At 44.9% G+C, this 288,358-nt stretch overlaps 5 protein-coding genes and 1 long non-coding RNA gene across 8 annotated transcripts in view; 2 read left to right on the top strand and 4 right to left on the bottom strand.

Moving 5' to 3' along the window:
- Positions 1-4,571, bottom strand: part of LOC102568386 (high-affinity choline transporter 1) — a 9,457-nt gene extending 4,886 nt beyond the window's left edge. Inside the window, exons 1-2 of the mRNA XM_006266115.3 lie at positions 4,409-4,571; positions 208-425 (exon numbers count right to left, since the gene is read on the bottom strand). Of these exons, the coding sequence (XP_006266177.2) occupies positions 208-425; positions 4,409-4,571 (381 nt within the window). The remainder of the gene's footprint in view (positions 1-207; positions 426-4,408) is intronic.
- A 26,476-nt stretch (positions 4,572-31,047) lies between these two features.
- LOC102568158 (transmembrane 4 L6 family member 1) lies at positions 31,048-68,982 on the bottom strand. Of its 2 annotated transcripts, none has more exons than XM_019483623.2 (6): positions 68,911-68,982; positions 54,044-54,226; positions 43,587-43,649; positions 38,290-38,435; positions 33,404-33,590; positions 31,048-32,727 (listed from the first exon to the last, which is right to left on the bottom strand). In XM_019483623.2, exons 2-6 carry the CDS (start codon positions 54,212-54,214, stop codon positions 32,707-32,709), a joined length of 588 nt encoding a protein of 195 aa, XP_019339168.1. In that variant the 5' UTR covers positions 54,215-54,226; positions 68,911-68,982; the 3' UTR covers positions 31,048-32,706. The 2 variants fall into 2 exon arrangements, with proteins under 2 accessions (XP_019339168.1, XP_019339167.1); XM_019483622.2 differs by lacking the exon at positions 68,911-68,982 and adding an exon at positions 62,616-62,799.
- A 24,989-nt stretch (positions 68,983-93,971) lies between these two features.
- On the top strand, positions 93,972-155,669 carry HEPHL1 (hephaestin like 1). 2 transcript variants are annotated; one of them, XM_006266113.4, is made up of 20 exons: positions 93,972-94,215; positions 110,284-110,528; positions 112,227-112,439; positions 113,635-113,814; positions 116,662-116,916; positions 118,270-118,438; positions 120,703-120,842; positions 120,979-121,110; positions 122,466-122,677; positions 123,425-123,575; positions 125,626-125,838; positions 128,857-129,070; positions 138,308-138,447; positions 139,762-139,902; positions 144,346-144,452; positions 147,318-147,540; positions 149,174-149,313; positions 149,861-150,020; positions 152,749-152,826; positions 152,915-155,669. In XM_006266113.4, exons 1-20 carry the CDS (start codon positions 94,046-94,048, stop codon positions 153,115-153,117), a joined length of 3,486 nt encoding a protein of 1,161 aa, XP_006266175.3. In that variant the 5' UTR covers positions 93,972-94,045; the 3' UTR covers positions 153,118-155,669. The 2 variants fall into 2 exon arrangements, with proteins under 2 accessions (XP_006266175.3, XP_019339177.2); XM_019483632.2 differs by lacking the exon at positions 116,662-116,916.
- Positions 155,670-161,784: 6,115 nt separating this feature from the next.
- On the bottom strand, positions 161,785-164,500 carry LOC102569318 (A-kinase anchor protein 4-like). Its single transcript, XM_059726799.1, has one exon. The coding sequence runs from the start codon at positions 164,380-164,382 to the stop codon at positions 162,004-162,006; it is 2,379 nt and encodes a 792-aa protein (XP_059582782.1). The 5' UTR covers positions 164,383-164,500; the 3' UTR covers positions 161,785-162,003.
- A 10,737-nt stretch (positions 164,501-175,237) lies between these two features.
- On the top strand, positions 175,238-221,547 carry PANX1 (pannexin 1). Its single transcript, XM_006266112.4, has 5 exons — positions 175,238-175,467; positions 197,602-197,732; positions 214,322-214,545; positions 215,184-215,851; positions 217,542-221,547. The coding sequence occupies exons 1-5, from the start codon at positions 175,287-175,289 to the stop codon at positions 217,610-217,612; spliced, it is 1,275 nt and encodes a 424-aa protein (XP_006266174.2). The 5' UTR covers positions 175,238-175,286; the 3' UTR covers positions 217,613-221,547.
- An 8,825-nt stretch (positions 221,548-230,372) lies between these two features.
- On the bottom strand, positions 230,373-241,166 carry LOC109282270 (uncharacterized). Its single transcript, XR_002089209.1, has 4 exons — positions 241,078-241,166; positions 236,407-236,527; positions 235,665-235,828; positions 230,373-231,371 (listed from the first exon to the last, which is right to left on the bottom strand). It is a non-coding gene; the product is annotated as an uncharacterized LOC109282270 (long non-coding RNA).
- Positions 241,167-288,358: the final 47,192 nt, after the last annotated feature.

Raw genomic sequence — 288,358 nt, 5'->3', positions numbered from 1 at the left:
CTTTCATGGGTGCCATGGAATGCCATATAATTTAGCACTATTTGGCATGGAAACAAGATTCACAAGATAAACCCAGAGATTTCAAATTGATTTTAACACTGTGGATTTCTTTCTAAGCTGTTGTGGTCTTTCTGAGTTCTTTCCAATGAAAAAATTATTCTTGACTTAGAAAATCTATAATTCAAGTACTACTAATTCAAGTACTACCTTTTTCCTAAGAATTTTTCTGTAGATGTTGTGAGCAAATAAAGAGCCAACAGACAGAAGGGCTGAATCTGCAGAAGACATGACAGCAGCAGCAATAGCTCCCAAGCCACCGATGGAAATGTATGATGGACAGAGATAGTGCAGAACAAATGGCAGTATCATGGCTGATTCTCCTCTCTCTAATGGGCTTGGAAGACCGTAGCTTGTCTGATTCCAGTCTTTAAAACAGAACAGAGAAATGTCATGTTAAATATTTAATTCTTTTTTTTCTTCAAACTGTATGTTTAACAAGCAGCCATCCTATCTTTGCATTGCTAAGGATGGGAACCTTCTGTTCTGGCACAAAGGGTGCAGACACATAAAAATTTAACCTTTTCAAGAATGTCACTGATTGGGAAATGGTCACAGTTGTTCCATGTCAGAGGTGTCTGTACATAAACTGCTAAATGTTCTAAATATTGTATTTTCTTGCATGCAAAATACCCCGGAATATAATATACACCTTGTTTTTGAATGGATGAATGAAGTGAAAAAAAGATTTCTCCAGAGAACTTAATTTTCAGCTGACTCATCCTCCCTTCCTTGCTTAACTACAACTGAACCCCTAGCTGTTGCTGAAAACTGGTCTATACAATTTATTCTAAAAAGAGCTAGAATCTGAGCTAAAGAGGCTGTGAAATAGGAGAAGAGCAACCAGGGGCAGATAGCAAACAGCAAAATTGCCCTGAAAAGGTTAGCTTGCATAGTGGAACATATAGACCATTGAAGGGGGAGATGGTTGTTAACACCTGTAGAGTGAAGAACACCAGTCATTATGTCAATTGACTCCCTCAGCTGCCTGAGAGGAAGTTTTCCTATTCCAGGCAGAAAATCAGCTTCCCCCTCCCCACCCCTTTAAAGCATGTACCCCAATTTTGCAGGGGAAAGTGTGCATTGGAAGTGAGAAAATATGACAGAACTGCCAAATATGATGGAACCTTTTAGGCTCTGCAGTGCTATCAAACAACCACCAGGAGATGGCAGTGAGTAGCCAGCCCAATGGCAATTTTCTGCTTTACCTTCTCACTGCTATTGAGTTCAATAAAGACCGTTCCAGCACTTCACTAAAATCTCTGTGGTGATACCCTGACTGGGGTACCTAAGTGCCATAGCGGGGTACCTGGAGTCCTGCTTCTGGGTTCCCAGGGAGCTGGGCATTTAGGGGTGGTTACAGTATTTGCATCTTTTAAAGAGCACTTTCTCCCAAATCACTCATTTAGGGTATGGTACATGCCAGGCTGATTGGGGAGTGGAGGCATAGTGAGATGGGTAATGAGGGACACTTCCTCAACCCTTTCTTCTGTTTTTTCCAGGATGTTGGGTATTGGAGGGTGGGAAGGTGCTGCCCAAGGTCTCTGAATCTTGCTGTGGCTTTAAAAGGACTTTCCCTACAAAGCCACTCAGTTACTTTCATAGCCTTCACTTAACCCTGGTCTGTAGTGTCCCAGGCTGATTTGCTGCTCAGGTGGGTTGTGGGGTATTGATGCAGTTATGCAGAGATGTGTGTGGGGCAGGGCAGGCGGCTGTGTGGACTGGGTGTGGAGGGTAAGCAACAATTAACAATGAATAGGCTAGTTCACTTTGACCAGGCATGGAATTGCCATCCATTCTGTAGTATTAATTGAAGTGGCTCAAGCTTTATCACTTGGTGGGTACTATCCGTTAAAGATGCATCTAGTTACCTGCCCACCCAACCACAAACCATACACCTCCACCAAGAACCCAGAAGCAGGGGTCTAGGCAGTGCACCCCCACTCCCAACCTTGAAATGGCCATCCTCCCATGTCCACCCCTCTCCCAAAACCAGCCTAGATGCTGCAAATCTGGGATCCATTGCCAACAAATGAAAGGCTTTTGAGGAAAGTGCTCTTTTAAAGCCGCGGTGTGAGAGAGATGGCATGTAGTCCCCCCTTTGCTTCTATAGCCCCCAGAAGCAATGGTTCAAGCAGCTACCCCTCCACCTGACCACTCTTTCCCTCCTCTCCAAATCAGCCTGGGATGCCATGGATTTCTGTCAAGTACAAACAGTAAAGGTTTAGGTAGTCGAGCTCTGGCTCTGTACCAGAGCAGCCAGTTGTTGTGCAGGCATTGGGGTGGGGGTGAGGAGTGGTGCAGCGTGCCTGGAGGACTGACCAGACACTAGACACAGAAACTTGGAGTCCTCACAGAACACTGAGCCAGTTCATCAGGACCAGTTCAAATACTACCTGATTATCTAAGTATCCCTTTGAAATGTTCCCGGAGGTTTAAAGTGTTCTAAACTGGCTTGTACTTCTGGATGATTGATGTTTAAATCTCATTTTTAAATAGTGTAAATATGTGTTTGCACCCTTAAATTAGATTGTGTCACTTCAAATAATTATAAACCCTGAAGCAGGAGCACTGGAAAACCTTGCAAGTTTAAATAGAAAACCCTCATATATTGTTTGCAAAATCCTATTATTGGTTAACAGTCCGGGAAACAGTTGACTGCTGTGTGAACTGGCCTTAAAATGAGCTAGGGATTGTTAGTCTGCAACATGATGAGGGAAGTCTTAGAAATTTAATCAGTAATCTTTGCAAGGGGAGGGAATTATTCTTCCCTATTACATAAGTGAATACTCAAGTGCATTCTGACTTCTGGGTAAGGTTGACCATTGTAATATAATAAAAGCCTTAGCACTTTGTCTATCTGTCCGTAATGCTCCAGGCCAACTCCGCATGCACCAAAACATGGGAGGGTATGTAGTGCATGACTGCAGGGTGCTGCGTGGGGAGTGGGTGTGTGCCCTGCGGCCACGTACCATAGCCAGCGGGCGCTGCTTGCACCCCCCTGCCCTCTCCCCTTGGGGCTGCCTGGAGCTGTGTATCCATCCCCAGCACCACACCCCTTCTGTGGCCCGCAGCCAGCAAGTGGTCCACACCCTGGGGAGGGGTGGGGGCGGTGTGGCGTATGGCCGCAGGGTGCTGCGCAGGGAGCAGGTGAGGGGGCACCCCATCCCACGTGCTACAGGCAGCAGGTACTGCCTGCGCCTCACATGCCCCTTCCCTGTGCAGCACCCTGCGGCCGTGCGAGCTGCCATCCCACCCTGTGTACCCCACCACCCACAGCCAGTGGGTGCTCCTGGGGTGAGGGGTGGGGCATGTTGCGCGACTGCAGGGTACTTTAAGGACAGGGGGGAGCGAGCAGCGCTGGCCAAATGCAACACATGACAATGGGGTGGGGGTGCATCCCCCGTGCATGCTCCCTGTGTATCACCCTGCAGCCATGCACCATGCCCCTCCCCGCATGGAGACCACTTGCTGGCTGCAGGGGGCAGGGTGTGCAGGAGGGGTGGGGCACGCAGGGCGGGTGGCTGGGTGGGTGTGGGGGGGGTGTGCGTGGAGGGTGGCTGTGTGGGTGGGTGTGGCTGTGTGTGTGGCTGGGTGCATGTGTGGCATGTGGTGGGTGGGTCTGTGGCATATGTCTGAGGTGTGTGTGGCGGGGGGGGAGGTGAATGGGGCTGGACACAGAGAAGGGTGGGAGGCGGTTGCATGCTGCCAGATGCAGAATAACAGCATTGTGGGGCTGTGGGTGGTGGCTCTCTGTCCCTGCCACCCCCTGTCATTCTTGATGGGCACTTTGCTAGTATCTTTTATAAAGATATCTAGTTCCATACATCAAGGGATGATGCACTTACTACATCCTTTGGTAAACTGTTCACTAATAATTCTTCACTCTTAAGAATCTGCATCTTACTTATATTTTGAATTTCCAACAACACCTAGTATACTTTTTCCAAGTAGTTACCTATGGGTTTTGATCGAGTCACCTCTTAACTGTCTCAGTTTCAAGTAAAATTAGTTCCTTGCCCATCACAGATCCCAAGCTTAACTCTTTTCCCAGCTGCGCCTGCGGGAGTCAGTAATGGACTCTGTCCCCAGAGATGTCTGGACCTGACCTGATGGGAGAAGAAATCTTTTCCCTGATGCCACTTTTTGACAGCAGGAACTAGTCTGATTTAAAAAAACAAAACAACTGCTGAACTCTCAGCAATTGGTATCCCCAAAAACTACACATTGCCCAGCACTTCAGAAATAGGGCTGCTTATTAAGATACCTAAATTGGACTGCATTCAGTATGCATTTTAATACCCCTGAACAAAAATATGTAGTTTCCTCAAAGACACCTGCTTATTTTTACCTGTTGATGCTGCTACTGCCCCTATGAGCACGGAGGGGATGGCCATTAAAAGGCATCCCAGCCCAGAGAGATAGGAAATGAAACTTGCTTGTCTTGGTGAGGCGGCTGAGAGAATTCGCTGGAAATAAGTTTGAAATGGGATACTTCCAAGAACCTGAAACATGAAAACGTTAATGCAGTCTTCCTAGCCTGACAACACCAACATTATTGTTATGGTTGTCATTATTGACATGGATGCTAGTTTTCCCTTTCATAAAGCTAATCTGAAACTTCCTATTATAAAAATCATGATTTCATTTACATATAACTTTGTATGTCATTTTGCCAAATTGTACTCATTAAGGCTGAAATTTCCCTTGTTCAATATTTGCCTTTTTAATTCAACCAGAATCACCAGCTGCCATATAGCACTTGTATTGTATGGGACTATCCAGCAGCACAGTAAATTAATCTACTGCACCTTAATTGCCATGCATATGTAGACGGTGATGCTTTACCATGCAGCAAATTAGTCTGCTACGCAGTAAAGTGTCTCATGTAGACACGTCCTGGGCGTCGGAGGGGGAGGATGTTGGCAATGGCAGTCAGAGGAGATGGAATGGTCTGGCCAAAGAGACAAGGATCAGAAACTAAGTGAGGGAACAGTGGGATTGGGAGTGTGTGAGGGAAATGGGGCTTGGGATTATTTGGCTGGAGGGTCAATACCAAGACTGATGAGAAGATGGAAGGGAAGGAGAGAAACTTGAGAACTGGAGAGGGACTAGGAACAATATAGGGGCTGAGGGGACAGCTCTGACACAGGTTTAGTGTATGAAGGGAAGTGTGCGGGACTGGCTAGGCCAGTGGCTCTCAGCCCCTTTTAGACCCAAGGCACCCCTCAGTAAATTCAAGCTACCCCTCAATAGTCTCAAGGTACCCCTCAAAAAATGCCAGCTCTTAGGTTTCACTCATTTTTTACTACAGAAAAATAATAGAGGAATTCTTCTGTTGCAAATAACTCATAAAGGCCACAACAGGGTAGAATGATTTTAACTCTATGAATTCCTATTTCAAATCTTTGGGTTTATCTTGTGAATCATGTCTGCATGCCTAACATGGTGTGGCACTCTGTGGCACGTTTAAAAAGATCTCATGGCACCTTGAGAATCACTGACCTAGGCAAAGAAACTAGGGCAAGAAGCTGGGCAGGGTGACAGATTAGATGAGGATCTTAAACCGGAAGATGAAGATTGGGAGTAAGTGGGAGAAACGATTAGATGGAGAGCCAGGAGTGGGAGCTGGGACTGGCTGTGCAAGGAGTCTGGGGTCAAGGAGATGGAATACAAAGAATGAGCAAATACCCTAGGAGAGAGTGTGAAGGGAAAGAGAGCCTGGGAGTAATAGGGTAAGACTGGGACTTGGGCAGTGAACTTGAAGTAAGAAGACCTGAAACTGGGTGAGTGGGAAGAGTTAGGCTATGATGAGAAGCCTAGCACTGGCTATGGGAGGAGTCTGGAGCTGGGCCAAGGAGTAGAAGAGTGCAAAAGAGACAAGACTGGGACTGGTGGAGAGAATGGAGCAGAAGGAGTCAAGTTTGGGGAGAATGGGTGAGAGACCGTGTTTGCTTGAGCACACTCCCCTGCAGAGCTTTGCGTGGAACCCAGGATTCCCCTATCTTGTCAATCTCCTGTTATCAGCATACATCCATGAAATACTGGCGAAGCAGATATTCTCCTCCTTCTACTGCTGTTCTACAAAGATGGCAGTCTGCTAATGCTATGAGTTACTTTGAGAGATCGAGGCAGACAAGGTTCTTTGGGTAAACGTGATATCTTTTAGTAGACCAACTAAATAGTTGGAAAAATTGTTTTTTGCAAGCTTTCAGGCACAAGCACCCTTCTTCAGGCAAAGGGAGATTCTGCAGTTGTTGACTTGTCTGTCTATGTCCTTAGACCAACACCGCTACAATCAGCACCTCTGAGAGATCAAGTCGTACAGGATTGTGCCCGACCTGGGGATGATGCATGCAGGTGGCGTTATGGGGACATACGATGGAATTTCTGAGGGTTTTTTAAGCTCTCTAAAAATAAAAGGAATTACACACAACTAGGTTAAAAGAAGGTTGCATTGTTGAGCACTCAAAAGTTAGGAAATTTCTCATTCAGTGCCCAGAATTGAGCGGTGGTCTCCCCATTCCTGCTGATGAGCTGCTTTTCTTTACATGGCTGAAATGAAGGAGAGAACTGAGCATCCTGAATGACTCTACTTTTTCTGGCCCTGTTCAGAGTATCAGAGCCAACCCTGGTGTGGAGAAAATGTCTGGCTTCCTCTCCCATCTGCCTGATAATCAAAATGTATCCATCAGTTTATCAAAATCCTTCTGTGCTGTAAACAACAGGAACCTCTTGTTCTTAGGACTGGGTTTGGAGTAAGCAACTGTACCATTCACCCAGCTCACCCAGCCCCCCAAGGAACATTTCTTACCAGATATAAGAAGTCATCCAGCCACCTTCCAAGATACTCTTTCTCTATTTTTCCTATCCAAGGGGCTTGGTAGAAGTAATGAGTAGCAGTATAAGAAATGCTTTCTGTTGCAGAATGTATCAGGGCAAATGGGATGCAGATCCACTGGAATTAAAATGGAAACAATGAATCCACGCCCTCTCACTCCTCTATCAAACTCACACTCTGCACCCTTGCCTGCAAAATTCTCCAGAGTCTGCATTCTTAATTTCCTCCTTTTCACCTACTTATGCCACCTAAACCAACCCAGGCCTCCTGTCTGGACATCCATATGCTTGTGTTTTCTTCTCCTGATTTGGTCTTCATTTCATACCACCTTTTATTCCTGTAGACCACTTCCTTTTCCTTTTGTTTTCAAACAGTTCTATCAACCTCATTCAAATTCCTTTTTTCATACATGTTCTTCCCACAAAATCTTTCAGTGCTGGTCCAGTATAATTCATTATGCTTCTCATCTGTCATGTATGTGATGTGTACATTAGTCTACAGCAGTAGTTTCATGGTTTCAGTTGGTAGTGTTGGAAGGGACCTAAGCAGATCATCAAGTCCGACCCCCTGCCATGGGCAGGAAAGGATGCTGTGGTCAAACGCCCAACTAGGTGGCTGTCTAGCCTCCTTTTGAAGACCCCCAGGGTAGGAGCCAGCACCACTTCCCTTGGAAGTTAGTTCCAGATCCTAGCCGCCCTGACAGTAAAGTAATGCCTCCTGATATGTAGCCTGAATCTACTCTCAATCAATTTATGGCCGTTATTCCTTGTTACTCCCGGTACTGCTTGGGGGAACAGGGACTCTCCCATTGCCTGCTGGTCCCCCTTGGCCAGTTTGTAGATGACTACCAGATCCCCTCTCAGCTTTCTCTTGTGGAGGCTGAACAGGTTCAGGTCTCATAGCCTGTGCTTGTAGTGCCTGCCTTGCTGCCTCCTGATCATGCAGGTGGCCCTCCTCTGGACCCTCTTAATGCTGTCCACATCCCTCCTGAAGTGCGGTGCCTAGAACTGGATGCAGTACTCCAACTGTGGCCTGAACAGTGTCGCATAGAGGGGTAGGATCACCTCCTTGGACCTGCTCGTAATGCATCTGTGGATGCACAACAAGGTACGGTTGGCCTTCCTGACCGCGTCCCCACACTGTCGGCCCATGTTCATTTTGGAATCGATAATGACTCCAAGATCCTTTTCTGCCTTGGCACTGACAGGAAGGGAGTTCCCCAGCCAGTAGGTATGCTGCTGGTTCTTCCTCCCCAGGTGCAGCACCTTGCACTTGTCAGTATCGAAACTCATCCTGTTCTCATCTGCCCACCCCTGTAACCTGTCCAGATCTAGTGGCAACCTGTCCCTCTCTTCTAGCATGTCCACTTCTCCCCACATCTTACTGTCATCCACGAATCTGAACAAGGTGCTTTTCACCCCCTCGTCCTAGTCACTGATAAAGACATTGAACAGTGCGGGCTCGAAGACCAAGCCCTGGGGGACCGCACTGCCCACATCCCTCCAGGTCGAAAACAACCCATCCACCACCAGTCTCCTGGGTGTGGCCCTCCAGCCAATTAGTGACCCATCTGACTGTGTAGACATCGACACCACAATCTCCTAATTTTTTAATGAGAATGGGGTGAGAGACGGTGTCAAAGGCCTTCCTAAAGTCCAGAAAGACTACGTCTACCGCAACACCTGCATCCAAGGATTTTGTGACCTGGTCATAGAAGGCCACCAGGTTGGTCTGACAGGACCTGCCTCTAATGAATCCATTTTCAAGTAGTGCCCAACCTTTTAAGCCCATGGGCTGGATGAGTACTGCAGGGTAGGTCCATGGGCCAGATCTGATCTGTGGCCCAACTGAGCACATGGGGCTGGGGCCTGATCCAGCATGTAGGGCCAGTGTCCTGTCCAATATGCAGGGCCAGCCCAGCTGGGGCCTGATCCAGTGCGTGCAGCCAAACTAGGATGTAACCCCAGCCCTGCATACCAGATCAGGCTTCAGCCCCAACCCCAATCCCACATGCCAAATTAGGCCCCATGGCAGATTGCACTCATGACCCTGACTCCACACACGGGGATATGTAGTCTGGCCTGCAGGGCTTGGCACTTTGGTAGCAAGGGAGTGGTGACAGTATTAATTGCCACTGCTTCCTACACCACCAAATTTCCAGACCCATGGAGAATAGATTTATGGATGACATTTCTCCACAGGATGGATCTGGCCCTCAGGCTAGAGGTTAAGTACCACTGACCTACAGCAAAAAATGCTATACATTTTAAAATAATTATTCAATTTTTCAAATGGGGAGTAGAAATGGCCCACCAAAAATAGTCACCAGGAAGAAAGTGTTTCCCCTATTTTACAGGGTGCATCTACATGAGATGTTTACTGCACAGTAGACTAATTAGCTGTGCAGTAAAAGTCTCGGCATCTACATGTGCACCTGTATTAGGCTGGAGTAAACTTATTTACTCTGTACCAGGCTAGTAATTGTATTTAAAAAACTTGTATAGTCCTTGTACTTAAAATAAAACTTTGCAGCAGCACATGTATAGATGCTGACACAGTTGGTTGGGGCATGAGGGTGTTTCAGAGTGGGGGCTACCTCCTGGCTAGCCCTGTCTTGAAGCACCCTTGTGCCCCAGCCAGCCCCTCCACAGCACGCTGGGCCAGGAGGAGCAGCCCTGGACTGGCCGGCTGATCCCTGGTGCTCTCTGCTAGCCTGGTCCAACCCAGATCATTGGGGATTCCCCGCCCAGCCAGTGGTTTGCTACTAGCTGCCCCACTGGTGGATTGGGGCAGGGGGCTGTAACCTGCCCCACCCCTTCAGCTCTTTCCAAGCCCCATGCCTCAATTGCCCGATGGGAGTGAGGAGCTGGGACCTGCCTCTGACCACAATAGTTCCCAGTCCCCACTCCACAATTGCGGGGTCAGGGCTGGAGAGTTTGTTCCCCACTCAGCTCCGTGATTGTGGAGCTGGGTAGGTGGGGAACAAGCTCTCCAGTTCCCACAAATAGGGAGGTCCCAGTGCCATCTCCACCTTCATGGGGCCGATTTTCCCAGCACCAGCCTTGTGACCCCACAGCCCGCCCTAGGAGATGAGGATCTCCCAATCCCTACTCCCCAATCACAGTCTCAGAGCATGGGGGCCTAGAGATCCCTACTGCCAGGGCAGGTGAACATAGCCCCCACTCAGGCTCTGGTGGTCGAGCCTGTACCCGCAGCAGGCAACTCCCAGGGGAAGGAGCAATCTTCTGCTCCCTGGTGGCCAGTTGACTGGGAGAAGATTTGCTCCTGGTTGGGTGTCTACATGAGCACTACTGCACAGTTAATTGCAAGGAAATTCACTGCTTGCATTTGCAGGCAGAAAATTTACTCACAGTTAGTGAGGTTTACTGCGCAGAAAGCATATGAACTTGTAGACACACATGCTTACTGCTCAGTAAGCTACGCTGTTTTGCAGTAAAGTGTCTTGTGTAGATGCACCCTGTATAAGCAACAGATGAACAACTAAACTGGGGTCTGGGGCCAATATCCCTAGAGTTACTGTGGACTGACTGGTGAAAATATGAGCAGAATTTTGTCCCTCATACATAGTTGCATATCATAAGAAGACTGATAAGAGAAGTATGCAGGACTTACCAAGCTGAGCATAAGAAAAAGCAGCTGTACCACATCTGTGTATGCAACTGAGTATAGGCCTCCCAGTAAAGTATAGAGTATAACAGCAGATGCTGAAATAATGATAGACAGATAGCTTCTGATGCCCAGAATGACTTGCATTGTTGCTCCTTTAGACAAAGATAGTTTTGAATTACTATAATAGACCAATATCACATAGAGCAAAAAAAGCAGTTAAATGATACAAGTATTACACTAGTTTAGTAGTTAGCATACAGAGCTAGAAGCCAAAAATTACTGAGATCTATTTTTTGGTCTGCCATTAACTTAACATGACCTTGTCCAAGTCACTTTACTTTTTATATTTTACTTTACCTATCTGCAATATGTACATAATACTAAATTGTAAGTAAAGCATAACTATAAAAGTATGCATTTATTCCTATAGGGGTTCATTAGTTTCTATCAATTTTGTTTAAAATCTTCAGGAGATGGGAAAAGGAAATAAACACCATATTTTCCCAAATGAAGGATAAACAAACAACCTGCAAAAGTAGTATGAAGTGCAACTCTCTGTACTTAATTCAAAGGATATTTTCCATGCCTATCTCCTGCTCCCTATTTGTCTGTTGCTTACTAGTTTTGTAATTAAACACAACAGCAGAGCAAATATATTTACCTAAGGAAGCAAGAATAGCTGCAAACCAGAATATATCTGCTATCAATGATGGAATAAAGAGAAGGCTTCCAATCATGTTCCCATATGTTTCTTGGAGAGGGTCCATCATTGTCACATAATTTCTGGATCTCATTGGCTTTACAAAGAAGAGACCACCTATTGAAAAAGACAATATTGTCATTGTATGTTGTGTGTATCATCTCCTGAGGTAAAGGATCAGTGCAACCCTCTTGTCTAAATGGCATCTGGATTAAGGCCAAACCCTAGTCAGCATTTGCTAGTCACACCATATCATTCTGCTAAAGTTTTCTCATTACAGTGTCAGCCAGGCTGTCATCTCTATAATATATGAAACAGCGTTTCTTACCCAGTTGTTAAAATGTAATCTATAACCAGCATTTTCAGGTGAATTAAACCACCCTCTTAAGGGTCTTTCATTATCTTAAAAAATATGCTTTGATCATAATAAGGCAATACGTTTATCTTTCATTTTGTAAATGCTGAATACCATACAGCCTACCAAGGTAAATACCATACTACTTTCAGGTATGTGTATAAAGCCTACAACTCCATTTTCTCTAACCAGGATTATCATTTTCTTTTTGACATCCACCCTTCATAATGTGAGGTAAGTCCTAAATTCCTTTCTCACCTGAGCAAGCCTGGCTCACACAGGGAGCTCCATTACAATGGTGAATGCATCTAGTGCCTAATCCTGAAGCCAACAGAATGGCCTGTCTGAGAATGACTGCTAAAAGCTACAGGATTGGTCCCACAGTGATTGGGGCATCGCGTATGAAAAGGATTACTCACATGAAGAAGGGTTGCAATCTCACAGATTTTCCGGCCTGATTCATACTGGAGTCAGGGGGAACCTACCCACTGATGTCAGTGGATCATGCTCTTCATGCTCTTCACCAGATATTTCCTAGTGCGCGCCCCGTTCTTTTTTGTCTCAGTCCCTATTTTCCCTATTGCATCCTCCTGGAAAATTGGCCCACAGAAGGTACTGGTCCCCTACTTATTACTTTAGTTTTATATTAGTTTGGCATTATAATAGCGGTTGTGACAGATTGGTAATAACAATGTCGAGAGAAGGGTACAATTTGATGCCAGCCAGGTACACCCTAACCCTGCTTATTATAATGCCAGACATCTCCCTGAAAAGGCTAACACAAAAGTCATCAAAAGTGCTTGTCAGAGTTTGCTAAGGAGTGGACAAGCTCAGTAAAATTGGTTTTCCTAGAATGCCTCCAAACTGGGGGAGGCCAAGATGTTTAAATGTGTGACAGCAGCTCTGAAGCTGGTCAGTGAGTCAAAGCCAGAGTATGCACAGAAGTGACTCTGCATGTGTGTCAACAACAAGGGAATGTTAGAAAGTCTCATCACTGGTTTCAGGGTCTAGAGCAGTGGGGTTGCAGAGTCTTGCATCCCAAGGACTCTGGCCAGATTGAAGGCCTGAACCTCAGTACGTTCTTTTGAGACATCTTATATAACTTTTCAACTTTTCTTTTGTCTCCATCACCAGTGCCCCCTCTCCCAGTCTTTTTCCTTTGTATTTAAATTCCTTTTTATTTAAAATCCTTTTTCCAAGTCCATGCAGAGCATCCGCTGAAGTACACAATCACTTACAAAGAATCATACTTCTATGAACCAGTTAGTATCTCAGGTGCTGCTCTGCCCTGCCTTCTGCTATAGAGTCTGCGTTAGCCCAGCCCTGAACCCAGCATGCGCTGACAGATGTTCATGAAGGTGCTCTGCTTTGGAGCACCTTCATCTGAACCCTCATGTAATCATAAGAATAATATTCCCATAGACCATCATGTGAAAGGTACAGATTGTTCTACACAGGCAGTTCTCTGACTGTTCTGGCACGTACAGTCCATGGAGAATCATGTAACAGCCCTTAATCTTTGACAGTTACCTGGGGTTCATTAAACGACTTTAGATTAGCAGCACCGGATTTTTAAACAATGGGTTTCTGAAATACTTTTTACCGATAACAAGGGACAAAGCAAATCCTACAGGTGCCTGGACCCACAATAGTCCTCTTGTGGGTAGATAGACAATTTCAGCTGTACCATTGATATACGCTCCACCAACCCAGGTGGCTGCAAGAAAAGAATTAGAGGAGAAAGTTAGAAAAGAGAGCTATGCCACATATTTCCTACTAGCCACCCTAAAACATGCTAGAAACCCCGGGCTGTATTGAGAACATTTTATTCACACACAAATATTTTTTCACAGTCGCATTTACTTCCACAATACTACTCCTGGAGTAAGATATGCTATCTAGTGTGAGTAAGGGCATTGGAATCTGGCAATTGTACTCCATAGTGGATAGCTAGGTTTGCATTAAAGAAACATTAATGTTTACATTTTTAGAGAGAATTTGTATACCTTTCTTTTTATTGCTTCTTGACACAGGTGAGAGCATGCAGTAAAAGGATTACATTTATTCTACTTGAATAACTTATACAATAGAATACTTATGTATCAATTCCCTTTACAGTAATAATTATAATTAAGAAAGGAAACCCCACAAACAGCAGAGACAAACACTGCCTTCCAACACATGAATCTTCAGCCCTGCTGTATTATTAAGGCAACCAAATACACTTCCTGGGCATGTCACATGGGGCAGCATTCTCCAAAGGACAAGAAAGAAGGACAAGTCTCTAATAATGAGAAAGTACAGAAGACATCCATGAGGAAATGCTCTTTTTCTTGCACCTATTCATGCTAAGTTTTAATACTCTTACTCAGGCTGAATACCACCTCATAGATAATGAGACAGCTCCAGGAGTATGGAACTGCTTACAAACTGGGTAGGAGAATTTAGTTCTAAATTAAGACCACATACTAGCTTAACGCAAAGTGCTGTACAACTTTGGGAGTCCCTTTATTTTCCAGTGGACTATGGAAGGTGTTAAACTGCATAGAATCTCGAGGGTTGGGTATTTAACCAATCACATAAAGCTTGGTCAATTGACTGGTCAAATATAGGTAAAAATTTGCCAATAGGTCCAAATCATACACAGAAAAAGCACAAGTTTTCCCTTAAAATGCATTAAAAATTAAAAATCATATTTCTATCAAGAAAACTACAGAAATGTAGTTTTTTTGTAAAGTTGCTATAAGCATTGACTAGTCAAAAAACATGCAGACAATTGACTGGTCAATTGACAATATTTGACCAGTCAATTGACTGGCTTGCCAACCCTAGTCTGAATTACTACACATGTAAATGCTGATTAATAAAACTTTAACTCTTTATCTTAGTTAAAATTAGTCCTTGGATTAGAAAGCAAACAACAGTGTGAGCGTTTTTTAAATGGGGGGAAAAAACTAAAATAATTTATTTTAAGAACACTTACCAGTTGCAGTGAACAATCCAACCAAAAAATTAATGTTCCTGTCTCCTACTATGGCCATTTCACTTGTGCTCCTATTTTTCTTATCTCTTTTGCTTCTCAAAGAAGCCCAGATTCCAGTGGCTAAAGTTATGGCATAAAACACACTCAAACCTACCAACCCAGGTACATTCAGACCCATTTTTTTGCAAAGTAATTCAGATCACATAGATTAATATGGATTTATGATTAGATGTTCGATCTTCAGTCTTTCGTCTTCTGTCTATTGAGATGTAATTCCAAATGCTGGAAGCCACATCATTCAATCCTTGCTCACAGTGGTAGAGATCACTGGAAGTGAAGGTCTTTGCCGTGACTTGCCTGTGTCCCCGTATTTATCCGAGAAGTAGAACCTTGATGCCAAACAAAAGATTTCTTCTTGAATAGTTTGTCAGGCTCTATTCTTAGCTGGAGGTTGCAAGTCTAGACCTCTAAACTGCTTCTTTTAACTGCACTGTTTTGTGAAAGGATTAATGGCCACAACTCCTAAGATGACCTTCAGTTCAACAATAAACCTAAGGATCTAATATACACCAATAGTGACTGTGGAGTGTCAAGAAGAGGAAGAGCTAGGAAGCACATAGTGTTTTTCTTTTTAATATAACACTTTGTAAACAGACGGTCGGTGGCCCCCACCATGCACTGTGTTCTGAAAACATTCTGCAAGCCGACTGTGGAAGGTCTGATAGTCCCGATAGCAGACTAAAGGATAGTTCAAGGCCCTTTGTGCTGCTGTGTTTGTAGCTCAGCAATGAGAGTCCGACAGCAACCCATTTTGTTTGACTAAGAGACCAGTCCAGAGTGCAGTTGCACATTTGAGAGACTCTTAACTACAGTTTTGACAGAGTAGATAGATTTGATAGAAGTCTTACTACAAGTGCAGGCATATTATTTTCACTGTGTTCTCCTCATCCACCAAACTGGTTACTCTGTCAAAGAAGAATATCAAGTTATTTTGGCATGAACTTTTCATAACAAATTATGTTAGCTGCTAGTGCCTTCTTCAGATGTTTACAAACTGGCTGTTTTATCATTTGTGCTGGTTACCTCTCAGGTATCGAATATAGTCTGGTTGAAGATTCCCTGGGTCCCCTTTTTCTCTTATTTGAAGATGGACACTGTTAGCCCTTCTCCAGTCCTGTGGGACCTCCCCTTCCATCCATGTCCTGGCACATATTATGGCCAATGGCTCTGTGATTTTTCAGCTAATTCCTTCAGCACCATAAGAAGAATTTTGCCAGACACTTCTGATTTTGAAATAATTCAAATTATTGAATTTGGATCTGGGCAGCTGCCTGCTGGATGACAGGAGGCTGCTGTTGCTGACTGGGGCCAGAGGCAGCACCAGTCTTCCCGGCACTGGGTGCGGGTAGCGCCCAGTGCTGGTCCCAGCTAGTAGCAGCAACCACCTGTCATCCGGCAGGCAGATCGGGGGCCCACACTCCCTGAAGGAGCCCGGCACAGCCCCCACAGCCCTCCTGAGGGTGCAGGCAGGCCATTGATCTGCCTGCCGGAAGACAGGAGGCTGCTGCTGCCGGCTGGGACCAGCGCCGGCTGCAGGCTGCACCCAGCACCAGGAAGATTGGTGCTGCTGCTGGCCCCAGCCAGAGGCAGCAGCCTCCTGTCATATGGCACGCAGATCAACAGCCTGCCTTCACCCTCAGGAGGGCTGTGGGGGCTGTGCCAGGCTCCTCCTGGGGGTGAGGCCCCTGATCTGCCTGCTGGATGACAGGAGGCTGGTTCTGCTGCCGGGGGCCAGCAGCAGCACTAATCTTCCTGGCACTGGATGCGGGCTGTGCCCAGTGCCGGTTCCAGGTGGCAGCAGCAGCCTCCTGTCATCTGCCAGGCAGATCAGGGGCCTGCTCCCCTGGGAGGAGTCCGGCACAGCCCTGCAGCCCTCCCAGGGGTGTGGATGAGCCCCCGATCTGCCTGCTGGATGACAGGAGGCTGCTGCTGCCAGCTGGGACTGGCACTGGGCGCAGCCTGTGCTGAGCGCCAGAAAGATTAGTACTGCTGCTGGCTCCAGCCAACAGCAACAGTATGCTGTCATCCGGTACACAGATCCAGGGGCCCGCACCCCTGGGAGGGCTGGGGGCTGTGCCAGACTCCACTCCTGGGGCACGGCCTTCAGATCTGTGTTGGATGACAGGAGGCTGCTGCTGCCAGCTGGGACTGGCGCTGAAGCCAAGGAAGCCCAGCTTTGAAACTTTTGAAGCATTCTGAGTGCCCTTGTTTCATTTTGAAGTTGTTTTGAAAGCTTTTGTTTCGTTTTGCTTTTGCTATTTCAAGCCCAAAACACATCAAAACAGCTTCGAAATGAAACACCTGGTGAAATTTTGCACAGCGTAGTCTTAACCTTTGTCCAGAATCTTTGATTTGAGGCCCAAATACAATGTTCTCTAGGCATTTTTTCCCTTTTTTGTTTAATTTATTTAATAGGAAAGTCCTCTGCAGAAAGATAAAACCTCTTCTATCCTTCAGAACAGACTAAACAGTGCAGAGTGTATTATCAGTTACTTCTCTTCAAGTGAGTCATTAATTTCTCCAATTTAGAAAAGAAAACATTTAGTTTTTGTTCCCAAAAGAGCTTTCTTCTCTCCTTTGATATGTTTTTAGAATGACATAAAGTTCCATATCTTATTAGTTTTGATTGGTCATGACATATGCTTTACTAAAGTAGAAATGTATTCTTATTGTAATGATAGTTCTGACTCCTGAGGAGGCAAAATCTGTCTCTCATTATCTGGTTTTAGAGGGGCCCTTCTCTGTCAAAATCTATTAAAACCACATATGGCTAATAAAAAGCTGTCAATGTCTTAAACAGTAAAACAATGTAAGCATAGCCTCTCTAGCTGTATTAGCCAGCATAGGGAAATCATTCATTGTATTTCAAAGCATACCCTGATACTTTATTTTCATTTAGGATCTCAAGGCACTTTACAGATACCGGTGAATAAAGTCCCATGTAAAGAAGGGAAGCAAATTAATTCCCAATTTTTCAAGCATGTAGAAATGAATTAATTTATTTAAGGTTATAACTGAAATCCATGGCAAAGCAGGTAACTTCTCCCTCGCAGTAGCAATACAGTATTACACAGCTCAATACATTATAGGCACATCTCACCCTATGGTGACATTGTTATTGTCCTGTGCTTTAATACTTCCTTTTGGAAGTACTAAAGCATGGTGCAGTAACCACCTGTACTGCGCCATGCTCGCAGTGCATGGTTAGTTTTAGCCGCTACTTTGCCATAGCAGTGCACTAAAATGAGGTAGCACACTGCTATGGCAAAGTAACAGCCAGTCACTTGTAAACTCACGTGATTGCTACAACACTGAAGTGTGTTGTATAGCAATGTACCGCATCACTATGGTGATGTAGGGGGACACGTAGATGTGTCCTATGGGGAGTTTGTCTTTTTTTTAAACAACTAGTTTTGGCTACTCTTGAAAGTAGGATTTTTGAGTACCTGAACTATTGATCTGTTACAATATGGAACATCCTATAAGAACATAAATAGTATTACAAATAGTAAAAGTTAAAGAAGTGCAAAACTCTTACTCCTCCTACATAATAGAATAAAATGCGTGTCTACATGTGTTGCTATGGCAACATTGTTACTGCACCTTTTGGAAGTACTAAATCATGGCACAGTAACAGCCTATACTGCGCTGTACGTGCAGCGCATGGTTATTTTTAGCAGCTACTTTGCTACAGTGGCACGCTATACCAAGGGAGCACATCGCTACAGCAAAGTAGCTGTTAGTCACATGTAGACATCCATGGACACTACGTTGCCACTGCCATAACGCATTGCTATGGTAGTGTAGCATCACGTGTAGAAGTGCCCACAGTCGATCATATTCATAGAATTATAGAAAGTTAGGGTTGGAAGGGACCTCAAGTGGTCATCTAGTCCAACTCAAAGCAGACAGTACCCAACTAGATCAACTAGATCATCCCAGCCAAAGCTTTGTCTATCTGGGTTTTGAAAACCTCCAAGGCTGGAGCTTCCACCACCTCTCTGGGTAACCTGTTTCAGTGTTGTACTACCCTCCTAGTGAGAAAATGCTTCTTAATATCTAATCTAAAATTCCCTTGCTGCAACCTGAGACCGTTGTCCTTGTTCTGTCATCTGCCACCACTGAGACCAGTCTAGCTCCATCCTCTTTTGAACCACCCTTCAGGTAGTTGAAGGCTGCATTAAATACCCCTTAGGCTTCTCTTCTCTAGACTAAATAAGCCCAGTTCCCTCAGCCTCTGCTCAGAAGTCATGACCCCCAGCTCCCTCACCATTTTTGTTGCCCTCCACTGGACTCTCTCCAATATGTTCATGTCCTTTCTATAGTGGGGCCCCCAAAACTGAAAGCAGTACTCCAAATGTGGCCTCACCAGTGCTGAATAGAGGGGAAGAATCACTTCCCTGGACCTACTGGCAACACACCTACCAGTGTAGCCTAGTACACTGTTAGTCTTCTCGGTAACAAGGGCACACTGCTGGCTCATATTCAGCTTATTGTTCACTGTAACCCCCAGGTCCTTTTCTGTAGAGCTGCTGCCCAGCCAGTCAGCCACCAGCCTGTACTGGTGCGTGGGATCATTCTGTCCTAAGTGCAGGACTTTGCACTTGTCCTTGTTGAACTTCATGAGATTCCTTTTGGCCCAATCCTTCAATTTGTCTAGGTCACTCTGAATCCTAACCCTACCCTCCAGCATATCTACTACTCCCCCCAGCTTGGTGTCATTTGCAAACTTGCTAAAGGTGCAGTCTATGCCATCTTCCAGGTCATTGGTGAAGACATTGAACAAAACTGGCCCCAGGACTGACCCCTGAGGCACTCCACTTGATACCAGCTGCCAACTAGACATTGAGCCATTGATTACTACTCTCTGAGCCCACTGCTCCAGCCAGTTTTCTACCCACGTTACAGTCCATTCATCCATCCCGTACTTCCTTAGCTTGCCTGAGAAAATGTTGTGGGAGACCATATCAAAAGCCTTGCTAAAGTCAAGGTACACCACATGCACTGGTCTCCCTGCGTCCACAGAGCCAGTCACCTCATCATAGAAGGCAATCAGGTTGTTCAGGCATGTCTTGCTCTTGGTGAATCCATGGTGACTGTTCCTAATCACCCTTTTCTCCTCCAAGTGGTTGGAAATGGATTCCTTGAGGATCTGCTCCATAATTTTTCCAGGGAATGAGGTGAGGCTGACTGGTCTGTAGTTCCCTGGATCCTCCTTTCTTCCTTTCTTTAATATGGGCACTATATTTGCTCTTTTCCAATCATCTGGGACCTCTCCTGATTGCCTTGAGTTTTCAAAGATGATGGCCAGTGGCTCTGCAATCACAACAGCCAACTCCCTCAGCACCCTCTGGTGCATCCCATCCACCCCCATGGACTTATATATGTCCAGCTTTTCTAAATAGTCCCTAACCTGTTCTTTTGACACTTTTGGCTCCTTGTCTCCCCCACAAACTGTGCTGCCCAGTGAAGTAGTCTGGGAGGTGACCTTGCCTGTGAAGACTAAGAAGAAATAGGCATTGAGCAATTCAGCCTTTTCTGCATCCCCTTCACCAGCTTGGCTTCCCCATTCAGTAAGAGACCCACACTTTTCCTGCTCCTCCTCTTGCTACCAACATACTTGTAAAAACCTTGCTTGTTACCCTTTACATCCCTTGCTAGCTACAACTCCAATTGCACTTTGTCCATCCTGACTTCATCCCTGTATGCCTGAGCAATGCTCTTATATTCTTCCCTAGTTATTTGTCCAACTTTCCACTTCTTATAAGCTTCCTTTTTGTGATTTAGTTTACTAAACAGTTCCCTGCTAAGTCAAGCTTGTCTTCTGCCATACTTGCTAGTCTTCCTGCGCATAGGGATGGTTTGTTCCTGCACAATTAGTAAGGCTTTTTTAAAGTACAGCCACCTCTGCTGGACTCCTCTCCCCCTCAGACTGGCTTCCCCAGGGATCCTTCCCATGAGTTCCCTGAGTGAGTTAAAATCTGCTTTTCTGAAGTCCAGGGTCCTTACTCTGCTGCTCTCCATTCTTCCTTTCCTCAGGATCCTGAGCTTAGTCATCTCATGGTGACTGCCAGTGAAGATGCATAGATGGTACACAGGGGTGCATGTGCACCCCCCGACTGGTCACATTCACCGCTTAGGTCAGGGGTGTCCAACCTTTTTGAATGTGGGGCTGGATCATGAACTTTTTATCACCCAGTGGGCTGGCGAGCCATATTCAAAGACCTCGCAGGAAGCGGTATCACATCACACCCCCCCCCCAACAAAAATACAGTGTTTACTTTCATTTCCTGTTGCAGTACCTCAGGTCTCAGAAAGTGGCTTGGTGGGGCACATGGCAGTCTGTGGGCCGTATGTTGGACATCGCCTGCCTTAGGTGATGGGTGGGGGGGCAGGCAGGAGTGGCAGTGCCCCCCCCCCTCCAAGCACCGGCCAATCGCAGCAGCCACTTCCAGAAACAGTTGCAGCCACTCCAAGGAGCAGTTGCAGTGATCGGCCACAGTGAACGTGGGATCGACTGTGTGGGGAACTCCCCCCGGGCAGTGACAAGTTTTGCTCAGTTGGCATGATCAGCTGTGGGGGGATTTTCCCCTCCCCCCCCAGTTGGTGGGACTCGTCACAAGGGGGGCACATGCCCCCCCTGACTAAGGCAGCTCCAGTTGTCCATGGTAACTGCTGCCCAAGTTACCATCCCCTACCAATTCTTCCCTGTTTGTGAGCAGCAGGTCAAGAAGAGCCTGGCCCCTAGTAGGCCTCTCCACCAGTTTGTACCCATCTATGACAGTGCTCCAGTCATGCAAGTCCCTCCTGATGTTGGTCTGTGGAAGGTGGAGCAGGACCAAGGCACCGGGAAGAAGGAGGGGGAGGTTGGAGGACCTCTGTGGGAGGAAGTATCACTATGGGAACCAGAAACAGCAAGGTACAGTCGGTCAGGAAACTTCAGTCAGAAATAGGTGGGGAGGGAGAAGGGAAGAGCCAGCGGAATTAGTCCTATCAGAGGATTGAACTGGGTTTTTTTCAGCTTGGAGAGACTGTGTTTGGTTTCCTTTTTTTTGCCCCTTCCTGTCTTTTCTTTTCCCTCTTAGCTTTTTTTAATCTTTTATTACTCGCAACTGTGGACATATTTGTATGTGTATGTGTGTTGTGTTGGGACTTGTCGGTCCATCCCAAGTTGGGACCAATTATAGTTTCATAGTTTCATTGTACGTAGGGTCAGAAGGGACCTTGACAGATCATCAAGTCCGACCCCCTGCAATGGCAGGAAAGAGTACTGGGGTCAAACGACCCCAGCAAGGTGTTCATCCAGCCTCCTCTGAAAGACCCCCAGGGTAGGAGCCAGCACCACTTTGCTTGGAAGTTGATTCCAGATCCTAGCCACCCTGACAGTGAAGTAGCGCCTCCTGATGTCTAGTCTGAATCTACCCTCTGCCAGCTTGTGGCTATTATTTCTAGTCACTCCTGGTAGTGCTTGGGGGAACAGGGACTCCCCCAATGGCTGCTGGTCCCCTCTGACTAGTTTATAAACAGCCACTAGATCCCCTCTCAGCCTTTTCTTGTGGAGGTTGAACAGGTTCAGGTCCTGTAGCCTCTCCTCATAGGGCCTGCCCTGCTGCCCCCTGATCATGTGAGTGGCCCTCCTCTGGACCCTCTTGATGCTGTCCACATCACTCCTAAAGTGCGGCGTCCAGAACTGGACACAGTACTCCAACTGCAGCCTGACCAGTGTCGCATAGAGGGGGAGGATCACCTCCTTGGACCTGCTTGAGATGCATCTGTGGATGCATGACAAGGTATGGTTGGCCTTCCTGACTGCGTCCCCACACTGCCAGCCCATGTTCATTTTGGCATCAATAATGACACCAAGATCCTTTTCTGCCTCTGCACTGACGAGAAGGGAGTTCCCCAGCCTGTAGGTATGCTGCTGGTTCTTCCTCCCCAGGTGCAGCACCTTGCCCTTGTCCATGTTGAAACCCATCCTGTTCTCATCCGCCCACCCCTGTAACCTGTCCAGATCTGATTGCAGCCTATTCCTCCCTTCTAGCGTGCCCACTTCCCCCCACAACTTAGTGTCATCTGTGAATTTGAACAGGGTGCTTTTTACCCCCTTGTCCAAGTTGCTGATGAAGATGTTGAACAGCGCGGGTCCGAGGACCGAGCCCTGCGGAACCCCACTGCCCACATCCCTCCAAGTTGAATAAGACCCGTCCACCACCACTCTCCGGGTGCAGCCCTCCAGCCAGTTAGTGACCCAATTGATTGTGTAGGTGTCAACACCACAATCCCCTAGTTTTTTAATGAGAATGAGGTGAGAGACAGTGTCGAAGGCCTTCCTAAAGTCCAGAAAGACTACGTTCACTGCTACCCCCGGGTCCAAGGATTTTGTGACTTGGTCCTAGAAGGCCACCAAGTTGGTCTGACAGGACCTGCCTCTAATGAACCCGTGTTGGTTGCCCCTAAGCAAAACCTCCCCTGCTGGCCCCTCGTGGACATGCACCAGGATAATTCTCTCAAAAAGCTTGCCCAGGATCGAGGTAAGACTAACTGGCCTATAGTTTCCTGGGTCCTCCTTCCTCCCGTTTTTGAAAATGGGGACCACATTGGCCCTTTTCCAGTCCTCTGGCACCACACCAGAGCACCATGAGTGCTCATAAAGCTGTGCCAGGGGTCCCACAATGACCTCTGCTAATTCCCTCAGCACTCTGGGGTGGAGAGCATCAGGACCAGATGATTTAAATACGTCCAGTCCCTCCAGAAGTTCCCTGACTAGATCCTCACTGACCCTAGGCCTGGGTGCACCTCCCCTGGGGCCTATGGGAGTCCAGGGGGGGGGACTGATCTGATCCCTGCTTAGGAAAATGGAGGCAAATAAATTGTTAAATAGGTTAGCTTTGTCATCTGGTGCAACGCCCAGATTTCCTAGCATGTCTTGCAGCTGCCCCATGTTACCCGGTACCTTCCTTTTACCTCCTATGTATTTAAAAAAGGACTTCTTGTTGTCCTTGATCTGGGTTGCTAGTCCCAGCTCCATCTCTGCCTTGGCCTTCCTGACCGCCCCTCTACAGCCCCGAGCAACCGAGGTACAGTCCTCCCTGGTAGTGGCCCCTCCCTTCCATTGGGTGTATGCCTCCTTTTTAGCTAGGAGATGTTCCTGTATGCTTTTGGGGAGCCAAGGTGGCTTTTGTACCCTCTTGCCCGCTTTGATCCGTGTTGGGATTACCTCCCTTTGGGCTTGGAGGATTGTCTCCTTAAGAAATGACCACTCTTATTGGACATCTGACTCCTCTCTCCTCCGGGACCTCCGTGCCTCCCCGACTATTCTTACCTCATTCAAATCCACCCTCCTGAAGTCCAGTGCTGCTGCCTTGCTGCAGGCCTTTGCCACCCTGTGCTGGATGGTGAATTCCAGCAGGCGATGATTGCTGTCACCCAGGTGGTTGAGCACCCACAGACCCCTCACCAGGTTGTCGCCTGTGGCCAGGACCAGGTCCAACAAGGCGTCTCCCGGGGTGGGGCTGTGCACCTCCTGGGATAGATGGAGGTCCTGTATCTTGGCTAGGAACCTATGTGAGCGGTCAGACCTGGCTGACTGCTCTTCCCAGCAGATGTCTGGAAAGTTCAGGTCACCCATGATGACCACGTCCTTTGACCCATGAGCTGACTTAAGAATTCCTGGTCTAGCTCTTCCCCTTGGTTTGGTGGTCTGTAGTAGACCCCCACCACTAAGTCCCTTTCCTCTTGACTTCCTTGTATTCTAACCCAGAGCACTTCAGTGTGCCCTTCCTCTGACCTTGTGCTACTTGCTGAGGATGTGTATTCCTCCTTGACGTAGAGCGCCATACCCTGACCTTTGCTCCCTGTCCTATCCCTCCTGTACAGCCTATAGCCCTTGATATTCACCGCCCAGTTGTGTGTTGGGTCCCACCATGTTTCTGTGAGCCCCACTATGTCTGGGTTGGTGTCAGCTAGCAGGAGGGTAAATTCCTCCTGCTTGTTCCCCATACTACCAGCATTTGTGTAGAGGCATTTGAGGTCTCCTGAAGATGTGTGCACTGGCCCCCTAATCTTAGTACTGCCCGGACCCCTGTTGCTTACCTGGGTATTTGTTCTGCTCGTCGTTGGTCTAAACTGGGCTGTTCTTGTGGGTGATGCTTGGTTTAGTGGTTCAAGGCTTCCTCCACCCTTGTCTCCCCCTTCCCCTGATGAGCCTAGTTTAAAGCCCTCCGAAGGAGACCCGCCAACCTAGAAGAGAACACACGCTTACTTTGTTTGTGTTGGAGTTGACAACAAAGATGTGGTCAGGTTGGAGTGCAGGGGAGGAAGAGCCCCATAAATCTATCCTACCTGGTGGTCCAAGGTGGTTCTCCCTTTGGAAACCACCTCCCAAAATTAATAATCAGAAACATAAAAGGCGTGGCAGATGAGAATGCAACACCGGGCGGATCTGAAGGATGTAATTGTCCTACCTCCTTAGCTCACTGACATACAGGGACAGAAGTCAACCCACTAAAGACCAAAACCTTATAGCACCTATCATCAACAATGGGGTTCCTGGGAAGGTTGGTAGGATGGGTAAGCTTTTGTACAGAAGAGCACAGAGTCAAGTGTTGAAGGGGAATTTGAGTTGGGTATTTCCAGTACAAACAGGGGTGTGACAAGGGTGTCCCTTATATCCCAGGATTTTTGTACATGCTATGGAACCACTAGTGCAGAGGATAAGGGGGTGTTGAGACAATTAGTGGAATTAAAGTGCCAGGCATAGGGGGGAGGGGAAGTGAAATATACACTATATATGGATGATATTAACGTGATGATGAGGGACGTGATGTCATTAGAACAGGTTTTGAAACTCATGGAAAATTACAGGGAAGCTTTGGGGGCTAAAGTAAATAAGGCTAATTGTGCGGTGATGAGGGTAGCGAATTGGAGGGGGCTTGGGGAATTATGGGGTGAGAGTAGTAAGGAATAATATGAAAAACTTAGGGATAGTATTTGATGTGGAAGGGAAGCGCACAAAAGCATGGGAGGAGGTTGGGGCATGGGTGAGACAGATTTTGGGTTTATGGGGCATGAGGGACTTGTCATTCTTGGGGAAGGTTAAATTGGTGAGGCAGAGTAGGTGATGTTGCCAATTTTGTTGTTCTTGAGAGTAGTGTATCCACCATTGTGGACACAAAGTAGGAAGATCCAGAGGCAGATCTGTACCTTCCTTTGGGGTAGTAAAACAGTGTGTTGCAAGGAAAGAGTTATGTAAGGAACGAGAGTGTAGGCAGGGGATGGGAATTACCAGACATAGAGATTTTTATTCATGCACAATACGTGAGGATGGTTATGAGGAAGGTGGCAGAGGTAGTAGGGAAAGTGGGGAATTTTTGTAGGTTTTGGGTGAGAAAGTGATTGCAGAGGTTGGGGTTTTGTGGGAGGGGGTGAAAAAGACTGGCCGTGGAAGTTGTCACTGCAGTATGGGAGGGCAGAAAACTTTATTAAAACACAAGGTTTGGAGGGGTTGGGGTTTCAGGGCTTGAAGGAACATGGGAGGATTTTGAAGGAGATGAAAGGGAAGGATAAGGTGACAGAGGTGGGAGAGTTGATGGAGCAGCAGGCAAGAAAGGTGCGGGGTGGGGCAACTGGTAGGGGGTTGAAAGGGGAGCACATGGACTTAATGTGGATGATTGTGAGGAGGGTTTTGGCAGTATGGGGGATTCAACATAGATGGGGATTGGGGAGAATGGCAAAATGCCCATGGGAGAAGTTGGGGGGAAGAATTGGTAGTGCATGTTTTTTGGGAGCATTTCTTTGCAAGGGAGGTGTGGAGGAGGCTCCAGAAATTCTTACATGTTACAGATTTGTGTCAGCAGATAACATTTGAGGCTGTGATGTCTGGACTACTTAAGGAAGGGCCAGAAGAGGGGAAGGTGTGGGTGTGGGTGGTTTATGTAAAGGTGTCACTTTGGGAAGTGCAAAACTTGTTAGTATTGAAAGGAATGAACCATGCACTGAAAGAATGCTTACAACTCGCATTGTTCAAGCTCAGATATTATATGAGATGGGATGGGGAGGAGCAAGGAGGGAGTAAGATGGAAGAGGCTTGCAGGAAAGCTGAATGGAGATATCTATTTAACTAAGGAGAGAATTGAGATGGTGGTTAAAGCGAAGCCTTCGGAGAGGTAAAGGGGATGGGGTTTGAGGTGGTATGATGGTGCCATGAGAGGTGGTGAGTGGGGTTTGTGAGAGTCAATATGTTGTGCTATAATGGATGTAATATGGAGTTATTTCATTAGATGGTTTTGCTTTTAATGTTTGCTTTTGATATGAGGGGGGGAAAGTGAGACTTTGGAGTATTTGTACATAGGATGCCTACCAATGGATGTGGGAGTATCTGAAGCCCTAAGCTGAAGATTTTGGAGCAGAGTATATTGTCCAGTGATAGTGCTGCATTGAATTTTGCTCAGTTGATAGGATTTGGAACTGTTTCGGCTTAGTCTGGAGCAAGAAATGTTGTGTTGTGTCATATCGTGTCGACTTCACAGTTGGGTTCTATCACTAAGCACATGCTTTGGGCAGCAGTTAAATAATAGACAATATATTTAGTGAAATTTCCTTGTGTGCAATTATAAGATGATGGGAAGAATCCTCTGCCTTGCAAATATGTTCTTTAGGCTGGCTATTACCAACTTCCTAGTAGTACTGGACAAAGTGTATACTTCTGGAAATGGTGATTAATAGTGTAACTATTAAATAAGTCTTTGATTTCCACATAATTAGAGCAATGCCAACCTTTCTATATGCCCTGATTGAATCAGAAGAAGTTGTAGTGGCTCGGCCTGCTGATGTGGCTGAAACTTTAAACAGGTGTAACATTTTTCTACTATGTTAGTAATGTCATTATTGATCCTGAGCCAGTAGATCACTTTGCATGTTCACTTTATACATTTCTGTATTCCTATATAACCCGCATGTATCTTCTACAGAAATTTTGTAGGCTCCTTAGTATCATCAACTTACTGCCTTTAAAAACTGTTCCTTTTATCAAAAAAAGTTCTTGTCTGAAATTCCAGTAATATGTTACATCTGTGTTGCAGTCACTTTTGTCCTCTGGCCAAGCATTAACAGTCATTTCTTTCAAGAGTCCCAAGGAATTGTTCTCTGTTTCTATTTCCTGAAGTTTCCTAGCTGCTATAGGGAGTGAGCTGACAATTAAGTATACATAAGTTTGCACTTCTGTCTCAAAGGACTTTTCAGGTTTTACACTTATAGCTCTATGAGCCCATCTGCAGTAAATATAAATTTTACTAGTATACAGGTAAAGGCAACAATATTCCTACTCATGTTTGTATGTACCCAAAGAAGAGCAGAACATGAATTGTGTAGCCATCTTGATTTCTGGCAGACCTGTATCTTGGACCTGAATTACATATGTAGCAGATGGACTACAAAGCTCTTAATAGTAGCTCATTTTAGGAGCTAATGGAATATAAAGCTATAAAAGTTATGGCAGTCAAAACCTGGACAGTACGATCCCAGAACAGCACCAGTCTTGTTCTTACACAAAATCACACTAAGGTGGCTTGATGACTTGTTCAGAAGGCAGCACACCAGCTATAGACATTAGGGCTGTGCGAAATGGCAGCACTCCATTTTGACCACTGTTTTGACAGAACAGTGTTTCGTTTTGAATTTTGTTTCAATTCGAAACAGCTGTTCCATTCTGTTCCGTCAAAACAGGGTCGAAACAGCGAAACTGTTCTGACATTTTGCCCATAGGATATAATGGGGAAGGACAATACTGCCTATAACTTTGTCATTTCTGGCTTGATTTGGATGAACAATGCAGGATTGGTAGCCCCTGCTAAGGGCATCAAGTCTGCCAAGTTTCAAGGGGATAGGTGCAGGGGATTCAGGAAAATTGCACCCCAAAATCTTGCAAGCAAAACTCATGCCAAGTGTATGTGTTAAGCGACAGTGGGGTCAAAACTGCAGGCATGCTAGAACCTGTTAAGGCCACAAAGCCTGCTAAGTTTCAAGGCGATAAGTGCAGGGGTTTGGGGGAAATTGGAACCCAAATTGTGTATCAAGCTGGTCCCTGAGTGAATTATGATTGATTACACAACAAACTAGCTAGCGAGGATAAAGAGTTAGTGAGCAAGGTTAACACCTACAAAACCGCAGACTAAGGAGAGGAAAGAATCAACACAGAGCCAGGAACTGCTTCTGCCCCAAGACAGAGACAGTCAGTTGCACAAACACCCATGTCATTAATTTTACCTGTCAGTAGCTAGGGGTGCAGGGCCCCAGAACCCCCCTACACCTATCTCCTTAACAGCTGGCAGGCTTTGTGGCCACAGCAGGGCCTAGCAGCCAGGCCTGCAGCAGTTTCCCCCCCTGCCCCATGCCCCAAGACAGACACAGTTGCACAAGCACCCATGTCACAAGTTTTGCCTGTCAGCAGCTAGAGGTGCAGGGTCCCAGAACCCAGAAACCTCTGCAAGTATCTTCTTGACAAAAATATATATGTTTTCTCATCAAAACTTGTTTCTGTGAAAAAAGCAGATTATGTGACACTGAAATATTATAGGCTGCACAGGCTGCCTTCTGAGTTTTACTGAATTGTTTGTGTTGAGAAAGACGGTCAAAAAAGTAATTTTTTTTCACAAAAATGTTTTCACTAAAATTTAAGCAAAGGCTCAGTATCTTGATTCAAAATTGAATTTCTTTTGCTTAAAAATTTCCTTCTATATTATTAGAAAAATATTCAAAAGCCTTTTGACAAACCCAAAATGTAACACTTCATTTTAGGGCAAACAAAATGTTTTGTTTTGTTTTTGCCAACTAGCCAAAAGCATTAGCTATTTGTGTAATTGTACTTAACCTTTGAAAAGACCCCTCCCTGCACTGTAATGTGCAGACTTGCTCAAATGAAAGTGTTATTTTGGTCTATGCAAAGATGTGTCCTTAGAGATACAAGAACCCTGCTTTATTAGATATTCCCTTAGTTCCCTTTCCAGACAAATTGGAATCAAACAGACACTTTTAGAATAATAATATTTAATATTTACATACATTTGTAAAGCAACTGATTGCACAATGAATACAACAGATTGTAATGTAAGTGAGCAATATTGTAACTTGTAACAAAGATTGTAGAAGTGCATTTTCTTACCCTTACTGAAAAGCAGACATGTCAGCCTGTCAGCGCAGGCACAAGCAGGGCTGGCTGTGCCATAAAGCCAGTAGTCAAGGCAGCCAAACCATCAATTACTGCTTGGGTTAAATATTTAGGGTTTCTATACAGTAGCAGAACCTTTGGACATGTCTGGCTTATGCGCTTTTTGTTTCTGAAAACATACTGTAATGTCATATATCTCTTTAGCTGTCTAACTGGGCACGTCTACATGCTTATGAATGTGTCATAATTACAGCACATTAAGTTTAGTACCTGTAATAACAGGTACTAATTTAATGAGCCATAATCGGCACTATTGCGCATTAGCGCAGACAAACACTTTTTAGGTGACATTAATGAGCCTTAGACTAAATCTAGTGAGCATTAGCACTGTTTTTGCCAGTTGTGCTAATGCACAGTAGAATAAGTCTTCTGCACATTAGCCCACTGATCCTTACCTGTTTACACACTCACACCACACTAGTTCTTATTTGGCTAAATAGAGGCCTGCAGGTTTGCCACTTAAGCACCTGAGTTTCATTTCCACTAGTAACCAAAGTGTGTATCTCAATATTCATCTGAAAATAAAAACCTGAAAAGGTGTTGTTCATTATGTTCTTTTCCTTTTTAAAAAGTTTCAATTGTTTAAACAGGGAATAAAAGTGATTTAATGTGATTTTAGTGACTAGTCATGAATTACAAGTTATGAATAATATTTTGTGAATAACTGATAAACTGCAATATGTCTGTCTAGATTCATTGACAAGTACTTATAAATAATGAAGAGAGCCATAGAAATCATGATCAGCTCAGGAACAATTTGCAAACAGAGAAGAAAAGGAAATCTTTATAGTGAGAACTGCAGAAAATTTGAGGTCATATTGTTTATTTTCAGAAAAATGAAGTTTTACCTTGTCAGTTCACAAATTCATGTCATACTCAGCTACGTTCAACCATAAGGAAATAAAACTGAAATAGTCAAAGCAGTTTATTCAACTTTTTGAAACCACTTTTTGCCTTGAAACTTACTTAAATTCATTTTTTTTAAATGGACTAGAAAATCCCAGGAGCAAAATGAAATACTGTATTTACTGGAATATAGGAAAATGCTGAATAAAGATGACCCCCATGTAGACGTTGACCGGCTGGCTGGGGCACAAGGGTGCTTCAGTGCTGGGGCTACCTATATTAGAATCTAATCTTGGAAAGTTGTAACTAATTTGGAAACTTTCTACATATAGAAGCTTATTATTTTTCAAATTAGTTATAACTTTCCAAGATTAGATTCTAATATAGATAGTCCCAGCACTGAAGCACCCTTGTGCCCCAGCCAGCTGGTCAGCAGCTACATGTGCGCTGCTGTGCATGAAAGGACTCCGGACTAAAGTACTACTTGTAAATACCCTGCTGCAGAGTTTATTAGTTTTCTGTGCCCTAACAGGGCCATATGTGTAGACTCTGACGTGTTAATTAGGCAACTGCGCAGTAAACATCTCATGTTGATGTGCCCAGCGTGACCTTACAGGGGGTGCATCTACACAAGATGTTTACTGTGGAGTAGATTAGGTTTGCAGTAAATGTCTTGTGTCTATGCATGCAGGGCTATTAGGCTGGAGTAAACTAATAAACTCCACAGCAGATTTTTATACTCTGCAGCAGTGCACATGTAGATGCTGGAGGGACTAACTACGGCACAAGGTTTCAGTGTAAGGGCTGCCTGCCACCTAGCCCCACACTAGAGTACACTCCTGCCCCAGCCAGCCCCTCCGCAGCACATTGAACCAGGTTGGAGCAGCCCTGGGCTGGCAGGTGACCCCCGTGGTCCCGTAACAGCTGGGGCTGCTCCAACGCAGCTCAATGTACTACAGTCTTGGGTGCACATTCAAACAGTGCACCCAGGAGCAATAAATTCTGGGACAATAAGTGCCAGAGTTTATTGCTCTGCCCTAATTGCCCAGGTAGATGCACACAGGATAGGGTAATTGCTGGTTTCCTAGGGAGGGTGGAGTATATATATAGCACCAGTTGGAAGGCTGGTATGGGATAGCCAGAAGATTGGTGTTAATGACAGTAGTAGGATCTTGGATAGTTGAGAAAGAGTAGTAGTAATGTGAGGTAACGGAGGAAGTGAAACTAGAAGGTGGAACAAGTGGAAGGCAGAGCAGCAGGGTAGTGGCAGAGAAGAGTAGAATCAGCAGGCCCTGGACAAGGAACAGAGGAGTCAGCAGAAAAGCAGCCAGACAGTGCAGAGGATAGAAGATAAGAGCATGCCCAGTAGTAAAGGTAAGATGAGTGAGAACTAGGGCAGGAAGAAAAGAAATAAATGGTAAAGTTGGTCCAAGCAGGTTCCACGTAGACAAGTGCTGTGGCACTTGGTGACACTGCTACTTCAGCTGCTGACTGTGAGGTACCGCTGAAGTGGAACATAAGAAACAAAGGCCTAATTTCTCAGGTACCCTAAAGCCCTGCAGTCAAAAACGGTTTGTCTTTTAGTATGTACTCCAGGCCCTCCTGAAAAGACATTATATCATATTGCTGGTACCAAAAACTGAGGATGAGCATTCAGAGAAGACAACAGATAATTTGTAATCTCAAAGATCTAGAAAATCCAGCCCCTCCCATCCTGATCTCTTTATACAAAGTGCTTGCGTTTCTGAAACTCCTGACGGTTCTGGGTCCCTCCCCCCATATACAGTATGACACACTGTCCTGATTTTACATGAATCCCTGCAGATCAAACAGCAAAATTCAATATCTTCCTTGTTTCGGGGGTTTTGTTTGTGAAGGGTGCTTGTGCCCAAAAGCTTGTAAAGAACAATTTTTGCAACTATTTCTGTTGGTTTAATAAAAGATATCACATTTACCCAAATAACTTTCCCTGCAGATCAGGTGCTTGTCACTGGCATTCTTTGCGGGTCTTTCACATTCCAGCAATATCTATCTGAAAGGGAATAGATTAAAGATTGTAAAATTAATTAAGTTCCAGAGGGATATCTGGCTCATTGCAGAAATTTTAATATAGTAAACATCAAAAACCACAACAAAACAAACAGTAACAAATAAACACCAACCTCTGTTGGGAGGGAAATCAAAATAGAGAGTGACTTTTTTGATACAAGGGCAGAATTGAAAACCGAGAAGAGATTTTATGTCCATCCACAAGTAATATGGTCCCGAGGGCCAGGCCTTCAGAGAGGGACTTTAATGCCTACATTTTCAAAAAATGACTGGTGGTAATGGATGGCTCAGCCATTTGCTGCCTAGCTTAAGACACCTTAAAAGGGCTCAGAGAGTAGAGAGGACTTGTTTTTTTCTGAGAATCAGGTCTCTTTTGCTCTTTCAAATTCGGCCACTGAAAACCAAAGCTCCCCAAATCACTCATCCCTTAAACATTTAATCCTAAATAAGTATGCCACCAGACTACTTATCTTCTTTCCATAGGAGAATTCATACTTTTTTTTTTTAAATGAGAATTATTTTTATTACTTTGGATTGTCCATTTGCTTCAAATTGCATCTTATTTTTTTACATTTTCGGTACAGTACAGATTGTCAGAACCTTTTAATGGGGCTCTCTCAAAAGAGCTTTTTGAATAGGAGCTTATATCAAATACCAACCTTTCTTCTCTTCATGCATGTGCCACAAATGAACCCAATAAATCCATTGATGACTTGAATAAGACAAAGGACAGCTTCAACTGTACCGATCCCCAGCAGAAGAGAAAATAAGACAATATTCCAAATGACAATGTTTTCAGGTTTTTTGCAAATGCTCCATGTTGTCTGATTAAACAAATAGTTGTATCTGCAAGTAGAAAACATAGTTGAAATCTTATTACAAAGTGTGATATAAAAACATCACTTCTTAGGGCCCCTTTCATTGAAGGGTAACCTACTGTGGGTAAGCTTTCATTTGTCGTAGGGTAAAAGCATGTACGCAGGCAGCTAGCTCAGCACTGTTGATGTCCTGCAAATCCTTGTCCTCTTTTACCTTTGTATCACTTATTTGGGTGCCTACAATCATAGACTGTTAGGCTGGACTTAATTTCCTCCAAATTTATGTCTTATGAAGTTGTTAACAAAAGTGTAAAGTGAGTATGAGACTCATCCATAATGACATGGTGGGTGCATCTACGCATGCCATTAGCACGGGGCAATAAACTCCAGTGCATATTGTCCTGGAGTTTATTGCTCCTGGAGTCTGAATGTGTGCCTGGGACAGCAGCACATTGAGCTGGGTTGGAACAGCCCTAGCTGGCAGAGGGTCCCAGGGCTCAGCCTGCCAGCCTGGGGTTGTTCCCCGGTGACTCAGTGTGCTGCAGAGGGGCTGGCTGGGGCACGAGGGTGCTCCAGTGCAGGGCTAGCCAGAAGGTAGCCCCCTCAGTGAAGCAGCCTCGTGCCCCAGTCAGCCCAGTCAGCATCTACAGCATCACAGTGTCTTTCTGTGGAGTGAAAAAACTCTGCAATAGGATAGTACTTGTATTTATAAGTACTAACCTACTGCAGAGTTAGTTTGCTCTGTCCTAATAGCATTGCACGTGTAGACGCTGACATGTTTACTGGGCACATCTACCCATTAATTCATTAATGTGCCAGAATTATAGCATATTTAGTACCTGTAATAACATGGACTAACTTAATACTCCATAATTGGTGGTACTGTGAATTACCACAGATGACCGGTTTTTAAGTAACGTTTAATGCCCACTGGACTAATCTACTGCACATTAGCGCATTAGCACTTTTTTGTGTCACATGTCATGCCATGTGATGTTACTGTGCAGTAATAATGAGCTGCTGTGCAGTCTTGTGTAGACAAGGCCAGTGTGGGTTTTGTGTCATGACCAGGGATCCTGGTTTTTTCTGATTAAAAAAATCCCCAATTTTTGTATTAAAAAAGTAACCCAAAATCTATATTTTTCCATGAGCAAAATGTAACACCACTAATATACAGATATATCTATATATATATAGTGATGTTTCATTTTAATTATGGGAAAATTTTGAATTGCTTTTTTAAGTAAAAAAACTTGGGATTATTTTGTTATCAGAGAAAACCAGGATCCCTGGTCATGACAGAGGAACATGAGGATGCTTCGCTGCAAGCGAAGTGACATGCACAAGGAGTACCCAGATAAGTGACAGGGGCCAGGGCAGGCTTAGGAACAAAGGTGTGGCATGTGCACCTATAGGAGGCCTCAAATGCTGCTACACAAATGCTTGAGGCATGGGGAATAAGCAGGAGGAACTCGCCCTCCTGCTAGCTAGCAAAAACCCAGACCTAGTGGGACTCACAGAAACCTGGTGGGATTCTACCCATGACTGGGCAGTGGACATCGAGGGCTACAGGTTGTACAGGTGGGACAGAGCAGGGAAAAAAGGGCGGGGTGTAGCACTCTTCGTCAAAGAGCAATATATATCCTCAATGATCAGGATGGATTCAGAAGAGGGGCTAACTGAGGCACTCTGGGTTAGAATGCAAGGGGGTCCTGGGGAAAGGGACTTGATAGTGGACGTCTACTACAGCCTGCCTCACCAGGGGGATGAGCTGGACCTGGAATTCTCAGGTCAGCTCATGGAGGCTGTAAAGGCAAGGGATGTGGTTGTCATGGGTGACCTAAACTATGCAGACATTTGCTGGGAGGAGCAGTCAGCCAGGTCTGACTGCTCACATAGGTTCCTAGCCAGGATACAGGACCTCCACCTAATCCAGGAGGTGCATAGTTCCACCAGGGGAAATTTCTTGCTGGACTTGGTCCTTGCCACAGGCGATGAACTGGTGAGGGGTCTGTGGGTACTCGACCACCTGGGCAACAGTGATCATTGCCTGCTGGAATTTACTATCCAGCACAGGGTGATGAAAGCAAGCAGTAAGGGAAAAGTCCTTGACTTCAGGAGGGCCGACTTCAATGAGCTAAGAGGATTAGTAGGATAAGCATTGGGGTTCCAGAGCTTCAATGAGATGGGAGTCCAAGACGAATGGTTGTTCCTCAAGGAGACAATCCTCCAAGCTCAAAGTGAGTCAGTCCCAATGAGCACCAAGCAGGGCAGGAGTGCTAAAAAGTCCCCATAACTTGGCAAAAGCATCCAGAAATGCCTGAGGGCAAAAAAGAAGGCGTACAAACAGTGGAAGCAAGGGGACATCACCAAGGAGGATTACACCTCCGTTGTGCATGACTGCAGGGAGGCTGTTAGGAAGGCCAAGGCAGAGCTAGGACTAGTGACCAGAATTAGGGATAACAAAAAGTCCTTTTTCAAATACATAGGGAGTAAGAAGGCAACAGGGAACATGGGGCCCCTACAGAACAGGCTTGGCAATCTGGTGATTGCAACTAATGAAAAAGCTGACCTCTTTAATGAATTCTTTGCCTCCATATTCCTGAACAGGGATTAGGACATTACCCCCACTAGGATTAGAAGGCGGATCCAGGGGAGGCACCGCCACGCATAGGGTCAGGGATGACTTAGTTAGCGAATTGTTGAAGGGGCAGGACATATTTAAATCAGTAGGTCCAGATGCTTTTCATGCAAGGGTACTGAGGGATTTCGTGGGGGTCATAGTGGGGCCCCTGGCACGGCTTTATGAGTGCTTGTGGGGCTCTGGCCAGGTACCAGAAGATTGGAAAAGGGCCAATGTGGTCCCCATTTACAAGAAGGGGAGAAAGGAGGACCCAGGTAACTATAAGTTAGTTAGGCTTACCTCAGTCCTTGGGAAGACCTTTGAGAAAATTATCAAAGAGCACATCTGCAAGGGCACAGCAGGGGAGGTAATGTTCAGGGGCAACCAACACGGGTTCACTGAGGGCAGATCCTGCCTGACTAACCTGGTTTCCTTTTATGATCAGGACACAAAGTCCCTGGATGAGGGCGTGGAGGTGGATGTTGTCTCCCTGGACTTTAAGAAGGCCTTTGACACTGTTTTCCACCATATTCTTTAAAAAAAAACTAGTTGACTGTGGCATTGATGCCTACACAGTCAGATGGGTGGCAAATTGGCTAGATGTTTGCACCGAGAGAGTGGTGGTGGATGGGTCATTTTCGACCTGGAGGGATGTGGGCAGTGGAGTCCCCCAGGGCTCTGTCCTGGGGCCTGTACTGTTCAACATCTTTATTAGCAATCTGGATGTTGGGGTGGAAAGCACGCTGTCCAAATTCACTGACTATGCCAAGATGTGGGGTGAGGTGGGCATGCTGGAGGGGAGGGACAGAATTCAGCTAGATCTAAACAGGTTACAGAGGTGAGCGGATGAGAATAGATTGGAATTCAATGCAGACAAGTGCAAGGTGCTGCATCTAGGGAGAAGGAACCAGCAACACACCTATAGACTGGGGAACACCCTTATTGTCAACACAGTGGCAGAAAGGGATCTTGGAGTCATTGTTGACTCCAGGATGAACATGAGCCACCAATGCGAGGAAGCAGTCAGTAAGGCTAACCACACCTTGTCATGCATCTACAGATGCATCACAAGCAGGCCCAGGGAGGTGATCCTTCCCCTCTATGTGGCATTGGTCATGCCACAGTTGGAGTGTTGCATCTGGTTCTGGGTGCTACACTTCAGGAGGGATGTGGACAACATGGAGACAGTCCAGAGGAGGGCCACTTGGATGGTCAAGGGGCAGTGGGTCAGGCCCTATGAAGAGAGGCTGAAGGGCCTGAATCTATTCAGCCTCCAGAAGAGAAGGCTGAGAGGGGATCTGGTGGCCATTTACAAACTCATCAGGGGGGATCAATGAGAATTGGGCAAGGCTCTGTTTCCCCTGGCACCACCCGGGGTTACTAGGAATAATGGCCACAAATTGTTAGAGAGAAGGTTCAGGCTAGACATCAGGAGACATTACTTTACGGTTAGGGCTGCTAGGCTCTGGAATAGACTCCCAAGGGAGGTGGTGCTCTCTCCTACCTTGGGGGTCTTCAAGAGGAGGCTTGACAGATATTTGGCTGGGGAGTTATGACCCCCACTTGTTCCTGCCCAGGGCAGGGGGTCAGACCTGATGATCTGTTTAGGTCCCTTCCCACCCTAAGCACTATGAAACTATGATAGTTTTAATGGTGAATAGAAATGTTCACAAAACTTCATAGATTTCTCCACCATCTCTAGTTCTGTTGCCATATGCCACCTAGTTCTTCACAATTCTTCAGTTCACTGACATTTTGCCAGCTGTTGTCAGTGTTGACTAGGTAAAAGTCCCAGGAGGAGACTTTTGCTTTGGTTTTTTGGAGACCTCTCTATAGTCCTTTTGACTGTCATCATACACTCATCACACATAGTTGCTCAGTAGTTCAACAGAACTCATTAGCGTAACCCATCAATTCTAAAGCAAGACATTTCCTAGAAGACAAGCCTTGGAGCAAGTAGGCAGTGGCCATGGGCTGCTAATTTAAGCATATGGTCTCAAACTTAGAGCAGAACATCCACCCACTTTGTAAAAATCTACATTTTCCTTAAGGAAGAGGCAGAATTTACCTTCCAAGTTGGAAAGGCCCCTTAAATCATACTCACTTGAGTGTGTTGTTCCTGAAAGGGTAAATATATTCTCCATCACCAGTGTCACAGAGAGGCCCATCAATCAATCCCATGGAGGAGATAGTCACACAGTAGGCCCCTCCAGCAACACCCAATACAGCCAGAAACACAGAGAGCAGCATCTGAAAGGAAGATGACCTTCAGCTTCCTATGTGTGGATAAACAGGGTGTTTTGGACACCCTAAAGTATGAATAGATTGGTCATGAAGGGTTGAATGCACCTGATCTTATCTGATCTTGGAGCTAGGTAGTGTTCTGCCTGGCTAATACCTAAGATTCCATGTTGGTATCTGTTGTTATAAACCAAGGAGGCCTAGCTGAACACTCAGTGGGCATGTCTACACATGCATTTTAATGTGCAGTAGCCTATTTAACTGTGCATTAAATCATCATGTAAAAAACCACGTGGTTATGCTAACGCAAGATAAAATAAGCTACTGTGCATTAAGCATCACTTTAAAACAGTGTGCACTCTTTACTGTACATTAAGGCAGCCTACTGCACATTTATTTAGTACCTCACATTGGTGGTACTAAATTTAATGCACATTAGGAAAAACACCTTAATGCACATGTAAACATGCCCAATACAGGCTAAACTATAGGAACCAAATGAGTCACAACACTTTGACTGCAGTTTTGCTGATGGGAAGGACTGTAAGGAAAGAAAGACTGGGTGTATCTATGCATCCATTAGTGTGCCGTTATTACTGCACATTAAGTTTAGTACCTGTAATAAGGTACTAACTCAATGGGCATATCTACATGTTCATTAATGTGCCATGATTATGGTGCATTAAGTTTAGTACCTGTAATTACATGTATTAACTTAATGTACCATAATCAGCACTTCTGTGCATTAGCACAGATGAACATTTTTTGTGTGATGTTATTGTGCATTAGGCTAAATCTACTGTGCATAAGCACAAGCTTTGCCCACCGTGCTAATGAAAAGTAGAATTAGTCTACTGCACTTGAAGCATCTTGTGTAAACATGCCCAATGTGCAGTAACCAGCATTACTGTGCAGCAGCGCCAACACATGGTTTTTTTGTAATGCTAATGTGCAGTAGACTAATTCTACTGCGCATTAGCGCATTAACATGGCTTTTGCCATGATGCACTAATGTACAATAGAATTAGTCTACTGCCCATTTAGCATCTCATGTAGACATGCCCACTGTAAATAGTAAAGGAATGTCTTTACATCTTTAATCCTATGAGCGGTAATTAGCTAGGAGAGATATTGGGTCTGAATCACTTCTGTGGGAATATGAAGCTTTTGAAACTTTCTAAAGCTGGTGAAACTACCCCGTAGAGCCGTGAGGGGGCTGATCCTTGTTGCTGGCAGCAGGTGTATGTGTGCCTCTGGGTGGACAGTAGGGGAGGAGCTGGGGTTGCACTGCCCTGGGCCCTTCCCTGTCCTGCACCCCAAGGGGTGTGTGCAGTTGCCACCATCATGGAGCCATTGCCAGGGATCTGGAGCCTGGTGCAGCTGTTTGCAGCCTGCCCATTGCCTGCTGCAGCTGCCCAGAGCCTGGGCTGGCTGTGACATGCTGAGCAAAATGGCTTCATATGCCATGCTCTGGCACACATCCTGCAGATTGCCAACCCCTGATCCAAGTGTCCTGGCATCATACACGAATTACTATAGCTATGTTTAATTTCAACATCAGCATTTTCTTATTTCTATGTGCTCATGGAGAGCAGAGTTTGACAATAAGGAAAAGAGATAGGGGCCCCAAAGAAAAAAACTGCAGGGGGTGGGGAGCAGTGTGTAAGGCAGTTATCTGTCCCCATGGATTTATTTTCCCTGCTGTAGCTGTGGAAGGGGGACAAATTCAAGGCAAACCTCCAATAATTAGATTCTATATCTGAAAAATTATAACAAATTTATAAATTTTCCATATATAGAAGCTATTTAATAGGCAGGGCAATACAGTGTAATTTAGGGCTTTTCTCACTTATATCTTTGTGGTGAGCATGTTTCTGGAGGTTAACACCAACTGCTGAAAGACATCAAAGCTCTCCTTGGCAATTAGTTTCCAAAATCTTCATACCCTCTTCCATAATGAAAGATTGAGGAGAAACTTAATGAAGTTAAAAGCAAGAATTTTAAATGAAGTAAAGAAATAATTAGTTGATGCAACATATAATTAGGCTGTGGAAATCACTGCAAATTGAAAAGAGGAACATAAATAAAAACATGAGACATACATATGCATATCTTACATCATTATCATTTGCTATTTGTTATTGCAGGAGCACTCAGTGCCCCAGCAAGGATCAAGGCTCATTGGACGTGTCTACACGTGTATTTATGTGCGCCTAAATTTGTGTGTGCAACTACACATGGATGCACTAATGTACATTAAGGCACGTTAAATTTAGATGTGAATAGCTAAGTCATATTACCACATGTGCAGATGCGCTAATACATATTAATGCAATGTCTGTCCATTGACGCACATCGCATTAATGCGCATAAGCACATTTACACATTCGCTAATGTGACTTAGCTATTCGCACATAAATTTGATACCTGCTTTATGCAGGTATCAAATTTAGGCTCAAATAGCCTAAAATTGACATTTTTAAGGTGCATTAAGAGCATGCATGTGTAGACTTGTGCCCTTAATGCTCCTTAAATTGGGCTAATGTGCATTCAATGCACATGTGTAGACATGCCCGTTGAGTAGGCACTGTACAAGCACATCCTTAACCTGAAGGGCTTTGGTGTGTCTATATAATGTGATTTTTAAACTAGTCATCTTTAACCCTATCAATTGATTAGACTTTTAGTCTTTTTTTTTCCATTTGTGAATCGTTTGGGAACTTTTTGTCAAAGAGCCTAGCAACCTTTGCGTCTTCCTTGACACCATCCCACTCTGAATAGGAGGACTTCCCTGTAAAAATGATCTGCTTTCATATCTCATGTGTTCTGATGTCTATAAATCACTCCACTGTGCCTAAGCAGTTGGGGCTTACATGCCTCACTGCTTGCTGGTGATTCTCTCAGTCAGCCTAATCCTTTTAGATGTATCCAGTCTTTACTTAAAGACAATTGCCCACCTTCCTGCATCAGCTGTTCCAAAGGTTACTCCCTCTCAATGTAAATGTGGCTTTATTCCTAACTTGAACTTGCATGGCTGCAGCTTCTAGCCACTGGATTTCCCTACATCTCTCTCTGTAAAGAGCTGCCTTCTACCAGACTTTTCTTTCACATACAAGTATTCATATTCTGCTCACTAGCTGTTGTTGTAGTTATCTGTTTCTGTTGTCTTTTACACTTTATGTGCATTGACAGCATTCAGCAGAATAGAGGTCTGAACTTGAACTGAGGTGTTTGACACTACTGCAATACAGTAAAGATTAAGTGTACATCCATCATCTGTCAGAGTAGCAGGATAGTGAAGACAGGACCCTTGGGAGCCAAACCCAGACCCAGGGCTGGTTTGGATGCAGAGGTAGGGCAGCACATGTTAGGGCAGTGTGCAGTCAAGCATGCCAGCCAGATGCATACTATTGAAGAGGATCAAGGAAGTCAGGAGTGGGAGCAGGGTTTGAATTACGGGGGAGCTTGCGGGGGCTGAGCCCCCCCATAAGAGATAAGAGCCCCCCTGTAAGATTTGAATCATAAGCTGGGGGGTCTCTGATTTTATTAGGGCATTGTGATGGACAGCCCAATTTTTTTTGCACACCCAGATGGCATGTCTACAGAGGAAGTAAGGAACTGGGAGGAAGTCTGAGAGTCTGTCTGGTGGTGATGGACTGCAAAACCATCCAACAACTGCTCATACTGTAGCGGTAGCTGTGAAGTCCAGAGTGTTGTAAAATCACCATCACTGCAGCCTATTGGATACAGCACTGCCCTGGGCCTCAGGAGATTCAGGTTCTGTTCTGCTCTCCTGACTGTGAGCAAGCCCCCTCATCTCTCTGTGTCCTGGTTTCATGTACAAAATGTTCAGTCATTGAGGTAGTGCTACCTGGGAACTGGGTATTATCCTTAACTAGTTAATTATAGTGAAGCGCTTGGTATAGGTAAGAGGGTATTATGATTAATATTAAACATTAACTGGAACATAAAGATGGAACATTATAGCACAGTATCACTAATTAGAGGCTTCTGCTGCCAAGGAGCTGGCATGGAAAAACATTTCTATGTCAATATATCCTTGCTAATGACAACTGCTGTGGATCAGAAACAATGAACTCTGAGCAGGGCATGGAAATTAATTGGGATACAATATGTTTGCTGGGTAACCTTTTTAATCAACAGGGACAGATTCTCTGTAGCCAGGGTGCGGGTGGGACAGAGCACAAAGGAGTCTTTCCCCATCTTGTGTGTATAATTCTCTAGGGAGTGTGTGATACAGGTCCCCCTCTGTCTCTGATGTAGCCCCCGACAGAGGGGCTACATCAGTGGTGGCCAGACTTTTTCAGCTGGTATGCTACAAGTTAAGCCCCACTGCCACCCCTACCCAGAGTGCTGCTCTGATCTCCACCCCACCCAGAATTGGTGCCTTCTCAGAATTTGCACCACCAGAGTAAAGGCTTTGGTTCCTAAAGGCTTTGGTTCCTTTCTTCCCATATAGAGCTGCTGTGGTTGCTGAGCCAGGGGTGGGTTGACCTGGTTCTTGGCAGTGACATCTGATCTCCTCTCTGCAGTGACATCCTGTCCCCCAATCTGTCTCTCAATCAGCCCTCGCCCCCCACCAACCCTGCCCTGCTCCACATAGCAGGACGCTTGAGCCCCTTTGCCTTCTTTCTTGTGCCTAGGGCTCCTGTGCCACACATAACAGCTGCCCATGCCACTTATGGCATATACCATTGGTTGGCCACCCCTGGTCTATGGCCTTTGTCTTTAGGTTTTGTTTTTTAGCTCAAGCTGGAGAAGCAGGGGCTTCCATCTCTAGGGATAGGAACCTGGTTCAATCTCTGCTGTGTTGGCAAAGATGGCAGCTGTCATATCTGCCGTTTTAAAGTCAGAGATTATTCTAATCCCTTCATTTGAGAGACAGCAAAGATTTACTAAAGCAAAGTAAAATGCCTTCATTTAACTTTAGGTAGGTGCTATGTATCTATCATGTATCTACATACTTGCTTGCTAAATGATACTTGTAAACTCAGTCCAGTGATGCTTCATGTCAACCCTATTTCTGCATTTCAGTGCTTGTGTGCATTGTTGTATCTTTCCATTTGTTCAGTCCCCATGGAAAAGCCAGTTTTCAATTATCATTTTTACTGTCTTTTCAATACAAAAATTGCTGCTTACCCCACATCTGTTAGCACAACATCCTCCAGCTGCCCCCAGCATCATGAACGCGGGCAAAATAACCTGCAAGAAAAGCACATATTGAATTACTGTGTGAGATTTCCTTGCACTTCTCAGTGGTTTGAAGATTAGGTGGAGTGAGGTCCAAAGGTTGATGCTGCTTTAATTTAAACCTTCTTCTCACTCTTCACTGTGGGTGTATCTACATGTGTGCTTTACTGCTGAGTTTAATAACTAGCTCCACAGTAAAGTGTCACCATCTGCACGGGCACCCTTATTAGGGTGCAGTAAATTAATTAACTCTACTGTAGGATAGTACTATCCAGGACAAATACTACCCTATGTAGGAGTTATTTAGTGTGCCAAAATGCACGTGTAAATGGTGACTGTGGCTGGCTGGGGCATGAGGGTACTATAGTGCAGGGACCGGCTGATGGCTAACTCCACACTGTAGCACCCTCATGCCTCACGCTGCCCCTCTGCATCACATTGAGCCAGGGCGGAGCAGCCCCAGGCTGGCAGGCAGACCCCCTGGGCTGCCTGTCAGCTGGGGCTACTTCACCCTGGGTCAACATGATGCAGTCCCAGGCACATGTGTAAACGCTGTACCCAGGAGCAATAAACTCCACCACAAACTGCCCCAGAGTTTATTGCTACATGTTAACTGCACATGTAGATGCACTCAGCAGGCACGTCTACACAAGGCAATGCGCAGAAGACTAATTCTACTGTGCATTAGTGCAATAGACAAAGCCCTTACTAATCCACTAATGTGGAGTAGATTTAGTCTAATGTGCAGTAGCATCACAAAAACCCCTTCATCTGCACTAATGCACAGTAGTGCCAATTATGGCACATTAAGTTGGTACCTATGTTAACTTACTAAACTTAATGTGCAGTAATTACAGCACATTAATGAACATGTAGACATGCTCAATGTGAATTACACTGACTTTCACACACTGGAACACTAACTTAAGGTAGGTCTGAACAATTTCTGCTGGAGCTGGTTGGGAAATTTCTGACAATTCTTTTTAGTGGAAAATATTGATTGAGTTAATAGGCAGACAAGGTTATTTAGGTAAATCTAATATCTTTTATTTGACCAACTAAAATAGTTGGAAAAATTCTTCTTTGCAAGCTTTTGGGTACAAATACCCTTTGTCAGTCTATGGTTCCCCTGCGTGAGCCTTCCTGCTAGCACTTTCACCTGGACAGCAAGTTTACCAGGCCTCCCACCATGTAGCCCTACCCCAGATACCCCAGCCACTACAGCAGCAGCAGCTGGGCAGAAGCCAGGAGGACTTCATGTTAACCCCTAATGGGTTGGATGTGGCCTATGGGTCACCAGGTGGATAGCCTCGGTATAAGTTTTTGTCCTTTGACAATATCTTACCCATGTTTGAATTTATTGCTCCAGAGTTTATTGCTCCCGGGCACCATGTGTTCACGTGCATCCAGGATTGCAGCATATTGAGCTGGGTCAGAACAGGCCTGGCTGGCAGGGGACCCCGGGGGCCAGCCTTCCAGCCAGGGCTCCTCCCCCTGGCTCAGTGTGCTGCAGAGGGGCTGCTTGGGCATAAAGGTGCTTCAGTGTGGGGCTAGCTGGCAGGCAGCCCCTACACCGAAGCACCATCATGCCCCAGCCAGCTGGGGCAGTGTCTACCCATATGCTGCTGGGGAGTAAAAAACTCAGCAACAGGATAGTGCTTGTGGGTGAATCCAGATGAACGCAGTCATGTGGCATGTGATGCCGCCAACACATTTGCAGCATCACATACCGCACAGTCTGGTGTCCTCCGCACTGCCAGGGCACACTGCCCAAGTGTGTGCTGCTCTGGTTTTTTTTCTGCAGGGATTTTTTATCTCTGGATATTCAGGGGTCAAAAAAAAATGTGGAAAAAACCTGCAAAGCAGTGCATGCTCAGGCATCATGCACTGCTGAAAAGTGGAGCCAGGCTGCCCAGAGCTATGCTGTGGCTGCCAGCCAGGCTTTGCTCGGCAGTATTGCCATGGCTGCAGCCCCAGGAGACCCTAGAATCCCAGGTAAGGCTGCTGGGACCAGCACAGTGCTGGCCCCAGCCTCCCCTACTGTCCCCAGGGTAACTTGCCACATGTCAAAGATGGACGTTCCCCAGGGACAAGTAGCTGTGGCACAAGGTGCAGTACTGCTACTCGTCACTGGAGAACCAAACGTCCACGCATACCTGGATGCACCCTGTGTTTACAAGGACTATCCTGCTGAAAAGTAAATTAGTTTACTCCAAATTAATAAGGATGCACATGTAGACATGCAATGTTTATTGTGAAGCTAAGTAGTCCACTGAATAGTAAATTTCTCATGTAGATGCGCCCAGAGTCTCCAAAGGCAGCACAGGCTGGTGCTTGTAGTTTGGGGTGTAAAGAACATGAAAGAGCTTCTGGGTGTGAATCTAACAGCCAGAATGAAGACTCCACCATGTGCTCAGAACAACCGTCTGCTGTTGTTTGTGTAGGTCTTCCACAGAGCAACATGGGAGAGAGAAACATTTAAAAATATATATAAAGTTGGTGTTGTAAAATTGGGAAAGGGATGAAAGGAGGACTCAGGGTCAGGTGTAGTACATGAAAAGACTGCTAACTTTTTTTTTTAAAAAACAACATGAAAGATGGACAGTTTTAATTGTCAGTTGGTGCATCTACACAAGACACTTACTGTGGAGTTGACTAATTAGCTCTACAGCAAGTGTCTGAGTGTCTACATGTATGCCCCTACAAGGGCACACAAAACTAATAAATTCTGGGGCAGGCTAGTAATTGTAAATACAAGTACTACGCTGCTGTGGAGTTTTTTTTCCTGAGCACAGCACATGTGTAGATGCTGACCGACTGGCAGAGCACAAGGGTGCTTCAGTGCAGGGGCTGCCTGCTGGCTAGCCCAATGCACAACACCTTCATACCCCAGCCAGCCCCTCCACAGCACACTGAGCTAGGGAAAGCAGCCTTAGGCTGACAAGGTAAGCGTGCATCCCAAAGGTAAGCGTGTGTCCCAAAGGTAAGCGTGTGTTTTCTTCTAGGTTGGCAGATCTCCTCCGGCAGGCTTTAAACTAGGCTCGTCGGGGGGAGGGGAAGATGAAGGCGGGGAAAGCTGTGGACCACCAAACCATGTGGCACCCACAAGGACAGCCCAGCCTGAAGAAGGAGAACATTGGGAACCTGAAAGCCATGGGGAGGCCAGCACTACGGCACAGGTAAGAAACAAGAAGGTAAGAAACAATGGGCCCCTTGGGACTCGGAGCGGGGGGGCAGCAAAGGCACCAGTCACAGGGCTCAAGTGCCTACATACTAATGCTAGGAGCATGGGAAACAAGCAGGATGAACTAGCGCTCCTGCTTGCACTAAACACCTACAACTTAGTAGGGCTAACGGAAACCTGGTGGGATTCATCCCATGACTGGCTGGTACATATTGAGGGCTATAGATTGTACAGAAAGGACAGGGTGGTAAAGAAAGGGGGAGGGGTTGCACTCTATGTCAAAGAGCAATATACGTCAACCCTCATCAAGACAGAATCCAAGGATGAGGAAGTAGAAGGATTGTGGGTTAGGCTACATGGGGGGCAAGGAGAAAGGGATTTGGTGGTAGGGGTCTGCTACAGACCCCCACATCAAGGGGAAGAAAGAGATTCGGTGCTCCTGAGGCAAATCTCGGAGACCATAAAAGCTAAAGAGGCGGTAGTCATGGGGGACCTAAACTACCCGGACATCTGCTGGGAGTCACAGATAGCAAAGTCCCACTGCTCACGCAGGTTTCTAACCTGTGTACAGGACCTCCACCTGACACAGGAGGTACACGGTCCCACTAGGGGGAATGCCATACTGGATCTGGTATTGGCAACGGGAGATGACATGGTAGGGGACCTCCAGATCGGTAGCCATCTGGGGGACAGTGATCACCTAATAACAGAATTCACCATAAGACGTCGAGTGGGTAAGGTAACTGTCATAACCCAAAGGTCTGATTTTTTTTGTGTGTGCTTTGGCACTCGAATTATCCCCGTGGGTTTACCACTTCATTGCAGGGAGGAGTTCTGCTGCGCAGAGAACCCGCATGCAAAGGAGTGTTCCCGCCACTTTGCAGCAATCTTTGCAGGGTGCATTTCCCTTTGCAACACAGAAATGCACGGTGCAAAGATTTCCCGCTCGTCGTATGCAAATTCGTGCCCCGCAATTGGCTAGTGCTAAATTATTCACACGTTGTGGCTAGCGATTGGCCTGCTAGCCGTATAAGAGGCTTGAGCAGTTTCCGCCCAAGCCGAAGAGGACTCCGCATCCATCTCGTGGGGACTCTGGGTGTGCGCAGCAGGGTAATAGAAACCCTGTGTGTCGCTCAGAGGAGTTTGGCGACCTGATCCACCGCCCACCTCTTCCCGTCTTCGAACGGAGCCTACTATAAGACATAACGACGAGTTTTATGCGCGCTTGTCCTGGACATCCGGAGTTTGTCTGCGTGGAGCCTAGCAAGCTCCACGTGATTGTTCGTGTTCTGTCTGCGTGGAGCCTTGCAACCTCCATGTGTGTTCGTGTTTTCTGTTGTAACCGTAACTCAAGCAAGTTTTCAGCCTACACCACGACCATCTTGGTGTAAGTAAAATAATCTTAAAATCAACCGTTATGTGTCTGTGCCTAATTCTAGCTCGGTGCCCGCCCTCTCCAACCCGGCCTGCCCGGATTGCTGGCCACAGCCCGCGTGCAGAGCGACAAAAGCGACCCAGGGTCAGACCCGGCGCGCACAGTAACTAGTAGGGTGAAAGTGCTAGACTTTAGGAAAGCTGATTTCAATGAACTCAGATGATTAGTCAAGGACGCACTGCAGAGTAGGAGATTTGAAGTGATGGGAGCCCAAGAAGGGTGGCTGTGCCTTAAGGAAACGATCCTTTGGGCACAAAGCAAGACGATCCCCGAGCGAGGCAAAAGAGGGAAAGGGGCCAGGAGGCTTCCCTGGCTGACCAGAGAAATCCAGAGCAGCCTAAGGGACAAAAGGGGAGCACATAAAAAGTGGAAACAGGGAGAGATCACCAAAGATGAATATACCTCCTCTGCTCGTGCTTGTAGGGAGGCAGTTAGACGGGCCAAAGCTACCATGGAGCTGAGGATGGCAACCCAAGTAAAAGACAATAAGAAATTGTTTTTTAGATATATAGGGAGTAAAAGGAAGGCCCAGGGAGGAATAGGACCCCTGCTAAATGGGCAGAAACAATTGGTGATGGACAGGGGGGACAAGGCTGAACTCCTCAATGAGTTCTTTGCCTCAGTGTTCCTAAGCGAGGGGCACAACAAGTCTCTCACTGGGGTTGTAGAGAGGCAGCAGCAAGGCGCCAGACTGCCATGCGTAGACCCTGAGATGGTGCAGAGTCACTTGGAAGAACTGGATGCCTTTAAGTCGGCAGGCCCGGATGAGCTCCATCCGAGGGTGCTGAAGGCACTGGCCGACATCATTGCAGAGCCACTGGCGGGAATATTCGAACGCTCGTGGCGCATGGGCCAAGTCCCGGAGGACTGGAAAAGGGCCAACGTGGTCCCCATTTTCAAAAAGGGGAGGAAGGAGGACCCGGGCAACTATAGGCCCTTCAGTCTCACCTCCATCCTTGGCAAAGTCTTTGAAAAAATTATCAAGGCTCACATTTGTGAGAGCCCGGCAGGACAAATTATGCTGAGGGGAAATCAGCACGGGTTCGTGGCAGGCAGATCGTGCCTGACCAATCTACTTTCTTTTTATGACCAGGTTACGAAACGCCTGGACACAGGAGGAGGGGTGGATGTCGTATACTTAGACTTCAGGAAGGCCTTCGATACGGTATCCCACCCCATACTGGTGAACAAGTTAAGAGGCTGTGACTTGGATGACTACACAGTCCGGTGGGTGGCGAATTGGCTAGAGGGTCGCACCCAGAGAGTCGTGGTGGATGGGTTGGTATTGACCTGGAAGGGTGTGGGCAGTGGGGTCCCGCAGGGCTCGGTCCTTGGACCGATACTCTTTAATGTCTTCATCAGTGACTTGGACGAGGGAGTGAAATGTACTCTGTCCAAGTCTGCAGATGGCACAAAGCTATGGGGAGATGTGGACACGCCGGAGGGCAGGGAACAGCTGCAGGCAGATCTGGATAGGTTGGACAAGTGGGCAGAAAACAACAGGATGCAGTTCAACAAGGAGAAATGCAAAGTGCTGCACCTAGGGAGGAAGAATGTCCAGCACATCTACAGCCTAGGGAATGACCTGCTGGGTAGCACGGAAGTGGAAAGGGATCTTGGAGTCCTAGTGGACTCCAAGATGAACATGAGTCGGCAGTGTGACGAAGCCATCAAAAAAGGCAATGGCACTTTATCGTGCATCAGCAGATGCATGACGAATAGGTCCAAGGAGGCGATACTTCCCCTCTATCGGGCGCTGGTCAGACCGCAGTTGGAGTACTGCGTGCAATTCTGGGCGCCGCAATTCAAGAGGGATGCGGATAACCTGGAGAGGGTCCAGAGAAGGGCCACTCGTATGGTTAAGGGCCTGCAGACCAAGCCCTACGAGGAGAGACTAGAGAAACTGGACCTCTTCAGCCTCCGCAAGAGAAGGTTGAGAGGCGACCTTGTGGCTGCCTATAAGTTCATCACAGGGGCACAGAAGGGAATTGGTGAGTATTTATTCACCAAGGCGCCCCCGGGGGTTACAAGAAATAATGGCCACAAGCTAGCAGAGAGCAGATTCAGATTGGACATTAGGAAGAACTTCTTCACAGTTCGAGTGGCCAAGGTCTGGAACGGGCTCCCAAGGGAGGTGGTGCTCTCCCCTACCCTGGGGGTCTTCAAGAGGAGGTTAGATGAGCATCTAGCTGGAGTCATCTAGACCCAGCACTCTTTCCTGCTTATGCAGGGGGTCGGACTCGATGATCTATTGAGGTCCCTTCCGACCCTAACATCTATGAATCTATGAATCTATGAATAAGCTGACCCCCAGGACTCCCTGCCAGCTGGGGCTGCTCTGACCCAGCTCAATGTGTTGCAGTCTGGGTGCACATTCAGACTGGCAGCAATAAGCTCCAGGGCTTATTGCTGCACATTAATAGGCAAGTGTAGATATACCCAGTTTAAAATGTAATTGCCTAATAAGTGAGCCTCCACAGAGAATTTATGTGAACGGAGTATAACTAACTATTGGAATTTGACTAGGACATTGATCTACCATGTGCACTGGACTAGGACATTGACCTCTAGTGCAGTGAGTTCAGTGCTGTCCTCTAGAACCACGCTCAGCCTGTCACAGATACTGACCGAGAAGTCACTGTCACCTGGTGAGTCAACTGCTCTACTTCCTGCTACACCCTGCCTTTTCCTTGCAGATCTGCCCAAGCTGTGAGCAGGTTATTTTGTCTATGCTTGGTTTGAGCTGTTTTGCTTGGTTCAATGTGCATGACTTAGTTTGTCACCAGTCTCTCTCTCCAGTGACCGATTTCAGTACTCTGCCTTTTGAGGTCAAAGGAAAATTTGCCAGGAGGCTGGTGCCAGTGAAATTAAGTCTGTGGGTTTGATGTTGCTCAGACAGTCGTTTCACAGTGGTGCCATTCTGCATTCAGATTGACTCACAGTCTGCAGAACTGAGCACTATTGACAAACTGAGTCATTCTTTCTTTTTTCAATTTCCTTATTTTGCAAGTTCAGAAATTTGGGATTTTTAAACAAAACAGAGTTCTGATTCTTGTGCAATTTAAAAAATGGGAGTGGAAGAGGAGAACATGTTTGGAATTAGTCAAATCTGGGCACTTAATGGGAAGAATGCTCTTATGATTCAGCCATTGGTCTCAAAGACAGGCACCCCAAGCACCCCTGTTCCCTGTTTGAAACACCATCCTGTGTGAATTTGAGTAAGTTGCTTAATATGTTTCTACTTCAGATTCTCATCAGGAAAATGGGTACAATAACATTTTTCCTCTTACTCTTTGTCAGGTTCCATCTGTCACATTCTGTTATGAAAAAACACATCCATGTAACATCGTTGTTTTACAAATCAGTAACTTCCTAGTGATGTCACCTCTCTTTCCAGGCTCAGTGCATATTCTTCCTCCACTCACATTTTTAACGTGCTCCACCCTGGCCACAAGGCAGACTTATGTAGAACCCATAAAATAAGTAATTTTCTGAATAAGACTGATGCAGAGATGCCATGCTGAGCATCAGTCCTTCTTTCATTAGCAGCCAGTGCCTCCTGGGCTTTGAGCAGTATGACTTTTCCACCAGGGTCTGTTGTACAATTGTCAGCTTCCTTTACCTCCCATCTGCATACAGTCAAACTCAGCATGAATAAAAGGTACATTAACAGTATATGAAGTAGGAGGTACATCAAAAGAGGGCAAATTATTCATAGTGAACTAGATGAATTTAGCATATTTTCTTTTCTGAAAATATGTGTGTAAGAAGATGCTCAGCCTGCAGCTTAGCCTGAGACCCACCTGCAGGTAAACAACAGTTAAGAGCTTGCCTGGCTGGAAAGCTAGCTGCAACTGAAAAGTGGATTATAGTGGAGGCATAATGGCCACAAATTGTTAGAGAGAAGGTTCAGGCTGGACATCAGGAGACATTACTTTCCGGTTAGGGCTGCCAGGCTCTGGAATGGGCTCCCAAGTGAGGAGGTGCTCTCCCCTACCTTAGGGGTCTTCAAGAGGAGGCTTGGCAAATATTTGGCTAGGGTGATATGACCCCAGCACCCATTCTTGCCCGGGGCAGGGGGTTGGACCTGATGATCTGTTTAGGTCCCTTCTGACCCTAAGCACTATGATGCTATGATACTATGAGCCCTAAAAGCTCCAGGGGCAGAAGGCAAAGGGGAGAGATGGGAGGTTGTGGTGTTGTGGGGAGCAGTACAGTGCCTAAGCTGTTCTCTCAGGGTCTAAGAAAGGCTATAGGTTTTGGTCTATCTGTTTGTTATACATTTTTTGTTGTTGTCTGTTTTGTTTCTGTGGGAACAAGTTTGCCCCATGAAAAATAAACAGGCTATAAATCCTGAACACAGAGCTGACTGGCCTTGAAAAGGAAGCTAGGTAAGTAACCCATTTACACCAGGCATGTCTGCGTGTATATTTACGTGTGCCTAAACTTAATGCGCCTTTGCTTAAGGCACTTTAGGCACATGTCTACACGTGGATGTACTAATGCACATTAAGGTGCATTAAATGTAGGTGCAAATAGCTAAGTCACATTAGTGCACATGCAGATGTGCTACTGCACATTAACATGGTGTCTCTCCATTGATGCACACTGTGCTAATGCACATTAGCATGTGTATGCGTTTGCTAATGTTATTTAGCTATTCATGCATAAATTTGATACTTCTCTCTGAGCAGTATCAAATTTAGGGTTGAAGGGCTCCTATATATATGCGTGGAGCCTGTTCCAACGTACTGGAAATCCAGTGCATCGGAACAGACTCAATCAAGTGTGTTGGAGCACAGAAATTGGTGGGCTCTGGCAGCCTTCTGTGTCACGTGTTTCAGGATCCCTGAGAGCCCCCGCACTGAAAAAATGGTGGTGGGGCACTTTGAAATAAAACACTTTCAAAGAGCCTTAGTTCAAAGTGCCCCACCACTATATTTTCAGCACGGGGATACATGTAACACACAGGTGCTTTTAAATTAGCACAACTTGAAAATTAAAGCTCCTGGTGCCGCGTCTCTGAGTACATGTAAAAATGTCTGAATAGCCTAAAATCACCATTTTAAAGCAAATTAAGGGCATGCATGTGTAGACGCATGCCCTTAATGCACCTTAAATTGGGCTAATGCCTAACAAAAGAAATAGTCATTATCCCGATGTTCAGGCAGATAAACCTGGTCACACAGACATTCCTAAAACAGTGGACACAAAAAAGAGGGGGCGATATGAATATGGCTGAACTTAGCAACTACTTGGAATTTAGCAGTGACTGAGTGGTTCTGCTCTAGATGATGTTTGTTTTTGCTGTTTATTATTATCATTGTCATGATATGTACAAACAAGTTCCAGTTTTTCCCTTAATAAGCCTCATAAAACATCTGAAACTAAAACCAACAAAAGGAGTAATAAAGTAATCAATTGAAATGAAAAGTTACACAGTCACCATTGCTGAATTTAGACATCAAGCTACAGTATGACCAGCAAAGAATGTTTCTGTTACTATTCTTTATGAATGAGGAAAAGCCTGATACTTTTGTTTGTCATAGGAAACTTTGAAGTTCATGGTATGCCAAGATTTTCATCATGAAATTATACTTCTTATTCAAGTACTTGCTTTTTAATCTTCCTGGTATATCACTTCTAAGTTTCATACCCTCTTCTCCAGATAAATTAGCTTAAGCACAAATATAAAAGACAGCCCTATTGATCTTTGTTAAACTGATAGAGGCTTTCATAAGCCTCAAAACTGGAATGCTTAAAACAATAACAAAATTTATCTCTTACCAAGATCCCAGCTCCAAGAATGCCATGGAAAAACCAGACCAAATCGGTTATCTCGTTACTCTCTAGAACTTGTCCATTGGGGAAGTATAGGAGAAGGTTGGAGATGATAGCACAGATAGCCAGGGGGAACAGCATGACCCCAATGCACTTTGAACACTTTCCAGTGCACATGGTAGATCAATACTAAGGAAAGAAATGAGAAAAGAAAGCCTGGGTTACTTTGTGCTTTAAAAACATGGAGGAGTAGGACTTCATGTGAGTGAGAAATTTTTATAAAATATATGAAAATGGTGCTGAAGCAAGAGAGTTTTTTTCCAAGAAAGGTGTTACCAAATAGAGCTATTGAACCCCCTGACCCCAATTCTGTATTCAAAACTGGGCCAGGTCAATAGTAAACAGATCTTGGTCCTGTGTGAAATGGCTATGTCCTATGTGCAAGTAACTGGTAATTCATTCGTGATCCTAGCAAATAACTGTATGTCTTTGAAAACACTAGCCTGATTGTCATTAACTGGCAACCTTCCTGGTAGTCTCAGCAGTGAGATCCAGAACAGAATAAGCAGGAAGACTGAAGAATTCTCTTACAATTTGAGTTACATCTTCACCAGGAGATACAATAAAAGCAAGGTTTGGTTAAAGCTTGCGTTGTTGCTGCCTGTGCTGGGCTAGTTTAGTTTGTAGGAAAGAGGACTTCAGTTAGCAAGGCTATGGAAACTGACACTTATATGAGCACTTAGTTCACTTAAAGGGGAAAAATGGAGTTCTGTGATTATACCAGTAGTTGCTTGAGACATACATTAAATGCTTGTTCTGCTCGGGGAGAAGTTGCAGAAATGTGTTTGTAATGTGCAAAACAGTGCTCCTGTATTTTCTGGCTCTTGGGTTTTTTTGTTAATATATCCCAGGGGTGGGCAAAATATGGCCTGCGGGCTGCAGGTCTTTGTCTGGCCCACGGTGGGTCCCTTGGTCCCCTGGCTTAGGCATAGTTCAGCCCTGGCATGTCCTGCCACCCACTAGGCACACAGTGGAGCTGGGGTAGCTCAGCACCTGGACTGCTTTTTCTAGGCAGCCCAGGTGGCAGGCAGCTCTTTTTGGCTGCCACTGCCACTGCCATTGGCCCCACAGTACTGGCAGGCACCCGTGCTGTACAGCTCTGATCCTGTGCACCCTACACCTGCTCCAGGCTTGCCTGCTCTCAACAGTGGCGGCACTGGACAAAATCTGTTGCTCAATGCAAAAGGAAAGCAGCCCCTCCCCCTCCCACTGCCAGCAGTCCCCTGCTGCAGCCATCTGGAGCCTGTGCTGGGCTGCCCCACATCTACACTGCATCACTGCCACCTCCAGGCTGCCCCATGTGCAGCATGGGTCCCCGCTAGTATCGCAGGGCTGGGGCTGGTGGCAGCAGAAGGAGCCATTGCCTGGGCTGACTAGAAAGGCAGTCCAGCTGCAGAGCCACTCCAGCCCCGCTACGTGTCCAGGAGGCAGCAGGACGCACCTGGGTGGGTGATGTGGAGCAGGCACTGGGCAGGCTGGGTCAGGGCTGTGCCAGGTTCTGGCTGGTCCACTCCGCAGGGGTGAGTTCAGAGTGGGTGCAGGGCATGCTGGGACTGTGCACTGCTGGTGGTGGTGGGGAGGCACTGCAGGGCATGCAGGATTTGGGCTGTTGTGAGGCAGGAGCAGGTCCTGACCGGCTCAGGCACATGCAGGGGAGTCCCATGCACCACCCCCCATACCCACAAACCCTGCAACAACACTCTCCCCAACACACAATCACACACCCCACAAACACTGCACCCACACATACCTTTCCTACCCACACTGACCCCCTCACACACACCCCCAAACACTTCTGGGGGGACCCCTACTCATTGCTATGTGCACACCCCTGACTACATATATACCCACACCCCCCATGCACACCCTACACCCATTCCTAGCCACCCTCCCCTTCCACATACCCTAAAAACCCCATACCCACACACACGCACACATCCCCACAAACACTTTCCCCACAAACCCCCATACCTACCCACTCACATCCACACATACCCCCACATCCTCTCTCGTACCTACACATACACAGCCCCCCACAAACCCCACACTCTCCCCTCCATATCCCACCACCCGCCCACACTCCCCTACAATATACAAGAGTAAGACTTCATTTTGAGGTATTATGCAATCGCCTCTATATACACCACACAAACATACACAAATCAGGACAAAAATATTTTTTTTTAAGTAAAATTAAAATATGTTATTTTCATTGTTTACTTTTTAGTATACAATTTGGGTTTTTTTCTGATTCCAAGATGGCAAACCTCCTTCCCAGAAGGAGTACTTCTGGGGGTAAGGGGAGATACTTCTGGTGGCAAAGGTCAGGGATTAGGGGGTGGGTCTTCCAGTCCCAATATGGTGACCAGGGGGCATGGCACCTGTCCAAAAGTGGAGCTACCCTTGCAGCCCTCAACAGCGCACCAAAACTCATTAAGCAGCCCTCCAGCTGAAATAATTTCCTGCCCCAAAATATCCCCTTCTGTACTGAAAAATAACTTCTGAATCTTGTACTTCCTGGTGGAAGCTAAAGCATATGGTCTCCCTCAGTGCCAACAGAAAAACTTTTCCGTGTTGCTAATTGTGACAGCGGCACGCTGCCATCATGAGTGCAAGGAGGGGCGAGGAAAGGCTGCGGGGCAGACAAAACCCTGGAACAGAACCCCGGAGTGGGTAATTTACCTCCGGGAGACCCGGCGGTGCCGGAGATGAGACCGCGGCAGCAGCTGCAGCCGTGCGAACCGGCATTACACTGGCTATTTAAGCAGCTGTTCCCAGTAAGGGAGACAGCTGAGCCAATTGCGGTGGCCGATATGGCCGCTGCAGGAAAGTTTAAAACCCCCCAACAGCACCCGCAGGGAGGGGGAGCCAGAGAGAGGGAGAGAGAGCAGGCAGCACGTCTGGCGTGCTGAGGCTCCTACTGGGGAAAGGCACCAGCTAGGCTGTGCTGTACCACCACAAGAGGCAGGAGAAGCCTCTAAACCACTAGCAGAGGAAAGCAAGGTGAAACTTCCTGCCTTGCAACAAGGAGCGAGCAGGGAGAGGCCAGTACTCCCCTTGAGAGGAGGGAGGCAAGGGGAACGACTAGGTACCCTCCATTTGCCAGCATTGCCCCTAGAAGAAATAGAGTCGGAGACAGGGGCAGAATCCCCTGGAATCCACTGGAGAAGGGAAGGCAGCTCTGGGAGCCTCCCTACCCAAGGGGAATATTATTTCTAGAGAAGTTAAGAGTGAAGGACGCAAAGAGATAGCAGAAGAGCCAGAGAGACAAGAGGATGGGCTGGCCGAGTTGTACAGTGAGTCCGAGTCCCTGGTGAAACTGACAGTGGGCAAACCCGCAGAGGACCGAAGGTCACCATCCCATCAGCACATGATTGGTTGGCAAGTGGACGGGGTGTAGGGGTGGCAGAGCCCTGCAGAACACCGTAAGCAACAGTTGTGAGTACACCCGTGTCAGGGAACCCCTCTGATAAGAACTCCACTGGAACCCTCTCACAATAATATACCAGCAAAGTCGTGGCAGACGGGATGAGGGGTGGGTGGCCTAACCGATAGGTGGCGCTCGCCATAAGACCTCCGACATCACACTAATCATGGAAGACTCCCCTTGATGACTTTGTCTAAACTGGGTGTTAATTCTGGTACTGGCAAGCAAAGCCTGCTTACTGATGCAGCTGCAGTGGTCCAAACTGTACGTAGAGAAAAAGAAACCTCAGCTTGCACTAGTGCCTCTTATTGTTGCTTGAATCCAGGACCTGCTTCATCACACAAATCTCACCTTTCTTTGTCAACACTGGAGGGTTGCATCAAGCTGTGTACAGACATCTGAGGAGATTAGATTGTGTTAAAAATAGCCACCTGACCTAAGGTAAGTCGCGATGGAGGAAGGGGGTTATTAGATCAGGTCAGCCATTTTTAAAGACCAATCTAAGCGTCCTGAACTTCTGTAGAGCTCACACACAGATCCACCTAACTAATGTAAGGTCCACACCTGGGTGAACAAAATTTGATCAGATGGCCATTTAAAAAATTCGATCTAACCTCCCTGAATATCTGTATGCAGCCCCAGTGTGATTGCGTTGGCAGATGGTTACTGATTTGCTTGAACTGAGTAGAGTTTCTGAGGAAGACAAGGTCTAAGAATGAGAGGAAGGGCATAGTTTAAGTTGTTGAGATGAGCCTAATTTCGGTTGATGTAGGATGAGCAACCTGTGAGGCACGGAGGATGGGGAAATGACCAATATACATGGCTTGTATGATATATATGCAAAAACTTATACATAATTAGGGACCTACTCAATTCACAATTTTACAGAAATCATGAAATTGAGTGATGTGTGCAAAATCCAGGGTGGGGTGGGAGGGACCAACTCCCCAGTGGGAGACAGCAGTCCTCACAGCTGCTGTGGCCTAGTTACACAGGCTGCCAGGGAGAGAGGGGGGCTGGCAACATGAAGGGGATCAGGCAAGATGGCTGCTACCACTGCCCCTCACTACTGATTTGCTGAAAAGGCTGGCTGACAACACCGCCCCTCTCCACCAGTCAGCAGCAAGGGGTGGGGCCACATGTTGGACAGCGCTCAGCCAATCAGTGACGAGGGGCAAGACTGACAAGCAGCTTTCTCCACCAATTAGCAACAGGGGGGCAGGGCCACCAGGGCCCCTCGGCCAATTGGAGGCATGGGGAGGGTACAAAAATGCCAGCCAGCCCTGCAATCTGCCCACAAAATCAGCCTCCTGCCTCCTGGACTTGGGTAGGTCTCTATACATAATGTATGCAAATGTAACCCTACCTATGGTCTACATGGAAGGCAAGGTAGACTTACATCTTGCAGACTAACCAAGATACAATGTGTGTGGGTGTGAGGGTGTGCTACACCACAAGCTTTTTATGAGATGAAGCTCACTTTTTCAGATGTTGTGACAGGAGATGCAGAAAGCAAAGCACAGGGAGGAGAGAGCAGATAGAATATCCTGTTTGATTACAGTTATGTCTGTAACTGTATATTCTTTATCTGCATGCCTTCATTAATATGCAGGTTTGAGGGGCAACTCATGGTTTTTACTGATTGTGGTCTTGGCTAATACAGTTTGAGGTTAAAGTGGTCAGTTATAAAGGGCAACTGGACAGATTTTGTGTTCATCTGCTCTCCCTCATAAATTGTGAAGTTTGTAGGCATGTGAGTATGGCCCTGAGAAAATTTTGGATTTCCTATTGAAAATTCTTGGCATGTGCAAGGGTAAGGTATCATTTTTCACAGAATAGGCACAGAACTACCATTGATCTTGGCAAATGGGTCCTGGTAGGTCCATGAATATACTTTAACTGTGCATGTGTGGCAGGCAGGCACACAGCCATAGGTGGCAGAAGCCCGGGACTAATGGGGCCTAGCCCCCTTAAGCATGGGGCAGCACAGAGGGCTGCAGGACAGTCTGGAGGTAGGCTCTGGGCAGCTGCAGCAGGTGGGGAGGGTTGCACACAGACAGGCACAGAGCCTGCATGCAGCCAAGATTGCAGCCAGACAGCTGGCTACCACAGCAGGTAAGTTGTGGAAGAGGGGGGGGGGCAGATTGAGGCCCCCACAGGGAGGGAGGAAGTGGGGCAGGGGAGGGGCTGGGGTGAGTGAGACCTTGGGGAAGGTCATGGGATGCTCAGAGCCTGGGCAGCCCGTCCAGGAGCCGGCCCCGGGGACCAGCGGCGTCAGGCATGTGGCATCACATCATTCCTGAAGCAGTGGCAATGGGATGCAGAACTCAGCGTGCAGTGGCAGCCCACCTCCTCCCCAGACACAAATCCGGTGGGCATGTGCCCCCTGTGCCTCTCCCAAGGTGTGCGCAGCAGTGGGAGTCCTCTCTCTGTGCCCTTCTTACTGCCATCCAGTGCCTGGCAGAAGGGTTACACACATTTTTGTAATGCTAATTTTTTAAAATTATTATTTCCCAACTGATCCTCAGCTGTGTATTTGAAATACCCTTCAACTTAGCCCATGTGCACTGGCTGACTTCTCCTAGGTACAGTCACAGAGGTGGTTCATGAGAAGGCATAAGAAGGAAGTAGCTAAATAGCTTTAGAGATGAGTTAAAGGAAGGCATCACATGCATAAGAGGCAGTCTAGAAAAAGACATGAAGATATCTAAGCAAGGCTAAAAACCCCTAAACAAAGCTCAGTGCATGGTTGTGACCAAAAAATGCCAATTAAAATGTTGAGTATAATTAAGAAGGACATCTAAATAATAATGTATTCTGATTTATTTTCATTTTATATCCCACTCTATCCAGAAAGGCTCAAAGTAGCTTACAATACATGACAACAACAACAGTAAGTTTCCCAAACAGCTCTTCTCCTCCACAGTTGTGCTACTGTATAAATCCATGGTGCACCCATGTCTTGCATGCTGCATGCAGTCCTACTCTCCACATCTAAAAAAGGATATAATAGAATTGGGAACAGTGCAGAGGGAGGCAACCAAGATGATCAGAGGTATGGAGCAGTTGCCATACAAGAGACTGAAAGGGCTAGGACTCTTCCTTTTGTAAAGGAGAAGGCTGAGCTGGGTGTGATAGAGATCTATAAAGTCATGACGGGTATGGACAAAGTGAATAGGGAACTATTATTCACCATGTCCCAAAAAACAAGAACTAGGGGGCATCCTGAAACTAGTAGGAGACATGTTTAAAACAAACAAGATGTGGAGGTTTTTTGTTTGTTTTGACTTGGTTGTTCTACCTGGGGCCTAATTGTGGAGCTTGTTGCTACACAAAGTTGTAAAGGCAAATAGAATAGCCATGTTCAAAAAGGGTTTAAACAAATCCATGCAGGACAGCACCATTGGGAACTGTTAAACAGACCAGTGTGAGCCATGTATCCTCTCACAGCCCTAAACAAAGGCACCTGGTGCTTGGAAATGTATGCCATGGGAGATAGTGAGGATGCCAAGAGCCACTGGATTGCCAAAAGGCAGTAGAGACTGCTGAAGTCTTTTTCTGAATCTGAATTTCTACAAAGAGTAATTAGCATTGTTCTGTGCTGCTACAAAGTTTTAATAACAATACTTATTATAAACCACATTTTCTGAATATTTTTAAGCATAAGGGAAAGTAATTAAGCTTTAAGAGCAAGTTAGCTCTTAGCTGCTTTAGAACAGCTGTTTAACCAAAGTACTACCTGTCTCACTCTCATTACAAACTGTTTATATAATGCTCAAAAAATTGGGCAGGACATTTTGCAGATATTTAAAAAGCCCCAGATTGAAGGGAATAATTTTTTTTAAGTTGACAGAAAATGTGTGTGGAGGGGACAGAATGGATGTAGCACTAGATATTTTCCAGTCTCGCTTATTTCCTTTTCAATTTTGTGCATTTAATTTAATGTTTTAACATTTTCTCACCTGCCCTTGCATTGTATTTTAACCCATGCCCTTCCTGGGTCTGCTAACCCTTGCCTATTTTCTATACTGTTTTCTTTATTCAATCAGAAGCAAACAAGGAAACATAATCTACCCCCTTGTTTTAAGTCAGATCAGACAGATTCTAAAAACCTTGTGCAGCATTCATGTGTATAATCCTCCACATGGTGCGTTTACATGAGATACTTTGCTGCGCATTAGACTAATATGCAGTAAAGCATTGCTGTCTACACATGTGCAGCAATTACTGGGAAGAAGATTAGTCTAATGTGCCATTTTTCTAATACCAGTAGATACAGGCACTACAAATTGGTGCATTAAACTAATGTGCTAAAGCACACATGTAGACACTGACTGGGAGCAAATTGCTCCCAGTCAGCCTAGGCAGCAGGGGCCACAGGGGTGGAGAGAGCTATCCCAGGTCAGTGGAACACTGCCTCCCAGCCATGTGGAGGTCGGACCACATCTCAGTTTCCATGTGGCTGGGAGCCCTACAAAGATCAGGACCAGCACCTGATCCCTCTGCCAGAGCAGGGCAGGCACCTGGCGAGCCTGGAACTCCCCCTGGCTGCTGCAGGGGCACATAGAGCAGGGCAGGAACAGTCGTGGACTACTCCTGTTAAGAGCAAATTTGTTCCCAATGGGCACAAGTTCAGATGTGTGCTGGGTCAGAGTTTAATGCACCTGAATTTTCTATGCAAAATATTCATGCACATTAATTGCATTTGTAGACTTACCCACAACTCCTCAGCTGGTGTAAAGCAACATAATTCCATTGACCTTGAGCTACAGTGATTTCAACTTGGTCCACTACCACTGACATTACCAAAGAAATCTACCTAAACATCGACAAGCAAATTTAGTGAGCGCTTCTCCCATGAAAGTCAATGCAGCTTGCACCTACTTAAATCACAGCTGATTCTGACCAAGATACAAAAATTAGCGATGACATACCAAACACAAACATTTTTGCTAATCCTACAAGAGTCAAACCCATTCCTAACAACTTTGGGCAAGCTGCTGCAGTAGCTTTTTGGTTCTTAACTAGGACTCTCAATATGTTTCATCCTGTAAAGTTGAGGGAAGTAAGAAAATATCTTGATGTACTTACCTTGATGTACAGGAATAAAATGGTTACTGATGCTTCACGTCTTCACATCAAAGTTAATTTTTAACTGGCTTCAAGTTTTTATCTTTCTTTTACCCAGTATCCGTCTGAGAGGCACAGATATGTTCTCAAGCAATGGATTCCATTAAACAAAGAGCAGCTTCTCTTCAAAGAATGAGGAAATACCCCAAACTCTGCCTGGTTAGTCAATGTAAAGATTATATCACCCTGCAACATTGATTTTTTTTAAGGCACTGTTTCATTGGTCAATGCCCCCCAAGGTCACATTGATTTGCAGTAGGCTGGCACAGTTTTTTCCTGCCACAACCTTTTAAGTTGTGTGCGGTGTCACAAAATAGGGAAGTCAAGACAGAAGTTTACTGCACAAAATTAAGCTGTAAGTATTGGAGCCAAAGGGCTAGACTATAAATACAGTCTGATGGTATAATGCGAAGGGACACTGGGAATAAGGCCCCAGCCTTTTTCCACAATATACACTGGTTTCACAGGCAGCTATTAGTCTGAGTGTTTGAGCTCAAGCCTGTTGGACCCTAATGATGGTGCAAGAAATGGCAGCATTTTCCATAGTCATTAGGCAGGGAGGCACAAGAAGTCTACTCTTCCTTCTTCCATTACTTCCGCATAGTCCCTTAGCTGTGTAGAGACTAGAAGACATTCTCCCACTGCTAGGTGCTCAAGAGCACCACTGGCTCCCAACTTGCCCCCTGCATGGTGCAGCAGTGTCCCGGCACGCTTCAAACTGGTCAATGGCCAGCCAAGAGGGGAGGGAAAGATGAGGAAGAGATGAGACTCTAAATGTATGTGGATAGAAGGCAGTGTGCCAGGGGATGGAGTTGGGAAGGTGAAGCACTAGGACAGGGAACAACATAGGGGTTTGTAGAGAAGGGATTTAGGTGACAGCAGGCAGGCTTGAGAGACAGTGATTGGGGTGTACTGCTGAGGCTGAGTGGTGTACTTGTGTGGGTATGGCTACATTTCGTAGAATCATAGAAAACAAGGGTTGGAAGGGACCTCAGGAGGGCATCTAATCCGACCCCCTGCTCAAAGCAGGACCATCCCCAAGTAGATCATCCCAGCAAAGGTATTGTCTAGCTGGGTCTTAAAAACTTGCAAGGATGGAGATTACACAGTCTTTCTGGGTAATCTGTTCCAGTGCTTTACTACCCTCTTCATGAGAGATTTTTTCCTAATATCTAACCTACATTTCTCTTTCTTCAATTTGAGAATATTGACCTTTGTTCTGACCTTTGTTCTGTCATCTGCCACAACTGAACAATCTAGCTCCATCCTCTTTGGAACCACCATTCAGATAGTTGAAGGCTGCTATTAAATCCCCCCTCAATTTTATCTTCTCCAGACTAAATAAGTTCAGTTCCCTCAGCCTCTCTTCAGAAGTCATGGGCCCCAACCTCCTAACCATTTTCACTGCCCTGTGCTGGACTCTCTACAAATTATCTACATTCTTTCTGTAGTGGGCGGCCCAAAACTGGACATAGTACTCCAGATGTGGCCTCACCAATGCCAAACAGAGGAGAAGAATCACTTAATCTGCTGGCAGCACCCTTACTAACAGCTCAGCATGCCATTAGTCTTCTTTGCAACAAGGGCACACTCTTGGCTCATACCCACCTTATTGTCTACTGTAACCCCCAGGTCCTTTTCTGCAGAGGTGCTGCTTAGCCAGTTGGTCCCCAGCCTGTACGAGTGCATGGGATTGTTCCATCCTAAGTGCAGGACTTTACACTTGTCATTATTGAATCTCATGAGCTTTTTTAGGTTCAATCCTCCAATTTGTCTAGGTCTCTCTGAATCTTAGCCCTATGCTCCAGCATATTTACTACACCCCTGAGGTTGGTGTCATCTGCAGACTTGTTGAGGGTGAACTCCATTCCATCTTCCAGGTCGTTGATAAAGATCTTGAACAAAACTGGCCCCAAGACCAACCCCTGGGACACTACACTTGATACTGGCTGCCAACTAGACATTGAGCCATTGCTTTATTACCCTCTGAGCCCAATGATCCAGTCAGTTTTCTATCTACCTTACAGTCCATTCATCTAACCTGTACTTCCTTAGCTTGTTTGCACAAATGTTGTGGGAGACCGTATCAAAAGCCTTGATGAAGTTAGGGTATATCATGTCTGTCCCGGGAGAGAACGGGGGGAAGGACCCCAAATAAGAAAAGAAAGTTATGGGGGACAGAACGGACAGAAGGGAGAGGAAACAAATATAAAAGTTAAAACAAGAAAAAACTACTCACTCACAGCAGGAGCCGCGGCGCAGCGGGAACAGGGAGAGAATCCTGCGCGGCTCATTAGCCGCGTCTTTATTCAGCTGAGACCAGCCAATGACATCACCAGCAATCACTGTCTGGCAAGAATAAAAATGGCCAACAGCGGATGAAGAGAGAGAGGGAGAACAGACCCGAAGAGTGCGGGGCCACAAGACCCACTTCGGGAATCTCTCAAGGAGGAAGGAGCACGGGACGAGGAGCCAGAGGAGGCTCCTGACGCTGGCCGTGACAACAGGGGCAGGGAACGGATCCTTAGTGCTGGAGACGACCCAGAAGCAGCCCCTGCAATTTGCGAAGGCAGCAGCAACAGGGGAAGCAGAGAAGGGCACGCGAAGACCCACACCATAACAGGTGGGAGTATTGGGAGCAGTTGGAAAGAGAAGGAATTCTCCCCACCAGGAGAGCCCCAGCAGGAGCAGCAGGAAGGGCTACAGAGAAGCAGGGCACTTACCCTGAACACAGAAAGTAGTCAGCCACACACTGAGGAACTACAAGGCACCCGTGTTGGGATGCCCTGGAAGGGAAAGAAGTGGGGCAGCACCAGGCTCATGGAGGAAGTGGAAAAGGAGGAAAGGATGACCCGAGCAGGAGGCCAAGGGTACACGGCCCCGAACAGGGGTCATCCTGTAGCTAGACCGTAGGGAAGTAGCCACCTGGTACCTTGATGTAAGGGACCAGGGAAAGGAGTTACTAAGAGTCCTAGCGATGCAGTAAATGTGTTGTCTTGTGCTTTTCTTTTACGTTTTTCTTTTGTTTCCCCATGTGAAGGGGTTGAGAGATAGGAGAGGCTTATATAAATAGAATAATTGGTGCAAAGCCCAAAGGGCTTCATATAGGATTCAGGCCTTAGGGTGGGAGTCCACTCTAGGTGAGTACAGGCTCCACGATTGGGACCTCTGAACGTATACAACCCGTGATGGAGTAAGTGAATCGGCCTCAGGAGCTGATACCCAGGATGGGAAGGAACTTGAAAGGCTCCACAGCTATGTGTGAAGGGGTACGTGGCCCAGAAGACTGAGCGATCCATCGAGGTGGCGTAAGGTTGGGGTGTAGGGGTGGCAGAGCCCCACAGGTGACCATCGGGCAGACCGTGTGCTGCAGAAGGTCCCCGGGTAGTCAACCCTCCACTGGGAAACATTCAAAGTCATGGCAGGTGAGATAGGGGAAGACTACTCACAGAGGGAACATCTACTCGGCAGTTCACGGGAATCTGCAAGGCATACGCCACCCATTGCTCAGACCAAGGCTGCACGTGACCGGGTGTTTGAGACCTGGCAGTCACAATGTCTACTGCTCTTCCCGCATCCACAGAGCCAGTCATCTCATCATGAAGGCAATCGGGTTGGTCAGGCCTGACTTGCCCTTGGTGAATCTATGCTGATGGTACCTAAACACCTTCTCTTCCAAGTGCTTAGAAATAGATTCCTTGAGGACCTGGCCCGTGATTTTTCCAGGGACTGCGGTGAGGCTGACTGGTCTGTAGTTCCCTGGTTCCTCCTCCTTCCCTTTCTTGAAGATGGGCACTAGATTTTCCCTTTTCCAATCATCCAGGACCTCTCTTGATTGCCATAAGTTTTTTCAAAGATACGGCCAGCAGCTCTCAATTGTATCAGCCAGCTCTGTCTCAGAGACTGGGACTGTGGTGCAAACTCTGGCTGTCAATGAGGGGGCACATGATGCTCATGCTTCTGTACACTGCACTGGTCTTCACCCTCTTGCTCGGTCACCCCCCCCCCCCCCCCCCCAAAAGCAAATTATCCACAGAATCCAGAGGTCCATACACATCTTCTTCTGGGGCTCCAAATGAGAGAAAGTGATGAGAAAAACCTTGTACAAGACAGAATGGACAGGGAGAGCCAATGAATACCAGATGTCCTGCTATTCCTCTGGGCCAAACACAAGCCAGATCTGCAAGCTGGCAACCAGGACAGGGTCTAAAACAGCCTGCTTCATGAAGTATTTTGCAAGTCACATGCTACAAGTCTGGGGAGTGCACATACTGCCATGCATGAGTCTAGCAGCTTGGGAACTGTTGTGATTCTGCAGAACCCTGGAGCAATTCTGTAGCAAGTACAAACTACAGGGGAAAGGCCCAATGACCCCATCAGGTCCAGTGGGGCTGGACCCAATGATCTTGCGAGGTCCCTTCCAGCCCTAATGTCTATGAAATCTATGAAATAGTGAACCACTGCAAGATACAGGAGGTGGTGAGGAAGATAGACATTGTGTCACCCGTGAACTTACTCCCTGCTGACAGCTGCCAGGCCGTGTGGGGGAGGATCTTCCACAAGGATCTGGAGAAGAAGAATCTGTCCATGTCTGAGTAGCATTCTTTTGCCTCCCACCTGTAAAGGGAGTTCAGGAGTAGCAACCAACACTGCAGGGCTGGCTGCATCCCTGCTGCCAGCCTCCCCTCCCCACACCAGGGGGTGGAGACCACACCATAGGCACAGCCAGAGACTTTTCTTTAAGTCCCCAAATCACATAAGAATTGCCTCCCCTCCCGTGCTCTCAGCACCCTCTTGTTTCCCTTTATATGCCCAGCAGCATCTCTCCTTCACTCCCTCTGCTGCGCACCACTGCTGCTGTCCCCACTGTCCCTGGCTGGCCTGGGGGCAGGGGAAGCTCCAGAGCTGCTCTTGTCCCATTGCAGCTGGACTGTGTGGGGAGCCAGGCTCAACCAGAGCAGCAGCAGTGGAGGCAGCAGGTATGTTCCCCCTCTCCGACCTTGCTCCCAGGCTGGTAGAGAACACCTGGGGAGACCAGGTGGGGAGGAACCTGAACACTACTACCAGCCCTGTTATGGCCACTGTAGAATCTGCCGCCGCCAACCCTGGCTCATGGACAGACTCAGCAATGGGAAAGAAGAATGGGACTGGAAGGGGTGAAAAGGTACAACTGGGAATAGAGAGGAAGAGTTTATACTTGAACTGTAAACCTCTGAAGACAGGGCTCATCTTTTTGTTCTAATTTTGCCCACCACCTAGCACAGTGGGTATCTGGGCCATGACTAGGGCTCATAGACATTATGGGAAAATATAATTATTATATTATGATTATTTTTATATTAGTAGTAGTAGTTTAGCTTAATGCATCAAGTTATCAGTGTCCTTGTTCAGATTTATTCATTTCTTATAGTATAAGAAGTTCAGTAATCTTTGCTGAGAAATCAATTAAGAAGGCTAGTTGGGGTTTGAGGATTAGTGAAGTGAGAATTAATGAGATTTTATTGTCATGCAACATAAGGGAGAGATGGAGAGTATAGTTTTCAGTTCTAAAATGAATCGTTCTCTAAAATGATTTGGTCTAAAATGCAGAAGTGTGAGGCAAAAGAATGCTACTGAGACATGGACAGGTTCTTCCACTTACCTTTTTTCTACAGCCAGTTTCATACATGGGACAATAGGATGCCCTGCAATAGAACTGAGCCCAGCTCCTGCAGTTGAAAGTACTAACCTTTATTTTTTAAATATAACTATTAATATAGTCACAATCAAGTACACATTATAAATAAATAGCAATTTTAATAATGAATAAAGTAGTTCTAACAATTTAATAGTAATGAGTGTACTCACTAGAAACACAGTAGAAGAAAGTTATAATAAAAACACCAAGAGTGATTGTGAGCCCTGAAATAGTCTCAAACATTAGTTTTCAGTGACTTTAGGATTCAGTCGTCATCATCAAAATCTAAATGTTTTTATGATTCTTCATTTACACATTTTTATCTGTATCATCACTATATTTTTTCACCGCCAAAAGAAATACAGCATCTGTGACATTGATAAGGTTTCTTAAAAACAAATGAAAGACCCAGTTTGAAGACAGAACCCCTTTGTGCAGGCTTTATTGCAGTAGTTCTTCCATCCCTGCCCTCCTTGCTCAAAGGGAAAAGGTGCTAAAAACAAGGGGTTGAGATTCTCATACATACAGTTCACAGCAGCTGTAAGATCTGCGTCTGAAAAGTAAATTACAACAACTTACCTGACTGCAGGTCAAAAATAATGGAGTGGAGGAGAGTACAGAGCACAGACAGGAGAGTGGTGGCTAATGCTTCAGATCTTTTAATGGAAAGTTTACCTAAACTTGTTGTCTGATGATGATGATTCCCTTCAGACTTCCTGGAGGGATGGCTTTGCCCTAAATAAATGAAAATTTATCCTAAAGTATTTAGAAAGACCTTGAACTTTCTTTGAAATGGCTAGTAACCAAGCTGAGGGGGTATGTGTCTGTCACCGTGTGTTATTGATTGAAAGCATTCTGTGTTCCACTGATCAATACCTCCTGGTTATATTAATTCTACATCATTGCTATCTTTCCTTTTTATTAACCATAAACTCTATTAATTTTCCAGTTATGCTGAAGGGCACACATTATCAGAAAAGGTAAATTTATTCATTTTCTCTCTCTCTCTTTCTTACCATATTAAAATGTGTAGTCCATATCAAGAATCAAAACCATATCAGTCGTAGCATAATTTTGTATTATACAGTGTCTGATTTAAAAATCTAAATAATTATGCTACTATTCTGTTAGGGCATATTTTAGTGTCCATTTATGCTATTAATAGCTGAGTATCATTATTAATGTAGAAATGGTTTGCTAACTAGTATGTTCTAGTATGTAAAAGATCAAATTCTGCTATTACTTGTATTGATATAAAACCATAGTGACTCCACCGGAATATAAAACATTATTCCAAATTGCCCTAAGTATAACTGACAAGGGAATTTATCTCATTGTTGGTACTAACACACATTTTATTTTTCAGTTCTTTTTATTATGATTCTATATTCAGACTTTTCTTCAAGTGGGGGAAATAAGGGGTTATTTTCCTGAAAAAAAAATCTGTCATTCCTTTTTTCAAAATATTAAATGTGACAAATATGAAATAATAAAACATATATTGATGCATGTTATGCAGAGTATACATCTTGCATCTCTGGGGAACTGGTATTTCTCATAATTTTATAGCTCTACAGACAGTCCTTGACTTACAATGGTTCGAATTACGACAAACTGCACTTACGATGTTTGTAAATTGACATCTGGGTTTTGAAGTTCTGACATGGGTTTCAACTTTATGACACTGGATGCTGGACATAGGTTTGTCAGTGCAAGGGGAGGGGGAAGGAAAGGTCCGTGGGGGTGCAAATCAGGGCCCCAGCGGGAGCTGGGGACTAGGGCTGGAACAGGGGGTGAAGCAAACACTGCCCAGCTGGGGCTGTTTCAGGCTCTGGGAGCAGGAGCTATGGGTGGCGGGAGAAGCCGCAGCTGGTCCAGCTTCTCTCCTGGCTGCCCCCACCGGGGCAAAGCAGGCAGTGCCAGGGCTGTGCTGGACAACCGCGGGAGAAGCCGCAGATCAAGCCGCAGCTCGTCCAGCTGGTCCCCCGGCTGGTCCCACTGGGGTGAGGCAGGTAGTGCCAGGGCTGAGCCAGGTGGCTGCAGGAGAAGCCACGGCCTGTCCAGTGGCTCCTGCTGCTTGTCCAGGAGGGCATGGAGCGGGGTGAGGGAGGGACATGTGACCCCAGATCTGGTCTGGTTGGGGTGGGGTGGGCTACGCTCAGGGCAGATCTGGGGGCACATGCCCCCGCCCCCTATGCCCTTCCAGACACGTGGCCAGAGCAGCAGTATGTCGCTTGTCTGGGAGCCATTTGCTAAGCTGCTCCTCTGGTGCTCACTCATCACTACCACTACAGCACTATGATACTGTACCTGTACTGAATAAAGAATAAGTCCCAGTACTGTACAGTACAGTACTTTCAACAAGTTCACTGCACTGCCCATGAGCTGTTCGGACTTCCAAACTTTTTCCAAACTGCCCATAATAATGGCAGAAAAGCATAAATCTGGTGGAAGTGATGTTTCTTCTTCTAAGAAACATAGAGCAATTACTATGGAAACAAAAATGGAAATAATTAAGAGGTCTGAAAAAGGTGAGACCTCAACTGAAATGGGTAGAGCTTTGGATATCCCGCAAACGACTGTTGTGACCATCCTGAAAGACGAGGCAAGAATTCAGGAGCACGTTAAGGACTCGGCTCCTATGCACTCAACTGTGATAACTAAGCAGTATGTTGGACTTATTGTTCAGGATGAGAAACTGTTAATCATTTGGCTGGAGGATCAAAATAAATGCCGTGCTCCTGTGAGTTTAGGCATCATTCAGGAAAAGGCCAGGAGTCTTTATGATGATCTGAAGAAACAACAAGGGGAGAGTTCTAGTGCTGAGCCTTTTACTGCAAGTAGGGGGTGGTTTATGCTTTTTAAAGCCAGGGCCAATTTTCATAACATCAAGGTCTCAGGTCAAGCTCCCAGTGCTGATGAAGAGGCAGCTTGTGCTTTTCCTCAGACATTGGCTGAAATCATTGAAGAGAGTGGCTATTGTGCTCAGCAAGTTTTTAATGTTGACAAAACTGGACTTTTGGAAAAAAATGCCATCGAGAACCTACATTGCCAAAGAGGAGAAATCCATGCCAGGGTACAAAGCTGCTAAATATAGGCTCACTCTTTTGCTTGGTGCCAATGCTGGAGGTGACTTTAAATTTAAACCTTTACTTGTGTACCATTCAGAAAACCCCACAGCTTTCAAGGGACATCCCAAGGCATTTCTCCAAGTGATATGGAAATCCAATCCTAAGGCATGAGTCAATAAGAACATTTTTGATGATTGGTTTAATCATCATTCTGTGCCAAGTGTCAGGGATTATTGCAGCTAAAACAATCTTGCATTTAAACCGTTGTTAATTCTCAACAATGCTCCTGGTCATCCAGCCATCCTTGATGACATGCATACTGACATCAAAGTGGTGTTTCTCTCCCCCAGCACCACCTCATTGTTGCAACCTATGGATCAGGGGGTAATTGCATTCTTCAAGGCCTACTATCTTAGGTGCACATTTGCCAAGGCCATCAGGGCAATTGAGAAGGAAGGTGGACCAACTCTGAAGGAATTCTGGAAGGGCTTCAACATTTACCATGCAGTTAAGAACATTGGTGAGGCATTCAAACTGGCTGAAGGGTCGTACTCAGAGGGTAGTGGTGGACGGGTCTTTTTTGATACCTGGAGGGAAGTGGGCGGTGGAGTCCCCCAGGGCTCGGTCCTTGGGCCCGCACTGTTCAATTTCTTTATTAGTGACTTGGATGATGGGGTAAAAAGAAGCCTGTTTAAATTTGCTGATGATACCAAGATTTGGGGTGAGCTGGGCATGCTAGTAGGGAAGGACAGATTACAGTAGGACCTGGACAGGTTACAGGGGTGGGCTAATGAAAATAGGATGGGTTTCAATACTGACAAGTGCAGGGTGCTGCACTTGGGCAGTAGGAACCAGCAGCACACCTGTAAGCTGGGAAACTCCCTTCTCAAGAGCACGGTGGCAGAAAGAGATCTTGGAGTCATTACTGACTCCAAGATGAAAATGGGCTGACAATGCGAGGCCACGTCCAGTAGGGCTAACCGTACCTTGTTGTGCATCCGCAGATGCATCTCAAGCAGGGCCAAGGAAGTGATCCTCCCCCTCTATGTGACACTGGTCAGGCCGCAGCTAGAGTACTGTGTTCAGTTCTGGGTGCCGCACTTCAGGAGGGATGTGGACAGCGTTGAGAGGATCCAGAGGAGGGCCACCCGCGTGATCCAGGGACAGCAGGGCAGACCCTACGAAGAGAGTCTACGGGACCTGAACCTGTTCAGCCTTCACAAGAAAAGGCTGAGGGGGGACCTGGTGGCCGTATATAAAATCACCAGGGGGAACCACCAGGGTTTCAGAGAGACCCTATTCCCCCTAGTGCCCTCCGGGGTAACAAGGAACAACGGCCACAAATTGTTAGAGAGTAGGTTTAGACTAAACATCCGAAGGCATTACTTCACAGTCAGGGCGGCTAGGATCTGGAACCAACTTCCAAGAGAAGTGGTGCTGGCTTCTACCCTGGGGGTCTTTAAGAGGAGGCTTGATGTGTACCTGGCTGAGGTCATGTGAGCCCGGTTTTCTCTCCTGCCCAGGGCAGGGGATCGGACTTGATGATCTACAAGGTCCCTTCCGACCCTACTTCTATGAATCTATGAATCTATGAAGTCAAACAATCAAATTTGAATGATGTTTGGAGAAAATCGTGTCCTAAGTTTGTGTCTGACTTCCAAGGTTTTACAGACACTTTTGAAGAGGACCAAAAATGTTGTTGAAATGGGCAAAGAACTCAACTTAGACATTGCACCAGAAGATGTTGATGAGTCGCTGGCATCCCATTCTGAATAATTAACCAATGAGGACCTCATTAAATTGGAACAGCAAAAAGTGGCAGAGGAAGAAGATGCACCCACTGTTGAAGAGACTCCTCAAAGTCTTGACAACAAAAGTGTTGGCTGAGGCGTTTTAACATTTGGAAGCTGCCATGTCCCTGTTTGAGGAAAATGGCCTTGACATTGAACACAGCGCATCAGTGAATAAAGGCATATCCAGCATGTACAGCTGCTACAGAGAAATTTACATGCAAAAGAAGAGAAGATCGGTCTAAACTTCCTTGTGCGCTTTCTTTAAGAAAGCAGGGAAGACTCCAGGAAAACCTGCAGCCAAGACTCCTGAGAAGACTCCAGCCAAGATACCTTCAAAATGTCAAACCAAGAACCCGTCAAAAAGTCCAGCAAAGTCACCTCAAAGAAGTCCTTCCAAATAAATATGATTGCTATTTACAATATAAATTCATAAATAAATACATACAGACAAGTAATATAGCTACATTTATTTATTTTATATAACTGATTGAGTACTATACAAAATTCCGGGTTATTTTGGGTGAAAATAGGGTATCAGGCCTTGGTTCAGGAACAAATCCCCCATTTATAATATTGTTTCCTATGGGAAAATTAGTTCTGAGTGATAACATTTTGACTTAAAATGCGGTTTTCAGGAACCAATTGTGTCGTAAGTCTGAGGACTGCCTGTATAAGGAAATACTTGTGAACTCTTCACCAAAAGGATGTCATCTTCTGTTTAGAAAGTGTGTAGCACGTTGTGAGTGCTACCAGAAACAGCAATAATGTATGTAATAAAACAACACAGTCACCAAACTACTTTATTTAAATTGAATTTGAACATGAATCATGGGTGACTGGTGCCACCTTAGTCAGGGGGGGCACGTGACCCCCCCCCCAGCAACCAGTTAGTGATTGGAGGCCAGTCTCACCAACCTGGGGGGGGGGGGCAGTCCCCTGTGGCCAATCATGCTGACTGGAAAGTGGCTGCGGCGCTTCATCCGGCATTCCCACTCCCTGATGGGCACTCACGGGGTGGGGGCGCGGCACTGGTGCTCCTGCCTGCCCCCCTGCCCATCACCTAAATGGTGAGCAGGATGGTCAGGGGGTGCACCAAGGTATTCTAATAGATGGAATTAAATTTATTTCAGACCTGGGCTTAAACACACTCCACCCTCTTTACAAGCTGTTACAATCTCTTGTGAATAATTATCTTGGCATCAGCTAATACAGTATTAGTAAACTTAAATGGAGAATCACCTTGGGATTTTTTCATTCTACTGTTTTTTAACTCTCCTGTTTTCATACTGTGCCTTCATATACCTTTCCTTTTCTTAGATCCATTCTCTCCTTCATTGAGACAACACTCTAGAAATGTGGTGAAAAGTGGCTAGTTAATTCTATCTTAACAACATTGTTTTCATTAAAAATACTGCTACAAATAGGAGACAGACCTTGGGAAGTGAGACGCATATTATCTGTTGACAGTATGTTGGCTACTGTGCAATCTCAATGAAACCTTGAGTTGTTTGCACAGTTGGTGGTTATTTGTAAAAGCTAGTGTCAGTGATGATGATTAAGACAGGGGGAAGGAGGAAGGAGGTTGAAATCAACAGCATAACTAAGGTGGGGTGACCAAGGCAGAAGCCCTGGTGCCCAACTGGAGTGGGGGAAGGGTGGGATGGGCAAAAACACCAGCCACTGCAACTCCTGGCTGGCTGTGCTGCCACTGTCTGCAGCTATTGCTATCCCACACAATGCTGCTGCTCACAGTGCAGAGCTGCCCAGATATGCCTCTGACTGAATTTATCTTTTATTAGACCAACAAGATTTTTGCAAAAAAAATCTTTAATTGCAAGCTTTTGGGCACAAACACCCTTAATCAGGTATTGGAGAAAGGATTGTAAACATTCTCCTGGGTAGAAATGCAAGTTCATATTTCATAGGATTTCAGAGGAGTCAATAGATGGAAAATTCCTTTGGGCAGTCATTTCATAGCTGGTATGGAGCCTCTCACCTCCTGTGAGGATCGGTGATAATGCAAATTACCTTGAAACAAAGGCAGGAGCAGGGTCTCAGGTTTCAGGTGCCCACTGTTGCTTCCCGCGTGGGAAAATATGAAGATTTAAATTTTATAAATTGGCTAAAATTCGATATCTTTTATGTGTCAGGTATCCAGGTTGTAGCCATATTGGTCTAGAGGAAAAGGCAATCAGGACTCATAGTAGTGATCCTGATTGCCTTTTCCTCTAAACCAATATGGCTACAACCTGGATATCTGACTGAAAGAATACCTTGTGAGACTCACAACCAAGTATTTATCGACAGAGTTATTAGGTACATTTTTTCCACTGGCTTTATCTCAAAACTGGGTTTACCAGAGGTAGAAACAAAAGCTCAGAGGTAAGTAAGGAACATGGGGACCTGGATAAAAAGTTAGTAAGTGGATACAGTAGCAGATGTCTTAGCAATGTTCTCAGGAAGAAGACAAGACAACCAGTTGGACACCTGGGGTGGTTATATACTAATACAAGAAGCCCAGGGAACAAACTGGAAGAAATGGAGGTCTGCTTACAAACACACAATTATGATGTAATTGGGATTACAGAAACAAGGTGGGATAGTTCACATGACCGGGGTGTGGTCATGGATGGGTGTAACCTGTTGAGGAAGGGTAAGCATGGGAAAAATAGGTGATTATATATGTGGCCCTGTGGGGAGGGGTTATAGCCCTGCGGGGGTAAGTGGGGGAGCTGTGGCCCTGCAGGGGGAGGGCTGGGACCATAAACTGAATATGAGCCAACAGTGTTGTAAATAAAGGCAAACAGTAACCTGGGTTTTATTAATAGAAATGTCACTTGCAAATCAAGGGCAGTGAATCTTCCACTCTATTCAGCACTAGGGAGGCCTCACCTGGAGTACTGTGTCCAGTTTTGGGCCTCACACTTCAACAGGAGTATGGACAGATTGAAAGAAGTCCAGAGAAGAGCAGCAAACATGATTTGGGGCCTGAGAACCAAGACCTGTGAAGAAAGGCTGGAAGAGCTAGGGTTATTTAGTCTGGAGAAGAGACAACTGGCATGGGTAAGGGTGCATTGATAACAGTCTTAAAATATCTGATGGGCAATTATGGAGAGAATGGAGACATGTTTTTCTCAGAGGCCTCAAGGTGAAACAGAGGACATTTAGGCTGCAGATTAGGAGGAACTTTTTGACTATGCAGGTGGTAAAGCATTGGAACAGGCTACCTAGAGAAGCTGTGGTATCTCAATCCTTGGTAATTTTCAAGAGTAGATTGGACATACACTTGGCTGGGATGGTTTAGTCAGGGACTATGCTTCTTTGAGTAGGAGGCTGGACTAGGGGACATCATGAGCTCTCTTTTCCTAATATTCATTTAAGTACTCAGACATTTTTGAACACAGACAACATTGCGCAAGCTTCATAATCTCTCAGAGGTTGCAATGCTGGGTGACCTTTGTTCTGTACCAATGTTTTTTGTAATGCAAGATTATTTAGTGTTCGGCTTGTACTCTTAAGGTCAATATTAGAGCTATGCAAAGATTTTAGCCTTTGGTTTGCAGGATTCATGCTATATTTTTTATAGTTTTGCTTTTTTCTTATAGTTTCATAGGTTTTTTCCACCTGAGTTTCACTTAAACTTTGGGATTCATTTGAGCACAAATGAACTGAAGATGTAAAAGTAAAATGCAGAGGAAACTAGCCAGTTTTTCCTAGTTTCAGGAAAAACTATGGTTCAGTGGTCAGAGTACTCCCCTAGTCTCTGGGAAACCCAAGTTCAAGTCTTTGCTGAACCTGGGTCCTCACGTTCTTGGTGCATATCAGGTCTATTTGTAATATTGGGGAGTGGCATTGTAGAGCATTGAACTGAGGTCTCCCATGTGCTAGCCCTCTGGACCATAAGGGTCAATCTCTCTGTTTGTAGTCAATGAGTATTTACTTATTGAAAATAGAAGAGTTCCAGAAGGAGACTCTGAAATAGTCACCCAGACCAACTGGTCAGGGTACTTATTTGGACCTGTGGGAGAAACAGGTTCAAATCCCTGTTCTGAATCACACAAAACAGGGGGTTGAACATGCACTGAAAACAAGAGGACCAATAGCCTAGTAGTTATACAGCTGATATCCAGCTTTTTGGATTCCTTGGAGGGGTCTCATTTGCAATTCTTCCATTTCTGGTTACTCATGGCAGGGGAGAGGGGGGAAACCTTCAAGAAGTCTTTTTTATCCTAGCGTAAAACCGGATATTTCTGAAAGTTTGGGAAGTTTCACATTGTAGGAAAATTATTCCACTCCCCCCCAAACTCTATTCACTATGTTATCTTGGACAAAGCACTCTGGAAATTTGACCCTACATTTTAGGTGCTTCCTATGAGAATAGGGCTATAAGAGACCTCTTGCACTAAAACCAGTCCACTGCCACCATAGGCACCCATGTCCTATACATCCTTTTGAAGACTGATTGAGCTCTATCTTAAAAGTAGTTAGAAGAAGTGGGGGCAAAAAAAACCCCAACCTGTTGAAAAGCTGCTTCAAGATTTGGAAGCCCAGATGTAGACACTTATGGTTGCTGTCTAAAATGGGGCACATGAAAGAAACCCTAATTAGAGGCTATTTCTGAAAATTTTATAGCTTAATGTTTGGCTTAGTTTACCAGGTGTCAAATGGGGATAATAACACAGTACTTGCCTACCTCACCAGGGTGTTATGAGTTTAATTAATGTTTGCAAAGCACTTGCAGTCGTTAGATAATAGGTGCATCCAAGTTTATATACTTTATAAAATGACATTGCTTTTAAAATTGCATTACAAATCATGAGCATCACTACTGTTCTGGAGTTTATTAGGCACTTTTTATGAGATCATAATTTTAGATACAGGCTAAGTTCTCAAAAATGGCTACTGAGGTTTTTTTGCTTGTTTGTTTTGTTGATTTGCTTGGGGTTTTTTGGAGAAGCATCTCCTGTTTGACTCATGACAATTAAGTTGCCCATATCAGTAGTCCCTTCAGCCTGAAAATGGAGGCCATTGTCAGTCAGATGTCCAGAAGGAAGGACACAAAACTGACAGCTAAACCTAGAGCCCCTGAGTTAGAGATAGCCAGGCCCTCAGCTGATAGTAGTCACCTAGATTGGTGCTGATGGAGCCATGCTAAATCACCCTAGCTGAGCCAAGGTAAGCTAAACTGTTCTCAAGTTATCCTAGCTAACACTTGAATTGACCAGAGTGGTTATTATATAGATAGTTAAAGTCTGGAAAACTCTCGGTTTCAGCCTACACCCCTGACAGCCTGGGCAACTTGATTTAAAAATACCACCACCTTCCTGTGAAGAGTCCTTGTGTGTGGACAGGGTTCAAACTAAGAACAGATTATTTATAACTTCGGTTAACTCTATGGTGAAGACAAGTCCCAAAAGACAGGAAGTCAGATGAAAGGTTGTTAGAATGGAGAGAGGGTCATAAATGAAGTAGGTAAAAGATGCATAAAACAACTAAAGGCCTTGTCTTTCAAAAACTTTGCCCGTTGTCCACAGAGCCTGGTGCTAGTCCTCTTCACAGGGTGAATTTCATCCTAAGTGACCTGATGGCAGCAATAAAAACACCCTCCATCTATAGCCATTAGAGGGAGCTTGTAGCACACATAAGGACTGTAATATATTACTTTATAGGAGAGGGTGTACGTGCGGGATAGTTCATCTTTTCAAGCCTAGCTTTCTTGGTGTTGTATTTATGCAGAAAGCTTGAGGGAAAGAGAGATTTCATGTGGACAGACAAAAATACTGATGGCTTCTCCTTTAAGAAGATGGCAATTTTGTAAAAATTATGCTTCAGATCTAAAAGACTGTAACTTATTATACACCCAGCACCCATAGCATTATATATCTTTTTTTTTTTTAAGAGGTACTTTTTAAGGTGTATACACAACTGGGTTCAAGTAATAATCTGTGAGAATTTTTTTTCCCCAGTAAATAACATATTCACTGAAAAATGCAGGTTCAGTTGTTCCAAAGCTATTTGCAAATTTGGATTGAATTCTATGAATAATTACATACGGAGAAATAATTGGGATTCACAAAACTGTGAGAGAAGGAGCTCCCTCTTTATCCAGAAATATCAGCTTTCATCTGGGATTTGTGAGGCCAAGGTTCAATTACCCCTTGCGTCCAAGAGGATTTGGATCCATAGCTCCTGCTTCACAGAAAAGGATTCTAAACACCTTCTTGTCCAGAATTAGGGCTGGATGGAAGAGAGGAGGGGCACACTCTCATCGTTTCCTGTGGGTGGTTTCCCACCCGCAGGAATTAAGCGGACATTGGTGTCAGGACTAGAGCTGAGGTGTCTCAGCTGCTGTGTGAGTGGCTCAACCACAAAGCTTGTGCTCGTTCTCTTACTCTTGCTCATATATAGTCACTCAGGGCACCTATACATGAGCAACAAGGAGAGTTCACGGTGCACAGATCTCATAGCAAGCCCTGAAAAGAAATGATGCAGAGAGTAAGAGTTGAGTGATAATAATTGCACAAGTGGGAAATCCTTTGATAGATACCTGTATAAAAGCAGGGGAGCTGCATAGTGCTTAAGGACTCAGCATCAAGTGACAGCACATGGTGATTTGGAAAAGTGCAGGGAACTCAGATCTAAGTGAAATTCAACAGGAATTGGTTTGTTCCTTTGTGGAGAGAGAGTACATACACTTCAGCCTTGATTCTCTGCCTTTTTCTTTTTAATACTAAGTTTGGGGGTCTCTAATCCAACTGGCTAAGGGGACTCCTTTTTCAAAAAGCAAGTTTCTCTCTGAGTGGTGAGACTGGTTTTCATTTCAGTGCTCTTTAGATAAATGAAGGACTTCACCAATGCTGACAATAATCCACAGGTGGCATAAATTAGGCAGGTGTGTCAAAAAATTAGCCCTCTCCTTCCCCCAGCTGCCACTCGAGTCCCCTTCTCCTGTATTTGCTACTCTACTTTTTGCTCCCTGTCCTCTCTGCCACTGCTCCCTGCTCCTTCCCTGATCTTATATGTGCTACACAGATGCTGCCTGTGCCACTTGTACCACCCATGTCACAGGTTGACCACCCCTGGTATAAATCATGCTTTTTCCATATGGTAAGACATCAACCCTTGCAAATCCTATGAGATATTCTCCATTAACCTCTTCAGTAAATCCATCAACCTAATATATTGAAGGAGTTGCACCAGTTGCAGCTTGCCTCGGGGACCAGTGTTCTGAATTCCTGTTATTCAGTTGTCTACTTCAATCATTTGCAGCTGGTTCTTCAGAGGCTGAATTTCTTGCCATAACTCTCACTTGCCCAGAAAGAAGATGGTGCAATGTAATGATCTGTGGCCCAGTGGGTCTCATTCACACTGGAGTACAAAAGTCAATTCTATTAAAGTCAAAAGAACTACACCTAGTTACACCTATAATGAATTTGGTCTGGTGTCATTGTTGGCTACAAATGTCCAACTCGGGATCCTTAAAATTCTAGTTTATTAGGCGGATTGAAACACTGTAATCATAAACCTTGGGGCTGGTCCCCCCACACTCACACACATGCACACACACACACACACACAGTAGCAGGCTACAGTCAGGTATACCTATCCTACAAGCGCTGGAGTCTGTCGTTGAGGCTTCTTTCAGCGTGGTGTTATCTTCCAGAAGGGGGTCGCCGGCTGGTCCTTCTGGCTGGACAGAAGGGGGTCGCCGGCTGGTCCTTCTGGCTGGACAGGTCTGGTCGAGTTGGAGATCAAGAGGGCGCCACTGAGGGTCACTTTTCACTGCCTTTTATCAGTCCCTGGCAGACTTTGGTGACTCCCCAGTTTTCTGGTTTGCCCAATCCAGGGGTCATTGACCCTCTTGGGACTTCCCCCCCCCTTGGTGGCTACTGGATGGCAGCCCCAGGGGTCGTCCACATGAACGTGCAGGTTTGGGAGTCCATTGATGAATTTAGAATAGGGCTCTGGGAGCGGTTGATCTGGAGATACTCAGCCCAAAAGTTGGTCTCTGGTGCTGATTAAGTCAGGCCAGGGCTTCTAGCCCTTGATCAGTGACATTTAGAGATTTCCCGGTTGTTACATTGTCTTCTATTGAGTTCAGCTTCCAGGTGATAATTGCTGCCTGCTTCCATGTTACACATTCAATCACTGATTCACTCACTCTTTCACAGGCCAGCCTGATACAAGGAAGGGCAGTTTGATTCCTGCCCTTGATAACAATGTTACAATGTATAACTTACTAAAACACATTTAGTTTAAAGTTGAAAGGTGAGGAGTATAAAATATAAGCTACAAATGCCATGGCACACAAATAGATAAAAATACCAAACTACAAGGGGAGATACAAAATGCACACATACAAATTTTAAAACACAATTCCTTATCTTAAATTGAAAGAGAGAGGAAGGAAGAAAAGGTAGAAAAAGAGAAACATATCCAAGGAGGGGAGAGCAAATGCAGGCAAGAGGAGAAGGAGGCTTTCTGCTACATCATTGAAGCTGTTGAAAAACTACAATATATGCTGCGTAGGTAAATATAATTTTAGAAGCCTCTCTTTCAGGTGGCCTTTTCCTCCAGTAAGGTTGAATACAGACATCTGGGGAGGTTAGCGGGAGGTTAGATCACATTCAAAATGGGCACCCAATCTAACTTAGTTTGCCCCAAGTACAGAACTTACAGTAGTTAGTGGATTTAAATGAAAACTGTACAGAAGATCAGGATAGTTAGATTGGTCTAAAAATGGCTGACCCCATCTAAGTTAACCTTACTTCTGAAATACACCTAGATGGGGTTGGCCATTTTTAGACTGATAGAACTGTCTTGAACTTCTGTACAGTTCCAAGTGCAACCTCAGGGCTGGGAAAGTCCAGCCGCTGGCCCTGGCCCCAGCCCCAGCCCTGGGGCTGTGCTTTCCCTACCCCCTCCCTAGCACTGGGCTATTTTTAGTCTCCCTGGCTCCAGAGGGACAATGCCTCACCCCTGCAGACCAACTGCACCCCATCCCAAGCCCACCAAACCCCCCATCCCACAAGCCACTTCCAGTGTCAGTTTTACCAGTGTTTGCCAGTGCCAGGAGTTGAGCAAGTAAGTCAAGGTGGTGCGCGGCGGGGGGGGAAGTCTGGTGGGATGAGGGCATTGTTCATCTGGGGGGTGGGGCAGAGGGTTGAGGAAGCTAAAAATAGTCCCTGGTCTTAGGAGGTGATGTGAAGAGTCCCACAGACCCTGTGAGCCGCCTGATCCCTCCCAGATCCCAGCAACCCCCCTGTGGACCCCACCTGCCCCTCTGAGCCCTCCTGTAGACCCTGCCTGGTCCCCCTGCAGATTCTGCTTCCCCCTCTTCCGATTCCTCCCCCCACAGACATTACCTGCCCCCACGCAAGCCACCTCCTGCTAGCCCCTGCATCCTGACTTACCTTGGATCAGGTGGCCTTTTTCATCTTGACATAACCTCCCTGAATGTCTGTATGCACCCCAGGAGAAACGTGCATTCTTTATCCATATATGGATATACTAGGTCTTCCTGCACCACTCCTCGGTTTTTTTGTTTTTTGGTTTGTTTGGGTTTTTTGGATAATCCCAAATACTAACAAACTAAACCATTGAGATGTGCAATTGCTAAGTCCTTCACTGCCAGTATCATCAGGAAGACTTGTATGTGGATCTCAGTGTGTCTTGGCAGGTAGATCCAATCAACTATGCTGAAGGAGAAAATGACATCTGCTGTCTTCAGCCTACAGTGACTATGACATGCTGTTTGAGTAGAAACCCATGTGGAAGCTTCTCCCATGTCTAATAGAATTCTATATCTGATATTCCCTTTTAAGAAGATGGTAGCAAAATTCAGGTACAACAGATATAAGAGACCCTGCTCATTAGAACATGCTCTCATTAAGAACACATATGTGAAGACAGTTCCACCTTCAAATGGCTCCCAGTCTAGGCAAGTGAGTGCTGTTCAGAGTCTTTGAGGACAATTTTGTGCTAGAAGTATTGAATTCAATGCAGGAGATCTGGACTATTTTTTACTGTATGACCCCTGGGTAAGCTACTTTACCTCCTAGGCCTCAGTTTCCTCATTTGTACAATTGGGACAGTAACACTTCCCAACCTCACAGTAGTAATATAAAGATGAACTCTAAGATTTCTGAGGAGCTGCCATAATCAACACAACAGAAAAAACAACAAAAATGAACAGACTTTAAGTTCTCTTTACTGATGTACCTTTTAACCCTGTAGAAGGAGTTACAGCAAGTGAAGAGCTTCACTTAATTAGGATAGGTATTCCCTGGTTTGGTTCCAATTTTTACTAGGTTTTTGAGGCTGAAGGCACTTTGCTTCTAAGCCATTTAATGCAGTTCCTGTTTTGAATGTACAGTTCCTTCTGATAAGCGATTACCCAACTTATTTCTCCTTACTGGAAACTAGTGCTAGCCTCAAGTTCCTCTTGTTCTTTCTCCTGTAATCAGTTACTCTCAAAACAGTGATCTAAATTAGGGATGTGAACAGTTAAACTTTAAACACTTAACTGTTCACATATTGATACCTGGCAATACCTTATCAGTTATTAGGCCTGTGTGAGTAGGCAGCTATTTGATCTGGCTTTGGATCCAGCCACTTCGGATGCCAGGGATCCAATCCAGAGCTCCGGACCAGGTTTCCGCTTTGATCCGGCTGAAGAAGCTCTGAAGCTGCCATGGAGATCCGGCCATAGCATATAATGGGGAATCAATGAAATATCTGTAACTTTGTTGTTTTTTGTCTGATTTGGATGAATTTTGCAGAGATGGTAGCCTTTGCTGAGAGCATGAAGCCTGCCAAGATTCAAGAGGATCAGTGCAGGGGTTTGGGGGAAACTGCACCCCAAATTCTTGAAAGCAAAACTCATGTCACATCTATGTGTTACAACGCAGGGGGTAAAAACTGCAGGGGTGGTAGTCCCTGGAGAGGCCATAAAGCCTGCCAAGTTTCAAGGTAATAGGTGCAGGGGTTTGGGGGGAACTGCACCACAAGCTTCTGACAGGCAAAACTTGTGACATAGGTGACACTGTGTGTTAAGGCGCAGCAGGATGAAAGCTGCAGAGATGCTAGCCCCTGCTGTGGCCACGAAGCCGGCCAGCTGTCAAGGAGATAGGTAAAGAGGGGTTCTGGGGCCCTGCACCTCTAGTTGCTGGCAAGCAAAACTCATGACATGGGTGCTTGTGGGACTGACTGTCTGTTTTGGGGCAGTTGATTGTCTGTATTGATTTTTCTTCTCCTTCCTGTGTGGTTTTGTAGGTGTTAATTGTTGATAATTAACTGGTTACATTAGCTAGCAACTGTGTATTGAGCTGGTCCCTGAGTGAATCATGATTGATTGGTAACTGGTAACAGTAGTTTAGCAGCCAGGCCTGCAGTAGTTCCCCCCAAAGACAGAGATAGTCAGTTGCACAAGCACTCATGTCACGAGTTTTGCCTGTCAGCAGCTAGAGGTGCAGGGCCCCAGAACCCAGAAGCCCTGCACCTATCTCCTTGACAGCTGGCAGGTTTCATGGCCACAGCAGGGGCTACCATCCCTGCAGCTTTCACCCTGCTGTGCCTTAACACACACAATGTCACCCACGTCACGAGTTTTGCTTGTCTGCAGCTTGAGGTGCAATTCCCCCCAAGCCCCTGTACCTATCACCTTGAGACTTGGCAGGCTTTGGGGCTTCTCCAGGGGCTATTACCCCTGCAGTTCTCCCCCCTGTGTTGTAATAAATAGACATGACATGAGTTTTGCTTTCAAGAATTTGGGGTGCAGTTTCTCCTGAACCCCTGCACTGATCTTCTTGCAGCTTGGCAGGCTTCATGCTCTCAGCAGAGGCTACCATCCCTGCAAATTTCATCCAAATCAGACAAAAAGTAACAAAGTTATAGATATTTCATTGATTCCCTATTATACCCTATGGCCAGAACTCCGAAGCGGCTCCGAAGCCTTTCTGAAGTGCTTCAGATGCTCCAAACTGCTTCAGAAAGCCTAACAAAGCCAGCGCTTCATCCGGACATGCTGCTTCAGATGCCGAAGCATCCGAAGCTTCTCTGGATCCAAAGCACAGTCCGAAGCCTCACGTACCTCTATCAGTTATCGTTTAAGCATGGAGTAGGGAGCAGTCTGGCAAGGACGTGGGGAAAGGGAAGCAGCATAGTGCCCCTGAAGGTGGCAGGGTACATGGGAGGGAGGGAGGAACAAGGAAGAGGGAAAGGGGATTAATACTTAGCATGGCGGGGAAGCAGCAGGGGAGCCATGAGGGGCCCGATCCTTCTTATGGCAGTGCTCAAGAAGCCCCTGCCCCTTCCTTGCTGTCCTCACCCACTGCCAGCAAGAAGCCAGGCTGGGGTCCTGCAGACCCTGATGCAGCCACTTGCAGCCTCCCGGCTGCCTGCTTTATCTGACCCAGGCTCTAGGCAGGCCCCTGCCACCAGCTATGGACCCCAGGCTGCTCCTGGCAGGGGGGCTGCCAGCAGCTGCACTAGGGTCTGTGGACCCCCAGCCCAGCTCATTGCCAACAGCGGTGCACACACACCTTGGGGCAGATGATGGGGAAGGGGCCGGTGCTGCTCTGCCACAAGAAGCATCAGGCCCCTCACGGCTCCTCCACCATCCTCCAAGAGGCACGTGTGCACCCACTGCCAGCAATGAGCCAGGCCAGGGCTCTGCGGACCCCGGTGCAGCTACTTGCAGCCCTGGCCTCCCAGCCTGCTGCTTGCTAGGAGGCAAGGGGCTTTCCCAACTTGCTCCTGTTGCCTATGCACAACTACCTAGGACCTGGGGCCGGCTGCAGGAAGTAGTAGCAAGCCTTACCACATCCCCATAAAGCCCTATAAAACCACAAGCAGCAGCAGCAGGCGATTAGCTTTTCCAGCCCGCTGCTGCCACCTGGAGAATTAGTGAGTACAGGCAGGGGCTGGTCCCTGGTAAATGCATGTTATCAATTAACCTTTTAACTGATAACATTAGGGGAGTTTAAATAGGTACTTAATTAATTATTTACATCCCTAATCTAAATACAGTCCTGGCCTAAGGCTACAATATCATGTGCTAGAATAAAGGTGACTGTTTGGACTGGTTCAAATAAGAGGAGCCTTTTTTTGCTGTCTTCAATGTTTCAGTCTTTAATATAGGGCTAATCTGCACCTTGAAACTGTGTTGAAAGAACTAATTCAGAATAAATTTGTCCACACAGGGGTTTTCTGCCAAAAGCTCTATTCCCACACACTTCTCCCTGGACAATTAGTTTTTTAAATATCTAGGCCCTTATTTTCAAATACAAAATGAGCCAAGTTTCTAGGGGTGCTCTGTGCAGCAGCAAGGGTTCTGGGTAGGAAATCAAAGCAGTTTGGTTCTGTTCTCTACTCTGCAACTGATTGACCTGGCATGTCAGGTCATCTCTATATGACTCAGTGTCCCCACCTGCTTTTGTCAAGTGCTCTGAAATAGGAGAACAGTTAAGCATTATTATTCCTGGGGTTATATGTTCCACGCTCTTTGAGACTTTCTTTACACTGATTCCTTGGAGTTAGTAATATTTCATAGTGCAAGTTTTGGCTTGGTGTCAAATAGCTATATACCGCAAGAAAGCCTTTTCCTGGAGAATTTTGCTCCAGGATTCAAGGTAGAAGTGGTACAATTTTTATAAGAAAGACTGCTTGTTGTGAAAATTTCCAGCCAAAATGGGTAAACTCAAAGTTGGGGAAATTCAAACAAGGTTTATGTGAGTATTCAAACCTACAAAGTGAATCTGGCCTTTGAACATTGTGAGATTTGCCCACAGCTCTGAGTACCTGTCTTCAAACAAGGTTAAGAAATTGAGTGAAACATTTAATTTAACAGATTGTCACTGTAGTTAGTGTACGTGGGTGGAAGGGAGGGAGAGCGGAGGGTCATACAGTTAAAATGCTGTAATGAAATTTAGAAGGTAGTGTTCAATTTCTGACTGTGTGATAGCTTTCTGTGTAACCAAGCCATTTAATCTCTTCCTGCCTCAGTTCCTCACCTGTAAATGTTGGGATCTCAAACTTCCTGTCTTCCTCTCTTTGATTGTTGAACCTCTTAGCACAGACACTGCTCCTTTCCACTTAATAACCACGCCAACTTCCACGGGCATCTTAAGTTTACACTGGGTATGTCCACATGTGAAATTACGGCTCCTGAATAAACTGTGGAGCCTATTGCTCCAGAGTTAATTGCTCCCTGGCACACCATTTGAACATGCATTTGGGAGCAATTAACTCTGGAGCAATAAGCTCCACAATTTATTCATGTGCAGCTCATGGAGCCCAGGTAGAGCAGTCCCAGCTGGCAGAGGACCCTGAGGCTCAGCTGCCAGCCTTGGGCTTCCCCCACCACTCCCCCACCCCCAGAGTGCTGCAGAGGGGCTGGCTGGGGCACACAGGAGCTTCAGTGTGGAGCTAGCAGGCAGGCAGCCCCCACACTGAAGCACCCTTGTGCCCCAGCCAGCCAGGCAGCATCTACGCATGCACTGCTGCAGGGTTTTTTTTACTCCACATCAGGATAGTACTTGTATTTACAAATACTATCCTGCTGTGAAGTAAATTTAGTTTACTCCAGGCTAATAGGGGTGCACTTGTAGATGCAGAGAAATTTACTGCACAGCTAATTAGTCAGCTACCCAGTACATAGCTCATGTAGATGCATGCACCCATTATCATATAAAATAAGAACAGAGGTGTAGTGATTACCAGATTTAATCAACATAGGCAGACAGTGAACTTTATTTGTGGAGTAGTAGGCAATCTCTGCAGACCTTTTGTCTGACTCTGGCTAATTTACTTAACCACAATTCCCAATTTCTGTAGTCTAATTAAGGGAGTGTTTCTACAATCTCTATCACTAAGAGGCATGAATGGGCAGTGCTCAGCTGCATTTGTGTTACAGATACATCTTCTTTCTTTCAATATGAACTGTGCTAACTGGGTGCATCAGAAGCAGGAGAGGAAAAAAGACTAAATAATTTTAATATTTCTTATTCTTTTAAAACAAAACACCTAATGTTTTTTAGATGAAATCCTGAGTGGAAAAACAAGTGGTCAAATCTGGAGGTTACATAGTGGGTTAGCTTAAGCAATTTACTGGAACAGGTTTGTTTTTTCTGTGAGAATACAAAATCTGGACTTTTCCAGGAAATAGCTGTGACTAAAGAAAAGTGGTTCCTGTCATTAGGTAGTCATACCAGAGGTCTGGAAATTCCTTTTAGGGCTTGTTTCACAACAGGTATTTGGTGTTTATCATATGTAACTTTAGAAGTTTTGTGTTTTTTTTTTTTGTTATACAACTTGAAAATAAATATGCAAACCTCCACAAAATTTGGATTTGAAAGAGACGGGATAATTTCACTCAGCTGCCAGTGTTCATTCTGTTTGTTGAAAGGTTTAGGCACATCTGTCCAGTTTAATTCAACTGCCATAGTGCCTGGGGGAAGTTCACAAGAATTTCCCAGATGGAAAGGCAAAACATCTTTTCATCTTTTTCTGCATCACCCTGCACTCCTTAAAGGACTGTTAGGTGTTTAGCTGTCTGACTAAAAGGCTGGTCAAACATTTCAACAAACTGCTTAGTGAATCTGTGGCATCTTCATTCCTGGATATTTTTAAAAGCAGGTTGGACAGATGCTTGCCTGGGACAGTTTAGCCAGGGATGACCCTGCCTTGAGTAGCTATCTGGACTAGATGGTCCCTTCTAGCCCTACTTTGCAATGATTTTATGATCCTGTATGCCACATTTATTGTGTGGATGCAAGGGATTGTATAGGCTACTGGGACTAGTAAATGCTGTGACCAAGCAAAGGCATTTACTAGACTTAAGACAGAGAGGTAGTTAGCTGTGTTAGATGCTACCTGATGAAATAGGCTGCTCTATATGAAAGCTCATGCTTCTCTAAACCAGCTGGGCTCTAAGATGACACCGCGCCCTACCTTCTGCCTGTGCTTAAGGTATTTATTGCAGGCATAAGATGCTAATCACACCTGCACATTATTGATTTTATCCAAATAATATTACGGTAAGGAGCAAATAAATTTAATATTCAGATTTTATATTGCTAATCTAGCAAGAAAATAACAAAGGGCTAGTGCTACTCCATGGAACTTAGGGTCCAAAATAAATTCACTGTTGTCTTCTATGATTCTATGTATCTCTAGGTATAAACCTTAATAAAAATGTAAATTTAAAAGGTATAATGTCTTGGGATGGTGAAAAAGAAAGGGAATAGCAAAGCTTGTCAGGGTGAGTTTCAACCTGTGCAGAGGCCAGCACATGTCCTAGGAGCTGCTTTAGGCCCACTTAAGGTGTATGATGATGCTTTCATTGAAACTCATTTGGGTCACAGGCTGCACAGAGGCTTCATATTACCAGTAATGTAAGCAGGGCACAAGCCCTAGACACTGACTAAAAGGGCCGCCAGGACAAAGGCAGCAGGGTTGATGCTTCAGCTGTGGGAGTGGGAGTAGGAGTCCTCTTGTCAGCTTCAGACGTGCCTCTCCCTCCCCTTTGCTGCTGCAGTGGGGCAATGTTGATGTGGCTAGCAGCCAGAGGGTTAATGCCACCAGGTGCAGAGACCCTCTCACATTTCTGCAGTTACCATTTTGCCACCAGCTTCAGTATTTTGCATCACTGCTCAGCAGAGGCCTGGCAGGATGCCTGAGTGTCCTGGGTGGCAGCAGCACACAGGGCAGTATCATTGTCTGTACTGTTAACAGCAAGGCAATGGCCAGCCTGGCAGTGCAGTTGCTTCTATTTTTGCACCTCCTTCTGAGTCAGTACCCAGGGCTGATGCCACAGTCACCCTCCCTTTGTTATGCTTCTGCTGCTTGGGACAGGAATGGGCAGTGCTGGCTCCAATAGGAGGATATGAGAGGATTCGTCTACCCAGCAGTTTCTGTGTTAAGCCTGTAGCTGCTGGGCAAGCCAATGCCTCCCCCTGTAGCACTGTCTATTCCACTCTGGCCCAGGTTCTAAACATGACCAGATAACCTCTGCATATTATTCTTGGAAATTACTCTGAGTTCATTTATTTCATAGAATCATAGAGAAATAGGGCTAGGACAGACCTCAGGAGTCCAGTTCCACAGCTCAAGGCAGGAAAAGCCCTGTCTTACCTGTGTTTGTCTTACCTGCAAATAAGAACTTCCAGTGGCAGCCTCCCTAGGTGAGCTTCCAATGCTCAGTCACTCTCCCAGTTAAATTCTTCCTAATTGTTAACATAAATCTTCCTTGGTGCAATTTAAAGCACCAAGCTTTAAATCTTTTTTGGTGCAATTTAGAGCATAAAGCTCCCCTGGTGCAAACCTCTCCTGTCCTCTACAGCCCTGAGAAGAGTCTATCACCATTCTATCTCCCACCATCATTGTCAACTGTTAAAAAAAACAACAACCTTTATTATTTTATGAAAAGAAACATTATAAACATTCGTTACAGCCAAACTCAAAAGTAACTGCAGCTGAAGCATATAGTACAGCTTACCTCCACAGAATGCCTTGTCTAAAGGCAATTCTTGTGAATAAGGCTTTGCTGGAGAATTCACTAGCCTGTCTGGTCAGCTTGCTCTAAACTTTAGGCAGCAGTTCCCAATCTGTGGTACGTGTACCACCAGTGGTATGCAGACAATCTATCATTGGTATGCATTAACAGATTTATTATAATTACTTTATATGACCAAAAATTGCTGGTGGTACTTAAGGTTAAACTGCAAAATTTGCTGGTGGTACTTAAGGTTGTATCATTTTAAATGGGTGGTGCACAATCTGTCAGAGATTGGGAACCGCTGCTTTAGAGAAAGCTTTAGAGCAAGCTCTAAACTTCTGCTTTAGAGTTAGAGATCAGCAGCCTTTTGCATGAACAAGTAAAAGCTTGCAACACAGCTGTAGCTGCAGCTGGAAGTCTCTGCCTCTGCTTCCCGAGGCAACCAGCTGTAGCACTCACCCTAGCTGTATCCTGACCCCACTGCTGCAAAGGAAGAGCAGATGTAGAGGAGCAACAGGCTGTACGGAGGTGGGGAGGGGGTGGCTGGAGGGGGTGGCTGGCACAGTACAGCTCTGCAGCACGCATACTCCATACCTGGTCAGTCTTTCATGGGCTGGATTGGACCGCTTCTTGGGCTGGATCCAGCTCACAGGCCATGGGTTACCCCTCTCCACTCAAAGGAATTTGAACCCAAAATAACAAATACCAGTAACTTTAGCTTAACTTTCTGACAGCTTTCCCATCTCCACTTCTCCCATTTTTGTTTCTTTCTGGGTGTGTCTACATGTTGCTGTGCTTTAGTACTTCCTTTTGGTTAGTTAGGTCATGTCAATGGACACTCTAGAGCAGCAGAGTTAGGTACTAGACTTAGGTACTAGTACCTAACTAGTACTTCCTTTTGGAAGTACTAAAGCACAGCACAGTAACTGCCTGTACTGCACCGTGTGTGTGGCGATTGGTTAGATTTCATCACTACATCACCGTAGCAGCATGCTAAAATGGGGGAGCGTGCCACTACGGCAATGTAGCTGCCAATCATGTGTAGACTTACATGGCCGCTATGTCAGCGTAGTGCACTGTATGGCAATATAATGTGTTGCTACAGTGATGTAGGGTAGCCCCCAGCAAGTAATTTTTAGTCATGTTTAGGGGGTTATTTGAAGAGCAAAATACTAGCATCAGCATTTTAGAAGGTATCTGGCCGTATCTACAGAAGTAGAATATAGTTAGATGCTTGGAGGCCAGATGGAAAGTGGTTGCAGAGGAAGAGATAAGTACTGAGCAAGAATTCAAGGGCAGCAGAGGGGCTTTGAGTGCTCCTTATCACTCAGATTCAAGCCATATGTTTGCACTGCCATTATATTAATAGCTACTCCTCACTTCTATTATTTATTGGTAAATTGATAGAGATAATGAAACTTACTTTAAGGCAGTGTTTCCCAACCTTTTCCAGCCCAAGGCACACTTACATAAATTTTTTTCTGCAGCACACCTGTTAAGGCATTCCCCATCCTCATACCAACTGTATCTCGTGGTAGCTCATTGCTGTGGCACAATTCCACGGCACACGTGTGAATTTCTGATGGCACGCTTTTGTGCCGCGGTACAGTGGTTGGGAAAGACTGTTTTAAGGGACAGTCCTGTTCATGGGTAAACCTCCAATCATATTATAAGGATTGAACCAAGACTGGTTGAGAGTAGAAAAAGAAGTGTGAATGGTCTGATCTTGAACATCTGAGAGGAATCATACACGCATCCCAGAAACCAGATATCTAAAAATAACTCCTGGCAAGGCAATGTAACAAGCAGAGATAGCCCTCCCAATTGCTTTGGCCCAGACCAGGGCATAAATAGGAACTGACTCTAGAGCAGTGGTTCCCAACCTTTTTTTTCCGTGACCCATTGCTGGGAGCAGATGGCAGCGGTGGTGGCGGTCTGGGGAGCTCCCAGCACACGGCATGGCTTGTCTTTTGTGTGCAGGACCACTGGCATTGCCCCCTCATTGGGATTGCGACCCCGAGTTGGGAACCGCTGCTCTAGAGTGTCCGTTGTCACGACCTAACTAATCACAGTTACCAAAGGAAGCGCTTCCCTTCTTTCCCCCTCCATCCATAGTTCTAGCTTTCACTCTCCTGTCACTTAGATAGATGTAGCTTTAACCTCTGATCTAAAGTCCTGGAGACCTGGCTATTTCAAAGAGGAATATTTAAGGCAGAAACTCACAAACCAACCCAGTAAGGCATTCTGCACTGTTTCCTGGCTCAGCTGAGACCAGCTCTGTTCAAGGTTTCCTTGGTGAACTGAACTAAAGTTTTCTTGCTTTCATAATTGTTGGTGATTCAGAGGACAGCCATTGGAGTTGGAAAAGGCCTTGTCAGTCATCCAGTCTATCCTTCTGCCACAGATTGAGGTCAGACAGAGAGCAGCGTTTAGAAAAAGTGCCTGAGTGGTGCCGGAGCACGTCTCCAATGAAAATCAATGGGATAGGAGCTTCTGAGTTACTTACTATCAGGTCTCCTCAAGGGACATAGGTAGCTAAAGATGCAGATAAGCACTTTATGGGATTTTCATAAGTGCCCTAGCACCCAAACCCCATGGATTTGACCAGGGGTTAGACAGCCAGGTGCTTTAGAATATCCCACTAGATACCTGTCTGCACCTTGGATACTTGTGAAAATCTTGTGTTATTCTTATGTCCAGTAGGAGGGTGCTGGGAGTGGGAGGATGAGTAGGAGACTGTTTTTGGGGGGGAGCAGTGTTCAATTTCTGACCCTCTCCTAGACTTGCTCCTGGGCTTTTTGCACCCTATCACTTAGAAGTAAAATAAAATCGCAAAACAACCTCTCTCTCTGCCTCTATTTTCTAGGTGTCAAAGTTGAAAACTTTGCAGAGGCCTGATTCCTTTTTTTTTTTTAAGTCTTCTACAAAACAGCTCATGGCTTACATCTCCAGAAATATTAAAAGGAGTATGTGTGTCTGTGGTTGTGAGAGGGATGGCAAAAGGATCAACATCCAACCATGCCTTAATGTTACAAGCTCCCAGTGCTGGAAAAGGAGGGACAAACAAGCATCCACACTTCTAAAAACACTGCCTCCTGGACTTGAAAGGCAAATACAAACAAGCCAGTTACACATTCATTGAAAGACTGGCAAAAGTCCTGTCACCATGGCAACCCCCCCATCAGCCTGCTCTGCATGTCCAGGCTTTCTACCTATCCCAGCTCCAAACTGCTGAATAGGAGGAGCTTTGCTTTGTCCCTTTCTTATTTAGAAGTTGCTGAGAGCAGGAGGGAGGGAAGCGCGAGCTGTCTGGTGCATGCTGGCTGCTGCCTGAGTTGCAATTAGAACTACAAATGTTTCCTTTGAAGCTTAGCGGCTGCATTTTTGCTCTTAAATTCCCTCTGCTGTTTGTGTTAGTAGAAGCAACTACCAGAACCTATTACATTGGGATTGTGGAGGAGAACTGGGACTATGCACCGACTGGGAAAAATTTGATTACAGGACAAATCCTCACAGAAGATGAGTAAGTCGCTCATATTTCTGGTAAATCAGATCTGTATTATAGTCTCAAATGACAAATCACTAGTTTAGCATCACTGCTTTAAATGTCTTAAGTTTGTATCTTTAGTGGACTTGGGCTTTTTTCAGCATTGGCTGATGTTTTTGCAATAAGCACATGAGTCCTGATCCAACCTCCATTCAAGACAATAGACAGCAGTCCCTCGTGGACTTGCGTGAGAGTTGGATTGAATCATTATTATTTTCAGTTTTCAAAATTAACTTTTTTCTGTTATTGATTGGTGGGGGAAAGGTGGGGAGAAGCTACCATCTGGGAGGGTGAAAAGTCAGGATTTTATCATTCTCAAAAAGTAAATAAAAGTGTATTTTATTTTATTTTTATTTTATTGTAGCTTTAAAAACTGCCAGTGTTTACTTCACAGGGGCCTGGGTATTTCTGTATTTGCCCAAGGCAAAATCATAATTCTGCTACCTTTGATCAGAGGTAAAAACAATGAAAAAGCAAAGAGCTTGAGTATATCTGTGTCACAAGTGAGACAGAGATGGGAAAGGAGGACTTATCAGGATTCAGGTATATATGATATCCAAAAGTGGGATAAGCAGTAAGTAGATGGTATAATATACATTAACCCTAGTTTAGGAAGCTATGGAAGTAGGTGCTCAAATCTAACATGTGAGTTAGTTCCCTTGAAATTCATGGGATTACTTGGATTTAAATTTAGTCACATGCTAAAGTACCTTGTTGAATCTCACCTCAACCTCCTGATGAAGAGGTAAGATTGAATCTCCCTTTATTATGCTCCAGGTAGGAAGTCTTAAAGAACAGGCTTTGCTGTAGAGTAGTACTGTGGTTTGGCATAGCTGCTCTGCTACTGAACAGAGGGAGTTTATGATCCATGGAGAACATTTCTGAGATTCTGCTTTTTGTTTTTTGTTTTTTAATATCCTGGAGAAAATTAAGGACCCTTCCTCTGGTCTTTCTCTCTCTAGAGAACAGGTTAGGATAATATACAAGGATTGGGATAGAGCTGGAAGTCACTGGAATTCTGCCCGGGTGGGGAAGTCCATGTTAGAAGAGGCATGTCATAGTCATAGAAAATAGAGATGGAAAGGGCCTGTATGTCTATCCAGGCATTCCCAGGCCAAGGCAGGATTTTTCCATCCCTTCTGTGTGTTGTGTTTCAAAAGAATGTGCCAATGTACAAAATTTTAAAACAATTTTTAAAAACATAAGAAAATGTACAATTCATTACTACAAAAGTACCAAAAATGCCGTATTCATAACTGTAGAAATGTGCTTCACACTTTTGCTTTAGAATGGATGTGGTGGTTATGGAACAAAATTGAAGAAATGGACTGGCTTGTTAGAAGAGAAATGACTGATAATTAAGTCTGTGCAAAGCTCTGGGAAAAAAGGTGCAAATTCATTTACATTCCTTGGAGTCTTTCAGTTTTGCAAAACTGAAAGATTATTATTTAATGAAATAATAATTTGGTTGGAAACCCATAAACTTCATGTGTTTCAGATTTTTTTTAAAATCACTCAGAAGTGGGGCTTATTATTACTCAGAAATTATTGCTACTTTGCTTGACCATAAAATGACTCTGATTACAAGACAACCCCCCAAAAATTAGATTCTATACACTGAAAATTATACATTTGTTCTAATTTTTCCAGATATAGAAGGTAATAATTGGAGGTTTGTCTTGAATTAGCCCCTCCCCCTTCTGCTGTATCAGGGAAAATAAATTTGTGGGATCAGGTAGCCCCCTTGCACTCTGCCCTCACCCAACTTCTCCCTCAAGCATCTTCCCTCCCATCCTTACTGTCAGACCCTGCTCTCTTTGAGCACACAGACGTAAATTTGAAAACACTGACCTATAATTAAACATAGGTGTGGCAACATAGTACCGCACACCCATGTGCCTATGCATCCATCATAGAATCATAGAAAATTAGGGGATAGAAGGGGTCATTTAGTCCAACCCCCTGCTCAAAGTAGGACCACCCCTAACTAGATCATCCAAGCCAAGGCTTTGTCTTACTTGGTCTTAAAAACCTCCAAGGATGAAGATTCCACCACCTTTCCGGGTAACTGGTTCCAGTATTTTTTCTATTCTCCCAGTGAGAGAGCTTCTCCTAATTATCTACCCTAACCCTTGCTTGCTTCAGTTTGAGAACATTGCTCCTTGTGTTGTCATCTACCACCACCAAGAACAGTCTAGCTCCATCCTCTTTGGAACCACCCTTCAGGGAGTTGAAGGTGTTATTAAATCCCCTCTCAGTCTTCTCTTCTCTAGACTAAATAAGCCCAGTTCTCTCAGCCTCTCCTCAAAGGAGAAGGCAGTATTCTAAAGGATAGCGAACATGGAGTCATTATGGGCAGGTCATGCCAGACCAACCTCATTTCCTTCTATGATCAGGTTACTCGCCACCTGGATGGAGGAAATGAGGTTGATGTTATATACCTGCACTTCAAAAGGCCTTTGACCTGGTCTCCCACAAACTCCTCATGAAATATTAGGAAAATGCCGCCTCGAATACTTTACAGTCCATTGGCTAGGTAACTGGCTCCATGGTAGGACCCAGAGAGTATTGATTGATGGTCATCATGGTAGAGGGTGACCAGTGGCGTCCTTCAGGGTTCAGTACTTGGATCAGTGCTTTTCAACATGTTCATCAACTCTTTGAATTTGGGCAATGTTCGCTGATGACACCAAACTATGGGGGAGCGTGGTCATGCTTAAAGACAGGCTGGCAATACAGGCTGACCTGGACAGGCTTGTGAGGTGGGTGGACCTCAATCAGATGTTATTCAATACGGATAAATGTAAAGTGCTCCATCTGGGGAGAAATAATCCACAACACACTTACAGGCTCAGCAGTGCTACGCTTGCTAGCACCACATCTGAATGAGGCTTGGTGATAGACAACAAAATGAACAGGAGCCACCAATGCAATGCCATAGCTGGCAAAGCTAATCAAACACTGGCGTGCATCCACCGAGGCATCTTGAGGAAGACTAAAGATGTCATCCTCCCTCTCTACTCAGCTTTGGTGAGACCGCAGCTGGAGTACTGCATTCAGTTATGGGCGCTGCACTTCAGGAAGGATGTGGAGAAGCCCAAGAGAGTCCAAAGGAGGGCCACGGGCATGATTACAGGCCTAGAGACAAGGTCATACGAGGAGAGGCGGAAAGACTTGGGACTGTTCAGTCTGGAGAAGAAAAGACTCAGAGGGGACTTGGTGGCAGCCTATAAGTATATCAAGGGTGGGCTGAGCATCTGTTCACCAAGGCCCCCTGGGTGGGGGACAAGAAATAATGGGCACAAGCTGATTGAGGATCACTTCAGGCTAGACATAAAGAAAAACTGTACAAGTCAAGTGCCAAGGGTTTGGAACAGGCTCCCACCAGAGGTGGTACAGTCACCCACCCTTGCAATCTTCAGAATGTCTTGATGCCCATCTTGCTGGGGTCATCTGATCCCAGCAGTCTTTCCTGACCAAGTGCCAGGGGGCTGGACCCGATGATCTGCAAAGGTCCCTTCTAGCCTCTAACAACTATGAAGCTGTGGAACTATAAGTCATGTTCCCTAGCCCCCTAACCATTTATGTTCCTCTCCAATTTGTCCACATTCTTTCTGTAGAGGGGGCCCAAAACTGAACGCAATACTCCAGATGTGGCCTCTCCAGTGCTGGATAGAGGGGAATAATCACATCCCTCGATCTGCTGGCAACACACCTACCAATACAGCCCAATATGTTGTTAGCTTTCTTGGCAACAGGGCCACACTGTTGGCTTATATTCAGCTTATTGTCCACTATAACCATCAGGTCCTTTTCTGCAGAGTTGCTGCCTAGCTAGTCAGCCCCTAGCCGGTACTGGTGAATGGGATTGTTCTATCCTAAGTGCAGGCCTTTCCACTTGTCCTTCTTGAACCTCATGAGATTTTTTTTTTTTTTTGGTCCAATCTTCCAATTTCTTGAGGTCAGTCTGAATCCTAGCCCTACCCTCCAGCATTACGGTTATGAAACCTGTCACCACTAGGAGTACGTATAGTCTCTTCCACATCTCTCTGGCATATGAGCAGTCCCAGAAGAGGCAGTTGATTTTTTTTATGCCTCCCACTAGCAGGCTTGCCTGGGGAAGTTGGATGGGCCTCTCTGCCTTGCACTGTTTTTCTGTGTCTGCACAAAGAGTGCCCAATGGGCTACCTGCCAGTTCAAGTCTCTGTGCTCCTTCTGTAGGTCCTTGTGGAAGATTCATTCTCACACAGCTTGACAGCTGTCACCAGTTAGTAGTTCCACAGGCAATATGATGTCTCATGCCCTTAACACTTCTTGCATCTTGCGGTGGGTCACCAGCATCACTGGGGCCTCATCATGCAGTTTGTGTTTGTCCCCGAAGTGTTTCAGGACCTCATAAAACCACGGGGATTCCATGGTCCATGGGCTCACGTTGGTCATCGTGTACACCCGCCACTGTCACAGTAGTTGTCCTGCAAAATACTTTACAAAGCAAGGTGTTTTGGATTCTGTCCCTGTTGCTAGTGGCTCCTGTACTTGGCCCAGAGGAACAGCAGGACATCTGGCATTCCTCTGCCTCCAAACCATTTTGCTTTGTACAGTGTGTTTCTCACCACTTTCTCCCATCTGGAGTTCCAGAAGAAGATATGCGTGGCTCTTTGGATCTTGTAGATGACTTGCTCTATTGGGGCAAAGACTAGGGCAATCTAAAATGCAATTTTAGTAGTATTTTTGCAGTCTTTTGTCCTTTGTGTTCCCACATACTAAGCAGTTTATTTACTTTCAAGTCTACACTATTTCATCAGCAGAGGTAAGGAAACTTTTGTATTAAGAATTTCAAGCCCTTTCTTTGTTAATTGTGATAAGCTAATTTTTACAGGATGTTAATTCTTAAGGGTTTGTTTACATAGGGGAATTACTTCAGACTAAAATAAGGCAATGAATTTAAAGAATAGGTATTCATTATTATCTCTTGTTTAATTAGATCACTTATTCTAGTATAAGAGACCCTCGTTCATAATTATCTTAACGTAGTCCCATGTTGGATTGAACTGATTTGGGATAAGGCTGTTTTATTTGGAATAAGAACATTCACAGACGCAGTTAGTCAGGAATATCTGATTGGCAGTAGTTAGTCAAAAATAGCTATTCATGAATAACTCTTTGTGTATACAAGCCTTAATTTTTAGTAATTATTTCAAATAAATCAATTGTTAAAACAGTTAGCAATGCTGGATAATCTGGTTCCACAAAACCTTTGGATTAATGGGATTCCAGATGGGAATGAACTGTATGCTTTGGGTGGGCTGTGCTCTACAATTTGCTTAGCTTAGAATTTGCCTCTCAGATTTCTGCAGATCTTCAAACTTTAATCAATCCTCAAAGCATTCCTATGATTCCAGTTTCATTGTAGGGAAAACCAAGACAAAGAGGTTGCAAATGAAACTGGCTCTAAGAGTACTGATACATATAAATTAGGGATGGGTTCCTTTGAAGAATGCTATCCCTCAGGAACTATCTGATTTCTTATCCAATACAGCCCTGAAAAATGTAGAATCACTGATCCTTGGTCACTTTTGAGTAAATAAATCAGAGTTGTTGGCTGTATTATTACAGGCATATTCTAAAAAATTACCTTATTTGAATAGTAAGTTTTAATGGGAGGTTTTCTGGTTTTGTGGATTTACTGAGATTTGATTTGATATTCTCTTCCCTGAAGTGTAATATTTGGAAGTAACATTGTAGTTTTGGAGGAAAGATGGTCTTGTGGTTATGACAAGGACTCAAGAAATCTGGGTTCAATTCCTGGCTATGTCATTGATGGCCAAGGTGAATTTGCTTGGAAAATTCTTGAAAGTATTTCTGTTTGTGTTACTGCACTGTCTAGGATTCTCTGTCATGGCTAGGGTTGCCAACTCTATTTGAATCTATTTTGGAAGGTTTCATCACATGACATAATGACATTAATGACTGATCTACTGTACTGAGTAGACTTTACATCAGGAAGGCAAATGCACATTATTACTACATTTTAAAAACCCACTGGACTACTGTATAAATTGGATTCAACATTTAATATTTATTTTAATGAATGCCCTATCATTTATCTACCAGGTGATTCTCATCAGTCTCCTGAAGATTTATATATAATTCCTGGAGATAATAGGGCAATTCTGGAGGACTGGCAACCCTAGTCATGGCCCAGGACCCTGCGTTCCATAATATCTCTGCCTCAGTCTTCCGTGTGCTTTCTCCCATCCTTTGTCTCACTTATCTCTTTGGACTGAAACTTGTGAAGGCAGGAGCTCTTTCTGACTATACATTGGTGCAGTGCCTAGCTTTATAGGAACCTAATTTTGTTTGGAGCCTCTAGATATTATACAAATATTAACTATTCAGGGTATTTTAAGTGAGACCCATATTTCACAAGTTACACTTAATATGAACAACATGCCTATGGATGAACACAAATGCATTGAATTTTGAAATCTATAGTAGGCCAATACATGTGTGTGGGTGGAAGAGGGTACAGAGTCCTTTCCCATGTACTACTTCTGATAATAGAGCTGCCACATTTAGACTGCAGAGGATTGGGGTACGCAGGGGAGAAGGTACCCTGAGCCCTTCCAGAAGGGTTAGATGCCCCAAGAGGAGAGGTGTATTATTTGAGTGGAGCATGAATGGCATCCAGATATTTGCAGTAAGGGGAGCTCAAGACAGTGAGCATCAGTGCCATTGTAGACAACAAGGCTTTGCCAGATGAAAATACCTCCAGACACTGGCGCTTGAAGGCTGCTCCTTCTCTACCTACCCCAATCTGCCTCAGCCTCAGGTTAAGGTTGAGTTGTTTATGAAGAGTCCTAGTTCCTTCTAGTGAATTCTGCATTAGTTTTGGTTCAAACATTTTAAATGTCTTTAACTTTAAGTCAGCCTTGAAGGCTAAGTACAGACAGTCAAAAAGCCTAAGGCTGAATCAGTTCAATCTAGGCAGCTTCCTATAAGCCTCATAGGTTGAACTGATAGCAAACTGAACTGACATTCAGTTTTCAATTGGGAAAGGCAGGGGGAGGTCTGCAGTGACTCAGACCAGTAGGCAGAGGGCATTAGAGCACATCTCCCAGCCTGCTGGCCATTGCCCCAGCCAAGTGTCCCCGAACCCCTGCTGTCCCCCCACAGGGGGTTAAGAAGCCCCCTCTCCAGGTGCTGGCCCACCTTGGGGGAGCCTCCCCCTCAGGATGTTTCCCCCAGCCTGGGTTCCCCAGCCCAGGCAGCCTTGGGGAGCCAAGGGGAATTTCCCCCCTCTACCTTCCCAGTTGCTGATTGCGTCAGCAGCTGCCACAAGAGGGAGGGAGAAGCAGTCCTCCAGGCCAGGTGCCTGCCCATGCAGTAGCATGGGGACACTGAGGAGCCCCTGTCTTGTGGGGGATTCCCCCCACCCCAGTCCAGGGTCCCCCAGCCTGAGGGAGCTAAAAGGAATCCTTCCTTCCCCAACCCCAACCCCTTGCCTTAGCTGCTGCAAGTCTCCGGGATAGCTCTGGGAACGGAGGGAAATTCCTCTGCTCCCCTGCATTAGTTTTGCCTCAGACTCAAAGCAGCCAAGGCAAAACTGGCTGTGAAGGAACAGGAGAATTTCCCTCCGCTCCTGACATTGCCTGAGACTCATAGGGGCTGAGGCAACCCCTGTCCCTGTGGGCTGACAGACACAGGCAAGAAGCAGGCTAAGGAGCAGAGAGGCAAGCCAGTCCCCCTTCCACTGGAGCAGGTAGCATAGCCCAGGGCTGCAAAGCATCCTGGGATATTGGAGGACTGTGATTTAACTTGAACCAGGAAGGGATCTGAGACAGAAGTTCCATAAACCGGTTTGACATAAATCAGTTTGACACGTCTCACAGGTTAAAACATCAACTGCGTTCTGGGCTATTGTCTACATTAGTGTTTCTTCTGTTGTTTCCTCCAGTCACAGGAAGACTGGGACATTTTAAGGAGAAGCAACCAGTTGTAGGCACAGCCAGAGAGACAAACATACATACTAAGGGAAAAATTTGCAACATGTTTATTTTAAAAGAAAAATGACATTTAACTTGTGGGGTCCCAGCAGAGTGGTAATCATTTAAATTTGACATTTGCCTGTAGTAGTTACTCAGTGAAATAAAGATGCTGCATTATTGGCTTTGCAGAGTAATCCAAACATAGTAAAAACTGGTCACTGTTAGCAAGTATTGACTTTTCAGTGGAGATTACTATAATTTAAAGTAGCTATATAAACTCAAAGAGTCATTCAGATTATAACTGAGAAGAATCTGATTTCAGATTTTGAGAAGATGTTGTATTTGTACCAGCTGGTGCCATTTTTTGCTTCAAGGTTTCTATGGGCGCATCTATACAAGATGCTAGAAGCACATTAGCACGGCAGAAAAAAACATGCTAATTCACTAATGTGCGGTAGAATTAGTCTACTGCGCTTTAGCATCATAAAAAAGCATGTGCTGGCACTACTGCGCAGTAGCACCAATTTCAGCACGTTAACTTAGTGCCTGTTATTACAGGTAATAAACTTAATGTACCATAATTATGGCACATTAATGAACATGTAGATGTGCCTACAATATCTTTGTTCTAGGGGATGTTTTGCACCCTACAGCATAATAGCTAAGATGAATACCATTACCAAAAATGCTTTGCCATGATAAAAATTGAGACAAAAAAAAAAGGAAACAAAATAAGGTTCATTTCTATTACATCAATGTTACCAGATTTGCCCATCACTTTGGGGTGTGCTCATTTATTAGGGATATGTTTCTAGGGTCTTTGTAATTCTATCAATGCACTGCTTGTATTACTTGTGTTTCTGTACGGAGCTGTATCTCTCCATTCTGCAAGTCCTCACCCCCAATATGCCAGGAATCAGTTCATTAAGGTGACAATAAAATGCAGTCAGACACAAGCACACAGGTGAACAGAATACCTCTGAATCTGGCTGGGTGTCCAGCTGACACCCTCATGGGCCAGCATTCAGTTCATTAGGGCACGTCTGAGTGAAACTGGATCAATCGGCCTATACAAACTGATTCCCTTATGTGTCTCAAACTCAGCACGTCCCAATCTTTTCCCCTAACTGTTCTAGTAGTGGTAGCCTTTTGATGAGCGGACCCCACAGCATTTCTGGGCTTCACAGGGATCTTTGGCTTAGGTAAAAGAAGCGTTGCTGCAGAGCAAGTGGGGAAGGAGAAGTAGAGAAGGAAAAATAGACTCGATTACCACCAGTTTGACTATAAAAATTATTTATTGCTAAATATACAAAATTTATAATGGTAAACAAACAAAACAATTAAAATATTACCCTGGTTTAATTGAGTATTTGTGGAAGCCTAGCTGAAGCTTAACTAATACAATTTAGGTTCAGAAAGCTATGCCTAGAGAGAAAAAGAAAAAGAGAGAGAGAGAGAAAGAGGGAGAAAGACAAAGAGAGTGAGAGCAAGATCTGGGATCTCACCATTCCAAGGCACTCGGGTGATTTGTTGACAAGAAAAATTTCTAACATGATTGTGGAAGGGAGACGATCTGTTTCTCTCAGCTTCTCGGGACCAACAGCGGATGGTGTCAGAGAGATTTCTCTCTCGAAGAACACTGTTTGCTGCTTTACAGCTTTCTTATACCCTTAGTCTAGCCTCTTCAAAGCATTCTTTCCATTGTGTAAATCAAGAGGGTCCCAAGCCATAATTGACAGGGAAAATCCTGTTATATAAACAGTTTAAATTTAAACAAATTACCTTTTTCAGTGACAAGGGGTTATCTGGTTTGGAACATCTTAAGAAACTGATTAACAACCAGGAAAAACATCAAGTTTTAAGGAGTAACCAGACACGTAGGAGCCAGCTTGAAATTATTATGAATATAGAAGATATACTGGAAGGGATACCATATTGTTTCTTCTCAGATGGCCTATCTATGCTTGCACTGTAAAGTCAGCATCCATGTTTTGTATTTTACCTGTTGTAAATAATCCTCAGCTTAGCATGACTTTCAGGTTTTACTGTAGTCTTTTAATAGACTTAAAGGGATTAATTACTTGGAGTGTTCATAAACTTTGTGGGGAGGGCTTCCACCATCATCCCGGGAAAAGTATGACAGCATTTGTGGTCAGGTCTCCAACAGGCTGGATGCTGTGATGAATCGTTAACCATTTTTCAAATGTTGCCCATACCTCCTCTTACTCGGTCTCTTGCCTCAGCATTCCCTAACCTGGCAACCGAGATTTAGTCACTCAAGTTTAAATAGGCCTCCCATACTGGGACTGGGGAATGTACAGCCCAAGATGCCTATTAAACTTTTCTTCTGCTTAGTTCTGGGTAGGTGGGGGGGGAGGGCGGGGGATAGAAAAAGTCCTTTGTAAGCTGGGTGCCAGGGCTCCCTCAGGAACACAGAGCTGACAGGTAACAATCAATGGGAATTTGGGCATATACACAGAAGATTTTTTGCCATGTAAAATACTGTTTAATGCACGTATGTGATGATGTAGTTGTTTCCCATTGTGCTAACCAATGATTCCTGTATGGCAGTTGTGAAATCTTTCAAATCTTAAATCCAGAATTGTGGCTCTTGAGATCAAAGATGACATTTCTTGACAGAATAATTTCCCTAAATAATGGGGGGGAAGTAGGTGGAGAACTTGCACCTAACTCATGTACATTCACTATAAAACCAGATGAACAGTGTGTCTAGCCTTGATAAAATGGAATATGTGTTACACTATTGTTTAATATTTTCCTTTTTGGAATGAGCATACTGGTTTTTACAGAGAGTTGGGAAAATTAAATTTATAATAACCTTAAAGGATTATGATTCATTTCCTTTTGACAGCTGCTTTGAAGTTGCATCTAGATGCATGAGTGACATTTCTGGGCTGGAAATGGTGTACTAGGAAAATTAAATCAGACTTGGGGATGATCTAAAGATTTGCATGGAGTCCACACTGCCAGAGTCTGAATGAGGCCTTTTTGATTGGATTCAGTAAATTACTTAAGCCTATACTTGTCTATATACATGCCAGTGGTCCAGTTTAAGTCAAAGGATGCAGCAGACAAGTAGAAAACAAATGGAATAAAGCACTGTAAAAGTACTCTGTGGAAAAGCAAAGATAAAATTACACTATGTAAGTTAAAATCAATAGCATAACTTGGGGTGGGTGAGTGGGGCACTAGCTCCAGGCACCCAGTTAGAGGAGATGATGGACTAGTGGCTCCCTGGGGAGCCCATGGACTGCAGCATCACCAGCCCTTGGCTGTTGCTATAGTAGCAGTTCCTAGGGGCAGGGACTCTGCACTGCTACTATATTATCATCAATAGTGACAACCTGGTTGAGTAAACTGCTCTGTGCCAACAGCACATGTTTGAATCTGAGGCACTGGGGCAGGTAGGACTGACCCCTCCTTACCCATTCCTTGCTCTCCAGTACTCAGCACCTCCCACCAGGTTTTTGCCTGGGGCTACACCCCACTTCCCTGTAAAAGGTTTTGCCCAGGGGAAAAATGGTGTAGGGGGTGCCTTTTTGCTTCCATACTTGGTTTACTGTTTCCTCAATGCATTCAGGCAGTTGCCTTGTACTCCACCACCCAGTGACAAGCCACTAGAATAGCATCTGTTGTAATCCGCTACCCTGGAAATAACTGTACGTCTGTCCACTCTGGACCTTTTTGTAATGTACATTTGTTTTGTACAATGTAAAACCAACTAGAAAAGGATGTAAAAGGCACTTAAAAGGATTCTACAAGTATGTTGGAAATAAGAGGAAAACCAAGGAAAGAGTGAGTCCCTTACTAAATATAGAAAGCAACCTAGTTACAAACAATGCAGAGAAAGCTGTAGTATTGAATGTCTTTTTTACTTCAGTATTCATGAACAAAGTCAGCTACCCGGTGATGAGCACACCTGACACCAAAGATAGGGAAGAAGACAGCCTACAGTAGTGGAAGAACAAGTTAGGGATTTCCATAAAAAATGCACATATGTGAAGCTAGATGTTTTTGAGTTAGCAGGGCCAGAAGAGATATGTCCTAGGGTACTGAAAAAATTGGCTGAGGTAATTTCAGAGCCATTGACTATACTCTTCAAGAACTCATTGAGGTCAGGTGAGATCCCAGATGAATGGAAATGGGCAAATATTGGAAAAGGGCCCATCTATATGAAAGGGCAGAAGGCGGATCCAGGTAATTATAGATCAGGGGTTTAGCTTCAGGGGTTTGTCCTGCATCCAATATTGTTCAACATCTTCACCAATGATTTGGACAATGGGATTGAGTGCATGATTAGCAAAACGGCAAATGGCACGAAGTGGGGTGGAGTTGCAGGCACTCTGAAAGCTAGGGATAGGATCCAGAATGACCTAGATAAGCTAGAGAAATGGTCCAAAATCAATCAGATGAAATACAACAGAAACAAGTTCCAAGTCCTGCACCTAGGATGGAATAATTGTCTGTATAAATGCTGGTTGTGGAATGGTTGGCTAGGCTGCTGTGCAGTAGAGAAGGACCGGGGGTTACAGTGAGTAGACCTTATGCTGAATATGAACCAACAGTACGCTCTTGTTGCAAAAAAATAAAAATTAAAAACCAGCAACATACCGAGTTGTATCATCAGGAATGTCTCACAAATGAAGGGAAGTTATTTTTGTGCTCTATGTCAGCACTGGTCTCACCTGCAGTACTGTGTCCTGTTTTGGGTCCCACAATTCAAGAAAAATGTGGGCAGATTGGAAAGAGTCTAATGGAGAGTGACAAGACTGATTTGAGGCTTGGGAAACATGACTTACGAGTCTGAAATACCTAGGACTGTTTAGTCTGAAAAAGAGAAAAGTGAGGGTGTATTTAATAACAATCTTCAGGTACCTGAAGGTTGATTATAAAATATGATGGTACACTTTTCTCTGTTGCTTTAGGGGACAGGACTAGGAGCAATGGCTTCAAGCTTCAGCAGAGGAAATTTAGGTTGGAGATTAGGAGGAACTTTCTAACTATGAGAGTGGTTATGCGCTGGAACAGACTACTTGGGGAGGTGGTGTGATCTCCATCCCTGGGAATTTTCAAGAGCAGGTTAGACAGATAGTTATTGGGGATGGTTTCAGCAGGGATAATGCCTTGAGCAGGGGGCCGGACTGGATGACCTTACGAGGGCTCTTCCAGCCCTACTTTCCTATGATCCTAATGTAAACTGAACAAAATCAATGTAAGCTAACAAGCACAGATATGTTGCTTGTCCAGACCAAAAAGGACTGCTTAAAATATTTAGCTTGCAGGCAAAACAGGAGTGGCTAGCAGGGGGATTTCTGAAGCACAAGGGAGCTTTTACTGTATCTCTTTCATAACTGATAAGGAATAATCAAAGATGGAGAGCTTTTGTGACTGGCAAAGGAAGTGCCATGTTCTGTTCCCTTTTGAAGACAGAAACTTCCTGTGGATGATGTGAATATTGATGGCTGTACTGGAGGAAATGTTCAAGGTGTAGAAAGCAAGGTGTTTCAGTGATGTCATTTATTGGACCAACTATGCAGTTGGGAAAATTGTTAGATAAGCTTTTGGGCACCAAGTGCTCTTTTCGGGTCTGAAAGAAGAGCCCAAACACTTGTCTAATATTTCTGGTTCTTAAAAAGATATCACAAAACTCATTGCTTCTTGCATATTTCCTGGACCATCGTGGCTACAACAACACTCCAACCATAATAAGTTCTGGGTACACAGCTAATAAACTTGCATAGCAGAAGAGTCTAGGGCAACCAGATTTGGGCAGCATTACAACATATCTGTTCAAATTGGTATCAAGGGAACAGGAGAGAACATAAAGCATGACAAGGATTGTCTTTTTGTGATCAAGTAAGAAAAGCAAGAGTGAATCCAGAGGGAGTGCAGTGGCACAGCTGCCCCCCCCCCCCCTTTTCAGATTGGACCACATTGTGGGAGCCTCCAGGGATATTTTTTTTTTTAAGTCCCCACAGCCAGTGAGAATCCCCCCCATCTTCCCCTCCATGCTCAGAGGAATAATGTCCCATCCCCTCTATTTCCCTCTTACCACCTTCTGCTGCTGTTGCTTTCCCTGCTATCTAGGATGCAGAAGCTTCAGAGCTGCTTGTGCTCACTCTGGCTGGGCTGCGCGGGGGCTGGGCTGGGCTGGGCTCATCTGGGACAGTGACAGCAACAGTGGCAGCAGCAGCAATGAGGCTGAGGGTTTCCCCCTGGCCACTCCTGCTGGGATGGGGGGAGACACCAAGCAGGATAAGGGAATCCACCACCCCCTCCATTGCTTCTGCCACTGTCCTATAATGCTCCCAGCTGAGCCCAGTCCCCGTGCACCCAGTTGGAGTGGGTAGAAGCAGCTTTGAAGCTTCCCCTGAGCCCAGGACAGGGAGGAATATAGCAGCAAAAGGCTGGGTGAGGGAGTGGGGACGGGCTGGGGAAGGGACATGACTGGCTGGAGGGAATAGGGGGTGGAATTCTTTCCTGCTTTCTGGACTTTTAAAAGTTCCCCTGCACCAATGGGTGGAGGAGAGAGGCTGGGAGTGACGGCTGCAGCCCTCCCTGCAGCCCAGGTTGCTGCTCCCACACCCTCCTTTGCCAAATCCTGTATCCATCCCTGAAGAAAAGAGAAGTAGGAGGTATTAAATATAACCAGAAGCAGTCTGTGCTGGGCAGTCTGTGCTTACCTAGAGAAATAGGACCAAGAGGAACTGAATACTTGTAAAGAGAGAGGTATCTACTTCCGTTTAGGTACTAGATACAATAGCTGCAGATAGCATGTTGGCGCATTCAAATGGAGGGAAGGAGCAGGGATCTCCCTGAGCAGCTACATGAGGACAGATTCTCAGTTCAACCACTGGTGATTGGCAGGCACACCTGAAAAAAAGCCATAGACCATCTAAAGAAGGTGGCCAGTTGTTCCTTGGAATTTGATGTTAAGCCTAGTTATTCATTATTTTTAACAGTTCAATATCTATATCACTGATCTGGGAGAAAATATGATCAAAATCATTGCTGGTAAAATTTGTAGATGACACAAGAATTTGTGGAGTGGTAAACACTGATTTTGCTTGCTTGGTAGAGTTGGCTTATTTGGGACACTTGTGAACAAAGAATGTACATCCCATTAGTATGCTGAGGAACTACATTCTGGAAAGCAGTTGCCCTAAAAATGAGTGAGAGTCAATTGAACGTTGGCTTCTACTGTGATGTTGTAGCCGAGAGGCAGACATTATTTTTGGATGTATAAACTAGGGAGCATCAGTAAGGGAACGGCAGTATCCCTACATCTGGCATTAGTAAGACTATTATTGGGATACTGTACATACTTCAAAAAGGTTTTTGAAATATCGAAGTGGTTCAGAAAATAACTTTAGGTAAGATTTGAGGTCAGTGTAATAGTCTGTCTTATAGACTAAGGAAACTCAATATATTTAGTTTATCCCCTTCTGGCCTTAAAGTCCATGGAATTTTTTAAAGCTGGGGCCAGAATTAATTCCTGAGTTAAAGAACTTGAGAATTAATTCCTGTACTTTGCTCTCCTTTTTCTGGGTCTACAGGGCACTTGGGGATTTCCCTCCAGGTACTCTTTCCCTTCTGTTCTTTCTACAAGAGGAAGAATAGAGTGGAACTGAAACTGTAAAGAAAACACTGAAGAAAGACTTCTGTCTACAGGGCCTCTATGCCTTGAAGTTAGGCAATGTAGCTGCCCTAGAAATAGGCCAGAACACCACTCTTAGGAACCATGTCTTCGGTGTGCTTATTGCTGCATGCTCAGGGTGGCTGAGAGCCAGCTGCATTGCTTCATTTCCAGCATTCTGCATACCCAGAACAGGAAGGAGTGGGCAGGACATGGTCCACGACAGTCCATACCAGGGTAGGATCTAGGATCTCTTCAACCTTTAGTCGGATCAGGGTGCTAGATGGCTTGTCCCATTGAAGTAAATAGCTTTACTTGCATAAATTGTAAGCACCAACTTTTGTTTAGTTCATTCCAAAGCATTTCTGTCTTTTAACTCTTTTGCCCTCCATGCTGTAGACAAGCAAGTTTCTACGTGAAAAGAGGAGCCATCAGGATAGGCAGTATTTACAAAAAGGCTATCTACAGGCAGTTCACAGATGGTACTTACACACGGGAGATCCCCAAAGCTTCCTGGCTGGGGTTCCTTGGCCCAGTCTTGAAGGCTGAAGAAGAGGATATCTTTATTGTCCATTTAAAGAACTTTGGTTCACGTCCATATTCCATGCATCCACATGGTGTCTTCTATGACAAAGAGTCTGAAGGTAAGAAACAGTTATAGCCATATTTTTCTCTTTCATAATGCTCTTTTCCTCTTCCCAACCCTTTGTTTGGTTTAGTGACTACAGTAGGGAAAGGCCTTGGCCAAGGGTCATGGAAGTCAGTGGGGCAATGTTTACTGACCTCAAAGAATTTTAGGTCAGCCCCTAGTAAAATTATCAGTAGCAACTGAGGACTATTTATTATGTTGTTCACTTTTCATGGAAATACAGCTTTGTCCTTCCTTTCATTTCTAGTTTTCTTCTTCAGTCAAAAATTTGAGAAGGGCAAAATTCACCTCTAGCATATGTGGGAAGTCACCATTCCAGCAGGCTGCTTTCTGTACGAGCAAAATTTCTAAGAGTAAATGATTATGCTTGCATCGCTCTTTATTAGGCTTTTCCAGAGGTGACTTAATGTTGTGCCATGGAAGCACGCAGCCACATTCATCCAACCCTAATATCTAAGAAAAAATTAACATGCACCGTGTGCATTTCTTCCTGTAGTCATCAATGTTTTCAATGATTTTTAAGACTCTCTGGGAAAATTACAGCAGTTAAGGCCCATCTTGGACTGTGCTAGGAAGCACTGCCTTGAAGACATGCCTACCTTCTTTCTGTGTACACGAAGTGCTGAACAACTGTAATGTAGCTTTGGTAAGTGCTGGGCATGCCCAGTGCTGCTCTACTAAGCATGTTCAAGACTGAGAGCTTTACATGCTCGAAAACTAACCATGTGACTTTTTCTCAGCACTTGGCCCATGCCATGTAGGTGATACATGTTTACTTGGCTGTGTCCCTTAGCACCACATTGGTGGACATGTTCCTATTAAGTATTCTGACTTCCTGTACAGCACACCCAGAAATTTAAACTTGTAGTTGCATTGCTGTGTCTCCCTTAAAAGAAGCACTATTTGCTTTCTCTGGGCCCTAGTAGTCAACCCAGCACCTTTTATTTTATATTTCATATATTTTTGCTTTCATTAGTGTGTGGGAATTCAGGGCTGCCTGTGCTAGTCTTGTTATTCAGTGGAAGATTGGGGGTTTCATCCCAAGATTTTAGTCATTTAATTTAACTGCTTAAAGGAGTGTGTATTCTGAGCCAGACTTTTAGCTGTGCATATCTCCATTGATTTCAGGGTAGAGTTATGACAGTGAAGGGAAGGAAGACAGTTGAAGAGGTGGGACCCTGAAACAGATTGATAGTTGAAATTTTTTAACCTTTTTCATAAACTCCAGTAGAGATGTGCTTTTTCCAACCTCCAGCTTTGGAATTGTTGGAATAATAAACTCAGTTCTGCAGCTTTGGCAAATGTCCCTGTTCTCCATAGCAAATTAAACTAAGCCATTTCAGGGAACTCATGCACATTTTTCTAATGGCTGCGGGCACAGCTACTAGCATGTATGAAAGCAGGGAGCGTTCCTCTGCTTTGTCAGTTTTTTGTATTTTTCTTTTATCCCCTAATCTTTTACTCTCATCTGTAGAGGAAACCTCTCAAAATTAGACTGGGTAATTACAACAGCATTACTAGCCCGTGGATGCAGCATCTTTTCAGAACTGTTTGTGGTAGCCGACATTTGTCTTTGTGTGTAACACTTGTAGGTTATTTTTCAGAAGCATAATAAACAGAAAGAATGATGAATGCATGTAGGAAAAGCAGATTGTCCAGGAGCTAAAAATTGCCTTTTCCTTTTCCCTGTTAGGAGCTCTCTACCCAGATGGAACAGGTGGCAAAAGCAAAGAGGATGATTTCGTCATGCCTGGTAGAAATTACACATATACGTGGCGAGTGAAGAACAATTATGCCCCCACCTCAGCAGACCCAACATGCTTGACATGGATTTATCATTCTCACATTGATACACCTAGAGATATCAGCACTGGTTTAATTGGGCCACTGCTGATTTGTAAAAAAGGTACTGAGTTAAAAACACTGATAACACCCATCTACTGGAGTTAACTTTTCAGGAGTTATTTGTGTTTGCAGATGTAAATGCTATGATTCAGTTTGTGTCATTCCTTAGCAAGTGAAAGTACACAGCAGGGACACCCCAGGGTCGTTCCACGATGAGGACTGGGGCTCAGAGACAATCCCTTCTACTCTGAAGGAAAGTAATTTGCAGTTGGTCTGTACTTCAGCTAGACACTTGTCTCAGGCAGTGCAGAGGCTGTTGGATGATAAGTGGGCCTGACATGAAAAAAGAACAAAAAATAGTAATAAAAATGCTGCCCCATCCATGGAGTTCTGTCAAGTCTATACATGGACCTGGATCATGGTGGCTCTGTGGAGAAACAACATGTGATCGTGTCATGGAAGACCGTCGGACATTGGGGCAGAGATTAAAGTTGGTCAGGGAAATTTAACATTGGCTTTCACATTCTTGGGTGCTTTACTTTGAAACCTTAATGTTCTTCTCATGCAGGTTTAAATGGAATATGTATTTATACCGGAAAGGTAGTCAGATCTTCAGCATGTGGGAAGGTGTTGTGCATCTGGGGTAATGATAGGGCCCATGTATTTTGCATTCCAGCTTCAGGCAAGTCTGTATTTTCTGAGAGAGAGGGGGTCTTCACCATGGGAAAAATCTAATCTGGCTTCACATCTAAGCTTGCATTGTTGGAATACTTTAGACTTATTCTACAAAGGAGATTTTTGGGATCTTCCAGTCCTCTTACATATATGAAGCTGAATTAACATCCCTAAATGTAATTCAAATACTTGGATTACATTAGGTTTCTAAATGTTATGTAGCCTAGCAATGTATTTCATAAATGCATTCTAACTCACTGGAAGAGGGTACACTTTTCAATGTAGTTACCTGAAGGGATGCTGGTTTTCTCTGCTAAAAAAATCCCCACCTTTCAGGTTTAAAAAAGTAACCCAAAATCTACATTTTTCCATGATTAAAATGAAACCACTAATATGCAGATATATATATTAGTGGTGATATATATGTCAGTGGTGTTTCATTTTAATCACGGAAAAATGTGGATTTTGGGTTACTTTTTTAAAACCGAAAATTGGGGATTTTTTGAAATCAGAGAAAACCAGAATCCCTGGTTATCTGTGATTTTACTTTTTTAGCCCTTTCCTCTTTGTTTGTTGTTTAGGAACATTAGATGACTCCACAATGCAAAGGACTGATGCTTCTAAAACCTTTGCCTTGATGTTTAGCGCTGTAGATGAAAATCTCAGCTGGTATCTTGATGAGAATATAAACACATTCTGCTTGGAGCCAACCATGGTTGATAAAGAGGATGAAGGATTCATACACAGCAACAAAATGCATGGTGAGGAGCCGCTGCTTAATGAACCCTGTTATGCAATACCATATTTACTTGAATATAAAAGGATTTTTTTCCCCCTCATTCAGGACGAGGGGGAAACCTCTCGTCTTAGAACCGAGTACAGGCCAGGAAAGCAGCTGCTGCGGCTCACGTGGCCAGTAAGGGGTGTGGGGACGAGTGTGGGGAAGGGGCTTGTGGTGCGGGAGGAACATGGGGAAAGGGCTGCGGGGGGATTACAGGGGAAATGATGCTCAGAGCAAGAGGGGCACACGGAAAAGGACACATGGAGTACAAGAAAATGGTGCAAGAGAAGAGACGCATGGAGTGAGAGGAGTGCACCTTTTCCCCCATGCTGTCCCCGCCACTGCATGCTCCCTCCCTGTGGCCCTTTCCTGTGTTCCTCTTGTACCACCTGTCCCTTTCCCTGCCCTGCCCCTGCACTATGTGCACCTTCCCCATGCTCCCCCTGTGCAGGGAAAGGGTGTGGGGTGGGGGGACACAGAGAAAGGGCATGCAGTGCAGAAGGGAGTATGCAGTGCAGAAGGGGAGCGTGGGGATGGGGATCCTCAGAGCAGGGCAAACATGGGGAAGGGACGTGCAATGCAGTGGGGAGCTCAGGGGAAAGGGCATGAAATACATGGGAAAGTGTGGGGGAAGGGGTGGGGGGGGCAAAGGCAAAAGGACACATGGAATGAGGGAAGTGCAGAGAAGGGGCATGGGGAAAGGGACACGTAGGGCAGAGGGGAAGTGGAGCACAGAGTAAGAGGAGCTCAGGGAAGTCCGTGAAAGGTGCAAGAGGAGCACAGGAAAAGAGGCACACAGCAGGAGAAAGGGCAAGAAGAGAGGACGGGGAGCTGTTGCAGCTCCAGCTCTGACACCAGCTGGGGCAGAGGCTGAAGCTGGAGCTGCCACTACTGCCTGGCCCAGTTGGGTGCTCCATCCCTCAGAGCTGCAAAGGTAAGGAAGAGAGAGGCAAATGGTGGGAGAGAGAAGGCACTTAGGGGGATGGGCAGTACAGGGAGGGGTAAGTGAAAAATGGGGGGACAAGGCGTGTGAGGCAGGCTTCCTGCCCCCTCCAGTTTTTTGCTTTCCCTTCTACTACCACAGGGAAAGCACTGATGGGCGGGATCAATTTAAGAGGACCCTCCAATAACTAGATTGTATGCATGCTAAATTAAAATAAATTTATAATTTTACATGCATACAATCTAGTAATTGGGGGGGTCCTCTTAAATTCAGGGTCATCTTAAATGTGAGTACATACGGTAGTAAGTCAGCTGCTTTCATTTTAGTAGACCAGTTTTCCTATTATATCTGATAGCCTCTTCTTTCTTTATGACTTAGCGAGCAATGACAGCAAGAGTACTAATCCATTGACTTTATGGAGAGCCTCCCACCAAATTTAAAAATGGCATGATGGGGAGGGAACAGGATTTGGAGGAAGGAGGTCTGGCTTCCAGGCCTCGTGCTGCCATTGGCCTTGTGTTTAATTTAGGGCAGGTTATGTAATCCATTTTGCCTTAGTTTCCTCATCCTAAGAGGGGTGGTGAAAGTGACCCTTTGGAAAGCACTTCAAGAGGCACAACTGAAAACACTTTAAGAAATAGCAAGTATCTGCAGCTCTCAAATGGCTTTGGACCAGCTGTAGTAACCTGGCATGCTGTCAGTGGAGCTAGAGCAGTTTGCACTGGTTTAAGTTAGAGCCGGATTTGCCAAGGTATGTAGACTCCTAACTCCCATTGATTTCAACTGGAATTAGGGGTCTAAATACTTTGAAAAATGTGGGCCTTGGTTTCATAGCTCCCTGCAATGTGATTAAGTGGTATTAGTGCCCTTCTGCAGTTGGGGAAGCTGAAGCAGAGAGAGATTAACATAATAATTTTCAAATCTGGATATGTAAAATCAGGCACCTAAATCCAGATTAAAACTTCTACATAAGAGGCCTGAGTTTCAGAAGTGCTGAGTGGCCACAGATCCCATTCATTTCAAAACCAGGCTATTTGTTTTTCTGGCCTACATTTAGATGTCAATAAAACCTTGACTTTGCCAAGATTACTCAAGAAGTCTGTCGCAAAGCTAAACGTAGCATTCAGGACACTTGCTTTCCAGACCTGTGACTTAACTATAAAGCCCTTCTTCCTCCTTCTGACCTACAGTTATTGAGGCAGTATTTGCATGCTGCTCCTCTTCTTCAGCAGCCACTAAGCCTTTCAGTACTGCTCTTCAGCATCAAGTGATACACTAGTGCCTTTCTCAGATTCAGAGCCAGCATGGGCAGTGTGAGCATTTCTCCTGAGCAGGACCCATTGTATTATTTGAAGTAGCGTCAATAGAAGGTCATCTCCCGAAGACATTTACTGCAGAGTAGATTAATTAGCTTTGTAGTAAATGTCACCATCTATGCATGTGCCCCTATTAGGCTGGAGTAAACTAAGTAAATCTGCAGCACAGTAGTACTTGTAAATACAAGTGCTATCCTGCTGTAGAGTTTTTTTTTTACTTCGCAGCAGCACATGTGTAGATGCTGTCCTGGCTGCCTGGGGCACAAGGGAGCTTCAGTGCAGAGGCTGCCTGCCAGTTAGCCCCATACTGGAGCAGTCTCATGGCCCAGCTAGCCTCTCTTTGGCACATTGAGCTGGGGTCTCCCAGCCAGCCAGGTTCCCCCTGCTAGCCAGGGCTGCTCCGACCTGGCTCAATGTACTGTGGTCCTGGGCACACATTCAAACGGTATGCCTGGTAGCAATAAACTCTGAAGCTTCACATTAATTACATGTGTAGATACACCCTAGCACTCTCATTTCTCTCCTGTCTCACAGACTTTTTTTTTGCTTTTTCTTGTTTCCTTTTTAGCTATCAATGGTTACATTTTTGGAAATCTCCCCATCTTGGAGATGTGTGCTGGTGAATCTGTGTCCTGGCATTTGTTTGGAATGGGTAACGAGATAGATATGCACTCTACCCATTTCTATGGCCACACTGTCACTAGCAGAGGCCACAGGTCAGATGTCATCCACCTGTTTCCAGCTACCTTCATAACTGCAGAAATGATTGCAGGGAACGTTGGAAAGTGGCTGTTAGCCTGTCAAGTAAATGACCATTTGCAAGGTATAGTGATGCCAAGCTACAAAATCCTTCCAGATACAAAACTAATGAGTCCATAGTGTGTGTATTAGACCAAAGAAGGAAATTAAGTGGCATGTCTAACATGAGGGACAGGGCTGGGTCCTACATTTGTCCATAAATTCATATCTCTGAATTGTTTCATCAAATAAATCTCATGCATATGACTAGTCATCAACAAAAATGTATTGGGACAAATCATCAGCTAGTATAAGTTACTTCAGTGTGCCACTCATGTACATGAAGATAATTCATACAAGAAGGGGTTGGCAGCCCTAACACAGCACTGATCATATATATAAAACATATAAAATATAATAGTTGCTTTTAGTGAGTATCAAATTCTGGGTCAGGCCATTTGTAGGCCCTGTTCTGTAAGACAGTCTCTTTCAAACTTAAATGAATCGCATAATTTTAAACATTTCATGCTTTTCCTTTTAAGAAAACCTGACAAAAAAGGTGCGCTGTTCTCAGGCCAGTATGAGATCCTTGCAAGCTAAAACTTTGTGGCTGCTATGTTGCACAATCAAGGAACTGTGCCAATATTGTATGATAAACAGGTGCTTCTCCAAATAAGTTGGACTCTAACATTTTGGTCCAGAGGCTCTCATTGACTTCAGTGGTCTTTGGAAAAGGCAGTAAGGGTTTGAACACCTCATATGAGATACTGACCATCCTTTCCACTATGCTGAAGCTGGAGTACTGCCTGTCTTTTCAGGAAGTGCTCAGCCTCTCAGTGGTTAAGGCTCCAAAGGCATTTTTATATGTGCTTTGGGATGCAGCACTGGGCATTTTAATTAGTAAGCTGCAGTAATTAAGAGTGCCCGTGCATCACGCATATCAGTGTCCCCATTCTGAAAAATTGCAGCGGGGTGCTTTGAACTAAAGATCATCAATCGTGTTTTATTTCAAAGCGCCCTGCCACCATGTTTTCAGCATGGGGATGCGCAGGGACACTGATACATGTGAAGCGGAAGGCTGCCGGAGTGCCATTCGGATGCATTGTAGGAGCCCTAAGGGTCCGATTTTGCCACTTGTATTGATATGAAGCAGTAACTGCCTCCACACCTAGTCCCGCTGATTTCAACAATATTGCTTTGTACAGTAGTAGTGTGTTCCCCTCAAGAAGTAAGTATGGCAGGGTCTGGCCCCAAGTGAGCTGATGGACTCTTGAAATATAGAGATTTGCCCAAACAATCCAAGCTAGTTCTCCCAATCCACATAGTTCATTTCCTTAAAGCAAAACAAATGTATGTTAATTTTATTCCAACGAGACTACTGAAATTTTGAACTTGACATTGGCATAAGAGTTATTTGTGGGCTTTGTCTTCCCTTCAGCTGGCATGGAGGGCCTGTATAATGTTCAGACCTGCAATAAAAATATTTCCCAGCCTTCACTGAGTGGTAGAGAAAGAAGATACTTTATTGCTGCTGAAGAAGTGCTCTGGGATTATGGACCTGAAGGCTATGACAAGTTCACCGGGCAGGGTTTAAATGCCACTGGCAGGTAGGGTTCCCAGCCTTTCATTCAGCTTTTTGATTTCAAGAGTAGGTGTGAGATTTTTTCACAGACATCTAGCAAATTTGGATGCTGGATTCTCATTCATTTTAATTAATCTCTCAGGCAATTTTGAAAAACCGACGCCAAAATGGTGATTTTTTTTTTTTCTGTGGATGATTATGATTATTGGTATAATGATATTGCCCGCATTCCTTGATCAGGATCAGTGCCCCACTGTGCTTAGTGCTATGTAAATGCCTACACCTGTGATGCTCAGCAAGTGACAGGAAACCTTGGGGTGCCACAACCTCTTTTAAAGGGGGCCATGAGATGTGAGGAGATAAGTGCAGGCTCAGGCTTGTTTCTGCCTGGCCACTGCCTGCCCCACTGCCCAGCCCCTCTGCAAGAAGGCAAGTACTGTAATACAGTAGTTTTTGAAATGGGGTGCTGCTTAATTCACAAAAAGTTGTGGAGGGGTGCCTTGAATCAAACAAGGGATGCCTTGAGTCTAAAAAGGTTGAGAACCATTGACTTACACCGACACGAGCCCTGTCCTTAGAACGTAATCAGATATACCAGAGTGAGTAGAAATTTGTGAAGTCATTTTGCTAGATGTGTAACATGTAAAATACATCCCTCTTTATGGCAAATAATATGTACATATCTCCTTTGTGCTGCCAAAGTCTACTATACAAACTAGTTATCACAGTTGTTTTATCCAGCCTTAAAATACTAACTAGCTGAAATAGTAAGTGTTTCTTAGCCTGCAGAAGTTAATGAAGTTATCTGCCCATTACAGGTAAAAATCAAGTACCAGTACCTAATCTAATCTGGATTTTGCCCATATTTGAAAGGGCACCTCTTATCTAAAAAGTGACTTTTCCAACAGTGCTGTTCCTCTGCAGTACAGTGAAGCAGCAGTTCATTAGACACTGTGGGTGCCTCTAGACATGGGGGGACACTGGTCTGACATGCTGTAATTACAATGCGTCAGAGCAGACTCTTAATTGAGTCTGCTGGAGCATGCTAATTAGCATGCTCCAGGTGCCTTCATATCTGATGTATACACTGCCCCCACACTTCAAAGTGGTGGCGGGGACACTTTAGCTAAAGTTCATCCAATTAGCTTTAGTTAAAGCACCCCCGCCACCATTTTGAAACACAAGATGCTGAATACACAAGACTCTGCAGGCGCTTTAATTCAAGTGCCCCCTCCCCCCACTGCCAGAGCACATATAAAGACACTCCTTGATTTTTTTTTTTAATGTTAGGTGTATTAGTAATGCTCTAGGTAGATAGATAAATAAAAACTCAATACCATCCCTCCTCTTTCAGCATCTTCACTTGTGTATTCCTTAGATAGGCTTCTTACAATCTCTGCATAAACTTCCTTTCTTTTCTTGATGCTTCTTCAGGTTTGCTTCTTATCCTTTCTGAGTCCCTAAACTACATTTACTTCCTCCTAAATTTCCTAACATCTATTCTGTCTTCGTTGTCCTTGGTCTCTTCGCAGTTTTTCATAGTGTTAATCAATCCTGCACTATATCTTGACGTACTGTCTTCACATTTTTTAAGAATGACTATACTTCCCCATTCCAAAATCTATAAGGGATCTTTATATGTGCTGCAGGGTGGGGAGTGCTTTAATTAAAGCGACTACAAGAGCCACTCTAATAAAAGCTCCCGCAGCATCACATGTATTCAGCGTCCCATGCTTGAAAATGTCAGTGGGGGTACTTTAACTATAGCTCATTTGACGAGCTTTAAAGTGCCCCCGCTGCCATTTTGAAGCGCAGGGGTGCTGAACACATGTGATGCGGAGGCTGCTGGAGTGTACTAATTAGCTTGCTGTAGCAGACTCAGTTAATTGAGTCTGCTCCAATGTGTGCTAGTTAGCACGTGTCAGAGCAGGCGTCTTGCTCATGTATGGGTGACCTAAGTTGGATGACTGCCCAGTGGCTTAATTCTGAAATGCATAAATGGCCAAGATGAAAGGTTTCAGACAAATCAAACCTGTAGGAAACCAACCTGCAGGACAAAAAGGTGGATTTGGCTCTGCAGTGCATTCTGGTTTCTATAATGAACATTTCTGTTCAGTAATTTTTGGTCAGACTCCACAAAATTGACATGTACCATGGATCCAGGGTATTGTCCTACCAGATTAGACCCATATTCCACCAAGTCTTATATCCTGTTTCTTCCTAGAGGAGGATTTTGCCCTAAATGAATGAATATTGTCTGTGTAATAATTCTGATGTGTTAATTTCTAGCAACTCTGCAACGTTCTTTACACGAGGAGAAGACAGGATAGGAGGGAAGTACTGGAAAGTTCACTATGTAGAATATGCTGATGCTGAGTTTACCAGAAGGAAGAACTTGACTGAAGTTACAAAGCACCTTGGAATACTTGGTACAGTAAATGTTGGTGCCGTCTACAGCAGTGACAGAATTTTTGCAACTGGGTACTGGGATAGCTGTTCTTTTTAGGGGAAATATTTCTATGCTTGACAGTTTTCCTAATGCTCCATTCCTTTTTTCTCTTCAAGGTCCAGTTATCAAAGCTGAAGTGGGAGATACGGTATTAGTTACTTTTGCTAACAAAGCTGACAAGAACTATAGCATTATGGCCCATGGCGTGAGCTACAACAAGCTATCGGAGGGTGTGGCCTACTTAGATGGTAAATTTTTAGCTGTAACATTGACAAGGATCAAGGATTGCACTTTTGCCAGCAGGTTTACATGCAGCTCATATATTCTAAAATAACTTTGTCTATGTCAAAGTTGGGGGTGGGGTCAGGGAGGGAGGGCTGCACTTTAATTAGAACGGCTTCAAGAGCCACTCTAATTAAAGTGCCTGGAGCATCTCATAGATCAGTGTCCTGGCACTTAAAAATGGCAGTGGGGGCACTTTAAAGCTTGTTCAACAAGCTTTATTTAAAGCACCCCTGCCACCATTTTTAAGCGTGGGGACACTGATACACAAGATCTGGAGTGCAGTAATTATCACACTCCAGCAGACTTGATTAACTAACTGTAATTACAGCGTGTCGGAGCATCCTTCATGCGTAGCAATAAACTCCAGTTCATATTGTGCTGGAGTTTAATGCTTCTAGGTACTGTGTTTACAGATGCACCCAGGACCGCAGCAGCCCTGGCTGGCAGGGGTCCTGGGCATCAGCCTGCCCACCTGGGGCTGCTCTGACCTGGCTCAATGTGCTGCAGAGGGGTTAGCTGGGCCACGAGGGTAAACATCTTGTGTAGACATGCCCACTGAGGAATAGTCTCCATTTGCACCAGAGTAACCAAGATGAGTATCTGGCACCATATGTTCACTGGTTCTCTTGAATCTTTGGGGACAATTGTTAATACACTAGGCTGTGATCTGAGCCACTTCATTTCTGGTTCTCAATTCTAGCTGTGGCATTAGCGTTGTTTCTATGTTGTAATCGCAATGGCATACTGTGATGCATTTGGAGCATTGCCCAGCCCTGGAAATACCTTCGCCTGATGAACCTGGAATGTGAAGTAGCAACAATTGTTATATTTTGTAAATATTGACATGAAATATTTCACATTTATAGGATGGGTTTAAATGTTTTCTCTTCTTAATCTGATCCTATTTTTGTTTAGTTTTTGTAATATGTTTTGTCTCATTTAAATTGCTAAAGAGAAAGACAAATCTCTCGATGCCTGTGCTTATTTGTTTGGCTTGTGCTGTTTGCACTCAGAACACATTCCCGGTAAAGATAAATGTTTTTGGCAGAGCTGAAAAGAAATAATTATCAGGGTCAGATTTGTTGGGGGTTATTAAGCAGCCACAGCTCCAGTGAGGAAACCTAAGTGGGAGCTATGTGTGCCCAGCATACTGGCAAGTCATAAGGGCTGCACAGGATTTGAGCTTCTTTGATTTGAAGGGAGAACCTGTACTTAGAAACTGATGACTCTATCTGATCTGCAGTTATTGCTTATTTTCTGGGAACTGTTAGCCAAAGTGCAGTTTTGGGACCTGATTTTACTTGTTTTGTATTTTAAGGCTATCAGAAGCTGGGAGCCCATGTCAAACCAGGCGAGACCTTCACATACAAATGGAGAGTGCCTGAAACCATAGGCCCAACAGCTAGCGATCCACCATGCCTGACCTACCTGTACTACTCAGGAACTAATTCAATCCGGGACACCAGCTCTGGCCTTGTGGGGCCTTTGCTAGTTTGTAGGACGAACTCTTTGAATCATGATGGAACACAGGTGCTGACTCTGACATTTGTATGGACTGAATATGTGTGGGGAGTATCTTTGGGGAGTTTCACGTGCAGATTTGACTTGCTCATTGCAGGCCCTTTTGATAAAGGTAATAAAATTCTATCCCTCAGGGTATAAGCTGATCCCTGGAGGTCAGGAAGAGGCCATTAGTGCCTCTCAGGGGGAGCACTACCCAGAATGCTAAGTTTATTTCTATTTGTTTTTAATATGCACCATGAAGCATAGCAGTTGCTTATGCCTGTCTCTGTCTTATGCAGTGGAACTGGCTCAGACTATGAAGGTCAGAGCTGGGAATGATCTTCCCCATGCTAAGGGGCAGGTGTATCTGGACCTAATATTGATGCTGGATTCTGATGCCAATTACTTATTCAGATTTGTATCTGAATATCATTTAAGGTCCAGATCAGGAACTTTGGGTCTTGCCTGCTGTAAGGAGGTTAATAATGTAACTCGGGTCTCATGGTGATGGGACTAGAGTAGAATATGATCCTCAGTCTGGGGTCATGAGTATGGCTCAGAGAATCATGATCTCTTCTTTTTCCTTTTAGGAGGACTTTTTTTACCTTGTGACATAGGGTACTAGTTGGAAGAAGGTCAAAAACCACTGCTAATGAGTGTTTATTTTCCCATTGCAAAGTCTGGGAGAAAAGGAAGCCATGTGAAAAATGTTTTATATCTGTAATTGTGTGGGCACCTTCTGTGTTAATGCCTTTGCTTCTTTCTTGACTGCAGAAAGGGATAGACAGAGAATTCTATCTGCTCTTCACTATCTTTGATGAGAATGTCAGCTGGTACCTTGACAGAAATATTGAGGTATTTACTGGGGACTCCTCAAAAGTAAACAAAGAAGATGAAGATTTCCAGGAATCCAACAAAATGCATGGTATGGAAAGATGGATGGTGCCTACAGTTAAGACATTTCAGTCTTATTTAGGAAGATGAGTTGGGAGAATATCAGATATGTCCACTTTCTGTTATATTTTCTTCTGCCTTTTACAGTGCCTTCAGTAGGAGGTACTCTGGGGGTTGCAGCCAGATATTGACAGTCTGGGCTAGGGCCAAATTCTGATACCTTAACTCAGTGGAGACCAGCCTTTTTAGCAGGCATGCCACAAATTAGCCCTTCATCCTCCCTGAGTGCCTCTCTGACCCTGTTCTGTTGCCCAATCTGCACCTTTGCTTTCTGCTTCCTGATCTTCTGCTCTGCTTTTTGCTTCCTACCCTGTGTTCCCTGTCTGACCTGATGCTCTGCCGCAGTGGTATAGCTAAAGTGGGTGAATGGGGCAACTGCCCTGGGAGCTGACTTGGCAGGAGTTGGGAGGGAGGACAAAAACTGCAGCTACTGCTGGCAGCCTCACAGTCACAAGCATGTGGCAACTGGAAGTCACCATTGCCCCTGTGCCCTGGATGCATCCCTATGCTACTGTTCTGCTTCCTGCCTTATCTGCTGGCATTGTGTAGTAGAGGGTGCAGACCTGTCCAATGCACTGCTGACAGGACACCTTATGAGACTCTACTCTGGCCTCCCAAAGGGAGGATCTCAGCCACACACTTACTTTATGGAAATAGGGGCTCTCTCCCTAGCTTGCTCCTTTTGCCTGTTGGCTAAGGGCAAGAGACACTCGGGGGCATCTGAACCACAAGACCTCCAGGCTTGGGCCTGCAAGTAGGATGCCTGCCATGGATTTGGGAGTATCTGAAGCCCCAGGCTGAAGAGTTTGGGATGGAGGATACTTGCTGGTAGTAGTATCACATGGACTTGAATGATTGGGTTCTGCTCAGTTAACAGGATTTGGAACTGATTTGGCTAATTTCACCTGGAACACAAAATTTAATTAAAAAAAAAATCTGCTGCCGTGCTGCCTGAATCCTCTCTAATATGCTACATGCCACACACAGAGGCTGCCTGTGCCACAATTTGGTCACCCCTGCCTTGCCTCATGTTGAATAGTACCTCCATCCCATTGCAATGAATGGGTCTACCTACAAGTGCATCTCAGCATGAGGGAGGAACTTTTGGGTAATACACTGCACTTTATTCAAGCCTTAAGACTGTCTCCTGAGCAATTCCAGGCTCTGACAGACTTGCTGTGTGACCTTGGAAAAATCACTTAACCTGTTTCCTTGCCTGTTTCCTGAAAATATGTACATTAATAAGAAGTAAATGTTGTAGTCTATCATTCCAGTTTTGTCAGTTACTTAGGAGGAAAATTTGTGAAGTATTGTATGTGCATTTCCTACCCACCTCAGTTATTAGAACAATTATGCCTATTTTAACATATTTCCTATAAATTCACAGCTTGAGGTTTTGAATTGTTTCATTCTTACAGCATGAGGTAATATCTCATACTAATTCATAACTATGATATAGTGCCTTTCATAGAAAGATCTATTGTGTTTTACAAACTTAGAAGAGTTTAATCCCACAAACCCTCATTAAATAAAGAGATGTTATTACTATTATTATAATATATCATGCATAGGTTATGTGACTTGGTCAAAGTGTTAAAGGATATCTGTGTCAGCTTAGACTACAACCTTGCCCCTGCTTACTTCCTACCTTGCCATCTTTCCTTCCAGTGTAATAACAGCATTTTCCTCATTTTATATATGTCTCTATTAATGGTTGGACCATTCATTAAAAAGCTTGGATGAAAGGGGACAGTTTAGTGTTTTATAAGATGTTATCATATGACATATTATGAGATACTATTTCACAAACAAGGAATGAAATCTAACAGCTCGGATACCTTGACAGGAGCTTATATGAATATCTGACAAGCAGTTAATTTGATTTGAAGGGCCATGCTTCAGAAATGTCCCCTTTACTAAATTAATGCGATGTGCTCAGAGCTCCTTTGTTAGACATGCCAGTAAAATATTTGCTGAATTACAGTGCGTCCTCCTAACTGGACTGTTTTCTCCTCCTCCAGCTGTAAATGGATACTTGTTTGGTAACCTGCCAGGACTAGCAATGTGTAATGATGACAAAGTTTCTTGGCATCTGATCGCACTAGGGACCCACAGTGACATGCACGGAGTTCATTTCCAAGGCAACACCATTCATTTGAAAGGGACAACCAGGGACAGTCTGACCCTGTTTCCTCACTCGTCATGGACAGCGCTCATGCAGGCTGACCATGTGGGTATGTTTTTGAGCTCATCTCTGTATTGCTTTCTTTGCAGGGTACAAAAGGCCTGAGTAGCACATGCAGGAACATCCCTTTATACTGTTCTACTTCTGTGAAGGGGTTTTAAAGTGGTGTGAATGTAGGGGCCATAGTGTAATTGAATTCAAGTATGTATGTACAATGAGGAGCAAAAGACATGGACGGGAATGGGACTTTCCAACAGGCAGGAAGCTAGCTAGCTCTAGGATGTCATGACATTCTTTATCATCTTAAAAAAAAGGGGGGCCCATTTTAACTAAAGTTAAAATTCCCACCCTGCAGAGACTAAGCATCATTTAAGATTGATTTTGGGGACTGAATTGAAGCATAGACCTTATACATAGTCCTTATGCTGACCTCTCTGAACAGGGCTGAATTTTACCCAGTGAGCATTTTACCCAAAAGATATTCCTGTTTTTTTTAAACGGAGTTACACCACTGTAAAGGAGAGCAGCATTGGGCTCCTGATACAGTTGTACAGGGCCCCAAATTAAGTCAGTGGAACTAATCGCAGGATTCGATGTATGACTGTATGGTTCTCAATGCACAAATGGGAATTTAGTGAGTAAAAATAGATATACACCATGTATTACCTTTGGACATTTACAAACTATGGCCTTCAACCCAGAGAATGAGCGAAGCTGGACTGTTGTGTGTTGAAAGTTAAACATTTGCATTTGACTCTGCAGGATCGGGGCATATGCTGTCTGGTGTGTAATGACCTCAACACAAAAAATCAAAATGTGATTACTGATAGAATAGTACCCAGAAGAGAGCAAATAGCCCTGTTAGCTACCACAAGAATTTACCTGTGCTTCAGTCTGCCCTCAGACTCTTGAAATATGACTCTGTAATTATTTCTCTTTATTCTGTAAGCCAGAATAAACCTTCTTAGCTGAGGGAGTAGTTTTGTACAGTAATCAGATGGCTGGCTTTGGAGATGATCTGATCTTTAAGTATCTACCATGCAATTAGCTTCCTTTTTGGTGGATATAAGATGTCTAATAGGAGGATTTCAAAGCTGTTCCCCCAGGAGTAGTATAGTATTCCTAGTGGTTCAGTGCCATTTCTTTTTTCATAAAATATCCTTCAAAGAATATAAAGCTGACGTGGCGGTGTCCTACAAGTGGCATTAGTTGTAAGCAGGCAGAGAATGTAACTTCAGGCTGTTGTGTACTGCTTTGTTAAGCAATAATGAACACTTACTTAAAAAGCTTCATTCAATTTTAATTGGCCCTCAGCCTCTGCTGACATTGGTTTCTGTTTAGGTGTGTATATGGTGCCAGAGCTTTATGGTGATTAGCAGATCAACAGTTCAGCTGTGAAGCTGGTGGTCAAGTAGTAAAACTAAAAAGGAGAACATAACCTCTTAGATACACAGAGCTCAGTGTACAAATCAGTACATGTACCATATAAACACAGTCCGGGATAGCAACTGATGTGGATCAGACAGTAAAACTGCTTCTGTGACTGCCAGAGCTTCTGAGACCACAGCCACCATTATACTAGCTCATCAAGGCAGGAACTGTCCCTGGCCAGTGGTCTGAAAAGGGCCCGGCATAATGACCCCTGATCTGACTGGGACCTCTGAGAAGCACTGCAGTAAAATCAGGAGGAATTAATTTGAGGATTGGGGGTAGAGATGAGTGGAGGATAGTGGGATTTGTATTGTTCTGGGAAGGAGGAGGAGAGGTAAATTATTGTGTAGAAATAAGGAAATGCAGAAGCTTACATCAGCCTAGGCACTGGGGAGCTCTCAGGGACTGTGGAGGGGAAAGGGAAAGGAGCACAAGACTTCTGTGGACATTGATTTGTATCATGGTAATGCTGTTGGTGGGAGAGTGGTATCTGTCTTTAAGTGTATTTGGGGAGGAGATTGGATGTGCTTTTGAATGTAGGATCTGTTATTTTATAAATTGGATTAATTAACAAATAACATTTTTTTAAAAATAGAAGTCAATTGTGCAACCCAGCTGTTCATCAGCGTTAGAGAGAGATGCATGGTTGGGCATCTAATAAATAGGAGGCTGCAGCATGGAGCCAGCTCCAATGGTGGGTGCACACCTGACTGACATGACTGATTCCTCATGTCTCCTAGAGAGTTGACTGCGAGCATGGGCCCACTGCTTAGCAGCTCTTGCACTCAGGTTTGGCAAAAACATTGGTGGCTTCCCCATGCATATACACCTTCCCCATGCATGCACATAAGACAGGGGAGGCCTCTTGTATTCTCTTCCTCATGTATTCAGGCAGAAGCTGACCATCGCTTGGCTCTAATTAGTTACACCTTTCAACACCCTTATGAGACAGGTGAGGATTTTCATAGCCATTTATAGATGAGATAATTGAGGCACAGAGAAGTTGGATGAGTTATTCAAGGCCATTTCATCAAGTCAGGAGGAGAGTCATAACTGGCCCATCTGTCCTGGCTCTCAGTACCTTGGTCTGAGTAACAGTTCATGATTTGTTCCTAGAGCTCATAAGGAAAAGAGTATGATGAAGTAAAAGCATAATCGAGATGATCACAGGTGTTCTGAGAAAATAAAAAATTAGGCCATTCAGCCCATCTTCTTGCTCCAACAAGATTGTGTATCTGTTTTATAATTGGCAAAAGGATAATTCCTCAGAAAGGCAAGTTACTTTTTACTTAAGGGCCCAAATTCTGGCCTGGTTCACCCTGTACAATTCTACTGTAGGTGATAGTAGAGAACCTTCTTTTCAGCATGTATTTGCACCCAAATACACACTTGGTCAAAACCCGTATTCACACACAGCTCTTGATTGATGTTACATTATAAAAGATCTCTGGCCAAATACTGTTCTTAGCCACCCTGTTGTACATCTATAACAACTTCACTGATGTTTCTAAGTGCAGTACCCTGGCCTAGGTTTGCTTTGGGGACAGGCTGCTAAAGTGTAAAGCAAAGGACTTCATTTGCAATCCTTTCTTTTGATCTTTTAAATTATATAAATCCCAAGCACGTTCTCTTCCAGGCACTTTTGAAGTGGTTTGCAGAACATTTGATCACTTTATTGCTGGAATGAAACAGTTGTATGAAGTCAATAGCTGTACCAACATGGGTCACTCCAGGCAGCTCTATGCAACCATGAGGACTTTCTACATTGCTGCAGAAGAAGTGGAATGGGACTATGCATCTAATAAGAGCTGGGCACTGAGAAAACAGAACATGACTGGAGAAGCAGAAAGGTATTTAAGTACAATTAACATCAAACCTCTCTATGACTGTTACATATTTGAGTGGGAAAATCTGGCAGCGTTTCAGGTTTCACAAAACCTAAGTAATGCTCTCTGGAAAGTGTGAGGTGTTTGGTACCAAAATTTATTCATCACAGGCATTGTATTTAAATGATTATTTTTTACTGAATAGACAATTTTGTCAGTAAATGTTTCTACAGCTACGTAGTTTCAATTGCAGAAGTTACTTCCAATGAGTTTTAGGCTCCTACATTATTTTTGAAGATGACACTTACATTCATTCCTAAGGCATGGTAGACCTTCCTTTATAGACTAACTAAATAAGCTATAGATATATAGATATATGTAGATATAGTTATATAAGCACAAGCTTTTGTGAACCCATGTTCATTAAACTCCATTGGGCAGTTTTGAACTTAGGCATTTTGCTGTGCATCTTTCGACAGTAAACTACAGTACAGACTTCAGGCTCACATTCTTATGTGCTGGTTCTCTTGAAGTTTTGTGTTACTGGTAATATCTGGAACTAAGATTGCATTTTTCAGTGCCCTTTTTCCTGCTTCCTGGGGCTTTTTTGTTTGAGAAAAAAATTTAACACAGAATGGAGAGTGTAACAGTGGCACCTTGTGGCCAAAAGTAGCATCACTACTGTAGGCTTGTAATGATCTAGCTCTGTGGGACTCAACATGTCACAAGATTAAGCCCTGCATCCCCCCTGAATACCACTCCCTTCCCTTTCCCCTGCCCAATCTCTTTCTCTGCTCCCACCTGATCTTTCTGCTCCCTGTCCTGTCTGCTGCTCTGTACCCCACTCTTTCCATAATCCGCTGCATGACATACATAGGCTGCCCATGTCACTTTTGGTACACGTGCTGCAGGTTGGTCACTCCTGAGATAGCTTGGGGGTGTTCAACTCATCCAGTTCTGTGAGTTGGATCGCTGGTCTAAGATCAGTCCATGGACCAGATCTGGAGCATGATGCTACATCATCTGGCCTGCAGGGCTGGAATTTGGCAGTAGCAGATTTAACTGTTGGGGCTCCTGGGCCATGCCATTTCTCCCACCTTCAAATTTCCAGCCATGTAGGCAGCTCCATGGGCCACATGACACAGTTCTATACTCTGGATCTGGCCTGTGGGGCTGCCCAGAGGTCCAGAAATGTGGCAGTGGGATGAGCTGCAGCAGTTAATGCTGCCACTGATGGGGAGGCCCAGAGCCAGAGGACATGGACCCACAGGCCAAATTTGGCCTGTGGACCATTTCTTCATAACCTCTGGTCTAGCTCTTTACAGTAAATGTGGGGACACATTGTTTGGATCTGTATTTTCTACAGTTTGGGACTGGTGTAGCAAGGGCACAAGCCCTGACTTCGTTTCACTGCCTTATGGGAACAGTAAGAAGTCAAAATTCTAGCCGGGAAATCTGTTTGAGATGTTCTAGCTCAACCAAACTGATGCCAGCTGTTATGGGTAGAGGTGCCTTGTTCTGTGCTGTGCTTGGGGTCAGGCTCTATGTGCAGACTGGTCCCTTTGGACCTTATAACATCTAAATTAGTTTTTAAATGAATCTTAAACTAGTTTATATAGAAAAGCAGATTCACGCATTATTCATACTAGGAACTCAGTAGTGGCTAGCAGCTGCAACCACAGTTGAAGCCCCATACTGCTATGAGCTGTACCAGCCACACAAAAAGAGGCTATCTTTACTGCATAGATTGCATCCAAAGCCTGGGTCCTGCATTGAGCACTGTACAGGCTGACACTTCACGTGACATTTAACTGAAGTTGTGTTGTAAAACGCTGGGATGTTAAGCTCCTCCTATTCCAGGAGAGAGGAGGAGGCCAGGGAGATCAGATTTTCAAAAGAGTTTATCTCCCACATTAGCATATAAATGAAAGAGTCAGATTTTCAGAGGTGCGCAGTACCCATTAGCAATGTAGATGCTGTGCTTTTCTGAAAATCCAGCCACAAGATGGCAACTGCACTCTCCATTCTGTAGATAGCTAAACAGGTAGCCTCCAGAGACCAGAGGCCTGCAGAAAAGCACCAAAAGCCAAACAGTGAGGTTGCCAAGGTGCTCAACAATTCCAGAAACCTATAGCAATGGTGCTCATCCTATGGCCTGTGGGCAGGATCCAGCCTTCAGAGCCATGTTATTTGGCCCATGGTGCTTCCTACAGATCTAGAATTTTGGTTGGGGGGGAGCAGTGGTGGCATTATTGCTCCCAGGGCCAGGGCAGTTAACACTGACACCAGTCCTCTGCCACTAATTTTCTAGACCCAGGGGGAGCCCTGCAGTCTAGATGACATGGCCTTAAGTGCCAGATCACACCAGTGCGCCATCACTACTCGCAGCCAGATTGGCACATGAGATTGCACCCACAGACTGACCCCACACATGGGATCAGGCCTGCGGACCAACTCCACTCTACTCATCTGGCCAATGGATAGACCTCGCACTACTCCTCCAACCTGTAGGGTGGAACAGAATCACAAAAAGGTAGGGCTGGAAGAGACCTCTGGAGTAGGGTTGCCATATTTCCAGTTTCAAAAAAGAGGACACGTGTCAGGGTGAGGGGTGGTAATATGATTGTGGGGGACCCGTGCCCTGCCTCTGCACCTCACTCAAAGCCACCCACAGCACCCCACCCCCCAGACCATGCTGGTGCTTCTCACTCCCAACCTGCAGTCCCCCCTGTCCCTGGTGATACCCTTCATTCCTGACCCACAGCCCCCTCGCACTGCCTGTGTCGCATGCTCCCAACCCACAGTCCCCTGCCCCCCTGGTGATCCCTCACTCCCAAGCCACAGCTGCCCCAACCCTGCCAGTGCCCATCACTCCTGACCTACAGCCCTCTGCACCCCCCCCCCGCTCTGCCAGTGCCCCTCACTCCCGACCTGCCGCCCCCTGCTCCCCCCAGCCCTGCAGCATCTCCCAGCTACCCTGCCCCTACAAGCACAGGCACCAGCCCCAGTGCCACTAGCTGGGCCACACGTCTCCCTGCTGCCCCTGAAGGGCACTCCCCCACTTCCCTGGCTGGAGGGGCAAGCACCTCCCCCCTGCTGCTGCAACCCCAGTGCCCAGACAGCTTCTCCCAGCACCAGCAGGCACCTGCCCTGCCTCACACACCCATCCCTTACACTCTCTCTCTCTCACACACACACACACACACACACACACACACACACACACACACACACACACACAGCCCCCCAGACATTCCCCAAGACTACCCCTCCAACCCCTGCCCCCCCACAGAATTACCTGTATCCAGCTGCCAGGGCTGCTTTCACCTCCCTGCCTGGCTGCATGCCAGCCATATGTGCGTGCGCCCTGCATCCAATCACCCTCTACTCCGCTCTACCCAGTCCCAAGCAGCTCCTTGCTAGGGTAAGCTGAGAAGTGTTGGGGGAAAACTTCAGTGCTGAGCAGAGGCAGAGCAAAATCCCAGACATTTGTTGATATTTTAAAAAACTGCCCAGACAGAGATGGGAGGACCCAAAAAAAGGACATGCCTGAGAAAACCCGGACATATGGTAACCTTGCTCTGGAGTCTAGTCCAACCCCCTGCTTGAGGCAGGATCTACCCTATCCAAACCATCCTGTACAAATCCTTGTCTAGCCTATTACTAAAACTATACAATCAACCCTAACACACAACTACAAAGCATGCTCTTGATGGATCCAGTAAGAGGACCATGATCCCCACTACAAAGGAAGTTAGAAGCCCCCATTGTCTGTACCAATCTGACCATGGGGTGCGAGGTTCCTTCCTGACCCCAGATATGGTGATCAGTCTGATCCTAAGCAGGAGGGCAAGACCCTCTTGCCAGGAACCTCTAGATTTTAATCCCAGGAGAAGTATTGTCACAGCTCAGTCAAAATCCCTAGCTTTGGCTGCAGCCAATACCCAATGCTGCCCAGGAGGGCAAATAAAAATCTCTGACATGTACCAACAGAAGGGAACATCTTTTGCTTGGCTGAATTGGGGCCTAATGGATTTACCTGGAATCACATAGGAAGTCTAAGTAGAATGACCTCCTGACCTCTAGTGCCACCAATGAATTTAGAAGATTTTTGCGGTTATACTTTTCTATTTGTTCAAATGTTTTCCTCACAAAGAGAGGAAGCTAACTTGACTGAATCACAATATAGAGAAAAAACAGTGAAACCACCTTTTCCTACATACGTTAAATGAACCAATTGCAAAATTAAAAAGGATATTTTTCTTATTTCTTTCCATTGCAACCTCACTAGGCACAATTATGGCAATCAAAAGTCAGAAGAATGTTTTTTAGATAGATGTTGTCCCTTTATGGTTTGTTGGTTTTTCTGGACTTGTGTTGTAGATACTAATTTTAGAGACAAATGCTTCTTAGGTACTCCACTTAGATGATTTCAATAAATGCATTACTTAGGTGCTTAAAGGCTCCATCCATCATATACTGAAACACATGAATAACCACTGTATTTACATAAGTACTACTTTTGAAGATACATTATAGAATTGAAAAATATTGACCTTTTCCACAAACCTTTCAAATGTGGCCTTTTTTATCTGGCTTGGTCAGGAATGGGTATTCTCCTTGTTGTTTGTAGAGACAATTTAATCTGTTACAGAAGTAGAACTATAAAGGCTAGGAATTAAACTTGACTCTCTCAAGGTCAGGTTCAGGAACTCTTACAGTTAGTGACTAAGCTATAGGGGCTCTGGCACTTTAGGGTATATCTGTGTAGCACAGTGTGTACCCATGCTAGCTCCGTTTGAACTAATATGTCTACATAGCGTAATACAATTCCATGCAGAGATCCTAACTGAGGTCTTGGAAGCAGTGTAGCTAAGAAGCAGGGTTGAGTAAGCTCCTCTGCAGATCAAGCTATGTTACTTCTGGTTTGAGTTACTTTGATCAGTGCAAGCTTGGGTATCTTCATACAGTACACTGTGGAGTGAGGATGTGCCCTTAGAGCTCAGTCATGCAAGATTTGCTCAACTCCAAACTCACCTGCTCCTGAGGGAAGACCTTACTGAAGATGAAATAACTGAAGGCCTGTTTACTTGTTCACTTTGCAAAATCAGCTTGGTCCAAAACCTTTGCCAAAATGTTTTCTGATATCATTAAAATACAGTTTGGGCTTCCAGCACAGCCACAGTCAAGCCGTGTTTTCACTGTTTCCTTGAACTGGGATGGAAGGAACTTTGTACTCAATAACAACTAGAAAAGGTATTCAGGAGATGTGTTAGAGGGCCTGAGGCCATACTGTGTATGGATGCATCAGAGGGCAGTTCCCATTTGTTACCAATGAACAAGAAAGGGCTTTTGAACTTGGCAGCCCCAGAGAGACAAACCACTTGCACCAGGTTGGGAAATGCATGCAGTAAAATAACAAAGAGTACAAAGCAGCCAGCAGAGCATTGTTTATTGAGATCTGTATGCCATATGACAATGATGATGGATCCCAGAAAGAGTCAGCTTCTTCTATAACGAACAAGCAAATTGATGATAGAGTATTTTAGCTGTACCCTGGACAAAACTCAGCTCTGGTATACATAAACAAAGTATTAGTTTTGGCACATTTTGAGCTTTCATTTTGCACAATTATGTTGGGAGTCAACCTAGACATTTGTAAAACATATTGATACTACCATGAATTATTAGTTCCCCCTGCAAAATGCTAACGATTTCCCATTTATTACTTTTAAGTGCCTCCTGCTAGGCCAGCCCAGATCTTTTTCTACACACACATTTCCCTGCGTACTTTTGCTATCTGATGCGACGTCATAGGAATACAGTTCCTGCATATAGCCACTGGCTTAGCCACTGCCACTTTTCTGGCAAAGGACAGTGTTCTTCTGGCCCCTAACCAAAGTCTTTGCCATATCCTTGTCGTCATCTTTTCCCGTGTTGTTACTTTTCCCCTCAGTGTCAGCGGGATCCCTAGAACTCTATTTTAACCTTCTCTTATTTGAAGGCCCGATTTTTTTTTTTTAAGTCCCTTCAGTTTCTTACTGCCATTATGGTGCTTTTTGATGTATTTAGTTTAGTGCCTGTCACTTCTCTACACTCTGATGTATGTTTTAGCACCCTTTCCATCAAAAGTCTCTCTCTAACTACATTTCTATCTTCCATGTTTAATATACATTTTTCCTCTCTCCCTCCCACTATCTTTTACTCCACTTACAACATTGTCTTTTCTTTTTCTTTGTGCTAACAGTTCCCTGCTACATGCAACTAGGGGGCACCCTTATCTCACACCTCTATGGATTTTAAAGGCCCTGCTTAGATGCCCATTAATCTGGCCTTGACTCTCCACTTCACTATACAATAGTCTTATCCAACAAATCAATTTATCTGGGAACTCAGCACTTTGTCCTAGCACCTTGGGTATGTAATCATGATCCACTCTGCCATACACTTTTTATAAATCTAGATTTGCTATAACTGTGTTTTTTCCTCTCTTGGATGTGGGACAATGTATCTCTGTTCATGTGATTTCTTTGGAGATCCTTCTGGCTGGTTCTATGCATATTTGGTCTTCGTGTGTTATCTTCTGGAGGCTTTTCCTCATCCCCAAAGCCAGTATCTTGGCCATTATCTCATAGTCTATATTAAGAAGCATAATCAGTTTCCAGTTTATCAGGAGTTCCTTCTCCCTTTTCTTGAACAGTAAGATCTTGGAAAATCTTTTTCCTCTTTTAAAGATTTTTCAGCATTCCTCCACTTCCTTTAAGCTTATCTTTTCTCCCATTTTCTTTGCTTCCTCCTCCTCTACTTTCTCTTCTCTCCAATCCAGCAAATACTTCATCTTCTTCCTGTGTATTTCCTTCTTCTGATAGAGCATTTCATAAAATCTTCTCATTGCCTCCAACACCTCCTCCTGCTTTTCCACCTGGGTATCACCTTCTTCCCGTACCACTTCTAGTTCTCCTTTTGCCTGCTTCACTGTAGGTGAAAAGTATCGGGACCACTCTTCATTTTCTCCCACTTAAGGGGCTTGTGCTAGCAATATTTTCTCTCTTGTCTTTCTTTTAAATTAGCTTTCTACTTCTTGCCTTATTTCTTCTAGTTCATCTTATGCCTGTCTTCTTCCTGCGGCTTCCTTTAGCAGCTCCTGCAAGATCTTTCAGCTCTCTGAGCTCTTTACAGCTCTCTCTTTCATTCTTTTTTCCACAGTTCTTCAGCCTTCCTTTCTAAAGAATTGTCCAATCTTCTTCATCATCATCCACTATTCTCTGGTACTCTTAAAATACGTCTTCAGTGTTCTCTACCCCTCAGACTGTCTTGTGTATGCTTGACATATCTCCTCATCTTGTTAACAGTCGCACATTTAATTTCTATGCTCCCTTTCCTCTTAAGGAGTTCTTACTAAGACTCAGTTCTGCCTTCAGCATCTGGTGATCACTAAATGCCACACACACAGTTTCTTTCTTCCTTATCTCTATTTCAAGTCAGTTCTTGATTGTTTCTTTCCACTGGGGTCAGTTCTAGTGAAAACTTTCTCCCCTGCCCACACATTTCTTAGTGACTCATCTTTTGTTATATTTGCTAACAATTCTGGATGAACTACCTAAATTTCCATCATCTTCTCCTGTTCTGTCACCCACTTCTGTTATGCAATTGAACTCCTCCACTATAATCCACAGTATACTTCCAGCCACGTAAACTGATAGCTTTCTCTGCAGAACCTTCCTCCCCTCCCACTCAGGTGGTGCATATACATTGAAAACTTGTACTTTTGCTCCCCCGACTGACAGTATCATTCACTGCAGTCTGCCACTGATGATGTTTTCCACCGGCTTTGTTTTCACGTCTGGATTTTTTAAGAATATTGCCACTCCAGCCACTTTCATAGATTTCATAGACATTAGGGCTGGAAGGGACCACTTTGTTCTCATTTGCACCACCTGAGTGTGGCAATGCACCCCCTATGAAAAGGCTCCGCCAATTATTGTTGGTGGTGTCTGCAGGTGGTTGCCAACCCCTGGTCAGCATTCGCCAGCCCCCCCTGCCGCCCACAGCGCCAACAGCATCTGCGGGAGCTCCCGACTTACCACCACCATGCTCCCGCCACCACCAGTGCTGCTGTGCCCCCCCAGCCCCCAGGGTCATGCATCATTCATGCCTTTAAGGATCTTCTGTACAGCTGCTTGTCATGATCGACTCTGCTTCTCTCTTCCGTCACCCCTTTGCATGCCTGTTGCTGTTGCAAGCTGCCTGCTTGCTTTTACATTCAGGAAGATTTCTGTATTCCTGGTATGAGAGTCTACTGTAGCCTCCCAATAGGAGGATCTCAGCTACATGCTTATTTTGTGGAAATGGAGGATCTCTCCCTAGCTTGCTCCTTTGGCCTGTGGGCTAAGGACAAGTGAGACTTGGTAGGCATCTGAACTTCAAGACTTCCAGACTTGGGGCCTGCATGTAGGGTGCCTGCCATGGATTTGGGAGTATCTGAAGCCCCAGGCTGATGAGTCTGGGAAGGCGGATACTTGCCGGTGGTAGCACCACACAGACTTGAACGATTTTGCTCTGTTCAGTCAACTGAATTTGGAACTGATTTGGCTATTTTGACCTGAGCCACAACAATTTAAAAAAAAGTGTAAGTAGATACAAAAATGCTGCTCAAAAGTATGCTTATGGAGCACCTGTGCAGAAACTAGTAGCAGTTTGCAAAAAAAACCCCAAAACAACAAACCCTTTAAATGCATCAATTCTCAATGATCGAAGTCTATAGGTACCCTTAGTAATCTCTCTTTTTGCAAATTATTACAGGCGTGTTTATTTCCAAGTCAGTGGTTTTGGTCCTTTGTGTTTCAAAATTGCCTCTCACTTCTACATGCTCAGGGAGGGAATAAAGCCTGAGCAAGGTCTGAAAGTAGAGGGGGTGGGGCTGAATTAGAGGGGCAGAAGGCAGAAGGATTACCTGATCTCTGTAGCTATTATTTTCCCTGCTGTAGCAGTGAGAGGGAGACAAGACAAACCTCCAATAATTAGACTCCATACCTGAAATATTATAATATATTTATAAATGTTTCCATATATATAATCTAATTATTGGGGGTCTGTCTTAAATTCAAGGTTGTCTTAGATTCTGGTAAATATGAAACAATGTGTGTGAATTTCAACATATGCCAAGAGGTGTTCCACAGCACATAATGATAATAAAACATTTTTATTAGCCTTTAGATATATATATTATTAATTTTAATCTTTTGCCATCTTACTTTGCAGCTATGGATATGTTTTTGTGAGCAAAGGTGAAGATCGGATTGGTTCAAAATACAAGAAGGTAGTGTACAGAGAGTACACAAATGGAGACTTTACAAGGCACAAAGTGAGATCAGCACGGGAGGAGCACTTAGAAATCCTGGGCAAGTAGCTCTTACAACTAACAAAATAAACAGAACATGGAAAAGCATCTCTTTAAAAAAAATACACACCTTGCCGCAGTTTGCTGAAGAAAGAAGGGAGACAATACTGATATCTGGCTCACTTTTTCAATGGTTTTGCACACAAGATCAATTCAGATTTAATTGAGTGATTGTCAAGACTCTTTTCTGAGTACAGTAAAATCCCTGTTATCCAGTATTCTACAAGCAGAAATACTCTATTAACTGGAATTTCTGGCCGGCCAGACCTGAGCGGGGGGAGGAGATCATACGCGGCTGCTGCCGCCACCGCCTACTGCCCTGCACTGCTGCCGTTCCGCATGCGGCCACTGCTTCGTGTTATCTGCTTCAGATAACTGGAATTTTTATGTAACTGGCACCTGGCATTCCCCACTCATGCCAGATAACAGGGATTTTGCTGTATATAAATATTTCCAAATGCAGGAGGAAGTTTGTAACAAGTTACATTTGCAGAGATGTCCAAGTACCTATCTAACACTTGCATACACTGTGTTTTTTGAGATTTTCTTGTATGCAAAGAAGTAGAGATGTTAGGTGTTGGGTTTGGAGTAGGGTTTGGACAATTGGAAATGTTACCAATATCTCAGAATGATTCTTTTCTCTGGGATTTTGCAGTAGGATTAGACCTAGCCCTAAAATGGTAAGTATTTTCAGTGAAAAATTGTGCAAGTAATACTTTTTTTTAAAATGCATTTTCTCCTTTTTCCCCAATAGCAAACTGACAAAAGATAGTTTTGAAAAAGCAGACAAGTATTCAGGTTGTTTTTTGTTCAAAAAAAAATTTGAAAGAAAAAAAAAAAGAAAATTTTAAGTGATTAAAAAACTCCAGAGGGCTGTTTTTCCTTGAAAATATGTTTGATTGACCATGTTTGAGGCAGTCTTCAGCAATCAAAGTGAGAGACTTGTTTTGCTGGTCTGACTTTGAAGGCTAATGGAGCCTGAGCATTTCTGGAGGGCTCAGAGGTGTTTTTCTGCTGGACCATTGTATTGACAGCTTGATAAGACTGTCTTTCATCCTTAACTATCTATGAAGACCCCTAATCTGCTTATGGATTTCTTCTGAGGTTTGACCAATGGGTTTCTTCTCATTTCTATTGACTTCATTGCAAACAGCAGTGATGTTTCATAAAAGTAAGCATTTAAGTTAAAACTGTGGCAAATTTACAGCTTGTAAAACAATATTAAATATCACTCACTGATCTGATTTCTTTAAAAGCTTCAGCTTTCTTTGCTTTCAAAGAGCAATATTAATCACCATTGGTTGCTTTGATTTAGGGCCATTAATCCACGCTGAGGTTGGAGAGACTATACTGATTGTGTTTAAGAATAAAGCAAGCAGACCCTATTCAATAACTGCACATGGCATTGAAGAAGTGGGTAGTGGAGAAAGACCTGAAACGCCAGTCACTCTGCCAGGTAGGCACGATAACTTTATTTTAGAGTAATAAAAGAGCTCCTTTGGTTTTATGTAAAGCTTTTCAGAACTCAGATGATGTTCCCTTTTTCTCGCGTTGTCAGACTCATGTGTCTTTTTGGGGAAGACATTCAGGGATGATCATCAGGATCAGGATCTCAATATTGCGCTGTTAGATAGGAGGGTGTGGTGCACAATTGCACATGCACACACAAAAATAATTTAAGCACACATACACTCACTAGGTGCATACACCCCTACTAGGCATACACACTCACACTAGCAGCTCAGATACACACACGTTCAAAATAATTAGTCTAGGTTCATGCACACCTATCACCAGTTTAAGCCCATACACGCTACACACACACCAAATTTAGACAGAATCAGTTACCAGTTACCAACACCTGCACATCCAATACACATACGTGGATTACTAATTCATATACCACACACAATGATCTATATATGTGTATATATGTGTATTCACTAATTCACACACATACCACCACCTACACATACACACAGGTGAGTTCCCAAGTTGGGTGTTGTGATGTGTATGTATATATATGTTTGGTGTACTTGGGATACCTGGGGAAAGGTTAAGGTAAGAAAGTAAAAGTGTAAGGATTTAAAGTTACCAGGACCAGGATTAGAACTAGTAGACTGCAGGGGCCTGGGCTGAAGAACTGAGGCTTGGGGGTAACTTTAGGTTAATAGATCCTAATTGATTAAAAGACAATGCCCAAAGCCTGCAGAACAGGGAAGCATGCCGGCACAGAGTCTGGGACTAGAGCCAGAGCTATGGGGGAGCTGAAAAGGTAGGTGCTGGAGAGGGAAAGTGGGACTAAGGGAAAGTGTGGGTGTTAAAGAGGGGCTCTGGGTGTGGGGAAGCCAGAGAATGGCTCCAGGGCAGCTAGAGAAGTCTGGGAAGGTGCAGGGGAGGGGGGGAAGCCCAAAACCAGAGAGATGGACAGCAGAAAATCACAGAAAAAGCAGCAGGAGAGACTGAAAGGCGGCAGGGGCAGCAGGAAAGCAGAGAAAGACAGCAGAAAATCACAGGAAAAGTGGCAGTAGGAATTGAGAGGAGATCGGGAAACTAGTGGAGAGGGGTGGGGGCTTGATTTGAGAGAGAGAGAGAGAAAGAGGCTGGAATTAAGATAAGGAAGGGACTGGGATTCAGTAAAACATGACTCAAATTGGGGTTGCAAATGACAGTGGTTTTATTGAACGGGGGAGATGGTGACACAAAGCCAAATTGGTTCCCTTGAGCACCCCCCCCCCCCCCCCCACACACACACACCCACACTGGCAGCAGGGGTTAGAGAGGCTTGGTGCAGGGGCTGAAGTCCAGGAGGAGAGAGAGAGAGAAAGAGAGAGTCCAAATTGTAGGAGGAGGAGGTATGCAGGTAATATCTACCTATCCCAGGCTGGAAGTTAATCCTCGATGGCCAGTCAGGGTCTCCTTCAGCTTGGTGTTGTCCAGAGGGGGTCGCCGGCAGGGCCTCTGGGGTCGATAGGTGATGTGAAGCTGGTCTGGTCCAGATGGAAATGGCGTTCCCACTGGGTCTATCTTCACTGCCCCTTTTTATAGGGGCAGACCGTGCATGATCCTAGTGACAGGAGGCATGCCCAGGCAAGGGTCAGCCCCTGGCATACTGAGCATGTGTGCTCCATGCAGGGATGTGCAGTTTCGGATGCCTGTAATGGTGGGGTACAATGATAGAGTTGCTGGTTCTTCAGGGTCTTTTGTTTTTCAAATGCTGGTCTCGTCTCTGTTCCTGCGTGAGGTCCATGGTTCCTGGGTGAATCAATGCGAGGTGATGGCGCAGTCATTGCAGCCATTCAGTGGAGGCCTGCTACCATTGTATTTCAGTCATTCTCAATCATTCTCATTCATTGGGGAACCAGTTTACATGGGAGAGGTACAATGAATCATATTATTGCAACATGGGATGCCCAGGCAGAGGACACAAGATGGAGGCTTGACATATAAAATGGAAACTTGACGTGACTTTGGTTCACTTAAAAACACAGGCCTAAACCATACAATATCCATACGAAATAATAAAAATCAATACGAAAATGATAATAATACAATATACAACAGTAAAAATTAATACAAACCTAATAATTATACGATATAAAACAACGGATATCCAAAACCAAAAACTTGCTAGCAAAATAAAAATGTTTAAAGCTTATCCTAAGTTTGAGCTCACTTATACTTATCTATAGGGAATAAAGAGGGAAAGAAATGGTTGGGGAAGGGGAGGGAATGCATTTTAAAACAAACAAAAAAGAAAAACTGGGGGTTTTGCTATACTAGGTGAGGCCTGCATCCTGGGCCCTGCACACAGGGCTGGGCTGGCAGCATGCTGGTCAGTTCAGACCCAGCAGCAGTATTGGGGGCTGGATGATGGATCCGGCCCCTGGGCTATATCTTTGTCACTTCATAGTTGAGAGGTGAGACTCACTTGAGATTCACTTGTAATACCTATTCTGTGCACCTGAGGGCAGGGTTACAGTAAAATTGTGAGAAATATAGCACTGATTTTTGTTAATGTGCTCCTCTTTCCCTGACTCTTCTTTTGGCTGCAAGGAGTTTGTGAAGGCAGCTGAAGCAGCTACACAGAGGCCAAAAACAGACAGCCCATGTATTTCAGGACTGATTGTCTGGGGCTAGTCCCAGTTGTCGTGCAGGAGGGCTTTCTTAGTACTCAGTGGTACTTCATAGGTACTTAGGGTGGGGCAATGGGCTTGTATATCTGTAGAATACCAGGAAAAAAGGCTTTGGCAAGGGAAATCCATCATTTGTGTTTAGCCAGAGAAAAGCAGTATCTTTGCATAACTACTTTTTCCCTTATCTCAATCTTTCCATGGGTCAGGACTCCCTTTATGCAATCAGAGCAGGGGAGCAGAAGGGCTCTAGGGCTTTATGCTGAGTAAAGCATTATCCTGCGATGCTTTAAACCTTCTGAAGTGAATCCTGGCACCCATCAAGTCCACCCACAATGTTGCACTGACGTGAATACTACTGCTTTGTTCTGCACAATACCTGTTAAAACTGGTTTCCTTTTAATTTACTGTCACTGTGTATCCTACTTCTCATTCCCCACAGAAAGATTTCTATTGCAGTTACCCCTGGGCAACATGAACCGTGTGGCTGCTGAACATCAATGTTCTTGCACATAAGACATAAATAAGGCCTCAACTGCCTTGCACTGCTTGTATGAGCACCAGGCACCATAAAACCTGAGCCCAGGGAAGCAGAGGGACTCCTTTCTAATTAACCCCAGAGAATCCCAAAGACAAAGAAAAGAAGGCAGGAGAATGGCTGGATCCGCCCCATCCCTCCTTGCCCTACTCACACATACCAGTTCACAGATCTGGCTTAGCAGGCAGTGAAGAAGTGTCTAGGGATGGTAATTACTTCACGTAGGTCTGTAGGGCAGAATGCATCCCTGCCACCCTCCTGCGTAAAGCAGGGTAACGCTTTGGACCCTGCTTAATTAAATCACTATGAAAATTAGCAGTTGATATTTGTCCCATAAATTTAAGTTATGACAAGACAGACCAGCACAACAGAACGCCTGCCTCCCCACCACACCAGCCAGCACACACTGCTTACCCACACATGTACACTTTATGCTTTAAAATGTTCCTTTGCTGCAATGCCTACAACAATTTGATGGTGGTTAGGTCAGGGCTATGCTGAGACCACGGCCTACCATGCTGACTGATATTGTCTCATTGTTTCCTTGTAATCCCCTGTCTGTATCCATCTGTCTCTTGTATTTACCTCAGATTGTTAGCATTTTGGGGCAGGGACTGTCCTTTTGTTCAGTGTTTGTACAGACCCTCATGTGGTTAGGTGCTGGTCCCTGGGCTCCTAAAGCTAGGTGGTGTGGCAGTGGTAGCAGTAGTAGTACTGGTAATAATAACCAGTAATATTAACTGGTAATAATACCAATAACTGGTAATAATAACTAATAGTGTGATATAAGAGGCAACTATTTCATCCACCAGAATATTTTTTAAATACAGAGAACTTAATGTAGCCCAAAACACATTTTCCCTATTCAGATTACTTGGTTTTGTAAAATTAGGGTTCACCAGACAGTTGGAGATGCTTCTCTCAGTCATTTTTTAACTATTATTTGACATACATTGCATCTCCCACCTCGTTATTAAAAACTATAGCATTTTCAGCCTCATAAGTAGAGTTCCTTTTCATGAGCCACCTTCTGCTTTCCATTACATCACAGAAATTATCAGTACAAAGAAACCCACGTGTTACCGATCTGCTTTGCTTCAGTGCAAGTACTGTGCACTTGATCCTTTACATTTCTAATTGAGACGTTGTCATATCTCTGGTTTGTTTTGAAGAACTCATAATGTCCCATCATTGCTGGAAAAATGGTTTTCTCTCTCTTGTGTTTCAGGGGAAATAAACACATACAGATGGAATGTCCCAGAAAGGTCCGGCCCTGGTTATTCTGATCCAAACTGCATCACTTGGGTTTATTATTCAACAGTGAATTTTGTTAAGGTAATTGAAACAGTGACTGAAGTTTACATTACTTGGTATATGACTTCCTAACTTTGGACCAGATCCTGCAAACCTTTTACTCAGACTACTGGCCTAGGAAGGATTTTCAGGGCTGGGAACTTCATCCAGTTGATAATGCCCGAGTCAGACTCAGGAACCAGTGCAGTTGGTGAAAAGCAGTCAACTGAATTTGGATCCCAAGTTTTTCTTTTGAAGGAAAACTTCAAGGTAGTTTGGGAGGAGGTGAGACTCCTCATGAATGTTCAACTTGGCTAGGGACAGACATTCAAAAAGCCTAGCCTGAACTGATTCAATCCTTGCAGGTTAGCCTAACCTGGCTAGGCTGAACTGGTTTGTAACTGGACAGACATTCTCTCTGGACTAAAGAAATTCAGGCACATGCCTGCAGTGGCTCAGGCTAGAAGCTGGGGGGTGCTAGAGGAGCCCACCTTTCCCTTGCACAGTACTGAGCTGAGGAGGCCCATGGCGGGGCCCTGGCAGGACCTTTGATTAGGGAGGTCTGCCTGCACCATTCCAGGCTTTTCCCCGCTGGCTGCTCAAGGGGCAGGAATGTCACCAGCCCCCAGTCCCCTGCTAACACTTTGAGGCAAGGAGGTGTATGCAGTGCATGCATCTGTTGATGATACGGAGCTTTTCAATCTCCCTCCTTGCTTCTTTATACTGTCTCCAGCAAACTGACAGGCAAGCAAGCCAGCAGGAAGCTGATAGCAGTGTTTATCAGTGCATCAGCAAAACAATAGCCTTTCTCCATTAGTTAAAACTCTTCTTAAACAGCTTGCCGGCTGACCTGTTGATTAGCTCTAAAATGCCCTAAGCGGTCACTGTTCTGTTTTCCTGTCAGACCGGTGAAATTGGAGATGCACACAGACACCTCTTGGCATTAGCTAGCATACCACATGCCTAAGGTCTGTGGGGCTGGGGTCCATACTGTGGGAGGTGGGAAGGAGGGAGCGGGGATTCCTGCTTAAGCAGTGAGTAGTGATGGTGGGGTAGGGCAGGGGGAAGTCAGGCAGACCCTGCTGTGCTTACAGTCTCTGCAGGAGTTGCAGCCAGGGAGCAGAAGGAAGGGGCCAGCTCTGCTGTGGAGCATAGAGCCCCACTCAGCCCAGAGAGCATGCTGGGATGCTGGGGGAGTCTGGTTTAATTTAAACCAGCAAGGAGTCTGGGACAGACATTGCATAAACTGGTTTGACCCAAATCAGTTAAGCCTGATTCAACCAGGTTTATCTCAAACCAGTTTCAGCCATTTTACAACTGGTTTATGTGCACTGAACATCTGTTCTGTTACAGGGTTAAACCAGTATCTGATCACTTAAACTGGTTTACGTGTAATGTCTGTCCCGAGCCCTTATGAGCAGCAGTGCAGGCCAGCATGAGTAGCATAGAGAATATGTGAAGCTGAAAGGAAGAAGAGCTTCTGTTTTACTAACTCTTAATCAACCAGAAGTGCTTTGGTTTATTAATTACCAGTCAATTAGTGGTTTCTTTGGATGGCTAGGTCAGACAATCCTGTCAATTTTCCATATCATGATCAAAGATCTGCTGCTTGGCGGCTGGTACCAATAAGCCCAGTTTTCATAGAACTACTCTACCGTTTAGTCACGTAGGTGAAGTAGCCATATTGAAAAGGGGCTAAGGCCTTAGCAGATCCTACTGCTCTTCCAAAATTCTGTGTCTTAGGGCCAAATCCACCCACAAAAGGACTGTAGTGTGGCAACACTGAGAGTCAGCAGCACCTAAGTTTGTCCCCAAGAAATGAGTTCTCAGCCCTGAGTTAGATGCCTGAGGGTAAGACTTTCAACAGAGTTTTATAGGTTTACACAGAGCACTGTACTGCTCTCAGTTCAGGAGCCTGCATGCATAGAGTGAGCATGATGCTGCTCTGTGATTTCTGTAGACACCCTAAATTCCATATAAAATGAGAAGGGGGAGTTACGTGCCTTGGAATGGGATTGACAACAGCCAGGACACAGAAAGAGAAGATGCATAAGATAATGCCAAAAGAAGGAAGTGTCTGCAACCCTGCCTTTCTGCTTGATAATGCACCTTGACATAGTCCATACATATAGCTCCTTTGGGTATATAGAACTGGCTCATTTTTCTTTAATGGTGGTGGTAGGCCACAGTGACCCTAGGAAGACACCAGAGCTATAGAGTGAAGATAATGGCAATTTTGGGCATGTGTAGAAGCAAAACTGTAGGCACCTGGAAACTTTACTGTTGGAAAACTTGGGCAACTATGAAACTCGGTGGGGGATTTTGAAGGTTGCATCCTTGTAGTTGGGCACTCAACTTACCCAAGTCCTTTTGTGGATCTGGGCTGTAATCTCCAGGCTCTGCAGTATGTGCCTCAAGAGAATATTTCTACATACAGTCTCCTTTGTTTCTCCCATTAGCTCTTTGACTAAAACAAAACCAGGAAGTAAAAAACATTATCATCCTTTTTTGATCGTCAAGAAAGGGAACTAAACATTAAGTATCATTTTCACAAATATACTTGCAGGTGCAAGTCATGAAATAATAATTTTTAAATCTGCCATTTTGAGAGTTTTATAATAATAGAAATACGTTAGAAGTTTGAATGTATAATAGAAAATTGTTCCTACATCTCTGTGAAATATAATAATGCCTGAACTAAGGAAGTATTATCACCTCAGTCATTTTTATATCTCAACTAAAAACATGAGTTTTGAAATAATTTAATGTGTACTGTATATCTGTATTTATTTCATAACTAATACGTTTTTAAATTTAATTATAGCTCAAATGGCTAGAAAGTAATTTAATGATGTAGGCCTATTGACCATAAATGATATTGCCATATTTTTGTTTATTCAATTCCAGGACATGTATAGTGGATTAGTTGGGCCATTAATAATTTGCAGAAAAGGAATACTAAAAGAGAAAGGCCTAAGGAAAGATATTGATCGTGAATTTGCTCTTCTGTTCCTGGTGTTTGATGAAAATGAGTCCTGGTATTTGAAAGAAAATATTGAAAAGTATCTTCATAAGAATCCTGATAATCTTAATTACACAGAGGAATTTTTGGAGAGTAACGTCATGCATGGTATGTGGTTTAATTGACAGCAGCAGCAGCTTATCCAAGAGAATGGTGGTTTCTTTTTTTATAATCCTTTGCAAGAGTGGTATGTTAGCCAGCAATTGTATAATCTTATGGTACAGTCTTTACAAACGAAGGCTTACTCACTACACAGGGTTGGGCTAGGTTTGTCATCTGGATAGACGGCTTCTGGGGAGCACCACCACACATTCCACGTGTCGACGACAAACGCAGACCCAGCCAGCAGCTTTATCAGACCATTGAAGAATTCAAGTTTAGTTTATATTTTATTTGTGGATAGGTGGCGCTTTCAGCATATATCCCTGGCCATGAGTGACTAACTTTTCTTGGTTTCTCAAAGGCCAAATCCTCCTTTGTCACCCTTGTGTAAGTGGTCAAAGCAGAAAAATCAGCCAAGTGAGCAGTGTAGGTGCAGAGTCCACGCTGGCAGATTCCCCCTGTCTTAGTAGAGTTGTGGTGACAAACTTGGCAACAGCCTGACACTAATGTTTAGAAACAGGTAGACGAGTGATAGTGACTCCCTGGCCAGATATTCTTGCTCAGGACAGAATGGATTAGATGCCATTGTAGGAGCCATAGCCAAGTTATGCTCTTGTTTCTGTGCCCTTCAGCCACGCTGGTTTGGGATTTCACCCACCGATTCCCCATAGTCCCTGCATAAAGCCCACTCACTTGGTAATTTAACTGTATGGCAGGTGGGACAATCTTATCCGTTTTGAGGAAAACAAACTTGTTATGTTATATTTAGATGAGGTTCTGTATTAAAACTGAAATGCAAACTGTGTTCTCTCTTACCGTGTTATCTTTGTGAAGTGAACAATAATATTAGAAACTGCTCAAGCTCAAAGACTTGGGGCACCTATACACATGACTGACCTCTGCCCTGACGTGTGCTAATTAGCACACATTGATTAATCGAGTCTGCTGAAGCATGCTAATTAGTGCTCTCCAGCAGCCTCTGTGTCATGTATATTCAGCATCGCCACGTTTCAAAATGGCAGCAGGGGTACTTTAACTAACATGTTGAACAAGCTTTAGCTAAAGTGCCCCTGATGTTGCGGGCGCTTTAATTAGATTGGCTTTCAGAGCTACTCTAATTTAAGGTGCCCCTTCCCCTCCCTCCCCCTCCCCAGCCTAGAGCACGTGTATAGATACCCTCGGTGTCTGATTCTTCGCTCCCTTCAGCCTAGTGCAGTCACGGCAAAGTCACCAACCCAGTGCAGTCAGTGCATCACTGCAAAGTGAACCTGATCCACCACTTGTTCCCCATTGGATTTCAATAGACTTACACTGGAATAAAACTTGGAGTAATGCAGTGAGGAATCAGTCCTATTGCATATCAAACTGGTGTAAAATACTGTGAGTGGAATAAGTGAGAGGGGGCCCTTTGATGCAATGATGTTTTAATTCCCATTTTGCACTCGATTTGCCCTGTTGTCAGTCACTGTAGCAGACAGTTGAAAACTAGACCTTGGTCTCTGCAAAAAGAAAGTAAAAACAAGCACGAACTCAATCTGGTGCTTGTGTTTCCCTTCAATACTAAATCACTCTCAGTGCCACATTTCATTATTGAACATTACTGAATACATTAATTACTCTCTCTTTGTAAATCTTTCAGCAATTAATGGGAAGATCTACAACAACCTTCTTGGTCTAACGATGAATAAGGGTGAAAACACTAACTGGTACTTGATAGGAATGGGAAATGAAATCGATATACATACAGTCCATTTTCATGCACAGAGCTTCATCTTCAAGGTTGGTGAAAGCAAAGCAAAACCTTTACATTGTGAGGGGGAATTTCTTTGGACACATTCAGCTTCTTGTCTGATCTAGCAGGCATTGCTGCAGCATCAGTTCTGACTTCAGTGAGAGCTATGACTGTGAAGGAACCACAGAACTGGATAGAACTTTGTAAAGGTCCTGGTTAATGCGACTTTAAATGGTGAAATATGAATGAATGTCAACAATAAAGTGTGAGGTTATTGTAGGATACTGTGTGATGGTTAAAACACTCAGCACACGGAACCTTGTGTAGATAGCTGAGTGAAGCCAGTAGGAAATGTACCTGTTTTATTTTAGAGTTCAGTTTAACCCTATGGATTATATCTCAACGTGGAAAAAAGTATTTGTAGCAATCTGTGTTAATGTGGATTGCCTATGGGCACCACCTCTGTTGTGTTAGGTATTGTATACACATATAATAAGGAGTTCAGTTTATGTTCAGTTCAGAACCTCTACATGAATGCATAGTTCTTGGATTCAGTAATGGAAGCCTTAGCAATGCTGTTTTGTCTTGCTGCAGACAGATAAAGATCACAGAGCAGATGTGTATGACCTTTATCCTGGGACATTTCAAACAATTGAACTTGTAGCAGATAATCCTGGAACGTGGCTTCTGCACTGTCATGTAGCTGACCACATTCATGCTGGGATGGAGACAACTTATACCATCAATGAATCAGGTACAGTATCATGAATGCTGTTTCCTGACCACACACTGGGATTACAACTACTCAGAAAAAGGGCAGGCAAAGAAGAAACAAAATACTAGATTCAGCACCGCTGGTGTAGGGAGATGGAAATTATTGCACACTCTTATGTCCTAGCAATATCTGTTTCCTGGGAGAGGGCAAACACATGTGCTCAGCAGCTTTAAAACCATGTGAGGATTCATAGGAGTTTTTCTTCCTGATGGCGATACAGGAAACTGGTTTTCTGGGTTGTGTTCTCTTACGCTGTTCCTGCAACAGGTCTTGTCATAAGAGATCATTGCAAGAGAATCTACTGCTTTAAACCAGATAAACAACTAGTGAATATGGCCTGTACACTTGTAGAAATCAGAAGCAAAAAAAGCTTACTAGATCATCCAAGAGGGCAACCAAAAACTGGATCTAACAATAATCTCTGTGGTAACCCAGTTAGCAGCAACAGCTCATACTAAAACTATCTGCTTGGCACTTTGAAAGCAGGCACAAGGTATCACAAATAGACACTCAGAAATTGAGGCCTCAAAATTTGAAGGATGCTTAAAGCATAATTTGTCCCTTAAAACCAGAGAGTACTTTGACCTGGATTGATTGTAGATTTGTGCTCAGAGCAAAGGATTTTAAGAGCTGAATTGCCACTCACTGGGTGCATTTCCATCTATCCTATGCTATAAGAAATACTCTGGTGCAGTTTGCAGCAGAGTCAGCTGCTCCTGGGCCCAGTGTTTACATGTGCACCTGGGACTGCTGCACTTTGAGTCAGGGCAGAGAAGCCCCAGGCTGGCAGGGGCCCAGGAGTTCAGCCCCAGGCTCTGGGTGGCGGCATCAGGCTGTGTTGGGCCTGGCTGGGGCACGAGGGTGCTACAGTGCATGGCTAGGTGGCAGGCAGCCACCGCACTTTAACATGCTTGTGCTCCAGCCAGCTCCTGTCACTGTCTACACATGTGTTTCTGTGGAGTAAATTAATTTGTATCTGTGTATTGTAGTACTGTCAGGGACAGTACTATCCTATGGCAGAGTTAACTAATTTACTGGGTTCTAATACTAGTGCACATGTAGACTGTGATGCTTTACTGTGGAGCTAATTAATCAACTGCAGTAAAGCGTATGTATAGATGCATCCACTGTGACCCAGTGTACCAAAATCTGGTTAGAATTTGAAACAGAAATTCTGCTTGATTCTGAAATCCTGCTACTGATGTTTCATGGGAGACACAGTTCAGGTCATCCATGGTCAAGTTCCCTATGAGCCAAACTCCTTTGCCAGAATCCTGGGTAGCCATGTGATGGCCACAACATACAGTCACCCTCACATACAGGAGAAGCCATGGTGCTTCACTGGAGATATCATTTGATTAGAGAGTCCAACATACAGACCATAAAGGAACAGGATGCATCTGAATGTACCAGAATGATAATTCCCATGAGGAACCTTGAAGATGTTTTACAGTTGAAATATTTTGGTTTTCAAGCTAAATATTTCAGTTTTCAGGATTTCTCTGAAAACTCAATATCTTCCACAGAAGGAAAAAAGTTCCAACCAATACTCATTTTAAGCTGCTTGGAAAACAGCTAGAGAAAAGCTGTCCACTTTTTTTAAAGGCTTGTAAATATAAAGGGAAATGGGAAGTAGAAAAAATTCTTGGACTGGGGATAGGGAAGAATAGAAACAGACATACCTCCCAAACTTGCCAGAGTACAAAGCCCATTGGCTCCAGTGCAAATTGCCAACATGTAGCAGATGCAAAATCAAACTTAATTTGTACCATATTTGGGAGCTTTTCCTGTTAAATTATTTGGAAATTGTGCACATAGAGAACTTTTTCATTTTAGTGCTGGTGAAAGAACTGTTTATAAATTTGTCTCCAAAGTGCACATTCTGTCATAGAAATATATTCAGTGGACAAGCTGTACCCACAGCTGAGTAACTCCTGTCTTCTGGAACAGGCACTGAGAAAAAACCGGGAAAGAAAACACTGGACATATTTACATGTGAAATTAATGTAATGCATATTGCACCAGAGTTTATTGCTCTTGGATGCCATGTTTACATGTGCACCCAGGACCACAGCACGTTGAGCTGGGTTGGAGCAGCCCTGGCTGGCAGAGGGCCCCAAGGATCAGCCTGCCAGCCCAGGGCTGCTCTGACCCAGCTCAGCATGCTGCAGAGGAGCTGGCTAGGGCACAAAGGTGCTCCAGTGTAGGGCTAGCCAGCAGGTAACTCCCACACTGAAGCATCCACATGCCCCAGCCAGCCCCATCAGTGTCTATGCATGCGTTACTGTGTACTAAATAATGACGTTGTGGGATAGTGCTTGTGTTTACAAGTAGTAACCTAGGGCAAAATCAATTAGTTTCCTGCAGCCTAATAGGGCTGCAGGTGTAGACATGAGACTTTACTGCTGAGCTAATTAGCAGGGACCCTGGTTTTCTCTGATTTTAAAAGAATCCCCAATTTTCAGTTAAAAAAGGTAACCTCAGATCCACATGTTTCCGTGATTAAAACGAAACACCACTAAGGAAGAGGATTTTTGTCCTTAACTACCCTGGATTGATGGGCAATCAGCTCATGACTTTGTTGGCCTAATTATTTTTTCTGTTTACATTACCAAGGTAGAATAAATGATGCATTCACTATTGTTTAAGACCATTTAAAATCTTTATTAAATCTTGCTTTCACAAAGTTTTAATTTTTGTTATGCAGATAACCAAGGGTCTGTGGAAGGAATTACAACTATGGTATATGATCTAAAAACTGTAAAGGACAGCACTACTGTTAAGGGTATGGACCTATTTTAAAAAACTCAGTAATTTAGATTTCAGTCCATTGATGTGTATAGGTTTCTCACAAGCTGCTTCTTGTTTGACAGGCCATGACAGAGGAGGAGTAGAATTCCTTGGCAAAACTCTGGATCCTGGAGAAGCTAGTTCAACTCTTGTAGCCCTTTTTTTCATTGGACTTACTCTTCTGGTAACAGTGTTAATCCTCCTCAGCCTTATCACATGCCAGAGAAAAAGGACATATTACAGGGGTACGCATCGCAAGTGCATGCTGCCAACCGATTCCCTATAGCTCTGTTTTTAGGACTACTTTAGAGCAGTGGGTTTCAGGGCATGCTGCTGACATACTTCAGGCTAGATATAGGATTATGGAAATGTACAAAATGAGCATCCAATCTGGCAACAGTAGTTCAGCGTGTGTGAATGTGGGCTGCAGGCTTAGACTCCCACAGCCACAACCTGCTTGCTTTTGCAGCCTGATTTTGCTCTGCAAAAGTCAGTTGGAGCTTTGTCACCGAAATAGGCAGGAGCAGATTCAGGCTTATACTTGCTGATGTCAGTGAGTGCTCACCTGAGTATCTTAAGCAGGATTTGCTTCTGAGACCTCATCCCTTGCATCAAATGTCTGACTCACTCTGTAAAGCTTAATTAGGCCATGTTATTTCAAGATTTTGGAACAAGCTGTGACTGGAGCTATGTGTAGCTCAGCCAGTTAGGGGGTTCAGGACAAGTTCTCTCTAGTTGCTGTTCGTGTTTGTATTGCCAAGGGGTTTGAGGCTCAAGTAAGCAATAAAAAGCCTATTGGGAACCACAGTAACTCCAGTCATTGTATGTGCACATTATAATGAGCTCAAGATCCTCTATGGAGACTGGGAAACACTAGTGATAGTTTTGACCAGTGTAGGTTAAATTTCTAGGGATTACTTTTGCTCCCTTTTAAAGAACTGGGAGTAGAAATGGGGGCCAAAGCCTGTTGTCATTGATGTATGTATTCTCATTAACTTTCCTGGATTTGCGACCAGAGCACAAACCATGGGAGTTTTTCCATGCCCCTGGTTTTATAAGTAATGATTTTCTCTCAGACAAAAAATATATTAACCACAGAGAGAGGGATTTTAACAGAATCTTTTTGCCAGGAAGGTAACACACAGAGCTAAACAATGCCCTAAAGTATTGCCTGTCTTTGCAGAATTTGGCCCATACAACTCTGCTATGCTCAGCTTTTTTCAGTCTGCCAGATTTTGCAGGGTCTGTTGAAAATCTGGAAAAACTCTATTTGTTCATTGGGGGTACTCCAGATTTATACCAGCCTATGATCAGATAGTGGCTCAATGCATCTGCTGGAATTTAAGAACTATGCAGTGAGTGCCACATTTTTAAAGGTATCTAAATGGGATTTCAAAAGTGCTTCAACCCAATGAATGTTAATCACCTGGGCACTTCTAAGCATCACACTGGGTGTCTATCTATATGTCTAGACACCTGAATGAATACCTTTACAAATCTGATCCTGGGTTACCAAAGAGAAAGATGATTTTGTAATTGCTGCTTAATGTCAGCCTAATTCTGTGACCTTTCTTCACCCAGGGTAGTATCATACTCCCTGATTTCAGTGGGACTGCTCAGAAAGTCAGGACAGTGATCCCTGGTGTAAGGGTAACAGAATTAGGTCCTGTAACGTAGTGATACTTGAATGTGGATAGTTTGTTTTGTAGGTATTGTTTATTCCTGCAACAAAAGTATTCATGTTGACTACAGGCTTTGCAGGTACAGTACAGTCACATCATACGCGAACGTAACTTGCACAAATTCAATTATACACAGGGTGGGAGGGGGGGCAGGGCTTGAGTTTGCGGTGGCGGTGGGAGGTTTTGGCAGCGTGGTGATGGCCAGGTGACATGCAGCCATCCCCACCACCACCCCACGCTGCGCTGCTGCTGGCCACACAGCTCTAAGCACAGCTCCGCAGCGGCAGCAGGAGGTTTTGGAGGCAGAGGCAGTCACTGCTAGTCAAATCGCTGGCACGGTAATATGCAATTTGACTATACGCGATTTTTGCCTTACGTGCTGACTTCAGAACCTAACCCCTGCGTAAGATGCGACTCCACTATGTGTACCAGAGCAAAAGCTATTTTTGAGCAAAAGATTATTTTATCTGTGAAATAATTTATGTTCTGTATTTAAAAATGTTCTAAACACTGCAGGAAATTCCTTTGGTTCTTCCCTGCATATAAATTAATGATGTCCTGCATTAATGCCCAGGTTATCAACATATAAGTGGTATAAGTGACACTGTTTGTGTGAAGGGGGTTCCTCAATTTTGTCTTCTCTTGATTCTTTAAATAAAACAAAAACCAAATGCTAGATAAGGCCTGATCTTGCAATCATTTGTCATTCAGGAAGTCCTTTATCACCAACTGCTTGTGTAAGGGTTGCAGCACAGGGATCAAAAATAAGATAGCACTAACAGTCTGACCGTAAGTATCCCTTTGATCATAATGATTAATTTTAAAGCTTCCTATAGAGCTGGTTAACCTTAATTCCACCGAGGAAACCACAGATATTCTAAAGATAGTGTTCCTTTAGTTAGCAATCCTTACAATAAGGTCTCCTATTCTGTATTACATGCTGTTCATGTGTATAAAATACTTGCATACTGCACATAAATAATGTTAAAATCTCCATTTCGAATGGATCATAAATAAAGAAAAATTATTTTGGTATTTTTCTTTTTTTTTTCCTAGCTGATTTTTAAAATAGGATAAAAAATATGTTGATGGTGTAATTTAAGCCTGTTAAATAAAGCTCACTGTATTGATAATAAAAGTTTACTGTTATTCTGAACTTCTAACAGAGTTTCTTAAATACTGGAATGCTTTGTTTTGACCGGGAAGCTGGGCTATGGGCTTACCTTCAATGGCTTGGCTTGGCTTGCTTCCCCGCAGGGAAAGAGAAAGTAAAGTAAGGGGAGGGAGGGAGGGAGGGAGGGGGAAGGGGGAGGAAGTGGGTAAAGGAGTGCTCTCATTATTGACGTGTAGCTGGCCAGTGACTGTCACCCTTCCAACCCCAGTGCTCTGGGGGAGGGACAGAAAAAATGTATAAAAGGCGGCATTTTTTGAACTGCCCCAGCTTTCTGCCTTGGGTCACTTATTGAGATGTCCTAGCAGCTCATTGTCAGACCACTACGACTAGCAGCACTGATTTTTCTAAAGGATTCCCTGCTTGCTATCCTAGCAAGAGGGATTTCAGAATACCTTTTTATTGTAGGTGCTTTTATTTTATTATTATATTCATTGATTTATTCTTTTGAATGTTATACTTGTATTGGATAGGGTTACTATAGAATTTACTCTATATAGGAATTTAATATATATATTTGTTTTTATACATTCATTCTTTGCACCACACCAACGCTATTGAATTTATATACACAGACAGATATATTTTTATTGTGTTCATAAATCTCTTCACTGCACCAGACCTACATTTTTGAGTTCATATAGTAATGCAAATACATTGATATATTTCTGGAAAAGCAAGACATGAAACACATCGTGAAGTGTGGGGGGGAAAGGCAGGTGGCCGCACTGGCCAGCCTTCAGGGAGGAATGAAAGAGGTGGTAGAGGGAGAGCTGTAAGTTCCCCCCACACCAAACTGAGATGCAGCCTCTTTCCTCCAGCTAAAAGGGATGAGTCTGCTACAAGCAGCAAGGAGAGGGGAGCAGTGCCACTGCCTGTGCCCAAGACTGCATCCCCTCCACATACAGGAGCCATAACCCCCCATCCCCACCTCCACCATGATGACAACCACAACCAGCAGCACCAGCATTGCAGCCTACTCCACCCCTATGTCACTTCCCATGCTGAGCCTTCCACTGCCAGAGGAAGAGCTGGTGCTGGATCTGGATCTGAGTGCCATAGCAAGGGAAATTCTGGGGAAGGAGGGGGAACCAGCTGAGTTTGTGCTTGACACCCCTCGAGTTTCCCTTTGAGCCAGGTCTCCTTCCGCAGAAGGCACTTCAGAGGAGCTTGATGTAGAGGTGGAGGCAAGCAGCTCAGCTGAGTCCACTACTCTTGCTGTGCCTCTGCCTGCTGAGGAGGGGGAAAGTGAACCCGCGTCCCAGAAGCAAGCAGGTAGTGTGGTCTGGGATCATTTTGAGCTGGCAAATGATCCCATGTACGCTATCTGCCTGCACTGCCAAGCCAAAACCAGCCACAGCAAGGGAACCAGTCAAAACCAGCCAGGGCAAGGGAACAAAACATCTGTGAGGGGCCAGCAGGGGAGATTATGCTTAGGGGCAACCCACATGGGTTCATTAGGGGCAGGTCCTGTCAGACCACTCTGGTTGCCTTTTATGATCAGGTCACAAAATCCTTGGACACAGGTGTCGCGGTGGACATAGTCTTTCTGGACTTCAGGAAGACCTTCGACACTGTCTCTCACCCCATTCTCATTAAAAAAACTAGGCGATCGTGACATTGATGCCTACACAGTCAGATGGGTCACAAATTGGCTGGAGGGCTGCACCCAGAGAGTGGTGGTTGTTACCAAATTTGCCCATTACTTTGGTGTGTGCTCATTTATTAGGGATAGTTTCTAGGGTCTTGGTGATTCTGTCAATGTGCTGCTTGTGTTACTGTACGGAGCTGTATCGCTCCCTTCTGCAAGCCCTCACCCCCAGTGGAGCTATCTTGCAGGACTGAATCTCAATGGGACTGGGTTCCTCCAGTCACCAAATCAGTCATACACACAAACACACACAAATTAACATGACACGCCTGACCTGGCTGGGCTGATCAGCATGGACAGGCTGACACCCTCATATGCCAAGAATCAGTTCATAAGAGCAACGATAAAATGCAGTCAGACACAAGCACACAGGTGAACAGAATCCCTCTGAATCCGGCTGGGTGTCCAGCTGACACCCTCATGGGCCAGCATTCAGTTCATAAGGGCATGTCTGAGTCAAACTGGGTCAATCAGCCTGTACAAGCTGATCCCCTTATGTGTTTCAAACTCAGCACGTCCCAATCTTTGGCCTCTTGATGAGCAGACCCCACAATATTTTTGGGCTTCACAGGGATCTTTAGCTTAGGTAAAAGAAGCGTTGCTGCAGAGCACGGGAGGAAAGAGAAGCAGAGAAGGAAAAATATACCCAATTACTACCAGTTTGACTATAAAAGTTATTTATTGCTAAGCATATGAAATATATAATAGTACTAGTAGTAATAGACATGCAAAAGAAAAACAAACACAAACAATGACAATACTACCCTGGTTTCACTAAGTATTTGGGGAAACTTAGCTCAAGCTTAACTAATACAGTTCAGGTTCAGAAGTTTATGCCTAGAGAGAAGAGAGAGAGAGAGTGAGCGCTGGGATCTCACCTAGTCCAAGGTACTCAGGCTGCAAAGCTGACAGGCACAGTCCGTAGCACAATCCTTGAAGAGAGAGACGATCTGTTCTTCCAGCGTCCCAAGAATGACAAGGGATGGTGTCAGCACAGGAGTCGTCTTCTTCTTTCTCTTCTTCTTTCTCTTCTTCTCCTTAAAGCACACGCACTTTTTACAGATTTTTATACCCTCAGTTCAGCTGCTTCGAAGTATCCTTAATTGTGTAAATCATTGTCTTTTCTATTGACAAGGGGTTATCTGGTTTGGAACATCTCAGGAAACTTATTGATAATCAGGAAACACTTAAGATTAGGAAGTAACCAAATACTTGGGAGCCAGCTTGAGATTCCTATGGATGGCAGATATACTGATGGGATATCTCATGGTTTCTTCAGAAACAATAGATAGCTTGCAGCGTCAGGATTTTGGATTTTTACTTGTTGTGCACAAGCCTCAGCTTAACATGACTTTTCCAGATCTTACTATAGTCTTTTAACAGACTTAAGACAATTATTGGGGTGCTCATAACCTTTTGTGGAGAGGATTCCCACCAGTCGTCTTGGGAAAGGTATGACAACACCTGTGATTAGGGCTCCAACGGGCTGGACGCTGTGATGAACCCTTAACCATTGTTCAAATGTTGCCCATACCCCCTCTGACTCAGTCTCTTGCCTTAGCATTCCCTAACCCGGCAACCAAGTTTTAGTCAATCAAGTTTAAATAGGCCTCCCTATTTAAAGAGCTGAACATAGTGGGACCGGGGAATGCACGGCCTGAGATGCCTATTAAACTTAGAGGTGTGTGTGTGTCTGGGGGGGAAAAGTCCTTAGTAAATCCAGATTAGAACTGGTCTGATAAATGCTGAGCTGGGTGTGTGTGAACATGGGTTGATTAACATTTGGAGCACAGATTCCCCATCATGCAGTGCTCCCCTGCTTCTCTGGTCCCAGAATTCACTTCAGTCTCTGCTTCAGGCTTTCTGTTCTCCATCTCTCATGTAAATGAATGGTCATCTGGTTCCATCTCAGATGTAAATGAGACCTAGGGCAGTTGGTTCACTCTTGTCACCCTTATCTTGAGGGTCTTAGGTGTGTCTCTCACTGCATCTTAATCAGTTTCATTTAGGTAGAGGAGGGGAGGGAGGGCGGGGGTGAGTCCTTTGTGAGTCAGACAGACTGCATCCTGTGCCAGGGTTGCCCAAGAACACACAGCTGAGACATAACATAGTTGACGGGTCATTTTCGACCTGGAGGGATGTGAGCAGTGGAGTCACCCAGGGCTTGGTCCTTGGGTCCGCACTGTTCAACATCTTTATCAGTCACTGGGACGAGGGGGTAAAAAGCACCTTGTTCAAATTTGCAGACGACATTAAGATGTGGGTAAAGGTGGGTATGCTAGAAGGGAGGAACAGGCTACAACTAGATCTGGACAGGTTACAGGGGTGGGTGGATGAGAATAATATGGGATTTAATACTGACAAGTACAAGGTGCTGCACCTAGGGAAAAAGAACCAACAGCATACTTACAGGCTGGGGAACTCCCTTTCATCAGCACAGAGGCAGAAAAGGATCTTGGAGTCACTATTGATTCCAAAATGAACATGGGCCATCAATGTGAGGACACAGTCAGTAAGGCTAACTGCACCTTGTCATGCATCCACAGATGTATCACGAGCAGATCCAAGGAGGTGATCCTCTCCCTCTATGCGACATTGGTCAGGCCGCAGTTGGAGTACTGAGACCAGTTCCGGGCACCGCACTTCAGCAGGGATGTGGACAGCATCAAGAGGGTCCAGAGAAGGGCCACTTGCGTGATCAGGGGGCAGCAAGGCAGGCCCTATGAGCAGAGGCTACAGGACCTGAACCTGTTCAACCTCCACAGGAGAAGGCTGAGAGGGGATCTGGTGGCCATCTATAAACTTACCAGGGGGGACCAGCGGGGAATGGGAGAGGCCCTGTTCCCCCAAGCACTACCCAGAGTAACTAGGAATAAGGGCCGCAAGTTGATTGAGAGTAGGTTCAGGCTAGACACCAGGAGGCACTACTTCACAGTCAGGGTGGCCAGGATCTGGAACCAACTTCCAAGGTAAGTGGTGCTCTCTCCTACCCTGGAGGTCTTCAAAAGGAGGCTAGATAATCACATAGCCGGGGTCATTTGACCCCAGCATCCTTTCCTGCCCATGGCAGGGGGTCAGACTTGATTATCTGATTAGGTCCCTTCCGACCCTACCAACTATGAAACTATGAAACAACTATATAAGCACCATGGGGATGCTGATGCATCTCCACAGGCACCACCTCCTTGCCCTTGCTCCTCCTCAGCCTGGCACCAGTGGGAACGTGCCCAAAGGGAAGTCCCCCACTCACTCCAAAGCCCCCATCCCCACAAAGCAGAAGCAGGCCACCCCGGACCAGTGGGGGAAAGGCGGACAGGAAGGGGGGCACATTCCAAAGGTGAGCAAGCTCACCCAGAGAATTGGGGAGATGCTTGCTGTTGATGATCAGCCGTTCTCCCTAGTCAAGTGGCCAGGGTTCAGGCAGCTCGTGGTCTCATCATACCAAGTGCCCACATGCACCACCTTCAGTAGGACGGTGGTGCCATCCCTGTATGAAGCATGATGGGGTACTTGAGGGAGGAGCTGCGCAAGGCAGGTCCGTAGGTGGCCTTACACTTCACCTCGGACATCTGGAGCAGCCAGGGTGGAGATCATGCCTACCTCTCCTTCACAAGGCACTGGTGTGGCCAGGGGCTCTCTTTCAAGCCAAGGTGCTGGATGAGTCCCACACAGCAGCAGAGATCATGGGGGCCATGAACTGCTTGGTGCAGGGGTGGCTTGCTGGGCAGGGTCAGCTCACCCACAGGTTCACGGTCACTGACAATTGGGCCAATATGGTTAAAGCGGTCCTTAATGCCAACTTTGTTGGCATCCACTGTGTGGCACACAAGTTGCACCTTGTTGTCAGGGATGCCTTGGAGGGGGACAGGGCTGCTGGTGGTGGCACTGCCACTACCAGCCAGCTCATTTCAAAATGCAGGAAGGTGGCAGGCTACTTCCACTGGAGCATCCGGGTGGGAGCAAGATGCTGTGGGATAAACAAAAAGAGCTGAACATCCCACAATGCAAAATCATTCAGGATGTGGAGACTTGGTGGAACTCCACATACCTGATGCTCGAGAGGCTGGTGGAGCAACAGAAGGCCATCCATAAGATGGCCTTGCTCGGGGAGATCAGGATCAGCGAGCAGCTCCCTGAACAGAGCTGAGTGGGATACCATCTCCCAGATCTTGGTGATCCTCAAGCCCTTCCTTGAGGCCACCAAGAACCTCAGCGCTGCTGATGCCCTCCTTAGCCAGGTGATCCCCTTAGTGAGGGAACTTCAGAGCCAAATGGAGAGCTTCCAGGGAATCCTTTCCTAGGAAGACTTTCAACTCAGGTTGGAGCCACCCTAGTTCCTCATTTATGCTTCCCATCTGCTTATCCTTCTACCCCCACAACCCAAATTTTCATATATACCTGTTTCGTAACAGGTTTATTCCTCTAACTAGTAGTTGCATAGTTATTTTTTGAGCTTTGCTGAAATGCTTAGTAAAGTAGTCCTTTCTTTTTTTTTTTATTGATTATCTTGCCCAGCTTTTTTTTTTTAATTGATGATCTTGCCCAGCCTATTGAATTCAATGCAGAGCTTTCATTTGCAATCATGTGTTTGTTGTGCCAGCAGAGATCTGGCTTGGGTACTTTGGCTGGGTCAAAGTGACTTGAGAGGGAGAGGCAGTCAGCACTTCCTTAGATGTTATTAAGCATCCAATCCATCAGCCCACAACGAGTTATGTTTCCCACAGTGGCATCAAACTGTTGTTTTTCAAGGTACCTCATGACTTCCTGGAGAATATCCCCCACGTTGTAGCCTTTCTTGGATGCTTTTTCGGCTAGCAAAGGAAGCTTCTTCAGATCCTCCTCATTTCCATGCATGAATGACAGATTTGGCAAATTCAACTGGGAAGCAGCCATCCACTGGAGGATAGCCTGAAGCTCTTTGTTTTGTGAACTGCTGTTGGCATTCTGGCTGGTCACTATCACTTGAGAACCTGAGGATGAACCTGTAAGTGGGTTTCCATTCTGTTTTGATTGTGAAGCTCCTCTGGATGTTGCTTGAGCTTTTGCAGATGAGGCACCAAATGCATTGGGGTCCTCTGATGAGTCACCTATAGCTAAGTCGGCACCACTGCCTTTGACCATGAAGAGACACAGCTTCATTGCAGATTCCACCAGTTGGTCAATAAATTGCTTGTTGACCTGATCCATATTGTCAAACCGCTCCATGGCTGAATTGGGCTGCTTGGCTACAGCCTGTTTGCCAGGCTCGCATTCATTGGCAGCAGCATGCTTTAAGCTCTTATTTGTTTCACTGGAACTGTTTTCTGTATTGAATCCAGCTTCACACAAGACCTTCTGTATGATGGACAAGAGGATACTTGATATGTCTCCCTTTTGGGAGTTGAGCTGCTGTTGGTAATCGTCCCTTGTCCCTGCTGGCCTTGACCCAGAAGTCTCTGCAAGGGACTTGGAACTTTGGCTGTTCCCAGCTTTTTCGAAATGTGAATCCCGAGAAGCATACCCAAATGAAGTGGCATCTGACTCACTAGAGTCCTTGCCATTGTTTGTCTGTTGCAATAGATGTTGTTGTATCAGCATTAAGGCAGTCACAATGAGGTCTTTTGCATACTTATCCATTGAGCAGTGCTTTTCTGAAGGGTTGCATGAAGATGATTGCGATTTGTTTCCTCCTTTTTCCTTGTCTTTTCCAGAGCTATGCATTTCACTTTTCATTGCTGTAAACTGCATGGCTTGAGATTTTGGGTCCTGGGACCCTGATTTAAGTGATGTAAATGCTAGACTTTGAGACCTGGATTGTCCTTTATCTTCTGCTAGGATTTGAAAAAGGCGTTTCGCCATTGCTTCCAAAATTTCAGTAGATTTCTGGCTCGCTACATTGAATAGATTTTTCTTCACCGTAGCAACAAAATCAGAGTTTGTCATGAGCTCACCTGTAACATTATGCAGGTTTTTCATTATTGAGTCTATTAAGTCTGATATAACATCCCTGGTATGTTTGAGGAGTACTTTCTTCAAAACTACACAAGCTGGAAGTGTATGTTTCCCATCTTTTTGGACTTTCGTGCTCTTCAAGAATGAGAACATCATATTTGAAGCAACCTGGTTTGCATAAACCATTAGCCCTTTGCTGACAGAAGTACCAGAATCATCTTGCCTGGAGTTTTTGGCTTGCTGATACATTTGACTATCTGAAGGTTTTTCTCCTTGTTTGCAGCCCTTTTGATTGGACATCTCGCCATAGAAAAGTGATGTTTTCTTGGAGCCTGAATTATCTTCTCCCTTAGTAGTCCTCTCTTGAAATGCCTTGGGAGATGGAAGCTTACCACAAGCATCTTGTGTGCTTGCTTCAACAGCTTCATTCACCATCTGTGTTGCAATTTTGCTCACAGAGCCATAGATATTATTTTTCCCTTCATGAGTGGATCCATGAATTGCTTGATGTATACAGTTTTGGGCAGTTCCTTCCAGTTTGTCTGTGATCTCCTTACTTGCCATTTGAGCAACCAAGGAACAGAGTTTATTTACATAGTATGAAACATCATCAGTGTCTCCCTTGTTTCCTTTTTGAGTGCCAGCACACTTTAATGATGTGTCATTGTTCTGGTACAGTGGTGTATTTTTGAAGTTGTCACTACCTTTGTGTTTCTGTGGATTGTCTGAAGGAGCCAGCGCATGCTGGAATCCAACTGCATATTTCTGAAGGTCATTGTTGAGCCAGCTCATAATGCTAAGTTCATCAGTTGAACCTTGTTTAAAAAGACAAATTGCTCCTTCAGTCTTAGAATGATCTTGTTTTTCATTGTCTTTTATTACAATGACCTCCTTTTCCTCCATATTTACTAGATCAAGTTCATTTGAATGTTCAGAGATGCTGCTGGACTGGCTTGCAGCTTTCTTTGCTTTTGGATCGTTGTCTTTTAAATTCAGGCTGGAGATGTCAACAAAAGCGATCACTTTACGGTCCTGGTCCGTCTGTCCTTCAGGTTTGTATAAGTCTACTTTACACAGGCCTGCCTGGCTGTGTAGCCAGTCAACTTCCTGAGACATCTTTGCAGGTTGACGATGGAACTGTACCCAGGACCGTAAAGTGTCCTTCTGTCAGCTGAGCTGCAGCGATGACCCTGCCAGTCTCGATGTTACCTCTTCTCTCAACTTCCCATGCTCTTTTGCTGCCAGATTTGATGTTCACTGTGTTGCCCTTTGGTTTCTATAGCAGCACTGACATCACAAAGATTCAGTTTTGCCAACGGCTAGTGATGTGTTGGCCCTGGTTCAGCATTCACCGTTATCCTGGTCTTTGCCTTAGGTTGTAATAAATCTATTTCCTTGGGTTTTGGAGGGTGTTTTCAGATGGGACTGGAGAAGTGAGGGTATGGGAAATCTGTTTCCCTCTCCTCTCCATCCTCATCTCCCAACCCGTGATTTAAAAATGAGGTGGCAACAACTCTTACTAAACTATTCTTTGGGATATACAGTTAACGCAATGATAGTTTAGCACAGTTTAGTTTCTGGTTAGAAGAGGGAGTTTGGTAAGCAGTTTGGTCTTACAGTCCAAGCTCTGCATTGAATTCAATAGGCTGTCATATACAAGCTGGGCAAGATCATCAATAAAAAAATTAAAAAATAAAGGACTACTTTATTAAGTATCTTAGCAGAGCTCAAAAAATAACTATGCAACTACTAGCAACAGCATGAAGAATAGCTCAGCAACAGTCTATAATGGCGGAACAAAACACCTCTCGGTGTGAGAAACTTGTTTCTCTCTCTTTGCCATGTTTTGTCTTCTAATTTTTCCCTAGTGCTTTCCCTTTTTCTTTCAGTCTTACAAATATAGAATCTGCCCTTTTTTTCCTTTGCTCCTCTACCTCTTGAAATAAAACCCATAAAAAACCAGTGATAGTGCAAATAAGATGTAAAACCTGGTTCATGCAAACGTTCCTAAAACTCTTGCTAGTACACTGTTGAAAAATCCTAGAACCATAGCAATTACATGTGGAAAAGATTTTTTAAATTGTTTGATGAACCTCTTAACCGGTGCAGAATTTTTCCCTACAAACTATTTTCCTTTGTTTCATCTGATTTTGTTTTATTACACTTCCCTTTATAAAATATCACCCAGCTGGGAGCTGTGGAGAAGATGGATGACTTTGCAGTAGAGCTTCACAGGAAACTTCTGGTAGATTATGTCTATAGTAGGCATGCTTCAACTGGAAGCTGAAAAGGTCCAACTGAGCTTTCCCTTCAGTTACAATTCTGGGCTGTTGGAAGCTGGGCCAGGATTGGAGACTGAAACTGAGATCAGGGAGCTGCTTCTTCCGATGCTCTTAGTGGACCTCCCTGCCACCACATACACACAACGACTTTACTGGAAGCAGGGAGTGTGAAGGAAGAAGGATAATGCAGGAGGTCTTGCAACTTAGTGGGACCTCAAGTGAGGAATGCAAAGATGAGCTTGTGAGGGGGAAGAGCATCCAAAACCTCAGCATGCTTGTGAGGGGGAAGAGCATCTAAAACCTCAGCATGTGGTCTGAAAGCTGACACTTCTGCTTCCTTCCCAATTCTCTCTCTAACGAGCATGACTTCCTCTATTTAGGGGTTTATCAGCATCCTTTTTTCTCCACAGGATGGTCAACCATTGGGAGATGTTGAAAGCCATGCCAGTAACAAGTCTATGCTCATGGTGCCATGCAGGCGTCTGCAGTTTACAACTGGTGTGACCAGGCTCAAGTAAAGACTGACTAGCCAGGGTCCTCATCATCCACAAGTAGCAAGAAGTCCTAGTGCTTGGTGTTGGGGCAGGACACAAGAGTAAGGAAGTGGAGAGTGCTGAGCCTGAGTATATACATATGTTTACAGGAAGTCAACTTCCTAGACACTGAATGGGGAGGTGTGTGAGGTGGTAGTGAGACATGACCCAACGACAGAGGTTAGAAGTGGGTAGGGGGCATCCTCCAAGAGGAGTTGCTTGAGATAAGAGAATATTATAGGGATTATAGGATGGCTTTCATCTCCTGGAGTACAGTAGTTGGGAGGGAATGCATGGGTGACCCTATGAGCCAAACCTTGCAAGAATGGGCCTTCTAACCCCCTATACACTAAGCATGAGTGCTGTATAGCAGTGGTTCCATACAGCAGTCTTCCTCATTGGCATCTTCCACAGACAGGGTCACTGAAACCAGCTTCTAGATCCTGAGGAAGCCATGGTAGAAGAATAGTAGTCCAGTGGGATCTCAAGCGAGACCTTGTATGGCAAAGCTGGTGATTGCCTATGAAAGCTCAGGCCTCTCTGAACCAATTAGTTTGAAGTCAGGCAGAACACAGGGCAGACCTGACACCTTAGAACTAACACAGCTAATCACTTCATAGATATGCCATTACATCTAATGTGGACCCAGGCATACCAGTGTAAAGCTTTCTCATACCAGTCTTCCCAATTCATGTGGGAATCATTGCACTACTATAAAATAGCTTTCTGCAAGTATAACAGCAGAGCAAGCAAGGACTGCATACCTGGGTGAATGAGCCACTGAAACTGGATACCAGCTTCTCCAGCACAGAAAGGGTGTTGACACTTGGTTTCTTTGATAGTATTTTGGGGCTGAGGACAGACCACTTGAAAAGCACAACCAAAAAGTCCACTGGTAGAAAGAATAGTTGTTGAAAATAATCGTTGTCTACTTTTATGTTTCATGAGGCACAGTTGTGTTTTATGTGACTGGGTGGGTTACCATCCTGCTGCTAAATCAGGTTATGTTCACTTCCGATGCTAGTAGATTATGAGCCTGACAAGCAGAAGACCAAAGAGATATACCATGTACATTTCCTAAAGCCATGGAAAGAAGGAGAAGCATTATGGGTAGCTCCGTACCCTGACGAGCCAGAATTAGGACCCTCTCTGGAAGAGTCGGAAGGGCGGGAGGCAGTAGAGCTAGGCATACGGTTGACTGAACAACAGAGAATCCAAGCAGCACTCCGTTTACTTTTAACATTATACTGGAATAAATACCAGCTTTAATTTAAATTACAGGGGAAGAGGAAGACTAAAACAATACCAACATAAAATATGACAATGTCACTTACTCGCACACGAAGCAAACATGCTTTCAGTATGCTTGCGTGCTTAAATGCAAGCCGAAAAGGAAAAGTACACCCACTGAATATTTTCAGAATCATACAATCAGTACAAGTCAGCAGTGCCTAGCCAAATTTATGAAGGGGAGAACAGATAACATTACAGGGATGATGAGTAGGGAGCCATTTCAAACATCCTACCCTTCAGTTATTTATTCAATTCATCTCATAAACCAGATACAAATAATCAGGGACACAGAAATGTGCTATGGGTGCTGAACAACTCTAGTAGTACCACTAGTGTTCACATTTGAACCAGTCCCAAACAGTCACAGGAAAGGAAGATACTCAGAACCTGTGGTTGTAACCATTTCCAACCAGACTCTTAGCAGGCATTAAAATATACAACTCAGTAGAAATAAAGCCAGTTAAAACTGCCATTTTAAATGACTAGGCACTTTGGAGAGGCAAAGGATGTATGTCGTGCTTGTAAAACAGGTAAGGACTCACCCCAGCAGTCAAAGGATGACACTCTGTATCAAGAGGGGAAGCCGAAAGAATCACAACTGGCATCAGAAGTCATTCTGCGGTCAACATCTGACCAGGACAATCCAATCCAAAAATCCGGATTTATTAGGGTAAATCTGTCTGGAAAAATAAGGGTCTTCTAATAACTGAATCCTGTATTCCTACTATTCCCCTAAGACTGAGGAAGCCCATAAAACCAGGAAGGGACTATGTGACAAATGCAGTGGCCCCCCTGATCTTATCAGGCTCTTGCTCCTGCTTCCCAGGGTCTCACCCTGCTTCCTTACCTTCTGTGCCTTGTTATTGAAAGTAATGAGGGGAGGCTGCCCCCAGAAACAGGTGAGTGTAGGTGCTATCTCTCTCTTTCTCTCTCTTTCCCAGCATTCGTCACCCCCAGACCTTAAGGACTAAAGGTTTAGTGCCTTAAGGACTAAATCTGTTGCATCCTTCTGTGCCTACTGCCATGCCCATGCCTCACAGGTGTTACTCTGTTGCCATTTGATCCCTTGTTACAAACTTTAGTCTATGGGCTACTCTGGCTGTTAGCTGGTGGCCCAGGCCCACAGTCTCTGGCCTGGCCTTTTCAGTCTCCACAGCCTTCACTATCTCACTAGTCCTCAGGCCTGATGGCACTGTCTTGCCCTGTTTCAGCCTGCCTGGCATCCCTGCCCAGGGCAAGGCATCTCTGCACTCTGCCTCCCTCACAGCATTTGGGCTTCAGCCCCACACAGCTCACCAGGTCCCCAACCATGGCAAGTTTCTGTGCTGGGTGCCCTGTGGCCTCCAGTCTGTTCCTTGTAGCCACATCCTTTTCTCTGGTTATACAACAAACATAAATAAGCACAACTAAAATACATTCATCCTGCATCCACAGAGCTCACTTCTCACAAACAATAACTCCCAGGGCAGGCAGGTTTGATTTAAATCACTGGTCAGGAAGCCTCAACTTAATCACAAAAAAGTGCATTCTTGTTTGATATCTATTCATTTAACTTCTTGAAAGTTTGCACTTTTAGAGAGAGGTAAAGGCTTGATTCTGTGTACACAAACAAACAGAAAGACAAGAGGGCTGATGGGTAGGTAATAACTAATCAGGTCTTGTTATCTCTCATAGATTCATAGATGCCAGGGTCAGAAGGGACCTCAATAGATCATCAAGTCCGACCCTCTGCATAGGCAGGAAAGAGTGCTGGGTCTAGATGACCCCAGCTAGATGCCTATCTAACCTCCTCTTGAAGACCCCCAGGGTAGGGGAGAGCACCACCTCCCTTGGGAGCCCGTTCCAGACCTTGGCCACTCCAACTGTGAAGTTCTTCCTAACGTCCAGTCTAAATCTGCTCTCTGCTAGTTTATGGCCATTATTTCTTGTAACCCCCAGGGGCACCTTGGTGAATAAAACCTCACCAATTCCCTTCTGTGCCCAAGTGATGAACTTATAGGCAGCCACAAGGTTGCCTCTCAACCTTCTCTTGCGGAGGCTGAAGAGGTCCAGGTGCCCCAGTCTCTCCTCATAGGGCTTGGCCTGCAAGCCCCTAACCATTCGAGTGGCCCTTCTCTGGACCCTCTCCAGGTTATCCACATCCCTCTTGAAGTGTGGCGCCCAAAACTGCATGCAGTACTCCAACTGCGGTCTGACCAGCGCCCGATAGAGGGGAAGTATCACCTTCTTGGTTCTGTTCGTCATGCATCTGCTGATGCACGATAAAGTGCCATTAGCTTTTCTGATGGCTTCGTCACACTGACGACTCATGTTCATCTTGGAGTCCACTAGGACTCCAAGATCCCTTTCCGCTTCCATTCCACCAAGCAGGTCATTTCCTAGGCAGTAGGTATGCTGGACATTTTTCCTCCCTAGGTACAGCAGCTTGCATTTCTCCTTGTTGAATTGCATTCTGTTGTTTTCTGCCCATTTGTCCAACCTGTCCAGGTCTGCTTGTAGTTGTTCCCTGCCCTCCAGCATGTCTACTTCTCCCCACATTTTTGTGTCATCCGCAAACTTGGACAGAGTACACTTCACTCCCTCGTCCAAGTCGCTGATGAAGACATTGAAGAGTATCGGTCCTAGGACTGAGCCCTGCGGGACTCCACTGCCCACACCCTTCCAGGTCGATACCAACCCATCCACTATGACTCTCTGGGTACGACCCTCTAGCCAATTCGCCACCCACCGGACTGTGTAGTCATCCAAGTCACAGCCTCTTAACTTGTTCACCAGTATGGGGTGGGATACCATATCAAAGGTCTTCCTGAAGTCTAAGTATACGACATCCACCCCTACTATTGTGTCTGGGCATTTTGTAACCTGGTCATAAAAAGAGACTAGATTAGTCAGGCATGATCTACCTGCTATGAACCCGTGCTGGTTTCCCCTCAGCATAATTTTTCCTGCTGGGCTCTCGCAAATGTGAACCTTGATAATTTTTTCAAAGACTTTGCCAAGGATGGAGGTGAGACTGAATGGCCTATAGTTGCCTGGGTCCTCCTTCCTCCCCTTCTTGAAATGGTGACCACGTTGGCCCTTTTCCAGTCCTCCGAGACCTGGCCCGCGCGCCACAAGTGCTCAAATATTCCCGCCAGTGGCTGCGCAATGACGTCAGCCAGTGCCTTCAGTACCCTTGGATGGAGCTCATCTGGGCCTGCCGACTTAAACACATCCAGTTCCTCCAAGTGACTCTGCACCATCTCAGGGTCTACGCATGGTAGTCTGGTGCCTTGCTGCTGCCTCTCTACAACCCCAGTGAGAGCCTTGTCTTGCCCCTCGCTTAGGAACACTGAGGCAAAGAACTCATTGAGGAGTTCAGCCTTGTCCCCCCTGTCTGTCACCAATTGCTTATGCCCATTTAGTAGGGGTCCTATTCCTCCCTGGGCCTTCCTTTAACTCCCTATATAGCTGAAAAACAATTTCTTGTTATCCTTAACTTGGGATGCCATCTTCAGCTCCATGGTAGCTTTGGCCTGTCTAACTGCCTCCCTACAAGCGCAAGCAGAGGATGTATACTCCTCTTTGGTAATCTCTCCCCGTTTCCACTTTTTATATGCTCCCCTTTTAGCCCGTAGGCTGCTCTGGATTTCTCTGGTCAGCCAGGGAAGCTTTCTGGCCCCTTTCCTCTGTTTCCCTGCATCAGGATCGTCTCCCTCTGTGCCCGAAGGATCATTTCCTTAAGGCACAGCCACCCTTCCTGGGCTCCCATCTCTTCAAAACTCCTACTCTGCAGTGCATCCTTGACTAATCGCCTGAGTTCATTGAAATCAACTTTCCTAAAGTCTAGCACTTTCACCCTACTTGTTACCTTACCCACTCGATGCCTTATGATGAATTCTATTATTTGGTGATCACTGTCCCCCAGGTGACCACCGATCTGTAGGTCCCCTACCATGTCATCCCCCGTTGCCAATACCAGGTCCAGTAAGGCATTCCCCCTAGTGGGACCATGTACTTCCTGCGTCAGGTGGAGGTCCTGTACACAGGATAGGAACCTGCATGAACGGTGGGACTTTGCTGTCTGCATCTCCCAGCAGATGTCTGGGTAGTTGGGTCCCCTATGACTACCGCCTCCTTAGTTTTTATGGTCTCCAAGAGCTGCCTCAGGAGCCCCATATCTAGCTCTTCCCCTTGGTGTGGGGGTCTGTAGCAGACCCCTACCACCAAATCCCTTTCTCCTTGACCCCCATGTAACCTAACCCACAATCCTTCTACTTTCTCCTCCTTCGATTCCGTCTTGATAAGGGTCGATGTATATTGCTCATTGACATAGAGCGCAACCCTTCCCCCTTTCTTCCCCACCCTGTCCTTTCTGTACAGTTTATAACCCTCAATATGTACCACCCAGTCGTGGGAAGAATCCCACCAGGTTTCTGTTAGCCCTACTAAGTCATAGGTGTTTTCTGCAAGCAGGAGTGCTAGTTCATCCTGCTTGCTCCCCATGCTCTTAGCGTTAGTGTATAGGCACTTGAGCCCTGTGACTGGTGCCTTTGCTGCCCCCCAGCTCTGATTCCCATATACTGCTGTCAACTAGGATGTTAGCTCTGGAGACACAAATCCACAGTTTGAGAACAGAAACTAAGCATCACAGAGGTGCTTAATGGGATCTTCTAGACTGAGCACTGAGTCCCATTGGGTAGAGTGGTTTTCTTTAATCTTTACTAATCTATAGATCCATAAGACCAGGCTCCTAATATAGTCCTGTTGCAACCTATTTATAAAACTTTTCTAAACAAGTTACATGAATATATTGTCTCAAATGATATATAATTAGAAGTTGTAATCCCTATTCCATGATATCTTTGAGCTTTAACATATCTTAAATTAAAACTATCTTTATATAGCATGTTAACAACAACAAAAATCACAAAAATATGATTAAATAAAAAAATGTGATTTAAATAAAATAAACTCCATTTTACATTTTTTTTAATTGTTGATTTTTATCCATCCTCTCCTAGAGCTAAACTTGTCTCACCCTTATGGATGGCCTTTTTTCCCTGGGTACTGCTTCTCTGCAGTCAGCTTCCCTGACTGCCTGCTCAGGCTCAGGGACCTTTCAGTCACCTGGCTTTGCCCACCACCATGCACAAGAGTATCTGTAATCCAGTGGTTCCTAAACTGTGTGTGCATGGGTGTGTGTGGGGGAGGGTGGAGAACTGGGGTGTGTGGGAGTATGGTGGGGTGTGGGGTGTGTGGGGGCTGTGGGAGGATGGATTTGGGTGTATGTGGGGTCAGGTGGAGTGTGTGTGGGGGTAGGTCCTCAGAGTCCCTGGTGTGAGCAAGTCTCTTGCGCCACAAGTGTCAGCAAGCAGGGCCAGACATGCCCAGCCCCATAGCACGCAGCTCCTGCCTGAGTCCCTGGCTACACATGGCAGCACATGTGGGGCCAGCCGCACCCAGCCCCATAGCGCTCCTGCTCAAGTCCCTGGCTGCACGGAAGAGCAGCATGCGGGGCCAGTCCCACCCCGCTCCATAATGCACAGCTCCATCCGGAGTCCCTGGGTGCACATAGTGGCAGCAGGCAGGGCCAGCCCCACAGTGCAAACTCCAGCCCTCCTGCAGCATGCAATGCCAGCCCAGCCTGGCCCCATAGCATGCAGCTCCCCGTACTCCTGTCCCCTTTCCCCCTCAGTGGGTGTCTCTGGCCCCTGGCCCGGTAGGGCCCTTACCTGAATTCCCACTTGAAGGAGGAAGGCTGGGAAACAACTATGGGACTGACACCTTGGGGCTGGCATGGGCCAGGCCAGGCTGGGTTGGGGGGTGGTTATTTAGCAACCAGAGCCACATCTCTTGCGTGGAGGTGCTAGCTTGCAGAGGGGCAGCCCAGGGCCAGGCTTACGGAAGGTCCCCACAGGCTGGATGGAATTGCCTGATGGGCTGGATATGGCCCGCGGGCTGTATTTTGCCTGCCCCTGGTTTAGATGGAGGAATTTTCCATTTTTCCCCTGTACAAATAAACAGTTATCCCACAGTTACAGGCAGGATATGGAGGCAGGGTAGATTTGCACCTTACAGGCTGACGAAACCAGAAATGCATAGCATAAGCTTGTGTTAAACAGATCACTTTACCTCATTCAGTGCTTCACCTGATGAAGTAAAGCCATCTGTTTAACAAAAGCTTATGCTATACATCTCTGGTAACCTTTGTTTGTTCTTTGGCTTACATCTCTCCCTGGCATTTACTCCCCATAATGTATTTATAGGAAGCAAACATACACCCCCCCCTCCCGCCCCACCTTTATTTTACTTGAACAAAGCAGCAGGTTTTTTTGTCGTCTTTTGTAAAACAGACATTAGTCTCCTGATTTTTCTGTCTGAATTCATCTTTCTTGAACAGGGTGACCAGAATTGTATGCAGCCTTCCATGAGAGGTCTCACCAGTGCTTTGTATGGTAACAGATACTTTCCTATCTCTGCTGAAAATGCATCTCATGAAGTAAACCCACTGCTTATGAAAGCTTATGCTATGCATCTCTGATTTAGTTAATCTACAACAGTGTGTCTCAACCTTTTTTGACTCGAGGCATCTCCATACTGCCTGTGAATTGAGCAGCACGCCACTTCAAAACCTAATTTATTTGCATCCACGGCAGGGGCTCCTGGCAAAGGGTGCAGGCAGCAGCCACGGAGGCAAGCCTGAGCCTGTACTTATCTCCTCACACCTCAATGCACCCTTCAGAAGATCTCATGCTACCCCAGGACCCCTGACCTCCTGGTGGAGAATCATTGGTCTGCAGCAGAGGTTCGCAAACAGTGGTCCGTGGCCCACCACTGGTCTGTGAGCTCCATTTAGGTAATCTGCAGAAAGGAAAATAGGAGTTGTGTGCTTCGATTAAAAAGTTTATTAAGTGGTCTGCGAGACCCTCAGCCATTTTCAAGTGGTCCACCAAAAAAAAAAGTTTGAGAACCACTGGTCTATAGGATGCAAATCTAACCTGCTTCCTGCCTGACTTCAGACTACCAGGGCTAATACCTCTGTGTTTATACCGCCACCCAAAGTGTATAAACCTCTGGGTTTATACAGTCCCACCCAAAGTGCGACTGTAGCATGGACATGAGGGGTCATGGTGAGCTCCCACAGGTGGCAGCCATGCTGTTGGCGGCAGGAACGTGAGGTGGCGAGGGGGAGCTCCCGCAGGCAGCCGCGGCGGTGTCAGTGATGGACGCTGACTGGTGGTCCGTGACTGCCTGCGGATAGCGTCGGCAGTGGCCAGCAGTCCTCGCAGACTGCCCACATACACTGCCAGCGGCGTAAGCAGCAAGGGTGGGGGTGGCGAGTGGCGACTGCCCACAGGTGCTGCCGGCAACGCCTTTTTGCAGAGGGTGCACGTGCACCCACTTCACATTGCCAGTGAGTGTGGGCACACATACCCTCCCTGGCATTAATCTGGGGTAGCCAAGATGCAGCTTCACAGGCTGCAGTGATACCGCCTGGGCCTGCACGGTCCTCACACGCCAGCTTTCTCGGAGCGGACTGAAGCCATGGGGACTGGCAGCGGCAGCCCAGACACTCAGGGCACCGCACCTGCAGGCAGAAGAGCAGCGGAGCCCTCCTGAAAACACCCCAAGTGGCCAGTTACTGGGCCAGCGCCCAGATCCGTGCGCTGGTGTCGGGGGGGGAGGGCGGGCAGAGGGGAGAGAGCCCGGGGGGCTCGCAGCCTCCAGCGTTGCAGGACGCGACTCGGAGGCCGGGCGGGCGCGCGGGCGGCTGCAACCCGGTACCTCGGCTCCTTGGCGGCGGGAGGCGGCCCCGCCGGCGGGCAGGGGAGGGCGCTGCAGCCGGGGCGGGGCGGGGCGGGGCGCGCCGAGCCGAGCCGAGTCGAGCCGCCGGGCGCCGCCGCAGAGCAGTGGAGGGAAGCGGCGGGCCATGGCCATAGCGCACCTCGCCACCGAGTATGTCTTCTCCGACTTCCTGCTGAAGGAGCCGGCCGAGAGCCGCTACAAGGGGCTGCGGCTGGAGCTGGCGCTGGACAAGATCGTCACGTGCATCGCCGTGGGGCTGCCGCTGCTGCTCATCTCGCTCGCCTTCGCGCAGGAGATCTCCATCGGTAACGCGGCCCGGCCCGCCCGCTGTTGTGTCTGCATCGGCCCCGGCCCCTCGCTTCCCCTTTGCTTCTAGCCACGGAGTCACGTTGCATTAGGGCGGGTTGAGGTCTCTTAAGCCCCCGGGAGTCTGAAGCCAGGCAGGAGGCAGGGTGGATTTGCCCCCTATAGACTGGTGGCTCTCAGACTTCATGTTGGAGAAGCTTGCTTCGTGTTTACTTGGCGAGCGCGTTAGGGAGGGGGCTTTTCTGGGAGGCTGTGGAAGTACCGCCGCGCCCCTCTTAGCCATGGTCTGCTCTGGAGGTGGTCAGCGCCGCAGAAAGGACCTAGGAGCGGGTCCGGAGAAGGGCAGCGAGGGGCTCCGGGAGGAGGCGAGGTGCGGTCAGTGCAGGAGAGATGCTTGTGGCGGGGCAGGAGAGTGGGTTGCTGAATCCCAGACGGCGAAGAGAAAGTCAGCGGGGATTGATTATGGACTCTGGCAAGACTAGAGCTAAGGGCGCTGATACACGAGCAGCAAGGGTGCTCTGATACGCTCCAGTGGCAGCGTCGGGGCAGACTCAGTCAATTGAGTCTGATAGCAGCCTCCAGCATCTCGTGTATCAGCATCCCCACACGTAAAAATGGCAGTGGGGGTGCTTTATCTCAAGCTCGTTTGATGAGCTTTACATAAAGTCCCTCAACCAACATTTTTAAGCCCAATACATGAGACGCTCCGGGCGTTTTAATTAGAGCTGCTCTAATCAAAGCACCCCCCTCTCCCACTTCGGGAGCACGTGTATACACGTAACGAACCAAAGGAGGTTCTCTTTCACCCAGCGTGTAACTAAAGTGTGAACTCGTCACCAGGAGTTGTGGGAGCTGATACTTTAGCTGGCGAATTCAAAAAGGAATGGGACACACTCTTGGAGGAAAGGAAAATGAGGAGCTGATGAGCACTGGAGTGCAGGGCACAGCCTCTGAAACAGGACTTCCTAGCCCTTAAATGCTGGAGGCTGCAAACCAGAGATGAACAGCGGGGATGGGGTGGAAGAGCCCTGGTCAGATCTAGTTCACTCTCTCTTCCAGCATCCACTCTCTGCCCCATGTGACGGGCAAGCGGGCAAGATGGACCCATGGGCTGACCCAGTAAATGGCTGTTCTTGTATAGCAATCCAGGCAAAGCCCTGGCCGTCTCTGCTCCATCGTTCTCTTTCCATTCCGCCATTAAATGATGTTACATTTGGAGGGGAAAAAATGTTTGATTGTTATGTTTACGTGTGTTCTTTGCTGGACTTTGACATTACAGTATATCGGAAGTGCTTTATTTTACGTGCTGTTACCTTTGGCATGTTTATGGCCCTTCGAGTATCTGAGAACCTTACAGTCTGTAGCATGTTTATGCTGAGAGACTGCAGGTGACGAAGGGCTTTTATCCCAATTGTGTATGTGGGGAACCAAGACACAGAGTGACCCAGTGACTTACCCAAGGTCAGAAGGAGAACTCAGAGGTGAAATGGGGGTCTCATCTCTTAAGCCCATGCTGACATCCCAGCTACTGATCTATCTTTTTTCATGCTTTTTCTCTCCCTGCTCTGATTGTCTGTTATTAACAGCAGCATTCTCCTAAACGTGATTATAGAGGTCAAATGTCTTTGCCATTGATTTCTCAAATGTCACGTTGCTTTTCTCAGTCCCAGAAAAATGGTCATGCACACACAAGATTAAAGGGCAAAGGACATGTAAGTTACTCATGGTTTATGACGGGGGTTCCCAGATTCTGTTCCATGGATTGTAAAAGCCCTCCCACCCCCTTTCTTTTCAAAGTTTGATGCTACGGATGTATGGTTGGCTGTGATTAATTTTGTGGCATGACAGTGTTCTACAGACTCCAGAAGTGATCTGCAGTATTTGAATGGAGCCTTTATGATACAGTCCCAAAGAGGGGGTAGATACTTTTAACTGTAGTACCCCAGCGGGAAATCAAGACTGTACCATGGGGGAGACCATCCATCCCTGAGCTTGAGGCATGGCCTGTTTGCTCTCTCCTACCGCCCCTTCCTTTGGAAAGATATCCCTGCCTGAGTGTGCACAGAGAGCTCAGTCCGTGCAGTCTTACAACTGCAGGGACTATAACTGGCCTTTGGGTGGGTGGCATGGTCCCCTCTGCAACCTCCACCACTAGCCCTCCCAAGGCAAGTCACAATCTTATCTGAACTTAAGCTGTAAATTAGAAAATTTGTGACTTAACTGGTAATAGTTTTAAGGCCTGATCTGGCAAACATGTAAACTTATTGATGGGACTAGTCCCACTTGCTGTAGTAAGTGTTCTGAGCCAGATTTTAGGTGTCTCAAATTTGTGTCTTGGATCACCTAGTATCGAGGGGCATTTATAGATGTGCAGCTCCAAGAGCCATGCTAATTAAAGCGCCAGGAGCATCATGTGTATCAGTGTCCCCACACTGAAAAATGGCGGTGGAACGCTTTGAGCTAAAGCTTTTTGAACAGACCTTTCAGTGCAGAGATACTTGTGATGCTAGAGTCTGCTAGAGAAATGCATGTGATGCTAGAGTCTCCTGGACCGTGGTAATTACCACGGTCCAGCAGACTCAATTAATCATAATTACAGCACGTTGAAGCAGCCTCCCCACATATGTATAAGAGCTCTAGGTTCCTGGCTTCTCTGTTAGGTGTTTTAGGCTCCCTATTCAGGATGGGGGGAGAATCGGGCATCTTAGAATTAGGTCAAAAACAGGTAGCCAACTGAGTGGGGAGCTGCCTAAAGGCAGCATCCCACTGCTCTGATGGCTACAGGTAGACAATAAGGAAACGCTGAGAATGGGGGGAATCCAAAATCTCAACCCTCAGATGTCTTACTTGGGGTAAGAGGGAGGCACCTGTGTCTATTTGGGACCAACCAATCACATAAGATCTTAGGAAAATGGGGCTAGAGGGGATCTTATGAGGTCATCTACTCCAGCCCCTTGCTCAAGGCTGAATCATCCCTGACTAAGATAGGCACCCATGTCCTTTCTTTCAAAGAACTGAGTAGACTTACTGTTTGAAAATGTGAGGGATGGCAGGGAGCTACTTCTGCCTTTATATAATAGTTTAGTGGCCAGATCACTCACCCAGGAAATAAGAGACCTGGGTATAAGACAACTTCTCCCTAAGGTAGAGGTAGGCAAAATGTGGCCTGCCAGGCCATTCTATCCAGCCCATGGGGCCCCTAAAAATGTTAGAAAATTAATATTTATCTGCCCCTGGCTGCCTGTCATGCAGCCCTTGATGGCTTGCCAAAACTCAGTGAGCGGCCCTCTGCCTGAAATAACTGCCCGCCCCTGCCCTAAGAGGATTCAGATCCACAGTTCCCAGGAGAGTGTCCTAAACACTATGATACAGGCTGTGTGTATGTGGGGAGAGGTCATTTTCCACCTCATTTCTATGTCCCTGTGCAACAAATAGAATAAGATTCACTGGGCCACAGACGCTGCGTAATAGAGACCATTGTTCATGGGTGTGGGAGGGGAACAAGCAGAGTACAGACCTAGGTTCTGACCTATGCCCCAGGACTCTTTCATGTATTATTTTATTCAAGTAATTGGATAAACTACAGTCCTGGGAATTGTTCACCCCAGCCCTTCTCTTCCCTTCCCCCTATCCCCCCAGCAAGTATCCTGACAATTAGGCTATGTAGTTCTCTGTTTTATGCTCTCCCTCTAGGGCCACTGAATTGTGCATGCTTTGCTGCCCAGTGTCACAGCTGCACAGCAGGAGGTATGGAAAGTGTCCTTCTAAGAATATCCTATCACCTCCAGGCATGGGAGCTGGGGGTTTGATTCCCTGTCAGAGAGAGGAAGAGTCTGAATTTGGCCCTTCCAGGTATAAGTGGGGAGTTACCATCTCTTCTTTGAGATGCATTTTAGAGCAAGTTGTGGTCATCATTGCCCTTAGTGCCTCATGCTGTGATGTGTGTTCAACATGCTCAGAATCCACCTTCTGGATCAAGTCTTTCAAGGAAGGAGCATTTAGTTCCTTGACCCTGATGAACTTTATCTGAGCTAGGCACTGTGCTGCACTGCCTAGCCATCAAGCTGCAGGCAGTTCTAGACATTTGCAAAGGCCCAATTCACAGCACTTGAAAGAAAAAAGAAAGATGACTGAAGTTTAGGTGCCTCCAAGGTTAGGCAGCAGCTGAGCAGGAGTTTTCACAATTTCAATTTTGGACTGGGGTGCCTAAATTTTGCCTCTTGTTAATCAATCAATCTACTGTGCTGTAGTGAACTATAGGGTGCATCCTTTTATAAGCTATCACTATAGGGAAATAGTGTTGGATGAACTGTATTTTATGTTTCTCATATGTAGAGTAGATAAGTAGTAAATTAGAGTTAGATTCTGAAATCATTCTGTGAGGGAAAGTCACATGGAAGTTCGGGACTATTTTCTGAAGAAATATCTGACTGAAAACTGCCTCCTTAACCACATAATTTGGTTTTTATGATTATCTCCCAGATTTCCCTGAAATCTCCCAGAAAAAATTATGTGGAATTTATGATTGATGATTGCATGTGCCAGGTCAAGATTGCTTGCACACATGCTTCTTGGCTCTATATCTTTGTACTCTGTTTCCAAAAAATCCTTAAACAGGAATTGTGATTTAAGCACAGATTCTTTTAATTTCTGGGAAATTAGTGAGGGGCTTTCCACATCCAAAAGATGACACTGATTTACATTTTGTATCCAACTTTGTAAACAGTATTGGAGTGTTTAGTTTTATAAAAATTATGCTCTGCCTTTAAATAGCACTTAGGCATTATTTTCTACTTTTCTAGGTTATGCCACTGAATTTAGGGGAAGATTGCCAACATTTTCAAGATTATCTTGTATTATTGTGTGCCTCAGGTTTATAGGATATAAGGCTGCAGAGTGCCAGAAATTCCTAAAATACACAAGCTGTTGTGGGGAGGGATATTTATATCGCAGATGGACCAAAGCCTATGCAAGTAAGGTTAGACTGCCTAAGGAACAGCGTGAGTCAGAAAGGGACAGTGGAGGAGAAGAGAGGGGTGAGAGCAAGGTACAAATGAAAGATGAGATGGCACAAGAGGGAAGAAAGAGGGGACTGATATCTGTGACTAAGGTGGCAGAAAAAGAAGCAGGAGAAGGGGAGGTGGGAGTGGCAGAGAGCCCAAATATGGAGGTGGGGAAAGAAGAATCCAAACAAGCAGAAGAAATGGAGGTGGAACAAGTAAAAGAGCCCAGGAGTCAGGGAGGGGAAAGGAAGAAACCACAAGAGAAGAAAATCAGGAAAGAGGAACCTGAAAATGAGAGAAATGAGTCCAAGGAGTAGAGAGTGGGAGTCAAGAAAAGATGGGGAGGAGAGAAAATGAAAGCCTTTCTGAATACAAAGACAGTCAGGCAGCTTGAAAAAGCTACAGGCATGAGAATGGCAGAGGGGTGGAGTTGGCCATGGCAAGCAGCAGCACTGGCGAACTTTAACAAGACAGGCACACTCATTTTAAAACTAGCACAACGGCACTGATGCTAGCATTTGTTAATGTCAGAAGTGTATTAAAAAAGTAAAATGGGAACAGATCGAACCAGTGCTGAAACAAGTAACGGCGCAGACATAATCTGTGTACAAGAATGTAGTATACCAGGGGAATAGGAATATAGACACTTTGAGAAACAGTTGAGATGGGGACCGTCTTGGTGGTCAGGAACAAATGAAAAGAAATGCCTGGAGTGGCAATATTATTAAAAAATGCAGAGGTGAAAACAAAGCAGGTGGAAAAAATCATCAGTGGCAGACTGCAGTGAATGATACTGTTTTTCGGGGGAGCAGAAATACAAGTTTTCAATGCATATGCACCACCAGAGTGGGAGGCAAGGAAGGCTGTGCTTAGAAGCTAGCAGTTTACATGGTCAGAGAAATACCTCAGATAATAGTGGGGGACTTCAGTTGCATAATGGAAGCGGGTGACAGATCAGGGGAAAGAGGAGACCGAAACGTAGGCAGTTCATCCAGATTGTTAGCAAATATAATAAGAGTCACTAAGAGATGTACGGGCAGGGGAGAAAACTTTCACTAGAACTGACCCCAGTGGAAAGAAACAATCAAGAACTGACTTGTGTTTGTATCAGAATAAATAGAGATAAGGAAGAAAGCAACCGTGTGTGTAGCATTTAGTGATCAAGAGATGTTGAAGACGGAACTGAGTCTTGATAAGAGCCCTGTAAGATGATGGGGAGCATGGAAGTTAAATGTGTGACTATTACAAGACGAGTATGAGGGGTGGAGAACACTGAAGAAATATTTTAAGAGTACCAGAGAATGGTGGATGATGGTAAAGAAGAGAACAGGAGACTTCTTCAGGAAGGAAGACTGAAGAACCACAGGGAAAAGAACAAAGATGCTGAGAGAGCTGCAAAGAAAGATGCAGGAGCGGCTGAAGGAAGCCACAGAGGGAAGACAGGTACAAGAAGAACTAGCAGAAACAAGGCAAGAGGTAGAAACAGATTGAAAAGAAAGATGAGAGAGAAAACGTTTTTAGCAGAAACACCCTGGGTGGAAGAAAGCGAAGAGTGGGACTGGTACTTTTTGTTTAGAGTGAAGACAGCAAAAGGAGAACTAAAAGTGGTGCGGGAAGAAGGTGGTGCCCAGGTGGAAAAGCAGGAGGAGGTGTTGGAGGCAACAGGAAGTTTTTATGAAGAGCTCTATCGGAAGGAGGAAACAGAAAGCGAAGGATCTGCTGGAAGAGATTGAAAGTATAGGATAGGCTGGATTTCATTTAAATCAAATCTATTTTAAATCATAATTTAAATCACTGGTCAGGAAGCCTTGATTTAATCGTTTTCGACAAAAAGTGCGTTCTTGTTGTTTGATATCCTCTATTCGTTTAACTTCTTGAAACTTTGCGCTTTTAGCAAGACGTGTAAGGGCTTGACTGTGTACACAAACTTGCAGAGAGACAAGAGGGCTGATGGGTAGGTAATCACTAATCAGGTCCTGTTATCGCTTATCTCCATATACTGCTGTTAGCAAGGATGTTATCTCTGGAGACAAATCCACAGTTTCAGAACAGAAACTAAGCATCACAGAGGTGCTTAATGGGATCGTCTAGACTGAGCACTGAGTCCCATTGGGTAGAGTGGTTTTCTTTAATCTTTACTAATCTATAGAGGATCCTCCGGGAACCTCATAAGATTGGGCCCCCAATATAGTCCATGGCCTGTTGTGACCTATTTATAAAACATTTCTAATAAGGTTACATGACTACATTGTCTCAAATAGTATATAATTAGAAGTTATACTCCCTGTTCCACGATAATATCTTAGAACTTTAACATATTTTAAAATAAAACTATTTTTATATGGGGGTGTTGTTTTTGACTTTTTTAAAGCATCTTAACAAAAAAATAAAAATATGATTAAATAAAAAAATCACTATCTTTTCTCTACCCTGGTAGATGAAGCAAAGAAAATGGGAGAAAAAAATGTAAAGGCAGTGGAGGAGTGCTTAAAAACCTTTAAAAGAGGGAAATCACTAAAGGAGCGGATGGACTAGCGGTGGAATTTTACAGGAAGTTTTGGGCATAGGTAGCGAAGGATATAGTGGACTTTTTCAAGGATCTTGTAAAAACAGGCAAGGCAGGAAAGGATCTTCCAAGAGACATTGTGATCTTAGTCTTCAAGAAAGGGGGAAAGAACTGAAAAACTGGAGACCAATTGTGCTCCTTAATATGGACTATAAGATAATGGCCAAGATGCTGGCTTTGAGGATGAGGAAAAATTTCCAGAAGATAATACTGTGTGGGCCGGGAGCGATCCGGGCCCTTTTTCGCGCCGCGCGGGCTGTGGCCAGCAACCCGGGCACGCTGGGTCGGAGAAAACAGGCGGCACACTAGAATTAGTCATGGACGCGTAATGGTTGATTCAAGATTGTTTACTTACACCGAAGATGGTCGTGGTGTAGGCTGGGAAACTTGCTTGAGTTGCGGTTACAGATAGAAAAGAAGAGAGGCGGACTAGAGTTCCTTCCCGTGAACATTCTTCTAGCCCATCCGGTTGGAGGCTCTAAACCGCGAGCCTGTCGCGCCAACCAAAGGAAGTACTCGAAGTGAAGAGCTCTGAATAGACTCACATGAAGTTTGCTAGGCTCCGTGGAACTTGCACGCAGGGAGAGGGATACGTCGAGGATTGCGCTCGGCGACGGGGAGAGGCTAGAGGCTGATCAGACCACTGTTGCCTGCTTGAAATACGCTGGGTCCGATAGGCTCCGCAGCGCTTAGAGATCTTCGCACAGTGTGAAGTCTCCTCCTCCTGGTGTTCGTGGAGTCCTCCAACTTGGGCGGAAACCACTCAAGCTTTTTATATGGCTAGCAAGCCAATCACTAGCCGCCACGTAGGAATAATTTAGAACCAGCCAATGGTGGGGCACAAATTTGAATACGAATGGCGGGAACTCCTTGCAACGTGCACTTCTGTGCTGCAACAAAGAAATGCACCCTGAAAAGAGAGCTACTGGTGGCGGGAATTCTTTTGCACCGGGGTTCTCCTCTGCAGCAGAAAACTCCACCGTGCAAAGAAGCTGCAATTTAGCAGGAACAATTTAGCAGTGCCGAAGCACTCACAAAACAAAAATCACACCCTTGGGTTGTGACAAATACATGAAGATCAAGGGGAAAAGCTGACAGCAAAGATACAGCAAATACTTTGGTTATGGTCTGGAAGGACACTGTCCTTTGCTGGAAAAGTGGCGGCGGTTAAGGCTGTGCTACTGCTGATTATTTTATGTATGGGAATTATAGTCCCACTGATGCAGTGGCAGATAGCAAAAGTCCAGAGGGAAATATCGGTGTTCTTCTGGGATGCCAAAAGATAAAATTTGCCTACATCTGAACTGTACAAAGCAAGAAACATAGGGGGAAATGGGAGCTACGGGATTTGGGACTGTTCATCTTTGCAAAATACATCAGCATGGTATGAAAGGCAGTAATGAAGGGAGAGGGGAAAGTAGCACAGATCACCTGATTTCACACAGCTGCAATGCTGAGAAAATGGGGACTGTATCAGACCTCTTTGAAGAGTTCATGGGCATGGCAAGTGCTGAGTGATCACATCAGGAGGGAAGGTGTATAAAAAAAGGAAGGTAGGGCTGGAAGCCCTGATGGATCATAAGAAATTGATGAAAGCAGTAGGGGAGAGAGACAGGATGGTGCTGGTGAGAAACTTCACAGAAGGACAAGCGAAGGTGTGGGGAGCCGTGACAGGTAAACAACTAAAAGGGAGCACGCTGACCTAGCTTGCATGGTTGTAAGAAATATCTTACTGGTGAGAGACGTGCAACTGGATGGAGCTTGATGAGCTCATCAGGGTGCAAGGGAGAGGTGCAGGGAAGAAGAAAGGGTGGGATAAGTGTTTTGGGAGTGTACATATGCAAAGGGGGTGTGTGACAGGGTCCGCCACTTGAGTGTCACCAAAATAAACCTGTTGTTGGCGCAGGAGATGGTACTATATGAACCCATGCTAAAGGGACCTATGGACATATAATTAAGAACTTTATTAGCATGTGTTAAAACTTGTTTATGGAAAGGAAGAAACCTCTGGGTTTTGAAGGGGTTGACTTTCACTGAAAGAGAGTGCTGTACGAGAGTGCTGTATGAATTGAAATACTACATCCATCCGGACAAACAAGTGATTGGAGAAGAAGTGGAGGAAAAAGGACTGAACACACTTGTTTCACTGAACCGAAAGAGGACTGATGGGAGGGGTGGAGAGTTTCGGGTGGTTATGGGGGGAGGCATTTTTTCATAGGGTTCTCTATGAAGAAAAGAGGTCTGTATGGGTTTTGTGTGGGATGTTGATGCATGTTGTTTAAGGGTTTAATATATATAGTTGTATGTTTTTGGATATGTAGTTATTTTTGCAATATGAAGTTTTTGGAAAGCAAGATTAAACAGTATATGAAACTGTAAGTTTAGGGGGATATGTGTGTTTTTAATAAAATTTATAAATAAAAGGATTCCTGTTTAGTATGTTTGCTCAATGTGGGCCATGTGTTTCATAGTTATATTCGGTGTTGGCTGCACTTAATCAACTTCAGGGTTGCTTTTAATTATTAAGTATGTGCTACTTTTGGTGGCAGTTTAATGATAGACAATGTATTTAATGATGTTTTGTTGTATGTGAATGTAAGATAAGGAGCTTTATTTGAGTAAATGTAGTATTTCAGGTTTGAAGAAGACCAAAAATCTAAAACAGAGAAGCAAGATTAGTTGTATGTGAAAGCAGAATCAAGGGATGAGTCACACATGAAAATATCCATGCATCAGGGTACAGGAATTGTTTTTCAAAAGAGTAAAAGTGCTCTGGCCAAATTTAAGCTGGATAAATATATTCTTCCTTCCTGGATTCCTTCAGCAATTAATCTTGGATACTGTCATCATCTTCACTCTCTCCCCTATTCTGCAAGTTGCTGTGTACTAGCAAACAACTGCCATTTTCACCTGAGAGGTGGCTGCAGTTTAGCTTTATATGAATTATAAGGTAAATATTAATTTTAATTAGGTGTTGGGGACATCTATAGCCCTCGTGTAACTGGAACTTTGTGCAAACAAATTTTGATACACATTTCAGATATGGGATTAGATGCACATTTTTTATGTCCGTGAAGGTTTGAATGCTTGAGGCTTTGAAAATTAAAGCTTTCCTGCTTGTATCATTGTTTAGGTTCTACAGTCGTTGGCACCATAGAAAGCCATCAGGGGATAGAGAGAGAGAGAAGATCTGTAAAGCACCCTGGAAAACTTTGCAGAGATGAGTCAGTAGAAAATACCCTTCAACCTTCTCTTCTCTTAGCTTGACTTTCAGGCTTAGGCAATGGGGAGAAAACATTTGTCCTGGCCTACAAGGGAGATTTTTCCCTGGTCTCTGCAGGCAGCTGACAGAAGCCCTAGTATATGGGATTTCTTAAAGTGTCCCACACAGAGATTGTGTTTCCTTTCAACCATTGAGTGGACGCTGAGTACTCTCATATATTACGTACTCATATAACTAACAATTGCAAGTTCTTGGCTCCCACTACTTCTCCGTTCCAAAATTTCACTCCTTTGGTTTTAGAAGTTGCCTTCTCATTTCTAGTCTAAATTTGTTTGTGATCAGTGTGTACTTATCTTTGGATCTTGTGCTCATATCATTCTTTAACTTAACTAGCTCTTCTCTATGATATTCATCCTATGAATGTGTTTGTAAAGGTTGATTATATCCCCTCCAAACTTTCATTTTGCTAATTTTAACAATCCAAGCTCTCTTAATCTGTCTTCATTAGGTATGTCCTCCATACCCCAAACCATCCAAGCAGCCCTTCCCTGTATATGCATAGTTTTAACATTGCACGGTGGCCAGACACTGCCTTTCTCTGAATATAGGCAACCAAATGCCCATCACACAGCCTTTTACCTCTCTTACCATTATACCACACGTCACTCCTCTTCTACACCACCCCATCCTTTACCTGTGTTTCTTGCTTCCCTGCCCTTCTGAGAACACACCATAAGCCCCAGGGTTTTTTGCTGCTTGTCACTTGGGGCTAGGTAGGAAGGTTCACCTTATAAATGCTCCAGCTTGTGGAGGTTTGGGTGGGGATTCCTTTTATTTTTTGCCTTCCTCCAAGGCATTGGTATATTGGCCGCAACTAAACCTACTTTTGGCTTTATTTTTTTGGCTGAGATGCACTGATGCTCCTGTCAGTACTAAAAATACAGAGGTTCCAAGCCAGAGCATCTTGCTTTTCCACTCAGTCATACTGATCACCAGATTTAGGATTGGGAAGGAACTTTTCTCCTAAGTCCAGGGATGGATCCAGGCGAGGGTACAGAGGTGCATTTGTTTGCACACCCCTTTGGCTGTGTGGTGCGTGCCCAGTGAGCTCTTGGAGCTTGCCAGCACAGTTCCATAGCCTAGGGGATGAATGCCATTATTACTAGCCCCTCAACCCCTTGCTCGTTGCCCAATTTGACAGCAGAAGCAAGGGTGTGGGGCAAGCAGTAGTGGTATTCCCCCCTTGGGTTCTGGAGTCACACTGACAAGCCAGCAAGCTTAGACAGCTCACTGTGCATGCCCTGCACAGCTGAAGGGGGGCATAGATGCCCCACACTGGCTCCTCCTGGATCTGCCCATGCCTAGGTCAGATTGGAGAGTGGCATTTGCCTTCCTTTGTAGTGTGGGGCACAGTCTTCTTACCAGGATCTTCTGAGTACATTTTAACTGTTTCTTGTTGTTGCATTGGTAAGACATTGGCAGTGCCCTTGTGCCTTCTACCTGTGGTATGTTGTAGGGAGTTTGGGGCATTTCTGGGAATTCCTTTAGTTAATTATTGCAATTGCAGAAGATTGGACTCAGTGGCCCAGGAGATACCTTCCACTCCTATGTTCCTGTAGCCCCCTTTCCATACACACTACAATCCCAACATACTTTCTACGTACTTGGAACTATTAAAGGATTTAGTAATTAATTGGTGAATTAATTTTGTGCCAGATTTATACTCGGCAATGGAGCTACTTTTTCTGGATATTTGAATAAATAGATTAAAACTTAGTCTGTTGAGAGAATGTAATTTCTTGCATCTCAAATTTTTATTTGTAGAATTAAGTAATGTGTTTTTACATGTTATCATTTAGAGTGTGTCACAGTCGCCATGGTGCATTGGGGAAGGGCAGCAGCCTGGCACCACACAGGACACAGTTGAAATCCGTGGTTACCCTGAGTTGTCTGCAGTGATCCAAGCGACCAGGAGAAAGAGTTCTGTCGAGGATGTAAGCTTTAGCTTCGCTCAGCTCTGGAGCAAGTGGTCTTGGCTTTTCATGAGTAGCTGGTCTAAAGAAGCTATTCTAGCTGTTGTACCTGAAGGTGTTGGTATAAAGCAAGGGAGGCTTATGTGGGAAGAGAAAAGAGAACAAAAAGCCTCAAACATATTCCAGGAGTAGGCCAGGAGGCTGAAGCACACTCCAGGAAGGGGTAGAAAGATGAGGAAATTCAAATAGCTTGATGTTAGTGTGGAAGAGGGCCTTTGGGCTGGAAGCTGTGCTGTTCAAATGGTGACATTGGGTTGGCTCCTTAAGGAAATGCAGGTATAAAACCTGCCTCCACCCAACTTCAGATATTTGAGATTTCCTCCTGTAAAAAAATTTGGAGAAAGACCAGCTCCCACCTGCGCACGCTCCATAAATTAAAGCTAAGCTGCTGTTCCCCCAGCACTCCCCTGGAAAGCCCCTGCTGTGTGTCCTACAGCTTTATAGAAATTAAACACAGGAGGGAATGCCAGATCCTTAGAGTAGTGGTTCTCAACCTAATTAAAATTAAGGCACCCTTGTGAGACTCAAGACACACCTCAGAAAACACCAGTCCTTAGGCTTTCACTTATTTTTGACTATGGAAAAATAATACAGTAATTCTTCTGTTGCAACAAACTCAGAAAAACCACAACAGGTCGTTGACGCTATGGTTTACTATTTGCAGCTACTGGATTTGTCTTGTGAATCACGTGTAGGTGTACACTTAACAGTGGTAATGTGGTGTGGCACCCCACAAAACCCTTAAATGGATTTTGGGGCACCCCAGGGTCCTGTGGCACCCTGGTGGAAAATCACTGCTCCAGAGTGACCTCCTCTATATCGCAGGCTGTGAGGTTTCATCCACATAGCATGAGGTTATACTTCATAAGTTATTGCCTCTACTAACTGGTCAGCCTGACTACAATATCCAGGAAGTTATTGGACTGTATGTGTAAGGAAGTCAAGACAATTTGTAAATAGCAGCCTCCATGGATTTGTTAAGAACAAATCAATCCAAAACACCTTGACTGCTTTTTTTAACAAAGTCACTGGTTACCTGGATGAAGGGAATAAAATGGATATACTGTACTGGCCTATACTAATGCTTTTGAACATTAATACTAATTAATTGCTAACACTAACGTCCCAAACAACATCTCCAGGTTACTTATGAGAATACAGGCAGCGTCCCACAGCAGCGCAGGGGGCTTGCCAGTGAACCTGGAAGTGAACCGGAAGTACTTCTGGTCTACTTCTATGTCTGCCTGGAAGTGGATTAGCCACAGGGGGATCCCAGGTGCCCCCCACTCCAGACCCAGGAGGCACCAATTGCCAAGCTGGGAGGGCGTGGGGGGGCCCAGCACACTCCCCAGTCTGCTGCTGAGCATGCTGGGGAGCCCCCCGCACTGCTGTGGGATGCTGCATCTGCCCCAGCACCACAGGGTTCAGAGCCCCTGCTACCTAGAGGTATATAGAAAAATCATTTAAAGCTGTCTCTATGTCCGAATGGCCAAATCTCTCCAAATCGATTCGGACAGATTAAAGGGTCCTCTGATCCGATTCAGATTTGGATATTCAGGCACCAAATCGGGCCAAATCTCTGCCGAATCGAATCACTGACCGAAGCTTTGCACAGCCCTAGTGAATATCAGCATTCATAATCATGGCAATGTCTTGTATAGAGCAATAAAATAGTATTTTTAAAAGATCTGCTCAGGTTTTTAAGGCCAAATTCTGATTTTAGAGGCATATCTGCAGTTCCCATTAACCTCAGCTGAAGCCCCAGTAGAATCAATGGGAGTTTTCTTGTTAATGTCTACATGGCCAGAATTGAAACATTTTGAGGAAGCTCTTCCTGTTCGTCCAAAGGCACAATTTTAGTCATAAATAGATAGGAAAGCTATTAGCTTGAAAATGTATCCCCTTTTGATTGACTCAGCGCTCTAATTGGTTGTAATGTGCTTAACTTCCTACATTACTGAATAAATTATGCCCCATAATTAGCAATTTGAGAGACCAATTGCTTATTTGTGGAAAGTAAAGGATGAGTGGCAGTTCATTTACTTATCCCATCTTGCATCTCTGCACTGGATCCCTAGTGAACAGCTCATTAAGTTTAAAATGCTTGAGCTTGCCTTTACAGCTCTGCAACAGTCTTGTGTTATGGAATGTCTTCTGCTTCGTCACCAAAGCTAGCATGAATGAACAAGTGCATTTCTTTTTTCAGCACCCACTTAGGCCTTTTTCCAGTGCCTTGCTTGTATGCTGGATGACTTTCTCTTAGTTCACCAAACCAACAACTTAGATACTTCTTGGATCAATAGTAAGGGGTGCATCTACACGAGACGTTTATTGCACAGTTGACTAATTAGCTACACAGTAAACGTGTTGGCATTTACACGTGTCCCTATTAGGCTGGAGTAAACTAATTTACTCTGCAGCAGGATAGTACTTGTAAATAGACATACTATCCTGCTGGGGAGTAAAAACCTCCACAGCGGTGCACTTGTAGACACTGGAGGGGCTGGCTGAGGCACAAGGGTGCTTCAGTGTAGGGGATGTCTGCTGGATAGCCCCACACCAAAGCACCCTTGTGCCCCAGACAGGTCCTCCACAGCACGTTGAGCTGGGTCGGCTGATCCCCAGACCCTTGCCAGCCAGTGCTGCTCTGCCCCACCTAAACATGCTGTGCATAAATAATCTGTGGAGTTTATTGCTCCGGAGTTTATTGCTCCTGGGCACATGTTCCCATGGCATACCCAGGAGCAATAAACTCCGGAGCCGTAAGCTCCACAATTTATCCATGTGTCGTAATTGCACGTGTAGATGTGCCCAAAAATAGTAACATCTCGTCTAGCCTCCGACACATACAAAGTTGTCCATTCTTCATTGGGATTTCTCAGTGTACCCTTGGTGCCTTAGAGTGAAAGCCTGTTGGAGCAGGAAATGTGTTTTATTTTGTGTTTTGTTCTGATCATGGCATTCTATCAGAAATAACATAGTACTAAAGTGAACAGATCTTGCTGGGTGTTTTTATAATCAAATATCTTGGTACTGTGACTCGTTCAATTTGTCTGCGATTTGCCTAACACATTTTCAGCCTCATAAGTAATAAATAGTTATAAATTGCATATTTTCAAATAAAAATTTAATATTTGTTCTTAGTAATGAATTTCCTTTATGAGAACAAGTGATTAGTTATGCAGGGCTGAATTCTGAAATGGACTAAACATTCTGATCTATAGTCAGAAAAAAAGGATGTGATTATCATCAATTTTCAAAAGTACCTACTGTTTGAAATTCTGGTCACTTCCTTAGGTGCCAAATTGGGATCTGTGGGCAGGGAAAGGAAAAGCTGTGGTCATGAAAATTAGGCCCTCTGACTAATTTTGCCTTCTGTAAAATGAAGTTGTTAATGCTTATCTCACCAGAGAATTAGCAGAGTTAAAGTTTGAACAGAGGTTTGCGCTCTACCACCGCTGAAATGAAGTGGAACACAAACACTGATGAACCACAACAGGAAATCTACCTGGCACCATAAAATCTCACTGATTGACTTTTTCTCTTCTTATAGCAGCTTAAGGTTTTCTTTGGGACTCTGGGAGGAAGTAAGGATCTTGGTTTATTGATCCTTTTCTAGTAATAAGGCCATAAGTTATCAAATACAACTAAATCCTGCTCTGTTTTAAAAAATTAACACTGTCAAAACTCTCATTTGCATCCCTGAAAACAGGAGCTGGCCAAGTTTTGTTGGTTGTATTGTGGAAGTGCCTAGAAGCCTCAAACAAGAATGGGTCCCATTGGGCGTGTCTACACATGCATGTAAGCGTGACTAAATTTAATGCACATTAAGCTAATGTGCATTGGGCATGTCTGTATGTGCATTTAAGTATGTCAAAATTTAATGCGCGTTAACTTAATGCACATTAAGCGGGTTTAGGCAGGCGTCTATACATGCAGGCATTAAAGCTCATTAATGCTGTGTGTGGACTGACTTGGGACTAAAGTTACGCTTTAACGCATCTGCACATGTGCTAACGTGCTTTTAACTAATTGCGTCTAAATTCGATGCCTGCATTTGCAAGTATCAAATTTAGGCACAAATAGCTTAAATTCACCATTTTTAATGAGTGTTAAGGGTGTGCACATGCAGACACATGCCTTTAATGCACATTAAGTTAGGCTAATTCACATTAAAGTGTCACGTGGTGATGTGCCCATTGTGTTACAAAACCATTGAAAACAGACCCTGTCCCAAAGAGCCCACAGTGTAAATACACATGGGCATGCACAGATAGGTAAACTGACTTGCACAAGTATGTTGATGGCAACGGTAAGAACTTCACCTGAAATTCAGCCTCTTTCTACTCATTCTACTGGGAAAAGCAGCTCGAGTGACACATCAGGCATCTATCTCATGAAACAATAGACAAGAGATTTGCTTTGAGTGAGGTATCAGCTTATTGAACATCTGTGATTGTGGCTGTAGAACCCAGTTCTTGAATGACAACCCCTTCCACACTTATCACACGTGAAGTTCGTATCTAAGAGTTCTGAATGTGGTGTGGGGGATCTTCCTGAAGTTTCCTACATGTTGGGCTTTTTTCCTTCAAAAGCCTTCATTGCATACTTAATAGAATGTTTCCAAGCATTGCAGCCCTCAGCAAGCTTCTCCCAGCCTTTTGGCTCAATGATCATTGCCTTCATATCTCTCTTGCAAACTTCTTTAAAACAGAGATAAGGACGCCTGCATTGTCTTCTTCCTCTGACAAGTTCTCCATGGGAGAGATCCTTGAGTATACAGTCATCATCCATTTCCCGCATATGACCCAGCCATCAAAACTGATGCTGACTGAGAAGAGAACGGATGCTCAGAATATTGGCACGTTCCAAGACCTCAGTGTGGGCAGCTTTGTTCTGCCAGGAAATTCCTACAGTACGACAAAGGCAACTTATGTGGAAGCTGTCCAGGTGCTTTACTTGTATAAAGTATGTAGTCCAGAATTTGCTGCTGTACAAAAGGATGTTACTGGCACAAGCATGCTGTACTTTGGCCTTAACAGTCTGTTGTTGTTCCATACTTGCTTGCTTAGCATGCTCATAATACCTGATACTTTAACAGTAAGGGTATTCAGTTCTCTCTGAAGTGAGCTCCCCTCATTCCATCATGAAAAGAGCGGATTATGCTGAGTTTTGGTGAACAGCCAATCTTTTCCAATAATTTGAAGAGGCCTTTTCTGCTGACAAGGTCAAAGGCTTTGATCAGGTCAGTGAAGGCAATATAGAGGGGTCTTCTTTGTTCCCTAGATTTTTCTTGGTTTTATCAGAGTGAGATCATATCTATGGTGGACCAACTGGCTCTGAAGCTGCATTGTGACACAGGGTAAACACAGCCGGCAAGGATCTGAAGTCTTCTGAGCACTGCCCGAGTGACAATCTTTCCAACAGTGCTTTGTAATGAAATGCCACAATAGCTGTTACAGTCACTGTGGACTCTTTATTCTTGTACAGAGTTACTATATTAGCATCTTGCATATCTTGTGGTACTGTGCCTACTGCCCAGCAGTGAATAAGAAGCTCATATAAGTGCAGAGGAAGCACAGGTTTCCTGCACTCAAACACTTTTTTCTAGGAACGGCATCTTTTCCTGGGGTCCAGCCAGTAGCCAGATTACTTAGGTGCTCAGCAGTTAGATTATCATCAGGCTCTTCAAGGAACAGCTACTGGGAAAAGTGGCTGGAGTGCCATAGTAGGGACCTTAAATTCAGGCGAGTGCTCAGGCACTGAGAGAGACAACTGGAAGGTTGCTTGCAAGTTCAGTGCAGAGGACATGCCAGGGACGGGTGGGGCTGGGGCATGCAATACCATGACCCATAAGGCAGCCCTAGGAAGGTACTGTAACAGACTTGTACTATGCACTCAAATTGCTTGCTGTTAGGTAATTCCCTGTTTTCCCTAATAAGCTCTTTCCGTGAGTTTGCTGATAATCACAAGCATGCTAGTGAAAATGATTTGCACCCTGTTGACACTTCACAGGCTTCTCTATCTTTAGCTGTAATACAAGTCTGCCGCTGTTTTGTGCATTCGTTCAGTAGGGCAGCTTTCTGCAGAGTGCTGCCTCTGTGGTGGTTGCTTTCATTAGTACATAAATTAACCTTCCTCTCCACCCTTTTATGTTAAGGGTGCTATAAATATAATTTCATTGATGTTTGCAACTTCTCTTGCAAATTTGGCAAAGTGAGGTGCTGTCACTGCTTGTTCATATAATAAATGAGATAATTTTGCTGTTACCTTGTCCCCCCTACTCTCTGTCATATTCACCAGCAGTCTCTTATGTATGAACCGCTGGACAATGTATTGTGGACAGTGACTGCTTTTTTTTTTTTCTTATTACACACAGGAGTGCAGGATGGCAGTGACCTCCTGGGTCACTGAATCCAGGCCCCTGCTGTCACAGACAACTGTACCATATATCCCTTTCATAAACTAATTGACCTGAGTCAATGTGTGTTACGTAATAGGGTCTTAACCTTTATAGCATGCTCTTTAGGTAAATATGTTAATAGTTTCAATTTTCCAAGATAACCTTTATGTTAAAAACCTGTTTTATTGATAAGAACCGATAAGAATTCTTTGTGAAAAGTGAATGGAAAATTATGAAAATAATATGCAGAAGATCTCCGTAACCTGCACACTTGAGTGCATAATTAGCACAAATATTCAATTTCTTCCAGCTTATTAATAAAACACTCATAAATGATGGCTCATATCAGTAAAACTCCACAATGTTTTTAAAAAAATCGATACAATAGTTGTTTAAACACCAAACATACAAGCTCCTGAGTACCATGATGTGTCTGGTTGTATGCTTATCTGTAAAAATACCTTTTATACTAGTGGAACTATTAAATTACACAGGGACTTACCTGGTACACCACTGAGATAAGGAGTGACACCTGCCTGAAACTGTTGTGCCAGTGTTATAATGTAACAAATTATTAATATTATACCCAAATAAAGAGAAAAATGTGTGTTAAGTAGAACTTTTTTTTCCTGTTATGACAAAAGTTAATGAGTACTCCCTTAATTCCCCTCAACTTCAGTGACATTTGAGACAACTGGAACACAGTAGTAGATTCTCATCAGTTTCCATTACTCATTCACAAAAATGTCACTTGCAGTGAGTCTCATTCATTCATTCATTTGAAGGAGTGATATTCTGCTGTAGCCGAATTGTGTTCACTTTTTCTGACTAATGTCACTGGCATTAAAGCAGGCATAACCCAACATATTCCTGTTTGCCCATCTTCTAAAAGTGTGCTCTGCTATTGTTTCACCCACAACTCTACTGATAGCAGCAGGAGTCTTGCTAACTAGTGGGAGCAGAGCATAGAGTAGGGGCCAGCAACTTTTTCAAGCCATGGGCCAAAACAACTTAACTCCAATCTGGTATGGGCCTGGTGGCTTTGGCAGTATGTCAGCAGTAAGCGGAGTTTGCCTGCATTCATGCCATGATCAGGCAGGTGGGAGCTGCACCCATACCACTAGCTCCCCACTTCCTAACTGAGGCACGAGCACTGCTTCCATCCCCTGGGGAGCTGTGCTGGGCCTGGGTAGCTAAACCTGTGCTCATGCTGCTGCTGTCACTGCTTCTCCCTCACCTGGGAGAAGGAGTGGCAATACAGGTGGCTCTGTGGTCTGGATCCAGCCCACAGGCCATATGTTGCTGACCCCTGATATAGAGCTCAGCTTTGCAGCCTGATATCTAGACTGTGGAAGGGCCCTCAAATTGGATGCTAATCCACATGGTATTTCCTAGTGTTCCACAGACAGTGGGGAAAACTGAATTATACAAGTCCCTGGAGTTTTGAAGAATATAATGGTTGAGCACTGCACCAACCCTGTTAAATCCATCTGATCCCTATGTAAATCTGATAAATAAGTTACTGTTTTCATAAGAGAGTCTTGTGACTACTCAGTGCATGTTGTCATGACACTGCAGCCTTATAAACAATTACGATAATGACTCATAATAATAAAGGTTTTTGTTCATGTGGTGCATGAAGCCTCTAATCCTTGGTTCACAGTGCTGTACAGTCCATATCAATCCCTGTTTTGATGCATTTCGCTTTTTCTTTTTTTTTTTAATAGAACAGGCCCTCTTTCTTTTGTAAAAATGACCCCTGCGTATCATTCCACATATAGCCTACAAAGCAATCCTGCCATGGTTCTTATTCCTTCACCACTAAGAGGGGAGTGGGGAAGGAACCTATCAGCAGATATAATAAGCACTGATTTTTCTCTGTGGTTTTTTTTTTTTTTTAATAGTCTTAAACTTTTTTTCTTTATTTTTTGCATTGCAATAACTTTATTTAATATTGTGCCTCCCCAGATGATCCCACTGGTATTAAGTAGTCTGCTTTGATAAAGCTTAGTGTGTGAATGGAGCTGAGCTAGGTTTGGATTTGGTTTGATGATCATGTCGTGGCTGCCTTTGCTGTGCCCAGCACCGCTGCCGTGAAGTATATCCCATCTAGGTGGTCCCACTCCTCCTGTGCTACCTGTCATCCATTGGAGTGATTCCAGGCACATGCTTTGCCAGGCACATGCCAGTCTTCAGCTGTCTGTCTCAGTTGTGCTTATTCATGCACACTCAGAGCCGTGGAAAGGCAGCTGCACTGCCTCCTGTGTGGGATGTAGTATGCGCAGAGTAAGAGCAGATTGGTAGGGCTTGCTAAATGGGTGAGACAGAAATGCCTTCAGACTTAGGCCTGCCACCTTCTTCTCCTAGCTCCCTGTCAGCCATCCACAAGATAACCTGCAGTAGAGCTGGGACTTCTCCAGTTGTACAGAGTGAATGAGAGGGGCTGGGGGCAGGAACGGGGTCCAGCATGGGGACTGTTGTTTACATGTGTTGAGAGTGCCCTTCAGAAATGCCAAAAGAACCAGGGGTGCTAGTCCAACAAGTGGTATGAGGAATCACAAGTGAGAATAAGTAACTTGCCCTTCCTGTTTTGTAATGGGAGTGGAGTCTTTATACAATGGATTAATGGATTTAAGGCAGTGGTTTTCAACCTGTGGTCTGCAGACCCCCAGGGGTCCACAGACTATGTCTAAGGGGTCTGCAAAAGATGACTGTGATCAGTCAAAAGTATGTGAATACCCATACTTACAATTCAAAGGGGTCTGCACCTCCAGTCAAAATTTTCAAAGGGGTCTGCAAATGAAAAAAGGCTGAAAACTACTGATTTGAGGTGTTTGAAAAACACAAATGCTCATTTTTTTTCCTCCTAAATTTTGACCTTTAACAGTCCTGCTTTGCTTTTCAGGGACCCAGATAAGCTGTTTTGCACCCAGCTCGTTCTCTTGGCGCCAGGCCGCTTATGTGGACTCCTACTGCTGGGCGGCTGTGCAGCAAAGGCAGGACGGCACAGGAAGCCTTCCACTGTGGCTCCACAAAGTACGTACCCACCGAGCTTCCCGGGAAGGCTCGTCCAGAGCAGAGGCCTGTCCTTGATCCTCCTCACACTCTTCTTGTGCTTGAACGCGTGGCTTTGATTTAGCTTTTTATTGTATTTTTAACAGGCATATTTACTGTCTCTTGTGCCCAAATATGGCAGTGTTGGAAGAGGTATTTCCATTACAAAAAAAGCTGTAGTATGGTGTATCCAGTGAATGTTGCCAGTTACTTGATATATAAGAAATGGCAGCACTAAAATGCAGTACAAATATTCAAGCAAAAATGGCCTTTTCTTCCTCCATATACCTGTTCTAAGACTGCATCCAGAGCCATGTCTGCTGATTTGGAAATGGGGAAGAAAAGAGTTTACTATCTTTGGCTCTTCTTAGCCTTGTGTCCCCAAGGCATTAAAGTAGTGAGCTGGATGCTGTTAATTTAATGGACAAATTTTGCCACCTTTTCTCAAAAAGAAGAGCCTGTACTACTTTAGTGCTACAATTAGTGCAGCAGGGCTCTTTATGGAGGTTGTGGTACCACACAGTATGAACCAAGATGTCACAGTCTGGTCCTGGGTTGTACTAGAAGAGCCAGTTGCAGCAGGGCTGTCTATTTTGTTTAGGTTGGAGCCCATGAGCTTTCATTGCTTGCTTTCAACTCATTTAGTTTTGTTTCTGACAAGTTGACATTAATCCTGTTGGGAAGATAGCAGCAGCAGTAGATCCCTCTAATGTTATCTGTGGGGAACAGCTCAAGTGATTCACAGTTATTAAGTCTTGTTATGAAGGCTTAGCTGATGTGACAATAGATGCTATCCCAAATATTGACATGTGGCCTTATTACCACATGATCTCGGTAGTGGTTTAATGCAATATTATTCAGGACAGTATGTGGTATTTTCTTAAAATACATTGCTTTGGGGCAGTCTCTGCAACCTGTCAAAACAGTCATTTATATTGACCTGTATTCAAGCAATAAAAGTAAATAAATAACAGATGGGTTTGGAAAAGTCATTTATATTGAAAATAATTTGAGATTCAGTTTGCAGTCTAGAGCCAGGATAATCTCTGTCCATATGGCATTACTACATCCCAAGTTATTCTTAATATAAATGACCAAGTCTATAATTAATTCATATCCTGCTTCTCAAAGTTTCTGTTGGCTCATTTCTATCTGTGGAGGGGTTTACCAGGCATAGTCTTTTTCTCAGCTTTGTCTCCCCCAAGAGACACAAAGACTCGAAATCTGTGGGCAATTGGTCTAAGTGACTTTATGTCATCATCTTCTTATTTTCCCCTTCAGAAGACTTATTAATTTCTCTCTTTGTTTTCTCCCACAGTTTTCATTTTTGTGGCAATTAAATTACTTTTCTCAACAACATGAACCAGTTTTGAGGTTGCAGTTTTCACAACCATGTGAAAACAGCCTTAAATTGATGCTTATACCTATGTTCAGTGCAGCAAGTCAAACAAGTGAGCCACCCATCAGGCTGGCACGGTTAAGGTCTGCCAGTCTCTTGTAGCCAACAGCACACAAAGTAGTGAAGTGACTAGCATCACCTCTAGACACCTTTGACTCCAGACTCGCTGACCTGCACCCTATAGACTGGGGCGATGTCAACTTCAAATCATGCTCTTGGAGCTAGCTGTAGCAAGATGCCCTCATGGAAAAGAGATGACCAAAGAGAAATATCATAGACGTCTATAAAATCATGAATGGTGTGGGGAAAAAGTGAACTGGCAACTGTCATTCGCTGTGCTGTATAATATAAAAGGGATGGGGGCGCCTATATAATTATCAAGCAGTAGTTTTAAAACACACAACAGGCAATATTTTTTCACACAGTGTATAATTAAATTCCCACAGGACACTGGAGGCCAATGATATGGCCAGGTCCGGAAAGGGATTATGTATTTTTTTGGAGGACAGTCCCATTAGGGGTCACAAAATTCAACAGTTAAGGGTGTGACCTCAAACTCGGGGCATCCCTACACCTAGGACTGTTAATAACTGGGGGCACTTTTGCACGTGCTGTGATGCACCAATTAGAGCCCATCAGAGAGACTGAAATTGAGTCTGCTGAAGCCTTCTAATCTTATCAGGGCGCTCTAGCATGCTGTAGCATCTCATGTATTCAGCGTCCCTGCATTTTGACAAGCTTCAGTTAAAGCCATCGCCACTGCCATTTTGAATCACAGGACACTAAATACACAAGACACTAGGCATTTTAATATAGGGCGGCTCCTGAGAACCACTCTTAACTAAAACGTCCCCGCTCCCCACCCCAGAGCACATGTATAGGTGCCCTAGGAGTCTATGATGTGATCATTCTGCACATACCCTGTTATACTCTTTCCCCTGAAGCACATGCAACTGTTGGTGACAGGCCTGTTTGTTATAGAAAGAAAGTGTGCCTAAGCCCACTGGAAGCCACAAGATGCCCTTAATGGCTAGAGGGAGGCCACTTAATATATGATGGCTAATTTCTTAGGACAGTAAATGAGAACACAGGAACAAGAATGCAGGTTATAGGTCAGTAACTAGGGTGCCAAAGGAGGACACTGAGCAGAGACCTAGCACCCACTCCCCCTTTGATGCCACCTAGTAAAACTCTGCTCAGAGACATACACAGATGAGGGAAAGGAAGACAGCCACACAGTCACCTGGGCTCCCCCTGGCCAGCATCTCCTTCCTTGTCTGGTAGATGGACAGTTTAACCAGGGCCAGGAGGAGATTGACTAGCAGGTCCCAGGACTTTGCGGGGCTACAGAGGGTGTGTGCATAAAACTATAGGCATGGGGAAAAGTGAAACCAGAAGCTCAATAAGAGGTGTTTGAGAAGACAAGAGAGGCTGCAGCCTCATGCAGTCCAGGTATGCGTACACCAGGGTCTCCCTCTGGCTAGGGAATAGAGAGGAGTTAGGGGGATCCCTAAAGTGTCCCAGTTAGGATACTGAGCAAGGTACCTGCTCCGCCACCACACCCCTCTATTTAGTGCTGTATGAGCTGAATTTGGGGGATTAACATGGTTTCTCCTAAAGTCTGAAGAGTCTCCGAATGGCAGATTCCCGTCTTCCTATGACTAGCATCCCCAGAGCTAAAGCCCTCCATGGTTCAGCTTATACTTTAGCAATGTTCTTGTATTCCACCATGAAGAAGGCTTTCATTAGCTGCCCTTTAACTGTTCTGAGGACTGTTTTATTTTTAGAACAATTCAGCCAAAACATGAATGTGCTGTTCTCATTAAGAAATTGTTGGAGAAATGTACTTTTAATTTATTATTCTTAGTTTATTTCATAGATTTCATAGACATTAGGGCTGGAAGGGACCTCGGAAGATCATCGGGTCCAGCCCCCCGGCCAAAGGGCAGGAAGTCAGCTGGGGTCATAGGATCCCAGCAAGATAAGCATCCAGTTTCATCTTGAAGGTGTTCAATGAAGGCGCTTGAACAACCTCCGGTGGCAGGCTGTTCCAGACTTTGGGGGCTCGGACAGTAAAGAAATTCTTCCTTATGTCCAGCCTGAAACGATCTTGTAGTAGTTTGTGACCATTCGACCTCGTCATCCCTTGGGGCGCTCTGGTGAACAAACGTTCCCCTAGATACTGGTGGTCACCCCTGATAAACTTGTAGGTGGCCATCAGATCACCCCTGAGCCTGCGCTTTTCCAGGCTACAGAGCCCCAGGGCTCTCAGCCTGTCATCGTAGGGTCTGCTTCCCTGACCTCTGATCATGCGCGTGGCTCTTCTCTGCACTCTCTCAAGCTTCTCCACATCCTTTTTGAATTGTGGAGCCCAAAACTGGACGCAGTACTCCAGCTGCGGCCTCACTAAGGCCGAGTACAGGGGGAGAATGACGTCCCAGGATTTGCTTGAGAAGCATCTATGGATGCAAGCCAGCGTTTTGGTCACTTTACTAGCCACAGCATCGTATTGCAGGCTCATGTTCATCTTGTGGTCAATGATGACCCCCAAGTCTCTTTCTTGCATAGTGCTAGCCAACATAGCACTGCCGAGCCTATAAGGATGCTGCGGGTTTTTCTTCCCAAGGTGGAGAACCTTGCATTTATCGGCGTTGAACACCATCAGATTCTCATCCGCCCACTTGCTGAGCCTGTCCAGGTCAGCCTGGATCATCCGCCTGTCTTCTGGTGTGGTTGCTTTGCCCCAAAGTTTGGTGTCATCTGCGAACTTGGCCAGTCCGCTTCTGACTCCAGTGTCCACATCATTAATGAAGATGTTGAACAGTATGGGTCCAAGGACAGAGCCCTGGGGCACCCCACTGGTCACAGGACACCACGATGAGTGACTTCCATCAATTACTACCCTCTGGGTCCGACCCCGGAGCCAATTTTCCAGCCAGTGGATCGTGGAGGACCCAAGGCGACAATTGGCCAGTTTCTCCAAGAGACAATCATGGGACACCAGATCGAAGGCTTTTTTTCAAGTCAAGATATATGACATCAATCTCATCTCCCTTGTCCAGGTGATAGGTCACCTAGTTGTAGAAGGAAATGAGATTGGTCAAGCAAGACCTACCCGCAACAAACCCGTGCTGGTTATCCCTTAATATGTTGGCGTCGGCCAGTCCATTAAGGATGGCCTCTTTAATAAACTTTTCTAAGATCTTCCCCGGGATAGAAGTGAGGCTGATGGGCCTATAGTTAGCCGGATCCACTTTCCTCCCTTTCTTGAAGATAGGCACCACATTGGCCTTCTTCCAGTCTTTGGGCACTACACCAGAGCGCCAGGAGTTTTCAAAGATCCGCGCTAGAGGCTGGGCTATGATGCTCGCCAGCTCCTTGAGTACCCTGGGGTGAAGATTGTCAGGACCGGCTGACTTGAAGGTATCCAGCTTCTCAAGATGTTCCTTCACGAAGTCAGCATTAATGGAGGGCAGGGGATCACCCTCACCCGGACTTCCCGGCCCTGTAGCGGGCACGGGCGTCCCATGGGGCTGATGAAAGACCGACATAAAGTACCTATTTAATAGGTTGGCTTTTTCCTGGGCATCAGTTGTCGGTTGCCCCATCTGGTTCAGCAGGGGTCCAACGTTGCCCCTGCTTTTCCTCCGGCTCCTCATATATCTGAAAAAGGACTTTATATTGTCCTTGATGCTCAAAGCTAGCTGGAGTTCAGTTGCAGCCTTGGCTTTCCTGGTCAGCTCCCTACAGGACCGGACCAGTGCAGAATAATCCTCCTTGGAGGTGACTCCCATCCTCCATCCTTTGTAGGCCTTTCTTTTAAGCCTCAGGAGGTCTGCTAGGTCCCTGGAGAGCCAGGGGGGGCTGCTGTGCCCTCTTGCTGCCTTTCCTCCGAGATGGAATAGACTTAGTTTGTGCATTGAGGATCGCTCCCTTGAGGAGCAACCACTCTTCTTGAACTCCCCTCTCCCTGTGGTCACAGTCCCTTAGGGCCTCACTGACAAGCCTCCTGAGCTTGTCAAAGTCGGCTTTCCTGAAGTCAAGGACTCGCGTGTTGCTGACTGACTTGCCAGCTTTTCGGCGGATGGTGAAGGTGATCAGCTCGTGGTCGCTGTCACCCAGCTTCCCATCGATCACTAGGTCGCCGACTAGGTCCTCCCCAGTAGCCAGCACCAGGTCGAGCAGCGCTTTGCCTCTCGTTGGCCCATAGACTTCTTGAGTCAGGTAGAGGTCATCCACGCACGAGAGGAAGCTCTGCGACCGCTCAGATTTTGCTGAGCAATCCTCCCATGAGATTTCCGGGTAATTGAAGTCACCCATGACAACCATGGTCCTAGAGCAAGCTGCCTCAACCAGTTCCCAGGCAAACTCCTGGTCTAGCTCAGGACTTTGGGTGGGAGGTCTGTAATAGACTCCCACCATTGTGTCCCCTGTGCCGTTTTCCCCACGGATTTTAACCCAGAGGGTCTCCAGCCATCCACCCTGGTCGCCAATATCGGCTTGCAGGGACGCGTAGCTTTCCTTAACATAGAGAGCTACACCCCCGCCCCTTTTCTCTACACGATCCCTCCTGTACAGGGTATAGCCATCTATCCCCGTGGTCCAGTCATGGGTGGAGTCCCATCAGGTCTCCATGATCCCTATGACATCGTAATTGTTTGCACTGAGCAGGAGGATGAGCTCCTCCTGCTTTTTCCCCAGGCTCCTGGCATTAGTGTAGAGGCAGGCAAGTGCCCCCTGGGGGGCTCCTTCCTTGCCCACAGATTTTACCAGGGCTGGGGCCGGGGTGGGCTCCCTTGAGTGCCGTGATCCGCTGGCTTTGCAAGGATTGCTCAGCGGGCCAGCAGTGGCGGTAGTCCCCCCCCGTCCCCCAACGGGCTTAGTTTAAAGCCCGGTGGAGCAGGTCAGCCCCTGAATGGGCCCCAGAACAATCGACAGTGTTGCCAGCTGCATAACAGACATTACAACTCTGGGATCCAAGCAACTATCCATGACATGGGGGAGCAGCAACAGACCTGAATTTTTTTGTGACTGTTTAATCCATGTGGTGATGGTTAAAGCACCTGAAGCTAAAGAAAAATACAGATGCAGTTCTACTGGCACATAGAGTCTATACACATTGTACTTGTGAGTTTAAATCAAATTTTTCTTGTATCCATTCACATATTTTAAATTGGGGATGTCAGACTTGCAGCTCACAGGCCAGATTCTGCCTGTGGAGTGTGGCCTTCAAGGTTGGGAGTGATGGCTGTATTAACCCCCACAGTCACTGCCACTCACCCCACTGCTGCCACTCACCACCATGTCCATATTTGATCATTTCTGAGAATTTGGCTCAAAAAGGTTGAAACAGATAGCTTGGAGGAGGAAAATTGAGGAGGATGCTTTTTAGTCAGGAGAAGAAGAACTAAGAACTTGAAGCTGTTAGATGAAAGCTGGTCCAGACTCGACTGTTTTTCACTTCTTTGAGAACCTGGGGTGCTCCATTTTCTTCTTTGTAAAGAGTTATGTTTGTCTTCTTCAGATAGTCAGCTTGCTTTGTCCTGTACCTGCCCACTTCATGAGGTTTTTTTAATCTATAAATAATAGAGGACTGTTGAGTCTCTGTTTCAGGTGTGTAGATTCATAATTTGTCTGCCCTTACTGGACTGCATGGATTGTGCATAACAACTCATTCCCCATTTTTTCCAGCAAAGAGACAAGTAACTCTTGAGGTTAATGTCAGAGGCTACTATTTTCTGTGATGACTGAGCCAAATGTCACCATCATCATGGAGGGGTGTATGTTGGGGCAATGTCATATGATGAAGTTGCTTCACACTGCTGTGACAGGTCTATTTCTGAATTTGGATAGTTGACTTTTTATAAGCTTGAACTGTTCATTTTTGTTTCTGTGGGATTTTTACACAATAGACAAGGGAAAATATTTGTTCCAAATCTTCAACCATAAATTTCTAAAGCTTCCTGTTAAACATCTAAATAAATGGTCATATTTTTCTACTTCGCAATAAGTAGATACACAGTCTGAGGACTTTTTAAACCTCAAGGAGTACAGTTTTGGATCATATGAATTAAACTGACCTAAAATGACATCAGGTATTAAATATAACTGTGTTTGGTGAACTAAGAACATAACAGTTTTAGTGAGGCTTTGAAATATTTCTTTCATACATTTTATAAATGAATTTTCTATGTGTCTTGGTAAGTACAGAACACAACATTTTACAAATGAAGTGTAAGTTGATGTCACTGAGATAGGCAGAAGCTTTAAATACTGACATCACTAGATAGCCTGTTACTCCAGGTATCCTTAACGTGTAACATTTTATATCCTATGTTGCGAAGCTTGATTGCAAGTGAGATGCAGGCTATTACCAGAACAAATTCTGATTTTTATTTTTTTTTTATTACTCTGTGTAGTGTAGCACTCTCAAACTGCAAACAGATGATGCTGTAAGGGCACTGCCTCTTGCACTATGGCAGTTCTAAAGTCATGTGTTAATATTTCAGTCTCTTCTGTTTTAATAACTTTAAGCAAGTACATGCTGGGCCTGGCTGTGGAGCCCTGACTTAATATCCAGCCCTGTTGCTTGCATTGATTAAAGCCATACTCTAGGAGGATTTTGGATTTCAGTGCCTCCTCAAAATTTGTAGAGCAGGTTTACATAGCACCTTCCTTTACAAAAGCTTTGTAGAGGGCAGCTCTGACAAGTGGAGATTGTTGATACACACTTGGCTAAGGTATGACGGGATGCATGGCCTTTCAAGTGGTGTTAAACTGTGTTGTATCCAAACTGCAGAGTTCAAGATTTTGGATGGGAAGGCATCCACATGGAGGGTAGTGCATGGGTTTGATCTTCTTCACCTTGTGTTCTTATGGTCCCTGTCTTCCTTGGAAAAGACTGCATTCTAGGGAGCTAGACACCTGCATCATCATCCTAGGAGAAAATCTCCTACAGAGGGAAAGTTGCTAGTGATCCTGGCATCTTTCTATCAACTTGATAGGGAGAAATACAGCTAGGTTTATAGGGGAATGTGTCGTAGGGCATAAGTGGAGTGTCTGCTTCCAACAACCATTCTAGCCCTGAGATGTCCAACCCAAATTACCAGAGTAAACCACACAGTGCTTACTTCCAATAACCTGGAAACAGGAATCAGACCACTTGGGTTCCTTTCCTCTGTTTTGGTGCATCTCAGTGCCTTTGAGCGCTTTCTTCTCTCACACAGCAATGTGGAAGCAAACATAAGGCTTCTGGCAATCCAGACTTAACTAACATCCTGACCTGTCCAGATACATTTTAACTGGTAGAGCTCAGGATGTGGATATTTCCTACAGATAACTTATTTATCCCAATCCTAAACCAAATCACTAAGGAAGGGGCTCCAGCAAATTTCACAGAATGCTAGGGAGAGGGGCTATTCTGCTGATCTAGGTAAATAAGACACTATGAAGAAAACAGACTTTTGCACTGCCAGAAATTCAATGTGTTTGAGCAAGTCAGTCTTTAATCTAACTAGAAACATGACCAGCTTAAATTACACAAATTATCCAAAACCTGCCATTTGGTGACTTGGAAGCCTGGCATAATACTGTCAGCCACTGGACTGGGAACCACTAAAGTACATATTTTAGAAAGGTAAATTGTAAGATCTAATCCAGGGGTTGGTCACCTTTTGTCAGTGTGGCGCAGATCTTATCACAAAATTGCAGAAAAACAGAGCTGGAAGGAGCCTCTAGAGGTCATCTAGTCCAGTCTTTCTCAACCAGTGGGACGCAAAGGTTGTGTAGGTGGGACTTCAACTCATTTGAAAATTTCCATTAATGATTAATATAATACTAAAAAGCATGTAAATGTAAAAATACACTTCTTTTGGAAAGAAAATATAACTAATGATACAGCATGACCAAAACATGTGACCAAGCATTGCCTGCAATACACACACATCCAACCTGTATCTACTAGCAGTATATTTTAATTTTTTAAGTTTAAAGGGAGCTCAGTGCTGACAAAAATGATCTTATGTTTTATAAGATGAAGTCTAAGGTCAGTTGTCAATGTTTAATATTGTAGGTTGCTGATTTCCACTGGGATTCTGTTGCACATATACCTAGGTCTTCATTCCATTTCAGTCACAAATAATCTATATCAGGTTTGTTATGTGATAGTATATATTCATAGAGTGATGGCACAGACTGGGGAAGAAAAGCAGATTTCAAGGCAAAAAATAATACATCTAAAGTACTTGCTACCCCTAAGGCCTCAGGTCCAAACTGGGTTTCCTAATACTTGATGCAACTGCATATATTGCCATTCAGTTGTTTTTGGAATGTCAGATTCATAGATGTTAGGGTTGGAAGGGACCTCAATAGATCATCGAGTCCGACCCCCTGCATAAGCAGGAAAGAGTGCTGGGTTTAGATGACCCCAGCTAGATGCCTATCTAACCTCCTCTTAAAGACCCCCAGGGTAGGGGAGAGCACCACCTCCCTTGGGAGCCCATTAGAGACTTTGGCCACTCTAACTGTGAAGTTCTTCCTAATGTCCAATCTAAATCTGCTCTCTGCTAGCTTGTGGCCATTATTTCTTGTAACCTCCGGGGGCGCCTTGGTGAATAAAACCTCACCAATTCCCTTCTTTGCCCCCATGATGAACTTATAGGCAGCCACAAGGTCGCCTCTCAACCTTCTCTTGCAGAGGCTGAAGAGGTCCAGGTGCTCTAATCTCTCCTCATAGGGCTTGGTCTGTAGGCCCTTAACCATACGAGTGGCCCTTCTCTGGACCCTCTCCAGGTTATCCGCATCCCTCTTGAAGTGCGGCGCCCAAAATTGCACGCAGTACTCCAACTGCGGTCTGACCAGCGCCTGATAGAGGGGAAGTATCACCTCCTTGGTTCTGTTTGTCATGCATCTGCTGATGCAAGATAAAGTGCCATTAGCTTTTCTGATGACTTCGTCACGCTGACGACTCATGTTCATCTTGGACTCCACTAGGACTCCAAGATCCCTTTCCGCTTCCATGCCACCAAGCAGGTCATTTCCTAGGCAGTAGGTATGCTGGACATTTTTCCTCCCTAGGTGCAGCACCTTGCATTTCTCCTTGTTGAATTGCATTCTGTTGTTTTCTGCCCATTTGTCCAACCTGTCCAGGTCTGCTTGTAGTTGTTCCCTGAGCTCCGGCGTGTCCACTTCTCCCCACAGTTTTGTGTTATCCGCAAACTTGGACAGAGTACATTTCACTCCCTCGTCCAAGTCGCTGATGAAGACATTGAAGAGTATCGGTCCAAGGACCGAGCCCTGCGGGACCCCACTGCCCACACCCTTCCAGGTCGATACCGACCCATCGACTATGACTCTCTGGGTACGACCCTCCAGCCAATTCGCCACCCACTGGACTGTGTAGTCATCCAAGTCATAGCCTCTTAACTTGTTCACCAGTATGGGGTGGGATACCGTATTGAAGGCCTTCCTGAAGTCTAAGTAAACGACATCAACCCCTACTCCTGCATCCAGGTGTTTTGTAACCTGGTCATAGAAAGAGACTAGATTAGTCAGGCATGATCTGCCTGCCATGAACCCGTGCTGGTTTCCCCTCAGCATAATTTGTCCTGCTGGGCTCTCGCAAATGTCAGCCTTGATAATCTTTTCAAAGACTTTGCCAAGGATGGAGGTGAGACTGACTGGCCTATAGTTGCCTGGGTCCTCCTTCCTCCCGTTCTTGAAAATGGGGACCACATTGGCCCTTTTCCAGTCCTCCGGGACCTGGCCCGTGCACCACGAGTGTTCAAATATTCCCACCAGTGGCTGTGCAATGACGTTGGCCAGTGCCTTCAGTACCCTCGGATGGAGGTCATCCGGGCCTGCCGACTTAAACGCATCCAGTTCCTCCAAGTGACTCTGCACCATCTCAGGGTCTATGCTTGGTAGTCTGGCGCCTTGCTGCTGCCTCTGTACAATCCCAGCGAGAGCCTTGTCTTGCCCCTCGCTTAGGAACACTGAGGCAAAGAACTCGTTGAGGAGTTCAGCTTTGTCTCCCCTGTCTGTCACCAGTTGCTTCTGCCCATTTAGTAGGGGTCCTATTCCACCCTGAGCCTTCCTTTTACTCCCTATAAATCTAAAAAAACAATTTTTTGTTATCCTTAACTTGGGATGCCATCCTCAGCTCCATGGTAGCTTTGGCAATCTGTCAGATTCAACACATAACTCAGAAAAGTGTTTAATTAAAAGGGGTTGTACACAACGTAATGAAGGATAACACTTCAGTAAATTTATCAAATTTTTCCAAGCTTGTCAGGCTACAAAAATTGTAGGGTCCGGATTAGCGAGTTAGAAAGATGGTGATATGTAAAGTTCGCAATGGTGGATAATGGAAGGGAAAACAAGTGCCTGCTCAATTTCCATCCATACAGGAGAGTAGTTATATCAGTCATCCAATACATAGCTTGACTTACTAAGAAGGCATTCTGATACTGTCTAAGTTTTGGAAAATGAAAACCACCCATTTCAATTGGTAATTGCATCTTTTTTGCTGAAGGTCGAGCCCCCTTCATTTACTCCCCACAGAAACCTGTTGAACATCTGGTTTATTTTAACAAAATAGGATTCAGGGTTTATAATTGGTAAAGGCAAAACAGGATATTCATTTTTTAAATATTAACATGCCCCCACAAGGACACTGATAAACTGTTCTGCTTATTCAGATCCTGTGGTATAACACTAAGAAAGTTTTGGAAGAGAATGACATTAATATTCCTGGATGTTTTAATACCTAAATAAGTTATGTGTTCTGATTGCCATTGAAAGTGTCATTTGTGAAACATACCCTTTGTGGTGTATATACTTAGTTCAAGTAACTTGAATTCAGTCCAATTAATTTTAGAACTAAATTGCTAAAATTGTTGATTAATAATGAGAGCAGGAGTTGATCTGTTACACTGTGACAGAAGTCTTACTGCATCATCTACATGCAACAGAACCTTTTGTTCACTGGGGACATCTACATGTTCATTAATGCACTATAATTACAGGTACTACCTTAATGTGCCATAATCAATGCTACTGCGCATTAGTCACAGCGAATGCTTTTTTGGTGATGCTAATGCACAGTAAACTAATTCTGCTGCACATTAGTGGATTAGCACAGGTTTTTCCTGCCGTGCTTATGTGCAGTAGAATTAGTCTACGTACTGTGCTTGAAATGTGTTGTGTAAACACACCTGCTATCTCCTACTTTTAATGCTTTTTGTATTATCCTTATTCCTTTTTGTTGTAGCCAATGATTCCAGCGCTAGATCAAATAGAAGGGGGTGTAGCAGGCAACCTTGCTGAGTCCCCGTTTGCAAGGAAAAATTATTAGTCACAGGTCTTGAAGTGAGATTTGTGTATAACAGCTGTATTCACCTTACAAATTCTTTACCAAAATCCATCTTTTATAATACACAGAAAGGTACCTCCGAGAAACATAATCAAAGGCCTGTTTTGCATCAAGTGCTGAAAAAGCCATAGGGACTTTGAATGTGTATTGCTGCTACTGTATCAATAGCCTGACCTACATTATATCAAAAAAGGCATAGTTCATAATTTTTTTTCATGTCCTTTAAGGTCAAAGTTATTTCATCTAATATGTGATCCTCTAAAATTTCCTCCTTCATCTCTCAGGGGTGTTGTTTTAGCCTTGTTGGTCTGAGGACATAGGCAGACGAGGTTATTTGGGTAAGTGTCCTATCTTTTATAAGACCAGCTGAATAGTTAGGAAAATTGTCCTTTGCAGGCTTTTGGACACAGGCGTCCTACCTCAGGCATAGGAGAGTATCTCCTTATGCCTGAAGAAGAGCACCTGTGTCCAAAAGCCTGCAAAAACAAAATTTCCAACTATTCACTTGATCTAATAAAAGATATCACATTTACCCAAATAATCTTCCCCATCTCTGGAATTTATTGTATGGGTCAAGTTGTATTTTTGCTTTTCATCTCTGCCAATTTGTCCAGTGTGGCAAAAAGCTGCCACTCAAAGAGTAAGTCTGCAGCCTCAAAGCAATTCTGCTTAAATTAAAGAAAGTTGATGAGTTAAAGAAAGTTAAAAACATCCTGATGAGAACAGACAGTTCTGAACCAAACCTTGAAAACCCTGTTGAATAGTTGGTAAATGAAGATTTATACCTTCCAAGTAAAATAGGCTGAAATTGATGGTTAAAGGCTGCTTCTTTCCATAATTTGAATATGCTGCTGCTGCTGATTATTTTCATGTGTTTGTATTACTGTTGTGCCTTGGAGATCTAGTGAGAGGTGAGGGCCTCAGTGTACTAGGAACAGAAAAAAGTGTCTCTGCCCCAAAGACTTCTTTCTGGTGAAAGCAGACTCTGTGGAATACAGGAGGCAGAGGCTGGACTGGAATGGGTCTAGGACAGGTGTGTTCAACCTCCAGCCTGCGAGCCAGATGCAGCCTGCAGAGCTACAGGTATCTGACCTGCAGGACTCCCCATGGATTGGGAAATTTGGCAGTGGAAGGAGCAGCGGCTGTAAATATGGCCACCCTCCCCCGCTACCAAGTTCCCAAACCTGAGCCCCACAGCAGGTTGGGGCCAGGTCATGCCCTGTTCTCACCCCTGTGATTGGATGAGGTCAGGCCATGCCCCTCTCTTTGAGCTGGATGGGGCAGGGCCATGCTCCCTTTCCCCACCCTGAGGCTGGGTTGGGGCCAGCTCATGATTGGACTCTAACTTTCCTCTAGGTTTTTCATGGATGTTCAGATGTATGTATTGAGTAAAGATATATTTCTAAGTTAGGCAAGATTTAAGCCAGTTCAAATGTGGATGTTGTAACTACAGTTAAAATTCTGCATATTCCAGTACTGGGTTTCAGTCAAGTATGCTTTATATTAAAAGTTAACGATCTAGTCATTTCTTTCTCAGTAAGAAACTAGGAGACAGTGGTGTTAATGCCTACACGGCCAGATGGGTCACTAACTGGCTGGAGGGCCGCACCCAGAGAGTGGTGGTGGATGGGTCTTATTCAACCTGGAGGGATGTGGGCAGTGGGGTTCCCCAGAGCTTGGTCCTCGGGCCCGCACTATTCAACATCTTCATCAGTGACTTGGGCGAGGGGGTAGAAAGCACCCTGTTCAAGTTCACAGATGATACTAAGAAGTGGGGTGAAGTGGGTACGCTAGTAGGAAGGAACAGGCTGCAAGTGGATCAATACAGGTTACAGGGGTGGGCCGAAGAGAACAGGATGGGGTTCAGCACTGACAAGTGCAAGGTGCTGCACCTAGGGAGGAAGAACCAGCATCATACCTACAGGCTGGGGAACTCCCTTCTCACCAGTGTTGAGACAGAAAAGGATCTTGGAGTCATTGATGCCACAATGAACATGGGCCGACAGTGTGGGGACGTGGTCAGGAAGGCTAACCATACCTTGTTATGTATCCACAGATGCATCTCAAGCAGGACCAAGGAGGTGATCCTCCCCCTCTATGCGACACTGTTCAGGCCGCAGCTGGAGTACTGCATCCAGTTCTGGGCACCGCACTTCAGGAGGGATGTGGCCAATATGGAGAGGGTTCAAAGGAGGGCCACCTGCATGATCAGGGGTCAGCAGGGCAGGCCCTATGAGGAGAGGCTGAGGGACCTGAGCCTGTTCAGCCTCCAAAAGAGAAGGCTGAGAGGGGATCTGGTGGCAGTCTACAAACTAGTCAAGGGGGACTAGCAGGCACTGGGAGAGTCCCTGTTCCCCCGAGCAATCCCGGGAGTTGCAAGAAACAACGGACACAAGCTAGCAGAGGGTAGTTTCAGGCTAGACATTAGGAAGCGCTATTTCACTATCAGGGCAGCTAGGACCTGGAACCAACTTCCAAAAGAAGTGGTGCTGGCTCCTACCCTGGGGGTCTTTAAAAGGAGGCTGGACGAACATCTGGCCGGGGTCGTTTGACCCCAGTACCCTTTCCTGCCATGGCAGGGGGTCAAACTAGATGATTTCCTCAGGTCCCTTCCAACCCTACCAACTATGAAACTATGGAAATGTATGCATTAACAAAAGAGATAAAGTAGGTTTAGTGAAATTAGAGAGTACATCTGAATGAATTTTCTGGTATTGCATTTACACAAAAGAAACATGAATATCTGCCTTATGAATGTATTATTATTAAGAATTCTTTAAATTTGACAAAAGCATGTACTCAGTGGACTGTGCTGGTGCATGGAGTGTTAAGTGCTAAGATCGTGTGTGCTTTATGACCGCAGTTCTGTTTGAAGCAAGTAATAACATTTAACAGGACTTGAAAATGTAGCCAGCTACTTCTATTCAGAGATCAGCATGGAAGATAGTGATAGCACCAGCATTGTCAGTGGAGATGCCTAGCTTTATAACCCAGCCTTTACATACTCTCTGTCTCTTGGGAAGTGGGGGGTGCACTTGGCTTGTGAACCATAGTGGTGTCTTTGGTCTGTACTTTGAAGCAGAATTTCAGCAAAACAACAAGTAAACCAAGGTCAAGCTCTGTGGTTACAATGACAGATGTCCATTCTGAATAATGCAGGGCATGACCCTCCTGAGTTTCCAGGCAGACAGCTCCAGTGACTTGCTGCTTACAGCTTTTCAAACATGATCAGAAAGAAATAAGATTCTGTGTTAGCTACTAGCTAGAAGCTGTTTAAATTCCCAGTCCTTCTTAGCTGCTGGAAAGCAGGAGGTGGTTTCTGTCTGGTCACTCACTCTCTTCCCTTTTGGTCTTCTGGCTACTAGCAAGGCAATCTCTCCCAGTCTCTTCTCTCCAGCTCTCTTCTCCACCTCCTCCTGCCCCCATGCACACACACTCGGGAGGACTGTACCCTAAGGAAATACAGGCTAGACAAAAGTACAGTACTGTAAGGTAGATACATAACTGGTTGGATCATTATACTCCATATGTAGCCCTGGGGTCTGTCCTGGGTCCAGTATTGTTCAACATCTTCATTAATGATTTGGAGGATGAGATCAAGTGCACATTAAATTGTGGATAAATACATGTCTTCCCCCGCAACACCTTCCTTCACATCATTGATAATCATGACAGAGTGGCATTCTACAAAAAAGAGTGCTTTTCCCATGACAGTGTTTTCACTCGACTGATTTATTACAGATAGATTCTGATCTAGTGTAATCATCTCTCTCTCTCTTTCCCCCCCCCCCACCTGCCTAGTTTTTTCCCTATATCTTGCTGCTAGTTGCCATTCTGTTGTATCTACCATGCCTGTTCTGGCGCTTCACCGCAGCACCCCACCTTTCTTCAGACCTGAAATTTATTATGGAAGAGCTTGACAAGGCCTACAACAGAGCAATCAAAGCAGCCGACAGTTTTCATAGCACAGAGACCAGAGACCCTGCTTGCTCCGTTCCTACTGTTAATGAAAATCTAACACAGAGGTAACGTGCTGTACTTTTGTATTTGTGCTTTGTCTGTCTTAGCTTTTTATAAGTAAAATAAGTTTGGGACACTTGTAAATCCTAGACATGTGCCAAACATACATAGCAAATGCTTCTTTTTTCTGAATTGCAATTAAACTTTGAGAACCCTAATCTATAACTCTGTGCATGCACGTGTGTGTTTAGATCTTACTAATAGCTATGTGTTTTCAAAAAAACCATTTGAAAATATGGTCTAAACTATATAAGACCATCTGTTTCTTGGTCTGAGTACCATTACTCCTGGTAGTACTGTTACTCCTGATACCATTACTCCTGAGATTAGAACACAGATCTTTTGAGGTTGTGGGTATATCTCCCTCCTGTTGCTCTGTACAAGAGAGCACTGTGTTGAAAGCATGCCCTGCCCATTCACTCCTGTTTTAATAAATATGCCTGAACTTATGATACACATTGGATGTGCCAAAAAGCATCTAAATTAAAGTGCTCTTGGCACATGTGCGGCATGTTTATGCAGCAGTGCTCCTCTGATGTGGTATAGACATGTCCACTGGGTCTTTCTTAGAGCATTCAGCTTATTTGGTGCTTGGGCAAAATGAATCCTGCACTGACTGGTTTGTGTTGTTTTCTTTTTTCAGTTTGTGGGAGATATCTGAATGCCACTTCAAATACCCCATTGTAGAACAATACCTGAAGACAAAGAAAACCTCCAAACACTTAATAATCAAATACATTATTTGCCGTTTACTTACACTAGCAATTATCCTACTTGCATGCTTCTACCTAGGCTATTATATCAGCCTCTCTTCTGTGACTGATGAGTTTCTCTGCACTATCAAAACAGGACTCTTAAAGAATGACTCAGTCGTTCCAGAGATGGTTCAATGTAAGCTTATTGCTGTTGGTGTCTTCCAGCTGCTCAGTTACATTAACTTAATTGTGTATCTTTTGGTGATGCCCCTTGTAATGTATGCAATGCTCGTTCCATTCAGACAGAGCTCAGATGTTCTTAAAGTGTATGAAATTCTGCCAACATTTGATGTTCTGAAGCTCAAGTCAAATCATTATGATGACTTGAGCCTTTATCTCCTCTTCCTTGAGGAAAACGTAAGTGAACTTAAATCATACAAGTGCCTCAAAGTGCTTGCAAACATTACAAGTACTGAGAAATTCGACATCATGCACCTTTTGACAAATCTGGGTACGATTAAAACAGATACAGTAGATGGAAAACCAGGAGCTGTACAAGAAAAGCCTGAAGAGGAAATTACAGCAGATGCAGAAAACAATGCAACTGAGTTAGAAGGTAAATGTGATTAGTTCCTTGTTTTTTAAATGGTGCAGTCATTCAAATAGGCCTGTATAAGAAAAAGAAAGTATTACATAATTTTGTATCTAGGCAGGAAGCCAATTTAGAAATATCCTGGCCTTGTGTACAGATTTAAATATGCTGTATACGAAAATTAATCATCTAAAGCCTAGTCATGCTGTCTGTTCATATCATTCCTATTTAGTAAGTCTCTCCTAAGACAGTTATGTTTTTCAGGAGGACTGTGTAATGTTTTTAATTGCTTGATTGGGGCTGTTGGGCAGGAAGTCTTTTTTTTTTGGTTTGGTTTTGTTTGGTTTGGTTTGGTTTTGCATAGTTTGTGAGTATGCGTCTAGCTCTAGCCAGTGGTGAAGAACTAGCAGAGTAGCCTTTAGGTCTGCAAGAAAGAGCCCTTCCTGACTTGTCTCATCAACTGTAACCCATGTGAAAATGGCAGTAGCTGTCAGTGGCTTAAGTTGTTAGTTCTTCAGATCAGGGCTGTCCAACTGGTAGCCCATGAGCTGCATATCATCTCTGAAGGAAGGGTTAGCCTGTGCCCCGTAGGCTCACCTCAGCCACTATTTCTCCCTCTTCATTTGCTCATGCTGCAACAGCTGGGAAGGGGCTGGCACACCTGGCAAAGAAGGGAGACTGCTTGCACTGCAAGTGGGTGGTGCATGGGGCTGGAGTGTCATATATATGCATGGCAAGGGAGAGAGCTGAGCTGTCTGTGCTGGGGGCAGGGCAGAGGGCAGCCTGCAGAGTTTGTGCAGTGTGGGAGACAACCCGGCTGCCCCCATGCACATGCAGTGCAGGGGCACACGGGGCTTCCTGTGCTACAGAGCTGCCTGAGCAGCACATACAGCTGGTAGATGGGGGAGCTGAGCTGCCCAGCACTACCTCCCTTCTTCCCCGCCCCCATGCACACATAATTGGGCAGCCACCCCACCATGTGCGCAGCAATGCTCCACCTCCCAGCCAGGTGGCTGTGTTATGGAGCTGCCTGTGCAGCGCATGGCTGAGGGAGTCCAGGATGGTCTTGCCTTGAGCAGGGGGCTGGACTAGATGACCTCAAGGTTTCTTCCAGCCCTACTTTCCTATGATTTTTGTGAATCTGTTTGTGTCCTTTGGCTCACCCCAAGAGAAGTGAGATGTTGATTTTAACTGCTCATCCCTTCTGATATTAGTGTGTTTTAATGAGTGATTCTTACAAACAAGATGGAGCTTCTTTCTGTCTTCCTTGCCCAAAGCCAAGGCATTTTATTTGCAGGCACAGTTTACCTACACAAGAGAAGACAGAATCCCGGCTAAATTCATGGGATGTGTTCACTAGGACAGTGATAGCACCACCACCACCCAACAGTGCTACACATGAATGGGGAGAGGCCCATTATGCCATGGCTGATGGTTCTAGCACAGCGCCCAGTGGTAGCAAAATGAGCCTGCAAGCTCCTGCACAAGCTTAGAGCTATGTTATGATTTCCTTTGTGTACACACAGCCTACCAATATAGTTCTGGTGTAGGAAGCTGCAAAGTTGCCCCAATTATTGACAAAGTAAAGCGTGCTGTCTTGTGGCTTTTTAATCACTTCTGGGTTTTTTTGCTGTGGGTAAAGCATGGGCTTTTTTGCTTGTGATGAAACAGTTTGATGGAATTTCAATGTACCAAGAGTTTGCTTTTGTTTTAGTTTTGACAGAAGGGGTCTCCAGCGGCAACGGAAGAACAAGCATAGATCAAAACATTCGCCAAAGACTCTAACTTCTTACTGATCACTCCATCACATTGCAGTGGTGCAGTACAAGAGGACTTATAAGCCATCTCAAACACAAGGTACTGCTCCCATGGTGAGCAGTTCATCCTGGTCTTCACTGGTAAAGCTAAGCCACTCTGCAGACTATGTACATACAGCACAGTTAACTCCATGCTGCAAAAAACATGTTCCAGAATTTAAATATTTATAAAACACTTCACTTTTCAATTATTCATATTTAAGTCCAGCGGGCATTCATGCAGAATGGATTACCAAAAGCAGCAACTGAAGCTAGAGCCATGAACAAGCTAGAAATGTTCTTATGGGGATGAAGAATTTAGCTATGTAGAGTATAGATACTAAAAAGTGGGAGGGACAGATTCCCTTTGGAAGCATCTTAACCATAATAGATGTAAATGAATGCTGGAAGTGCTGAGCACTGAGGCTTACTGCTTGGATTCCAGTTATGCCCTTCCTAATAATTTATTTAAAGCTGAAACATCCCATTCATGTGGATGGTACTAAAGGCGATTGCCATGACAGAGCTGTATTTCTATTAAATGTGGTCTTGGTTCCTTTTTCTCATAAAGTGAATGGGTGTTTTGTATAAGGGCTGCAGAAATTTGATCTATAATCTTCTCATTTCTCAACTGGTTTGGTTTTAGTTCCTTTCCTAGTCCCCTCTGGAAAACTAAATTGCTGAACAAAAGTTAATTCTTTTACAGAATTTCTGTAATTATCCTGTCTCTAAGGAAGCTGCATTTTAAATAGGCTGTTTTATTTGGTATCAAACACAGTATAAATTGCATATATTCCAAAACATGCCTTGCAAGAAATGGAAGTGTGATGTTATATAGAAGCATGAGCTACATATGTTAACGTAGCTCAACCATATTGGGGACTAAGTATGGATGGCAGGCTAAAAATACTCAGCAAGGCAATACCCTACACCCCACTTTGCAATTCTAATTAAAGTTAAGATGTAATGACTAGCTGAGACAATAATATGAAGACACTTTTGCTGCAAATGCATTGTTCTGCTGGTGTTTTTGTTATGTCACAAAGAGATTGCCGTAACTTGTTCCTGTAACGTTTTGAGGAGGGCTGCATTCAGTTTAGTAATAAACTTGCTGAAGGGATATCCTGTCAGAATCTCAGCATTTCTTACAAATGTCATATTGAGATTAAGTGAAACTCTTCAGCTGTAGAGGCCCATGCATATTTTAATCACCAAAATGGCAATGCATGTCTCTTTCAGAAAGTTTATACACATGCTGACTTCAACATTCTGTCTGGCCTGAGTTATCTTTTAGCCACTTTTGCTAAAATACACTTAAAACATTTTAAATAATGGAAAGCAATGCTTCGTAGTAGCCCAATAAGCATTTGTTTGCCTGTTTAGATTGCTTACTGGGGCTTTTCATGTTTACATTATTATTACAAAATGGACTGTCAGGAATGGGAAAGCAAATGAAGAATCGGTGTTGAGGCTTTCTCTCAAAATTATTATTCCTCGACTGTAAGGTAGCAGTGTATTGAATCACATTTTATGGTGATACTACAAATCAGAGCGTCCAATTTGACTCCTACAGCTGTTCTTAAATAATTTCAGACTGTTGTGGCTTAGGGAGCAACTTTTATTCTCTGGTTTAAAACAACTTGAAGCTGCCCGCTTTTAACCCATTCTTAGGAACTGATCTAGATGATTAGAGAAAAGCAACCTTATCCTCATTAGACCTTTTTTCTTATGAGCTTGTACAACAGGGCTGTGGTCTACAAGTGGAGTCCCTCTGCACTATCATAAAACAGATCATTAATACAATAAGGTCTGCTTAGACCCAACTTACAGCAAGGCAAGCCTTAATGTAGTAAATAAATACCTAAAACCATAATACTATATGCTGCCTGTGAGGACACCAAGTGGCCTCAGTTCAAATGCCATGTTCCTCCACAAGTGAAGTGTAACACTGGGGTGTGACTGCAGCCATTACATTTCACAATAGTAAGCAAAGCTGCAAGGACTGTCACAGAAGAAATCTTTTATTTTAATGAAGGCTATTTCCAGAATATTTGTATCAAGAAATATTCCCGTATGATTTTGAAACGGGTATTTCTCACTGCTGCTGCCTACGTTGGAGTGACCTGCTCTCCTGTCTTAGATTTTTTCTAAATGAAAGCCTATCAAGCAAGCAGGTTGTTAACTCTGACTGCACAGAACCCTCCTTTGTAAAACCAGCTGCGCTCACCCATCTGTCCGTTTCTTTATAACAAAGCCCCGTGGCGTGATCATACTCAATAATAATCAACCTCTCTGTTGCTAAGATAAGTATGCAGATGCTCTGTCAAAAAAGCCTTCTTTAATAAGACTGAGTAAAGTCTAAAGCCCCTCACTTTAGACTATTCTGACTTCTTTTTAAAACCATTTTTTGGCGATTTTTATACAAAAACAACCATTTTGATACTGTGTGTTTAAGTGAAACTTGTTGGGTGCCCTTATATTAAGTGTGTTGTAGCCTGTTTACTTCAGAAGTGGTGAAATGTAAAGAACCTGTAACATATTTGAATTGGATGGAACAGTTAGGGTTATTTATTCCTTAAAATTTGAAACTCATAAAAGGTGTGCATGTGTGTGGGGGTTTGTAATTATTTTTGTGTTCATTGAGAACTTTTTTAACCATGTAAATGTTAGTGAAGTGCAATAGTATAGATTTTATACATGGAAAACACATCTGCAATAATCCTTGCAGGTGTCTTTTTTTTACGTGAATAGTGCAATGCAAAATGCATTAGTAATTGAAAGGGATATTGGATTTCATCAAAGTTTTGCACAGACGGGTATCTTTTCGTGAGGTCTTGGTGACAGTTCAGGAAGACCATTAGCATGCAGTCTAATACTAGTAAGCTGGTTTGCACTGCCAGTTTATGTTCAAAATTTGACTTAACCTTTAAAGCGTTTATAAATTATGGAAAATGTCACTGGATGACAAATAGCAGTAGGAAAACATCCAGCACTCTGCATGTTTAATACCAAAACTGGCAACTTTTAATTGTACAGTGCCTCTCTCCGATTTTAAAGCTTGTTATGCTACCTTTCCAACCAAAGAAGTAAAGTTGGGCAGTACAAGAGATGAATGAACTTTGCCCTTTAGAAATCTAGTAAAAATTCTAACAAACAGCATATATGAAGATAAGTTTGATAATTTAATCCTGTTCCTCATTAAAACTGCCACAGAATGCAGCAGTTGTCAGCTTGGACCAGAAATAGAGTGGCAGCTCTTAGTCAGGTTGATGAACAGTGGAAGAATCAAGCAGAAGTGTGGAAAGTCTCTAGGCCCAGTTCTTCACTCATTTCCACCAGAGTTACCTCAGCCCACCTCCAGCAAGTGTGAGAATGGTTTGCCTTTGGTTTACACTGGTGCAATAAAATTTCATTCCTCTGTGTACTCTGTGCCTTATTAAAGCTTCTGGTAGCTCTACAAATTTTAAAGCTGATAAAACAAACTTGTAACGCACATGAGACAGTGTGTGTATTGGGGGGGGAAGTACTCACAAATACCCCAAACAATGTAAAAAGTACTTGACAATGTCCCTTTTAAAATAATAAATGCCCAAGTTTGCATTGATCTCTTGATGTAGTAATATCTTTTCTTAGTTTGTTTCTAGATTAAGAGCCCAGACCTGAGGTCTTTTTCTTCCATTTAATTACCCAGCATTTAAATGTGGACTTTAGGCAGAAGTTTGCCACACTGCCTTAAGGACTGGTTCCTAAACCAGTTGTCTCGTCTTTGTATTATGACCATGTGGTTTTCATCATGAGAAACTGGAAACTTAACAGTTAATGTATAGTTTGCTCTCTGTAGAAATGGTAAGATAAAATGTAGCAGTATATTTGGCACACTGTCAATGTCAGTCCAAATAAAAATGTACCGTCTGAGAAGAAAAATTGCTTGGTCTTTTTATCGTTTTAATTACTTCATGTCAAAATGATGAGACTCATTGGTTTCATAGTGGTATAAGCATAGTTTATATATATTCTGATGTCATGGAGGGATTAACAGAAGCAGCATCGTACACAGTACAACAGAACTTACTTTGCTCCAGCCTTGAAAACTTACCCATGATACATGGCAGAAACAGGAAGATGAATGCCTTCATGAACTGGGCTGTCCTTGAATAACCTGACTAGTTACAAATCTGGGATACTAGAACCTGCTTTCCAGTTTTACTTATTTTTTTTTATTTTAGATGGTGAGACAAACTCATCAGGAAGATCAACATGGCGATTACAGTAACAATGTATAACCAGTAGGGCTGTGCGAAGCTTCAGATGCTGATTTGATTTTGAGGAGATTCAGCCCAATTTGGTGGTCAAATCTCCGAATCCAAATCAAATTGGGAGACAAATAAAAAGGTCCGAAGCAATTTGAAGCCTCCGAATTGATTTGGAAAAAGATTCAGAGAAAGATTCAGTGATTTGGGCAGTCCCTGCTCACCACCGCAGGGAGCTGGACCCAGGCTCTGTGATGATAAGTAGGGGGCAGGAGGGGGGGAGGTGGAGGAACAGGCAGGGAACCATGGGGGGACCCCTGCCAGGCCCCATCCCCTGCCTGCTCCCCCAGCCCCCCTCAGCACCCTCTGGCCCCCACCTGCTCTCCCTGTCCTGTCAATGCTCCCCCTACCCTGACCCAGAGTCCCGGTGCTTTAAAAAAAAAAAAAAAAAAAAAAGCCCCCACTCAATGGCTGCTGCAGCAGCTGTCGGGGCTTCTGGGGGGCTCATTGCAGAGCACCTCCACTCCTGGGGGGGCAGTGGGGATTACCCCCCCCCCCCCACACACACACACACTACCACCTGGCAGGAGCCGGTGAGTGCAGGGCTTTTTTTTTTTTTTAAGTGCCGGGATGCTGGGGCTGGACAGGGCAGCCATTGATGGGGTTGGAAGAGTGGGTGGGGGATGGGGCGTGTTTGATTCAGAGATTCAGCCAAACAGTTCAGGACAGTGATTCAAATCACTGTCCCCTGAATAGGCCAAATCTGAATCTGAAGCAAATACTAGCCGCTTTGCACAGGCCTAATAACCGTACACCATTGTTAAAGCAATCAGTGTTAAAGCCCAGTAATCCTTTTGTCAGAATTAAGATTCAGACCTGCAGTGTCATCCCTGGGTGTGGTCATTATGGATGTGTGCAGGCACACGCACGCATGGTCACTTTGGAATCACCTACTTGTAGTGGACAGTTTGGTTGCCCCCAAGCCCACACATTAGAAGGTAAGGGACCCAGGGCAAAGATTTACTATACAGAAATTGGAAGGTTTTTTTCTTTTTACACAATTGGAAGGGTTTTTTTACCCTGTTCTACCTGGTCTGTAACTCCCCAGTATGGCCCTTACCTACATTCCTGATCCTCTTTGGCTAAGATAATCAAGTGTTCAGCCAAAATAGCCAAATATTTCTGGATCTGGGCCAGCAGTTACTGAAATGGACAGGAAAAAGTTAAATGAACTAAAACAAATATGAGGAACTCTTTCCAGTGGAAGTATAACTGTGTGCCCTGGTCAGGAGCTGCTGCCATAGAAACACAGTGAATGTTAGAAGTACTAGTGCAAGTTGAGAGGCAGCTTCAACTCATACATAGCAAAGATTTTAGCAATCAGCCAGTCAGTTATATTTGTGCAGACTGAAAGAGATCCTTTGACACACACCTAAGCCTTAGGGAAACAGCTATTTCCAAATTAGAACCGCAGTTGTATTTTTAACACTTTTAATGTGTTAAGTGTCAGAATCCCTGTAAAAGCAAACAGGAACATATGTAAATCTTCCCTAAGAAAAGCTATATTTTTGTTTCAAGTCAGTGTCAGATCTCTCTCCTTTGTGCAGGTCCAGCTGCCTAAATACTGTGTCGTCAGTCTCTTAAACTTGTTTTACTGAAAACTGCCTTTATCCAAGCTATAGCAAAGGCAGAAGTGTGAATTTAAGGCTTTCCAGTACCTGGAAGCTGCTTGTCAAGGGCTGAACTGTGCACCATCATTCATTTTGAAGGGTATTTTACAAGACTTATACTGAAATCTGTAGATGTGCCTGCACTGCTCTTAAGAGTTAATTTTGTAGCTGCTTCAAGACCAAACCTACAATCTCCTGCACCAAAAAACCCTAAGTTTGACCCTCAGCAGCAGTCCAGCATGACTCTGTAAGTTCTGATGAGCTTCCGAACCCGAGGCTGAGCCTCAGCCTAACCTGTCCTTGTCTACAACCTGTCTGAAACTTGTTCAGGCTGAAATCTCAGGACGTTCACCAGCAGCTATCCTCACACCTCCTATTTCTGACTCTCATAACTCAGTCCTTCTGCACCCGTTGCCTGTCTCTCTATTGCTCATAATTAGAGCCATCACAGAGGAAGAGATGAGGGGCAAAGAGATCCCTAGGCTGGCTATGTTAGAGCAGTTATGCTCAAAGTATGGCTCGTGGGCTGAATCTGGCCCATGGAGCTAAGTTGTCTAGCCCCTGCATGGGGCTCCTTCACAGGTCTGGAATTTTTGGCTGTAGGGGAGCAGAGGCAGTATTAATTGCTGTAGCTCTGGGAGCCCTGTGGCAATTAATTCTGCCACTGCTCCCCTACCACTACATTTTTGGACCTGTGCAGAGTCCTACTGCCTGGATGACCCGGCCTCGTGGTGCATCACGCTGGTGTACTAGGCCTGTCTAGCCAGACCCAGTTTGCAGGGCTGGACCTGGAGCATGGTCCCAGACTCAGTCCATGGGGCCAGTTTGTGACTGGACCTGGCATGCAGCCCTGGATCCAATACATAGGGTCTATCTATGTTCTGTATCTGTCCTGCATACCAGTTGTTCCCCACTCACCTGGGCCATGTGCTGGAAAAGCTGAGCACTGCTGTGCTGAAGAAAAAGGAAACACAGTGGACAGCAGCTACAACATACAATCTAGAAAGACAAAGAGAGCTTATGTGATTTGGGCTGGTTAAAAGCAACCCCAGGGGATCAACTGTAAAAACAGAGCTACCCATGGAGAAGGAAGTAAGAGTAAGAGAATGCAACCCTCCATGGCTATAGAATAGAAAGAAAAAAAGTAAGCTGTTTTTTATTTGGGTGGATTTAGGAGCCTGAAAACTTGTCTACATGAGGAAATTACTGCCATAAATAAACAAGGGTACAAAATTACAGTGTACACTAACTCCCTGTGGGAGCTTCTAGCAGTAAGGTACATGTCATTATGATCAGAGGGTAGCCCTGACTCAGGGACCCAGACACACAAAACATTAATATTGATACAGTAATTCATGTTCTTTACGTAAGTTGTTACACACACATAAGTTACACCAGAGGCTGGAGCAAACAGGTAACCTAACTAGCTCTTCCAGGGTAGCTGTTTGCACTAATAGGTGTTATTACAGCACCTTGCCAGTAGGCTGCAGGAGCACAAATAAATGCCTGTGTTGTCTATAACAAACAGCTATCCCAGAAGAAGTCTGGACACCCTCCTGAAAACCTCTACTGCAAGAGATTCCACAATTTCCCTGAGCAGATCATCCACTGAATTATTTTTTCCTTAAATCTAGCCTAATCTGCTGTGCTATAATTTAAAACTATTGCTCCACATCCTGGCTTCGGTGGGATGAGGACATTTTGCATCTAGGACTTCAGGTACATAAAGTCCAGAGGTAGGTGGGATTAGGATGCACTCCTGTGCTCACTGTTTCCTGTTGGCTAGCGGTAAGCATCTCCCTATTCAGTGGGCTGGGTTTTCTGGATCCCATTCTGAAGCACTTGCCTTTCCCCTTGTATCGTTGGGGGAGCTCTAATGCCTAAGCTACAGCTTTCAACTCCACTTAAAAGTTAGGGGCTGCGGTACCTAACTTTTGACTCAGCACTCTGGCCATACACCTGGAATTTTTTGTTTGTAAAGGAAAGAGGAGGAGGAGAACAGCACTTCCTTTCTCTTGCCCTTTGGTAGTCTGGCCTATTTAGTGCTGTGGCCCTGTCTTACCTATCTGTACAGCATCTAGCACAATGGGGCTCTGTTCTCCAATGATACTGAAATGCAAATCATGATAATGCAATTGTTGGCAAGACACTTGCAGAAAGATCATCTAGAATGAAACATTAAAGCAGTTGCCATTTTTGACCAGCTTTGAAACTGAAAAAAACTACACAGCAAATGTCAAACTGCAGCAACAGCATTATTGGAAGTAACGAAAACAGCAGAGTATTTTCAAACTAGGCACTCAGACTGTGTCTTGTGTCAGGTTTCTTTTCCAAAACCAAGCTGGCTCAGAGTTCAGAAGCACGTTGAAAATATCCAACCCCCTTCAAAGCATAGCTCAATAGCACTTAGCATTCAGCGAACACTTTACAGCTTCAAAGCATCTTACAAGCCAGTTAATGGATTCAGTGATGGATTTAGGGCAGCACTTAGCTACCCAGAGATAGCATCTTCCAAACAGATAAAATAAGCTTTTAAAAAAAGAAAATCCTTAGAGCATCTTTTGAATGCGGGCAGATGTGAAAACGATTATACCCCGGAGACTCGCAGATTGAGGCACCGTTAACCAGCAGGCACTTTTGAAAAGGTTGGCCTAAGTGACTCGCAGTAGCACACAATAGGTCCAGGGAGGTGATACTTCCCCTCTATAGGGCGCTGGTCAGACCGCAGTTGGAGTACTGCGTGCAATTCTGGGCGCCACACTTCAAGAAGGATGCGGATAACCTGGAGAGGGTCCAGAGAAGAGCAACTAGTATGGTCAAGGGCCTGCAGACCAAGCCCTACGAGGAGAGACTAGAGAAACTGGACCTTTTCAGCCTCTGCAAGAGAAGGTTGAGAGGCGACCTTGTGGCTGCCTTTAAGTTAATCACGGGGGCACAGAAGGGAATTGGTGAGTATTTATTCACCAAGGCGCCCCCGGGGGTTACAAGAAATAATGGCCACAAGCTAGCAGAGAGCAGATTTAGACTGGACATTAGGAAGAACTTCTTCACAGTTCGAGTGGCCAAGGTCTGGAACGGGCTCCCAAGGGAGGTGGTGCTCTCCCCTACCCTGGAGGTCTTCAAGAGGAGGTTAGATGAGTATGTAGCTGGGGTCATCTAGACCCAGCACTCTTTCCTGCTTATGCAGGGGGTCGGACTCCATGATCTATTGAGGTCTCTTCCGACCCTAACATCTATGAATCTATGAATCTATGAACAAGCTGAGACTGCAGCAGGGTCAAAATTGGACCTGAGCTCCCATTCCTTTACTCGGACTTGGATCACTGCTCTCGGCAACTCTGCTTCAAAGATGACAAGATAACTTAGTTCCCATGTTTGGAGGATTATTCCCATTCCAGATGAAGTCAGGTCAAATCTCAAATCAAGAGGGATTTAGGAATTTATACTTGCCAATAATAGGTGCCTGAAAAGAAAAAGCTGTAAAAGACAAGTGCGTCATCAACCTCATCCCTAGTAACCAGGGCTAAAGTCACCTCGTTGGATGAGTGAAGGAGACAGACTTAGGTCCTCGGTGTCTTAGTTTGCCCTTTATCAAAGATATTTATAAGGAATGTGGCCAGGCAGGGGAGGGTTGGTTGCTAGGCAATGTCTCATTAGTACTGTCATGAGTAATAACAAGGCAGGTCCAGTCAGAGACCAGATCACGCGCCTACTGAAGTAGTCAGGGAGAAAACCCTTGCTTCCCCTTAATGGGAGTAGGGTCTTAATGATTGAACCCCTATGTCCTTATAGGCGACCAAAGATCACCTCCTTTGACCACGCAGAAGAGGAAAAGTACTTTCCCCAGATGACTGAAGTTACCATTTGTTACCATGCACTTCCCCTCCTTACAGGAGCACTTTTCAGCCCACACTCTCAGAAAGCCTTGGCTTACATCCTTTACGCTCCCCAACAAGACAGCCAGCGCTGCAAAACAGCCATCGTGTGAGTGGGTTCAGTGAAGCCAGGGGCAGAGAACAACTGCATTTCAAAGGACATGACACGGGTATAATGAAGGACAGTAGCATAACTAGGGCTGGGGGGGAGACACCCACCCCGGCGCCAAATAAGAGAGGGCACCAAAACGATGGCTCCCTGGGACCACCCCACAGCCCACAGTGCAGTAGCAGAGTACATCTGAGAAGCCATCTGTGCAGCAGTGCACAGCACCACATCGCATGGGAGAGCTGGAGCACGTGCAGAGCTGCCTGACCCTCCGCTCCTGGTGCTCGCAGCACAACAGACGGGCTGTGGGGAGCTGGGAGCTGACCATGGAGGAGCCATCACAGCAGGTGCAGGACAGGTGTGCAGGACCAGAAGCTCTCTGCAGCAGGGAGCAAGTGCAGAGAGCTACTTCACGCCCCTTCCCCCTGCTATTACAGCAACAGGAAGTTGTCTGTGGGGAGCCAGAAGACTTTTACTAAGCAGGCAGTGTGGTGGGAGCCGTCCCTCCCCCATCTCAGCATAGCACGGGCCACACAGGGGCCAGGGAGCTGCCCCCGCAGCCCCCAGTTCCAAGTTGCAATAGTACCTACAAGGCAGGAGCTGATAATAATCATCTACAGCTTAGAAATATTTCCAGATCCTTTACAAAACTATCAAGCTCTTTCCTCAAAGCCCGAGGGCCCTGCAGCCTTCCCGGAAAGGCCGAGCGGTCCAGTTGTGGTGGACCAGACAGGGCAGTTAGAGACACACAGGACAATCCATATTTAGCAGCTCTTCAGTTTCACGGGGTGTCCAGCTCGAGGACCTCTACTGATGACAGCCATATCAGTCCATCTCTGAGACCAGCCTCCCCCCCTCTCCTATAAAACATCATTGTCTTACAGCTAAATCTGCCCCAGGGTGACTTGAATTAACCCGATCTGTAAACACACCTGTTTAGGCACTGCTCTCAGGCTAAACCATCCTAACAACATACTACGCAGACACACTTGCAGAAATCTCCCCTCGATAGTGAATTCCCTAGTGCTCCCTACATCAAGCTATCTGCAGTTCACATAGTGAGTTACTCGAGCTCCGGTGTGGCCCAGGGAAGAATGTCATGTTGTATTTATTTGTAGTTCTTTAGCCAGAAGAATCAAAAATAATATCTGAAACTTGGGAGAGATTTCAAAGTATTCAGAGTTCAAGGGAAGTATTTCTGCTGCTACGGTTAGTAAACGTTTAACCAGCCCACCAATACTGTTGAATTAATTTAACCTGAGAAGGAAAAGTGTCAGGAAACAGAGTTCTTCAAAGCTCTTTAGTTCTTTTAATTTGAATGCTTCCTTTCTAGGTACTTTCATTGCTGTTGAACTTCTCCAGGAAAGGGACAAGGTGGGTTTTTAAAGAAAATGGCTCATTTTGTGATGTTAAAAGTGCCCCTTTTAATGTTAAATGTTAAATGTTAAGAGCTTGTTTTCTCTGTCAGCTTCTTTGAACAGAGGATTTGGGCTATTAGAACAAGCAATCCTGCTACATAACAGGGAGTATCCCCCCCCCCCCAGGTCTTCATCCATGTCAAGAATCTGAATAGACCAATTCAGTAATTTCTTGTGGAAATACAGTTTAGCACAAACTCAGAAAAGTGAAGGGAAGCCTACTGGGTGGGTGAGGAAAGAAATTGTCTTTGCAGTCTTGCAGTCTTCCCAGGACTCGTGCCAAAAGTGCTAAAATATCAGAACAAAAAGCTGTTTGAAGCTTTCAACAACTAATTCTCCAAGTATCTGAAGTTTAATCAAAAGTCTATTCTCCTAGTTGTTTTTAAGTCAGTTCAAAATCCAAACTGTGGGTTTTGTTTCCCCACCCATTCCTCATGGATCCCATATTGACTTGGCTGTGAGGAAGCAATCAGTGCTTTGAAACAACCCCTCAGAAATGGATTTGTAGATTCCACAAGATTTATTTTAAGATTCAGCTCCCCAAACAATTTAACCAGGATCCTATTAAAGATTGCACAGAAAACCTTAGTGGGCAATTTATTTCCAGGGAAGCCCAGTAGACTGCCCTACTCCAACCAGGCTGTCCAGAAAACCACTCACAGGCCATGGTGGGGTCTGTTTTCCTGCGATGTGACATCACACTCCCATAGTCTCAATTAAATCTCCTCTTCCTAAATGTAAACTGTTGAGTGGTCTTTCAGGTGAGGCACTGGCTTAAGCTCCAATCATCCTTTCTCCCTATTCCTTTGCTCAAAACTATTCAGTCAACGCTTGAAAGTGGTCTGGACTTTTTCCTCGCTGTCTTACATTGGAGTGCTCTGGAGCGCTCTGTTACCTGTTCTTGCTGTTGGAGCCTTTCCAAGAATTGAGAATAATTAAGGTTATATCATCACAAGGGACATTAAGAATAGAGAAGAAAAAGCATTTTTCAGAGACAGTTTAGACGTCTTTGGCATCAGTTGTTGTGCCTCTTTAGGTTTTTCATAGCTAAAGCTCCAGAAAAACATTTGCCAGAAAATGATATCAGCACTATGGAGCTGAGAATTTACAGTGGCTGAAGAGAAGCCCCATTGTATTCTGTCAAAAACCTTTCTGAAATTGGAAGCTTATGGCCATTACATCAAGCAGTTTCTGATATCTGACTTTTATGCCTTCAAAACATTTTGCTGGCTCTGCCAGGTAGTATTGCAGTCCAGTTTCAGAGCCCTTGCAACAGCCAAAAACAGAAGAGCCAAACTAAAAATATGCCTTAAATTCTTTAAAAAAAATATGTTAAATATGTTGAACCACAGAAGGAGAAAAAAACTGTTTCAGCAATAAAAACCACCCATTAATTTAGATCTGGATAAACAGCAGATAAACAACTGTTGAAAGTGCAAGTTATTTTATTTAATGAAAATTGAAATCAATATAACGTAATATAAGACAGAAATGTAGCCTGCTTGGTTCTAAAAAATTAGAAATTGGTTTGTTCAGAAACAGGTTTGTTTCTAAAAAAGCTTATGGGTTTATTTCTACCCAAAATATATTGCAAAAAATCAGCCATCTGTCTAAAAAATGATCAGTTGAGGCTGTACTTTAAAATGTGAAATATTTGCAAATATTTGTGTAGCTCTGACATTAGCCAAAGACTGGCAGATTATTCTAGCAAGATGCTTCATGCTAGAACGTCATGAGTGGATTGGATGACATTAGGATGGTAATTTAGGAATGCCTGTTTCTGTTGTGAATGTTGTTTTTAATGATCAAGCTGCTTCATTGGTGGCTGAGAAGGCTGTGATGTGGGCAATTTAGGATCTGTGATTCTGAAACCGTTATGTATATGAAGTGCATAAACTCCAAACCATTTCCTAGTTACGTTCAAACCTGGATAGAGTAAGCAACAGCATACTGGGTTTTTTGAGTTGTATTTCATGAGTGTTATTTTGTCATCAGTACATCATTGATTAGCACGGTTTGTAGTTGTCACTACATTTTCATGTTGAATAGAGGCAAAATTAATGTGGGGTAATAAATTCTGCACTCTTGAGGAACATGGAGGGGAAAGGAAAAGAGACTGCTCTATGTAATCACTTCTGCATTTTCAAACATAATGATCTGTCCTGCCTGCAGTTGAGCAATGAAGATAACACAGAGCACACTGTCAGCAATGGAGTAGGCTGCCCCAGAATGTGCCAATACATTTCTAAGTCCAACGAGGCTCTTTAAGTCAGAAACTTGTCCTCCAGATTTTCTGTTTCCTTTTGATCTTTCAGACATTTCCTCATTTGTCCGTCTATCCTTCTGGTCCATAAGCAATGTGCGTGACTAGCTGAGGTGAGAAGAGCTTTCTGCTCTTTAAATGGATATGTTTTGCCAACCCCCTCCTGTTACAGAGAAATAAAAAAAAAATCAGTGCCTAAAATGATTGGGGATAAAGATAAAATGGATTTCTAGGGGTTATAGTACTGCAGGTGCTGAGATGGTCAGCATCTCTCATCATATAGTACTCTGTTATATGTTCAAATAAAAGCTGCATAGAAACCAGCTCTAGAGTTGTTAAACATTTTAAAACACTAACTTTGCAGTTACTTGGCTCTTTTTCTAGCTGGATAGTCCTTTTGATTGTGTGGTAATTACTTTGCACTTGTAGCTGATCTAAATTTATTGCATGACACAGTTAATTGTGTGTGTGTGTGTGTGTGTGTGTGTGTGTGTGTGTGTGTGTGTGTGTGTGTGTAGTATAGCAAGAGCCACAGAAACTTTGCGCAAAAGACCTCAGTCCAGGGATTTGCTCTGAAAAAAGCATCCTTACACATGGACAAGAGGGAGTGGAAACCCACTTCATCCAAGGCAGTAGCCTCTATGCCCTTCCTCATCTCAGAAACAGCTAGAAAATGACAGAAAGCGGCTAATGGGAGAGAAACCAGGGCAGAGGAGGGTCTCTGAGTGCCGCTGAGTGAGGAGAAGCCCCTGGCCTTTTTCATAGCAGTAGAAGAGGTGACAAAGGAATGGAATAAAAGCTCCGGCTATCTTCCCAATGGGACATACTAAGCTCTCAGAGAGAAACACCAAGAAAAACTGTCCCCAACATCACTTGAGGGCATGACAGGAAAGCAATGACTGAACACCCCACTTCCAACAAGAGCTTATCAGAAGGCAGAAAGGAAGCTGGCCTGCTGACTGCCCCAGACACATCCTCCATGAAGCTATTTCACTGAGTCACCCTCAAGAAGGTGGCAACACTGGGTTTCCACTGACAGTAGCAGAAGAGGGGAATTAGACTCAGTCCCCAAATCCCATGCGTACAGAAGTGAATTAGGAACATACATGCACTGAAGTCATTTTTCACCAGGTACCTCAATTTTTCACCAGGTACCTCAATTTTTCACCAGGTACCTTCACCAGTTAGCCTCCTGAAATTCATATTAGGAAGCTAGACAAAAAAAAGGACTAATTCTCAGAGGGGCTGAGCAAACCCAATTGCCTTTGAAATTAATAGGAGCTGCATGTGCTCAGGGATTCTGCAATCACTTCTGTTCAGGTACCCAAAAATGGATTTAGGAGCTCCACAAGGCCTCCAGACCAGAACATTTTAGCACAGCTCATTGCATTAAAACATTAAATATTTTTAAGTGTTTTCCCAAAAACAAACCAGAACTTAAAATTCTACTGAGCTCTCCCATTCCTACTACACTTAGGGCATAACAATCAAATGCAAATATCCAAAATGGGGAATGACTGGTTAAGCGGCAGTGCTACAAAAAAGTATCCGGGGATTATAGTGGACTACAAACTAAAATAATCTACAGTATAATATTGTTGCAATAAAATGTAACAACATACAGACATTATTAAAAATAGCAAGTCTTCATGTCATATGATTCTTCACTCTATTCAGCATTGGTGAGGCCTCACCTGAATGCTGCATCCTGTTGTGGGCACCACCCTTCAAAAAAGATATAGACAAATTGGAAAGAATCCAGAAAACTCATAAAATAAGTCTAGAAAACATTATCTTTGAGGAAAGGTGTGAAAAAGTAGGATTTTTAGTCTGGCAAATCCAGAACCAAGGAGGAGTATGAAAACAGTCTTCCAATTTAAAAAGGGTTCCTATAAAAAGGATGGTGATCAATTGTTTCCTGTTTCCACAAGGGGCAGGACAAGAAACAGTGGCCTTCAGTTGCAGCGTAAGACATTTAGGTTGGATATCACCAGGAAGACCTTCCTGACTAGGCAGATGGTTAAGCTCTTGAACAGATTACCTTAACTAAGTCAGGAATTTTTCCCCCAGATTTTCTGTTTCCTTTTGATTTTTTCAGACAGTTTCTCATTTGTCCGTCTATCGTTCCATAAGCAATGCGTGCAACTAACTGAGTTGAGAAGAGCTTTCTGCTCTTTAATTGGATATGTAGTGGAATCTCAATCATTGAAAGTTTTTAAGTGAAGATTGGACAAACATTTTGCTGGGATGGTTTAGCCAGGGATGATCTTCTGTGAGTAGGGGGTTGGACAAGATAATCTTCTGAGAACCCTTCCAGCCCCGCTTTTCCTGGGATCTATTATTTGATTGTTTACAGGCATTTTGCGTAACTAGAAGCCTATGATTTGCATTCTGAACAAAGACCATCTCCTTGCTCATCGCATGTGAGGGATGAGCTGGCAATTCAGACTTGAGGCAGGGTCACCAGAAGAACATATGAGGGCCCTGCTCTAAGAATATTCATTTTGGGCAGAGCGGCCCAGTTTCCCAGAACCTTTTGCCTGCCATCAGATACACAAGATCAGAGAAGAGGCTGCATATGTTCCTACCAGTGCTAAAAAAAAAGTTCTTGGCCCTGATCTTCTGGCAGATTCCAGTGAACAATTCTGGTCTCAGCACTCAGTCTGAGGATGGAGGAATTTCCTATGACTAAACAATGAATCATCAACACCTCTCTTATTAATGATTGTCACATCTCCAGTGTCATCCCTATCCTCCATACGCACAGGACACAGTGCAGAAAGGAGGAAGAGCACAGCAGATAAAAGAAAACAGAAGAAGTGGTTTGAAACTTGGCTTTTACTCTCTTGGTTGTACAGGTTCTTATTTATTTTTGTGCTATTTGTTGAGAATATGCTGGAGAACGCATAGTAACAATATTTTAACCTTCCAGGAGGAAAACCATTATCCTAAATTTAGAAGCTACATCCTCTTAGTTCTAAATGCAGACCATGACACTAGATTCAGCACTGATGTAATGTGTTCAAAGGTGGGACAGGAGATATCTGAGTGGCTTGCAGCAAGAATCATCTCTGCCTGTTTAATCTCCCCCCAGTATCATCTACATGTGATATGATATTGCTCAATGCTGAAATTAGTTATGGGGTCCTCATTTGAACTTACTTGAAATTCAGATCACAAGTCTGAGGAATGAGGCCCCTTCAAAAGGTAGTAACACAGTGTGTGAGCTCCGTTGGATGAAGTTGTTGGGAGGGCAGCTTTCTAGGAAACTGCATTAGGGGACACCTTCCACATTAAACAAAGCTCATCCGTATAGCATGTGATGGGTGACTGTGGGGTTGTGGCAGTTCCAGTACAATCCAGGAGCAGAAAGGCAGTCTCCCATTGGCCACAGCAGCTCCACTATCTGACAAAGGGATTGCAAACTTTCAGACAGAAAGGATGAGTAAAAAAAATCCATTGGCCTATATTCTTAACATTTTAAAACAGTAAACTCTGGATAAATTGTTTCTTGTTTAAAACTAATTCCTAAAGTTGGCTGTCTTGCAACAGTTTGTGCCTAAAAAAAAGGTCTAGAAATGTATTGCAAATGCGTCACACTGTTGGTATTAAATTGAGAGCAATTGACCTAAATTATGTTCAGATCTGTGTGACAAACATCAGTAGCATAGCACAATATGTTTTTTCCATGAGTGAAATTAAGTACCATCAAAATGGCAGTTTATGGACCTCTGCTTTTCTTACAAGTTCAGCTTTGAAAGAGTCAGATGCATGCTTGTTGTGGGGAGGAGGTGTGGTATGTGTGTATTTATGGATCTAAGACAGTTGCTTCTGAAGTCCCTAACCTTTCCCTAGCTGGATCCAAATCTGAATGTGGTAAGAACAGTGCATTGTATTTCTATAGTTTTTCTATAGCCTGTATTCCTACTACAAGTTAAACTTGCCACTATACTTTAATTGTAAAATAAAGTGAAATTATGTTAGATAGCAATGGGCATGTCTAAATGTTCATTAATGCACAATAATTACAGTGTGTTAAGTTAGTACCTGTAATTACAGATATGATTTTCATTATTACAGGTACTAAACTTAATGCGCCATAATTGGTGCTACTGTGCAGTACTGCCAGTGCACGCTTTTTTGTGATACTAATGCACAGTAGTCTAATTCTACTGCATATTAGTACATTAGTCTGGTTTCTGATGACTGTGCTAGTGCACAGTAGAATTAGTCTACTGTTCATTTAGTGTCTCGTGGAGATGCACCCAATGACATGTAGCAGAAGTGCTATAGAAGGGTTTGTGGTCTGTATTAATTTCCAACTTTAAAATATACTCAAGGAATGAAGGCTACTCAAAGATGACTGCACTGCTTCAACTTCAGTCAGCACACTATCTGGCACACAGGACTGAACAGAAGAAAGACGATTTGCAATCAGGTGAATGGGCTGACTTACATTACAATTGACTGGAGGATACTCTCATATTTTTTTGGAGGAAGAAAAGAACTTCTTAAATATCCCTATTTTCTGTCACTCTTCCATTCAAGTTCTAGGCATGAATCCCAACCTGTGATTTAAGCTGCTGCAGTCTTGCTTCAAATTCCTGAATGGCCACTGAACTGTTCAGAAAAGAAAGGTTAAAGTATTTTTTTCATTCTGTGATCTCTTAAAAAACATACCTGAAACTCTTCAGCTATTTAAAAGGTTGGGAAATACTTTTATCAGTAGTGAGCATTAGTTCTTTTAAAAAACAAAATGTTGGTTCCAAGTTAAATCAAAACACTTTCTAAAAGATAAAACAGAATTGTTGACAGTTTGTATTATTTTTATAAAGGTTAAAAAGAAAAAAGAATAAACAGATGGCATAAAAACAAAGTTGTCTTTTCTACCAAATATTTCTAATAAATAGGCATTTCAGAGAAAAGTTGCATTTAAAAACAATCAGTGTAGGGTCATCTTTTTAAATCCTGAAATGTAGGAAAATTGAACAAAATGACATGGCACAACTCTTGCCCATAAGCAAAGATTTGAAAGCATCACTGATAACTGATTCTGAGTGCATTGTCCATACTGCTTCCCACCTGAGAGATCTGCACAGGAGAAAGGAAAAGAGAACATACATGTTTCACTCTTCAGAGCAGAGCATAATAATTAAGTGGACAGGATGAAGGTGTCTGAAATGCACACAAGCACTTACATTAAGAGAGAAACCTGCCATGAAGACTATTTGCTGTCTTTCTTCCAGCTGTCTTTCTTCTTCAACATTTCATTCATCCAAATGTTCTTCTGGTCTAGAAGCTGCTATCTGCAGGACAGTGCTGTAAAGATGAAGGAGGAGTTCAGGTTTTACACTGATGTATGCATTTGTAGAATTATTTGTTTTCATCTCCTGCTCCTTCAGCACTAGACAGACTGCTGACTCTTTTTAAGAGCACAAAGAAATTCTCGACTACTTTAACCCAAAGAACCAGCTCAAACTGTCCCAAAAATCTCACACTGATTTTGCAAGACATGTCAAATGATGTGGGAGCCTCTCTAAAAGGAAACAGGATTTTGTCTCTGGTAAATGACCTTTTTGGCAGAATCTGGGGGCTTTTGGGGAGGTCAGTTGGATGTCTATTCCAAGTATGTTGGAGGTGAGATTACACTGAATTTCCATGGTTTTTATATGCAAGTAAGGAACATTAACCTGGGTAGCTGTGACAGCCCTTTCTGGATTGGGCTTCTTTCTCTTCTTCATTCTCCTTCCCCTGGCCCTTCAATATGCTTAAAATACTTGTGCTATTGGCATGTCACATTTAGTTAGCTAATCTCATCTGCTCTTCTTTTGAGGTCAGGAAAATGTTTTTCCCCTCTCCTTGAATACATAATTTGGTTTCCTTTTTTTCCCTCCACTTTCCTCTGAGACATAGATTAGTTCTCCCTAGAGATCGGAAACTGGGCAGGATGGAACGGTGCAGGTGGTGGTACTGAGAAACTTCTCAGGCACCTGTCTGGTGCATTTTGCTCACATGCTCAGAATTAAACCAGCTGCTAGATTTGGGGTCAAGAATAATTTTTCCCTAGTTTAGATTGGTAGCTGCCCTTCCTCCCCCCCTTTGAAGGGTAGGACATGGCCCAGTTCCTGGGATTATGCATCATGGGAGCATATTTTACTAGGCAAATTTCCTGAAGTAGCCATGCTTCAGTAGGAGAAGCACCACTGGCCTTTCTTGCTGCTTTCTTGTCACATTGCAGTTGATGAAGTCTTTTTTTTTTTTTTTGGGGGGGGGGGGGGAAGTGATGGGTTACATAGCATCAATGGGTGCTTTGTAGCTTTCTGTGAGCAGGTGAGGGCAGGACTGGGTATTCTTCTGGACATGAGAAGGAAGTGGTCTCACTCACTGCTCAACAACCAGCAGAAGTGGGTGACAGAACGGGTGTCCCTTGAAAATGCAGAGTGGAGCTAGCTGCTGGTTGTCCCTGAAATATCACCAGATGAAATAGCTCCTTGGCCAAAAGTACACATGGACACCCAAGCAGGGCAGCACTTGCGGTTCCCTTCTAAAATGCAACAGCAGAAAGAGATAAAGGGATCAGTTTTGAGGGCCTGGTGCAAGAGAGTAAACTGTGGAGATAACAGGACGGGTTCAGATACATTTCCATATTGTTGATGCTTTTTCACACTAGACTTGGATTCCAAATGTTTTCAGGGTTCCCTCCTTACTGAGGTGATGTGCAATACTTTGGGATGAAAGTAAGCTTCCTGGATAGTTTGACTGAGAGCTGTTCAAAGAATTGATTTCTTGGTTCACTGAATGAAACATTCCATTCCAAACCTAAATGGAAACATTTAAATTTAGGTTTCAAGGTTTTTTACCTTTCACATTCAATTTAGGCAAATTTCATAAATTTAATAAACTCCAAGCATGGCACAGTCCCCCCTCTGATATGCACACAGCTTAGTTCTTCATATACAGGCCCCAATTTCAAATTTCATATGTGGGGTTTTGCAAGGTGGAAGCAACTGGTAAAAAAGTAAGAACTGAGATTACATTCCCAGCTCTGAGTAAGAAGAAAGTAAATATACAGCTCCACCACAGATATAATGCATAGGGCCCACTCTCAGATGGATGAAAAACTATGGTAAATAGGAACAAAAATGGGTATTTCAATCCCTGAGTCCATAACACCTGACACAGGGAGGTTTGCAAAAGCAGCACTAAGTGGTGAAGCCTGTTCAGAACACTAACACTATTTCTCCTAAAATTATTATTCTTAAGATCTCCACAAATGCTTTTCCCATCTATTCCCACCCTCATCCCCCAAGATTTTAAATCAAAAGACCTGTCCCCTCCTTGCTACTGCTAGGAATCTTAGCTCCTCAAAGAAAAGCCATTTTTGATATAGGTCATACATTTGTCATCATCCTAAAATAATGATTGAGACAATACCCCTAAAAAGTACGACCTTCTAACCAAAAAACCTACACAGTCCCTTCACAGATACAGCAAAGTCTCATCCAGGTAAAGAACTAGTTGGTTAGCAAAGAAACAGGATATTTTATAACAAATAAACAGCCCATGTGGATAACAATGTCTCTGTCACAGACGTGGTCAGCCCCCCACCGGCTAGAAACTCACCAAACTGCTGTATTTGAGCCCCGCAAACATGGGGCCCACATGTTCATAAGGTTCGAGCACTGTCTGTTTTTTTGACACCTTCCTGGGTACAGGGTCACCATCTTTTACGCTTCCATGTAAATGGGACACATTGTCCAGTTGCTCTAGGTATGTCAGAACCAAAGTGGACCCTTTGCATCAGAATCTCCAGGAGAACAGCTGCAAACCAGGGTTTATGCACACCCTCTCCCAGACCTCCAACCTTGTGGTCATGCTGGATGTATTTACACATGCATTTTATCTGGCCAAAATTTACTCTGGTGTAAAATACTCTGGAGTAAGCCCTTTCAAGCACGCGTCTACACATGCAGGGATTAGGGAGAAGATTAGCTGTTCTTTGCACCAAGTTTCCTGCAGCCCGGCAGTGGCAGCAGGGAGTTCCTGGCCCTGGCTCTTCCATCAGGTACAGGGGACTTGGAAAGAGCTGCAGGGGAGAGGCAGGTCCCAGCCCCCTACCCTGATCTGCCAGTGGGGCAGCTAGCAGCTACCTCACTGCTAGCTGCACCACCAGCAGATTGGAAAAGGGGGCTGGGACCCACCCCACCCCACCCCTGCAGCTCTTTCCAAGCCCTGTGCCTCAATCATCCTCTCAGGGCATCGGGCTGAGACCTGTCCTTCACCAGGACAGCTCCCAGCCTCTGCCCTGCACCCTGGACAGAGGCTGGGCAGCTTGTTCCCCACTCAGCTCTGTGATCCCAGAACAGGCTGGGGGGCTTGTTCCCTGCCAGCTCTGAGTGTGGAGCAGGCGGCAGGGGGAGGGGAACAGGCTAGGGAGCTTGCTCCCTGCCCAGGTTCATGAGTGCAGAGCTAGGGGGGAACAGGCTGGGGGGCTTGTTCCCTACCCGGCTCTGAAAAATCCTTATCTCCCAGCCCCCACTCCCTGATCATGATCTTGAAGCAGGGCCTTGGACCTCTCTTCTGCCGAGGCAGGGGACGTAGTCTCTGCCTGGGCTCCTGTGGTAGAGCCCACCCCAGCAACAGGCAGCTCCTCGGGGCAGGAAGCTATCTCCTGCTCCCTAATAGATGGCTGACCAGAAGCAGATTTTGCTTCCATCAGGCATCTACACAAGTGCTACTGTGCCATTACTAATCATAAGTAAATTTGCTACTTGCATTTGCAGGTAGTAAATTTAGTTGGGATTAGGGAAGTGTACTGTGTAGTAAGCTTGTGCACATGTAGACACACATGCTTGCTTCACAGTAAACTATGCTAATGTGCAATTAAGCATCTTGTGTAGATGTGCCCTCTGGTTTGCAGCTGTCCTCCTCAGAGACAGAGGGCAGTTAAAGCATACAACACAGGGACTTTTGTAAAGTCCAATGCAATTCTCTCTAGATTACAACAGAGCTGAGGAGCTCTAGACACATGCTCCCATCCATGGCTCAGTTTCTTCATCATTATCGAGTGTTTGGGATTTCATCAGAGTCCCCTGGAGTGTCTAAGATTATCCTTTCAGCACCTGGCTCTCTCTCCAAATTATAGTGTGTTTCTATGTTTCCTGGAGTCACCTTTCTTCTGCCTAAGCTGCTCCCACATTTAAAAAAAAGCTGTCTGCTACCAAAGTATGTCTTTTCATTCCTCTCTTTGGCACTCTCCCTCTGCAGTCATTGTAACCCCTGTTCTGTCATTTCTGTAATATGCAGGTTTGCAGAATACAAAGATGCTGTATAAAAGCACATAAAACAATATTGTGACAACTGTTTAATCTGAGCACAGAGAAATCCCCCAGGCAGTAAACCAATGCTTCTCGTAGACCTCAGCAACATGCTGGGAGGAGCAGAAGACGTGCTGACCCAAATTACTCTATAATCTAGTGGTTAGGGCATTCCTGAAAAGTAGGAGACGGGGACTTCAGCCACCTCAGGTTAAGGAGATATTATAACCCAAGTCTTCCACTTCCTGGGCAAGTGCTGCCATCACTAAGATACTGTTTAAATGTGCAGTCCTAAATCAGATACCTAAGCTTTGAGGAAAGGAGGTGTCCAGATATATCCCTGTGCCTCACAGTTCCTTTTAGCTGCATCTTGGTACCTCCCAGCTCAGCCCCTGTCCCAAGACTGCTAAAGGAATCAGAGAAAGGGACTCTCCTTTCCTATGCATTGGAGTTAAGAAGGACATGAGGACATTTCACTCTCCTTCTTCAAGTTGTACATATAAAGATAGAAGGAACAAAGAAAAAAATCTTTAAAAAAATCAAGACTGCTACCTTTTCTTGGCTCTGCTTGGACTCAGATCATTGGAAGAGCTGTCCACAATTCCAGGATTTCGTCTTGGCCACCTGGACCTCATGTATAAACCTGTGGGAGTGTCTATACATGATGCTACATCACCATAGCAACACACTATGGTGACATAGTGTTGGTGGTCACAAACTGTGAGGCTGCAGCTATGTCACCGTAACAACGCATTCCCTCATTACAGCACATTGCTACAGTGACATAGCAGCTAAAAATAACCATGTGGGGTGTGCACAGTGCAATATGGGCTGTTACTGTTCCAACAGGCAGAACTAAATGACAGCTTAGTAACAAAGGCGCCACAGGGACACGTGTAGACGTGCCCTGTATTTGCAAGAAAGATCCTTATAATAGAACATGCACTTTTGAATGCCCATGTCAACGGAAGAAAAGACTTAGAGAGGAGCAGCTGCCATACATGCTACATGTTAGCTGCTGTACTCACCAGCCACATATAGCAAATGATGATAACTGAGAAGATTTCTGCTTGGGATTCAGACTTTGCAAAAGAGGCCAGGGGTTTAAGAAAGACCTGTCTGTGGATCCGAGTGCCTACTGGCAGCGATGGGGCCAGCTCTGCATAGAAGAAACTGTTGCTGAAGCAACTGCTCAGAATAGCATCACAGTATTTGCTTATAAAGCTTCTGTGTTGAAGTTGTGGTGCTTTGCAGGAAAGATCACAGGTGGCATGAAGAGTGCTCATATGTTGTCTTGAAATATTTTCAGCAGTTTGGTTTTTGGAAAAACAATGTAAGTTCAAAAACACAGGCTAAAAAGCCAAAAGAAGATAGAACCTATTCTTGAATGGAGATGCCCCTAGCTTATACTTTAGACTGGGATGAGCAATTATTTTGGCTGGAGGGCCACTTAGGGAGTTTTGGTATGTTGTCGTGGGCCAGGTTGGCACTCCCTCCTCCCCCCCGCCCCCAAACAGCTCACCCAAACTCCCTAAGTGGCTCTGCCGCACACTTAGCTGGGCAGATGGGATGAGGCCACAGGCAGGCAGGGAGCGGCATTTGGGAGATGGACAGGTTGGGACAGGGATGGGCTGGAACTGGGATCTCTGGGCAGTGACAACACAGGACTGGGACCCAAAGCCTGGGCCGTGGGGCCTGGGGCAGAGCTGCAATTCACTCCCCACATGGTTGTTAGTTCTGCAGGCAGGGACCTGCAGGCAGTGGATCACGGCTCTGCCCTGGCTCCAGTCCCAGTTCTACCCACCTGTTCCACTCCTGGATGCTGCTCCTCACCCACCTGAAGTCCCATCCCATCCAGCCAGCCACACACCCTGTCCTGCCAATCTCCATTTGGCACCCCTGATGGTGTGTGTGGGGTGGACGGGCCAGGGTGCCTGGCTAGTGGGACTGGGTCCAGCAGTGGCAGCGGAGACTGTCAGCAGCAGCTGTAAGGAGCCAATGTCGTGCAGGCTGCTGGGAAGCGAGTCTGGCCGCTACGCCGCCCCAGCCCCAGTGCATGCCCAGGGGTGGTGGGACCAGCTACATGTACCACAGTCCAGGCTGCACCCTCCACCCCTCCTCATGCCATGGGCCAGACAACTTTATCTTTCACTTTATCTTTCAGTGAAAGTAGAACTGGCTACCTCACATTTGCTGTGGGCTAAGAGTAGGCACATAGGTACTTTCTGCAGAGACAATGATCTGCCACAAGTTTACTGCACAGTGACTGCATCTAAATGAGATGCTGACTGCACAGTTGTTACTGTACAGTAATTTAGTACTTATATATACAAGTGCTCATTACTACTGTGCAGTAGTGTCAGGTGGCATGAAGCCTGATGCGATGCTACTGCACAGTTGGGCTGTGTGAAATTTCCCTCTCCTTATTTCGTTTCAATGCTGTTTTGACTCGTTTCGAGCTTGAAACAGCAAAATTGAAACTAAACGAAGAATTTCCAAACAGCCTCAAAATGAAATGAGGGCAGTCAAAATATTTCAAAAGTTTTTAAATGTTTTGAGTTTCAAAGCTCAAGCTGGGGTTGCTTGCAGGGAAACAGAAAGTAAGGTGAGGGAAGCGGAAGAAGGGGGAAGGAGTACTCCCATTATTGACTGTGTAGCTGATCAGTGACTGTGATCCTTCCCTGAGGTCCCTTCCAATCCCAGTGCTCTGGGGCAGGGATGGAAAAACAGCATAAAAGGCAGCACTGTTTGAACCGGCCTGCTTTCTGTCACCCATGTCACAAGTTTTGCTTGTCAGCAGCCTGAGGTGCAGTTTCCCAGAAACCCCTGCACCGATCTCCTTGAAACTTGGCAGGCTTTGTGGCCTCAGCAGGGGCTACCATCCCTGCAGTTTTCACCCCACTGTGCCTTAACACATACACGTGACATGAGTTCTGCTTTCAAGACTTTGAGATGCAGTTTCCCAGAAACCCCTGCACCGATCTCCTTGAAACTTGGCAGTCTTTGTGGCCTCAGAAGGAACTACCATTCTTTAAAGTTTCATCTAAATCAGGCAAGAACTAACAAAGTTATAGGCAGTTTCATGGTTCCCCCTTATAGCCAATGGGGGAAACGTCAAAACAGTGAAACAGTTTCAACAAAACGAAACAGAAGAGTGGTTTTGAAATTCAGTAAAATCCGAAATGAATCACTGTCCTGTCAAAATGTTAAAATGGAAGTTGAAACGAAACAATGCTGTTTCACACAGCCCTAGCAGCCAGTAACTTGTTCATGTGCCCATACACTTAATGACAGAAAATATCCCCAAATTCAAGAGACAATGAACATTCAAAAGACAGACCTCCTCAGTTTGATATTCCCTGTCTTTTTCAAAAAGGAAACATAAGATAAAATTGTCTATAGCTGATATCCCTATGAGACATCTGTGAGATAACACCACAGAGCAGAACTACAGTTCTTTTCAGAGGAGTTGTGATTGAGAACACACTGGAGAGTTTGCTTATAAAGAAGTGTGACACAGTTTCTTCACATCACATAAAATAAAGAGATAAGTGTTATTCAGGAAAAATAAGAATAAACACATCTGAGCAACATGTAACCTGTTATAAGTTCCATAACTTCTACACAGATACTCCAAATGTTGAGGAATGAGGAAGGCCAAGACACACAAGATAATACTGGTAAAAATCAAATGTTTTGAGGATGTTATTTAAATCAGTTTCAAGAAAGAGAATGGGAGTGATTGCTTTCACTTCCCGAGGCCTGAGAAAAGCAATGGTAGTTATATATCCCGAGAAGGAAAGAGAATATATTTGTGGGTAGCTAACGTGTCTTTCCTCATGTGTAGATAGTTCATTATCAACGCAGTCAAAGAATATGCACTTAAGCTTTATGCTCTGAAATGTTTGCATGAACCTCTGTCAAGAATCAGACAATGTCAACTTAGGCACCTCTGCTTTGCCTTCAACGATACTATATGTCTCACGAAGGATGTTGTAACAGGGAACTCTTACCCTGTTATGGAAAAGTGGAATGGGCCCTTTAAGGGAAGAGTTTTTGTGAACCAGACAAAGGCAGCTAGCAAAGGGACTGGACTCGATGATCTTCTGAGGTCCCTTCCAGCCCTAATGTCTATGAAATCATAATGTCTATGAAAGCTGGGGTTAATAAACAGCCTTATGAGCAGTTCAGCTGATAGGGCACCTGACCAAATGTGGGCAGGGCTTGAGCAGCATATAAACCTGGGGCTCAGCCAAGTCAGAGAGTCTAGTCTTGCAAGCCATGAGATGAAGATCTCCTGACCAGGAAGCCTCTCTAAGGACTGTCAGCAGAGTACTGGTGCCTTATGAAGGAACACAGCTCCAGGTATGGGGAAGCCTTGCTGCAAGACAGCAGGCTATTTTTTCCATTCACTTGGAGTGGGTTAAGTTTGTTCCAGCCAGTGTGCTTTGTCCCTTTAAGCTCTGGATCAGCGCTCTGGATTTGGGACTAGCAGGGCTGGTACGGAGGTTCCAATTGTGCCTGAAGGCATGAGAGTATCTGGAGCCCTGCCAGGGGCTGGGGGCTCAAGAGACAGACCACTTGGCTTGAGACTTATAAGGTGACAGCCTAGGGAAGGACTATACTTGAACACAACTCAAACCACACTGGGCCAGAGGGGTTGGAGGAGATAGAGCTGAAGCAGGCTCAGTGCCCAGAGCAGGGCAGAGACTGGGCCAGGGGCACAGCAGAGCCAAATCATAGAATCATAGAAAGTTAGGGCTGGAAGGGACCTCAGGAAGTCATCTAGTCCCAAAGGAAGACCATCCTCAACTAGATCATCCCAGCCAAAGCTTTGTCTAGCCAGATCTTGAAAACCTTCAAGGATGGAGCTTCCACCACCTCTCTGGGTAACCTGTTCCAGTGTTTTACAAACAAAGCAAGCTTACTGCCTAGAGCAGGGTGGAGACAGGACCAAGGGGGACAGAACTAAAATAATCAAGATGAGAGCTGGTGCCTAGAAACCAGGTCCAGTACAGTGGGCCTGGTCATGAGGGCCCAGCTAGAGAAAAGGGGTGGAGGCTGAGAAGGCCAAGGCCCAAAAAGAGGATGATGTTAGTGATGTAAGGGGCATGGGAGCCATGTAATAAGCCCCTAAGGCGATGGGTGCCTCAAGGCATGTATGGGGTGGGAGGGCCCAACTACAGACAGACCAGGTTCAGACTGGTCTGGGAGATGACCCACTGGTGAAGAAAGGACAATGACTAGTTCTAGGTAGTGGTGGATTAAGATTTATTGGGGCCCTGGACAAAAAGAAAATTGGGGGCTTCCCACCAAGCAAGGGCAAGTTCCCTCTGTACCTGCCAGGGGGCTGTGGCTGGGCTCACCCAGCCTCCTTGATGTGTCTGGGGTGAGCCAGGGGATGCAAGCACCATTGAGGTGAAGGAGGCCCCGGACCCAGCACTGGCCCAGTCTGGCCTGTCCACCCAGAGGCCCCAAGTGCCATGGGACGAACCAGGGCCAGGGCTAGCCTGGTGCAGGGTGAGGGGGCACAGGCTCCATGCCACCCTTGGCTGCCCACTCACTCCTCTGCTGGCCCTGGCAGGGCAAGGCTGTCCTGTTTTGTCCTGTCCTAGCAGCACTGGTGCCAGCGGCTGCCTCAGACACTGGGAAGCAGGACCAAGGCCACCATGGGGCCTTCTGTCAACAGCCAGCCCTAGGAAGCTGTCACCACCCACAGGGAGTCCCATGCCTACCACTAGCCACTGGCCCTGGCCCAGCCAGCAGGGAGGAGGCATGCTCTGCCCACCTCAGATACCTGCAGCCAGGATGACTACCTGGACTGTGCTGGACCTGTGCCTGGACCCCGTGGGCCCATGTATTAACCCACCCCTCATTCTAGGACTAACAGGCATCTCCCCTTTCATAATGTAATTGTTAAATTAAGATGTGGCAGGAAAGAGTGGAGGGGAGGGTACCTAGAATCAGTTTGAGGCAGTGGCCATTTGGCCACCAGGGGGCAGCGCAGTTACCCCTGGGTCCTGTTCCTGCTACAGATGCCAATATAACAATTGCTATCAAAGGATGAATAGGACTCTGAGAGGAATATAAGTGTAGGCTGACTCTGACTTAGAAAAAAAATAATGAAATGTAGCCTCCTCAATCTTGATAGAAAATGGCAGGTCAAAAGAGATTACATCAACCTATGACTCACCGTATCTTTCAAAAGAGGGTAAGAATTACAAATGAAATGGTCTGCAATTTATTTCTTTTATTGACAGAGATGAAACTATGCTAGGTGGTCTGATGATGTTGAACCAGCACAGACAATGGCGAAGAAGCCACTGAAAATTGACATTGAAAGGTATAGCAGTGCTTAATAAAGCTTAATAAATGGTCATCAGGAGTGAAAAAAAGAGTTCTTATAAGAGCAATGGTAAAGAAAACATGCTCAGTAAAAGTAATGGCCTTGATTGTGATCTATCAAAGGGGGAAAATGCCTATAATATGTTTTTCAGGAGTAAAAAGAAGGCTCCTAGCTATTTTTGTATACCCGAGAAAACTCGCATCTATTTGTGTGTAAAGGATCTAACCGCACAGAGTTCATGACTCCATCTGTTCTGGCATGAGATAAGGAAGATAGTAATGACAAATATGGCCTGGGGGCAGCTTAATCAATGTCCACAGGAGAGACTGTGGAAACAAGTCACCTCTCGCTGAGTTGTAACAGATGCAGAAAAATGCTTTGTGCATACTAAGAGTTTAAAAACAGAATAACTTTAGCCTTACTGAATGAATATGAGTTTCAGCATGGTACAGTACATAAACATTAATTGGCTTTTTTAATAAAAATGCTTATATGAACTTACAGAGTAAAATCCAAAGACTTAAAGATTTCCCCTTAGATGCTTGTAGTCTTAACTATAAAAATACAATGTATGCCAGGTGCCCAGAGCTGTCTAATACTAAATAAATATGCTGCCAAAATACTGCTTTTTGTCAGTGGAGGAAAGGAAGCTTCAAAAATGAGTCAATGGACCCATTTTACTGAGTATATTTCAAAATCCAACAGGTGATAGTATTTACATTGTAAAAAAAGCACATTGTAAATAAAGGCGGTATTGAAAAATTCACCAAGAGTAGCTGAAGTAAGACAACAGCCTCATAGGAGCAACTCAGTAAGAATGATTGGTGTCAGCTTATACCTACAGCCACACAGGAAAAAGGAATATTTTAAGGAGAAGAAAGGAAAATACCTAGTAGTCTACTGTCTGTGGCTTCAAACCAACATCAGCTTAAGTAGCCAAAAGTAGCAGCCTCCACCAAGAGAGAGAGAGAGAGAGAGAGAGAGAGAGAGAGAGACAAACCAGCAACCAAGAACCAACTATGATATAATCCAGAGGCAATAAATCAAGAAATGCTGTACATATATAATTGTGTACTTAATTATCAGAACATATGGTAGAACTTTCTCAAGTAGAAGTCTTGATATTTCTTTGGATTGGAACTAAAGCAGTAATCTACCAAAAATACATTTCAAGAAAATTCAGTCTTTTCTGTACAATTATAAGCATAAGCTTCCTTTGAAAAATAAAGTTTAAGGACTTTAGAAGGAATATTTTAAAGATATTATTAACAAGTAAAACATATTAAAACCATATTTCTGTTGCTCTTTGGAAACTTAATCTTTAGGCACTGAGCAAGTCTGAAGTTACATGAGTATTCTTAGATACAGAACTGGAAATTGACAAAATCCGGGGAAAGTTAGGTGTGGACATAGATTGTGCAAGGAGCAGACCATACAGCCCCGATCAAGAAGATATCTTGAAGTTCATTTCAAAACATATTGAATAAGTTTTAAACTTCAGAGGGGAATAAATGAAATGACATGGAAGAATATCCAGAAGTTCTGCTGAAGAGAACTGGAGGGAGAGGGAAAAGGACAGAGGGACTACAGCTAAAACTAAATTATATTACAGTTTAATGTCCAGTTGAACTACTTTACAGTTTAATGTTTCCTGGGCCAGCCACATCATCTGGATGTCTGACTCCAGACTCTCAGACCAAGTTTTTTATTTTCCCAACTCAGTCAAGGTGTACACTCAAGAAGAGGGCAGGAAAGACATCCTCAAAGCCAACTTTAAAAAAATGCAATATTAACATCAACTCATGGGAGACTATCACCCAGGACCATCCCATGTGGAGGAAGAGTCTGCTGCAAGGATCTCAGTTTCAAAGAAACCTTATGACAACAATAGGAGAGGAAAAAGCAGGGGCAGCAGAAACAACGTGTCACAGACTGAAGGGCATTATCTCCTTGTTGGAAATGTATTTGTGGAATATTTTTACTATGAGAAAACAGCACTTATGTAAGAGTGCTTCAGATTATTAAACATTTTTATGTATGTATGCATAGTACACTATTGAGTTTGGTCTGAGGAAGATCCTGAAGGCTGATTGTCTTTAACTTGGATTATACAAGTATTACAGTGCATTCAGAACTTATAAATTCCTACAACCCAGAGAGGATTTAGCATAAGTACCAAAATACCTAACTCTTAGATGTCCTACTGCCTAATAGACTCCAGAGCCTTGACCTAAGCTTTCTTTAAAATACATGGGAGTTAGGCACTTGAGACTGGAATCGACAGAAGCCAGCATAATGAGTGGAGAGCTGTCTAAACTAGCCAATAGGACATGCCAAGGAGCAGGGTGGAATATGGACAGTAAGCTGCGTCTCCCAGGTGAATTTCCCAGTCACCTAGACTTCTGACTCAATGAGTATATAACTCCTTTATATTAGGGAAACAGCTTCATTGGAAGAAAATGGGTCTTTCCGAATCAGACTGTCCTATGGCAGTCACCTGTAAGGAGGCACACTGTATTTCAGTCCTTGCTTCTAATCAGGCACTGAAAGGTTTTTAACCTAGGTTTCTCACACCTCTGGTGAGTACATTAACAACACAGCCACTGATGTACAAGTGAGAGAGGGGGCCACTGTGAACAGTTATTCCTTATAAACATAACCTGATACCAAGCAGAAAAAAAGAGAAGGCTTGAGAACATATATGACGGTAGAGAACATGAAACCAGTAATATCTCTGCTAAAGTAGAAAAGGTAGGGTGGCACAATTTTGTGTTTTCTCTCAGAACTCAGTTAGCTTCATCTCCTTGCAGTGGTCAACAGTCAGACAAATGCTTGAAAGGAATCTAATGTGGGAATGTGCATGTGTTCTGTTGAAGCTTAGGACCCCCACACAGGAAGCTAATAAACTTCATAGCAGGTTAGTACTTGTAAATACAAGTACCATCCTGCTGCGGAATTTTTTCACGCACAGCAGTGCACATATAGACGCTGACCTGGCTGGCTGGGGCACAAGGATGCTTCAGTGTGGGGGCTGCCTGCCATCTAGCCCTGCACTGAAGCACCCTTGTGCCCCAGCCAGCCCCTCCATGCCATGCTGAGCTGGGTCAGAGCAGCCCTGGGCTGGTAGGCTGACCACCCACCTGCAACCCAGCTCAGGGTGCTGTAGTCCTGGGTGCTGCTGCCAGATTAGTCCATCATTTTGGGGTGTGCTCATTTATTAGGAGTATGTTTCTGGGGTCTCTGCAATTCTATTCGTGTGCTGCTTGTGTTACTTGGGTTTCTATTAGGGGCGTTCGAAGCGGGCCCTATTCAATTCAGATTCGGCCTGAATCAGAGACAGTGATTAGATTCGTTGATTTGGATCACTGTCCCCGATTCAATTCAGCCAAATCCAAATCTGAAGATTCAATGCTGGTTCAGAGAATCAGTGATTCGGACATAGACGCAGCTTTAAAGGTTTTTTTCTACATACCTCATGGTACCAACGCAGCTTGTGAATATTGCGATGCTGGGACACATGGAGCATCCCACAGGAGTGCGGGGGACTCCCCAGCAGGCTCAGCAACAGACCCAGAAGTGGACTGGAAGCTCTTCCAGTCCACTTCTGGGTCCACTGGAAAGCATGCTGGGGGGGCCCCCTGTACCTTCCCAGCGTGGCAATTGGCTGTGGGAGGACCTTGGGTGCCCCCCCGACCCAGGAGGCACCAGTCACTGAGCTGGGGGGATGCACTCCCCAGAAGACCTGGAAGTCGACTGGAAGTGCTTCTGGTCTATTTCCAGGTCTGCTGCTGAGCACGCCAGGGAGCCACCTGTGCTTCTGTGGGATGCTCCATCCACCCCACCATCACGGTGTTCATGAGCCGCCTGCTACCTAGAGGTATGTAGAAAAACATTTAAAGCTGTGTCTATGTCCAAATCTTCAAATCTTTCTGAATCAATTCAGAGGGTTCCGATTTGATTTGGAGAGATTAAGGGTCCTCTGATTTGATTTGGAGATTTGGCCACTAAATCGGGCCAAATCTCCGCCAAATTGAATTGGGGATCAGAACTTCACACAGCCCTAGTTTCTCTATGGAGCCATATCTCTCCCTTCTGCAAGTCCTCACCCCCAGTGGAGCCATCTTGCAGGACTCAGTTTCAATGGGGACAGGTTCCTTCAGTCAGCAACTCAGTAAAACACACACACACATTAATAGAGCATGTCTGAGCGGCTGGGTCGATCAACATGTACAGGCTGACACCCTTATATGCCACGGACTCAGTTTGGCAGGGCAACAATAAAGTGCAGTCAGACACAAGCAGGCACATGAACAGAATACCTCTGAATCAAGCTGGGTGTCCAACTGACACCCTCATGGGCCAGCATTCAGTTCATTAGGGCACATCTGAGCCACACTGAGTCAAGCAGCCTATATAGGCCTGTTGTAAATAAGTCTCAGCTTAGCATGACTTTCAGATCTTGCTGTAGTCTTTTACTGGTGCCTTGATTTGGTCTGTTTTCTAAAACAAGAAATCCTAAGGGCATGTGGCCCATACTTAAGGGGATCACTTGGAGTGTTCATAAACTTTGTGGGGAGGACTTCCACCAGTCATCCTAGCAAAAGTATGACAGCCTTTGTGGTCAGGGCTCCAACAAGCTGGATGTTGTGATGAACCCTTAGCCACTGTTCAAATGTTGTGCATACCCACTCTGACTCGGCCTCTTGCATCAGCATTCCCTAACCCAGCAACTGAGTTTTAGTCAATTAAGTTTAAATAGGCCCCCCATACTGAGACTGGGGAATGTACAGCCTGAGATGCCTATTAAACTTTTCTTCTGCTTAGTTCTGGTTAAGTGAGGTGGGCGGGGAGGGGGGCTGAGAAAAAGTCCTTTGTAAGTCCAGCAAACTGGGTGCCAGGTTCCCTCAGGAACACAAAGCTGACAGGAAACAATGCACATGTAAACACAGTGCCCAGGAGCTGGTAAACTCATGCTAGAGTTTATTGCTTCACATTAATATGCATGTGTAGATGTGTCCAGTGTGTCAAACTATGCTGGTACTTATGCAGCCTTTTCCTGGTAGCCAGCTGCCACTTATATAGAAGCACCTGTATTTTAGAGAACATCTCAGTCAGTGTTAAAGAAGAAATTTTGTGTATTATTTTGGAAGAGATACTAGGAGATAAGCTGTTGACGGGGACTTCTGGTAAGAACAGGGCTCACTGTGATGGCTGGTGACAAACACTAGAACAGTGGGGTGCAAAATACAGCCCACAGGCCAGATCTGGCCTACTAGGCCATTCTATCCAGTCTGTGGGGCCCCTAAAACATTTAGAAAATTAATATTACTCTGTCCTTGGTTCCTGTCAAAAATGACAGGATCCAGGGCACTATGACCCAGGGGAAGCCCCTGTGGACTCCTGCAACAGAAAGGCCCAGCCGGCTCCACCCACCCCAGCCAGAAGACCCAGCAGGGGCTTCTGGCCTGGGACCATGTGGCTTCTCCGGTGCAGGAACCTCAGGTAAGAAAGGCAGGGGCAAGCTGGTGCTGAGTATGGGGAAAAGCGGACCCTCCCCTACCCCATGGCTCACGTTCCCTGCTGCAGCTGCTTGCAGCCCACGCAGGGCTGTCCTGAGCAAGCACAGGCAGCCCCACATGGGCTGTGAGTGGCTGCAGCGTGGGGTGCCAGGCATGGGACAGACAAGGGGCTGCTTTTCCCGCACTTCGTACCAGCTTGTAACCTGCCCCCGCTGCCAGCCTAGGCTCCATGCCAGCTCCGGGCTCACTCGTCAGGGCTGCACCACAGCGGCAGCAGCTGCAGCCCCCCGCTTGCCATGCCAGGCAGCAGCAGCAAACGCTGCCCAGCACGGCAAGCAGGGGGGCCGCAGCTGCTCCCGCCATGGCACAGCCCTGACAGGAGAGCCCAGAACCAGCATGGAGTCAGGCTGGCAGCAGGGGTGGGTTACAAGCTGGTGCTGAGCACCAGGAAAAGTGGCCCCCTGCCTGCCCCGTGGCTCGTGTCCCGCGCTGCAGCCACTCACAGCCCATGTGCAGCTGCCTGTGCCTGCTCAGGACAGCCCCATGTGGACTGCGAGTGGCTGCAGCAGGGAGCGTGGGCCATGGGGCGGGCGAGGGGCCGCTTTTCTCCCCCACACTCAGCACCAGCTTCTTCCCTGCTGGCGGGGTCAGGGCTGCATGCTGCCCCCCGCCTTTACCATGGGGCTGGGGGGGCACTGGGAGCGAGTGGGTGTGGAAGCCAGTGGGAACACAGGGCCCACACTGGTGTCCCAGGGTCAGCGCCAGCAGGGCCCAGAGCAGGGCAGCAGGAGTACAAGTGTCCCGGCCAGCAGGGGCTCTATGGAGCCAGGCCAGCTCCCCCCTCTCCCTGCTGGTGCAGCCCAGCCTGGCTCCACAGACCCCTGCCAGCCTGCACCCTGCTTTGGGCCCTGCCGGCATTGGCTCTAGGACATTGGTCCGAAGATGGTGACCAGGGGGGTGGGGCACCTGTCAAGGGACGGGGCTACCTATGCAGCCCTCAACGGCTTGCCAAAATTGGGTAAGTGGCCCTCTGCCTGAAATAATTGCCTGCCCCTGCACTAGAGGCTGGTTCTGAGTGGTAGGAAGGGACTAAAAACAACTTTAAAAACACCCCAACGAAATGCCAAGCCATTGTTATCAATGTATACTGTGCTATGGCAATGGTTGATACTTTATCTTTGTGAAGAAGATGGTAAATAAAGGTTTATAGTTTTCAAGTGGAAACTGAGACTCTTTCTGTATCACATAAGTCTCAAGTAAGCAGATCATATAAAAAATGTTAGCAAATCTAATTTGTGCTGTTTGTACCTTTAGAAACAGATGCTTCCATAGGTGGGGTCATCAACCCAGCATCGGTGCCACCTTCAAATTCTCTCAAGACCCACTTCTACAGTGAAACCCACAAGAAGTCAAGTGATGATGACTTGGTTTCAGTGTAAACAAGAGGAACTGATTATATTTAATACTATACTTTAAAATGTCACTTGTTGACTGTGAAACGTTGCAATATTTAGTACCCTGCACCTCTCGCTTACCCCAGCCAACTGTTCCTGAAGCTCATTTGTGTCTCGTTTCAAATCTAGGATTCAAGACCATACCTTGTATTTTTTCAATCTGTGGATCAATGATTGCTGAACTTGATGGGGTCACTTCTCCAATTACACTTTTAGAACTGTTAGAATTATTTCTGTTTCTCGGAAATAAGCTGTTTTCACTGAAACAGAAATAATTTGTGGAAATGTTTTGGTGAACTGTGTTGGCAAGGCTTTATGAGAACTCAAGCTTTCTAGCCTGGTAGTTAGGGCACTGACCTGGGATGTCAGGGACCCAAATTTAAGCCTGTAATCTCCCTGGTTCAGAGTAATATGGGATGAAAAACTCAGCTGTGAATCAGTCTGAGCTGGGACCTAATCCAGGATCTCTTAAATCCAGATGCACTGTGACATGCATCCCCCCAGAACTTGCATTTTGCTCCACAACCAGATATTTTGACACAACTCATCTTTTGCAAGAATATTCAAACGGATTTGTTTTCATTCTAATGCAAAATGAAAACATTTTTTTAAACCTTAAAATAGCACTGCTATCCTTAGAGATTAGAGCTATTGAGCTCTAAACACATGAAACTACATATTTAAAGTGCTTTGGAAAAAAAATCTATGAAATCTCATCACAAAGGACTTCATTTTTGGTATGTGTAGTCGAGACAGAAACATTTTCTGGGAGTGTGATAGAAGCACTCCCAGTCCATAAGGGAGCAGCATACCTGACTTTTACAATGCTGCTGTAACCGAGGGTGTAAAATTAATGAAGGCTAGGTAATAAGATGCCTATATACCTGAGGCATGCTTCTGTGTCTTCTGCAACGTGAAATGACAGGGTCTCTCTAGATATGTGCTTTCACTTCTATCCACTTTCTGCCCAAAGAGTGGATTTGAGTACCTCCAAATCAAAGGGAACTCTAAGTCAATTTTCATCAAGTTTCAGTGACCATGACTGTAATGTTCAGGTTAATATAACATCTTCCCAGGGCCACAATTCCTTTTCAGCACTGGAAAGCCTCCCCTACCCCATTCGACTTTCCACCTCTGGGCAGACAGCCCACTAAGTGCATGGTGATGGCCTGCATGATCATCAAGACTCCACTCATACTCTGTGCGTATAGTCACATATTTTACACGAGTATTTGTTAGAATGCCTTTATCCTGGGCAGAGATGGACCACAGGTCTCAACTAAAGGGAGCAGAGGTTAACATAGATGGATGGGCCATCCAAAAAAGAGAGCCTTTGAAAACCAGTCTTTCATTTGGAGGCCAGCATGCCACAGAAGCTGGGCCCTCAGAATATAAAGATTTCAGCTGACAGCAATATTCTGCCACTACCTGCTGAATCCTTACAGAGAACAGAACATAGCTAATGCATATGCATTCCTTACAGAGAACAGAACATAGCTGATGCATATGCATTATACATCCCATTGCTGAGCACTGTAAGATGTGCTGAAAAGCTGAAATGGTAGGGAGGGAAGGAAGGAGATACTGGCACAGAGCAGATCAAGACAAAGATCAAAAGAACATGGGGGTGATGAGAGAACACAACCCAAGGTGAGCCTTGTTAGTCGGAAGTTAGGTAGAAATCAGTCCTACTACTCATCCAGAGAAAGAAAGTGAGAGGGAAGAAGGTCAAATGTGTACTGGAGAAACTCCAAAATAAGCCTTGCCAGACACTACTCTATTCTACATCAGAGAATTATCTCAGAATGAAAAATAAGTGTAACCCTTTTGCCAGGCAGTGGACAGTAGTAACACAGGCTGAGTTCAATCTAGGGATTTTACGTAAATTTTCTATCTTGGCTCAAGTTCCCATCCAGAAACCTGGGAAAAAATAAATGCTACCTGGGTGTTCCAATGTAAATTGCTGTCATTCACAACCAATATTAAACCATAACAGGGCTTATAAGTGGAGCTGGGGGGAAATGGGATAAACAATCCTGGAGGAAAACCTTAACAGTCAGTAGCCCACCTCACCCAACTATGAAAAATGTATCCCAACAACTGCTATGAGAGTTCTCTCCTACTCTATGCAAGGTGAATTTGATAGGTAGTCTGGCCAGTGTAGCTGCTAGCCCTAACCTTTCCCCTGACCTCACTGTTACTGGGGGTCACCACTTCTCCACTTCCTCACTGCTACTAGAAAGTCACTGCTTTGCTGCTGCCACCATTCTTCACCACCACTACTGCTTCCATTCTAGTTACTCATGTAACCCAGTTCACTTAAAACTTGAACAAGCTCAAAGATTTCAAGTCTGTTCGAATCTAGTGGACACAGGCCTCAACCTGACCCTCTAATTGGAGTGTACCCACAGGTACTCCAAGAATCTCAATTCTTTTAGAAACAAACAGAGAAGTCTCAATCTGAACCCACTGTAAGAATTTGCACATCACAAGTATTCTTCCAAACTTCTGATTGCCTTGGTAGTGACTTCTAATTGCACTTTACAGCTACTCATGGGAGGTACCGCAAGAAGGGTGCCAACTTCAAAGTGTTCAGAACCACTCTACTCACAATGGTATATGCCCTAACAGAAAACTATGCTTCTGTGTGGTCCGGGGGTGTTGGTTGTAGCTGTGTTGGTCTAAGGACATAGGCAGACAAGGTTCTTTGGACAAAAGTGTATCTTATCAGCCCAACTAAATAGTTGGAAAAACTGTTCTTTGCAAGCTTTTGGGCAAAAACGCCCTTCTTCAGATTTTAGACACTATGATTAATATCCAGAATGGTAAAATACAAACCACCATGTACAAGAAACCCATGGACCAACTTGCATATCTGTACAGCACCAGCAAATCACCCTAAAAACACCAAGAAAGCTATAATATACAGCCAAGCCCTTTGATACCACTGAATTTGCACTGAGAACACTTGTGATCATCTGCTCACAAATCTCAAAAGGGCTTTCACTCACCAAGGACACTCCTCTAGAGAGATAGATCACACTTTTGAAAGAGCCACCCAGATACCACATGAAGAATTGCTGCAGTACAAAAAGAAAATCCCCATGAATTGTGCACCATTAGTTATGACATACCATCTCTCCTTGGAACCTATATAGAAAATCCCCAAACAATTGCAACCTACACTAGAAGACCCAATTCTTAAAGAGATCTTCCCAGAACCACCCATCCTAGCCTTTAAACAAGCACTGAACCTTGCCAATCTCATCACCAGAAGCAAGCTTCTTATGGCCCAAAACACACTGAATGGACCCAGACCATGCCGGGACAAGAAATGTGAAACCTGCCAACATATCTCTACCACTCCCACAAGAGCTACATCCCACAACAGAACCATCAGCATTCCTGGTTCTTACACCTGCAGCTCTAGAAATGTGATTTATTCCATCCAGTGGGTGACAGGGTGCCATCCTCGAGGCCAGTCACAGTATCAGCCCGCCCACCTGTCTAAGGCAGTCCTCCCATCTGCCTCTCCTGCCATGTCTTTGTTGTAATAAAATAGGTAGTTGTAAGGTGGGAGGCTGCCCATTTTAATGCCCTGATGCCAAGGGTGCAATACACAGCTCCAACCTGCCCTTTACCATGTCCCATGCCTCGCAGATGGCATCCAAAGTACATCTAACTCTCCCAGCCCCATTGCTGGGCCACACTAGGCCATTGGCCCAAACTATCCACTGTTAGTCCCCGGCCCCCTTGCTGGGCTGCACTCGGCCTTTGGGCCAAACTCGGCCTTGAGTGTCTAGAGACTTACCTTGGCCTCATGCCCCCTCACTGGGGCCTCAGCTCACACTCTGGGCTCTTTGCCTCTCAACAGGTTTATAGCCCCTTGCTGGGGTCACTACTCTGCCCCTTCACTATATAACAAGAAACCCTTCTTGCCTGTACCCCCCCCATTTTGTGCATTTCTTTTTCCTTCTGAATATTGGCAGGGACCTAGCACACACATTTCATAGGATTTCATAGACATTAGGGCTGGAAGGGACCTCGGAAGATCATCGAGTCCAGCCCCCCGCCCAAAGGGCAGGAAGTCAGCTGGGGTCATAGGATCCCAGCAAGATAAGCATCCAGTTTCATCTTGAAGGTGTTCAATGAAGGCGCTTGAACAACCTCCGGTGCCAGGCTGTTCCAGACCTTGGGGACTCGGACAGTAAAGAAATTCTTCCTTATGTCCAGCCTGAAACGATCTTGTAGTAGTTTGTGACCATTCGACCTCGTCATCCCTTGGGGCGCTCTGGTGAACAAGCGTTCCCCCAGATACTGGTGGTCACCCCTGATAAACTTGTAGGTGGCCATCAGATCACCCCTGAGCCTGCGCTTTTCCAGGCTAAAGAGCCCCAGGGCTCTCAGCCTGTCATCGTAGGGTCTGCTTCCCTGACCTCTGATCATGCGCGTGGCTCTTCTCTGCACTCTCTCAAGCTTCTCCACATCCTTTTTGAATTGTGGAGCCCAAAACTGGACGCAGTACTCCAGCTACGGCCTCACTAAGGCCGAGTACAGGGGGAGAATGACGTCCCGGGATTTGCTTGAGAAGCATCTATGGATGCAAGCCAGCGTTTTGGTCGCTTTACTAGCTGCAGCATCGCATTGCAGGCTCATGTTCATCTTGTGGTCAATGATGACCCCCAAGTCTCTTTCTTGCATAGTGCTAGCCAACATAGCACTGCCGAGCCTATAAGGATGCTGCGGGTTTTTTTTCCCCAAGGTGGAGAACCTTGCATTTATCGGCATTGAACACCATCAGATTCTCGTCCGCCCACTTGCTGAGCCTGTCCAGGTCAGCCTGGATCATCCGCCTGTCTTCTGGTGTGGATGCTTTGCCCCAAAGTTTGGTGTTATCTGCGAACTTGGCCAGTCCGCTTCTGACTCCAGTGTCCACATCATTAATGAAGATGTTGAACAGTATGGGTCCAAGGACAGAGCCCTGGGGGACACCACTGGTCACAGGACACCACGATGAGTGACTTCCATCAATTACTACCCTCTGGGTCCGACCCCGGAGCCAATTTTCCAGCCAGTGGATCGTGGAGGACCCAGGGTGACAATTGGCCAGTTTCTCCAAGAGGTGATCGTGGAACACCAGATCGAAGGCTTTTTTGAAGTCAAGATATATGACATCAATCTCATCTCCCTTGTCCAGGTGACAGGTCACCTGGTCGTAGAAGGAAATGAGATTGGTCAAGCAAGACCTACCCGCAACAAACCCGTGCTGGCTATCCCTTAAGATGTTGGCATCGGCCAGTCCATTAAGGATGGCCTCCTTAATAAACTTTTCTAAGATCTTCCCCGGGATAGAAGTCAGGCTGATGGGCCTATAGTTAACCGGATCCACTTTCCTCCCTTTCTTGAAGATAGGCACCACATTGGCCTTCTTCCAGTCTTCAGGGACTACACCAGAGCGCCAAGAGTTTTCAAAGATCCGCGCTAGAGGCTGGGCTATGATGCTCGCCAGCTCCTTGAGTACCCTGGGATGAAGATTGTCAGGGCCGGCTGACTTGAAGGTATCCAGCTTCTCAAGATGTTCCTTCACGAAGTCAGCATTAATGGAGGGCAGGGGATCACCCTCACCCGGACTTCCCGGCCCTGTAGCGGGCATGGGCGTCCCATGGGGCTGATGAAAGACCGACGCAAAGTACCTATTTAATAGGTTGGCTTTTTCCTGGGCGTCAGTTGTCAGTTGCCCCATCTGGTTCAGCAGGGGTCCAACGTTGCCCCTGCTTTTCCTCCGGCTCCCCATATATCTGAAAAAGGACTTTATATTGTCCTTGATGCTCAAAGCTAGCTGGAGTTCCGTTGCAGCCTTGGCTTTCCTGGTCAGCTCCCTAAAGGACCGGACCAGTGCAGAATAATTCTCCTTGGAGGTGACTCCCATCCTCCATCCTTTGTAGGCCTTTCTTTTAAGCCTCAGGAGGTCTGCTAGATCCCTGGAGAGCCAGGGGGGCTGCTGTGCCCTCTTGCTGCCTTTCCTCCGAGATGGAATAGACTTAGTTTGTGCATTGAGGATCACTCCCTTGAGGAGCAACCACTCTTCTTGAACTCCCCTCTCCCTGTGGTCACAGTCCCTTAGGGCCTCACTGACAAGCCTCCTGAGCTTGTCAAAGTTGGCTTTCCTGAAGTCAAGGACTTCCGTGTTGCTGACCGACTTGCCAGCTTTTCGGCGGATGGTGAAGGTGATCAGCTCGTGGTCGCTGTCACCCAGCTTCCCATCGATCACTAGGTCGCCGACTAGGTCATCCCCAGTTGCCAGCACCAGGTCGAGCAGCGCTTTGCCTCTCGTTGGCCCATAGACTTCTTGAGTCAGGTAGAGGTCATCCACGCACGAGAGGAAGCTCTGCGACCGCTCAGATTTTGCTGAGCAATCCTCCCACGAGATGTCTGGGTAATTGAAGTCACCCATGACAACCATAGTCCTGGAGCAAGCTGCCTCAACCAGTTCCTGGGCAAACTCCTGGTCAAGCTCAGGACTTTGGGTGGGAAGTCTGTAATAGACTCCCACCATTGTGTCCCCTGTGCCGTGTTCCCCACGGATTTTAACCCAGAGGGTCTCCAGCCGTTCACCCTGGTCGCCAATATCGGCTTGCAGGGACACGTAGCTTTCCTTGACATAGAGAGCTACACCCCTGCCCCTTTTCTCTACACGATCCCTCCTGTACAGGGCATAACCATCTATACCCGTGGTCCAGTCATGGGTGGAGTCCCACCAGGTCTCCGTGATCCCTATGACATCGTAATTGTTTGCACTGAGCAGGAGGATGAGCTCCTCCTGCTTATTCCCCAAGCTCCTGGCATTAGTGTAGAGGCAGGCAAGTGCCCCCTGGGGGGCTCCTTCCTTGCCCACAGATTTTACCAGGGCTGGGGCCGGGGTGGGCTCCTTTGAGTGCCGTGATCCGCTGGCTTTGCAAGGATTGCTCAGCGGGCCGGCAGTGGCGGTAGTCCTCCCCACATTGCATGGGTGTGGCAAGGCTCAGAGCAAGCCAGGAAGCTGAAGTGGCTTTCTGTAGGAGAAACATGCAAACTACATCTATTTATCAATTGAGCAAAGTGTCACTAAAGAAAACAAAAGAACTAAAATATCCACTTTAAACAAAGCCTGTAAGAGACAAAAAAAGCCAAGGTACATTGAAAACATGACTGTAAATATATCCTGGTGAATACATTCCCCCTTTGATTAAAACCTATTTCCCAAAGCAAACTTCCCATATCTGTCTAAAATTTATGCTAAATCACTCTACTGCATCTAACCTAACTCACTTATTGTCCCCAGTGGCCTTTGATCCTCACTACCTCACGCTGCATTTTTATATTTCACCTGTTTCATGTTTACTCTGGCATTCAGTATTTTATATTTTATACCTTTTAACGAATGTATTTTTCTGTAAAGTCGTACCTTGTATTACTAGAAGTATTATTGTAAGAATGCATTGGAATTGAAATCACTGGAATTGTATTGCTGTATTAGCGGGTACCCCTGAGTGAATGCAGGTATGTATGAATCAGTAGATAACTGAAGACAAAGCAGAAGCCCCTGGCTGTTAAGTAACAATAGTCTAGCCAAAGAAACTTACCATTACAGAACTCTACTCTACAAATCATTTTAGGCTAATCAAGCCAAGAAACTGATTCCTCAAACTGAGCACCCACCCTATTGACTATTCCTGCAACCCTTAACAATACCATTAAGGCATCTTAATACTGTAGAAAATCTAGCCCTTTTTTGTACAGCAAGATGTAGATATTATTCTTTAGTTTTTGATCCCTGCTGTTCAGGCAGCTGACGGAGTTAATGGCCCACTGTTCTTCACTTCACGGGTGTTAAAATCATCTTTCCTTTTTAATGGTCTTGAGTTTCACTAATGAAGCTAACCTTTTTTAGGGGAATTTTGCTGTATGCTAGGGCTTCTGGACTTTTCTCCTATTTCACAGCTCTTTGGCTCTTCTCAAGATCAGAGGTCATAGAGACCAGCTTTCAGCAGTAGCTATGGTTTCAATTAAGCAAGAAAGGAAGGGTGAGTCAGCTGAAGATTAGGTTGTGTCCCTGCTCTGTACAGCCATAACCTTGGGAAAAACATTTCTTCATAATGCCTTTCAAAAACAAGGTGCATATTATATTTGGGAGTGTGTTGTATGTGAGAAAATATGGTAAGTTAGTCTTTGAAGTGGGATACTGCTCAGTTTAAACAAGTTATGGAGGAGTGCCTTGAGTCTAAAAAGGTTGAGTGCCACTGACACGGAGATGTCTTCAAAGCCCAGTGAACTAGGATTCAAACATAGTTATGTGATGGATGCTCAGATAAAGTGAGAGGTCTACCAGAGATGTGTGGGAAAGACAGGTACATTCATAAAAGTGTAGATATTTTGGGTTTTTGTTAAGGGCTAGATTACAACCCCCTTCTCACACCCAAGAGCAATTCTTCTCAAGTGTTGTGTCCTGTTACAGTGTAGCCCTGACCATGCACTCTAGTCAAGTACCCCATTCAGGCACTGAGATTTCCATTTTTGAGTACCATTCCTGACCAAGAGCTTTACTCCTAAATCTGTAGTACTTGAGGTTGCTTAGCCATGGCCCAGCCCCACTGTGGTCAGGTCTGGAAAGCTGTGTATTTGGTTTTGGGAAAACAGGTAGCAAGGGGAGTGAGAAGCTGTAAAGACCAAGGCAGATTGTGAGGAACTACAGAAGGATCTGGCATTATTGAGCAATTAAATGGCAGATGAAATTCAATGTAGGTAAGTCTAAAGTGATGCACATTGACAAGAATAATCCAAACTACACTTATACTATGATGGGCTCTACCTTAGTTGTTACCACACAGTAAAGAGATCTGGAAGTCATTTCAGACAGTTGCTAAAAAACAACAGCTCAGTGCTCAGCTGCTGTCAAAAAGTCAAACAAAATGTTAAGGATTATCAAGAAAAGAATTGTAAACAAAACAGAAAGTATTGTAATGCTTCTTTATACATCCATGATGCCTCCACACCTTGAATACTGTGTCCAGTTCTGGTCCCCACAGCTCAAAAATGGTATAGAAGAAGTAGAGAAGGTACAGAGAATTAATAATTTTTATGGCTGTCAAATGATTAAAAAATGTGATCACGATTAGCTGCGCAATTAAAAAAAATGAGTCTGTAATTTTAATCACACAACTAAAAACTCAAAATTATACAAAATTATGAAGGTACTTTGTATGGTTGGGGATAGGGGTGGGATTTGTGAAGGTGTGGGGGGCTGTGTGTATGGGGTTTAGAGCCTGGGGGGGGAGGGGTCTCCACACACCCTGGCAGGATGTGGGGTAGTGTGCATCAGGAGTGAGGGGCAGCAGCAAGGCTGGGGGGGGCACTGACTTGGGAGTATGGGGCATTCACACACAGATAGACAGCGCAGCACCAGTAAGTCTGTGGAGGGGAAAGGGCATGAGGGAGGGGATGGGGGGGCAGATCAAGGTTCCCACGATGAGGGAGGGAGTGGGGCAGGGGCAGGTGCTAAGTGAATGGGATGTGCACCCCTGGAAGGGCCTGGGGGGCACATGCCCCCTGGATTTGTGAGTGGGGCTGAGGTGAGCTTCCCACTGTGGGCTGGGGCTCTGTGCCCTGCTGCCTTTGCTCTGGGAGCCACACAATGTCATGTTGTACCTCCCACCACCAGGTGGGCAGGGGACGTGCAGTGTGGCCAGTGCACAGTTCCTAGGGCAAAAGGCAGCAGGGTACAGAGCCTTAGCCTGCAGCAGCCAGCCTGCCTCTGCCCTGCACACAAATCAGGGGGGTAGATGCCCCCCATGTCTCCTTCGGGGGTGCACACAGTGGCAGGGAGCCACCTCCTCCCCCTGCCTCTGGATGAGCCTCCCATGGCTCCAGCCCATGACCTGCCCTGGCCCTGGGGCCCCATTCACCCCAGTACCTGCCCCTGCCCCACTCCCTCTCTCACCATGGGGGCCTTGATCTGGAGCCCCCCACCCCTCCCACTCCACAGATTTACCAGCACAGTGCTGCTCTACACACAGCATTCAGGCTGCAGCTGCTTGTGTGTGTCTGTGCACTCCCTGCCTCACCTCCCCCATTGCTGCAGCTGCCTGGAGCCCGCACCCAGGCTGCCTTGTGGTCCTCTGTGCTGCCATCACTGCCCTGCTGGGTGACCTGGAGATGGTGGAGAAGAGCCCGTGTGCAGGCTCCAAAAACATGTGCACAATTAATGCATTAAAAAAATTAACTCAAGAACTGATTGATGCATTAATCATGGAAATGAACTGCAATTATTTGACTGCTCTAATAATTTTGTTTCATCTGCAAATTTGGCCACTTCGCTACTCACCACCTTTTCTACTGCTCTTAGATGAGATGTCTTTTGACAATGCATTTGGACATGAAGAAATTGTAAAATAATAGGAAGGTAGCATAGAAATTTAATAAATAAATAAATAAACTTTTTTTTTCTGAGAGCCTGATCCTCAGCTCATAGAAGTCACTGAGTCCCTTTCACTGATTTCAGTAACCTTTAAATCAGGACTGTAATTTTCATAGATTTCATAGACTTCAACTCATTGATATGTTGGCTGTTTAACCAGGCTGGTCTCTCGCTGCACTTTCCATTCTTCAATTACATCAGAATAGTTCATTCCTTCACCTTTAATAAGGCCTCTTTAAAATACAGCCAGCTTTTGACACTGCCTCCCATGACATTCTCATTAGCAAGAGAAAGAAACACAGACTACATTAAAGTACCTAAGGTGGATGGATACCTAAAGTTGGATCATCATACTCAGTGAGTAGTCATCAGTAGCTTGGTGTCCAGTGAGAATGCAGTATTGAGCAGGGGACCCCAGGGATCTATCCTGGATCTGGTATTTTTTAATATCTTCATTAATGATTTGGAAAAAGGGGCTGAGAGCATGCTTAGCAAATATGCAGATTCAGTTCTACTAGGCGTATGCAAATAAGCACCACAGAGAGGTTGCCACACAGAACATAGTTACAGTAGTAGTAGGATTACACTTTAGGTCATTAAAAATAGAGATGGGGTGACAGTGACAAAACCTGAATCCAAAATTTGAAACATTATTGTCTCATTTCAGTGTTTTTGGGGTTAAAATTCCTGAGTTTCGTTAGGTTCTGTTACATAAAATTTCTGCAAAGCTTTAGGAATATTGAACGGTTTGAGTTATGCATCATGAAGCACAGTCTAGACTTGAAAGGGGTTTTTTTTTTGTCTCGCTCTCAAAAATGGACCACTTGACCTTAAGGCTTTGTATACAGTAGTTAAATCTCCCTGGAAACTGGCAACTATAATTATGTAGTTATTCATTAGTTTTTTGTGTGGGTAGTTTGGGCGTTCATTCTCTGCCATAGATTTCAATGTGACTTATGGTCATTGATGTAAATTGAATCTTTTTTTCCATTGTTTTCATTAGGAGGAGAATTAGCAACTAGAAACTGTAAAAGGGGGCCTCCTCACGGTCAGTCTACCAACGGCCTGCCCACCTGTTTCTGGGCCAACCGCCCGCCTTCTCAACTGCCATGCCTTGTTGTTATCTAATTAGGATGTTAATTAGGTGGGAGGCTACCCATTTCTTGTCCCGATGCCAAGGGGCACTATCTGCGGCTCCATTCCTGCCCTACACCGCAGGCCAAGCCTCACAGATGGCATCCATGGATTTTAATATCACCAGACCCACACTGGGCCCCAGAATCCTTCAGTCCAGACCCCTACAAGATCCCTCCACTCAGGTGGCCTACTCCACCTTCATTCTGGGCTGCCTAGCTCCCTGAGCTGTTCCCCCTTACGGGTGTGGTTCCCCTGGGACCTTTGGCCACACAGGCCCTGGCCTCACCTCCAAGCCAGGAAGAACCCCAGGCCCTCAGCTCTGGGTGTCCCTCATGTTGGGCCCCTGGCCCTTTGACCCTTCTGGTCCTGGCCCCAGCATTGACCAGTCAGGGGATTTCAAGTCAGGCTTCCGAGTCTATAGCCCCAACTCTCTTCTGGCTCCACCTTCTGAACCCTACTAGGGGGGAACCCACCCAGTTGTGGGGGCTGGGGTTATTAAGGCACCCCAACCCACCTATCACCAGGCTGGTCACTGGCCTGGTATTTCCTGGGGGCTCCCGTGCCACTGAGAGCCCCACCAGGCCACCCACTCCTGGCAGGGTGCAGTTTTAGGTCATGCCCTGGCCCAGGAGCCTCCAAACCATCCCCTACAGCTCCTGCCCTTACCTCTAGGGATGCTGGATGCAGCCTTGCAGCCAGGCAATGTTTCTGCCTGGCCTGCCAGCAGTAAACTGTTCTGTTTATATAGGCAGCCAGGGGTCTAAAATGGCCACCGCAATCAAGCACCTGCTGGCTGCTTGTCTGGGCCCTTAAAGTGGTAGGCACAAACAGTGCCCTGCCACAGTCCCTAATACCCACCTTGCTCAGAAACAAGATGGGGGCAAAGCTGGCTGCATACCATATTTGACTTTTCCATGTGCTGGCTTTATCTGCCCCATAGTACTGCTTATAACAGTCCATTTTCCAGCCTCTATCATCCTTTGATTGCAAACTCCATGGTCCAGCAACCTAGAAAAGGTCTTTATGCATGCAGCAGATAGGAAAATTAACCTTCAACTCACAACAACAGAAGAGATTCTCTAATAGAGCTAAATTATAGGGCTTGATGCAAGAACCCCTGGTAGGGACCTACTTAAATTGCCATGAGACAAAGGGCTTTCTTGGCCTGCTCATGGCACACAGAGCCAATTTTACAGGCATTTCACAGTGGCCTCACCCCATGCCACTGATTGGTGGAAGGGCCCAGGGAGTCCTAACCCTCATCACTGATTGGGGGAGGGACTCCGGCAGCCCTGCCCTTTGCTGCTGATTAGCCAAAAGGCAAAGACAACATAATTAAATAGCAAATTCTGCAGAAATATCATATAAATTACCATATTATTATAAATCTAAGTATTACAGTCAAATCTAAATCTTTTTATTCTGGTAAGCATTTATTTTAGTTGATACTGTGAGAAATTACAGCCAACATCATTTTTCACAGAGATCATTGTTTCTGGTCGTTTCTGTAAAAATCGTGAAACATGATTTAAGTAGGTCTTTAATCATCACTGGACAGAGTTCAGTGGGATGTGTTAGGCAGGACATCAAGCTTGATAACCACAAAAGCTTCATCTGAAAGCACAGTGAGATTCAGTTAGGTAAGGCTTCAATTACCTGCAAAACACACTAATACAGCCTCAAGGCAACTGGGAAGTTTGAAGCAGTAGCATTTTGCATAATGATTTATCACATCACTATTTTAACTATTTAAAAATATATTCTAGATAGAGTAGGAAATATGTTTTATGACGGAAAATGTTGGGTAACTTTATTAAGACCCTGCTTTCAGTTACTTATAACTTTGCAAAACTTTAAAATGTTTAGGTGGAAATTCTCCATGCCATGTGACTGCCTCAGGCTAAAGTTTCTGGTAAATGTCAACCAAAACAATTCTGTATTTCTGAAAACAAAGCTAGAGAAAATCTGACAGTCTTTTCTTTGAAGAATTGTGGTTCTCCCCAAGTTTGGAGCAAGGATTTGAAATTCAGCAGGAAGGCAGCTATGATGTCAAAAAAGTAATCTTGCCAAAATATGGTGAAGTTATAAGCCTTTGTAAACTCCTAGTTTACAGATGGTGCTGTAGAGATTAAGCAAAAATTCCCAAATGTTCTGTCTGTATTGGGGTGCTCCAAGCCTAGGACTATGTAAGACTTACCCTGAAGTCATAGGTTGAGACTGTTCCAGGCCAACAATGACAAGGGGCCAAGACCCAGATTGGGGAGAGGGAACCTGTCTCCTCTGAGCACCCAACACATGCCCTGCTGAGCTGAGGAGAGAGCAAGTGTCCTTGACACCCACACTTCAAGTGTTCTGACACCCACACTTTAACAGCATTTCAGGGCAATCCATTGCCCTAAAACAAGCAAGAGGAACTGGCCCTTCTCCTGAGCAACAAAGATTATGATCTCGTGGGGCTAGTGGAGACCTGGTGGGACTCCACCTATGACTGGTCCATAGGTATAGAAGGCTATACTTTGTACAGAAGAGACTGTGTTGGAAAGAGGGGTGGGGGTGTAGCTCTCTATGTGAAGGAGCAGTACAAGTCCCTTCAAATAAAGTTTAGCAACCAAGGAGGGCATCTTGAGACCCTCTGAGTCCTGAAGGAGCTGGCAGAAATCATAGCACGCCCCATGACGAAGATATTTGAGAACTCGTGGCGCTCGGGAGAGGTACCAGAAGACTGGAAAAGAGCCAACATAGTCTCAATCTTTAAGAAAGGAAGGAAAGAAGATCCAGGGAATTACAGGCCAATCAGTCTGACATCCATCCCTGGAAAGATCCTGGAGAAAATTATCGAGGTATCCATCTGCAACAGGCTAATGCAAGGCAACTTTCTGAGTGCCAGCCAACATGGCTTTGTTCCTGCAAGGTCTTGCCTGACCAACCTCGTCTCCTTCTATGACCAGGTGACACATTGCCTGGGCAAAGGAGATGAGATTGATGTCATTTATCTGGATTTAAAGAAAGCCTTTGACTTGGTATCCCATGGTTAAGCTGGGGAACTGTGGTCTTCACTATCTCATGGTCCGATGCCTGGGGAACTGGCTCCAGGTTCAGATCCAAAGAGTTTTAGTTGACAGGAGCAAATCAACATGATGCAAGGCAACCAGTAGTGTCCCTCAGGGCTCAGTACTTGGGCCAGTGCTCTCCAACCTCTTCATTAATGATCTGGATTTGGGCATCAGATGCAGACTGGCAAAGTTTGCAGACAACACTAAACTATGGAAGAAAGCGGTCACAGTGGAGGACAAGCTGGGGTTAGTGTTCCCAAGGTGGGCAGACCAAAACCTGATGGCATTCAATGTAGAGAAGTGCGGGGTGCTCCACCTTGGGAGGAAAAAGCAGTATCATACTTATAGGCTCAGCAGTGCTACGCTTGCTAGCACCGTGGCCAAAAGAGACTCGGAGGTCTTGATTGACCACAAAGTGAACATAAGCCACCAATGCGATGCCATAGCTGGCAAGGCAAACCAAACTCTGGCATGCATCCACTGAAGCAAAGCCAGGGGTGTAATCCTCCCACTTTACTCAGCCTTAGTGAGGTCGCAGCTGGAGTACTGCGTCCAGTTTTGGGCCCCCCACTTCAAGAGGGATGTGGATAAGTTTGAGAAAGTCCAAAGGAGAGCCACCTGTGTGATCAAAGACCTACTCAAGCACCTACTCTGGACTCATTCAGAGTTTGTTTGGATGCCTATCTTGCTGGGATCATTTGACCCCCGCAGACTTCCTGTCTATGGCAGGGAGGCTGGACTCAATGATCTTGTGAGGTCCCTTCTAGCCCTTAATGTCTATGAAATCTGTGACTCTATAAAACTAATTGGGGGCCATTTAACTGCAAGGCTAACTATCTTCCTTCAAACTCTTCTAAAAGGACTATCCAATAAGAAAATGAGTTTCAGAGTTTTATCAAGCTGTAGGAAGCTATGAACTAGCAGATGCATACAGAGGAATGTTTATTCTTAGCTGCACAATTGTAGCTAATACAATTTTCACTGCAGGCTATGAATAGCATGATATTGTCTGGAGTTTTGGTTTAGGGTTTAACTTTTAACTAGATAACAGTTCTTCCAAATAAGATTCATCAGCCTGCTCTCCTACTAACAGAAAGATATGCATGGTATAGTAATATTATGAGCAGCAGAGTAACAAGCCTTTAGCCCTGTACCGTGCACGTAAGGCCTGACTAGAATCAGTCTCTGTGCTGCCAGGATCTCAGGATGGCTGAGTTACTTCTAGGAGCATAGTGAAGCATTCTGCTTAGACAGTCCAGTGCTTCCCAGATTTCTCCAGCTGCAGGGAAGAAGTCAATTTGTCACAGCTCTTCAAAGAACATGATATAACCCCCCTTCCTCAGCTCTGTGCAGCTGGCCCGTTCTAAGAGTCTGTTAGTTTTGGAGGCAGAGCTATTGCTTTGGCTGCTTTTCACCAAGCTCTCCCTCTTGCCAGTGGGTTTCTCCTCTTTGGATTTCCTAGCATGGAGATTCTCTGAGGGATCTACTTGAGAACTACTGTATTTACCACATATACCTCCCCTCTCTCCCTCAAATCAGCCCTCCAAAATTAGGGTGAATGACTTAAGCAAAGAAGATGATTTTTCTTTTCTAGAATAGAAGTATGGGGACACTCCTGAAAGATAGCTGCTGTGTTTCTCCCTGTGCCAGCCTCAGGGAGGGCAGGGGTGGAATTCACCCTTCTGGAGCAGAGCTACAAGGCTAACCCCCACATAGCCACTGAGGGTGCATCCACACATGCAAGCATGTGCGCTTGTAGCAGCTCAAATAGAAGCAGTGCCAATTTAAGCTGGGGCTTTTTGCCTCAGTGCACGTGCTCAGACATGCACTTTGTTGTGGAGCAAATTGTGCCACTTGGGGCAAAATAACCCTGCCTGGCTCCTCCCAGATCTGCAGCCAGGGGGAGCTAGAGCCTGGGGCCAGCACCTGTGCTGTCCCCAGCAGTATAAAAAGCTACCCTGTCCCGGCCCCATCCATACAAAAAGCTGCACTGGCAAGCAGCTCAGGGCTACTCGCTCTCAGGAACTTCTGGGGCCCGGCCACTTGGTACCTGGGGACACTACCCCTTGTGCCAGCTGGACTGCTGCAGCAGCATCCCAAATCCATTTTTAAAAATACCCCAAATTCCATGTTTTTCCACAATTAAAACAAAAGAACACTCTACACACACACACACAAACACACACACACACACACACACACACACACATATCTAGAGAGAGAGAGAGACAGTGATCAGTTGGGCAATGCTTTATTGGTATATTTACAATGTTAAAGCAATGTGGAAGCCTATCAGTGTCTCTATCATCATGATAAAATAAATTTGTGTCTGTACACCATTGCCAGGAGCTTGGGGAACAAACAGGAGGAACTGGTCCTCCTGCTAAACAAGAATGACTACGATCTCATAGGGATAATGGAGACCTGATGGGACTCCACCTATGACTAGGTCACAGGTATAGACGGCTATACCTTGTATGGGAGAGGTCATGTGGATAAAAGGGGCGGGGGTGTAGCTCTCTATGTCGAAGAAAGCTACACATCCCTGCATTGCATCCCTACACAAGCTGACATTGGCACCCAGGGAGGATGACTAGAGACCCTCTGGGTTAAAATACGTGGGGAACATGGCACAGGGGACACAATGGTAGGAGTCTACTACAGACCTCCTAATCAGGAACAAGAGCTTGACCAGGAATTCACCAGGGAACCGGCTGAGGCTGCATGCTGTCAGTGCATGGTTGTCAGGGGAGACTTCAACTACCCGGACATCTCATGGGAAGAGCAGTAGGCCAAATCCGAATGGTCACAAAGCTTTCTCACGTGTGTGGACAAGCTCTATCTGACTCAAGAAGTCTATGCACTAACAAGAGGTAAAGCACTGCTGGACCTTGTACTAGCCAAAGGGGATGATCTAGTCAGTGACCTAGGAATCGAAGGAAAGTTAGGAGACAGTGACCATGAGCTGATCACTTTCACTGTCCATCGCAAAGCTGGCAAATCAGTCAGCAATGCAGAAGTCCTCGACTTTAGAAAAGGTGACTTTAATAAACTCAGGAGGCTTGTTGTTGAGGCCCTAAGGGACCGTGACTCAACAGGGAGGGGAGTTCAAGATGAGTGGTTGCTTCTTAAGGGAGTGATCCTGAAAGCACAAGGGATGTCCATCCCATCTCAGAGGAAAGGGAACAAAAGGGTACAGCAACCCCCTTGGCTCAGCAGGGAACTCGTGGACCTCTTGCATCTAAAAAGAGAGGCTTATAAAGGATAGAAGACAGGAATCACCACAAAGGATGAGTATTCTGCACTGGTCCGTACCTGTAGGGAGCAAACCAGAAAAGCCAAGGCTGCAACCAATCTCCACCTGGCTACACGTATCAAGGACAATAAAAAGTCCTTTTTCAGATATGTGGGGAGTTGGAAGAAAAGCAAGGGTAACATTGGACCCCTGCTAAACCAAATGGAACAACTAAAAACCGACACCCAGGAAAAAGCCAACCTGATTAATGGGTATTTTGCTTCATTTTTTCACCAGCCCAAAAGGTCCACCCTACCTAACACGTTGCGGGACAGCTAGGGTGAGTGGGAATTTATACCCAACATCTGTGTAGATCTTGTAAAGGAACACTTTGAGAGCCTGGACACCTTCAAGTCAGCCGATCCTGATGGATTGCACCCCAGGGTACTTAAGGAGCTGGCAGGCATCATAGCTCAGCCACTAGCAAGGATCTTCGAGAACTCGTGGCACTCAGGTGAAGTACTCAAAGATTGGAAAAAGGTCATTTTGGTGCCTATTTTCAAGAAAGGGAGGAAAGTATCATAGAATCATAGAATCATAGAAGTCGGGTCAGAAGGGACCTTGTAGATCTTCAAGTCCAACCCCCTGCCTGGGCAGGAGGAAAACTGGGCTCAAATGACCCCAGCCAGGTAGGCATCAAGCCGCTTCTTAAAGACCCCCAGGGTAGGAGCCAGCACCACCTCCCTTGGAAGTTGGTTCCAGATCCTAGCCACCCTGACTGTGAAGTAATGCCTTCGGATGTCTAACCGAAACCTACTCTCCAACAACTTGTGGCCATTATGCCTTGTTATCCCGGGAGGCGCTAGGGGAAGCAAGGTCTCTCCCAAACCCTTCTGGTCCCCCTAATGAGTTTATAGATGGCCACAAGGTTCCCCCTCAGCCTTTGCTTGTGAAGGCTGAACAGGTTCAGGTCCCGTAGCCTCTCATTGTAGCGTCTGCCCTGCTGTCCCCGGATCATGCGGGTGGCCCTCCTCTGGGCCCTCTCAATGTTGTCCACATCCCCCTTGAAGTGGGGCACCCAGAACTGGACACAGTACTCCAGCTGTGGCCTGACCAGTGTCACGTAGAGGGGGAGGATCACTCCTTGGCTCTACTTAAGATGCACCTGTGGATGCGCGATAGGGTCCAGTTAGCCCTGCCGACCGTGACCTCACATTGTCGACCTATGTTCATCTTGGAGTCAATGATGACTCCAAGATCCCTTTCTGCCTCCGTACTCTCGAGAAGGGAGTTTCCCATCTTATAAGTGTGCTGCCGGTTACTACTGCCCAAGTGCAGCACCCTGCACTTGTCCGTATTGAAACGCATCCTGTTTTTGTTGGCCCACCTTTGCAACCTATCCAGGTCTTGCTGCAGTCTTTCCCTCCCTACTAGCGTGCCCACCTCACCCCAAATTTTGGTATCATCAGCAAATTTGAACAGGTTGCTTTTCACCCCATCGTCCAAATCACTGATAAAGGAATTGAACAGTGCGGGCCCAAGGACCGAGCCCTGGGGGACTCTGCTGCCTACTTCCCCTCAGGTTGAATATGACCCGTCCACCACCACCACCTCTGAGTACGACCCTTCAGCCAATTAGCAATCCATCTGACTGTGTAGGCATCAATGCCACAGTCGCCTAGTTTTTTAATAAACAAAACTCTGGCTTGCATCCATAGATGCTTCTCAAGTAAATCCCAGGATGTCATCCTCCTACTGTATTCAGCTTTGGTGAGGCTGCAGCTGGAGTACTGCATCCAATTCTGGGCTCCACAATTTAAAAAGGATGTGGAGAAGCTTGAGAGAGTCCAGAGGAGAGCCACATGCATGATCAAAGGGCAAGAGAACAGACCTTATGATGACAGGCTGAGAGCCATGAGATTCTTCAGCCTGGAAAAGCCCAGGCTCAGGGGTGACTTGGTGGCAACCTGTAAGTACATTAGGGGTGTACATCAGGATCTGGGGGAATGCCTGTTCACCAGAGCACCCCAAGGGATGACAAGGTCCAATGGTCACAAACTCCTCCACGACTGCTTTAGGCTGGACATAAGGAAAAACTTCTATACTGTCCGAGCCCCAAGACCTGGAATAGACTCCCTCCACAGGTCGTGCAAGCACCTACTCTGGACTCTATTAAGAAACATTTGGATGTTTATCTTGCTGGGGTCCTTTGACCCTAACTGACTTCCTGCCCTGGGGCAGGAGGCTGGACTCAATAATCTTCCGAGGTCCCTTCCAGCCCTAATGTCTATGAAATCTGTGAAAGAGTTTGTCACAGCACTGCTGAGGAATTCAATTTATATTATTCATGCAAAGAAATGCTGTTGTAATTTAAAGACTGAACAACTTCTCAAACACCAAAATGGTTTAGACTTTGTATTTCTGAAGAGTGGACATATGCAAAGATTGGTAAACAGAGAAGAAATGTGGATTTCATTTAAACTTAATTTTCTTAATATTCACAAAATTTGTCTTCCTCAAAATAATTCTGTGAACATCTTCTTTTAAATGATTAAATTTAAATATTTTCCAGGATTTCATAAGAATTAAGACTGTTCATTTTGCCCACTTACAAACTGCTTAGGTTATCTACAATATACCAAACAGTATTCACATACCCTCAGAAGTTCCTTGCTCAGCAAGAAAAACAGAACTCTGCTTATTTTGGAAGTAATATACTTAGTCTTAACTTAGCCAGATGAGAGCAGTCCCACCAAGGCAGCCTCACTCCTAAGGTGTCATTTCTGCTGGAAAGTTTCCACAGAGAAGCATACAGAAGAGAGAGCAACTGGAATAGCTAGCATTTCTATTTTTAATGTTCTTTAACTGCAGTGGTTTTGCTTGCCTCTAATTATGCTGTCCAGGAGTCAGGGAGAGAACCCCATAGGACTCACTAAAATAATGAGGCTCATATCTCTGAGTGCCAGACAAGTAAGATTTGAGAGTAACCATGCTGATTCAAATTGAAGAGTGGAGGAGGGGAAGGAGACATCTCTTTGTAGAGGACATAACAGGGCAAAGCAGGGGATCAGGGTGGGGAACAGACCCCGGGGCAGTCTGCTTGCATGGCACTTGTGAGTCTGAACAGTCAGGACTCATCCAGGGTCCAAAGCAACAGAGGTAGCCTGAACTGTGTGACTGAGGGACTGACTTGGGAGGAGGGAAGCAAGTTCAGACTACAGGGAAGAGACCACAGAAATTCCCCACTGGTGTGGGCTGAGGCCTGGGCCCAGAAGGACACTCTTACCAGGAGAAGTCTCTATCTGTTTTCTTTTTCAGCACACAAATTGGCTTCTACTAAAGATAATGAAAATACTGATTTCAATGGGAGTTAGATCAGGTCCCATGACCAGGGAAGAAGGTAACACTACTTGCCTAACAAACCTGCAGCAAGTGCATTTGCCAGAAATAATGGCTGTGACTTCCAGGAACTACATTTAAAGTACACTGATGGAGAGTGATCAGTTGGTAGCTATTAAATAACAGGAATGGCTGGACTGGCACTAGATTAATCCTTCCAGCCCCTCGGCCATGGGGCTTTCACTTACCTGGATGAGGTTGAGGGGGTGGCAAGAGTTCTCTATTTCTGTGGGCTGATTTGGCCTGGGATCAAATAGCATGGAGTTATCTGACTTGTGGGAGTGGAGAAGGAACAGACTGGTGCAAAGGAGCTGGAATAAATATGGGACTAGAGCTAAAAGTCACTATATGGAGCAGAGGATGCGGTAAACTGGGGGTGAGGGGTGGAGGAAACGCTTCCTGCACCAGGCTCAGGAAAAGTAGCAGGCAGGCGTGAGAGGGACTCTCCCTCCTTTTTTCACCATATGGTTGTATAGTGAGCTGTGTGTCCTTCTCACTCCCTTTTATTTCTCTTGCACACCTGTGATGGTTCACAAATTGGAACACCCTATACCCAGACCTGATGATTTTGCTGCTCTGGCCAGTGTGTTAAATTCTAAACCTTTGAACTGGAAAATAAAAGTATCTGCTAATCAGCCACTGTCCTCACAGTGCTGACTCTATTGATTTTTTACATCAGTACTTTTTCAATGCCGCAGGCCAAATTTTCACATATCCTCAAGGTGCATAAATATGCAGAGCAAATTCCAAGTGTTTCCATAGCACTGCATGCGTCAGGTCTACAGACACTCTACTAACTCCAAGTCTAGCTGCTACTTTTTCATCGTAATTCTTCCCACCTGCTGTCCTCTGCCTCCTAGCAGCAGTCTTCTTGCTCTTTCAAATGATGTAGCCATTAGCACCTGAGTCAGGACCAAGAAGCTGTCTGTTTCTGATTTTAAAAATCTTGGCCTTTGTCAATTGAAAGGGCCACTGACACATCCTGGGACTTGAAAATACCACCCTAAAGTGTACAAGCTACTTTGTCTCCTCATTCTATTGCTATGGCAGAGTTAATTAATTTATTCCATCCTAATACCACCCGTGTCGATGCTGATATTTATACTACAGAGTTAATTAGTCAACTCCACAGTAAACATCTCATATAGACACACCCTGCTTGTCCCTATTAATACAGCTGGTTTAGTGGGGTGCTCCTGGCAGGCTAATCAACACTGTTGTGAGGCAGGGCTATAATTAGCCAAGATGAGGTGCTACATGAACAAAGCTACCCTCCTTCCTGCTTGAGAGAGCGAGCCTGTGGTTATCCCCTGAATTGGAAGCATGTCGGCCACATTCATGTAGCACCAGACTGCGCTGTGCCCCTTTCTCCCAGCAGTTGTGGCAAGATATGATCCAGGATTTCAAGTCTGGGACAAAAGTCCCCGCACCAGGACTGATGCAATGAAGCCAGTTGGTGTGTGGGGGGTATCCCCAGCAGATTCTCTCAGTGTGTGCTTTCCAAGCTAATCTCAAGAGTAGCTAGGAATGGACTTCCCCTAAATGGCCTCACCACTCCATTTCCAGTTTGGGGCAGGAATGGGTAGATGGATGTCCCTCCCAAGACATGCTGGAGGTGCAGAGTAGAACATACCTTAAGCACGTTGGCAGAGTTTCTGTCAGTCTCACTCCTGGAATAAAACACCTACATTCTATTTAAATTACATGTTAACTGCATAAATACGTTTTGCCTCTGGCCTTCCGTGACTCTAGGCTCCATATTTTTAAAAGGATATGGAGAAGATAGAGAGGGTCCATAGGCAGGCAACAAAGATGATCAAGGGATTGGAAGGCAAGTCCTAAAATGAAAGGCTAAAGACCAGAGTTAGGCATGATCAGCTTGTGGAAAAAGCACTTGGGGGGGACGTGATATCAGTCTTTAAATACTTGAAGGGCTGCAATAAAGAAGAGGAGGAGCACCTTTTCTCTCCTGCTGTGGGAAGTAGGGTTCAGACCAATGGCTTGAAGTTGCAACAAAGTAAATTTAGATTGGATATCTGGAAAAACTTCATTGTTAGAATAGTGAGGCAGGGAAACAGACTGCCTAGGGGAGTTGTGGACTCTCCATCACTGAAGATGTTAAAGAAGAAGGTTGGATAGTTATTGGTTGGGAATGAGCTAGGTGTAGCTATGACTATTTACTGCCATGGGTATTTCCCAAGTTTCTGGGATCTGCTTGTTGCCTCCCCAGAGGTATTGGTATTGGCTACAGCTGGGGACTTCACCTGGGGTGAAGTCCAATTCTCTTGCTAGGAACAAAGCTGGAGGCTCCTGGCTAGAGAGTCTTGCCTCTCCACTCAGGGTCAGATCAATCACCATATATGGAGTTAGTATTCAATGTATGGAAGCAGCATGGATTTATAAAGGGACATTACAATACTTTCTGTTTTGTTTACAGTTCCCTTCTTAATTATTCCTAACACTTTTTTTTTTACTTTTTGATAGCTGCTGAGCATTGAGCTGATGGTTTTAGCAAACTGCCCACAATGACTCCCAGAGCTCTTTCCTGTGTGGTAATAGCTAATATACAGCCCATCATAGTGTAGGTATAATTTGGATTATTTTTGCCCATGTGCATCACTTTACACTTATCTACATTGAATTTCATCTGCCAATTACTTGCCCATTCACTCAATATTGCAGGATCATTCTGTAGTTCCTTGCAGTCCACCTTGGCCTTTACCACCTTGACTAATTTTGTGTCATCCACAATTTTTTAAGTATAAGGATTCAGGTCTATCAAAATTTGGAAGAAAATCTTTCCACAAAAACCCAAATTAAACACTGGATCTGATACTTCATCAGTCTAAGGAAGTGAAACCTCTTGAAAGACTCATGGTAAATTGTTAAAATAGTTGCAGAAAGGGGGAAATAGGAAAGCCAGTGGTAAAGACCCACTCCAGATTGATATGCTAATAATCTCTCCTCTGGTTTTTGTGCTAATTGTGCTCCAGTATTTTACCAGGGATTGAGGTCAAGCTGATTGGCCTGTAATTCCCGGGATCTACTTTCCGCCCTTTCTTGAAGATGTGTACCACATTGGTCTTCTCCCAGTCTTCAGGTACTTCACCTGAGCGCCATGAGTTTTCGAATATTTTTGCCAATGGTTGGGCTCTGATACCTGCCAGCTCCTTGAGTACTCAAGGGTGTAATCTGTCAGGAACAGCTGACTTGAAAGTGCTTAGTTCTTCTTATTCATTGTATGCCTGTGTTTATTGAATTCAGTAATCACTACAGTTTTTCTGCATCACAGGAGTGAAATTCCAGAACAGCCTTCCAAAAGGAGTAGTGATATCAGATACCATTCTGAGATGGAGCTTGATAACTTTGTATGGGATTATGCCAGAGTTGCCAAGTGTCAGTAAATTTACTGACTGTCAGTAAGAAAATAGGCTAAAATGCCCATCAGTAAAATTCATGAAAAAACTTTGACTACTAGTAAAAATGCTAAACAGCCACAGCTGGATTGAAATTCCAACAGACAGAGCATAGCAGTGCTGCCTGGGGTCCAATAGGGAGGGCATCACCCTGCAGGAAATGTTATTTCAGGCATGTGCTGCTGGTGGTGGTGCTGCTGCATCCCAGGCCTCTAACACTGCTGGGTTACAGGTAGGTTTCTTTGGGGGGGGTTGTGCTGGGATGCGGGAAAGGTGCTGGTGGAGGTAAGGCGGGGAGATGGGCTAGGGGGCAGCATGCTTCAGGGCGCAATCAGGAACATGAGGGGGTAAGGGTGAGTGGGGGGCCCTTGGAAGGAAAGGGTGGCATGGTGTAAAATCATTGTGGCTGTTGAGCAAAGTTGCCAAACCAAATTTTTTTTTTTTTTACTACAAACATTTTACTGACAACCAAACTTTTTGCTATGGTTGATGTTAAACCCCTATATTTGAACCCAGCCCTTTTAACTTCAGCCTGGCAGCAGGGAAGAGCCTAGGAGAAGAGTTTCATTTTCCTTATGTAAAATATATATCAGTAAAAACTTGTGTCAGTAAAACATTTGGCTGTCAGTATAAGACTTGAAGATTATCTGAAAAATAAAATTCCTTGGGTTGGGAAACCTAGATTGTGTGACATAGTTGCCCAGAGTCTGTGACCCAGAAGGTCTTTTCCAATTCTATGTTCCAATAAATCCTTCTTTCCAATGTTGTCATTCCACTTCCCTTGACTGGGGAATTATTGGATTTATCTTCTACAAAAAAGGAAAATTATATTTTTAACTCAGTCAAATACAATGTCAAATACAGTATCCAAATTTGAGCCTATTTTCTTCCCAGGTGAATTATTTTCCCCTGGTGTTAATGGAGGTCTTTCAGAGTGAGATGTGTAGATTGCATGCCCTAAGGTTTAATTATGTAGGGTCATTTTATATGCTCTGGATTGTCATTTTTGCCTACAGTCTTTCCATCTGTCCTAAGCTATCCATGCCTCTAAAAATACAGCTATAATACGCCATCGTTTGGTTGAGATAAGTCTGAGGTCTGATTATTATTATAGACCCATGCTGCTTTTCACTGGTAAGCATTAGTGTTATTAAGGCATGCAGACCCTTAGATGAAATGAGTGATGTGAGTGCAAAGTATTATTTTATTATAAATAGAAGTGATGTAGGTTGTTTTGTGAAACTAATCCCAGAGGTTGTTTAATTGGGTCGTATTTTATGGGAAATGCCAGTAGTAGGAACTAATATGTGTGAGGGACTCCTACAGAAGGGTTTCTGTTTGATTCTCTCTCTCAGAGAATGACTGTGATGCTTTTAGTCCTGATCTTGGGAGGCTTTGTCTGTAAGGTTTTAATTTCAACCAACAACAGCTTGGGTCTCAATTTATCCAAACCACCAAAGTTCTGGGATGTTCAGATAAAATGTTTCAGCCTTGGCCCCCTTCTCATTATAACAAGTAAAGAAAAACCTCAAAGGAGGATGGCTGATCCTTAGTTGGTGTAAACTGACACGATCCCATTGTGCCAATGGGGCTGCATTGATAAACCTCAACTGAGGCCTCCTCTTTAGGCTGCCATCTTGTGCCTGGTGTAGATAATGGTATATACGCCCTCCAGCTTTGGGACGGGAGTCTCTGTTTTCTGTGGACCATGCTTCTGTTAGAGGAGGGAGGGATGATGGGAGAAATGGCACACTGGCTAAAGTGTCAACTTTAAAGTCCCAAATGTTTTTACACTGATATTATCCTCATCATCATGACAACAGAGTACGTTAATCAGCTCCAATGCTGCTGTGAGGAGAAACACATTGCCCCCAATTCACAGATAAGGATGTGCAGGATACATTGAATTAAGGAAGATATTACCTAAGCCAGGAACTGAATTTAGAACCTGTGAGCCCCAAGGCACTAGATTGGGGTGCTCAGCCCCCATCCCACAAGCCAAGTCCAGGGTGTGCAGCCATGGCATCTGGCTCCCCACACAGATCAAGAAATTTGGCAGTGGGGAAGCAGTAGCAATTCATACTGCCACCTTTCCCCTGCTACCAAATTCCCAAGATCCTTGAGCACAAAGGTTGAGCACCATTGCACTAGATCATCCTTCCTCCAGGTGAGTTACACCACCTCATCCTTGGACTGCCTCGGCCCCCCATGCACTGAGAAGCACATTGCTGCACAGTGGCTAAGTTGTTTCTTCCTACTTGCTGGAGGAAGAGGGAGGACGGACATTTCTAAGTACCTCATTTAATTGTAGGAATCCTACTTAAGTCCATAATTGTTCAGACACAGCCATTTTCTGGTCACATGCTACCCTTTCTTTTTTTCCTCAGCCCTGAGGAGAAGAAAGCGTGCAGATAACAGCAAGCTGGGAGGGGTTGCAACCATGAAGGTAGGAATAATTAAAGGTAGGATTATAATTAAAAATAATCTTGTTAAATAGGATAGATTGGTTAGTTTCAAGATGGTGAAATTCAATAAAGACCAGTGCATGATGCTTCACTTTGCTTCATGTGCTCCATTTTGTATCTGTTTGTCACAGGATGGAGTCCCTAAGGATGGCTATGTTACCCCTAAGGCCCCTCGACTGTGCCAATTTGGCCTGCTGGGCACCCTTAGTTCTCACCCGCCACATCTTTATGGATTTATAGTATAGGGAAGCTGCCTTTAAGTCCTCTTGGACACGATTTGATGGACTCTCTGAACCCCATGGGTTCCCGGACCCCTTGTGGGTCCTGCTTCAAAATAGATGTCACAGGACACCCCAGCTTAATGGGATATATGAATGGCTCCAACTTCCCCTTTACCACGCCCCAAGCCTCGCAGATGGCATTGACATTGTCCAGTCTGGGCCTTGCTATGAATTGGCCCCCTTGTCCTCTCTGGGCTCTCCGCAGCCCTGTCTCTGCGCCTCACTGGCACCAGGGCCTGTGCACTACAAATGCTGCACCCTCTCTGGTGCTGGGGCCTGTGCACCCCAAATGCTGAGCCCTCTCTGGTGCTGGGGTCCCCACACTGCAGTGGGCCCCCCAGTGAGGCCTTCTGCTTCCCCAAATAGCCTCACCCAAACCACCGGTCTTATAAACAGAAATCAACCTGCAAGCCCCAAGGCTATAACATAACTCAAGCCACCCAGCTATAACATAATTCGAGCCACAAAGGGTGTGCTTTGTTCCTCAACAGTACTAGAAGCTGTGCTTGCAGTCAGGCCTCTCCCCTTTGCTTCCTCTGGGAGAGCTCCTTCCCCCTTGGCTGCTGGCACAGAACTACCCTCCTGGCCTCTGGCCTGGGGTTTATATACGAGCTAGGCCCTGCCCCTTCTGGTCAGCTGACCACTTGCAGGTGTGGGCCCATTAGCTCGTTCTGGCTGCCCTGGTAACCCACAGCTGGGGCTCGCAACTCACTGCTAGGGCTCTCTCCCTAGCAGTTCCAGCCCTTAAAAGGAGCAGGACACCTAGTGCCCTGCGACACTGTTCATAACTGCCTAAGCAGCACTACGGCAGGAAAGGATGTAAGGGTTGTAATGGATCACAAAGCAAACAAGTCAAGAAAGGGATGCAGTTGCAGGAGGCAAATGACATCTAGAATGTAGTACTAAAGAGTGCCTGTCGACATGACCATCTGCTCCAACATGCTAGAATTACTTGATTAATGGAGTCTAATGGAGTGTGCTAATTAGCTGCTCCAGCAGCCTCAGTGTCTCGTGTATTCAGTGTCCCCATTGTTCAAAATCGTGGTGGGGGCTCTTTAAATAAAGCTCGTTCAATGATCTTTAGTTAAAGCACCCCCACCGCCATTTTGAAGCATGGGACACTGAATACACGAGATGCTGTGGGAACTTTAATTAGAGCCACTCTTGGGAGCCATGCTAATTAAAGCACTCCCCCTCTCCCCCAGCTCAGAGCACATATAAAGACTCAAAGAGCCTAGAGGAAAACCACAAGAATTATAAGAGGGTAAGAAAAAATGGCCTATAGGGAAAGGTGTAGGGAACTGGGTTTCTTTTCTCTAGGAAAAGACTGATATGATAACAGACTTCTGATACTTGGGAAAAGAGGACAGTTATCAATTGTTCTCTGTGTCCACTGAAAGGCAAAAAAGAAATCATGTGTTCATTTGTGGCAAAGATGCAAGAAAGACTTTCTAAACATAGGTGTAGGTGAGCAATGGAACAGACTACCTATGGGGCTTTTGAATTTGCTTCACAGGAGATTTTGAACAACTCACTTGAAAAATATTAATCAGGGATGGTTTAGGCACACTTGACTCTGCCTCTGAGCAGCTGGGTACACTAATTTGACCCCTTAAACTCTTTTTATTCCTGTGATTTGCAGCCAAAGTCCTGTCTTAAAATCTTCTGGTGCGCTCCATTCATCTGCACGGTAGCAGTTAAACAGATATATTTGTAACCTGCCGGTTTACTGAGAAACACTGTAGTTGCTGTACATTGGCTAACAATGGACCAATTATTCCTCGCACCACTCAAACCTGTTAACATATCTTCACAACAACCACGACTCATCTGGCATTTGAAAAAAGAACATTTAATTAATCAAAGTAATTAGATGTTCAAGTGTTCTTTATCTTCAGCAGCAATATTACTGAATACTGGTAGTAGGAAAGGAAGGAAAAAAAAATACTGAGAAAATAAAAGATGCGTCAGATCTATTAAAGCAAGAGAGCATTACAGAACAAGAGGGTACCGGGACTCATATGAAGCTGAAGATAAAGTGGCATAATTTACATAATAGAGAAGCTATTTCGGAGTAACATTAAATCAGGAGTACCAATAGGGTGCATGAGAAACACTGGGCGCAGCCACACAAGACGCTTACTATGCAGTAGCCTAGGCAAAACCTGTGCTAATACGCTACTGCGCGGTGTTACTAGGCTACTGCACAGTAAGTGCCACTAACAAACCGTGTGCTGGTGCTACTACACAGTAGCATGAGTTACTGCACATTGAGTTAGTACTTTGTTATCCAAGTACTCAACTTCGTGTGCAGTAACTATGGCCCATTAATGAATATGTAGATGTGCCCACTAAGCACGAGATTTACTACCCTTTTATTTTTATCAAGCTGTGAATGGGACTCAAGCTGAAGAAAACCTAGACAGCCCAAGAGTTTCAGAAGTGACCTGTGATTTTGTATGTTTCCATTCTGATGTATCTGATAGGATCGGGGTGCCCACTTCTCCATCCCCATGGGCTGGATGAGTGACACAGGAGTGGTCCATGGGCCAGATTGGGTCCACAGACCCTTCTCTACTTCCTTCTCCCCCAGCATACTGGATCTGACACCCACTCCAGCCAATCTGGGTCCCACACTGAGTACGGGGGATGTAGTGTGCACATCTGGCGCAATGTAGCACAGGGACAGCTAGGCTGTCTCCTGCCCCCTGCCGGATCTTGTGCTGGGTATGGGAAGTCAGCCCAGCTGGACTGACTTCCCATCCCCAACCTATGGTCAAAACATTTTGACCAGCCGCATTTTGTTTCAAACCTATTGTGATGGCCTTTATTTCGTTCCGATTTTGCTGTTTCAACCTCGAAATTAGTCAAAACAGTGTCAGAATGAAACAGCCGGTGAAATTTCTCACAGCCCTAGCACATAGTATTCACGGGCACTTCATGCAGCACAGGTCCTGGATTGGCTGGAGCATACACCACATGTAGTGTGGATCCCAGAGCTGCCAGGGTAAGTGTGTGTCCCAGAGTGGGGACCACGTGGCACAGACCAAAAGGGACTGGCTCTGCTGATAGTGCAGCGCCCACTCTGGCTGTTCTGGCTGGGATGGGTACTGCATGTCCCAGGCCCTGCCTGCGGAGCTGGACTGGCACACCCCGTGCCCCACCTGTGTCTGCTTAGAGCTGGGGCAGCACTGGGGGCTGGATGTTTGACAGACCTGTGATAGGGGCCTAGTTTTAAGTGCTAAGCAATGGCATCTCCTGTCTCAAAGTTAAGAGTGCCTCAGATTATACATCGAAAAACCTGTTGTTTTTGACAAACCCTTTGCCTCCGGGATTGTGAAAATTAGTGTTTGCCTATTATCAGGCTCACTCACCTACCATTTCAGAAAGACGAGGGGAGTCTCAGCACAGCAAGATTCAAGTAATTCGCTAACACCTCAGCCATTATTCTTCTCATTTTCATATTCTTTTCTAACAACGCATTTAGACAAACCATTTTTCTTTAGTTTAGATCAAATTTTGCAGTTTTTGAAAAAGGATGTTGGAGAAAAAAATATCCCATCTGGCACTGACACCCACAAGATAGACACTTCAAAAAACTTCTTCTCCCCTGAGGAACATTCAAAATAGAGTGAGCCGCTCTCTTTCATGCCTACGCAACCTTAATTCAGCTCCCTTGTGCTTATGCCTTATGATACAGTCTCCAGTAACTTGACTGCATCCACTTTTTTTCCCACAGGGCTGCTGCCTCATTCTGTATCCAGGATGCATGGTGCTCACCTAATGAGTCCTTATTCAAATATTTTGATTTCTTATTATTCAGTTTGTGACCGTAGCCTTCTTTATACTATTCACTAACTCTAACTAATGGCAGAATTATTAATTTTGTACTGGTATATTCTACCACAGGGATATGCAAGTCTATTATCATTTGTGAAGCCTTTTCACAAAACCCCTGCAAACCAGCAAACATAGATGTAGAGAGAGAAAGGTAAAAAGTATTGTATAATGCCAAATATTTTGAAAAATCAAGTCCCAGGTGATTCAAATTGGACACTCAAAACTACCCATTTATTGTGGGTGTCTAAATTGAATCACATAGGGCTTAATTTTTCATAATCTTTAGCATCATATTATACAAATTAGGTGTCAAAGCACAGCTCCCTCTGACTCCAGGCATTAAAGTCAGGTACCCAGAAGAGAAGGAGTATACAATTAGTGGTCACCTGTTAGAGGCTCCCCAGCTTCACATGGGATGTGTTTAGAAGGAGGAGAGAGAGAATCCTCTTCTCCAGGACACCATTCAACAGCCAAAGCCTTGAAACCCTCCTTTTGCTTCCTACCCTCCCCTGCATCATTTGTTACATATCTTCTAGTTTCCATTACAAAAGGAGTCCTATAGACCAGTCTCTTCTACTCCACAGCACTGATTCATCCCCAGAGCACATTCATCCTGTGCATTGAACATGGCATGAATCCCATAATAAAAACAGCAGGTGGTCATACAATTAAAGACTGTATCATAAAACATACACACACTGGAGCTAATGAATATTAATATCGGCATTGCCTGATGCGAGTGCTTGACTTTACAAGCTTAATTAATATTATTTTAGCATAATTCCATAGTGTTGCAAGCTTTAAAAAAAAGCAAATTAAAACAAAATTCCCTCATGTAGATGGGAGTGGGGTATCAGTAAAGCTGGAAGCTTCAGATTTACCACACAACCCTCTGCTGCTTGAGCTCGCAGAGTAAATGGTATCCCTTGAGGTGGGCCAGAAGAACTGGTATCCCTTGAGGTGGGCCAACTTTGGAAGGGGACACTTTGCCAGTGGGTTTCACAGATAACATTCGACAGCAGAAAAATGAGGATATTTGTGAGCCTTGAGCTCCCTTCCAAGCTCTGGACTGGAGCGTCAGTGCCGCCTTCTCATTTCCCCACCCAAGTTTTTTTCTTTGCTTTGTTCTTGGAACCATCTGAATCATTTTGGATGAAATTAAAACAAAAACCAAAATATCCAAGTCAGAGGTAGACATCCAGGACAGAACACTACAGCCTGAATAGATACAAGTTTGTTAAAGCTGTAAGCATGTGAAAACAGGGTCTTAAAATGGAAGTCTTGTGCAACCTTAACAGTACCTGGTGTTACCAGCCTTGCTTGTAATGCTTATTTATACTGATGCTTACATAGTCTCTCAGATTTATCTAAAAACAAGCATTATTCAGTATCGGCAGCCTTATTTTCATGTCAAGGAATAAATAGTCTTCCATCTTTCCTTTTGTTTTGCCCTGTCTCCTAATGTGAAAGCATTTTCAGAGAATGGAAGTAAGATGAAGATGAATATATATTATTTTTCTCCTCTTATTCATCTCATGCTAACATTGTTTCTTGGTAACATGATCTGTAGCTGTCACCTTTGTTCCTTATGAGGAATTGGTAATCATTTTAGAGTGCCAATATTATTGTCACAATAAAATCAATCCCTGGAATGTAACTAAGTGTGCATTCATGTACTGTAGCATAGGCACGTTCAGCAAAATCACTCCAATTCAACACTGACAAATTGGAGTGGATTCTTAGGACACAGCCCAAGAAATTGTCCACTATCATAATCCTATTTGTTTAGGCCAAAGGACATAGAGCTATAATTGAGTTTGCCTTCACAATTTTCCACTATCACTTCAATTTTTCCTCACCCAGAAAAGGAAGTTAGAAAACAGAGTGCTAGCAAAAAAATATGACAATTTGAAAAGCCCTGTAAGATGCATATATTTTTTAGCTTTTATGCATACATCTCCTGCAGTCAGTACCAAGTACTTAAAAGAAACTGCTTTCTATGCATCAAACTTGGATTTATTTTTTATACATTTTAAACTATTGGTGGCTAGTTTCATGCTTGAGAAGATGGAGAAAGTTAATTAATATGTAATCTGATAAAAAATAAGCCCTATTTACCAAGAGCTAAGTATCTTCCTATTGGCAATATGCTTTTAGGTGCATTTCCCCTGTTTAAAGTCTTAATTTTGCAATCTACTGAGAAATCTGATCCCAAATCAGCAAAGCCCATAAGCATGCAGATTACTTTGATTGGAATTAAAACACCTTAATATGTCATTGTCTGCAAGAGCCAGCAGATGAGCCACTGCACATTTGCTAAATTTTTTAGGGGCCCCACGGGCCAGAGAGAATGGCCTCGCGGGCTGTATTTTGCCCACCCTGACCTATGGAGTCCAGTCTTCATCAGCAGCTACAGTTTTAGCTGCTGACAGTTCAACTACAAAAGGGTTAAAACTATAGCTTTTGCCTGAGCAGGAAAGGGAAGGTGAGTGAGCTGAAGACTAGGTGGGGTCCCTAATCTCTGTGACCATAAATTTTTTTTCTTCTTTTTACCTTGTAAAAAACAAGGAGCTTGTCTTGTTTGGGGGAATGTGGTATGCAAGACAATATGCTACATTCACAATGCAAAAGAGGAAACTTTCTCTCACATGCATGGATGTTTTTTGCAAGAGCAGAGAAATGTTTCTTTTTATCTTGAAATCTTGGCCTTTATGTTACTAAACATAAATCAGCCCTTCACAAGCAGCAGATGAGATTGTGGTAACAAAAGCTGCAGTGGGCTGGGCTTGGCAAAAGTCACGAATGATGTGCACTTAATTATGAGTGAAAATATTTTGGAGGATCAGAGGGGCATGTTACTAGTAAGACTCTAGGCTCCATCCCTCACAAACCCTTCAGGCCCTTGTTAATATGAATAGGGCTGATTCTCCCAAAACACTTGGATATTTGCATTTTCCTACTCACCACTGCAACATCTTTAAGAAAGCCAAGGCATAATTTTTTTCAGTTTCCCAAATACCGCTAGATTGCATAAGAAACCTGAACCACAACCTGGATCATCGTCCCTCACAGTAACACTCACAGGGGAAGACGGGGGAGAAAGTGCCTCAGAGGCAGACACTTTCCATGAGGAGTTCATCTTTTATTGATTCATTAGACTTCCAGTACAGTAAAAGAATAAACCACAGATCTTGCAGGGGCTGGGAAAAGTCTTTACAGTAATTTATCTGCCAAT

This window comes from Alligator mississippiensis, chromosome 1 (assembly GCF_030867095.1).
Source record: "Alligator mississippiensis isolate rAllMis1 chromosome 1, rAllMis1, whole genome shotgun sequence".
Classification (NCBI taxonomy): Eukaryota; Metazoa; Chordata; order Crocodylia; family Alligatoridae; genus Alligator; species Alligator mississippiensis.
This window is presented reverse-complemented; position numbering and strand designations above follow the sequence as displayed.

What these genes read in the sequence shown, in the direction of transcription:
- LOC102568158 (XM_019483623.2), bottom strand. Translation starts at nt 54,214, where the DNA reads ATGTGCACTGGAAAGTGTTCAAAGTGCATTGGGGTCATGCTGTTCCCC. An exon ending in TTCTTGGAGCTGGGATCTTG is followed by an intron (nt 43,650 to 54,043) that starts GTAAGAGATAAA and finishes CTTTTCTTGCAG; the next exon opens with GTTATTTTGCCCGCGTTCAT. An exon ending in GTTGTGCTAACAGATGTGGG is followed by an intron (nt 38,436 to 43,586) that starts GTAAGCAGCAAT and finishes TCTTCCTTTCAG; the next exon opens with ATGCTGCTCTCTGTGTTTCT.
- HEPHL1 (XM_006266113.4), top strand. Translation starts at nt 94,046, where the DNA reads ATGTTTCCTTTGAAGCTTAGCGGCTGCATTTTTGCTCTTAAATTCCCT. An exon ending in ATGACTGGAGAAGCAGAAAG is followed by an intron (nt 129,071 to 138,307) that starts GTATTTAAGTAC and finishes CTTACTTTGCAG; the next exon opens with CTATGGATATGTTTTTGTGA. An exon ending in AACGCCAGTCACTCTGCCAG is followed by an intron (nt 139,903 to 144,345) that starts GTAGGCACGATA and finishes CTTGTGTTTCAG; the next exon opens with GGGAAATAAACACATACAGA.
- LOC102569318 (XM_059726799.1), bottom strand. Translation starts at nt 164,382, where the DNA reads ATGTCTCAGGAAGTTGACTGGCTACACAGCCAGGCAGGCCTGTGTAAA.
- PANX1 (XM_006266112.4), top strand. Translation starts at nt 175,287, where the DNA reads ATGGCCATAGCGCACCTCGCCACCGAGTATGTCTTCTCCGACTTCCTG. An exon ending in TTCCACTGTGGCTCCACAAA is followed by an intron (nt 197,733 to 214,321) that starts GTACGTACCCAC and finishes CCACCTGCCTAG; the next exon opens with TTTTTTCCCTATATCTTGCT. An exon ending in AATGAAAATCTAACACAGAG is followed by an intron (nt 214,546 to 215,183) that starts GTAACGTGCTGT and finishes TTCTTTTTTCAG; the next exon opens with TTTGTGGGAGATATCTGAAT.